This window comes from Polyodon spathula, chromosome 16, assembly GCF_017654505.1.
Source record: "Polyodon spathula isolate WHYD16114869_AA chromosome 16, ASM1765450v1, whole genome shotgun sequence".
In the NCBI taxonomy this organism is placed as follows: domain Eukaryota; kingdom Metazoa; phylum Chordata; class Actinopteri; order Acipenseriformes; family Polyodontidae; genus Polyodon; species Polyodon spathula.
The window spans coordinates 6,791,211-6,994,723 of NC_054549.1; the positions used below are offsets into that span (position 1 = coordinate 6,791,211).

Consider the following 203,513-nt stretch of genomic DNA (forward strand, 5'->3'; position numbering starts at 1 on the left):
CTTTTGCACAGTATAAAGTTACATTTGCACTTTTGCACCATGCAGATTTTTCCTCTGATCATGCATTTGCTGTATTTCCTCATAGTATTGGCATATTTGTTTGCAGACGGAATGTAGAATTGTGCAATTTCTGAGTGTGCGCTTAAATATTTGTTTGTGTAGAAGAAGAGAGAGAGAGACGCTGTCTTGCAGATGTTAGTCAGGGTCTTTACATTTATTTTGCTCTTGAATGAACTTTCCAATGTTTGTAATCTGTTAGCTTTTAAATAACTGAAGTCATAAGGGACGAGCCCTATTTTCTCAATGTGTAATATTATAACTGAACTGAATCATTTTCATGCATAAACATTTACTCCTGCAAGGTTACAGTTTAAGTAGAAACATTATTTTATTTATCACGCATTGCTTCTGAATAATACTTAAATGATCATTCATCAAAAGATTAGAATACAAAACAATACAGTAATTGCTTTTAGACCTTTATCTTTGAAAGGTAGATTTGCAGTCATTTTTCTCTGTGTAGGTGTTGAAACAATTGTTCATTTATATGCACCTCCCTAAAATAGCAGACGTGCTAGGCTTGTAAGGAAAATTAGTGAATTTAATTTCGTTGAGTAATGAAAATGCCATGCACCATTTAATAAAACTCCATGAAAAAAAAAAGTGTTGTTTTATACATTCCAGGAAGCTGGGCCCAGTGGATTTCAGTTAGTTGCTCCTTTTGATGTTTCCTCTAGTTTTGTTTCATACAGTTTGGCTGATACAATTTCAAATGAACTGCAACGGCTCCTTGTAAATATGAAAATGGAACTTGTTTGGTGTTCCCGTAACTCAGCCGCTGCAGTTTGAGGTCACAGATATCTCTTTCCTTTCAAACTGGAAATTATTAAACGTTTTATATGAGATCCTCAAGGTCAAAAACGTTATTTTTGCTCTTTTCAAAGGGTTATAACCTTAAAAGGGAGCTCATCTTCTATCTGAGGGTGATTAACGAGTGACTCGTGCATTTGATGTTTCAGCTGTGACATTTTAAACTTTAAATATTTTATACGCATACCTTACAAGAAAAAATGAAGATATGCACTCATGTGGAATAAACTGTATCGCAGGGAAGAAAGGGGAAGGACGGGGCTAGGTATCGTTTTAATAGAACTGTTAAGAGTGCAATGGTTTTTCTTGGTGATTTTTATTTGAGTTTTTTATACGGGCGCAAGTGGATTTAAAGGCACACTAAATCATTGGGGAAGGAGAGTAGTGGATTATGCATTTAATCAGGTTGTAGGCCTTGGAGTGTGGTCAGTGAGGTAGCCAGTAAGGGCCAGTTTGCAGCACTGTGCGTTTCCATTACACTCGCCCAGTCAAGTACCATTTACCGCACAACAACAACCAAAACAGCAGCGTGCCAGCGCTAGAGAAGTCGAGACTATATATAGGAAAAGAAAAAGAGTTTTAAAAGCATCATGTAAAAAAGGCCTTTGTTTGGATAGCATCGTTGTGAACTGTTTACTTATTCGTTAACTTTTTTTTTTATCTGTTTTTTTTTTTTTTTGTGTCATACTTATTTGGGAGGTAAGATTGTTGAGAGTTCCATTATTTAAATTTCCTATCAAAAGTAGAAAAATTGTAAGGGCCAGAAACCGTCAATAGACGGGAGATGGTCAATAGATGGTCTGTATGGTTATAGGACATGCAGAGAGGGGCTGTGAAGTCACCTGTCCTCAGTAGAGGCAACTGCCTATAGACATGAGTTTACGAGAACTGTCCGCATGGGTCGTTGGGGGCACAGCCGGCAATACCTTAAAGTGTTATTACTTCTCAGTATGGACATTATTAATCATCATGAGAGCTTCTATCCTTGGTATAACATTAAAAATGGAACCAGCTCCACTGGGACTCTCCAACAAGCATTTGTCGGACAGAGCGCTTGTGTTTTTTGTTTTGCACAGCATTAATGATGTGAATTGCTCTTCACCTCATTGTTCAGTGGCAGTGGTGCATTGCAGCCAGCACATATGGGTTGGTAATCTTACCTACCCCAAGTCCAAGGAGTGGTATAAATTGCTTGAGTCCTGAAGCATGGTGTGGACCGCTACCCAAACCACAGAAATTTAGAAGCACTTTAGTGTAAATCAGGAATAAATCTATTGTTAAGAGTTTCTGTCTGTGTTGCAACTTGCTTTACATGTCTCTTTTTTAATGTTATTTACAGTAATGTAACATATTGCTGCTCTCCCTTTACAGGCACTAGCAGCAGCCAGTTGCTGCAGACAGCTTTTGAAGCTGCTTTCAGGCAAGAGATCTGAGAGCGGGTTCAGAGGAGGTTTAATTCCAGTTAGCCTGTGACTTGCAAAGCTCATCCTCGTTGGTTTTAATCTACAGGATATCATTTAGAAAGCGTAATGGGATGGTTTTGGCACTTTAATAACATCTGGCGCAGCAGTGGAAAGTTATCTTTAGCATTTTGCCTTTGATCACTTTGAATTATTTAAATGTTAAACGCTATATTATATTTAAAAAAAAAAAAAAAAGAAAAAAAAAAACTTTAAGCATCTCCCAACTTATTTTTTCTCTCTCATTTGGGGCTTATTTGTTTTGCTCAATTTATTCCTGGCGGGGATTAAAGCTGCCTGTCATTTTGACGGACAGCTCCCAAATTTCTCCAGCAAAGTGGCTGGTTTTTGTGGGCCCTCGACACCACGACTCGTCTTATCTGCAGCCCGTGTTTGGAGGTGCACAAACAGCTAAACCTTGAGCTCATCCGAGATCTGTTTACTGTTTCCGCTGCCCAATAACACTGTTCAGCCTTTGCCATGAAGACAGAAGCAAGTAAATACCTCATCATTCCAAGCACATACAACCACGCGCAGGGCCACGGTGCACGGACATCATAATAAGCATATTCCCCTGTTCCCTCTTAAACGCCTCACCTCAGGTACTGCCACTTTTATGATACACAGCACGCAATTTCTGCATTCATAAAAATGCATATATTTTTAATCTTGATGCCTGGCAGTCAACAGCTCCCGCTGATATAAAAAAGACGCTGTCAACTGAAATGGGGATTCCCAATGAATCTGATATAACCTAAAAGCTAAAGAAACTATAAATTAAAGTGGAACCATTTTAAGATAAAACCAGTAGATTGGCTGATTTTTTTTTTTTTTTTTTTAACTTCTTGAATTATCATGCCGCATCGTACCAAGTTCATTTATATAGCGTCCTTCATATGCAATCATCCGAGGACGCATTACAAAAAATAACTAAACAGAAAGTCAAAAGAGCTCAACCTGCTCGCTAGTCCAAATCAAAGAGATATGTTTCGATCTTAGATATGAAAACTACAGGCGGACTCAGCATTTCAGATTTGTTGGTCTTTGGAAAGTAATACAGCATCCAACTTTATTTGTTTTGTAAGGGAGGGAAAATACTGCACAAAATAAATCAGTCCCTTGGTGTGCAACCATTCCAGCAATCGCTAGGTTCTCATGAGATGTCAGTCACCTGTGTGGCTTCTGTTTCTGCACGTTTTCCTCACTGTGTCAAAGGGAAGGCCATTGGGGTCTGCTCATAATAAAAAGCTATTGACAGGTACTCTGGCTTTCAAACTGATGGGGATGCATGACTTGAAGGACAAAGAGGCTGGCGTAGGAGTCAATCATGTTTGAAATGGGCTAGCATGAAGACATGCAGACCGTATTCTGTACATTGTGCATTAAAATCCAAGGATGAAAAAGGCTGCAAGTATATTGCCCTGTCCATTAGCCACTTTTAATAGTAGAGCTACATTAGGGATTTTATTTTTGCAGTAATAAATATATCATCGATCTGAATGAGTGTTTTTTTTTTTTTTTTTTTTTTTTTTTTTGCAAGGAGGAGGTAAACTGCATTAGTTTGGAAATGGTTTATATTAAAATATATGTATGTGACGTCCAACTGGAATCATGTAGTGGAGCACTAAAAGGGTTATCTAAAAAAACTGAATTTAAAGTAAAGGTGTTCTGTAGTTTCATATCAGTATGCAATCAAACATATTAAATGTCTACACTGAATTCTATTGGTATCAACTGACCAGATCTGGAAATGGAGAACACCATTAGCCCTCCCTTATATTTAATTATTATTTCTTCCATCGGGGTGACAATGTAGCGTTTTGCAAAGATTGACAGCACTAAATGTTCTAACCTTCTCAATCCCCCATCACTTAACACAGTTGGAGCAAATCAATACATCTGAAGTTTAAAATGAGATTCTTTGACACACACAGAGGGGTGGGCTATAGTTGAGAAGTTCACTGGCGACGAACCATGTTGATCTGAAGTCTGTGCAAGAAAGTTTCCGAATTTTATTTAAACATAAGTTTTAGTAAGCGTAAGGTATTGCATTTTTAAACAGGGAAAAGCGGACCGTTTTGAGGCCCATTTAAAAAGAGCGAAGGCTTAGCCAGGCGCTTTGAGATATACTACCCCCTTTGTAAATAAATCCACAGAAAGCGCAAGTGAGAATTTTATCTGAAATTTGGTATTTAGAAGATTTGGAGTGAATGATGATATGTGACAATCAGTCACAGCAATTAGTGTTTCTGTTAAGAGGCCTTTTTGTTTTCTCTCACCCATACAGAATGTCACAAATAAATCCTCGCTTGCATTTGCATATTAATTGGATCTGAGACGTCAAGCATCTTTCATTAAACAAAATGATCTGCATATTTGGAGACATAAAATAGTTTATTCTGATGCGGGGAAAAAAAAGTCATTGAAAATGGAGCGCGTGCAAACTCTGTGTGGGTGTCTAGCAGAACTTCTTTTTTTTAACCATTTCATAAGGGAACTGTTTTTGGCTAATAATGATCTTTATTCATTTTTTTTTTTCAAATTCATTTCTAAATGATGGCATTTGCACCTTCGTTTGTTTGGTTTGGATTACATTTACGATATTTTGTAATAATGTGTAAGACTATAGGTAAGGATAACCAGTGTGCAATGCGTTCAGTGTCCAGTAACACATGTATCAGTTCAGATTGACCAGTATGCAGGGGGTGGTCATGCTTCTGATAATAAGTTGCAGTGATTTTTCTTTGTATGCTCAGGTTAACTGTAAGGGCCAGTTTGCAGCATGTCTTGTTCTCACTATTCATCTCTCTGGTGCGTAACGAGTTGTTAGTGTTGATACCTGAAGTTTTAATATAACCAACGTAGTATTTTGCATTCGGTGCAGAACTGTGCACTAGCAGTGTCACAAAAAACTATTTTGCTGCAGAGAGGAATGGGTTAGTTATGCAAGGGAACTACAATTTCTAATATTCTTTATGGAAAAAAGAAATTTGAGGATTCAATTTGCATTGCAAAAATGACTGGAAAGGTTATGTATTGCCGGGTCTCCTTGTTCTCGGCTAGATATGAGTGTGAATAACTAGATTATGTTGTTGTGGGGGGGGGGGGGGGGGGGGGGGGGGGGTGCAGGATTATGCAAACAGTGGTGCCCTGTGCACAATGTTTTAAACTCAGCTGAACACCCATCTGTTAAGGTTACGTACCAGATACAATTATATCTTCCTAATTTATCCTTATTAGTAGAATGCATGTAAAGGTTCTATCTACAGCCAGGCATTTGCCATGTTCATTAATTTGCATGATTTCCTGTGATTTTACTTTATTTTTTTGCACACTGTACCACGCTTATGTGATGTCTTTTAACATACTCGGCATTTGCTTTACCAATCTGCACAACACTTTATGATGCAAGTTAGAAATTGAAAGTTGAACTAAGCCATTATAAGGCAGGCAGCAAGAGGGTCTTAAACATATTTGAGTCATAGCTGCTAACACACCTTTGTATAAGCTTGGCATCATCAGTACAGGTCCACTACTGTTGTGTCGCAGGTATAGTGGAGACACCTGTATATCCAAATGCAGTTATGCTAAGATTTATGGAAATTCATTGGCATGCATTCTCAAAAGCATCAGTAGTTAGGTCATGGTGACTGACTTATGCAAGAGTTCTGACTTCTCACTGGTTTTGACCAGTACAGGCTGTTATGAAATATTACATAGACATTAGGGCGAACTGTGCTTTGTCTGAGTTTAAATAAATGGGCTCTGCAGTTTTTCTGCTGTGAATGAAGATCGCGGTGCTTTTTCACAGTACTCTCTGACACCTGTAATGCGTTCTCTCTATCCCAGGCAGACGGTGTCTCCAGTGTGTTACAAGCATGTCTTGTTCTCACTATTCATCTCTCTGGCCTCTCTGTTGAAAGCATTTACCCTTTCATTGCTAGTCTAGTATCAGCACTGGTGTTGCCGTGAGAACACTGGAACCTGCTCCAGTCAGTCCTAGAATCAGACATCATCAGGTAGACAGGCTGGCTGCCAGTCACTGCGACCTTGGTAACACGGTGAGTCATGTCCTCACATCCTCAGACATTTGATGACAGCGTCACATTATGGTTATGCAATTTGAAATTTTCCTCTGGTAAACTGGACTGTTAATGTGATCCTCCCTTTCCTCTCCTTCTGCTCCAGTTTGATTGTCCTGATAGCTCTATTGGAATTCGGGATCACATGCTCAGTTCAGGTCACAATTCTCTCGTTACCCCAAATCATACAAAAAACATGAAATCCTCTAATAATAAACTTAGCCTATAACTGCCAAATATTCCTTGTCTTTAAAGCCCTGCCTTTTCGGCTTAGCGCAATGTCTGGGTTTATCTCCTGCTGATATTAAGAAGTGTGCAAAAGCCCTTTAACCCACAGTTCCTATTTGGTGTCATTTCAGTGGTAGCTGTGCAGTGAAGTGTCAGGATTTATTTTATCAGTGTCCAAAGCAGCCAAATGCAACTAAGTTTAGCAGCAGTTGAAAATCTGGCTACTCTCAGACAGCACATTTTGAAATCACTGTGATAATTTAACATTATCAGTGCTGCTGTCACTGTGTGGCCTGGTCTTACATTGTTAAAACAAGGAAACTAATGGTACTGTGTACATTTAGATATTTTTATTTTGTATCCCCCCCCCCCCCCCCCCCCCCCCCCCCCACCCCACCCCACCCCCCCCCCCCCCCCCCCCCCCTAAAATTTTCTAGTTCAAACTGGTCTGCAGCCACTTGTTGCAGAGCGCTGCCCATTGATTTAAGGACGACAGCTGGGAAACTGAGCTTTTCTTTTTTTTCGGCCCCATTTTCTTGCCGGCTGTTCCCGTTTCCCAGTTGCTGTTTGCATTGCTTTCTTGCATATTTCTGCGAGATTTCTGAACGTAGTGTGATTTAAAAGCTGCGGCACAGCTGAAAAAGTCGGCAGAAGAGGGGACAATGCAGCAAATCTCAAACAGAAGGCAACCAGGAATTTTTAAAGCCACAGCACCCTCTCTTTTAAAACTCTCAAACGGACGAGAGTTTGGGGTTAATGCAGCTAAAGTCAGAGCAATGTAGCAGAGGGCAAGTACTGTTTAGTTTTTCTCACCTGCTGCTTCATATATGGGAAGAATGTGAGGTCCAAGCATATTTGCCTGTCAGCTAACAGTATCAGTGCATATATTTTTTTGGCTTGCATATGTCTTTTTATGGAACTGTGAGAGACTGTATGGGGGCTGGTCCAGCGGACTGTTTAATGAGCAAGCAGCAGAGAAAAAAATGGCAACGCAAGGTGGTCAGAAAAGTTAATGTACACTACATCGTTTAAGGGATTCAGAAATACTGAGAAGGACCAAAATGTCAAATGTCACATTCAAAAGAAAAAAAATTAAAATAAATTCCCCCCGTAAATCAAGGTTTGAATATTTAATGCTCAGTGATTGCCCCTGTAAAGCTTTGTAAAGCCTATAGAACATCGTCACATAACCTGGACCATATACCAATGTATAACTACGTGCTGGAGCTCATAGGGCACTGTGCAGCTAAGGAAGCTTCCTTTAGGGTTAAACTGCAAGGGAACCCGTCTGCTGCTTGTGTTTGAAATATTCTTTAGCTTTTGAAAAAAAAAAGCCCCTTCTGGAATAAATACGCATGCTTCAATTATCAAAGGGTTTTTCTGTGTTCATTTCTTCAAGTCAATAAATAAATAGCGAGGCACGGCGTGGGCGCGTGAGTCTGGTGGTCCTTTATCGCTTGTGTGCAAGCGTTCTTTTTTCTTCAGAAAGGGAATCGTTATGCACTTCTATTGCCCTGTTGTGTCCCTGCCTAATCACAGGTTTGGGATTGTGTGGGTTTCAGCGCTGTCATGTTGATTTTTCGCCCTTTTTAATTAGTTTTTTGACCTTCCAGAAAGGAACGTAATGTTCTTAGAAAAAAAAAAAAAAAAAAACGAGTGGAGTTGGGTTGCTGAGTTATGAAGCTGTGTCAAAACGCAAAATAGCAGTAAAAGAAAAGGCCAAATAGCCACGGAAAACTAAAAGTAAAAAAAAAACTTTGGTTAAAGAGAAATGAAATTCAGATTAAGTGCCAGTTTTTTGTTTCATTTTCTGCAGCCTTGTTTGAAGAGATACCTAAGCGCCACTATTTCTGTTAGTTTATTTGCACACTTTGTGCACTGAGCGTGTTTATCAGCTTCCCTCAGAGCTGAACAGCGGAGGGATGCACTCTGTGGCTCTTGAATCAAGCTGTTTTTTCCCCCACATTGTTGTTAACTGCCATGCAAAGGAGGACATTTACAGGACCCTAATCCAACATGTGAGAGAGAGAGAGAGGGAGAGACAGAGAGAGTATTATCACACACACTCGAAATAACCCAGAAAGCAGACGGTCCCATATTTGGTAATGAATCTGTAACAGAAAGCAAGTGAACAAGAAATTTATTGACAAGCCAATGTGACTGTGGGGCTTGCAGAAAGAATCAAATCCTATCCACTACCAGCGCCACCTCCGACAAAACCACACAAGTGCACACAAACACCCCCAACACACACACACACACACACACAACAAATCACAACACACAACACCTTTTATATAGATATTACACGCTGTGTATGTGTGATGTGTTGCCTCAGGACAAACCAATACTGAATTGTGACAGTGAGTTTCAGCTGTGTTGAGACTGACGTAGTGTGACATAGTAATCTCCAAGCCCCACGCCTCCTCTCAGGAAAGGTTTATAATACAGTGCCTGCTTTAACATCTGTCATCGCATTTTATCGAAGAGACATTTGATTTTATTAGGTAAAGATCACGGTGGTTCAGGCCCAGTAAATTTAATATCTCCTCAGAAAAAAGGGTTGCCTCAGAAAGTCTGAAGCTCTACCATACGTGCTTGCAAAGTGTATTAATAGCTTAATCGTAGAGCATTCCAGATGATATTCTCCAGAACACACACTGCTTTTCACTTTAAATAAACCAAGTTCACAGCAGTGGTTGCACAGTTAGCATTACTGATTTTATTCATGTTGGCCACCCATAAAAAATGAGAACTTAAGGGACAGGGGAGCGTGAAGTAAAATTTGATAAGAGAATCGTGTTTTAAACACAGCTGTCCCTTAACTATCCAAACATCCCGATTATGCAAAGTACTACAGCATATTCAATGCAACCTCAGTTATCTGAAAAGTTAGAACATAATAGGACAGTTGTCTTTAACTATTAATGTTTGGGTTTTTTTCCAGAGTGAAATTGTGCAGCAGTTTAGTAAATCTGGGACCTTGTGTGTTGCCAAAAGAATGTCTGCTCTATCTAAAATGAGACCAAGGCTGGTCATCTATTTTGAACAATATTCTTTTATCATTACCAGCTTTTTGACAGCGAACCGATAACTAGTGGCGTGGTTTAGGAAAAGTGACACAGTGCCTTTAAACACTCCTCAGGACAGCGCGATAAGGAATTTAGTGGCTTTATCAGAAATGCCACTGTTTAATTTAAAAGGGTGAGGCACTTATGATCTGGCACCATGCTTTCAGTCTCATGATAAATGTGCAAGAAAGTGGAAAAGATTGGAGCCGGACAGATTACAAGGGTATAAATATAGAACACATTGGAACAGCAAAACGGGGCAGGTGTCCTTTCAACTGAGGGCTTTATATGGTAAAGATGAATTGCATCAGTATGTGTTACTCTTATATTAGGTTAAAGATTGGGATGACGAGCTAGCGTTTGCTACGGCACTGGATTCAATCACAGGTCTTGTTAGGGCACCTGTGTGCTTATCAGGAGGCAACTTAGAGAAACGTCAGGACCCAGCCCTAAGAAATGCGAGAAGAAAACAAAACCTTTACTGTTTTTATCTTGCTTAACTGTAGACTGGAGACCAAAGATCACCCCCCCACACACACACACACACACACACACACACAAACACACACACACACTTTTTTATTTGTAATACATGGTTTAATGAAACAAGAGTGACTAAAATGTGCTGTGTTGCACATTTTTATTACACATACATTTTATTACATATATATATATATTGATATATATATCTATATATATATATATATCTAAATATATATATAGAGAGAAGAGAGAGAGAGAGAGAGAGAGAGAGAGAGAGAGAGAGAGAGAGAGAGAGAGAGAGATAATTATAGACACACACACACTCAATATTTCAACATGTTTGCTTGGCACCCAGCAGGTATCAACCTAATGAGAAAAACAACCAGCTTACAAAATGTGTCTCAATTTATTTATAGTCACCACTGCTAAGCTATGCAACCGGTATTTATGTATCATTCTTTGCTGCTTTTAAGTACAGAGAAGTACAGTCTTCATTTAATTGTTAAACACCTGGGACTCCTTAGTTATTATACTGTAAAGCACCAATAACGTGTAAAAATACATCTTCAAACGTAGCTGTCAGTGAATGCATCCTAAACATGCTTCAGCATAGCTGTTGTGACAGTAGCCATTGTGAGTAATTTGCACATGTCCCCAAATGTTGAGGAATTGGTCTTGTTTTCCCCTTGTTGCAACATGGGCACAAATACAGTAACTGCTTTTAAAGGAACACATTCTCATTTAACATCAAGTGTGACGCAATCAGATAAATTTGTTCAATGACAAAAAATACATAAAAAATAAATGTTCTGTGCCCAGTCAAAACAGCGCTCATGTTTTGAAGTTAAGAGATTCTCTGCACAGCATAAAGTCCAATATTGTCACATCTGTATGTTTTATATTGGGGGTTGCAATTCAGTCAGACAGAGCACGTTCTGGGATGTGATGGCATCAACTTAGACTTGGCAAGAGCTGTAAAGTCGTCTGCCCCACAGAAGTTGATGTGAGTGTGAGGGGTTCCCCTGTTTTTTATTGGAAAGCAGTCTACTAGACGGGGCTGCTCGGGAGGGGATGGGGGAGCGGGTCTCCTGGGAAGCCTGGGAACAGCTGTTTGCATCTGCTGGCTGGGTAGTCACTCTTGGGTACAAGTGCACACATCTGCTTTACATTAAGACTGCACACCTCCTCATCCTGGTTTTCCTGTAAGTGCTGTATGGGTTTTGTTTATTTTTCTTCCCTACCTTCAGAAGTTCAGGTCTTCCAGCAGCAGGTCCCCTGTGGACTCGAGCATCGCACTTCCGGCAACAGTTGGCTTCTCTGTTTTTGGCTGCCATCCACAGCTTGTTTGATGTGGTTTCCAGAAGGCTTGAACCGAGTCCCTTGCTGTTCTTTCTGTCATCAGCCGACCTGCTGTCTCTTTAGCCCCCCCTTGACTCCTTTTAACCTTTTTCTACCTTTTATGGAATTAAACAGCTGCTTGTGTTTTTTTTTTTTTTGTTTCAATTTTGACTTCATTTTCTTTTTTCTTTCTCTTCCGCACACATTTAGATGGCCTACTTGCGTATTGAACCAGCTTGAAAATGCACTACTGTTTCAGTAATCAGTAGTAGTATGAGCAGCCCTTGATCACGTGACTACTCCGTATAAGACACATTGTCTCAGTCTCAGATCATTTGCATACACTTGAGTATTACTGGCCTAACTGAAATTGTCTGTGACCTGCCCAAGGTAGACTACTCTACTTTCTGTAGAGGTGTCTCTGTCAGTTTTCCTATAAATTCCGTTTGCGATCTAATCACGGTTCATAAATGTACACATCGTTACTGCGTTTGTAGTAGAATACCGTACAATCACCAAAATTCACTGTAATAAAATCCCATCGTAACTTACCATTTGGTTTAGTTGCTGCCGGTACTTACTGCATTGGATTTCTCTCACCTGGCTTTACGTGTTTAACCTGAAGCTATTTCCTTCTCAGTTTAAACCTCTTAATCTGTATCTAATACTTTGTGGATGTCTCTTTACCTCAAACCACCGCAGGAACACTTGCCTCCGTCCATATTTTAAAGAAATAAACTGCCTGCTTCAAGCTGATTCTGAGCTACTGCGCTACTGACACTTCAACTTGGGACTGTAGTAATCGGTGATCTTTCAGAGGAAATCGGTGTCAGATTCTTTGCAACTTCATACTTCTTTAGGTCAGATCTCATGCAGGTTCAGAGCTGGCTAATAGCCTGCATTTGTTACTCTTAAAGTGAAAATCTGACTTCACTTCATGGCCCCATACACTGTTCCTGTTTGCAAGAACCAATCCCTGTTTCAGATGTTAATCGCACGCCCCTGTCCTTAGTATCTTGGCGAGCTAGCTGTTGGATTAAAACGTAAGCAGTGAGACTAACTGTGTATTGTTTTATTATTTAGTCTTGACAAAATGCTGTTTGAATGGCTATTGCTAGATGAGTGTTTAGCTCTTGCTACCGCTTTCCAGAAATGAGCCCTGGCATTGGCAGAGGCTGGTTGAGTTGAACCAGCAGGTTTTGCATCTCTGTCGCCTTACTTGCTGCATCCAGCTAAAACTCATCAACAACCTCGATTTCATATATTTATGCAGTGAGCAAAGCCTTTGCCTGACAATTCACCTGGGTTTTGTTAAAGAAAAAATGCAAAGCCCCGGTGAAAATTGGTGCAAATAATTGATTTCCCAATGCTCTCTGTAAATATCAAAGGTAATACTGCATCGCCCCCCTCCTCCCCCAGACACATACAGTATTGTTCAAGTGTGACATCAGGTACTCAGTCTCAAAGCCTCCCGTCGTACAGTAGCTTTAGTTTGGTGCCCCATTCTCAGGAGCTAAAACACTTCACAATAACATGACTACTGTTTATTATTATTATTATTATTATTATTATTATAAGCTCAAGTAACCCTAATTGGAAAATGTAACACAGTGCTGTGTTAAGGAGGGTTTTTGACGCCATCTGAATAAACAATCTCAGCTACCTTTGAGACTTTACTGCATGTAATAGAACAGTAGCCTAGAATAAGACATTATAAAATGAAGGAGTAATCAGCCGAATCAGACAAGTGGGCCTACACACGATTCAATACACATGGAAAAAATAAGGACATAGACAAGTCTACAGCTATAACCTGTAGTAAATAGATCACGCAATTCCCATCTTAGTGGAGGGGTTATATTTAGTCAGTGTAGATTCTGACACAGAGCTGCATGAGGGAATCCATATTGACCCTAATTGGGTAGGTTTTCCTGCATATGTAAGCAGGCTAAAGGTAAACTGATAGGGGTGCAAAATATTCCTCACCTAAAAAAAAAAAAATGAAAGCTGGACACACAGTAGCAAGTGAAGAGATCGGTATTTCAGCTGGAACTTGCTAAGCCTCAGGCTTGTTTTGGAAATAAATATTCGTTAGCTTGTGTATTCTCAGTTGTAAACATGGCATTCAGACCGAAGGATCCTTTTTCAAGCCCATCTTTTGAAAGGGTTGGTTGAAAAGGTGTACCATTTCTTTGGGAGTTTCATCGAGATTTAATACAGTACTTTATTTTTTATTTTTTTTAAGCTTGCAGCGAGCGGGCATGGCTGTCTCTTCTCTCTTGGCTTCCTCTGAGGTCCAGGGCAGTGGTCAGGGGTGGTGTCGCTTTTTATTATTCAGCGACATTCGGCGACAGCAAAAAAAAACAAAAAACAAAAAAAGAAACAAAGCATTTTAAGTCTTTTTCTGAAGGTGCGGCTGGGAATTGTGTCTTTTTCAAAGGCAACCGTTCTGTTCTGTTTGTCTTCCATGGTTACCACTTGAAACATATACTTAGAAATTTGTTTTTTTGTAATACTTCATGTAAAGTCTGAAGTCCTTCAAAGCCTAGCCTCATTAGATTAATACATTTTTACTATGCTATAGTATACCGCAGCAAACATTTTTAAACCAAAAGCAAAACTGTATTGGCTATAATCTACACTATTCACAGAAAGATATACTGAGACAGATTTATCACCAAGGTTTTTTTTTTTTTTTTAAGCTCCAAAGTGCAACATTTTGTGTGTGAAGCGACAGTAACACTGTTACAAAGCCTGAAAAAAGCTGAATGTTTCATTTAAAAGTGTGGTGAAAGTTGTATCTCACTCGTTTTGAAACATTAACAGTTTGTGTATATCCACTTTTCCTTTCACATAAAAAAAAAAGATCATGCAAATTGCGTTACAGTATTCTGACACCTTCTGGGGGATGATTCAAATCTCACTTTGACTCGCTGAAATACTAATGGGAGCTGAATCTGTGTAAAAGCCCAGTTTAAATATCCCTTACCACAGTGCAGATTCTATTAGTATTGCAAGACACCATAGCTGCTGGTACTGCAGCTGAACAGCAGATGCCACCTGCATTAATCCAGTATCAATCGCTTAAATGCTACTGGGATATATCACATGGCTTTACTCCAGCTATATTGCACATGCAAAACCGTAGACGCACACCACCACCCCAAACTATTGCAGCAATCGATCTCCGGTGTTTTCTTTAACAAACATCTTCCTGTCGCTCTAGAACTTTTTAATCCTTTCTTCAGAACGGGCATTGTTCTAGCACTTTTTAAATCTGTGCGTAAGAGCAATGAAGATGGTGTTGGAGGTTGTGGTTAGGCTAACATTGAGCATTCATTCGAGCATGTACAGTATGAGTTCACAGTGAAACAAAGGCCACCCTGCAAATAAGGCCACTTTTTTAGGCCTGATTCCGTTGACTTCAGTGTTACTAGAGCTTCGATATTAAGGCCACCCCCTATTCAGAATGCAATGTGTTGGTCCCTTGACTGGCCTTAATAGAGTGTTTGTTTCTGTATTTATTTATTTGTTTGTCCTTTTTAATTAAAAATAAGCTGCCCTTGCTCAGAAAGTTGGACAGAATTACAGTTTAGCTCCCCTTGAACCAGGCTAATACTTGTCTACTGTGATTAGGATTAGTACGTGTAGCAGGGACTCAGGCAGGGGCCTAGCAGCCCTGATAATCTAATAAATCAAGATAAAAAACTCAGAGATTGGTTTACTGAGGGCCTGGGTTTACAATTGGACATCTGAGACAGGGATTAGCTTAGCATTTGGGCTGTTAAACAGGGAGGAGGGAAAAAAAAAGGCTAGTGAAGGCTTTATTTTGCGGGATAGACGGGCAGTGTAACTCGGAGTGACAAGGTCAGGATAGGCCTTGTACGAAGGGCTTTGTCACAGAGGCCGATTAAAGGGCTCTTCCACAGTTATTACACTATTGCCTCTTGTTGAACATATTGGAAGCTAATCCTGTCGGCGCACAGGGTGCTAGCACTGCCAAGCCCTTCCCTGGGTTTTTATATGAGATCAATTCGCTTTGGAACAGAGCCGAGCATGTGTTTGGTTTATCGGCCCTGTTTAAAGCGTGACAGCATCTCGGTAATGATTGATAATGTCCTGGCGGTTAAACACAGGTGTCTTAAGCCACAAGCCTTCCCTCAACCTCTGTCTCTGGTACTAAGGTATGGGCCCCTGATTATACTCCAGGATCCTGGAGGTGGGTCTGTCAAAAACCTCATTGGGTACTGTGTCCCTCAGAACAACTTGTAATTACATTCAGTAAATAGCTAAAGTAAAGAAATGAATCAACAGCGAGCAGGTAAAAATGAGCGCTTGAGAAGATTAAATGCCACTGAACCATGGAGGAACTTTTTAAATACATTTTAATCGAATACTAATGGCACGACGTGCTGCTGGAATAAAAGAGGCTGTCTGTAATGCTGGTGATTTAACCTTCACTAGAGTCGTGGTCTGTTGTTCCTCAGCATATGGCTTGCATGTTGCGAGGTGCGCTATGATTATTCCAGCCGGTGACTATCTCGATAACAGCAACACGTTCTATAATTGCCAGTAAGAGTTACTATATAACTGCCAGTAAGAGTCACTACCGTATCTGCAGTTTAATACGCAGACTGTGTTCTTTTTTAAAGTATATTTTTAGAACTGGGAAATATTTAGTGCAGGTGTTTTGGGGGGCAAAGTCATTTCTGGAGACAATTTGAATAAAGAAAAGAGTCCTAGTTTAATACCGAGTGTCCCTGTGTTCACCAAAATGGCTTATTTTAAAATCTGAACCAGTACCAATGACTGTATAGTACAGCTGACAAGTACAGTGCTGGGGGTTTAGTTATGTACAGTATGGAACAGCTACTTTTAACAGCAAACTGTTTTGTGGTAGCCTATGTAGTTTCCGCCATAAATTAAAGTAAGCATTTCACTTAATTGAAGTTGCAGTATTGAGCACATTTAATTTTACAACATCAGAAAATCTGAAAAATATATTTAAAAAATCCTGGACCTCCACTGAATGCAGCTGTTTGCAGAGCTGTTAATACATCAATTGATAAATAACCTCATTTAAGTCCCAAAAATGGAGGCTGCTCTCCTCGCTGTCACATAGGCTCAGGGGCATGTGTTAAAACTCTATTACATGATTGCACTGTTTAAAAGGGAAGACAAATAGACACAATGCCTGCTGTTGATTTCCATTCAGATGAGGAGCAGCTCCTGGAGTTTAGATGGTTTGTCTTTTGTGTGTTTGCTATACTGCTGGCATTCAGTTTTAGTTTTATTACTGGTAATTAAAAAAAAAAAAAAAAAAAAAAAAAAGAGATAGATATAATACAACTATGGTAAGTCAAGTATGCACAGGTTTTTTCGCCACAATAAAAAGTACTGGGTGAGACTGGGGATGATCTTAGGGCTGAGTTGAGACAATTATAAAGGTCACACACACTGTGTTTGTGTCTTTTCTGATTGTTGGCACGTTCTAAGAATCAGAACTGTGTTGTCATGAAAAAAGCTTTTGAGCTGTATGTATGTTGCACATGGAGTTGAATACTTTGCAGAGGGCCAGTGAAGTACCTGTGTAGCATTGTGCATGTCCAGTTTATTGAAGTAGGCAATGCTCTTTCAATATCACTGCAGTCTATATGGGCTGGAACATTGAGCCACTCCACTAAGAGTGCCTCATCTTCTTTTTTTTTTTTTGTCTCAACAGGAAATTGTTAACAGTATCATTTTGACAATTAGCGAGGAAACAGGGAGAGAAATAGAAGCCAATTACCTCTTTAAGCTAGCTGAAGGCCATTTTAAACTGTGTGCCCATGACATGATAATGTTTATGGTAAATATTTTAGTCGGAGCGAGCGCTTGGTGTGAGAGGATAGAGGGGGGAAAAAAAAAGCATCTTTCTGAGAGACAATAATTTATTAAGATCTGAGATGCGCCAATTATGTGGAAAGGACCTAAAAGAAAAAAAAAAAAATCTAACTCTCCAGGAAGCGAATACATGATTGCAATCTTGATTAAATCCCTCTGGATCTAATGAGTTGATTTTCTGCTGTTAATATTGCATCTGCTGATGATGGATTCGTTAAGATAATGGAACGAAGCTAAAATATAAATGACTCCCTGTCAAGAAACAGATTTTCGTCATTTTCCTTCTGACATTTCTTCCGCGGGGGTTTGTCGGGGCACATTTTTGTGTTAAGAATCTTTTTTCATGTACTGTTCTAATTTTCCTTACTGTGACACCCTCGCACTTAAATTACACTTTTTTTATTTTTTTTATTGTTATTATTAAATAAAAAGCATAGGGTGGTGTGTATTGTGTTTCATATTGTAGTTGGGCCCCTTTCATAATTACAGTAAAGGGGTAGAGCATGGAAATGTAATTTTCTGTTTCTTAAGACAAACACATTAATTTAAACCTTTTTATAGCGAGATAAAGAAACCCAAGTTGTTGTTAATAATAATAATAATAAAAATAATAATAAAATAATAATAATAAAAATGTTTAAAAATGCACTACACATAGCTTCAGACAGTGGAGGCCAGGAAGGGAGTTTCATTAACTCATTCCTATCTAGTTTAAAAAGAGATTTAATTTGCGTACGAGTCAGTGGTGTTAATAAACCAGCCTAGTAAAAAGGTTCTAATAACGCACATACGCACAAACACCATCAACGTTCATTGTGTCCAAAGCCGCTGACTTCCTCCCAATCACTAGCTATTTTATCATTATCTTAATCGCTATTGTTGTCAAGTTTCATGCCTGGCCTGACCTCTCCTTTGAGGAGATTATTGTGTTGTTTTTTTTCTTCTTTTTTTTTTTTCTCTTCCCTCCCTGTGGTATTACCAGGGCAACTGTCTGGTCGGTCCCTGCCCCAGGCCTTTTCTCCCCTGTGTCACTTTTTTGTCCTTTAACATGGTTTTCCTAAAAAGTTTTTTAATCAATCAAGTGTGAGGCAGAAAATAGGCTTTGTCACGGCTAGGCCTCGGGTCTTGTGATGCCTGCTTAGCGCGGTGACAGGCCCTCAAAAGAGATAAAAAGGAATATTTTTTCTGGAAAACCTTGGTTTCCATGGCGCCGCCACTTGTTGCACATCTCTTCTTAGCTCCTGCGTGGGCCCAAAATTTCAAAGAAGGGGACAACGTACATTTGGCATTGGAGGCAGCTGCCCCTAAGCCACGTGGTGCCTCCTCTCTCAAGGGGAGTACGAGAATAGGTCCACGGAATTGACAGCAAAAAAGGGGCCTGCTAGGTTCTGTCAAAATATGCATAATCATTAGTATTTAATAAATGTTCAATTTTTCATTGTCCCTTTTCCCATTTGAAAAGTTACTTGAAGAGGACACATTTGACTTGACAGAGAGGGAAAGCGATTTGCTTTTAAGAACTGATTGCACCATCGCATCAACCTCCCATAATTAATGAGTGCTTTTTATTGGCTGCGTCCAGGTAAACAAATGATGGTTTCTTTATACTTTAAAAACATGACAGTGTTGTTAGTAAAAAAAAAAAAAAATTCTTGTAAATTCAAAAAGCAGAAACAAAATTTTAAACAAGTCATTTTGAATAATAAAAATAATAATGATCAATACAGTCTAATTGGTTGTATTTTTAACTAGTTCAAATGTTATTGATGAGCACACAGGTATTCAATTATATAGACGTAATGGGTTTATAGTAAATCGTTTAAAACATGAATATTGTGTCATACAAAACATGTTTCGAAGTATATTTACTAGAACACAAATTAAGCTGGGTTGCAAAGTTCTCGATTCAGCAGAAAAGTGGCAGACCAAAGTAGCTACATTTACTGTTGAGAATTTGAATGTTATAGACCTAATTTGAACTGTTTCAGTACCAAAAACATGGTATACGCATGCAGAGGAAAATGCAGGTTTCTGTGTTGAAGGAGCTGTCTCAAGTCACCACCTGGAGGCTGTGTGTATTTTGAATTACGAGGTGCATTGATAGTTATGTTGTTGTTTATGTTGTCTTACTGTATATCAAAGCCTTCGCAAGTTCTGAAGTGAAGGAGGCATTTTGTGCAGGTTAAATCGCTTCTGATTATTATAGTTTACTGTTCTGTTTGAAATATAATGAGGCACATATTATAAAAAATAGTCAAATATGCACAGCAATTGTTTGATACCATAATAGTTTTTAGTAGCATTAATTTTCCTTCCACAAAAAGGCGCATGTATGACTAAACCTGATTATAAGTGTCTTACTGTATAATATCTTGTCATTATTATACAAAACACCACATTTTGGCTACCTTTGATGCAAAAAAATCAGCTCAAGAGTATTCCTTGATACAGAATTGTCATGCCAGGCGAGAGCTTCCTTGTGATGAATACATTAAAATGATTACTGTGCAAACATCGTTTCTAATTACTGACCTGCTTGCCATTGTACTGCGCATCTTTTATATCAGGGTTTTGTTGTTGTTGTTGTTATTTTGTTTATTTGTCTACACCGGTTAATGCAAAATATTCCATTTTATGTCATTTATGTTAATTTCACAAAAACTAAGACCAAACAATTCAGCATTTTCAAAGTCGCTTGATTCTTTTGTAACATCAAGTGAAATTGTCTCCTTTCCAAAAAAATAGGAGTTAATTTTGAAAACAGTATCCATCCAGCCAGAAATATTATGAAAATGACAGCAAAACAGTAGCCTGTTCTGGATACGCTGGTGTCGGTAGTATATTTACAAGTCAGTGTGTATATCCTGCTTGTATTAATAAGGTAGTTGCACTAGTAACAGCTGGCACTGGGTTCCTGAGTCATATTTGATCTATGATAAAGGTGGCAATTGATTTGTACATTGTGTTGTATTAAATAGTAGTAAATACATATTGTGTGTATGTGGTAAGACTGACTTTTTTTTTAACCAAATGTGTTTATCATGAGCACTGTGGTCAGTGTTTATTATTATTATTATTATTATTATTATTATTATTATTATTATTATTATTATTATTATTATTATTATTATTATTAATAGTTCATAATAGTATAGTATAGTAATAGTATTAGTGTATGTGTGTAGAGCCACCTCTTCAGTGTATAGGTGTGTGTAACATAATGGATATTATTTTTTTTATGTATTTATTTTTGTAGCTGACTGGGCTATCATTATCTCGCCCAAACAATAATAGAAAACCAGGTCAGCTTAGGAATGTAGCCGTGATGCCACAAGTTTGCAAAGTGGAAATCTTTGAATCTTGATTTCATAACTCAATTATAAATACAGATTTGCCAAAATCTAAAATATGGTACAAAAGCAACGCATTCCTGATATATAATAACAACTTTATCTGTCTCCTTTGGTTCGTGGCTCAGCAGGTTTCTCACATCCGAAGACAAATCTTTCCACTGACATTTTGTGAATTTCCATTGTGGTTGATGTTAATATGAGTGGGTATATAATAAGTTTTCCCTCCAAGCTTTCTCTTGCAAACACAAGTTGAATATTGGGCTGTCTGAAAGATAAATCCTGTCCTGTGCAATGGCTTTCTCTTAAGCCACGATAATGAAGCGAAAAGTTTGGTTTTAGTGCATGTAAAATGTGATCAGGGGAGTTGATTTAAATAGAGGGCACGTCAGCCTGAAACAAAAACAATTAAAGGAAAATGAAAGAAGGCCCCCAAGGGTTAAAAAATAGAAAATTAGCAAGATGCATGCTCCAGTGTACGGCTCCCCCCATCCAAAGTCAGCGCGCCTGCATTGTTATGTATGATCGGATCTGCGAATTCTTCCTCTAAGCTCCTTGTCACATTTTGACTTAATGAAGTGCAACTTAGAAGGGAATTGGGTTCATCATGCTAGTCGCACGAAGCTCCCTTGTTGTCAGAAAACAGGGGCGGCGTGGGACCCAAGCGCTACAGCGCGAGTCGTTATCATTCCGGTCAGTCTGTTTAACACAAAATTAAACAAAGAACTAATTAGTGCCTCATGAATTAATAAATGCACTGTTGCTGAGTAGAACTTGGGTTGCTGAGGGGAGATATAAAATAAGCAGGACGTTCAGGTTAGAATTATTATTACTTTCAGGGTCTCAAGGTTGCAGAACTTTACAAATAAAGTTGCTCTGTCACTGTCCTGGCGTTGGCATTGGATTTGAGGGAGCTTTAAAATAAAACCTTCATTTCTGATCTGAAGGAGCAGTAAGGAAAAATCCAATACAAAGAAGAATTTCCTCTGAATATTTGTTTAATGTTACCTGTCAAAAATGAGTACCTTGTTTGGGAGTGGGGTAGGAACCAAAATATATTGTTGTTGTACTAAAAAGGGACATGTTAAGCATTTATTTCCCCACCTCAAAACCGCGTAAACAATATTAAACAGTTTGATAGTACAGAAATTCATTGGGTATGAAAAGTATGTAAGGCTCTTTCTTACATGTCTGTTTTAAACTCACCCAAAGCTCTAATGGGAGCATGTGCAAGGTCATATAGGCTAATAAAATCCTCCCTTCAATCAGATTGTAGGATTACAGATTCTAAGTAAATTGGAATTATTCACCTTGCATCATTGCTAAGCTGGGCTAAAATATTGAGAAAACAGGTTAACCCAATACTCGACCGGCTGACTGCTTTGTAAAGAATCCCTTTGATCCCATTCTGCTTCTAAAGGTAACGAAGGTAGCCCCCTTTCTCATACGCCACCCCCTCCCAGGTTTAAAGCGAGGGCCAGGACAGGGCAGGTCACTCGTTGTCACAGTGTCACAGATACGTCTTGTTTGTACCAGGGCTGTGTGATAGCATTGCTTAAGCCTGAGGACTGCTGCATGTCACTGGGTTGTATATTTGCTTTTCATTGTGCTAATTCCTTGTATCACTTTCTTTTTTTTTTATAGGATGAAGTAATTTCCAGTAAAGACTAATTACTCCCACAAAAAGAATACAAGGTAGGAAGATACACAGTGTGCGTCTTTACAGCCTTAACTACTGTCCTATTAAAGAAAATAAAAATGAAAAGCACACTCACACACTCGCACAGTTGTCCTTTTAACAGTATGCCATATTTTTTATCCTTTTACGAGACTTTAAACTTGACAACAGCAAGGATGTAACAACAGCTATGACTGGCTGGTAAAACAGTAATAAACTAGTAAACCTCAGGTCAAAGTGCAGAGAATCTTTCTAGGGTTAAAAGCCTTTTTTTTTTTTTTTTTTTTTTTTTTTTTTTTTTAATATAGAATATAAACAGTTTTTGTGATTTGTATCTGTAATGGGTATCCAGAGAAGATTTTTAAAAGGGTCCCTCCTACTCTACTCTACTATAGTATTGGCACTGTTTTTGTAATTAGGACGTATATACGGTAATGCAGTAATTCTGGTAGTGCTTTTAGTATAGTACATTTTCCTGTGGCTTGTGCCAGATGGAGTAGACAGTGATATTTGAGATCACATCAGATGATCTCCCCAGTAAAAGGAATGCTTTTTACGAACAGCAATAATTAGGCTAGAGTTGTGTAGTATATATATATATATATATATATATAATATATATATATATTGTGGTGTTTACTAAAAAAAGATCATTATTAACATATACATATGCCTGCTAGGTGTTAAAAGCGTAACATGTAATTGCAGCCCTTTGCAATTTAATTGGCATGTAAGTAGTTACTGCTTACAATATTGTAAGTGGCCCCTCTATAGGCACGTATTTGTATGTGCTGATGATCCTTTTTTTTACATTATTAAGTTGTTCCCATGTTGAAATGCAAATCGTATTTGCCTTGCTGAAAACATCATTGCGTCAAAGCTGCCGTCTTGTAGCTGCTAAGATCTGAACGGTCCAGTGTGCTGGCTGCATGTTTGAAGGTGGTTGTTCTCCCAGACTGGCTGTTCACACCTGCTAAGTGTAAAGCGCTGCAGTTTATAAGCTGCAATCGTGGACTAAGTTTACTTTGCTTTGTTTTGTTTTGTTTTTATATTAGCTGCATCGTCTCCCTAGCAAAGTGGAGGCAGACTTGGGAAATTAGATTTGGCAGCAAAAATCATAAGTTGTATATTTGAGATTGTGTCTCTTAAAGAAGACACACATCACATACAAGAATGCTGAAGGTATTAAAACTCCATAATACCTGGGCTTCACATACACACTACTGTACTGGAGGTATTTATTAATAGTGTATATTATAGTTGCAAATGCCAGATGGGTGATTGCATATTGGGATAGTTTTACTAAGTTTTTTTTCAGTTTAATAAGCTAAGAAGAAATGACTGAACTCAAATGTCTCTAGCTGGTTTTATAATGTTAAAACCCAGAAATGCACAGGCTCAGTAAATCTAGTTAATCAAAAAAGCATGCCAGCACAGGCACCTTTTACATTATAACCCAATCCTCAATGTGCATCATTCTGGGTAGCTGGAGTATAGTTGTGTTAATTGGGTTTTGATATATATTATTCAGCTAATCAGAAAACCCAATTGAAGTGCATGGTGCAAGCAAGGCTTAGACATTCCACTAGGATACTGGAGCCTCAGAGACAGAATCTCCCAGAACTGCCTCTGTCTTAAACAGTAGAAAGAAAACTAAATTGATGAATTTGTTTTCATTGGTTCTCGTCTTCCTTAGGGAGTAGCTGACTTTTAATTATACTGAAGAATTTTTGTCTTGCTGTTTTAAAACAACATTATACAATACTTTTGTCAGTTCAGCCTTAAATTTTATGACTGTCGAGTAATGGTATGTTTTGAAAGCAGACATGGTATAATTTTTATTATGTCTGCCTTTACAAATTTGCTTTGAATGAATCTCTTAACGTCAATGAAGGTAACATAAAAAAGCATGATACATGTGGAAAAAGCTCTCAACTTCAGCTTTTGTTTTTTCAAGTTCAAATCATTTGATAAAACATTTCAATTTCACTGACCCCGCTTATAAAAACTGATCAAACTGTGATCATTTTAACCAGTTCTACATTTTCAAAGAAATTAAAATGTACAGGTTAAAACGGAGACCGCAGGCTGACGAATATTATTAAACCATACCACATAAACCTAACGCTAATATTAATACTTTTTAAACGTCTATTATTTGGCTGTTTGGAGTGTTGTTGAGATGTAAAACTATGCATGCGAGAACTCCTTAAATAATTGAAGGTGTAACATGATCTATAAACTGTTAACCATTAATTATCAACAGTATTTTGAGTTTCAACTCTTAATGGAAAAATGCAGCAGTATCCCAAACCCCACCCCGGGGGTGCCGGGACGAATTTTTGGGGGGGGGGGGGGGGGGGGGGGGGGGGGGTGGCTTTGGAGTTCTTTGATGGGGCAAAACAAACCAGGGTAACATAGACACTGTGGTGCTGTGTAAATATTTATGATGTAACATCTCCATGTGAATAGACTTTCTTCAGAATCCATCCATCATTCCCGCCAAAAAATGAAAGCCCTCCTACCCTCGCCCGGGCCCGCAGGCAGCTCGGACGAGAGCAGCGTGTCCCTTTCGCCCAAAGCATTTGTTTTCCTCTTTACTTTCAGCTGCCCAGCTGTGAGGGCATTTTTTTTTTTTCCATTTGTTCCCCCCGGCTTTTATTCATAAAAACTTCAAAGCCCGTTTTGCTCATTGTTTCCCCGACGTGGTCAGTGGCCCTGAAAATGCAAAAACAGACAAATGCGATGTAGGTCAAATTAAAGCAGTTTCGCTTGTGTCTCATGAATGAGGAAAGAGAAATTCTTACTATACGTTTGTAGAGTCGTGGTTACCCAGCAGGCAAATGACATGTTTCTTTTTTTCTTCCCTCTTCATTGGGAACTTGCACCTCTTGCACCTCTGCCTGAGTGTGGCGTTAGACAGGCTAAACCTGTAGTTAAAAATGTATTGCATCTTGTATCTGTGGAATCAAATCTAAAGCACTGTAGTCGGCACTACCAAAAGTTACGAAAGCTTTTTAGTTTTTTTAATTAATATCGAGACTTGAAAATAATGCACTGTGAGAAGCATATTGAATTTTGTTCTCTGGTAGAAACCTGTTATTGTGCTGGTTTTCTTTTCCAGCAGGTTCATTTTGGTGCTTTTTTCTATAAGTTTAACAAGCTATTTTATTTTGTATCAAATCCTGTGTTGCAAAAAAATGATTAGCTGTTGAAAATTAATTAGAAAAGTCAACTTGAAATGCCACCAGGGGGTCCCTTTCGCTAATACGAAAACTTAAGCCTGCTCTCGATTTAGGCTGACAGATTAATTTGTGAATGAGTGACTTTTTTATTTTAACCAGAATGAAACTACAGGTGAATCTGTGGACTCCTGTTATCTTCTATAGCCGGGAGGGGGCTTGTATGTGTTTTCTCATGTAGAAAGGAGGTGTACTCCCCTCGATTTGATGTGGCAGGGTTGTATTAGTTCAGCACACTCCTAACTGAGATCTTTATCAGGTTGTTTGTGGCTCTGCCCCATAACTGCATCATTAAGACAATATTGAGAAGAAGAGGCGTTGCAGATATGAGTCAATAGAAAAATATTACTGGTCAGGTTTTGCAACTTAATTTTCCTCTCGGTTTGTCAGAATTGCATTAAAGCTTACCCTCCTTGTGTGGTTTTGGAAACTTTAATATGGATTATAGTAATAATGGTGTCAGCCTGACCTTGCCTTCATTGTTGCATTGTACAGTTCAGCTGCCGTCATGAGTGATCTGGGCCCCTGACAGAAACAGAAACTTGAAGTTGTATAATTACATATTTGACCTGATCGCAGAAACCATGCTCTTCAGAGTTAGCAAAGTGAGAACTTTTCCGAAAAACTACGAAGCCATGAAGGGATCTGTACAATGCAAGTCTATTTTTCACACGTATCTGTTTATCGTCAAAAGAAAGAAAAAGTTAGCAGATCATGTTTTTGTTTTTGTTTTTATTTTTAGCAGTGTTTAAGTGGTAATCAGCACAATTCAACATTAAAGAAGCCTCTGTTTTTTTTCTGCATTCTGCCAGATTTGCATGGTATCACTAAGGGTGGATGACAGTTTTTTGAGCAGCTTTTTTTCTTCTCCATTCAAGCTTTCAATACCTTTCTTTCCTCTCTTTCCCTTGGTCCTTTTAGCAAGCATAAGGGTTTTACTTTACTCCTTTGTCATCCTAATTGATTGCATTAACCTTTTGAGTATTGAATTTCCAGTGCATCACGCAGAGCACAATGTGGAATATTATCATAATCTCTCAGAGTAATGGACACACTGCAATCAACAATTCTTTAGGAAAAGTACATCTTTGAAAGATGGAACGTCTTATTATTTCCATACAAAGGCTACACCAGGGCATCAGGCATCTGAAAACTTTATATTCATTTCTTTATTAACCTCAGCTTACTGTCTTCAGGATATTCCAATAGACTGATCTTACTTTTAACTCTCATGTTTTGGGGGTTTCAGATAGAACTTTTTGTTTATTAGTTTCTGTTACAATGACCAGAGCTGGGGTTAGGATTATTTCTGTTACAGTGACCAGAGCTAGTAATTAGTGTATGCATACGAATCATTGTAATCAAACCACTTAGCCATTTCAATGGCCGTATCTTGCATGTATACTGTATTATCATCATCATATACAGCATCATCATTTATTTATACTGTTCACCTGTGAACATCCCATATCTACTTTCCGTGCTTTTAACATCATCCAAAAGTGGTCACTACAAACAGAGGGTCTTTCTATACAGGTGATCTTTGTTAATGGTTTTAAATGAGATACTGCATTTAGATTGAAGTACAGCCTCAAAGATATTCTTTCACCTTTCCTCAGTTTACAGGATAAAGCCTGTTTTTGAAAATGGGATCAATATTTTTTCCTCGTTTTCCTTGTCATACGCACATTCCAAGAGTTCTGTTTTTTCTTTTTCTTTTTTAAACCGCTAAAAAGAAATGCCGATTCGATCCGTCAAAACAAAGGTAGGGTTTCCATAGCACCCTACAGTCAAAGAATGAACCTATGGTCCCACTGTCCCATGCACGGAATGGTCAAGCGATCACCTAGTGTGATTTACTCCGTGGCTAGGACAACCAGACTTAATGAGTTAATAATAACTGTGTTCGATATGGCAGTTACATGCTTTTATATTTTTCTATGTCTTTCAGCAATGTCAACAGCAGACCACTTAAGCAAATAGAGGATCACTTCTACAAGAAAGTAGATTGAAGTTTAGGAAGAAATAAGCAGACTTTTGCTGGTTATATAAAACAACTGTCATTAAATAGAAACGCTTCATATATTTGCAGTTCGATGAGAGTTGAATTTCTAAGTCATACAAAGAGGCATTCCCTTATATGGTGTTGTCCCAGACACAGCCACCTGTTTTTTTTTTTTTTTTTTTTAACGGTCTCTTTTGTAGTTCAGGATTTATTTAAACAAAACATTGAAAACTGGAAAAAGAGAAACCAACTTTTCAGACCTAAATAGAACAGTAAACATCAGCACAAGTGCATTAATTGATTGTTGTGCAACAGGCAGAAAGCTGTGTTATCATGTTTCCGTGACAACAAGAAAGAAATTATTGTCAAGTCTCTTAGATGAATTGAAGCAAACACCCTTCATGGCAACTCTATTAGATTTTTCAGCTATGGACAAAAAAAAATCAATTCAAAGGGGTCTTCGTGCAGACAGACACAGTTTTTGATCAATCATTTTTTTAAATCGGGTGACAGAGTGGTAGTTTTGTGGTGCTCTCAGTTGACTTATTTCTAGAGTTTTCAGTTGTCCCATTATATATATATATATATATATATATATATATATATATATATATATATATATATATAAATATATATATGAAAATATATTACCTATACACCAGACATTTCCCGTAGTTAAAATATATTGTTGTTCACCCATTATTATCAGCCAAGTAGCACAGTTGCGATGCCACATCCCCTTTGCTGAAACTGCGAATGAGTTTACAGCTTGGGAGGGACTTGGGTACAGGAAGGAAAATTAGATGCCGGGTGAAGGCATGTGGCAGACCATGCATCTCTGTATAGTCTCTTATTCTTTGCTGTAATCACTGGGCCACACAGCTGAAGTTAGAGGCAAATAGTACTGATTTAAGAAGAAAACTTGCATGTCTATTGGCTTTTGTGGCTTTTCAAACATTTGTCTGGAACTTTTCTAGCATGTGACCACAGACACATAATGTAAATGCATTACTAGATACAGAGCCGGGCATCATTTAACATTTGCTTATGCAGTATTTCAGTTTTGTATTAAGAGGCTGTGTATTGGTGGATATTGCATGGATATTGGATATTGATTGGCTCTGATGGTCACAAAACAAATAGTTTCAATCTCGTCAGATGAGATGAGATGTTATTATACTTGAGTGAATTAATAAAGAAATATTATTAAAACAAATGTAAATGCAAAGTTAGATATGTACCAGAATAAAAGCACAATGTGTGATACAAAATGAAATGAATAAATACATAGAGTCATTTAAGATTGTGGATTGAGCAGTGCTAACACCTGTAACGCATTTTTGAAAAAGTTGCCTTTCCACTAAAAAGCAGGTCGACTGCCCATGCTATCTGAGCCCTCTCTCTCGCTCAGTCCGTCCTTTTCAAAGGATAGAATCCTTATTGATCTAATCTGGTTACCGCTTGCTATTTTCAACAGTTCCATCTAAAAGCCCCCCCCCCCCCCCCCCCCCCCCCCCCCCCCCCCAAATCTGCCTGACCTACATGGCAGTCACATGTCCTCGGCTCCCTGGCTTGTCGTTTTATGGAAAATCTGAGGGAGAGATAAAGCCGCAGGGTTTTAAGTTTTATCCCTGTCTTTCCTTTGAGAAGGTCTGACGCAGAATAAGACAGTGCTGTCCAGTGTTGTTTAACCAGGCTCAGAGTCTGATTGGATTCAGCCTGTGCCACTGCTGTTCCTTTCTATTTCCACAAACAGCAGCACGTACAGATTTACCCGAATCCGCAGATTTCCGACCTGACAGACTGTGTTGCTTAAGAGGACTGGATGGGAGGGAAGGGGGGAGAGAGGGTTGTGAGGGGTGGTATTTGTGATTTGACCGAGTAGTCCCCTTCACACTATTAACAGCTGCCTGTAAATTTTCTGCTGTCCTTGCTGTTCAGTCAATTATGGAGAAAGGGGTTTAGCGATTTTGTTTCTCTTTTTTTTTTTTCAGCTTAGCCTATTGCAAGCTTGTTTGATTTTGTATTATTATTAACAAAAGGTGACCATTTCTGAAGGTTACGTTAGGTTGTTGCAATGAACCAAGTGAGTAGGCTGTGGAAATTTTGGATAGGTGACCCTGCAGTTCCCACCCTAGTAATTTCAAACAGCACCCCCCTCCTCCTCCCCCCCAGTCCATGCTTCATTTCATCACTCCCACATTGGCTTGCCTTGTGGTTTTCTCATAATGAAAGATACACAAAAAAAAAAGCTGTCAAAGGCAGTTTGTAGTAATTAAAAAAAAATATATATTTTTTGGTTATCAGTGACCTCCTAAAGTTTTATATTTTGTCTCTGAGGGAGCAATACATTGTTACCACTAAGGTATTGCTATTAGGAGTATTTATGTTATTAGGGTTAGATTATCAGTTATATTCGTGGTAGTACTAGTACAGCATTAGTCTTATTATTGAAACACACAGTCTTACCTAATTACCAGATAAAGAACCTTGAGCCCAGGTGTTGGCTCTGAAGAGCTTACCTGTCTGGGAAAAGCCAAGGGTTTCTCTTTGACTGCCATTGCTGTTAAAATCTACTCCTCGGTCAGTTTTCTAGTCACTTTCGATCTGTAACATTTGGTTTAAAATAAAGACTAACGCCTCCGGGGGGAAGCAGTACATTAAAGCCTTAAAAACATTGTCTTTATTGTGCCAACTGCGGTCTAAACTTTAAAAGGTGTTTTAAAAGCACCTCTCTTTTGAATAGGGCTTTAGAAATTTCTAGAAGGTTTGTGTGTGTTCTACACGGAGAAGACACAGAAGAAGGGAAGATTAGCCGGAAATCGTCATCTGCATTTCACTGTTAATATTCCTTCCCATCCATAGGAGGATTAGGAGAAAATTCCCAGGTTTTTTTTTTTTTTTTGCAACCAGTTGACAAATATCAGATAATGTCTCTAAAAATTAGCTTCATCCATATCTCCAGCCATATGAAAAGATGATCTGTTTTAATACCCCACCAGCCTGTGTATGGAACAAGCAGATTAAAGAGTCAGTTTAGCAGTATTCACAGAGCTCCCCACTACAGTGCAACACAGGGCAGGCCTGACTAACCACCCCCTCTTTTTTTCCTCTAAGAGTTAAAAGGCAATTGTTCACAATTAAAAGCAATCTAATTTCCCATTCTAGGCTCTGTGTGCGAGGTATTTGTTTTTTTTATTTGTTTATTTGTTTATTTGCTTCACTTTTGTGCGGTTTAAACAAACAGTGTGAGGAGTTAAAGAGCCTTCAGTGAACAATAGCTGCAGGTGCCCTTTGAGGAGCTGCTTTGTTGTGATTGGAGGGTGCTGTGCTGTTGTTTTAGTGGCCCTTTCGCAAGGGGCAGGGGGGTGGGTGGGAACAGTGCCGACTGTGTGACCTGAGCAGTGTCCCGTTGTCATGGGGACAGTGGCTAGGTAGCCGGATTGTTTGATGCAAACCGTACTGTTGAAAAACAAACTCGGGATCAGGAAGTGCAAGCCTGCTGAAAGCACCAATATTTAGACACAGACTGTCTTGTCTGCAAGCACACTTTACACAGAATAACGTAAAGGAATTGTGCATAGCACTCAGCTTTGCTTGTAGCTCACCTTTTGTAGTCTATTTTTTCATATGTATTTCATTTAACAGTGGAAGTGATGCCACGGTAACTACAGTCTTTTTTTTTTTTAATATATATTTAAATATATGAATATGCTTGATATATAACTCACACAGTCCACAGTTGGGTAAAGTACACAAGTTTGTTTTAGTATTCACAAAACTATGTAAGCGTTTTGAAACACAGGAATAAACAGCAAACCTGTTTTTAGAAATAATTGGTTTCAGATCTTCCAAACCTTATTTAAAGATTACTACCAGCATTTTCTGTCACCAGATTTCATCATGAACTAAAAATAGGGGAGTTTGAAGGCAGATTTTCATAAGATGCTGCTTATCCCTTACAGTAAGTTGCATCTCCACTTAATTTTAATATGCATAATGAGAGTCAAGTATACATGATTCGTGGGGCAAGCCTAATTTTCAGGCACAGGGGAGAGGTTTTGTGTTAAATGTTGTATTGAATTTTTTTTTTTTCTTGTTTGCGTTATGGGTAATTCTTCGGTTATAGAAAAAGTCAGTGTTTGTCTGTGTTACAAATGTATATGAAAGAAATTAGGGTGGTAATTAATCAATTATAACCTAGGAACGTTCACCTTAAAAATACTAACCCGGGACTCTGCATACAGAGATAGCTTTAGTGCAAATCAATAGGAAAGAAGAACCTTATTTCAATCTTCCGGTAAGTATCTTTTTTGATAAACAATTTCCTTTCATTGTTTTTGTTTTTGTGAAATATAAGGATGAGCCTTTTTTTCCCCCCTGATTTAGCTTCGGAGAATTTTATAATTTAGTAATTAAAATCTTTGATAGGCTTTAGAAATTGCAGTTGATTGAATTTAATGGGAAGATGAATTTCAATTTTATTTGATTACCGAGACCCCTGGCATCGGTATTTATGGAAAAAACTGTACAAAAATATGCTGTGTGGGCTAAAATGGCATAATAAAATTAACGGTAATCGGATTTCTCCGTCATGAATTTCACTCTAATTTCACTGTAATTTTCCATTAGATAGCTGGTTTACAAATATTTGCTCATCTGTGATGGGAAAAGGCTATCTGTCTAAAATGATTATGGATAGAGCATTCAAAAATGTGCCTTTTTCCTGTTTGCGTTTTAAAAACCAGATTGCAAGGGACCGCAATTAAGGATGCTGCATTATGAATGTCTGCATCTGGGGAGAAAATATATATTATGATAATAAAAAGATTAAAAAGTGTATTATGAGAGGATTTGCATATAGAAAGTACTGTATACACCATTTATTTTTACCTACTGTGTGTGTATGTACAAATATGAAAATATCAAAGTAAAAAAGAAAGTGAAACAAACAAACAAAAAAGGAGCCTGAGTTATATTATTATAATTTTATTTTAAAGTTCCACTGAAGTTGACACAAAGATACAATACTGAAAATTGCATTGTTTTTAACTGCATATACCATCAATTAAACAGATAGTACAGAAAATATACAGTACATAGTTAAATAAATCCATGTCATTTTAATAGTTAAAAATAACAATTAAACCTTATTGGAAAATGACAGATAAATCAGATTTTGCACAAAAAAGAAAACAGATGTATGGGGAGGGTTGTAGAGTTCCCCTTGATCCCTCCCCCCTCTCCCTCCCTTTGTGATCCTGCCCCCCTCCACCTCCCTCCTCTCCCCCCCAACATGCTCTGCACCACTGCCGGAGACAGCAAGCGAGTTCAGATACAATCCAGCTCTAGGCAAAGGTCAGATTTCCAACTCGACAGGTCCCTGGGCTTCCAGCACAAAAGCCACAGAATTCACATCTTTCAACTCGGCCCTCGCCTTTGTCCTGCTGGAACGGGCTGCTTAGAGGAGCGCTCTGTCAGACCTGCCCCTCCCTGGGTGCACGGTGAGGGGCTGCTAAACGTCTGGCATGGCTTCCCTTTGACTGATGCCCCCCTGGAATGTCATGCCACTCCCTCCCTCTTGGACCCCCTTCTTAAAACATAACGTCAAACATCAAGAATGATTATAATAATAATAATAATAAATAATAATAATAATAATAATAATAATAATAATAATAAAGTTAAACTTGATAAAAAAAATGAGGCCTTGGGTGTATTGTGTATTGGCATATATATACAAAACCAACACATTATTATTAATATTTTATTATTTGAAGACACCAGTAGTGTCTGTTTTATGGTCAATAAACCTGTTCTGTAGCTGTTTAAGGTCTTGGCAATTGCATTCTCTTGTGTCATCTTTTATATGAGGACTAGAATTTCCTCTGTGGGCAAATTGCAGGCAAGTTACCCAGTCCATAGGGTACTTAAGTACAGGACAGTGTTTTGCAGAGAAAAATTAACCTGTGAAAGGTGGCCCATATCTAAAACATTCTTACTCCAGCACAATCCTCTACAGTGAAGAGCTTGAGGTGCCTGTTGTACAGTTGAAAGGTCACATAGACAGTACCTGACCGTCTCTTGACATGTTCAAGGATCTGGTTTGTTATTAAATTGCCAACGAAAGATGCCAATCCTGTTTTATACAGGATCTGCACTCATTTCGCATATCTGGAAACCTGGAATGCACAACACTCTGCCGAGTTTAAACTTGAAGAAATCTAATTACATGCATAAAATATTGTACACAAACAATTTTGAGCTTTTAAGGCCCTTTCAAGGCTTCCTGTTTCGGGTCTCCCTGGAGTACAGCGTACCAGATGTCTGCTCCTCGGCTGAGCTACTAAAATACTGCTTTTATTTGCCCAGCTAAAGCATTTCGACTCATAACTCACTTAGCTGATATTGTATATACTGTATTTCTGCCTATTTAAACACAGCTTTGGCAGGGTATATAATGAAGTTAAATGAAGTGATTTTTATACTAATTCATTTTGTCTCATATTTTTGTTCTAGGTCATGTTTTTATTGTTTTAAAAATGAAATGTTGTTGTTTTTGGTTTGAGTTTTTTTTTTTTTATGGCTTTAAAAAAAAAAAAAAAAAAAAAATGAAAAAACTGTCACTCTCCAGCTATGCTCAGATGCTAATTAAACTGCATAATACTGTCAATAGGTGGTAAGGATCACCATGGGTAGCCAGGACAGTGATTTTACATGATGAGTTGTTCCAGTAGGATACATTGCCATTCCTCAATACTTGCCACCTCCCCTTCAGGGAGCCTGCTTGTTTTTCCACTGCAGAGCAACTGATGTCACACGAAACTAACGCGCCGCGTCGCGTGTAGATGATGCGGTATGACGAGACGCTGTGTTTGAGTTGAGAATGGCAGATCCAGAGGTTATGGTTTCCTTTGTTTTCGTTCTTCATATGTTACTGAACACAGCTGAAATGTACTTTTCTCCTTTCTCCTGGACTCGCTGCATGCCACGTTGCTCGTCTTCCTTGAATATACTGAGTGATTGACACAAAGTAATGATGAAAATCATTAACGTCGCCCCTGGGCCTGTTCGGCCTCCGAGCCAGATTCAGATGTGTTGTGAGGCCACAGTTTGGTTCTTACTTGGCTCGACTGATAGCCAGTGGAAACTCCCCCGTACATGCCCTCAGGGCGTGGATTTGCCAGTGGAAAAGGGGTATAATCATCACTTTTGATACTGATTTATTCAGTCATGGAAAAATAAATCTGCCATATCTGCTCTCATGCCCATTTTGTGTGAAACTGACTTGCACAATACTACAGAGTACATATCAGGATGGCATTTGCCTAACAAAGTAACCCAACATTTTTACCCAAAAGCAACAGCTATTTTTAGATTTTTGGTTAATGTTTAATGCTAAATATTAGGATTATTTTTACAGATTGCTGAGAAGAAACAAAAAAGACAAAAAAAAAAAAAAAAACCCTGATGTGTCTGTTTTTCAGTGGGTGTGGTTGGTGTTATAAAATGTATCTATCAAATTCAGACAAAAAAAAAAAAAACAGTACCTTTTTAGGTGTGGATGTTTTCACAGGTCTTATCTCTATAAAAAGTCATATTTCCAGGGATCGAATAGGAAGTTCATATTGTCCATGTTTAAATTCTCAATCCAACTGATAAATCAATGAGAAGCTGTGTTTGTTTTATCTTTTATTTTGTGAGGAAGGAAACATGACATGCGTTTTATGCCGCAAAAGCACGAAACAAATTAAAATCATGCCTCGTATGTTTAAAGGGTGTCTAATTATTGGTGCTGTATTCCTAACCTAAGACTTTGAACTTTCTAAATACAACATTTATAATGCTGGTAACAGAATGTTACCAATAAACATCATCAATGGTATCTAATAAAACATACCGTATGTGTATACAATATTGTTTATAAATAAATAAATAAATAAACAAGTAAAGAAATCAAATCCATGAATACATTATGTACCTGGAGGCTCCCCCCCCCCCAAAAAAAAAAGATTTTGCATTTTGTTCAGGAAGAAACTGCCAGGCAAATAAGTTGTTTGACCTTATAAAGTATTCATTGTCACCAGGTAACGGCTTGCCGTTTATCATTTCACCTGAAATTACAATGGAAACCGATACCTTATCAGCGGGAGAGAGGGAGGGAGAATTGGAGAAAGAGAGGGAGAGGGAGAGGGTGTGTCTAGCCAGGAATGTATTATTTTTTATATATAATTAACTGCTCCAGGATCAGATTACAAATAATTATGGCTTCTGATCAGAATTTTATTTTTTCATTTCCTTTTTTTATATGTAAAAAGACCACAGATTATAATAAAACTAATTTCAAAGGTAGGATATATATATATATATATATATATATATATATATATATATATATATATATATATATATATATATATATATATAGGTCAGCTCATTGCTGTGTTCTTTCCTTCACCCTTCTTGTAAAAAGAATTTTTTTTTTTTTATATACAGAAATACATAAATATATAATGAAAGGACTGAGAACATCATTGTGTCTCTGGGAGATTTGGAACGTTCTAATTTAAAATCTATATAAAAAACTCTGTGTAAATTTAGATTATACTCTCCCAATCAGAAAATTATACATTTTTTCATGTGAAAATATTTGTGTAATTTGTCCTTTTCTATTTAAACAGTGACATTTTTTTTCCTACTAAAACTCTTAATTTTAATGCCTAGTATGTTTATTTTTTTAAAACATTTTTTACGACATATATATATATATATATATATATATATATATATATATATATATATATATATATATATATATATATATATATTAACACACCCTTTTATACAAAAAGTTGTGTGCGTTTGAAATATCTGATGTACTAAGTTTATGTCATGAATGAATAGCACTCACAGTAAGAAACTCCATGCGTGAGGAATTTTGTGACGATCCACACGGATGGCAGGAGGAAAATCCACTGCTGGTGTGTTCTTAATACAGCTGTGGGAGGTTCCACACTCTGAGAGTTAAAAGGCTAGTAGACCACTGAGATAGAAAGGCCAACCCACCATGGGGAAAAAAAAAAAAACTGCTAGGGTTTCTGCTCTGCTGTAATTTCCTATCAGCCCATTCAGTGAACATAACCAACAGCTTGGTGTGTGTGTGAGAGAGAGAGAGAGAGAGAGAGAGAGGGCGAGCAAAAGCTTCACCTGCCCTCCTAAACCACAGGGAGGCGGGGCTAAATTGCAACTGCCAATCACATCCATTCATGGCAACCCAGCATTACTCTCTCTGGCAAACTATTGACAGATTACATGTCAAAGAGTTTTTAGTTCATTATTGAAGGAAGTTTTTTTTTTTTTTTTCTTTTTGTCTTTTCTTTTCCAATTCTTTGAAACCTACAGAGCTGAGTAATATATATTATGAAAGTTACATGTCTGAGTGGATATAACTTTGAATTTTCTGAATATGGTAAGTGAACTTTTATGTGTTTCACTTGTGTATTGTTGTACCAAAAAGATAATAGAACAGTTGCATAAGGGTTACCTAATTTCAATCCGATACTGAACCTACTATACTTGTTTGAAAGTACAACATGCTAAAGTACAGGTGTGCACTGTCTACGTACACAGATTATAGTAACTGTGGATGTCAAGTGCTTTATATTTTCTTTCTGCTGTACAATTATGATTTCAGTTAAAGCGAAAGTATAGTTTTGACAGACTATACAGCAGTTAGAGATTTTTATTCAGCTTTTTTTGGTCTGTTTAAGCTGACAGTATAAACGAAACTCCCAAGCCTTAGTATTGAAACTAAAACAAACTTTTTCTATCTTTTTTTTTTTTTTTTTTCCAAGAATGTTTCAGTTACAATAACAGTGCATAGGGGTGTTTGTTGGTGGTGGCGGTGCAGTGGGCTGTCTGTCGTTAAAGCAAACGACCTAGGGAGCTGTTGCCAAGGGGGACAATGAAAACAAAGTGTTGTTTCTGATGCCTTAACATGTGTAGACATACGTACGTTACAAAGGAACACAGGTCTGGTTTGGGTTAGTTTGATTTTTTTCCTCGGTGATACTGCAGCAGCACAGACAGCTCAATTCCCCTCCCCTGTAACACTGCAAGCAGAAACCGGGGTGGAAGAAATTTGTAGATACAGAGCTCTGTCGTTTACACGGTTCCCCTTTTGATTTGTATTTAGAACCAGAGCAGTCAGTTTAGCACTAGAATCCTACGGCTTTCTTTCTTTTTGAGTGTGTGCTTGCATCTGTTCTAATGGGTGTGCTAGTAAATGGCTGAAATCGTTCAATAGTCACCATGTGGGGGTGGTGGCTGCTGTTGTTTATCTGGAACTTGTTAGCTAGCAAGTTACCAAGGGTGTTGCAAAATGCAGCACGACAAAATGGCTAGGCAATAATGCATCTATTTGTATTTGTATATATCCTGTGCTGGCTGTGAATATAAATACAGGTCAGCAGAGTCTTAGTTAGAAGTTGTGGCCCACTGTCAGTTGTTTTTCTGTTTTAACTCTGGGATATTTTTGAACAGTTATTTTTTTCTCCCCTGACGTCTTAAAGGTACAGTGCCCCCTATTTGTGATGGGGTTGTTATTGCTAACACTGTCCTGTTCACTCAACTTGCCTTATATATTATTTGCTGATGTGGGTCTTTTAGTGTTGCAAGAGAGCATGCAGAGTAATAATAATAATAATAATGTGATAAATAAAATAATTAATACAAACCTTTTTTGTTGTTAGTTTTGACAGAATATTGTCAATGTCACAGGCAGACCAGATATTTCTAATATAACTTGTTTTTAAAAAAAACAAAAAACTGTTTAAAACTGAAACCCTTTTTTTTTTAACTGTATGAAGGTTTTTTTTTTTTTTTCTGTCTTTATGTAACTGCTTGGACGGTGGGTTATTTCTAAAGTCATACTAAACAGGGACTGTGCTCCTGCCAAGATTTGGCAGATATAGACATGGTCACTTATTACAAAAAAAAAAAAAAAAAAGAAAAAGTGTGGATGAAATCAAGAGTAAATGGAGGGGAAAAACAATCCAAAGTCTGTAGCCTTCAATAACCTTTCCCACAATTTAATAATAACTGAATCAATTTGATGTCTTAAGCAATAAAAAAGGCTGTTGCCATCCTAATTCTCAGGCTCCTTAGATGACAGTAAATTTACATTTTTTAATTAAACTAGCTGGAATTTTTATGAGGGGGCTGGGTTATGCTAATGGAAACGTTGTATACTCTAGATTAAAAGAGTTGCAAAATAAATTCAGGAAGAGCCATTTAAAAAAAAAAAAAAAAAAAAAAAAGGATCCCATGTCTTTAACCCCTTTTACGCTGATTTCTCCTGGGGGATTGGTTTATTTCCACCGCTCTGTCATGGACGAGTGATGTTTGGCAGTGCAGTGATTAGCATTGTGGCGTCAGCTGATGCACTTCTGTTCATATATACAATGCACACATAGATTTGTATATTCACTACATGCTAGATGTATATTGTCTTAGGGAGCTATGCTACAGTGCACAGTATAAGAAGGCGATGCGTATAATGCCAAGGGTTTAATTGGATTTGGTTTGACATGGAGCTAAGGTCTCAAGTGGTGCCATAGTAGGGTCGTAAAAGCAAAGCAAATGAAGTTTTCTTGACTTTTCAAATGATCCGTACACTAAAAAAACAAAGAAACAGTTGGTGAGACTTTTGTTGTAGTTGTTGTTGTTGCAAGCAGCTTATCTGGTTTCATTTATTATGAGAAAACCCACTGGGCTCAAATTTCACATTTTAAATTGTAAAAAATAAATAAATAAATAAATGCTAGTAAAGGAGATTTAAATCAGGCTGAAATAAAATAGATGCTAAAAAGAATCAACTATAAAAAGGAATAATGCAAACATGCATGTGTTGCGTGTGTTTGTGCAAGAACATGTGCACTCATTCATTACATTAAACACCTGCTTTATCAGCACACTTGTGGAAGGTGTCTTGGTGAATCATTCATTTCCTGATAGTTTTGCAAGCTTACATTTATAATTCCATTGGTGATAATGAACAATAATACCAATGTGATGGGTTCAGGACTGCACTGGATCTTTAGGAAAAAAAAAGCATCTGAAAGTCAGCAACGAATGGATTAAGTTGTTTCAAAATCATCAGAATCTAAATTGATCCTAAAGCAGTGTCTGTCCAGATAGGTGAGTTTGCCTAGAACAGAGGGACAGGCATGACCCCTCCAGTGAGGTGACTGGAGTCTGTCCTAAAACTGTCCGAATGACATTATCGTCCCTTTTTCCCCCATGAGTATTTGTGCACTCATCCAGTTGCTAGATCATAATTAAAACCTCAAAGCGTCCCATCACCGATACAGAGTAATAGCCTAATTAATACTCAGAACTAACGACATACTCCAGAAATAATTAACAAGTAATACCTGAGGCTCCTGTTTGTTTTATTTTTTAAATATACTGGGTGAATAGGTGGATTTTTTTGTGTTAGCTTAACATTCAGAAACTTAGCTTTTTCAATACTGTGCTGTATGCAAAACTCAGCTTTTCAGAACTAGGAATGGAGGTTAGCAGAACAAAAATAAATACATGAGAGAATGCCCCTGTGGGTTGGTCTACTGACTCTGAAAAGGGATTAGCCTGTGCAGTTTGTCTTCATGCGAGGCAGAGGCAGCATTTTCAGTTACACAAATACAATGATCTACTATAGGACCAGGTCAAAATAAATTTAAAAAAAAGTGAATTTAATAAACCGTGCCTCCTCATAAGTTGGGAGATAATTATAGCAATGGAATTTAGCATCTTTTGTAATTATTTTGATAAGAACAAAATTAAAAGTATGACAAAAAATATACTATGATGCCCTATCGCTTTTTCGTGCTTAAAAAAGGAAACAATCGAAAGGACTATTTGAAATAACAACTCTGCTTTGGAAGAAACTGGTAAAAAAAATAATTCAAGCTATACCAGAAAAGCATTTGGGAACATGATGTATAATGTATTTCTTTTTTGCTTAAAGGCTTGTAAGAGAGGCATGCACAGAATGGATCTGCATGCTTTGGACAGTGTCTGAAAGAAAGATTATCAAAGTGCACAGTGTTACTGTTAAACTGTTTAAATGTGGTAGGAGTCTTTAGGAGTCACCAGCTAACATCACAGAAGGAGAAAAAGCACTCGTTTATCCAGGCTAGCTATCCTGTGCATTGCACCCTTTTTCTTACAGCTCGGTGTGATTGAGAGGTTACTTAACCTGTCTGTCTTCAGAGAAATGAAATGCAAAACCAGGATTTCATGGTTCCAAGTTCTTCGCACTAAGCTGAGAGGCCACGCTGCTTCTTGATAATAGAAGTATAAATAAAGCAGCGAGTTGATATTTTTACTGATACTAAAGTGATAAAACAAACCAGTTATCTCCTTTTGTAAACTTTGACTGTAGCCCTGACACATGCAAAGTGTAGACACTGATGTGATTAGGGTGATTTTTGGGTGGTCCTGTTGATTTTATCAACATGCCCCTACACCCACCCACCCCAATTCAAACTTTCATGGACCATTTGTCAGTAAATTCACTCCGTATAGACACTTTTTTGTATTATTTTATTAGAATAATCTTTTTATTCACAATATTAAATGAAGTTAGATTATTTAGCAGCAGCATTCAGTATTTAGTAGACTGCAAGGTAAGTGAAAATCCTGTGTTTATGTAAAAGCAATGATGTTTTTCTAGGAGCTTCATTTGTTTAAAATATGAAAAAACTCAGCATAATTTTACTGCTTTACATTCGTTCGCTACAACATGCAAACCCTATTGACCTTAGAAGCACTTGTAATATTTTTATTACTGAGCGGCCACTTAAGTTAAAAGTGAAATCTGCACAGCACTTAAAAAAAAGAAAGAAAGAAAGAAAGAAAACCATTAACCGTTCTACAAGTATAAGAGAGATTATTGAAAGTTATTGATAGAAATCCTCTGTTTAATAATTGTTAGGTTTTTTTTTCTCCATATGTTGTCTTTACATGAACAAACACATGCTATACAATTATCATAAAGCTGGTCAGCTTTCAATATTTATTTATTTTTTCCAGCAATTACAAAACGTGTTTCAAATCTAGCTCGAAATTGAAATTCAAACACGTCAGCAGTAGCTCCTTATCTCTGCTTTACTTTTAGTTTTTTTTTTTTTTTTTTAAAACACCCACATGTACTTATTTCTTTGTGTTCTTGGCAGTCACCTTCAGCACTGTTTGCTTTGCTAGGTAAAGATTCGATATGCTGTCCTTTCTCGTAATTGACTGCAAACATGGCCGCCCAGTTTTGAGCTCTTCCTCAGTAGATAATTTTTTATTTTTTTTTAATGTGACATTCTATTCGGTTGGGTCAGAAGCGGCCAGCTCCAGCAATAATTACTGTCGGTACGTGATAAATGTGACTCCCAGCTGTTCGCTTGTATCACCAGCAACAGATTGGGGAATCGCAGTAGGGAGGGGAGGGAGTTTGGTGTTTGACCTGAATTTTTTAAAAACTCCGAAACTTGATAGGATAACATCGTCTTAGGCCTCACACCTGTTAGGAGCTCTGAACAGAACAGTTGGCTGTCTCATGGGCAGAGCTTAGCATTTTTTCTCTCCACGGTGAACACTTTGGTGGGGGCGGGGGCTTATTTTACGTTTGCAGTCATTTCAGAAGCATTTCTTTGCTCGATTCGACAAAGCTCAACATATGGCTTGAGAGGTGACCAAATATTTCACAGTTATCTTTTTTTTTGGTTTGTTTTCTTAAATTACATCCACAAAAGTTCTGTTATGATTGATTCAGTTTTGCTGCTCTTGCAAACAAGTTAATAAAAAGTTTGTTGGGGTCCACTGTCGGCAGAGGCATTACTGAAATGAAACAAACAAATGTCAGCGTTTTTACTTGATGAGCCAGGATCTTTTTATTTTTAATTGAAAAAACGTTATACTGTGCAATATGACTGAGGGGGCAGTCAGTGCTGCTCTAAAAGGTCTGTTTAAGTGGGCATTTGGTGCAGACATTTGTATGTATACACATGTTACAGTAAATCACTGTTTAGAATTTGTGGGGCAAATTATCTGATACATAAAACCAGGTGCATCGAGTTGTTGATTTATTTTATTTACTTTCAGTAAAATGCAGTATCTCATTTAAAAAGCAAAAATATCAACTTTGAAATCATTCGCAAATTATTTAAAAAGTCATGATTAATTAGATTAATAATTTTGTTTTTGTAGAAAGCAAGGTGAAGAGACAGCAGGAAGTCTTATGTCAATAATCTTAAAAGGCAGTGTACAGCTTTAAAGGAAACTCTGCTTCGCCCCAGAAAGGCTGGAAGTGTCATTTCCTTAAATACATCACCTGATATTTCTTCTGAGCAAAATAAGCAGAGTCTTAATTGTTTGGAAAACATTTAGTGCCCCCATTTCACCCCAGTGTCCTCTCTCCCGTCCCTTGATTCATTTCACCGCGTGTCCTCAGCTTGTGGAAAATGGCGTTCATTTTTTTATTACCTGTTTGACTCTCAAGCCTTATTACTCTAGCCCCTTAATGTTCCCTGTAACCGTGGAAACCAGATGAATAAACGTCCGCAAAGAAAATGAGATGATTAAACAGGTCACCCTTGCAAAACAAATTTGCTTGGCCGAGCGCAATTTGTGTACTGAGCTTCTGTCTTAACAGTTTGCCAACAAGGGGATTGTTCACTGGAGATACTGAATACAGAAAAGGTGCAAACAAAAAAAAAATGATGACAAAGACATTGCTCTTTGAGAACTGTTTGTGTGCCAGTGTAGGATACAAGTGCTCTTTCCTCAGCAGTCTTTAAAATTAAAAGACTGACATTAGGCTAACATGTGTGTGTATATATATATATATATATATATATATATATATATATATATATATATATATATATATATATATATATATATTCCTTTGAAATATAACAAGTGCGTAAAATCCGATCACACAATAAATACAACCACTGCTTGGATTTCCTGTCCTTACCTGCCGTCACGTTAAGAAAGTCTATTTACAAACGATTTAGCATGACCCCCACAACATTTATAAGGCCACATAAACCGTATGACCCTACATGGGCAAAGAGGAGACTTTTCAAACTGTGTAGTCAGAGACTAATTTAGCAAGTAGTCACTCTGGCAATCTCCACATGATAGGGACGCGGGCCTTTAAAGCTTGAGAAAGAAAAGGAACTCTTTAATTGCTCAGAAATGTTTCTTATGCTCTTTTATGAAGGTATGTAGTAAGGTATTTTAAATGTTGACAGCCACCCTGCTTGTAATTGTTGTTTTTAAATCTGGTTTCTGCTTTACACTGATTAGTGTTTAATTAATGATACCAGGTTCTCTTATGACACTGTGATGTGGTAAGAACGCCAGTGTTGGTAAACTGGTCCACATGGTCCACGCTTAATCAGCAAACAGCAGCAGGGTTAAAGTTAAGCCATGGCCAGGGAGAAAGGGATGCTGTTATATGCAGAGCAGAACAGGCCAGTCAGTGCTCCCTCATTTTTCTCTGCTCCTCAACTTAACCAAACTCATACACCTGAAAACGACCCTGTTCTTCGCATGCTGTCATTCGCTTGCAGCACGTCCAGTTCAGGGACTATGGCTACTGGCCACAGTGTCCCTTTGCTCTCTTGGAGCTGCTTGTTGGTTCCTATCAGGTCAACTGGCTTAGCATCATAATAAGTGATTCCTAAATATAATGATTTTAATCAAAATGGCAATCCCAAAATGGTTGTTCAAATGGAGAAGGATCTTCCTTGTAAGGCAGCACAATGAAAAAATATAAATAACACTGCATTATAGTTTACAGAGGCATTGTTATTAACATGATGTACAGTATTTATAACACTTAATTCTTTGCTTCTTTTAAACTCTCTCAAGGGTTTAAGTGTACTGTATTTTGCTCTAATATATGCAACAGCCTAAAGCCATACTGGTTGATAGTGGATAGTTAAGCTTAGGGTGGTTGTATCTTATTGATATCTAGTGTGCTCCCTGTTTTATGTGAGTGTGTCTTTATTATTGAGATGACAATTAACCAATTGTATTGTAAGAGTTAGGTTCTACCATCAATACTAATCTAAGTACAATGATTTTAAATAGAAGTGGCTAACCCTAGTAGGTTATTATAAATCAGTTGCCCAGAATTTTTTTTTTTTTTGCTGGTACCGCCACTTCTCCCGCTCACCTGAAGAGAAATGGCAGGAAAGCTCTGGGAAAAATAAAGATATAAAAAAATAAAAAATAATCTATTGATCTTTTGTCCTTTTTCGTGTTGTTCCACCTCTCCCATTTATGGTTTAGTTTTATAGGTCTTTTACGTCCCTTATCAAAAAATATTTGATGCAAATACAGCAGAACTGACCTGAAAAGCTCTTTAAGTAAATATTCACACGCCAAGCCTGGCGCTGACCTTGAGAAGAATGCAAAGTTATAATGCTTCATTGTAGGAAAACAAACCCATAAAATAATACCAGGGAAAGTGAGACAGTTTGGGTAAATATAATCGAGGAGGTTGGTTTGTATGTGCCATGATAACAAAGTACACACACACATACACACAAAAAAAAAAAAAAAAAAATTTCCATGACCTCGTTGTCCCAGGTTTGACTTTTTTTAAAACAGTAATCCTGTCTTTACATTGAATTAAACATTAGCAACATAAACAAAATTATTATAAAATGGTTATTCTGGTTCCTAATTTACAGTATTTCATATCATAAAAAGGCATGTAAGCTAAGGATCCCAGACTTTTTAAAATCCAAAATCCTGGATACCTTGGTATACATGGACAGAAATTAATCTACACAGGCAAAAGGATTTTGTCTAAAAGAGTCTGTCTATTTCCAGTGTCTGTATAGCTTTATTAAACTGTCTAGCGAGTGCATTAGCCTTATAAGGGGATATACAGCACATAAAGGCATACATTATTCTGAAATCACTGCCCCCTTTACAGTATTCTACGCAGAAGAAAGGGGTACGTTTGGCATTTAAATTTACATTAACAATTAGACCCTGAAATTCTCTGTTTTAACAGGGATATCTCAAGTGCTAAGAATACAGTGCAGACTTGTAAAACTTGAATTAAATGCTTTTTTTTTTCTTTAAAGATTTTGTGAAAGCGCTTTAATTCAACCTGAAGAAAGCAGAAAGGGCTTTTCATCGTTATGAATAGCAGTTAAAAATGAACCCTGTTTCAAAAATACTATTCGATTGTGCTGAAGTGAACAGTGTTAGCACGAGTGCACAGTTTTGCAGAAGTCACTGAGTTGACCCACTCTGGAGTGTAACTCAACACCTCCCGGGGAAGCGGGCCTGTATTTTTATGTGTTTCAACATGATATACGGCATATTAGGTGGAGGGTTTGGGTCGCGTAGCTCGCTGACATTATCTCTAATTACATTCAACCACAGTTTTATTTATAATTATCAGAAATGTTGTGATGGTACATTTGGGGTGTTGCCATTCAAAAAAGAAAAATCCAAATATGTGGGCTTTTATTTATTATCTGGCCGAACGTTGTTTATATATATATATATATTATATTATTATATATATATATATATATATATATATACACACACACACACACACACACACACACACACACACACACACACACACACACACACACTAATTATATGGAAAATTAGCAACCGATTACATTTAAAGCAGTGAAACTGGATGTTTATTTTATTTTGTTATCTTGTCTTCATTATTTGTGTTTATAAAAAGCCCTTGTCTAATGATAACGTGTGCAAATTATCCAGCTTGTAGTTCTCTCAGTAGCTTCGGCTTGTGTTAGAGGTTGGGGGTTTGAAACTTGGAGAGTTTCGGGTCCTCTACACAAGCCCTGACCTGTCATCATAACCGACCAACAGCTGAAGCCTAGAAGAAAAATGAACGACTACTACCCCTGTATATAGTTAAATAAACAAGCTGAGCCTGTTTGTTTTACCATGGATCCTGGCATTTTCCTGGAAACCAGTTGCTACAACAGGCAAGCTTTACAACTTCATAAATAATAAATACATCATCTTCGGCACTATTTAAGCTTCTGTCTCGTGTAATACAAGAACTTGTTTTTGTTGTATAAAAGAAGTGTGTGTCTGAGAAAGTGTATCTAGAGGGAGGGGGGCTCTGCCCCACCTGTTACAAGGTGCTTGAGTGGTTATACAACCCTAGAGTGTTTTAATATAGCCAATGAAAACACACAACAAAAAAATCTCAAGGTTAAATGAAAGTATCAAAATTCAGCAAGACTCAAGAAAACAAGGTTAAGAGGCAAACAGGCAGAACAAAAAAAAAGTATTTTCTAAAGTAAATGTTTGAAATAGTCTTTAAAAAGTGTGCAGATATGGTGAGACCGAAAAAAACAAACAAAAAAAACAAAACTAGAAACAAAAAATCATCTGTTTGAATTCCCCCTCTGGAAAACATGAATTGATCTTTTTTAGCAATCAGTTGTTAAGATTTGACATTCAGGGATAATGTCTGGCACTCCATATAAAAAATCCTGAGGTTGGGTAATTTCATCCGCCCAATCTGGACAGGACTCGATGAGTTAATATCCCAGTCAAACTATTAAAAATAGCAAGGGTCGAATTTCAAGGCTTGTAGTTTTCTGCGTTTGTAAAATGTTGCAGTCATTTGCTGAGATATATACAGAGCCAGCAAAATACGTACTGTGCCTAAGGTATGGAATATATTGGTGTGCCGTGTGTTCTGTGCAGGGAGAGAAGATCCTCTGTTCAGGAGATTGCATTTTACTGTACAAAATACTCATTTTGTCTTAGTAATGCCATTAGTGTAACAGCCAAAAAGGATCAGATCAGATAGTGGACAAAACAGCCATGCTGTCTAACCCTGGTGATGAGAGATTGTCATGGTTCATTTGAGTTATTTAGTTCAATGGCCAATATTTGCATGTCTGTTGAACAATTGTAGCTATTGCATTTCAACCCAGATTTAAAAAACACTATTTAAAACGTTTTATCATACATACAACATAGATTTGTACAACATCTCCCAGCATTTGAAGTGAGGGGGTTCTGTCCTATTTACGAGGGGCTGTGTGGTTCATTGGTTAAAGAAAAGGGCTTGTAACCAGGAGGTCCCCGTTCAAATCCTCACTGACTCATTGTGTGACCCTGAGCAAGTCACTTAACCTCTTTGTGCTCCATCTTTCGGGTGAGATGTTATTGCAAGTGACTGTGCAGCTGATGCATAGTTCACACACCTTAGTCTCTGTAAGTTGCCTCGGATAAAGGCGTCTGCTAAATAAACAAATAATACTGTGCTAAATGCACAACGACTATCGGTGAAAGGGCTGGAATTCTTGCAGGTAGTATTAGTGAAGCCATTTTGTATTGATTTTCAAACTATCAGTGTTTGAAATATAAACCTTGAACAAGTTCATCCAGCCAATATTGGCTGGATCTTCCTGGGCTTAGTATGATTATGGCTGACAGAAGTATTGTTATTCAAACTTGGTCTATTTAGTGATATTTTTTAAAATGATCTTTTTTATTTTTGATTAACCAATTTAAATATGATCCTTTTTTTTAGCAACTCAAACATATTAGAGACTCTGTTTAAATTGAAGAGAGGACAGTATTGTTCTATAAGCTATAAGGTGGTGCTACTGGATCATTTCAAACACTTCTGTAATAAGGCTTGGGGTTTAAAATATTGTATTAATTAATATCTGATAATAATTACTGTTATAGTAAAGTTGCCAGCAAATCGACAAAACGTCTGCTGATGTGTCACAAAGGGAATGTGGCATAGTTAATAATGTATAAACTGAAGGAAGCTGTTAATGGACAATATTGTGATTAAAGATGACAACGAACGACATTTCTGTGCCGGACTTTGAATGAAGAGAACGCTGGGAACAAAGCTGTAAAGCAATGGCATTTCGCATTTGGTGCAGTCAGCACAGCCAGCTCTTTTCCCTGTGCCCCACTATTCGCTGTCTGACGTAATTTGCTAAAAATTAGGATGGCATTTCAGTGTCCAGTTGCTCAGCTTAACAGGTGTAGCTCCTGCCTGTTTTTTTTTTCGTTAATAACATTTTAAAAGTGACTCGCTCGCAGGCTAAATGCCTTGGATTTAGAGCGATGGAATCACAACAGTTGCTACTCTTAATAAAAGAAAACAAAATGGACTACAACAGTTGTTGTCTTGTTAGGTGAGAAATGTGCAACCAGCTGGCTTGGGTGTTCTCGGAAGACTTGTTTTCTCTAATTCCAAAAAAAATTAAATAAAATAGACATTTGTGGCAACTGCAGTGAAACAGCCAGCACATTCCTTAGCTGGGTAATTGAATGCTGTGGAGCTAGGGGACAGAATCCAGCTCGGGCCAAGGTGAGGGGTTGATGGCTTTTAAAGTGCTACGCAACAGAAATCCTTAGTTATTTAGTTAAACAGGTATTTTCCATATTATAAAAATCCATCAAATACTGCAAGTCCTTGCATTTAAAAAACAAAATCAATAATTGGCCCTCAGTTTCCTGCAGATTACTGTAATTCTAACTGTGTACAGTATCTGGATTTGTACATCACACCCCATCATATGAACTAAACCTCTTGCCCTTTGAAAAGTCTTTCGGTATCTGTCAGCAGTATATTTCCGTGTGTCGGTCTTCCTGTTGCATGAAAAACATTTCTTGATTTGTTCTCCATTCCCCACTCTCTCACTATCCATCTGTATCTTGTCTATCTGTCAGGATGTCTGTGTCTGTTTCAATTACATTTCGCTTAATACACCTAACCTCGATTAACACGCAATCAAACCCAGATAAATCACATTCCTTAGGATCCTCACCAACCTCCCCTCTCTTGTTATTTTGCATCATGCATTTTCACATTGTTGCTTTATTTTCAGTAATTTTTTGTCACTCTGTGTAAGATCATGCATTAGTGAAGACTGCATTGTTTCTTGGCTATATGACGTTTCTGACAGCTGGAGAGATAACAAGGACGGCATCTTCAGCAAAGGTTTTTTTTGTGTGTGTGTATCTCTGTTGTGTGAGATTAGTTTTGACAATTGTGTATTTAAAGGAATGTCTTGGCGTTGCGATAATGTACTATCACTGGTTTAATCAGTGCCTGTCTTTCTTGCTGTGGTGGATTTCCTCTGGCTGGTAAAGACTTTGACCTGTCTGGGAGTCTGAGACGTTTGTCCCCCCGGGGAGTGTAAACTGGCAAGTGCTTTCCACCATTCCAAGAGAGCGCAGCCCTTCCAGCCCAGTGACCCCTGGAGTGCCAAGGGCAGAAATGATCCAGCCTGCCTGCCTGCCCTGCCGTCTACGCTTGGCATGTGAGTGAGTGCAGGGAGCCTGGAGAAGATAATGGGGGCGGGGGACAATGGGAAAGTGCATAACAACAATACAAATATGTAACAAATACATCAGATAATATATATATATATATATATATATATATATATATATATATATATATATATATATATATATATATATATATATATATAAAATACCAATGCAGAAAAAATAGCATTTGTTTAATTGGATATCTTTAATCAGATCAAGAATGGTTTTAATTATTAACCCATTGTAGGCGGGGGGGGATTTTGAAATAAAAATGTATAAAATAAATTTGATGTTAAGCCAAGAGATCAAAAGCAGAATACAAAAAACCCCCCAAAAAACACATTTTACGTGTGTAACCTTTTATAGAATATTTAATGTGTTTAAAACAACAAAATGCTTTTTTGGGATCTGGAACAGTAATAAGGCACTGACTTGCACTCCAGAGCCTTGTTTTATTAATAGTGGCAAAGGTGCTAACCTGGTCATGTTCATCAGATTAGTGCTGTAATAACTAGGAGGGATAAAGTGCCAGTGCATCCCTTCTGCTATCCTGAGTGGCTGTGTGTCTCCCCGGTCCTCAGAGCAGCACAGGGGCCCACGTTAGGAGTGCCGCTCTCCCTGATACCAAGCTCTTCGCTCTTCTGGACTCTGTTTACATGTGAGGATTCAGTGGATTAGGTTAGCTGCTTTCTCTGTAGAGACCTGGAGGGTTAAGATTAACTGGAAATCTTTACTTTTTTTCGTTTTTTTTTTTATGCCACGAGTTGAATCTGGAGATTGCAAAACACCTGTTTTAAATGACAAAACTAGAAAAAAAACTCAACTTTTAAAAATAGGTTGTTTCTTACTCGCTTTGTACCGGTAAATGGCATCGCGATGCAAATTATGCTTCCTTTTTGAATCCCCCCCCCCAAAAAATGTTGCTAGTTGGCCGTCACTTTGTTACAAATAAAAATGTGAGAATACTTTTGTTACATTTAGAATTGTACAAAGGTGCTGTTTAAAAACAGAAAACTGTAGGTAGACGCTCCTCTATTGTATTTCAATAGTCTGTTTTAGCTACTGTGACAAAACAGATAGCGTGTTCATTTATCAGTGCACTAATTTAAAGTCCTATAATAGAAACATGTATGTGCGACAGGCTTGGAATGGTCAGTTGCCCAGGGCCCAGTATAAATATATTATTTTTCGTATACTCAGAAGCTTGGTTAAATATATTATTTTTCGTATACTCAGAAGCTTGGTTGTGTTGTATGTAACTCTTGTTTTAATGGAGCAGCTAGTCATGATTTAAGCCTTTCCCCAAAAATACATAACAAATGTAATATTGGCAGATGTGACTGACTTCAGCTGATTTAGCTGTGAGTTTTTGGTTAGCTAGCCTGTGGGAAAGATTAATTTTTTTTGGTATTGGGACACACCTACAAATAATACAGATAATACTTAATGGTTATATATGTATAATGAATCAGATGAGGTTATAAATTTGTTATGTTGCAATCCGTGCCGTTTTAGAATTATTTTTGCAACGCAAACAGATTTAGTAATTTAAGATTAATCACGTGTCATTTTTTCAGATCATCGCACAGGGATCGAGTTATTTGGTGTATTGTGTAAATGGATGATTGGATAAAGTTTTTATCAGTTGCCATCACTCTTCTGAGAAACAGTGGTCTGCTACAATAGTTATCACTGTTACTGAAATTCTATGCTCCATCCTGTTTTGTAGACCTATAGATAACCGTATGTGGTAATGTTAACTGAGTAAGATTAAATCATTGTTCTCTATAAGAGTGGACCTAATCCAGTTGTGAGTCATAATTTGTAATTTTTTGTCAGTTTTTATTACACTGCAGCTTCTGTCATTTTTTTTGTTTATCGTAATGAAACATACACAAAACCCTAAACCTTGCAAAAGATATCTACTGCCTTTTACAAAACTAGTATATACACGTTTTGCACCCAATGCTGTGTTCCTTTTTGTTTCAAAATGCTTATTGTGGGTGAACATAGCATAACAATAATGCGTTACATCAATTAAAAAGGCTAGACTGAGAAAAGGTCATAACAGTTTCTTTAAATCACCGCAATAATATTTTATATACATGTAAAATTCAGTTCTTTTTTTCTAAAATCTGAGCTGTTGAACAATGGGGGGGACGACAACTAAACATATAATTATTAAACATTTCTGTGTAACTTCATTGAATAAACCCCGGTGTCTAGTCTAGTTGTAATAAAGGCTCAATCTAACTCCTGATGCGTGAGAAATGCAACCCTGTCTCTTTAAATGAAAAACAGTTTTCAGGACAAAAAAAGTTTTTTTTTTTTTTTTTTTTTTTTTTTTTGGTTTGTGTTTTTTTTCCCCCAGAGAAAAATAGGGAATAACGCTGATTGGTTTTAGCAGCTTCAGCCAGGCGATGGGCGAATATAATAACTGTTTTCACAGACGTTACCGGTGATTATCTGCTCTCTGTATTTTGGGTGAATGTAGTGGATTTAGGGCCTTGCTCTCTATTGTGCTGACATCACTCTTTACACAATTTTACACAAACACAATTAAATCACGGCTAAAATCATTTCAGACTCTCCCAGAGTCTGTCCAAAAGAGCTAAACAGAGAGTGTCTGGGAAAAAATTTCCCCCCCCCCCGTAAAAAACCCCCACCACCCCGTATAACTGACTGAGGTCAGCAAAATGTTACTAGTTCAGTTATTTGTGATAAAATGGTTAGATTTTATTTTTCTACCGACATGCTTCAGTCTGCCATCGCAGTGTTGTGTACAGTATGTGCACTTTGTTTTATTTTTTATAGAGAATTAAGATAAAGAGTTCAGTTATAACTGTACTTTTATTTTGAGCTGGTTCTATTTGTACTTTACACAGCTCAGAATGGACTTAGTTAATAAATTGCATAAATTAAGCAACTGGACAGAAAGCACTGGCCAATTAATGTATGATATATTTGAAAACAGAATGGAAACCTTTTTAATGTAACATTTTGAGCGCTGATTTCTGTGCATTTTGCATTGGGTGAAAAACAATGGCAATCCAATTTTAATTACTGTATGTGGCTGACTCAGTTAACCAGTGATCTTATTAAGCACCTATTGTACTGCTTGCTGGTCCCCTCCTATAAAAGCACAGCTACCTTGACATTGCAGACTTCTCCCTGAGAGGAGTATGCTGGAGCGCTTTTAAAAAGCTCAGTTCTGTTGCACTTGTGAGATGTGACAAGATTACCCAAGCTGAGCTTAGCGTGACTGGTTTTCATTGAAACAGGCTACACAGACTGGTGATAAAAGTTGGACTATAGACTGGTATTACTCTGGCAGGACAAGCCTGTTGATGATGAACAATTGCATAGGCCAGGTCACAGCAACAAATCATAGATAGAAACATTTCGGAGAGGTTAAAATGTAACCCTGCAATGCTCATTCTGTATCACATCGCATACAATGCTTAGCCACTCCTCTGTAGTATTAGTTTTTAAATCCAGCCTCACAAGCCACCATTTTTGATATGCAGTGCATTATCTGTTGCTGGACAGGGAGGGGATAAAAAAAGGGTGTTTTGTACAAAAAGCTGAGTCTAGTTACATAAATACAATTGCTTTTCTCATTTAAAAAATGCTTGGGCATTACAGAGTTAAATAAAGAGATGGAATGTAGCTGCTTTTAAATTTGGGTTGATTAACAGTGTTAAAAGGAGATGTCAAGTTTGTAAGTTTGGTAAGTCAGTGCCATTGGTGGCGTGATTGTGATACTTCAAGCAACACAAACACAGCTGGTTTTGTACCTTGATTATATCTGCACACATAGACTGAGGATGAAATTCAGAAATCCTGTGTGTCTTGGACAGGAATTAGACTCTGGGGTTCTTTCTTTTACCCACAGTTATTTTTGAGCACATGGAAGTGTCGCCAGTCTTGGAAATATATCCGCCTTTACTTAATGCTAAATGATGCACAAGCATCGGGCCGTACGTGTAAAGAAACAAATCCGTTCTGAGTTTATACCAGCTGATTTCAAAGTGTGTAATACCAGCAAGCTGGCCAGGTTGGAGCAGGTTATAGCTACACAGTTAGAGCAATCAAATACTGTTTCATTTTTATGCGTATGAAGGATCAAATGTACTTTTCTCCTTTAAAAAAAAATTAACACCAGAAAAAAAAAACAAAAAAAAAACAAGCAATCTCATCAAGCGAGAGCCATTTGCTTAGCAAGAGCTGACAGTCTTTGTGTATGTAAATGAAGAATTTGGACTAATGGAGTTGAACCATTTCTAATTTTGTGATGGCAAGAGGATTTTGATTGAAAGTAATTAAGCAAGCTAGCTGTAAAATTAATTAAAGCAAAAGGAGGGGAGGGGGGATTTTTATTGGATTGGATAGCGATATAGCGGCTGTCAGACAGGGGGGACGAATGGGGGTGACCTGAATTCGCTGCCCTCCCTCCCCCCACCCGGGACGTTTATGTCACTTTAATCTCCTTAGAGCGGCTGGTGTGCATTTGTTTGAAATAATCAAGGAAATATGGTCAGAAATTGTCAGCTTTCAGATCTAATTTACCTGACAGCCTCGTGTGTGTGCGTGGCAGATTTTTTCCTCTTCTCCTCTGCGTTCTGCAAAATGCTTCTGACAGTTCTGAGAGGAGTCGCTTCCCCGCAGAGCAAAATCAGTGGGGTTAAGAAGGTTTCCTTGCACCCCTCTATCTGCACACCCCACTCACGTTCCCGACACCCTGCACTGCACGAGAATGAAATGCACTTCCCTCACTACAGCCTCAGCAGCTAAATAAGATATAATGAATGTGATGGACACCACTTAGCTACTGTTAACAACAGTGTACCTGTGGAAATACATCTTAGATCTCAAGGGTTTACAAAATGACTACTAGTGAAAGATAACACTTTAAACAACAGCTTCTTAATTTAGATATGAACAGCACAGTCGTGCTCTCTTGTGTTCTTCAGATTCCATATACAGTAGTACTGGGCTTGTGACTTGTGGCCCTAGCTATTAGCAGCTGTACAGTACTACACAGTATGTGACTGTTACGAAACTTAACCCTACTCAAAAAAACCAGGAATTTGATCACATGAATCAGTAAAGAGGATAGTGGTCTGGGAGGAATGCCTGTACTTACTACTAGATGCATGTACTTGAATATTATTAAACACAATCATGTAAAATAGCTGACAGTTATGTTTATTTACCTTATCCCATTGCTCAATATGCCTATTGATCCAACACTGACAATAAGTTATAAGACCCCCTCAATTTAAATGCTAACCTATAGCCCCCGATGAACCTGTTGTCAGAGTTTGACTAGTCTGTAAGGTATCTGCTCATGAAACTGATTCATTTTGTCAGCCCATCCCTCTTGCTAAGAATTCTACACATCCTGAACATGCTGGCTGCATTTTTCTCGGACCCCTAACGAGGTGCTTAATTAAAGTGTATTCAAGCCAGCTCTGTTGTAACTCATGCATATAGTGCCTCATCTCACTCTAGAGGTAGAGCCAGCACACCAGAATGGCTTGAAGGGGTGAGGGGCTGCTGCTAAGACACTTTTTTATATTGAGACTATCATTACAATTAATACACTGTTACTGCTATTACTAGAGTATTATTATTATTATTATTATTATTATTATTATTATTATTATGGTTATTGTTACAGTACAATATTCTTATTTTTCTTAGAGCACCATACATATTATGACAGCAGCTTTCCTTCAAGTCTTCCCATATCTAGTCCTAAGACAGTTCCTCTGTAAACGCATCCCAACACGGTGTTACACGGTTAACAAACCTGCCGGTCAACACACGCTAATACTCTGTTATATTAATAGCAAGCACTTTATACAAGTGCATGTGAGGGAGAGAGAAAAAAAAAACACTTTTCACATGCAGAACAGCTTTTGATAGAAATTAGTTTCGCACAATATGTAAATTTCCACAATTGAAAAAAAGGGGTATTGAAGTGACAGGTTGATATGTGATTAGACAACAATTAGAGGACTGGAAATAAGCGATGGCAGCGGGTCAAGAGCAGTGTAATAGTGCTAAAAGTAGCAGACTATTGAGAAAACGTCTATGGGAAGGTCAGCAACAGGACCCAAAACAAATTAGTACAGAGAGGAGCCGTAACGCTGACTGTCAATAAAGCGACTGGATTAGCTGGGAATCGACAGGGCTGCCGTGGAGGGAAGGTAAAGGCTGCAGCTTGGTGGACTGTGGACTAGATTTCAGATGCATTTAGGATCCTGCTTCCACGGGGGTGAGGTACCCATGAGGTCATGAATCGTGCACAAAACATACTAGACTAAAGCTCCAGCTCAACCAGCCTTTGCATTTCAAGCGATTATAATTAACAATACAAGAGGAGTGTAGAGTAAAATAAAACAGGTACTATACCTTGTTACAGCCCTCCGTGGCACACATTATATTTTCATGTTTAGCAACACAGAATAGCAAACTCTCCACCACCAACGGTAAGAGATGCATTAGTAAAATGAATAATTCCACAAAGGTAGGTTATTGGTTTCCTGGTAATGGTATTAGTATGCTGTTTTACAGTGTTGTGTTGCCAATGGCGATGTGAAACACTGCACAGACTCATTGTACTGGCATTTTTGTCTTTTTTGGGCACCAAGTTTGAATCTGGAAGAGATCAAAAAAAAAAAAAAACAGCTGTCCTGATGGCATTCTGTTGGCCGCCAACCAAAAGCAATGAAGCCTCAACTTCAAAAGTGGAAGGACCTTGAGTTGCAGCTTGTGTTATGTGTCTAGCAATGCCTCCTCCGAATACCCACCTTGTATACAAGTTGCTTATCTAATAAGGGGCACATTGGATCCCGGTTGGATCGGGGTAATTTGTTCTTTTTGCTTTTTTGCTCTAATAAGCATACACATGTATTAAATGGAAAATCCTTTTTCTCGTTTTTTTTTTTTTTTGCAATTTATACTAACGAGATATGGTCTGACCTGATCTTAGCCTGGTAGGGTCATGTGAACTCAGTAAGGTTCAAGGACTCGGCGAGAAAGGGCCATTCACCCATGCACATGATGAAAAAGGGCACAAGTTGTCTGTGGAAGCGGATGGCTCCAGCTATCTGTTACTGCTGTAAGATCCCATACACAGACTCACCCAACTTCTTAACCCCAAAGTGACCTGAATGTCAACAGAAAGGCTCCAGTGCTTGTCACTAAGCTACCTCAGTAAGTGTCATGGTCCTTCAAGGGCGTTGGGCAGCATTGCAAGCAGTCAGGGCACTGCACGCTGTCATTAGATGGTATTCAAGAAGTTTTCTACAGAAGATATTTCAGAAGTGTGTGGTGAGAGGGTTATTCCGAATGAGAAAGAGTAAAGCAAGATCAAGCACTGGCACTGGAAATAACATCCTTCTGCAAGCCCTGACATGCCTTTTCATTTCTTTAACCCAGCTACCAAATAATCATTTTGACTAGCTCTTGATTCAGACGTTTTAAGTTACGAAATCTTTTTGTAATACCGAAAGAAGCTTGACAGAAGTTTCTTCACCAGTGTCTGGAGTGGTTTTAGGCCCCAGGTAATACCTTAGCTGTAAACCTTCAGTGGATCAGTTCAGAAGGCAAACTTTTGTTTACTTGACTGCTTGACTTTGCTTGACCTTAGAAAACCAGAATGCACGGGATTTCTTGTATCAGATATTTGGTGAGTTAGCTGATTTATGCATGCCGGCAACCCAGCACCACCTAGCCCCCTCTGATGGCAGCTTTAAGCACAGGCAGTTGAACACAGGAGTTGGAAACTTTCTGTCAATTTCTTTAAATGAGCAGAACAGCTGAGGTAGACCCTTCCAGGGCTTGTCAATTCGAAACCAGTGCACAAGTATTCTCTTTCTGTGAACCTGTTTGGGGTAGGTATGTAAATGAGCCGATAAACCCCCCTTACGTTATCCAGCTACACTTGCAAAAGTCTGAATTGATTTTTTTTTTTTTTTTTTTTTTCTGCGTGGGCTGACTTCTGGTAAACTCAGACTTCCTATGGAATTGGTTAACAATATACTTAAAATAACACATCATTATTTTAATGTGCTTGGTATATTTTAATGTCCTAAAAGTAATTCAGTAATTCAAGCTGTCAATTCAATACATGTATTTATTCTGTCATTTATCATTTATGTGCTGAATCAGTGTAGATTCTGTATTAATACCTGCTGAGTAGCGACTTTCAAAATGCACTGCGTGGTTTTTAACATCAAGTGTATGGATGGAGGGTTTGTGTAGGAAGGGATGTCCTTCCTCGGTTGCATAAACAGAAAGGGGATTGTGAGATCTGTGGGACCTTTGATTCAGACACGCACAGCGTTCAATGGCAGCTATCACACCAGCCCAGCACACATGTACTTAATACATCTTATTAAATTCAAACCATTTACTTAAACATTCTCAGCAGCCTGGAATCACCTTCAGTCCTTATTCATTTTCACCTGTAAATGGAATCTGGGTTGGCTTTATTATGGCAAATCTTCATTTTTTGCCTCCCTACAACATTGTAGCAGAGGCAATAAAAATCACACATCCTTAATTAGATGACAGCTAGTTTAAAGTCAAGAAAGGTGGCCATTTGTGAAGAAAACAGATTTTTAGGATGGTTGGATAGCTTCAGGTCTGAAGTACAGTGCTAGTAGTACAGTTTAAAATGCCTGGGGATTTTCATCAATAAAAAACAAAACTCTTACTCAATATGAGCAAAAAAAAATATCCCCGTGTAAGTCCAGCACCTGGTATATTTAATCTAAACAACGTGTACTGATACTTAAAATGAACAGGAACACATTAGTTAGACCCCATACACTGCAGATGCTTTATTTAGTTTTTTTTTTTGCTGTTTTTATTTCATTGTTGTACGCTCTTTCATAAACCATGTTTTATTTGCTTTCTCCTCTTTCCTGAAAAAAAGAAAAGCATTCATTGCCTTTACCAGGGTGTGTTCATTTAGACTGGATGATAATCTGTTAGGGCCTACTTGTCAAATTTTAACCAGGGACACCAGTAGGGGGGATGGCTGGTAGATACCCCTCCTGGGGACAGTTAACCATCAGAGCTCCCTCGTCTGGCCCTGCTGCAGCAACCCAAAGTGACATAAAAAGGTAGAGGGGAGGGCCAGACCAAAGCTTGGTTGAATCCTTGTTGATAGTTTTGGAGATATTTCATTTCAGAACAAGCTACTTATTAAGTGCTGTCTTCATCAGTGGTCAACCACATTAGGTTCTGAGAGGAGAGAGGGGGAGAGGGAGAGAGGGATTGAAGACTGGGGTCAACACTTAAACGTTTTAATAATTAACTTCAGTCCAAGCTAATTGCACTTTTTAAGGCCTTTAACTAGAGACCTGATGGTTTATAACCGGCTATTACTGGGGCTGGCTGAGTAAAGACCTGATTGCAGCAATTATTTGTTGTGCAAAAAAACAAAATGGAATGTTGCACTGGATGCTATCCTTTTGGTTCGAAAAAAGAAAGTGTTTATAGGGCTTTTGCTCTAAGGTTAAATCCTGTGAAACTCTGAGACCTATAGGACCTTGAGCAATAGAGCTAAGAGAGGGAGCACCAGAAGTGAGCTGGTTCATCAAGTGATTAGTGATGCCGAAGGGACCAGTGCAGTTAGGGAAAGTCACCATTATTCACATCAAGCATGCCCTCCCCCACACACACACAGAAATGCCAACAGCAAACCCTCTAGAAGTGGCACAGCCACGCCACCCTTAAACAACCCTTGAGTTTTGTTGTGTTTTTAATTACTGTTTAAACTTGATTATAAAGTTGCTAGAGCAGGAGGGGTCCGTTAATGACCATTTCTGTGTAAACACGGCGCTGATAAGGGATCTAGAATAACATAACCCATTATTCTGTGTGAGAATGTTTTGTTTGGGACACAAACTTGTTATTTTTATTGGGCTGATACCAGCAAGGGCGGGGGTGGGGGGAGAATCTGAAACCCTATCAATGCATCAACATTCTATATTCTATACAAGCCTATAATAGCATAGTCTCATCTGAAATACAGCTTCATCATCAGCATGAGAAGTTGTTATTATTACTTGTCATATGTTGAACATGCACTGAACATTGCTTCCCCATCCTTGCCATGTTGCTTGGCAGTATCTTTAAGTGTTGTTGTGAATGTACAGTTTAAAACAGGAAGATTTTTCAAGGGGGTGGGGTGCTCAGCAATAACATGACATGACTTTTAGAGAGCTGGGTTGCCTAGTTTTAATAGTAGCCTGGCAACAAGATTTCCTGACAGACACACCTGCACTCAAATAAAAACAATAAGATTATAGATTAGCTCATTTTAGGGAGTGTTGCTAAAAATGGCCATACAAATCTTTGTTCAGGTAGTGCTTTATTTGATCTCCCCCAAGCAGACTTAAAACAAGATGATGTTGCGCCACCCTTATAAATATTGGAGAGGGGGGCTACTGGGTTACAATTGGTTTGTAGAAGGTGTTTTGAAATACTTGCTGTATGAAGATGCTGAGCTCCGCAGTATGATTTCTATCAATGCCTTGCAAAAATATAAAAAGTAAGAGTGCCACCCTCCACTGCTTAGTGGCAACAGACTAATCAGATGTTAAAGGTGTGTGATAAAGTAAAATGGGGGTTTGGTAATCTTGACCTTAAGATCTAAGTGGGAGGCCTCCACAAACACCCAGCGTTTAAGGGATTTCATAACTGGCACTGTGTTGCAATACAGTAGTCTGATTGAGTGTTGGCCACCTGTAATTGGAAGGTTATTAATTTGCGCGCCAGTTCAGCCCATCAAGATGAGATGCCAACTGAGCCTTCGGAGGTGATGGCCAGAGGGTGGGGAAAGAATTTCTTTCTGTTGCTCTTTAACAACTACTGTTGTTGCAGGATCCTTTTCTGGCAAGGTTCTTAAAAGTTCAACTTAGTTGCATTTCTGTTCTCATGGCAAAACTACAGCTCTATCGTTAACTGAAGGGTTAATTCAGTTTTCCATCTCCAGATACACTAAACAGCACACCTGTGTTCAACTGAGCAGTGGAAATTGTCTTGCAAGGAATAGGTCATTTAAAACATGTCAAGACTACTGTTGACCAAGCCCATGCATTGTAACTGGTGGGACCCATAGCTAGCCCCAGCTTCAGTGGGATGAGACTATCAGGAAGAACGAAGGTCCTTATACATAGATATTGCATTTTAGTCTTGGGGGGGGGGGGGGGGGGGGGGGGGAGTCATCTACTGAACATCAGGGGAGAGCTCAATACAGTCATGCATCTGCTAATGAGCTGTATATGAGCTGGGCATGTGAGGTGGTAACTTTGTTTAAGCAAGGCAAGCAAGTGCAGGTTACCTGTAGCTTGTAGCTGTGCCAGCTGCCAGCAGCGATCCCCATCAAGATCCTCTTGTTTTCGTCCCGTTTCTCTTCACCTTGATGTGGCTCGAAGGGGACACCCGTGGAGGAACTAAAAGTTTTCATGAAACAAAAAAAAAAACCTTTTTGCCAGTGTCTGCTAGCACTTGAACAGTTCCAATATGCTGATGTTTTCTTTTACACACTGTGTTTCCTAAATTGCCTTTGACGGTGTGCATTGGTAATGAAACTTTCTGTCCTTGCAGGAAGGACAACTAGTCCGTTTCACTTAAGTCTGGGTCCATCTTGCCTTTCTGGCTCGTGCAAGACTTTTTTTTTTTTTTTTATTATTATTATTTATTTTTTTTACCCTGCCCTGCCTTATGAACAAATGAAGCCTGTAAAGCATTTTTTTCCATATTTGTGTAAATTGCTTTAAAAGCATTTATCAGGTCATAAAAAAAAAAAAAAATGCAATTGATCTGCCGAGCCGAGCCCATTGGACAGCTGTGTATTTTGTTAATGGCCACTTTGCTCCGGGCGGCTTATTAAAAAATTTATACAGAAATGCTAAAATTGCATAAATTATTTAAATCCAAAGTAAGCAGTTTTTTTTATTTTTTATATTTTGGGGAGGAGATAGCGAATTACCACATTGCACTTCCACACACACACACACACACACACAAAGTATATCTTTGTTGATGACTTCGTCTCTGCAACCATGGAATGTCACCCATATCCTGGTTGATTGTACTTTCGAGTTTTATGATGTTTTTGCATTGATTTGTTTCCCCGGCGCAGCTGCCGACCTCTATTGAGGGACGAACGTAATCAGCGCTGACGCAAATTAGATGGTTATTCGTTTCGAAAATTGACAGAAAAACAATAAAAAAGATGAAATGCTCCCAAATCAATAGATATAATGAAATTCAAATAATCCGAGAGATGAGGTCTCCATGGCAACTGATAATGTGGAAAAGAAAACAATTTAATAAAGGACAGACACGCTTTGAAAACAGATTGGGGGGGTGAGGAGAGAGAAGGTGGGGGGTTGTGATGGTTGGTTGGTTGTTGCTGCTGTGAAGGATCTGTGTGTGTCCCAAGGACGCTGGCATAATTAGAAAAGCTTTCAGGATAGAAAGTGCAGATTCAGGTTTTAATACACAAAATTATTTCAAGGGCAGTGAATTGGAAAACCATTTGTTGGTGACCTTCCTGAGGGGCCCCCTGGTGCAGGGCATGGTGGAGCTGCGTGGCTCAGCAGCCTGAGTTATAGCATATTTGTATTTTTATAGTGGCTCAGGGATGGCTATGGGAGGGTTGCATGTGTGTGCGGCTAAGGGGTCCCGATCGCTGGCAGCTGGAATGGGGGGGGGGACAGGCAGAGGAGGGGGCAGTTAGGGTGAAGGTTAGGTTGCATTTACAGATCAATTATTTGATGAGCATTAGGAAAAGATAAGAAGTTCTAGTGCTTTGAACAAAGAAGGATGTAAAGGGGGAAGCAATGATCCCTTTTTCCTGCTCACATTGAAAGGTATAGCGAATAGGAGCCATGGAGGTTTTGTTTTCCTATTGTAACTGTGCTTGTATATGTGTTTCAAGTTTTTTTGGGGGATTCAGATTTATATAACAGATAGAATGCAAAATTCTACATTTTCTTTTTATCAAAAACCTTTAAAACACAGTTTGTAGAGTTTCACCCTGATAGCAGTAGATTGAGCTCTGAAAAACATGTAGTAGCCAGAAGCCACCCTGCAGGGTTACCCGTTTCATAGCTTGACTTGTAAAACAGTGCGCTAATAATGTGCATTAGTAGTGTCTCCCCTAGGATCTGATACATAACGCTGCCCAAGAGCATCATTATTAAACACAAGAAGCTGTTTAGACCAGCCAGCAGCAACCATTGACCTAAAACAAACTAACATTTATAGGTGCAATCAGCAAAGTCCTAAACATACTGGACAACAACCAATGCATTGAGAACACGTCATTATTCTATAGTAATTAGACTCTTCACAGAATACAATGCATGCATAGGTTTTTACAAAGAGTGTATTATAGAAAATGCATTGAAAAAAAAAATATTATTGAATAGCAAGAAGCAGTCCAGGAGTGTTTTTCAATTCAGTGACTTGATTAATTATTTCATCTCTATTAGCCTTCTTGTCCGCCGAAGAGTTTAGGAGGGATGGGTTTCACAGCACTGTAGTGATGCCGGATACCTGCTTGTGTGACTGCATGGTGCTGTGCTACTGTAGCTGAAGATCAGAGACACAGCTGATTGAAAGGTAAACCATCATAAGAGAGCCAGTGTATGCAGAGCCTGACTAGGTGTTGATAGGACAGTGTCCAGGAGTTAGCATTGTAATACCAGCCTGTGAAACTAAGCCCAGAAAAGTGGTAATGAAACTTGAAATTCCCCATTTAAAAATAACGGAAAGCTTTTAAAAATTGCACTTTTGTGTGAACGGCTGGGCCATTTTTGCGTGCTGTAATTTTTTTTTTTTTCAGCAGCACACCCTTTTGTATTCAATTCATACAGTAACTGCAAAACAGAAATAGCATCAGCACACCAGCAAAAAAATACAATTCATCTGCAGTGTGTCGTTACAGTCACCTGTTAACAGTCAGTAAATCCCAGTACTGAAATATTTTCAATAGCAGTGAATGACAGAGGCACCTTGACTAAGCAGCCACCTGTCTTAAACAGCCACGGTCCCTTTGGTGACTGGTTATTAGTATTCTCACACAACAGCAGCAGGCGTGTGAAGGCATTGTGACACTCCTGTAACGCAGGTTGAGTGTGTCAATTTAAGAACTGGGTTAAGTGGCCCTTTCCCCTGCTTGTTGTTTCCACACCAGCTATTGAAAGCAGGAGGTGAAGGACCCCTACTGGTAAAGCGGGCAAACATGTAGAGCCCAGACATCTGTGCTGAGAAAGAGTATTAAGCAGAGTGCAGGCGAGAACAGCCACACAGAGAAGAGAAAATGCCTTGTTTCATTGAGAGAATTCCACCAGAAATGCAGAGAGAGGTGAGGCAGAGCAATCTGGACTGTCTTGTACAAGGTAAGGGGGCTTCACGAGCTGGGCTCAGCTGGGAATTGAGTTCATTACATGGTTAACTCGTTACTTACTGGCTCTTGTCGTTGGGAAGTAGAAAGGGGTGTGACATCACAGCGTGACGCAGTGTGCTGGGGTATAAACAAGTGCACTTTTAGTAACATACAAAAATGAAAACCTTAACGTATTGCTAAGAGCTTAGAGTTCAGGAACCTGTAAATGTATTTCTGCTTTGGAGCACCTAGAGTGAACACTTCTTTAAGGACTGTATCCAGACTAGGCAAGTGATCAGTGTTAGTACAAGATCTTCCTGTAGCTTCACCCAAAGAAAACACTTTTTTATTAATGGAACAAAGTCTCCTTGACTAAACAGTATGTAATGCTGGCAGTTGGCATTTTGATGATAAATGATGATAAAGATTAAAACAGAAATGAAAGTGATTAAGAACTCAGTACAGTGGTGTTCACGTTGTATTTAGGAAGCTAAGTCATAGCAGGACCACGTTATTTATATTCATATTAAGGATGTAATTCAGAATTTGTTTGGAAACTGAGTACAGGCCGTTTTGGGTTGCAGTAGCTAGCTTTTTGTGTCTGCATGTTTTATTTTAATTTGTTCTGGCAGCTGGCTCTGTATATTTGAGGATTTCCCTCTGTGTTTGTATAAACATGCACTGCCAATAGTGTGTACTTGACTTGAGTTTTTATTACAAGAGAGTTTGTAAACGTTCAATAAGTTCCTGTTAATGAGGCGTCTCTGTTCTCAAAATTGCTAAATCCGAGCTGAGCACAAACACACACACTTCAAACACTCTAGCTTGCACAGCATGGGTCATATTAACTGTTCACAGGTCAAACCACCCCCCCCACCCCCCCCCCACCCCCCCCCCCCCCCTCAATTGACTCAGTTATTTTTGTTTTCAAAAGTCAAGTAGAACAACAAAAAATTGCCGTTTATTCGTATATGAAAGGTGAAGTCAGAATTGAGTTTGGCTTCTGTTGCCTTGGTGATTTGGCATCGTTTCCTGAAGGGATTGTACTGGCTGCTTTAATGCATCAGTCTGTGTTATTTTTTTTATTTATTTTTTTTAAAAACAAACCGTTTTTTTTTTTCACTCTGACCCAGTGCGAGATTGATGACTGACTTGTGGAATACATGTTAACAGTAACGGCTGATTTATAGAGATACTTAGGGTAAGTGAGGCTGCATAGACTTCTAGGGAAAAAAAAAAAAAGATTATAGGCCTTTTAAGCTGATGTAAAAACAGAGCTTTTTTTAAAGCTAATAATTCACATTGCAGCAGGGAAAGGAATACCACTTTGGGCCTGTGGAGTTGTTCCATGTGTTTAGTTTCACAATGCTGATAGTGGCACCTTATTATAATTATCATGTTATGTATCTTTTTGAATTGTAAGGAAGTACAAGCAGAACACACACATTAAGAATCGATATCCTTATTTGTGTAAGGGTGTTTTTTTTTCCCTTCTGTATGTAAGCTGTGTTGTAATAAAGAAACCTTGAATTCTTTAAAAAAAAAAAAAAAAAAAAAAGATTGTAACTAGCTTTTAAGCAAATTACCTTTTTAGTATTCATGGTTGATTGAAGAAGGAAGTTTTGTCAGAACATTTGTTGACTTGCATTCTTTTTTTAAAAGTTTCGTAAAGATGTCACAATCAAGTTTTTAAAGTTACATTTAAAAAAAAAAAGTACTATGCATGTTCTTGGGTAAAAAAAAAAAAAAGTTTAACGTTTATTTTTTCTAGAGAAAATGCCATTTGAAGTGTTTTTGTGAACAACATGGCATGATTCTGTAGTCTATCCAAAACATTAAGAACAAGTAGAAGAGCCCCTGTTTCACAGAGCCCCAGTTCCACAGAGCTTTGAAACAAGGGAAAGTGCATCTTTAACGAGAAAAATGTGCTCAGTTCCTCTTAACAACCTTTTCAGACTGAGTGAAATGTTTGGGAGGTCCACAAAGGACAACTTTATTTCTTACTTGGGATTTAGCAGTGGTTCAGCTCCCCTATAAATCCATACAGCCGTATAGTATCTGACAGTTTTCTCACTCATTGGAAAAATCATAATTCATCTTCTAACTCTAAGGGCTCCTAAAATCCCAAATATGGTAGGAGGCTTTTCTCTGCCTTTTGGGGTAAAATGACTTCAACACAAGCTTAGAATGGAACTTTTACTTCTGATGTTATTATTATTATTATTATTATTATATTATTATTATTATTATTATTATTATTATTATTATTATATTATCTAACACCCTTAGGGGGCTATATTATATATATATATATATATATATATATATATATATATATATATATATATATATATATATATATATATATATACAAAAGTCTCACAACCAATTAAATTAAAATTCTCTGGTAGAATTCGGAAGAAACACAAGATCTACTTTGACACCTGAATAGATATCCTGGTAATATTCCTCAAAAGCAAACACAACACCTTTTAAAATCTCCTCAAAGAAAAGCCCCATGCGTCAACACCCCATCCTAGTAAATCCTGGTTTTCTTCTAATTCAAAGCCGTGAAACGCATTGCAAGCAGGATTCTATTACTCAAGCCAGGGTAGAGTTCAGGCTCTCCGCGTGCCCTCCTGTAATATGCAGGCACATCCTACACACTGTACACTGCCAAGCCTGCTGCCATTGGAAAACAGTGTCTTTCTGGCTGATACATTACATCTGTATCTGGCGTGTTTTTACTTTGAAAGCATGACCTGCAGAATGAAAACGGTTTGCAGGAAGCTTGCAGAGTCTGGAAAGTTCATCACTGAACCAAGCTGTAGTTTAGCAAGGCCCTCCAGGGCTGCTTCAGGCAGTAGCTATGTAAATTACCACAGTCAACAGGGAGGCTTCACCTGTAAATATGTTTGATAAACTTCTCAGAATGAGCTACTATCATCAGCCTATACATCAGCCCTCATTTTCTTTTCTTTTTCTTTGGAAATTTGGTCTTTTCATAGGGTTCAATGTAGTTTATGATGTAGTTGATAAGTGAGGCACAAAATATTAATTTTAAATGTATTGCATGGGTGTGCTATATATGTATACCTAATGCTTTATGAGTTGGACCCACACTGTTCTTCATCTGGAGCTTTGCATTCAGGGTGTGCTGTACTACTTAGCATTAGTTTGAATTATTGAAAAACCTTTACGGAATGCTTCGTGTTTGAAATTCTATTAGGTGACAATCCTGTTACATTTCTAGCTGGTTTTGAAAGCGGAATGTTAAAAAAAAGGTGCTTCGAGATATTAGCATCACTGTCAGCATGTGTCGGTAGTACAAGCTGTATTTTGGATCCTTTCCTTTTTGATCTTTACATCAAGTCTTTTCTCATTTTCAATCTGGATCTCAGTCGTGGGTAGTAAATTAACCCCGTCCGCTTAAAGACGTTTCTGAAAACGTACTGTTACAGAGAGTCAACCACCAGAAAGACAACGATGTTTACTGTCGAAACGTCATTATTTATTAGACTTTAAAGGTGCTGAGTAGTAAGAAAGCAAAAAGTTAGACTGTATCAATTTTTGGAAAGCATTTTTTTTTGGTCTAAATCAGATGACGCCTGTTAATAACATTGTGTGTTATGGAAACAGAGAAATACTGCATTCCTTAAAAAGGATTAGGAAAGCTGCTCCACCACTTCAGCCATGCACAGGATTGTGCACAGTATTTTAGTCATAGCTCTCTTAGTTTTTGGTAACTATTATACGAAAGGATTTACCTGGAAAATGGCTTAACAGTTGCCACAGGATCCGATTAGTTTTTAATTGAACTATCCATGCTGGATTCTCTCAGTTCAGCAGAACTCTGCAGTACCTGCATTGTATGTCAGTGGGGTATCAAACTGGTTTGGTATTTTTCAGTACCGTACCAGTCAGTGGCTACCATGTCAGCTGGCTGTTTGTCAACAGTGGCACAAAGCCCGGGAAGCTGTTGGCACTGTACAGAAGTGAGGCAGATGTAGTAGGTAGGGTAATTACTGGCTATGCAAAGAAAACGGAGGATGATGAAACAGGCTCTTATAGGAATAACACAGAGTTAATGAGCGGGTGACACACAAAATCTAGCAGAGAAAAGGCCACTGTGATGTCAGGATGCCCATGATCTTACATGTTCTAGGAACACTAACACTGTATACTATGTATCTATCCCAGAATACAGTAAATTCCGCCTTTTGCAATGGAAAAATAAAATAACGCTGAATCTAATAGTGTGGACAGCAGCTTTTACTGCTGCAATGTCTCAAAGGAGAAAAGTTTTCAGTGCTTTTATGTTTATTTGAAGAACTATTTAAGCATTGCTGATCTGAATATGCAACGCGCCATATGGTTTGATTTACCCAGGGACTAGGTGTGTCTAGAAGGTAATGTTATGTTGATTTTTTTTTTCTCTCTGTGATTGCCATAATGATAATAGGTGCAGTTTAAATCTTCTTCTTGCCCGCTAGTAAACTACAGGTGCAAACTATAGCTCTGCCATAAAATACTATGTGGGATCCAAACTGGGATTATATTTTTTTATTTCAATTGGTGCCCTGGCACAACTGTGATTAAAAGTGAAAATTCTGACACATTAGTATGCACATGGGAAGCAACCTTCTCCAAAGCATTCATTATTAGATGCATGACAGACCTGAATATTTATAAAATGTTCTTAAATAATTAATAAGAGCAATCTGCTACAGTAATTCATCAGATTTGCACTTCAACAGAGTATCTGTTTTCACTTAAAGAAAAAAAGAATATTAATGTTCAAGAAATTTAAAATGGGAAAGACACAAGCCTCAGTATTTGTCAAGCTGTGATAAGGATGCTGTTTGAGACTCTGTTTCATTTATCGATTTGCTAATTTCATTTTAAAATGTCACCCTGGCTTTAAGTGAAACGGCATTCTTTTCATCAGTGATGGCTATAAAAGCAGGCGCTGTTCAACAACATGTAAGGATGAACTTAATCAACTCTGTTTTAATGTCCGATCGGCTTGCCCATGCTGGTAATGCTGCATTCGTTTAAAATAATCAGCCTGATTTCAGTAGATATGGGAGATGCTTCTCAGCACACAATATTTTCACACTTGCATGGTATTTCTGAGAAAGAGGTAAGGAGTAAACACCTTTCTGGTTAATTGAGAGATGATAGCATTACTGAGAAGAATACGTCTTTTTAAACTTAAAAAAAGCATTTTTATTATTATTGTTATTATCACTAATTATTATTGTTATTATTATTATTATTATTACTAGTATGAACTAAAATTACATTTGAATTGCAGATAAACTGCAGGATGAACTGCAGTAAACCACAGGAGGGTAGTAGCTAGATTTGTTTCTGCACTGATTGGGGATTGTTATAATAGCATTCGAACTGTGCAGGGTGCTTTACCCGCAGTCTCATCATAATACACTATTTCTAGCAGGTTACTGGAGACTCCTGATAAAGACAGTAATCGAAGCATTATCCTGCGACACTAAGAGGTTTTCATTACAGGTCTTTTAGTCCTCTTCCATTTAGGTACTGTACAGTGACCTCGAGCCAACAGTCAGCTATAAAGTCTGGCTGGGAGGATCCCCTGGGTATTTGGGAAGTCCCCTGTGGAAATCCTGTGTGGAGCCCCAGTGATCGTGGGACTCGCAAGACGATGCTCACGGGCTCATTGCAACACTAGACAGGATCGGGAGAAAGCAGCCCTGTACCTCTCTAACATGTCATTGAAATTAAAGCCATTCAAAGATTGTACTCACAACTCTGTGCACATTTGAAAGTGAAAGCAGATATTTCTATAGTGATTCAGGTACTATTTCTGTAAACCACAGCTGTGTAAATTTAAATTAAAAAAATATTTTACAAAAATTTCCCGTTTGAAGCCTCGACTCCGTTCGGGAGCTCCCCTTTTTTAAACCCGACAGGTTAAGTTTATTGTTTAAATTCTTAAGCATTTTCCACATGTTTTAACATTTTAATTATCGGCCTAAACATTTTAACCCTTGTCAAGTTTTTATACAATGATGTGTGTACAGGGTACGGTCTTTTATTCAATTTTTTTTTCAAAGGATTTTCCATATACACGTTCACTACATGTCTCATGCGCATTATTGTAGTATATCATTATATAGGGTTGAGTACCAGTATGCAGTGGCAGGCTGAGGACACTTTTCTTTCTTAGAAAGAAAAAGCCATAGCACTGAAAGCATGTTACTGTACTAACAGTCTGGGATCGATGTTATGAGTAAAACATCCTGTCAGCAGAATGCATGTTTTTAGTTTGTGCATTCCTGTTCCTCTGATTTCAAGGAGAAAGTGTAAGGATAACATCTCAACTGAACAGTTAGGAAAAACACTGAAAGCTTTTTCTTTTAAGTTTGAATTCAAATCAAAATCGACAGTTTCCAGACCAGTGAATTATTATACAGTGGTGCTGACACTATCTTCTCTGTGTTTCATATTATCACCACTTAGCAAATGCGGAAACGTGCTGTTCTTAATGTATATTAAGATTCTTCTTTATATTTATAGTTATTAAGAACTATTGTTTAAACCTCCGAATTTGGAATTGTGCAGAGAAATATGAATGTTTTAAAATTAAGAAAACAGTGTTTCAAAAATAACAAATTGTTCTGTTATTGCTTGCTTAATTTTATTGTTTAAACCTATACAAGCTGAAAAAAAAAGCAGTACGTATGCTGAAACTTTTTGAGTTCCCTTTTTCCTGTAGTAAAACGTTTTTTTTTTTTTTTTTCTGGGAAGAAAGGGGCGTGTCTTGAAACCCAAAGTGAATGCTTTTTAGGTTTCCCTTTAAGGTTAGTTGAGCAGCCAGTTTTCACGTTGACGATCTGCAATATGACGGTGCTTTTATATCAAGGCTGACGTACACAACCACTGGCTAGAAGCCGATAGGCATTGCTGGTTCCTATTAACCAGTGGTGCCAGGGAATATCAAGTGAGCGTTGTGCTTTGAGTGCGAACCACGTAGTGTACCTAGCTGTGCTGAACCAGCCAGGGAAGTCTTCACTTCTAATTGATAACTAATGGACCGGCTTCTGTTGGATTTTACTCTTGAGATTCCATCCTAATGACAGTGGCTTACTCAGCAGCTCACTCAAGAACTGGTAAATGAAAAATCAAAAGATAACGAGTTAGAGTGACAGCCCTTTTTACTTGGCTGTACTGTACTGCACTGTGATGAAGCCCCACTCTGCCACCAGCCTGCCTGGCCACTAACCAGGGCTCCCCACGACCACTCAGCCAGTTCATACAGAGATATTAGCTTGGGAGGGGACTTCAGTCGCTACCAGTAAATCCACTTTTTATTTCTTATTGAACCACTTTTGCTGTTGTCCATTTGTGACACATAACTACATGATGGCACTGTGCCCTGTGCTCATTCCACTTCATGTGTGCTTTAATATCACAACTTTATTATTGTTTGACTGGAATTCATATTTCTGCCCAGCTAGTTAATCCCTTGTGCTGCATCAAAGTGGCGTAAATAAAATAAAAAAAACAACAATAATATGTAAGAGCAGTGGCACAGTATATAAAGATAAACTACAGCTTGCATGTGTTTGCCGAGGGATGCACTTCACAAATCATGCAATAGCTCTTCCTACATGAAGACAGGCAGTTCCGAGACTGAAGATTGAAGTACCAGCTGTTAATCTTTTAAATGTAACGTACATTTTCGGCTAACCAAGGTGCCAGTAACTATTTTGTTGCTGATGAAGCTTAGGTGAAGTTGAATCAAACTCAGAAAACTTAAAAATGAAAAGTAAGCCTGTGAGCTACTTACAGCATGTTACATGTATAGTAACTCTGTGGTATTTTATGTCAGGGAGATGGCTGACTAATTAACTTGCAGATAACAGGCAGTCACAATACTGCTATTAGTATTAGGGCGTTTATCCTATTGTTTCCTTTTAATAAGCATTGTCTTGTGAAAGGAGAATAGGCTTTTCACCCTGTGGCTCGCTGTCACAGTGCAATAGCAGGCTAGTTAACTCATTGCTGCTTCCTGTGTCCCCTGCTTGCTGCGTGTTTGTTGTTGTTTACCGTGAGTTTTGCACACACAGACTGCGAGGCTTGTTGTCCCTTGATAGCTGCACAGAGCATATTGCATTAAAAAGTCAGCCTGGGTTCCCCAAGGTCATTGCAAAGACAGAATGCAGCATGCAAGGTCACATTCTAGACTAAAAGCAATAAGTGCTTTATTGATAAAAAAAAAAGCAAGCAAGCAGACAATGCAGCTGATGTATTAATAATAAAATAGATTTATTTTTTTATGGCCTTTTTAAAATGTTTAATACAAAGTATCGGTTTTTGTTGAGCATTTCAGTTTACTACTTAGTTGTTGTTTTTTTTCTTTGTTAAAATGAAAGCTGTTTCATGAAACCATTCATATTTTTTTTTGCTATTATCTGACTTTAACTTTCAGGGACATTTTTTTTTGTTGCCCACATCTTGTCAACATGTTTCAAACATTACTTGTAAATTAACCCAATTGTATTCAGATTCTGATCCTGTATATCAACACTGTAGAGCAAGATAATTGTTGCTTTTAAAAAGGCATTAAAAGTTAAATGTTCAGACAATGCAGTAGAAGATTACACTGGAGCTGTATGCTCCCTAAAGGGACATTTTTAATAATATCAAGCCATCTGAAAGAATTTCCCACACTTTAACCTTTAATAAACCGAAATAATTTAAAAGACAGAAGTCCCTTCCAGTCTCTTGACTGAGAGAGACATCACGATGAAAATATTATTACATACCCAGGGCTATTGAACCTGCCAACCAATCTGCAGAGAGTGAAGATACTGTATCGCTTGTACAAACCTCTGAGCCATTTGAATTGAAACACAAGGGAATATGTTATAAATGAACAGAAATTGCATTTTTTTAAAAGAAAAAGATGCATTGCAATTGGTATGACAAGACAACAGCTAATGGAGATTGAGAGGCGAGTAATTGCCCTGATCTAGTGTGTCGTCTTTATCCTTCTGAAGTAAATCTGACTGGCAGAACAGTGGGCGTCTGTTTTTTTTTTTTTAAGTTTTTCTTTGCGTCAACACATCACTTGCTTGTTTGGCAGTTGTTGCTGTTTTTCTTTTTTCTTTTTTAAAACAGTAGCTCTCTCTCTCTCTCTCTTTCTTTTTTTTTAAATGTAGTTAGAAATGGCATTGTTTTTAATTATCAGAACCCAGAAATTATTATTATCGCTTCTGACGCGGCAATTAAAACTTCAGGTCAGGCGCGCAACGAGCGGTGATCAGCAGTGAAGCCGAGAAGTTTTAATTAGACGATCAGAACCATTAATGCACACCAAAAAAAAGGTGTGCGCAGGGAAATTAATGCGAATGTCTTAATCAGGGTTACCGACTCCGAAGAGGAGTCAAGTGAACAGAGAGCAAAAAACAAATCATTTCCGCACCACTGGGACAAATCTCAATTAAATATGCATGTAGAAAATGGAAATTTTAGCATCAGCATAGACTGTTTAAAAAATACTGCAAATCTCACGACAGGGTCATGGGACCTGCTTATTGTTATTCTTGTGTATTGAAAATGAAAAAGAGGCCAGGGGTCTGGGTTATGCTGTGTATTTGTCCAGCAGCCTCTTTCCGCTTTGTTAATTCTGGGCTGAAATGCAGCCCAGAAATGCTTTTTTTTCCTTCCTGAAAGCTGTAAATTAGAGAAGGAAGCTGCACTGAGTTTTGACCCAAATGCTACAAGCAGCACACAGAGTTCTTAAATGACACCTGACAGCCAGAGTCAAATTCGAGGGGTGAACAGTGACAGTGAAACTGGAACAAGTAAAGGGGGTCTCTTGACAGGACATTAAGAAGACGACCACACTTTCCCAGATGTGTTTCTTTTTAATTAACTTTTTTAAAAATTCGTATTATAACACTGAAGTCAAAGAAGCCCTGCATTATTTCATTTTAATTTTAGAAGACTTACACTGCAATATAGTGCCCATCTTCTTCATTGGGGCATCCCTGTGCCACCAAAACTCCAGCCCACACATCCAATTTGCTGGGACTTTTGGCTTCAATTAGTTACATTTAATTGTAAACAAAATTAGCTGCCTCATTCAGTTACACTAAATGCTGCTCACCCCCTCCTTAGTTTTTAAACATTCCCACGCCCCTGTAGCACTGCTTAATTAGGGCTGAATAGATATAGTAATGTACTCGACATTCAGCTCAGTGTGTTTAACTGGTAAGAGCCCCCCCTGCTAGCTACTGTGTGCTGATTTATGAACAGGGTTGGGTGTGTTTGGAACGTGGCTCTGTGTGTATAGACTTTGCATGAATTAAGAGAAATGAATAAACCTTGCATTAGATGTTCCAGGGGGAGAATAGTCATTACTGGTACGTTTTTTAACAAGTGCATTTCTTCCTAATGTTGTGCATTAAGGGAAATTTGAAGTCCATACAGATATTAGTCGTAATCATATACAAGTAGTTTCTCCAGTAGTCTTGTGATATTCGCTATGTAACGATATTTATAGTCAATAAACTATACAACAAAGAACCGCAGGACTGTACGTTATTCGTATCATTATAACCTAAGGGCTCCCGCACTAAATAAATTGTGCGTAAATCTGTTCTTTTTCATCCTGTTTTCTTGGTTTTATTCACAGTAGCTTAATTGCAGTTTTTTGTTTTTTTTTCAGCTGAGGTTTCGAAGTCATGTTTTTTTTTTTTTCAGCCCGTCTCTCGAGTGCAAGGCTTGTTTTAGGAAAAAGTCAGAAAAATCTCAGGAGGAAATCCAAAGGGTTGCATTTTCATGTTTATCCCAACTGATTTTTACACTGTGTATAGTGCACGTTAGCAACTGAAGTAAACACTGGGGTGTAACCATAGTAATTGCTATTGTGTGCTCTATAGTCAATACAGTAATGACAACTATATGATTAAACTGCATGCTGATTCTACAGCATGAGCTGTTTTAACCAAAATAGCAGTAATAATAAGAATACCAATAATAATAATAATAATAATAATAATAATAATAATAATATAGGGCCCTGTTCACAAAACTGTAAAGACTATTTTTAAATAGTGCTTTAAAATGTTAGAATACACTAGTAAACTCACTCTAAAACAGGTTGAAAAAGGCTTATTGAACTGCAGACTTAATTAATATAAATGTCTTAAAAAATTGTGACTAGATCCCATAATAATATAGCTTCATAACACAACTTAAATTCAACAACCCCTTTACAATGCATCCTTGCTTTAACACGAATGTGAGTGAATGAGTGAGTATTTAAACTGAGGGTCAAACCATACATAGCAAAATTATTTTGCTTCACAACAACGTGAGTGCAGGCAAGCAAACAGCTTAGCTTAACCAGTTTGCATTTGGTTTAACAGTACTGCACTTCTCTTTCAGCTCAGCTGTAAAATGCCTGTGTTAACATGGGCACAAGAGAAAAACAGGATTCATTTTAGCCTCAATTACTTACAATTATGAACTGCAAACAATCACGAGCCCAGATTTTTTTGTTTTCTTTTCAGACAATGTGCTGATAGTTCCTCCGCGTGCTTGTTTGTGAAAATGGACATAGAGTCGCTAATGGAAAGAAAAAAAAAGCGTCTTGGAGGTCATTTCCTACAAGGAAGGCAAGATTGCCATGCAAAGGGAATCAGTAGTTATAAAGCATGAAATACAGAAAGCTGTAAACACAGAACGACCTTTGCTGCTACGCACAGGTGACCTCAATCTTCCTTCTGAGGTTTTCTGAGAAAATACTTTAAAATTGATGTCTTCCACTTCCTAATAGTTTTTCCAGCTGATTTTTTTTTTCCAAATTGCTGTCCTCTAGACAGTGACCTTTTAACCCTGACACCCGATTGTCTAAAAAAAAAAAAAAAAAAAAAAAAGTACAATTATCTTCTGTTTAGATACGGCCTGCTAACAACCAACACGATTCCAAATCATTGTTTCAAAGGGAAGACATAGATGTAAATACAGTAACTGAGAAAGTGTGTGCTGGGAACTGAATAGTTTGTAATTAGCAGGTAAGACTGAACCAAAATTTTTAGAGCAGATGTTTCTTCATCCCTGCTGCAAAATGGCTAATGGTGTGTGTCTCAAGCAACAAATAACATGGCTAAGCAGAATAAACAAAACGTTCCTTGCGGAACTGAAAGTTCACGCAGGCGTGGCTGTTTGTTATTTCGTCGGCCTTCGTGCATTTTGTCTCGCTCAACCCGGGTACATGGTTTCACACTACGCTGGATTGTGACCCGGGTAGCCAGAACCCGGTTCCGGACCTGGGTAGAAGTGCCAGTGTGAAAGGGGCTTTAGAGAGAGAGAGAGAGAGATTTATTCTTGCAAAGTGTACCATATATAAAGTACACTGTATTCATTTAAGGTCTGGAAACTTTCTGTTGTTGTTATTCAAAAGTGAATTTTTAAAAATAGCCTCGAAACACCAGAACATAAAACAATTCCAGGGGATTTAATGTGATATATTTTGGTCTTGAACTCCCAGGCCTTGATGTGCAATAAGTAATTTACAAGACGATAAAGATCTGAACTTAGAACAGGCTTGATGTTGCCCAGGAAAACACATTCAAGGTTGGCGTGGTATCAGGAGACAATTCAGCTAAAGTGGATCAATTAAAAAAAAAAAAAAAAAGAATAGCAAAGTTATTGGACCCGCCTTTCCAAGAACAGGAATCATCAGATAATGAAACGTGTTGGGGAACTTACTGGTGTCGTGCAGGTTCTAGGGGATGTAACTGGGAACAGCTCTAATACGTGGGGGTGTGGTAGTTCTTGGCTTGTAGAAAATTAAACCTTTGTTACAAAAAAAAAAGGCCGCAATGATTAAAGTAAAGACTAGAAGACTGTAGAAATAATGAAAACAAGAGGGAAGCAACCTCAGTAACTCCTTATGAGAATATGTCACACACAAGATTAAATATACAGACCACCTTAAGTTTAACCAAAAAAAAAAAAACTTTTGAAACTGCTGTCTTTCTCTTCCTTTCTGTAAATATTTAAAGATTCATTACATGTGTTTTTTTCTGCTGTGTGGGGTTGGCTGCAGGCGTAGCGTTTATAAATAATATCGCATTTCTCAACTGATGGAAGACTAATAGCTTTTCTCTACCTTTTTGGATCAGGAGGTAGCGAACACAGAGAGGAGCTGAAAGTGAAAGCTGCCTTAGAGTTTTCTACTAAACTGATATGTAGAAGGCAGGAAGGCTGCAGGTTTCATATACAGCATGTATTTATCAGAGCTGTCTGAGGCAGGGAAAAGGTATAATGTTCAGGAGGTGTTGCCGTCCGAGCCCTTGTAAGAGGTTGGAGAGGTGCTCGATGGAGTTTGACAGGCGGCAGAAGTTTTGTTTGAAGCTGTCGGAGTTGAAGCTAAGCAGCTACGTTATTGGCAGATGTTCAGCTTCTCTTGGTAAAGAGAATATAAAATGTCACTGTGTTTTTATAAGCCTGTCATGTAAAGGATTATATCATGTCAGAATGGCTGCTGGGTACATTGTTGGGGGTCTGATTTATATCTAAAATGTGGTTTTCAGCTTGATTCTCTCTGGAAGGGTTTTAAAATGACTAGGCTGAAACGGCCAGGAAGGTGGCTGATAGGAGCTGCCGGGGATCAAAATAATGGCTGGAAAATCTATTTGCTTTGTTGTTGTTGTTGTTGTTGTTGTTGTTTTTGTATTTGTAATCAGGTGTTCAGGGCTTGTGCAGCTTCCAAGTAAAAATGTCTTGTCGCATCTGGAGTTGTTCTGAAAGCAATCCATTTCACCATTTAAATGGGATTGCTTGTAGCACAGTATGGAGTTGGTAATAAGGGCTAAACTTTCTTGGACTAGTGAAATATTCTAACAGATGATTTAATGAAGCCGTGATAAACTGGAAAGCTTCAGCTACTAGACATTGGTTGGCAACGACGACAAACCGAAAATACATTTTTCAAAAGTGTTTTTTTTTTTTAATAATTATTATATTTTTTTTTTGTTTTTTTTTTTTTTTGGATTACAAACAATTCTAAAATGTATTATCATACTTTTTAATTTTAAATTTTTTTTTTGTTATAAATATTAATTAATAAAAATTTTGTTTATTTTAAAAATTATTTTCTAATTTGTTTTTTTAAAATTATATAAAATTTATACTTTTTTTTTTTTTTTTTTTTTTTCTTTTTTTTTTTGGCTACCTCCTTCAACAGCTGAAAGAACTTTATGCACTGAAAAGACCTCAGGTAAATCCAAGATGGCCGCCAAACGGAAAGGTGGCCTAAAACTGAACGCTATCTGTGCAAAGCTGAGCAGGCAGGTGGTCTACGACGATGTCTCCCAGCCTGGAGAGGGGGACCTGAGCGTACAGGAGAACAGCGAGCGGGATGGCTCGCACCACGAAGACCTCGATAGGTCCGAGGCTGAGTTTCCAGACGGGCTAAACGATATCCAAAGCTTCGAGGAGGACAAGCGGCGGAGGGAGGCCATTGAGAAATGGGTAAATGGGGATTATTCGGACGAGCCCCCCATGGAGCACAGGGAGGTGAGGGTAAGGAAAGCCATCGCTGGCGAGGAGCACCCCCCCGAAGGGGTATACATGGTACAGCCCAAGGGCTGCAGCGATGAGGAGGACAATGCAGAGGACCTGGAGGAGGTTCAGGGGTCACAGGATGGCAGTTACCACGATGACAGGGATTCCGAGGAGGCTGCCCTGAAGGAGGACAGCTACAATTCTTCTAGCGAGACTCCCGCTAGGCAGGTCCCCTTTGCTTCCCCAGGTACGTGGTGCATTGATTTAACACAAGTAGTTTGCAGTGACTGAGACACCAACATGTAGTCTGGAAAACTACAGCCATGTGGGTTAGTAAATACCTCTGCTCCACATTAGCAGCCTATTCAGACCTGATTCAACAGAATTGCGCTGATTGGTTTGCAGTATGCCGGCCCATAATGGGGTTGTTTTGGCTAAAGCTTGCATGACCACTAGAGCGCTAAATTCATACTCAGTGTATTTAATCATGAAATGGTGGGAGCTGCTACTTCCTTGCATTGTAGTGGAGTTTTCCTTCTTGAACAAGTGCACATCTGTGTTTATCTTGTTTCCTGGGAATTGGTCATTCCAAGAGCTTAAACTAAAATCAGGTACACTTGTCCTAAAAACAGTTTGTGATCTCGCATGAAACACTAACAGAAAAAAGCTGCTTTCAAAATCTGTTTAAAAAAAAATAAAATAAAAAAAAACGAGCAAAAAAAAAGCAGTAGATTCATGAATTCATTACAGCTCCCCAAGAAATCAATCTGCTGGATTGAAACTGACAAAAAACCGTTTACTTGCAAATTTTTAGTAATTTTATCTGTATTTCTGTAACTGTTTTGAGTGACAATTGAATTGAAACATTGTGTTAACAGCCCCATAGAGACCACTAACAGCCTGAGTGCATGCAAAGTACACAGGCACTGCATGACAAATTCAATTCTGAATCCAAAGGCAACTGGGAGTGCAGTCTGTTTTAAGAATAGCACACACTGGTCAAACATTATAAAGTAATACTAATTGCGCCAGTCTACAGTTTAAAAGCATTATAATCCAAACTCATAACAAAAATGAAACCGTGATACCATCTTAGAAGCGATTCAGTACACCCCAAATGTAGTGATGCAGGGTTTAATCAATTAATTAATTGATTATAAACTTTTAAAGGCGATAACACCGCACTGCATTCCATTGTGTTCCTGTGTAACACTGCACTGCATTCCATTGTGTTTCTGTGTAACACTGCACTGCATTCCATTGTGTTTCTGTGTAACACTGCACTGCATTCCATTGTGTTTCTGTGTAACACTGCACTGCATTCCATTGTGTTCCTGTGTAACACTGCACTGCATTCCATTGTGTTTCTGTGTAACACTGCACTGCATTCCATTGTGTTTCTGTGTAACACTGCACTGCATTCCATTGTGTTGTTCCTGTGTAACACTGCACTGCATTCCATTGTGTTCCTGTGTAACACTGCACTGCATTCCATTGTGTTTCTGTGTAACACTGCACTGCATTCCATTGTGTTTCTGTGTCCAACGCCAGGAGAATGCCTACAAAGATTGGGCCAGTAAACGGAGTTGGCAGTATTCATGACTGCTTCCTTTTGTCATAAAATTGCCCTCCCATCCATTGAGAAAGTGTCCGAACCCAGATCATTTGTCCTGCCCGGATGTCAATCTTTTTAATAGCGCCACGACATTTCTGCCACACTGCTGGTATTCTCATTAATAGGACACCAGGCTACCAGGTGTGAGATCAGAATGAGTATTGGGGTTTGTACCTGGTTCCATATTTTCAACCTTTGTCAACAACAACACCTCACCACAGCACTAGCACAAAGAAAGTGATCAGAATGTGTGTGTGTGTGTGTGTGTGTGTGTGTGTGTGTGTGTGTGTGTGTGTGTGTCCTTTGTGGTTTTCTCAAATGCAGCAAGATGGTATTGGAGATAGCAGATTGCATCTTCTGCATCTTCTTTACTGTTTTCCCATCAATGTATACATTTTTTGAAAGTTTCTTTTTCACACCAGTTAATACGCAGTAGCTGTGGCCTGTCTTATGGAAGTGGGACCAACGGTTCTCAGAAAATACAGCATTTTACTCCGGGAAATGTGTTCTCTGTGGTTTTTATTAGTCATGTTTTGTTTATTTCATGGTTAAAAACAGAAATTCTGTAAATGTAGTTTTTTTGTTGTGAAGCACACAGCACCTCAGTGTTGGCGTTCGGTTTAAGCGAGCAAGGCTATTTGGTTTCAAAGCTTTACTGGCAGGGGGGAAAACGTGAGAGAGAGAGAGATTAAATAATTAAGAGGACGCACTATTTTCTGTAATTGCAATACTTTTTTCTCTCTTTGTGCTGTTACAGCGGAGTAGGGCACCTATATTGCCACATTTCAGAGCAGCTCAAAATTAAGCCTGATTTTTTTTTTTTTTTTTTTTTTTTTTTTGCTCCTGTCTTTCAAAGGCTGATGCAGTGTGCAGATAATTATGCATATAAACATAGTGGCTTAATTATCTCTCACAACATCAGTGACAATGTAATTAACAAACATTGCAAGATCAATGAGAGAAACTGTGACCTTCAAAACATTTAACTCCTCACATAAAAACGCTGTGAGGATGTCACCCGAACTGCGGAATATTGCTTCAATAATTTAGATATTGCAGTTTAGAAAGCACAGTGGCAATTACAGAATAAAACTAGGAAAACAATGTATTTTGAGAACAGCTAATTGGCGTACATGATTTGACTGTAAACCCAGAGCCACAAAAACAATATTGTTTATATGTAATAGACTCTGTGATCCTTTGCAGCTTCCCACTAACTGAATGAAAGCTCTTCAGATGAGCTAATGATAAATAACCGTGAATGGTGTCACTATATTATGCATTTTAACAAATCAAAGACTTTCATAATGTTGCAGTTTACCTGAGATTATTCTCAAATATTGCTCAATGTGTTTGTTTTTATTGCAACTAATTCTTTGCCAGGTATCAAGGACAATATGTGTACGTGGCTTATGCCCATGTTTGGTCAATAAAAGGGAGATGTAAAGCCCATTTGTTATCACGTTGTTGAAGAAAAATGTGCCCTAATTGCTTCAAGCATAGACAAGGCCTGCGCGTTGCATGGTGGAATTTGTCCACATGAAATGCAATGATTAGTGGCACGTCTTTTTATACTCCTCCAGTGACGCTCGCGAGCCACACAGGCCCTCGCTCCTCAATCCAGGGATCTCTGTGTGTCTGGGGGCACCAAAAACACACACACACACGGTATCATGAAATATGATAAGGTTAAAAACATACATGCAAGCAGCCTGTAAATGTAATACAGGTGGGGAGAAAAAAGGTTTGGTACTTTTTTTTTTTATATAGATTTCAAAGAAAGAAAAAAAAACAGTATTATTATTATTATTATTATTATCACAAAACACAAAACTCACTTGAAATGAGCTGAAATATGGCTTCAGTATAATTGCCTTATTTATAAATGTACCCAGTTCGTCTTAAAAATCGATCCAGGTCAATCTCTTCTGAAACGTTGTTATGAAGGACACTGCCACTTTCACTTTGCTTTGTCAGTTGGTAATGGGGGTGTTCTGTATTTCACTTTAGATGGGGATTCATTTAAGGGACTCACGATTTCCCCTGTACAAAGCAAGTGGCTGGTAATACTGTACTGTAGATGCCAAAGTTCAAACTACAGTGTGTAAAGTGCCTGAATTGCAACATTTAAATACAAAATCTGAGACGCCAGCTCAGATCGTTCGGAGCGGAAATGGCTAGCATTCACTTCCCAGAGTGCCGCTGGAACCACAGGGAAGTCTGTCTGCATCAACAGTAGGGGATGAATTCCTGGGTGAAATCTGAGATCAGCCGACACGCTTTTCATGCAGGGTTTTCAAAATATTTTGTCAGCCATCAAAACTACAACTGTTTCTTGAGTTACCCAGTGAAGTTACTCTTCGTACGTTCTACTCAGACAAGGCCTGCGGGCTCTCTCTCTCTCCTTTCTCTCTCTCTCTCTCTCTCGTCTTTTTTGTTGGGTTCCACCGAGGCAGGTTAATGACAACTCCTCCAGGAAAAGCTTCACTCAAAACCCCCTTAGCCTTCAGTCAGAACTGTTGCAACTTTAATTCACAGAAAAACCTACAAGTGTTGCAACCTGTTGTTCCAACCCACCTGGTTTGGCACGTCTGAGGTGCTGCTAACAATGCAGGGCGATGCGGAACCTAAAACACAAGCTTTCTTCCTCCTATTAAATACCAAGAAGAAATACTTCCACCCTCTTAGAGATATAACACAATTATAATACTGATAAGTATTATAACCTAAACTGATAAGTTTAGGTTGAACCAAAGTACAGGTGAATAATAACAGCAGTGCCACATACTCACCTCATTATACAGTACAGTGCAGTGTATATATAGAACAGACACACTGATGAAAAGAGGGAGTGTTGCCTTGCTGTAAGACAGAACATTTAAAATATAAGGAAGATATTTTCTTTGCTTCCTCAGAAAATATGCATGAGGAGAAGAGAGTTGAGGATATTGGTATGGTCTAGATTAACTTTTCACACCATTTTTTGTGCACATATATATATATATATATATATATATATATATATATATATATTATATATATATATATATATATATATATATATATATTGTTATTTATATACAATACCAGTTTATTTAATTCAATATGTAAATAGTTTATTTAAATAATATAATTCCAAATGTTGTTTAACTTGGAAAGGGAGACATCTATAATGTACTATACTGTAGGTTTAAGTGTGTAAAACATTCAAACTCTGCTACATTTTTCCTTTTTTTTTTCAAAAAAAAAAAAAAAAAAAAAAAAAGTCTCAAATTGTGTTTACTTTAACTCCGTGCTTACATTTGTGGTTAAACAGAGCTGAGTAATAACCTACCTGCAGATACTGAATCAAACCATATATGGAATGGTGGTGAGAAAAATGCCCCATTGCATTATTATGAGTTTGTGGGTTCCTTCCCTGTCCAGCTTTAACTCAATCTAAACCAAGTGTGCTGGGATTACAATTATTGTTGGTACCTACACCAGCCAGGACACTGGGGTTCTGCTAAGGTGTTAAAAGCACATCCATTGTAATTGGAAGTAGACTGTAACTGTTAAAAAGCTTAATAACATTAAGAACCGCTACATTTGTTTGACAAACACCCACAAAGCATTCACCGCCGCCAAACAGCAGGCAATCTAACAAAGTGCTTGTTTTAAAACTATAATTCCTCTCAAATACCTGATACATTTCTTTTCAATTTTTCATGTCCTTTCGATCTGACGGGATCTCATTTCATACTGATGTGCCACCAAGTCAAGTGAGCGTGATGCCATGATGGAAAGCCAGGGATTATTTTACAGGCCTGGAGGAGAAATGAAAAGCACGGGAGAGGCAGATTTAGCAAGAACACAGAAATCTGAGACCAAAGATGACATTTTGAGTATTAATTACCATCGCACCCAGCTAGCATTACACCACTCCGTCTAGAGCGAATGCTCCTGAAAAATAAAAAAATAAAAAGTCAAATAAATGAAGAGAAGTCTCTTGCAAAGGCTTTTTTTTTTTTTAATGAAGGAAATGCAGCCTGCTTTTGTTGATTCCAAAATAAAGGTGTGACTCTGTCTTGAAAACATCGAAATGTAAAGTCTGCACAACAGGTGGGATAAGAGATTTGTTGCAGGACTAGACGTTCCTGTTTTTAGACAGATGATGGAAAAATACAGATTACACACCCTCATGTTGGTTGATATGTGTGGATTGTCTGTACAACATGTGGTATAAAATATAAATATTTGTCCTATCTATCTATCTATCTATCTATCTGTGTGTGTTGTGTGTGTGTATATATATATATATATATATATATATATATATATATATATATATATATATATATATATATAATTATTATTAATTTCTTAGCAGACGCCCTTACCCAGGGCGACCTTACAGTTGTAAACAAAAAATGTGTTTCAAGAATTACAGTGCAATTAAGAGCAAGATACAAAATACAATGACTTCAGTCTTAATAAGAGCAAAATACAGTGCTTGGATCTAAACAGCAGCAAATGCTAAAACTGCCTCTCTCAATGGTGTACCTCTTTCCTCCTGTATTTCTGTTTTATTTGATGGATTTAGGGAATAGTATAGTCATTAATAATTCTTCAGGAATAGCGTAGATTTGAAGGGTGGTGGTATTCAGGTTCCCACCCTGAAGTCTGTTTCTTTTTCTGTTTTAAAACACACACGGTAGCTGTTGCCCTGAACTGGTCCAGAATCGATTTCTGTGTATTGCAATTTAAACTTTACATTGTCCCTTTTCCTTATGTCCTTGATGTAGGGGACAGCCCTGTGTGTTTTTAATGCGTGCTATAATAATAACCTGGATTTTAGTGCACAAGCAAGCGTTTATCTTTGCCTTATAACTGAGATATTTTAATGGTCCACATTAAGGAGCAATGCAGTAGTATATTTAAAGTAAAACTGTGTATATGCTATGTATGTCCTGCAGTATATGAGAAAAGACTGATATTTATAGAGAACAACTAATAACTTTTCATTCTGTTTACATTGGGGAATTAAGGGCAAGCACCTAGCATATTTCAAACTAAACAGGACCTAAATAACAATAATTAATTCTGGAAATCCCTTATAAAGCAAAAACAAAAGGATCCCGTAAGATGAATAAAAATACTCAGCAGCATAGTCAAATAAATAAAAATACTCAGCAGCATAGTAAATACATTATATATATATATATATATATATATATATATATATATATATATATATATATATATATATATATATATATATATATATATATATGACTGATGCTGCTGAGTATTTTTATGTATTTGACTATGCTGCTGAGTATTTTTATTCATCTTTTGGGATCCTTTTGTTTTTGCTTTATAAGGGATTTCCAGAATTAATTATTGTTATTTAGGTCATGTTTAGTTTGAAATATCTCCAAATAGCTTGGAAACTCCCTAAAATGGATTCATAATTGATGCTGCATTGTGACAGGGTTCAATAGTAATAAGATCTCTAACTACGTTTTCTAGTGAGTTAGCAAGAGCAATACAGTTCTGAAAACTTTGCTTTATGTACTGAGAAGCCGTTGACAAGACCAATTAGTGAAATTGATTTGGGTGACGTTGATGAACTCCTTTTTATTTTTCTTCCAGTGTTAATTACTTTAATTTCCAAAAAGTCATAAAACCTAAAGTAGTGAGCAGAAGAACACTGCAGGATTGCGTGCACTGTAAAAAAAAAAAAAAAAAAAACCTTTATTTGTGGCTCAACCCATTCATTGCCTTAGTGTGTAGGCATCCTATCTGATCAGTTTAAAAACAGTTAGTGTAGCAAAACTGCCATTATGTTACAATAAGCTGCGGTTTCTGTGATGTCATTGATCGGCAATGGTAAAGCTAGTTACAAACACCAAATGGTAGATCCTTTTCACTCCGTCTTCCTGTGACTCATTCCACAGGGGAAGCCTCTGCTCTCCGTGACTATGCAGCAAGCACCATGAACGAGTTCCTGGGCATGTTCGGTTACGATGACCAGCAGGTGAGGGATGAACTGGCCAGGAAGATAAGCTTCGAAAAACTGAAAGCTGCTACCTCAGAGTCCTCCCCCCTTTCGAGCGACGAGGTCACCCGGCGTGCTCGCTTCTCCAAGTACGAGGAGTACATCCGCAAGCTGAAGGCCGGAGAGACTCTACCCTGGCCGGTGCACGCCCCCAAACCCGAGGACTTGAACTCCAGACTGGCACAGGAAAAGGGGGCTGTACACCAGCCGGCTGGGCGGCTGCAGAGCCCCGAGGGACAGATTCTCCCGTCGGACCCCAAGGGCGTCACCCTGTCTGTACCTCCTACTAGCTCCTCCCAAATCCAGAACCTGGCTTCCCGGGCTTCAAAGTATGACTTCTTCATCCAGAAGCTGAAAACGGGTGAGAGCTTGCGGCCTCAGAATGGCAACACCTACAAGAGGCCCTCCAAGTATGACCTGGATAACGTCAAGTATCTGCACCTGTTCAAGCCTGGGGAGGGCAGCCAGGACATGGGGGGAGCCATTGCCTTCAAAACTGGAAAAGTGGGAAGGCCTTCCAAGTACGACATCCGCAACATCCAGAAGCTGATGCCGGTGAAGACGGAGCCAGCTCTTGTCCTGCCTCCGCTCTCGGGAACGGCAGGGGCACTGGGAACGGCTGCTACTGCAGCCTCGGCCACCGCTGCTGCTGCTGTAGGGGATCAGTCTCCACACCTCGGCTTCAACACCCCTGAGCACATGAAATCCAGCTTCTCTAAGACTGACTCCATCACCACTGGAACCGTGTCTACAGTCAGGTAAGCGTCTATTAGCTGTAGATGTTGGTTCTCTTTAACTTGACAAGGAACTAAAATACAGAGCCATTTATAACTCCGGATGTAGGCAAACGTTATGTCAGTCAGGTAAACTCTGTGGGGAAAATACCTCTTGGTAACGTTCTAGATTGGCATGTAAAAGCAGAAATACATTGTGTTTAAGCTTATAGCAGTAACTGGCAGGTGTTAAGTTAATAGGTTTTTGCCAGTGAGGTCGACTCATGTTTAGGACACTGTGTATTTAACCTGATCATCATAAACTGAGAAAATGTTTTACAATGCTGTTTTCCTCTACATATGTATATTATAACCCTTACACAGTGGAACCAGATTCCATTAATGTTAATGCAGGATTCCATCTCTGCAATGTTTGCTATATAATACCCACCTGTTTGCAATGTGCACCTTTGTTTGTCATGCATTGTTCCAGTAATACATTATTTCTACTGTATAATATTCACCTGTGTAGAATATGCATTTTGTTGTAATTTCTGTAACTAGCACATTGTATAATGTGGATTAGTGTACAATACAGACTGGGAAACGCTGTGCATCGTATTTGAAAGTATTATCTTAATTGTTATCCTAACCTTATCTCACTAACACTGACTTTAACCCAGATGCACCCTGGTTTGCATTCTGCTAAATGATTAAGTGTCATAGATATAATACATAATAAGTAGCTGAAGCCCATGAGGCTTTAGTTTAATATACTCAGAATTGAAAGAAGCTACTTGTCCTGTATTAAACTTGCACAGTAATAGTAAAACAACATGCATATTTCAATCCAGACCAGTAACCCACTACCCTCTTGTCTGTAGCATGCACCTTGTGGGCAAAAGATGTGTAGCAGCGGAACCCAGTACACCCAGTCAGATCGGACAGGCTATTCATCACAACATGTAGGTGTGAGTTTACAGAAATAAGTAGAATACAGTCACTTGTGGGTCAAAAGGTAACAGGTGTAATAACAGTCTGGGGATAACCTTGCCACGCACGGTCTAACGTCGTCGTGACTGGAGAGGGAGGGGGTGGGGTGGGGTTAGGGAGCTCTCCTGCGGGAGCTGCCATTGTCTATTTCAATCCGAGGTGCCATCTGCTTTGCAGACAATTCATATCTTGCCCTGCTTGTTTGTATAAAAACACATTCTCAGCTTGGCGAGTTGGCAACCACAAATCTTCCCTATTTTGGCATCCTCAATATAATTTGATGTCCCATTTTATACTATGTGTATGGCACATGACAGCCGTCACCAGTGACAGAAACAACTAACCCAAGATCTTATTAAATACATTGTGAAGAAAGGGCTAGGGGGCATTCTCTGAAGAGCATTTGACCTTTCACTCGCTTAGTTTTCCATAAGTGCACCCACCAAGAGAGCATTAGTGATTTATAACTCGTTTTTCTTTTTATGTGTTGGGAGGCCATGCATCATAATGCGCTTACGCTCCCTTGATTCATTTGTACATGAAAACGTTGTTACACTTTAGAAATGTGTATTGATAGCCCCAAAGTTTGAAATTGCATAAATATCATGTCAGCTTGTTTTTATTAACAATGGAGCCGGTTCACATTAATCCTTTTTCTTTTGTGTGGTGCATTAGGAATGGATTGCCAGCAGAGAAAACAGTCATTGAAGATGTCAATCTGTACCAGAAATATATTGCCAGGTATGCAAAGCTAGCTGCTTTTTTTTCCCCAAAGTTTAAAATCACTTCTTTACTTGACGTAGTGAAGTTGCAGCAAAGTACAGTACTAACTGAGGGCAACAAATGATTCCTTAAAGATAATTAATTGCTCTCTTAAGATAATAAATAGTTATTACAAATTTCTGACCAACAAAGCTTTTTAGTATTCCTCATTTACTCTGAAAACTATAGAAGTGTATTACATATGTGTTAAACAGTTTTTCTACCTACAACACTGGAGCCAGAAATCAGTGCCTGCACACTGATAGACATACAGTGTTAACACACACACACATGCACACACAAAACCTCCTTGGACTGATTACATTTAGCAAGAAGATTTAATTAAGGAATTTTTAATGAGGCTTCTCCTGGCACTGCCAAGAAGTGTTTTGATATTTGCGCTGCATAATGCATAAAATGTATCTAAGCATCTCGGCAGTTGATGCGCAGGGTGGCGGGAGATGAGCTGCTATACTGTTTCAGTCCCCGGTTTGAGAAGAGAAGCACTCAAAAGAGGGCAAACGAAGCCTGCATCTGTGGCTTATTCTTCCCAGGATTCTGATCTAATGAGCGAGGTTGGTGGCACCAGTTAACCAACCCCAACCCCCCTGCTCCAACCTTGCCCTTAAAAATAAAAATAGCTACTTCATGTACCTGGGTGTTTTGCTCTTTTAAAGATCACCCTGCAACTATTTAGTTGATCTGTTTTCCACTTAAACGATTTGCTATTTCTAAGCACTTTAATCCAAATGCCTCTATTGTAACATGAGATGCACGGCAATCTGTGTATTGTTGCAAAATTAATATTTAATCTGCGAGTGAATAGCAGCGGACAATTAGGCCTGTGCAGGCTGAGCAGAGTGGGACAAAATAGGAAGAGGTGGGGAATAAAACATAAAACCTGCAACAGCCACCACACCCCCAACACCCACCCCTCAAAACACAACAGCTTTGCTGTTCAATTAGCTTAATGAACTCTGCAAAGTGATCGCTAAAGGCAGCCCTGGGATAATCCAGACTGCTCTGGAAAAACATTGAATGCTTAGATCTAATGCTATTTTCAGTTTAGGGTTTCTGGGGTTTTTTTGTGCTTTAGCAGATGGTGCTTTTGGCAGAAATAGTACAACTGTTTATTTCTGTGTGTTTTTAGCTGTAATTGAAAGTTTTTAATAGACATCATTGACAAGGTTATAAAGAGCCTCTAAACACACAGAATGTGTCGCTTTAACTATGGGATTGCAGGGACAAATTATCAATAAATAAGCAGATTTTTTAATTTTTTTTTTTCACAAAAAGTTAATCGTTAATGATATTTATCTGATCCCTTGTGATTAGCAAACTGTTAACTAGGAAAGCTCAAATACGTTGTGGTGAGACTTTAAAGAAAGTGTTTGTAATAATGTTAGAGTAGTGTTTAAAATGAATTATTGAATGAATGAGTACTGCATATAAATCCAATAGGAAATTATAGCAGTGTGTATACCTAATATGGCTCATCCCATGGTAAAGGGGTACACATGTTTTAACTCAGAACTCAGTACATGGCAGAGTAAAATGTAATTATTTAAATTGCATGCAATGACAATGTTTGACAGTGTGGCACTGGATATTGGATTACTTTTCATTTGAGTTGAACTTGCAGTGGTATGTCAAAGCAGCCTCCATGGTAGAGGCAGTGGCTCTTGCTACATCATCAGTCACCTGTTGTGTTTTTTTAACGCTACAAGCCAGCCTCGTATTCTCAACCTGTGCGGTGGAGCTGCCGCAGATAAGCGGACTGGAACATTTCCGCCTCCTTGCCAGCTATTGAAACACTTGCCATTCCAGTTTCCTGGGGGGAGGTAATATCTAAGTGATAGCACTTAGCTTAAAAAGCAGTCATTTAGCCTTCTAACACAGTGACAATTCAATAAACGCTTCCTCTAAACTGCGCTGCACTTTAAAAATCACTGCAACTGCTGGGCGGCCGCTACCCATTGACCATTTTCACTGGGGGGGGGGCATAAACTATTATATTTTACTGGAATTCTTAAATCTCCTGCTTTATAAAGAGCAGTGATTGTTGTATAGCCTGGGCAGTATGAAGGGGGAGTGAATGAGCCATTGTCTTCAAACTGACATCTGAAGTTGATAAATAGGCTTGAAAAAGGCGATTTAATAAATGAAACAATGGCTTCAGATATGACAGAACATTGTTAAAGAGGCTGAACTTCGGATATGTGTCTTGCAATGAAACCAGTACTTGCAGCCACCTGCTCTTACTAGTCAGTGAACCTCAGAACTAAATATGCAGGCACATGTCTTACCCAGCTGCAAATGTTCGGTCCCTTACCGATGGCAGTGGACACTGTACTGTATAGGATTGTTTCATTTCACATGCTTCAGATACAGATGGATCTTACTGCAAAGTTTTGAATACTGTGCATATACTGTATGAGAACTACTGTATATGGTTTCCAAGCTAGTTTACACTGTATCTTATCTGTGTATCTATGTCATTTTAGCACAATTAATAGTGAGTTTTCTATGACAACCACTGTTTTGTTGTGGTGTTTCGTTTTACTCTGGTGCTGTCGTCATTGCAGCCACTCAAGACTGTGGTAACCTTATGTGACTCCCTGGTAACAGGTGTTAGCTATAACAAAGCTGTAAAGTACATGTTTTAGGGATGATTGTTTGTGGATTGCTTGCAGGTTTTCTGGCAGCCAGCATTGCGGACACCTGCACTGTGCTTACCAGTATAGAGAGCACTACCACTGTCTGGACCCTGAGTGCAACTACCAGGTAGGCAAGGATGTGTACACTAGATATTGCACAGACACATGCTGGACCTCTGCTGAGGAAACAGCACACCCCACAGCAATGCTTCACTGTTTTACAGTCAATGTTGTTTTTTTTTTCTCCTTAGCAGATTTTCCAGTAGCTTTTAACTTTTCACGTCAACTCATGCAATGTATTTTGTTCTGGTAAGCGTGTATAGGGATAAGAAGAAGCAAGCCTCAAAAATATACCTGCTAGCACAATATTCTGTCAAGTTCCTAGTCCATTTTGGTTTGGTTTGGGTGAAGCCACACTATAATTGGACTTCCTGTGTAACAGGTATAAGGACCCCTCCTGACCCCACAGTACTTTTGTGCAGGAAGTGAATTTATAATATACAGTGGTGACTGGATAAATTGGCTTTACCCAAGTCAAATGGAAATAAAGTTTGACAAACAAGCAGAACAATACAGGGACTTGTGAGAATGCTGATGTGCTTGATTAAGGGGTTTGCGTTTACTTTACAGGTTCACATAGACACTGCTTCTGAAATGGATTCCAGCGTGGTTAGTCTTTCCATTTCAGTGAGCTATGACTTGCCATTTATTTTTAAAAGAAACAACAAACTTTGCTTTTCGTTATCACAGTTCTTTAGTCTGATCTATAGAAGAGGGGGAAAAAGACAACAGGGTAAGGTTTAAAGAAAAGAGCAATCGAAGGGTACAAATGTATAGCTCCTTAACCTGATAGTTTTGTTTTTAACCAAGCAGCCTATCATAAGATTGTGATTGTGGTGCTATTGAAATAAATAGGCTGAGTGCGTTGCAGTCCATTTCAGTTAGTACTGATCGATGAGAAACCAGCATGAGAAGAGGAGGAAACACACAATGAGAATGCAATTTCATGAACAAAAATAAGAAACGATTTTTTGTGAAAATGACTCACACAGTTAAACAGACCAGTGGCCATGTACTTTATGAGCATGAAAGCAGTTTGTCTAATTGTATTATATTGTATTGATGTATTTGTTTTGGGTGCCACAAGATGTGGTTTAGTTGGCAGGCATTGAGCATCAATTGTTTCCCGGAGACAATTTTTTTTTTTTAAGAAAATAACGTTGAAGTTTTTGGGCCGCAGAGTTTCGTAACTAGAAACTGGCAGTTTTGTTTGCCGTGCAAAGTGTTCTTATTTCAAGGCAACAAACAGGTACAGTCAAATCTAGATACCGTCTTTATTTATTTATTTATTTAATCCCCCCCCCCTTCAAGTCCCAGATCGTCTGCTTTCATAAAATGAGTATATACTGACGAAATGGATACAATTACTCAAATCCCTTTTTGACATTCTAATCTGAACAAGCCTGCTTCTATCTTGACAATTACGGAACAGCTTTCCCTATCGGTTGGAATTATTGTATAAGAGGTCAAGGCGCGTCAAGCGATGTGCATAAAGTGCTAAAAATATCTGTTACAGTTCAGTTACAACTGACAAGGGGTAACCTAAGGTGACGTACATGCATAGTATAGGGACACACCTTAGCTACTGGAACATACAGTCTCGCTAATAAGAAAAGGAACATGTATAGGCATTGTTTGAGCCGGTCACGGATTCTGGAACACGTTCAACATTCCAACTTCTGTTTTAAAGAACAGTAAAAATGGAATAGAGATCGTAGAAACATGACATGGTGTTGGGACGGGTTCATGAAAACACTGCATTAAAATATTAGATTAGCTCAAGCAATGACTCGCTTTATATCGCCAAGTCATAATTATTGTTACATCTCGGCTTTCCTTGACTGGCCGAGGAAGGTGCAGGCTAAGAAGCAGCCCAGAAGCAGGGCTGGGGTGGAAGTAATTGCCCTGCATCTGCTTTAAATATGGCTGTATTTTGCAGGCATCTGCTTGTGCTCTGGGGTTGTAGTCTGAACGTTTATAATCCACAATCACAATATTAATCCTTTCCTATCCATGTCCTAGTCATGTGCAAAACAAATCTAATAAATAAGCAGAAGGCGATTTAAACCCAGGCAGTATTCAGGTTGTAGTATGTGTGATAAACACAACATCCTTGCTGTATGCAAAGAAGTGTGTCTTGGGAATGAGGCCAGTGCTCACTATACCCGCTCGTCACATGATTGGTTTGTTTTGTATAGTCTGTAGATTAACGTCTGCGTGGTCAGACATTACAGTCCATTGCTACTTAACCTCTGTCGCAAACCCATTTAATTCTGTCTTTATTGGATGTCATGAATCGCTCCAAAATCCTTTTGCTTTAGCATGTTTTGCAGCAGTCCTGGGACATACTTGTCAAACTGGCAGTTCACCCTGTGCAGTCTTACATCTTGCAGCTTACCTTCTGTATATAACTGAAAATCCAGATTGACTTTTTCATGATGCATGGTTTACATCTGCTTTGCCTTACCGTGTATACAACATCAAGTGCTTGTACAGTACTTCATATTTCAGAAACGGGGAAGGACGGGGTCATTTTTAATGTGTCCGCCAACAGCCATTCCACAGCCAATATAGTGGAAAAATAAGGTTTCACGATAGTACTAAAATGTAATAGGAGCTTCTAAAACAGTGGTCAAGTTGACAAAGCTAAAGTACATTGAAACAGTAATCAATTCAGAACTTTTTCTTTTGTAATCAGTGAGTTTGATCACAATGACAATAGATACTGTAACGTTTAAGGAATGTAATCAGTTGAGATTGGACAGACACATTGATTTGCACGCAGAGGCTCTTGTTTCAGTTCCTGTAACACCAGTGCATGCTTATATGATATCATGTGATGTCATGCATATGCAACAGTGTTACTGGAATTAAGCAACGTTCACAATGGTTAGGGTTTCAGTTGCTGGGAGGCTGTTTGCTCTGGGTTGGAGATTAGAACTGAGAGCCTGGAAAACTGCATAGGAAAAGTGCCCTGTTGGGGGAAAACAAAGGAGTAAAATCTGAAAATCTGTAAAGAATCATATTGTACATACGTAACATATGTATGTACATGCTAAGTGTTATTTTTCTTTTGGGTTAAAGGGTATTTTTTCTTTGCACTTTAAATAAACGCTTACTGCCTGGAATTGGATTTTCTAAACACAAAACAAACACTGGAAACATGACACGGCATCCCAATCTAAATTGAGGGATTATTCTTAAAAAATAAAAAATAAAACAAATAAAACCTGTCTCGTAAGCCCGTGCTGGGGAAACGCCTCGCAGTGTTCAGTGTGATCCTCCTTCCAGCAACACACACACATGTACCCCCCTCCCCCGTCTTTTCACGAGAATGAATTTCAGAAAAAAAAAAGGCTAAAGTGAACTGGAACCGCTCTCCTGGCTTCGCACAGCGCCTCGCACTGCCAGTTGGCTTCTGCATTACGCAGCTGTTGCCAGAGTGATAAAAAGACCTGTTGCTGGTTCTCAAAACCTGTTGCTGTGTCTGTTCTGTCCCTCGCAGAGATTCACCAGTAAGCAGGACGTCATCCGGCATTACAACATGCACAAGAAGCGGGACAACTCCCTGCAGCACGGGTTCATGCGCTTCAGCCCGCTGGACGACTGCAGCGTGTACTACCACAGCTGTCACCTGAACGGCAAGAGCACGCACTACCACTGCATGCAGGTAACCCTTACACACTGACGCAAACCCCCTCCCCTTCACAGAGCTGCAGAAGGAGGGTGGGGAGGGAAGGGGGTGAATCAAGCCGACAGCCAATCAAGAACAAGAGAGAAAGCAAAACGCCACCAGCACCACCAACACACGCACACAAGGACAGCTGTGGCACCTCTCCGTTCCCAAAGGACTTTGAGATGTTGTACGGTTAAGGCAGCAACTGTTGCCAAGTAGTAGCCACCTCTCTTACCTGAAAGTGTTTGGATATTCATGACCTCTTATAACTCCAACCAATAAGGAAAGCTGTTGTGTAATTGTCAAGATTTTGGAGAATTGGCCCACAGTTATAACCGATGAAAGCCTTCACGCCCTTTTGTCGTTGTGTGTGTGTTTTTACATGCCTAGCATTATACAGTAGTACATCCAAAAAGCATGTTGTGCAATGCCTGCCTTGCTGCACGTTATACTACTATGAGATGTCCTGTGTTTTGCAGAGACTGCCAGTGTTTTAAAATCAGTATTATTTTACTGGAATGCATTTTCTTTTATATCATGCATTCTAGACAGAGAGCGTAGACCATCAGCCAATACTCCAACCACTCTCCCAAGCAGATCCCTTTCTATTTGTTCAAGCACAAGATATGAATCGTCAATCCAGTTTAACGAGCCCTGAGGGTGTACATGTGGTTCATGACCCTATAGGCCAGGGGAAGTGGGTTGGAGGAGTTAAAATATAATACCTGCCTTTTTAAATCAATAACTCTCCCCTTTGATTTTTAAAAGCTACACTGCTGTCATGACTACAAATACACAGAGGGCTTCCAGAGCAGTTTAGAAGCACAGGGTTTAACTGCACCTATAAAAGGAGTTTCAGTTTCTTTCACTTTTTCCATTAAGGCTAAATTACCATTTAAGAGCAGTTTTCATTTGTTTGAGAAAAAAAAAAAAAAAGGTGTCATAATATAAATAAATTTTAAAAATGTAAGGATGAAACGCTAACCAGCACCGTGTTCCCTTAAGCCTTTTTCTCCATAATTGGCATGGATGAGATTCAGTTAGTTGTTTATATAAACTTAACATTTTTCATGTTTTAGCACCAAGGACTGAGTTGCAAATTATTCCCTACCAGTTTTTGTTTAATTCTTTACGTCTGCTTATTTTCAAGGTGTCACTCCTGAGAGTTAATGTTGGAAAAAAGGGGGAGAGGGTGTAGATTTAAGATCTATTCTTTTTAAACCCCCTCCTAATGGCGTAATTGTTATTAGATGCCTCAGCGCTTGTTTTAACAGCTCTGAGAACGAGCAGATGTTGGCACAAGTTCTTGTGATTCAGTGTGAAAAAACCAGTGTGGCATTTTTTTCATTGTTTGACTCAATATGGTGAAGTTGCCCGCTTTGCTCGGGAGAAAAGTGCCAGGGATGATATACATTTGCTCTCTTCAATTCAAACATTTGCTCTTTCTATTAACCCAGAGGGCCTCTAAGTGCTGAGGAACAGAATATTTTAAAAGGCACCAAGTGACAGCTTCCTCATTTGGTTAATGACATAGAAATTACAGCATAGTAAAGGAATATGGTCAACCAGCGAAGATTACTAAGTGGTTTGCCTATGGGTGCCTTTTAAATTGGCAGTACACAGGTTCAAATCATGACCAGGGGTTGCAGGTTAGAGATACACAGGGCTAACCACACCAAGTTGCTGGACCTTTAACCTTTTCTATATAGGCGATACCTCGGCAAACAAGAATTTTGTCTGTATGTTTGTTTAAAAATGTATAGAAGCAGGAATGTAGCAGTATCTTCTATCAGAACGCTCCATGCCTTGTAAACATGACACATTTTATGGTGTATAGAAGCTAGACCGCACAGCAGATTTCAACGCTTTTCTTTTCTATGAACAAAAAAAAAAAAAAAAAACGGGGGTGTTCTGCACTGTAACGTCTTTTCAGCATCAAACGTGTGCCGAGTGCAAGCCCACAGTGATGACCTCCTCTAGTGCAGTGACCTGAGGGGAGATTGCAGGGGCTGGTTTAGCTGCAGGTGATACAGCGGTCAGTGTTTACCATGCTTGCTCATGGACTGTGATCTGAGCCCACGAGGTCTCCTCATCTTGAGTTACCCTGTAAGAGTGCAAGCCCCACCCCCACTAGCCATTTCAAGATGCAGTTCATCAGATCTTCCTTTAACAAAAAACAGTCATCCATTGCCCAGGCATACAGTGCTTTCTTCATTAAAAGCCTGTGTTTCAAATAAAGCCCGAGTCATTTATGCCGTAATATATTCTTTACTTTACGCATCAATTAAAATGACTGGACTGGTAATTGATAAGAGTTAGCATTTAAGGTATTACTGTGATCCTTATGTATAAAAAGGGTTAAACCCGAACGCACAACTTTTTTATGAAGCCCTTGCAGTGTTGTATTTGCGTATTTTTTTTGTTTTTGTCGTCCGACAGGTGGGCTGCAATAAAGTGTACACCAGTACTTCAGACGTGATGACTCACGAAAACTTCCACAAAAAGAACGCCCAGCTTATCAACGATGGCTTCCAGAGGTTCCGGGCCACTGAGGACTGTGGGACAGTGGAGTGTCAGTTCTACGGGCAGAAAACCACACACTTTCACTGCAGGTGAGCCAGCCAAGAGTTCAAAAAACATCTATAGTCTGTAAGTCTGTAAGAGAGCTTCAGTAGGTTGTTTAACAAAAGTCAAGTGACTATTCTAATAGAAATTAAACAGAGCTGTTAAAAAATACACTAATAGCCAAGAAACCAGCAACGAAAAAGGAAGGGAACTTTTTTGTTTGTTTGAGTCAAACAAGGCGACTGTAAAGGTTGAAATTTATAACCGTTGTCTTCTAAATCGTGTACTGAAGGACTTAATTTCCATCCTGTGACTTTTGCCCTTTATCTTGCATAAAAGCATTTTTGCATGTCCTGTAATAAAAAAAATATATTAAAAAGCAGTTTAGAGAAGGTGAATGTCAGTTGATGAAGGCTTTAATTATTCAGATATATGCATGGGTTTTCTCCTCTTTTGCAGACGTCCGGGCTGTACCTTCACTTTCAAAAACAAATGCGACATCGAGAAGCACAAGAGCTACCACATCAAGGACGACGCGTACGCCAAGGACGGCTTCAAGAAGTTCTACAAGTATGAGGAGTGCAAGTATGAGGGCTGCGTCTACAGCAAGGCCACCAACCACTTCCACTGCATCAGGGCAGGCTGCGGCTTCACCTTCACCTCCACTAGCCAGATGACCTCCCACAAGCGCAAGCACGAGAGGCGCCACATCCGCTCCTCAGGCGTGCTGGGCCTGTCCTCCTCCTTCCTGCTGCCCAAGGAAGAGCCTGACGAGTCCAGCAACGATGACCTCATGGACTTCTCTGCCATCAGCAGCAAGAACTCCAGCCTGAGTGCCTCGCCCACCACTCAACAGTCGTCCTCCATGCCCCACATGCTTCCGACACCCACCACCGCCATCTCCTCCAGCCAGACGGTCAAGCCCACCACCAGCCTCCCACTGGCTGGCAAGATGTCCAGCCTCCTCGCCCAGGCCCTCCCCAGCAGCATGCCCGTGGCGCTGGCTCTCTCCGGCTCCAACCCCTTCTTCCCCATCATCCCCAGGCTTCCGCTGCAGCTCCCTGTCTCCGCTGCCAGCTTGATCTCAGCAGCCTCTTCCAATGCTGCTTCGGCGCCCACGGAGTCCCTCCCCCAGAGTGGATCAGCCTCCGAGGATCCAGCTGCTGCTGTCACCTCCTCGTCACATGCAGTGTCCTCCATCATGGAGAAGATCTCGGCCAGCAAGGGCTTGATATCCCCCATGATGGCAAGACTGGCAGCTGCTGCCCTCAAGCCTTCTGGGAACCCAGAAACAGGTAGGAAATATGTAAGCTTGCTCGCTATGGCTTTACCAAGTGAGCTAAAAGAACTGCCCACAGTCATAATTGCACCATACAACACAGTACCATACCGTATTACAACAGCTCATTTCTTACTACAGGGTTCTGAATTCTGAATTGAATGTGGTAGCATGCATGGAAAACTGGTGACTGTACAAAACTGTAAAAATAAATAAATGAATGGAAAAACACTCAAGGCTTAGCTACAGGACCCCCTCTTTGCAGCAAGTCAACTCTACCTTGAGTCAGTGTCATAAAATCCTATTAGTAATTTCTATTATAACATACACCTAGCTATGATGTGCAAATAGCTTGTCTCTCAAGGGCACCTACAGTGCAGGTGGATTGTACTGAATGCTTATAAATCAGCTGGATTTGGGACTTCGCTGGAATGGACACATGAACACACACACACACACACTTGAATATATATATATATACATACAGAACATTATATATATATATATACTGTATATCCATGCACTACAATATGAGGAGGTGTTGACTGGGACCAGCTAAATGTTATAACAGGTGCCTTTGGATCAGAAGGTTGTGGATTGATGCATGTTGATAAGGGTGAAAGAAAAGAATGCCTGAGTCGACCAGAGGCTAGATCCCATTGCAGCTGTTCGGGAGAAGGTGGGTGTTGCCAGTCACATTAAAGCCAAGAGATTACAACCACAGTGCCTAGATACTAGAGATGTGCAGCGTCCTGTACAGAACAGTACAAATTCTATTGCATGCATGTGGTGCATCTGAGAGTGTGTGTGTTTCTGTCAGTCGCTCACTGTCGTTGAGACTGCAGTGCAGCGAGAACATCTTGTCATATCGCTGAGACTGTATTCCCTCGAGGTTTTTACACTTCTGCAGGCATGAAATGACTGCCGATTTTCCACAGTTGTTTTTAATTTGAATTGTATTATTGTTCTTCGCTGGGTGTTTGCTTCACAAACATGCAATGACAGCTTGCACAATCCTTAAATGGTGTGTGTGTGTGTGCCCCAGTGACATCACAGAGAGGTTAGAATGAGGTTTCAGTACCACGCTGGCATGCCCATTACACAGAGGGGGTGTCATCAGGAGGGTATGCTGGTGGGTTATTGGCACCTCCCATAAAATGCTCAGGTGATGCCGCAGCCCGTGTGTGTCTCTCAGGTGCTAAACCTGCATCTTTCCATGACTTCATTGTGTGTCAGTTTCATCAAAATGAAGAGGAAGTGGTTAGGAGAGTTGATGATGATACATGTTTGTGTGATCAAGGTGTGAATATTGACCCTAAGGGACCTTTAGACATTATTTATTTGAAGTTCCTTATTACACTTGTTTTTGAGGTTTGTGTCAATTCTAACAGTTTATGTCCAGCTTGACTGCAGTTGCAGTATCTTTAGAATTAGCTTGGTTTATGATGTTTTGTGATCTAGCGCAATCTTTCGATCACAGCTGTAAACACTGTCAAACATATTACAGTATATTTCAATTAATTTCATATTGTAAAGCGATCTCATAAAGGGATCGAGCAAAAACAACCTGGGACTTTTAATGATAGCGAGTTCCTGGTTCAGTCAAGGTGCTTGTCGTTTGAGTGGTGTGTTTTACACTGATTCACCCAAATTTTCTAAGCTGTGTTTTCTTTTTTTTTTAAATCCAGACATCCTGAAGGATTTACTAATTAGACATGCTGTTATAATTGTAATCACATAGTAGAGCATTATTCCTGGATATATTCCAGAAAGAACATTGCTTTGAGATCGTAACTTCAATTGTTCTGGATGCTGTATCTTGCTAATACAGCCCAGACCCTGATATGTGTTTTAATGGTTTTCTGTTGCCTTCAATATATTAAAACAAACCCGCCATGGACAGATTTCAGGCTCTTCTATTAAGTGGGGGTCTTCTAGTAGCTTAAAAAAATCATTAGAGCTCCAACTCTGTTTATTTAGGATTATACTAACATCCGTTCAGTAAATTTACAATGCCCATCCTTTTTAAAAGATCCCATCTCAAATGGTCCATTTCATTCTCAGTGTTGTCCTGAAGCGTGTTTTACAGCTAGGAACGAGACACTCCAGCTATTTGTCCCAGGGCTATGGGGCTGATGAGTGACTGAGCTTCTATGTGACACCAAGACACTGTGGATCCCACTTAGGTCTGACAGCTAAGCCACACAGCATGTCATGCATACCCTGTCTTTACACAACCCTATCTATATCTATATCTCTCGATAGAGAGATATAGATAGATAGATAGATAGATAGATAGATAAATAAAAAATAATCAGTGGTGCTAAACAAATTGAAATTACTTTTCCATTATATACCGTAGTTTAATGTCAGTGTCTCTGCAATAAACACATGAGCACTGTGGGCAAACTTTTTAATAAATAACCTCTGGTAAGTGCATAGGTTTTTCTCCCTCCCTCCCAAGCTCGAGTGGTACCTAACGTGTATTAGAATACAGCCTCTCAAGGCAGCTGTTGACTTGCTGCTTGTTGTAGTTCCTCAGCAGCCTTTTCAAGAGCTTCTGAAGCCAATCACTGCTGATGCACTAAGTATACGATTCAAAAGATCATCACAGGGACTGCTTTCTTATTCTTTTCTGTTTTTTTTTTTTAATAAAATACCACTTACCATCTACAAAAAAGAACAGCTCTCTCTATATAGCCTCAGGGCAAATTAATATTTCAGTCACTTCAGGATTGTGGAAAGAGCCAGAATGCGCACATACCTGCCAGCGTTCCCCCTGCCCCATCTTTTTTTTGTTTTAATTCCTGTCGCAAACCACACATCCACAAAATACCTATCCAGGAAATATGACTGGGAGGTCATGCTTTTTGAACTAATCTGATTGGCTGTCAAGTTCAATCTCAGTATCACAGCAGATGTTCCTTTTGGGCATGCTCAGTTTTGGCCCCGGACGTTGCTGGGGTAACCGAGATAGAAAAAGATGGAAGGGAGGGCGACGACCAGTCTAAATCTGCCACTTTTCCTTAGCATTAGCCCCGAGTTTAATAAATAGTCAAGAGGCAGGCCTGCAAATAAGTTGTGACAAGCACTGCTGAAAAAGGAATCTTTTACCCTCATTCCTCCCTTCCCTCAGTCACCACTTAAAAGCCTGGTAGTCATGAAGGCTTGACATTATTTTGCAATAATTATCACTCTCAGTATTCTTTTTGCTGGGACAGAAGTCAGGTCGGATCTCGTCACAGAAAATAATGCTGACCAACAATAACTCGCTGTTTCTCTTCAGGGATTGGCCAGCAAGCTCTGCCAGGGCGGTTTAATCTGGTTCAAGTGAAGCAAGAGCCCTTGGATGGCCCCACTGTGGCTTCTCAGGATTCCATGCAGGAACAGAGTTTGGATCTCAGCAAGAAGGACCACAGGTACAGCACAGCCCAAATCAGTAACTATGGCACCCTAAACCACAAATATAGTCAGTGTCTTCAGGCTAGCGGGGTTTATGAGCCATGTGTTGGATGCCTGTGCATTTAACCACGCTAGTGTAATCCTTAACAAAATAGGGCAAGCCCTACATGCAATCACTTTAAGTGTATATTCCTAGCATACATCATTTAGTAAAAGCATGTGTTGCTTCCTGTCACACTTCTACATGATGGTCAAGCTGGAACAGATCCTATGGACTACATTTCAGTTTCATTTCACTGCTGATTTGACTTTGAACCTTACCTTGGGTTCTTTCTTTATTTTAATAAGCAGCATGTTTTTTTTTATTGTGTTTCCATGAAGTCTGTGATGAATGTTAATATTTACTGTTCTCATGCAAATCTAGACTAAACATTGTTCATTTTCCTTGTTCCAGTAATGAATCAAACGGACACCCTGCACTGGCAAATACATCTCTTTTATCCTCGCTTATGAATAAGGTAAGATCCATCCATCAAACAGCTTTCATCCCAAGACAAATTAGCAGGACTCAGAGGGGGCTGTTTGTTTTTTAATGTTTCACCGCTAATAAGATGAGTCTGTACCATTTACATTTTCAAGCCATTTTTCATACAGCATCATTCCAGCCCACCACTCACAAATTAATATAATGAACTGGTAGAAGGATACATTGCCAGATATAGGGATGTGTTTATTTTTTGATGAGTTTTTTCTGAACCCTGCATTTGATTTTTGTTTATGGACTTTGCAAATTATTTACATTAGTGGGGGAAAAAAAGAATGAAAGAAATACAGCTTCATTTTTTAGTGTTAAAAAATTAACAGCAATCTTGGCCCTGAAGCCGAGAATATTTTAATATTGCATTTTCTGGAAATGAAAATGTATGCACGTTTAATCATATAACTTTCCAGATTGAAATAAACACTGTGTGTGTGTGTGTGTGTGTGTGTGTGTGTGTGTGTGATGATTTAAAGAGGCATCATTTTCCATTGCCGTGACCACTTTTACAATTGGGTGGCTTACCGTTGCCTTGTTTTGACAAATTTATGAGCGCAAAAAACACTTCTAGGTATTAAAGTATCCTGCCTGGAAATGGCCATAGAAGAAACATAGAAATTCCAACACTGGCCAGTGGAGATTAGCAGATGTACAGCTTATCATGCTGGATCAAAAGATTAGGGTTGAAAAACATAAACAAAGCATGCAAGCTATAGTGTAAAAATCATGTTGCTATAAGCATGTGCTGGGTAACCAGTAAATGTGTGTTGCATTTCCCAGCTGTTGCTGGAATTGCCTACAGGGCAATATCGCAGCCCAGTAGTCACTTTTGGAAGAATCCTGGGACTGACACCAGCCAGACTGGCTGAGTTCAGCCCCTTCCCTAGAGCAATTGTGGTCTTCCTTGAATCTGGCTGTTCATTGATCTGGACCACCAAAGGTTATACAGTATAGTACAGCACTGTGCATGTCTACACCTTTACCACACTCACACACATTCTTTGTTAAGTTCTCTCTAACAGCAGTGATGACCCTGCCTAGTTTTATCTGTTGCAGATGTCGCAGGCGAATGCAGGATTCTTTAACGCAATGAACGTTAAGGCGGAGGCGGAGAGCAGCCAGATGGGAGATGGCTCGGAAATGGCCCAGTACCTAAGCAGAGTGATGAAGACCCCGGTCCAGGACAAGCCAGTCGAGTTCTGGAGGACCTACCTGAGGAGGTACAGCCTGTCTGTTCCCCAGCAGACACTGATCAAGGCATAACCTTTTCAAAACACAATAGTAGAGTATAATGCAAAGGGTGATGGTGCAGTTCATAGGAGCCGTATGTGTTTCTTCCCTGCTAGGTTTGACACTGAGGATTACTGTGAGACACGGTGTGACTTTCTACATAAAGTTCATTTCCACTGTTTGGTGGAGGACTGTGGGGCCCTGTTCAGCACCCTGGATGGAGCGGTCAAGCACGCCAAGTGAGTTCAGAAATGAGTTAGCTGTATGTGGCTCCTTGACCTGGACACTGAATGGCCAATACCTTGATCCTCTAGTCACGCTGTAGCCGCTAAGCTTGACTTGTTTTTTTATTGTTCAGTGGAAACTATCTGATCCTCCAATTCAAAAGCATCTATATGCTCCGATAGTATTACAGTGTAATTTGTCGTCCCTGATCTGACAGCAGCTTGTTGCTTCTCTGTCCAGCTTCCATTTCAGAGCCACGTTGAAAGTGAAGTCAGAGCACTCTCAGAACCCTTCCTCAGAGGCAGGGCTCCCCCAGCCGCCCGCCCCTGTCTCCATATCCTCCACTCCCAGCCTAGATCTGCCCACCATGAGCCCCGTGGGCAGCTTCACCTCTGCCCCTTCACTCCTCGCCTGGAAGCAGCTCCCAGCCTCTGTACCCAGCCTGGCTGCCTCCTCGCCCCTGGCAACCACCTCCCTAGAGAACTCCAAGCCACAGGTCAAGCCAGGATTCCTCCAGTTCCAGGACAAGTGAGTGAGACAGCAACCACGTCGCAGTGCAGGGCTTGCCTGTTATTAGGACCAATACCAATGCTGTTAGAAATTACTTGCATTTATACCTTTTTTTTATTTGTTTACTTACACAAATAACTGTTAAGAAGTAATCCAGAATCAAAAAGTTACATGTTTCAAGTAAGTACTGTTTTTTCTCCTCAGTGATCCTTGCCTTGCGACAGACTGCAAATACTCCAACAAGTTCCACTTCCACTGTCTCTTTGGGAACTGCAAGTACGTGTGCAAGACGTCCGGCAAGGCCGAGTCCCACTGCCTGGACCACATCAACCCCAGCAACAACCTGGTGAATGTGCGAGACCAGTTCGCATACTACTCCCTGCAGTGTCTCTGTCCCAACCAGGTAGGGAAACGCCGTCGCTCCACACAGGGGAACTTACTAATATCAGCAGACACAGCGTGCACAGCAGTAAAGTGCTGAAGAAGGCTGCGTTCTTGCTGTGCACGGGTCTTTAGCTGTCTCTAGGCTGCTAGCTGCGGAACCCAGTTTCGTTTGTTTCTTATCTTATTCTGCACATGACACCGTGGCCCTTCTGTTTTATAAATGGGCTATATTAATTAATTGTAATAATCTATCTGGAAAAACCCTCTTGAAATGAAAGTATCTTGTTCTCAAGAGTATCCTAGGGAGGACTACCAGGCAGTTAGAAACAGGTTACAGCACAGTCCTAGCAGCAAAAAGCAAAATGCATTTAAAAAAAAAAAAAAAAGATCCGAGGCCAGGCTGGAAGTTCACTCTTCAGAATTTGTCTAGAAGGCCCAGGAGTTGGTGAAGGCTAGAATCTTGTTGTCAGGGGAATTCCGCGAACATTGTGCTCTGTAATAGAGCTGGGCTTAAAAAAAATACTACTGCCGCATCAGGAGACACTGTTGGGGTTTAATGCTTAAAAACATAAAAACAGGGTTCAATCCAAAGATGTTTGGAGGAAGCTGTGGTGCCCCTTCTGTTCATGCTCAAGCCCATAGAGGCTGAGTTAACCTCAAGTGCATGCACCTCTTTTGAAACAGAGTCCGTGGCTTGTTTACGATGTATGCTTTTATTTCTCCCCCTCAGCACTGTGAGTTCCGAATGCGAGGGCACTACCACTGTTTGCGGCCCTCCTGCTGTTTCGTCACCAACATCACCACCAAGCTGCCCTGGCATGTAAAGAAGCACGAGAAGGCAGAGCGCAGAGCGGCCAATGGCTTCAAGTACTTCACCAAGCGCGAGGAGTGTGGCAGACCAGGTGAGCAGGCACAGCGGATCGATGCAGAATTAAACCACTTCCTTTAAAAACAGCTACTGTAGGTTTTTAATAAAAACACCTGCACGGTTCTATAAAGCAACATACTCTTAATTTATATTTTAAAAAAATAATAATAATCCATTAGAAATGTATAGAAAGCTGAGCTATAATTTGGACAGGTAGAAACTAGTTTTACAACTGTTGCATCATTCATGCCAGTAAGGACTTCAGAGACCTAGACTCTGCAGAATGGTTTTGTTATGTAAAGTCCCACCAGTGCGTGTTTTTTTTTTTGTTTTGTTTTGTTTTGTTTATATCGCAGCATACAAAATAGTGTACTGTTGAAAAAAATAAAAAAACAAGATCAACAATACGCCCACAAAGAATCATAATATTTAATTTTGATGCTGTATGGGGGAAAATACAGAATTTACACTTAAAATTAACATGATCTACATTTGTTGTATTTATTTTGGTGTAGCTCCAAAGCTTGTATGTTATATTAAAATAATCTTCAAAAGAATGTAGTTACAACTCTTAATCCCATACAGTTAGAGATTTTATCTATCTATCTATATACACACACTGTATAAGCTGCAATGTGTACAGTAATAGTTCAAACCTGTCAGACCTTCACAATTAAAAGGAATTGGTTAATTATTGTGCTGCTTTAGCTTGGCATGTATGTGTCGAGACATGTCTGTGTGCGGAATCATTAAAAAAAACCCTTTGCTGGGGGTATAAAAATAAACACATTGCTATGCAACTGCTGCTGTCTGTACCTTTCCTTGTACTGTTCAGGATCTGTGGGGAACATTCTTTAAAAAAAAAAAAAAAAAAAAAAAAAAAAAGTTATCAATAGATACAAAACCTGGTATTTAATCAAATAATGTACGGCTTACCACCAAGTAGAACATGGTATCCACGACAACCACTGTAAACAGGCCCTGGATGTTACCTGGATCTCAGTTTACAATCACTCCTACTATTCAGCAGCTACTGTTATTTACTCAGGTTAGCATGGTTAATTTGATACCCTGCTTAAACAAAGCAGCCTGATGACGCATCATATTGTACCCTGGATGGGTTCCATGGCAACAGTCGGGCCGCCACCTGCCCTTCATGGTCCCATTTCATTTCTTTTACTGTGCTTGATTTGTAATAAAATTAGAACTAGCTTGCCACAATATTTAATTAAACTTACGAAAACCAGTGCCTTAATATGAATTCATGTAGCAATCAGAACAGGCCTGTGTGTTATAAAAAGCAACAGGAAAAGGAATGAAAAGATAACATAAAAATTAATATAAGGTAATGTTGCATTTATTTAAGTAGAGCCTTATTGCTCATCTGAAGCTGTACATTTATTGATATTAAATTGTTTAAAAACAGAAAGTACGATAAAATGGTTTCCAAATAAATTCAATTTCAGCTTTAAAAACCTCAGTTACATTTCTTTTCTGCATTCCCTGATGACGATAAACAGAACTGCTGCATTATAACCAAACATTTCCAGGTTGTGATTACATCTCATTGTTCCACCTAAGAATACGGCTGGTTTATTGAAGATGTCCTATGTTAAAAAAAAAAAAAAAAAAACAAGGTAAAGGATAGTAGAAATTGTGGTTTGCTATATGAGAATGGGTTAGAAGGTAGCTTTAAAATACAAACCAGTTTCAATAACAATGGGACAATTTGTAGCATCCTGCACCAAAAGCATCTCTGATATTTTCTGTATTATTTCCATACATACCCATACAAGTCTGATGCATCAACCTCACAGCACTCAGCAGCATTTCAGACGTCCGCACTCATGAACAAAAATTCAGAGAAAGTACTTTTAACCTCCCATCGTCAATGCATAAAAAAATAGAGATGAGGAAATTCTGAGACATTTGAGTTTTCAGACATCTGAAATGCTACTGTATACGAATGAATTAAATTCATACAAAATGATTGGTACCTACACAGTGACTCCAGTAGTGCCACAGTCAGAGAGGCCTGTCGCGCTGGTAAATGAAACCACAGCCAATCTCAGTGCTGATAAACCTCTTTGCTTTATTATAAGCTGTTGAGACAGGGAACCCCCAAACTCACTTAAACATGTTAATCTGATTGAGCCCAGACTTCTAGTGCTGCACACATCTGTGTACCAGTCTCCTGCAAGCTGGCGGACTGCCTCAGCAAGATTGAAACCTTTCCTACCCGCATGCATGGCACGCCTGCAGCACAGCGAGGGGAGAGTGAGGAAACGCTTTCTGGTGCGGTGTCGAGTGTCTGTAACCAAACCTTGCGGTGTGTGTAATCAAGAAGAAAAAAAACCTTAACTAAACAAAAACAGCAATCCTAGGCAACAGCTTCTTAGTACCAGTAAATGAGTTCCCGTTTCAGTTAAAACCGCTCTGAAAACACAATTTATTAAACTGTTTGCTCAGAATTCAGGGGTCTGGAATCCTGTGATGGAATTTGAAATATTGTAAAACGCCATAAATATTTGCAAGCCTTTTATTTTGCGTTTTTCGCATATGAAATAAAATGGGTGTGATTCACCAAATATTTGTCACAAATATTTATGGCTTTACAGTATTTATATTTGTATCCAAATTTTGAAACTAACATTTGAGCCTATTTTTTTCCCCAGTCATAGTTTCATGTTTTTTACAACTGTACCATAGTGAAGTCTGTAAAAGGGTCAAGCTGTGTAGGGATCACATATTAGAATGACTTTGCACTTACAGAATGAGTAATTGCGTCTGACTGTACAATTCTCATTTTCAGTTTTAATGAATATTCCTTCCCGTGCTTGGGGTGAGGCATTTAGCACAAATTGTTTCAGTTACACCTTCCTTCTTTGGTTTAGTACATGACACATTTGTATTTATGAGACAGGTATGATGTACAGCCATGCCTAAAACTAACACAATATTTACGTTCAATTAGGAGGCATCTATCAGCTGTAATGAGAATGATCTGAATTGATACCTTCGGATTAACGCATCCACACATTGTGAAATCTGGGAATGCTAATGCGAACGCTTCTCTCGCTCTCACAGGCTGTAAATACAACCAGGTGAACAGCCATTTCCACTGTATCAGAGACGGGTGCTTGTTCTCCTTCCTGCTCAAACACCAGATGACCTCTCACTCCCGGAAGCACATGAGAAGAATGCTGGGCAAGAACTTCGACAGAGTCCCATCCCAGGTAGGGGCTGGCTAAGGGCGTCATCTGCCAGCATAAAATGGTACAAGAAATGCCCACAATCCTGTATGAAATCAAATGTCTGTAAATCCTTTGATATTACACTGGAATTCATTATGTATGGCCATTATTTTAATGTTAAAAGTATTTAGCAGTACAATTAGAGAAGAATATAGGCTATTTAGATGTTAAACATATGAATAGTTGACTGTTTAAAAAAAAAAAAAAAAAAAAAGCCTTGTTTTGAAGGTCTATCCTCCCTCCATTTCCATACAGTTCAGCTCTTGCAATATATACAAGTCCTATAGAAAATGTACAGTGTACCCAACACCATCTCTCTCCCCCTATCTCTGCAGATGGCGTCACATTCTCAAAGGCAGGAGGAAATGCACCACATGGCAAACATGTCGTCCGGGTCAGTGGGCCAATCTGGCCTGGCCCCGAGTTTCATGGACGAAACAGACGACTACATGGACTACATGGGGGGCGGGAGCCCGCTGGGGATCTCGTCCGAGTCCTCAAACCCAGACCGCAGCTGCAGCAGCACTCCGGTGGGCAACGAGAGCTCCTCAGCAGGTAAGGGGGAAAGGGAAGGATTAGCCTCCGAACACACCCAGCATACAGAAGGATCACTTCTACCTCCGGCACGGCGAGAAGGCTGCGCTCATTTCACAGGGATGTTTTCAATCTTTAAGTCTTTCAGTGTCACAACAAGTGTCATAACAAATGTTGTTCAGCTGCCTCCCTCCTTGGATTTGCAGAGAAAGTGTAGAAAGATCCTTGAAGAAACCAAGTGGTACGTTAATTTCATCCCTGTGGTTAGTGATCAAATAGAAATTCACACCTGATAAGAGGGTTGGGATTCATGGATATGTGGATCCCAAATCAAAGCCTCTGGAATATCAGGTGGACTAACTGTTAGACATCCGTGCATGTTCCCCAAAACAAGCAGTAACGTTTTCAAAAGCTGCAGAACATTTCAAAAGCAAGCAGACATTCGACTGGATAGTGATCAGCATCAGGCCGCAGGCTAGTGCAGTGCAAATTCGTTGTGGTGAAACCACCAGAAGTAAGTAGGGGAAAGGTGTCAGGGTCTTGGAACCATGCTGCACACTAGCAGTGGGCGAGCTGAACAGTTTTCCATCTGTTAAGTTCATCTCTGCCTCTAAGATGCTTGCCTCCATTTGATTTGTGTCTTCTCTGTTTTATTTTTCAAATTATACATTTAAGATGCTTTTTTTTATGTTATTTTCATCTTTGGTTGCTTTGGCTGTTTGGGTTTTTCATTTGGTTTCTTTTTTGTGTTTCTTTTTTTTTTTCTTCTCCCTTTTCCCTGCTTGTTGTCCTGTCAACGATCTGTAAACGGACTAGGCTGCCTGGTCACCTATCCTGCTGCTGTGTATGCCACGCCCCCTTCCACTGACGCTACAGCCACCCACAGTGCACTGCAACCTCCGCCGCCTTCTCAGTCACTGCTCCAAACTCCACCTCCATCTTTCCCACAAGCCCTGCTCAGGCCTCCTCTTCCTTCCCTTCCATTCCTCCTCTCTCCATCCTGTGTCTCATACTCTCTGCTCAGCGCCACTCTGGGAGCCGCACGGAGCGTTGTCATGCCAACCAGTACGCCAGGTTTCAGTCCAATCATTGCCTCTCCGTCTCCAGTTAAAAGTGATGTCCCAGTAGTACAAGATGCTGCAGGTACTTATCTAACAACATGCTTAACCGTGATTGTGGTGTAGGAGCTTAGCCCATTCTCAGCTCACCCCTCCAATCTGTTTCTTACGAGGTTCAGTTGGGACTGTACACTTTAGTGCGGCATTAGGCTGTGGGTATTTGCAGAGACAATTACAGAAATTCTCCATTAAAATGGCTAGTCGCATATCCTACACGTCCCTAGTAGAACTAACTTCTTAAAGTCTTTTGGCTCAATCAGGCTGAGTAAATGCAAGTTGAAAAAAATATTTTAACTGTGCTGTCTGGGAAAGACCTATTAAGCAGTTGCTCCTGTTATTTTATTTACTGTATTACATACATACCCTGTGTTTTCCACCAGAAGTGTAGCTCTGCTGCTGTCCTCCCGATAATCTAATGATTTTAGTTTTCATCAGTCTGCCAATAACAGGATGAAAGCGCACCTCATAAACAGCACAAAGCACAGCGTTACAACATCCATTAACAGTAATTCATTGTGATCGCATTTAAAGTTTAAATCTGGTCCAGCGATTTATACACTAGGCTCAAAGGTCACATCATTAGCCGATTCTGACAGGTTAAGGAGGTTTTGTGTGGTAATTGGTTTAAAAAAAAATATATATGTGTCTATATCTATATATATATATATATATATATATATATATATATATATATATATATATATATATATATATATATATATTTGTTTTAAATCTGCTATGCATCGGCTGTAACCATTAAACTACCCATCACTATATAAAAATTATAAGTGCTGCTATAAAGTTTGGCAAATCCAAACAGATCTAATGAGGATGGTAGGTGTGCATTTACTTAGTCTCAATACAAATAAATACAGGACAGCAGCACAGGGCTCACAAAGGAAATCAATACCTGTTTCCTTTCCTCCTCCCCCCCCCCCTCAGGCAACACCATTTCCATGCCTACAGCATCTGGGGCAAAAAAGCGCTTCTGGATCATCGAGGACATGTCGCCGTTTGGCAAGAGGCGCAAGACGGCCTCGTCGCGGAAGATGCTGGACGAGGGCATGATGCTGGAGGGCTTCCGTCGTTACGACCTGTATGAAGACTGCAAGGACCCGGGCTGCCAGTTCTCCCTGAAGGTGACCCACTACCACTGCACTCGGGAGAACTGCGGCTACAAGTTCTGCGGGCGCACGCACATGTACAAGCACGCACAGCATCATGACCGCGTCGACAACCTGGTCCTGGACGACTTCAAGAGGTTCAAGTCCTCCCTCAGCTGCAACTTCCCTGACTGCCAGTTCTCCGGCAACAGCACCCACTTTCACTGCCTGCGCTGCGGTTTCCGCTGCACCGACAGCACCAAGGTGACGGCTCACCGCAAGCACCACGGGAAGCAGGACGTGATCAGCGCCGCCGGCTTCTGCCAGTTCAGCTCCAGCGCAGACTGCGAGGTGGCCGAGTGCAAGTACAAGCTCAAGTGCTCACACTTCCACTGCACCTACCTCGGGTGCAAGCACACTGTGGTGGGCATGTCCCAGATGGACTCCCACAAGCGCAAGCATGAGAAGCAAGAGCGGGGCGAGCTGCCCTCCATCTCCCCGAGCCGAGATGGTCCTGTGGCAGGAGGAGCAGTTATCCCCCCGGACTCTCCCAAAGAGGAAGGCTCCCTCGGTATCACTCCCTACTTCCCCCCTGCCGCCATCTCCTCTGACTATGACCCGCAGGTGTCCTCGATCAGCCTGGACAGCTCCCTCAACCTGGGCATCGACACCAGCAGCTCCCTGTTCTTCCTGAAGAATGCCGCAGGCATTGGCCTCAATGACTCCCTAGACCTCAGCAAGAAGTCCCACCACGGTGCTCTTGAGGTGGCCACTTCCACCCCCAACACCATCAACATGCAGGCACCTCAAGATGAGAACACAGCGACTTCAGGGGACGTGGAGGACGAGCTGTCCCCCGAAGAGGAGGATGATGATGATGATGAAGAGGAAGAGGAGGATGACGATTTGAACACAGACTCTTATGAAGACTCCATGCCCGAGCCCGAGAGCTTGGCTGGTGGAAAAGACAATGGAGAGAGTTTCGATGCTTCCACAAACTACACAGATGCTTCCGGTCTGGCTGATAACAACATAGCAGCTGATCCCTAAACATTTAGATAAAATAAAAACAAGAAGTCGATATGTAAATCCGTATGAAATGAACAAAAAAAACAGTAAGTGGCTTCAGTTAACATGTAAAAGGACAAAACACAAACTATTTACGACGGCCCAAATTCATTATTATAATTATGTTTACAAGACAACCAACGTTATTGATTTTTAATATGCAGAAGAAGAAAAACAAAATGGAACCCGTCTTCACACAAGGGCTGGGCGGAGTGTTACGCATTTGCTACACATCAGTCGTCCTTTGCGTGTGTGCATGTCTGTTTTTTATTTATTGTTTTGTTTGTAATTTTTTTTTCCCCCCAGTGTGTGAAAAAAACAATAGGAGGTTGGGGTGTGTGTGTGTGTGTGTGTGTGGAGGTTAACATACTGTACTGTTCCAAGGCATTTATAGCAGACTTTTAGGAGACTGCTGAACCCTTATTATCACTGAAAGGGAAATCAATATACAATTAATATATATATATATATATATATATATATATATATATATATATATTATATATATATATATATATATATATAAAATGATGCGTTAGGATAATTTATTTAATGAACATGAATGCATTATTACAGGAGAGCAGGCATGTCTGATTAAACCATGGGCTGCATCCTTCCATTGACCCCTGCCTACTTTATATTCTGTTTTCCCTGTATGCTAATGTGACCCCAGTCTGATAAGGTACACTCACAGACAGTAGCATTTCTGAGACTAGTCTACCCTTAAGAATACTGTTCTTCCTATTAGCTAGTGCAATGGTTGAATGCACAACAGTTAATTCCCTTTAAAAGAAAGGCAATAGTAAGGCTGCTGTGCTGAACCCGTGGTCTAGTAAAAGCCTAGAGGGTTCCACAGATACTGTTGGGATGAGGGGCCAGCAAGCTCCCTCACTGTAGGATAATCCAATCCACAAACTACATGTGGCTGGTGCCTCTCGTCACATGAGGACAGAAAATACATTTTGTACAACCAATCAATAATATTCGCAAGGGCATCACCTATTGACTTTTGCAGCAGTACCAAATTGCATTACAAAACAGCAAGAGAAAGCATAGCTCAAGTTGAAATGTCTGCAAAGAGATGCTGGATGGTCTTAAAGGTATAGTCTGTGGAAGGAGTAAAACAGAACAAGACGTGACTGACTTGCCGGCCTTCACGCCTCCTATTATGTTAAGAATTTTGCCAGATCCATGCTACTGACCTGAAACGTAACGTGTGTGTGTGTAGATAATCAGCAATCCAAGCAAATACATGTTGAACAGAAATACCGATTACAATTGTAACATCTTGCTAAGTGGGAAGCTCTAGAATCAAAATAATAATAGGGTTGTGCTGGCTGTGCTTTACCCAATACAAGAACTCACAAGACATAAAGACGGGTGATGTTCTATTGGAGTGCAATTCAAATGGAATCCCATGCTGCAGTTGTGATAACAGCATTGTCCTTTTTTGCAAATTGTTAGTGTGGATTTGTGTGAAGGTCTGCACGTTGTATCTGTAAAGAAACGGCACATTGAACTCTTCAGTTCTGAATCACTGAAAAGAAGTCTGGGGAGGAAAAAAAAAGGGGTAATATGTACAGAAAAATAAAACATTGTATTTTTATTTTTGTTTTGCAAAAACCACAATGGTTGAACTCAAAATGTAATGGTTTTATTTAATATTTATGTTACATTGCATTGAGAATAAGGGTTTTTTTTGCACTTTTTTAAGGGTCCTTTTAATGTTTTTAAACACAATATTATGAAAAATACAGCAATTTGTTTTTAATAGGGAAAAATGGGTTCAACTTTTAATTCACTTTACTACAAACCACCGATCTGGGTCGACAGGCAAGTGTTCTGCTTTATTTAATATAAGGACATGTTTTACTGTGTTAATGGATGGATATAACAGAAGGGAAACACTAATAAAAGGATTGTAATTTAAGCAAATGAAATTGTTCTGAAAATACGAACACTTCTATCAAAAGAAAATCCTGCTTTTGTGGCCGAGGCCGTCTTTTGGTTTATAATGTATGACTGTATATTTTAAACTGTAGAAGGACTGTGCGTATTTCATTGTATAAAGCTGATGAGCACTAGTGTCAATATAAAATTAATATAATTTTTTTTTTTTTTTGGACGGCTCTGAAAATAATTGCTAGGGATTTTAATGTGTGACGAGTCAAAAAAAATTTAAAAATGGTTGTACAGTATTTTTCCTGTAAAGGCTATATACAGAACAAAATGCTTTTTGCCGCAGAGATGTTTTGTGAAACCTAAAGCCCATCGGGGGCTATCGAGCCAACACACACACACTGATATATAATATATATTAGATCTATATTATATAATATAATATATATATATATATATATATATATATATATATATATAATATATATATTATATATCTCGTAATTAATCCCCGGAAAAGTCTGTTAAAAACCCGGCAGATGTGTAAAATCGTGACTGATTTCGTCGACACACTAAGTCAAAAATTTTGCTTGAATTTTGTAAAAAAAAAAAAAAAAAAAAAAAAAAAAAAAAAAACAAACATCAATAAAACTATGACAAAATGTTTATGATTTTTGTGTGCTTTTTATTTTATTATTTTGTTTGTTTATTTGGCCTGCCTATCACGACACTTATTTTTTTATTAGTATTTAAAACATTTGCTCTCAATTCTATGAAATGACATAACAGAACTTTATTTGGCAGATTCCAAATGTATTTAAAAAAAAAAAAAATTAAATGTAAAAAGAAAAATGATATTGAGCTGGGAGGCATATTATGCACTTGGATAGATTGACGTGTGTAAATTAGATAAATATGTATATAATAATAATAATAAAGCAAGGTGTGTTTCGGTCTTGGGATGTCATGGTATGCAGGTTTGCAGAAGCACTGTATATTGCACCCGTGCGGTGTTAAAACCATGGCTGTTTAAGTCTAATATGACTGTCATACAGGTGGGAATGTGATCCCAGCATTAAACAGCTTTTTTAAAAAGAGCTGTGATCCCAGCTGCAAGAATTCGGATTTTCCAAGCAGCTTGGATGCAGAGTATCCTGCATCCGTGACGTCCCTAACCCAGTGCAACAGCAGGGGTGAGAAACAGGCAATGCCCTATTTCAGGTAATAGGAAACTAGTTAGCAGCTTGCACTGCATCCCCACTGGTAGGGCGGAAAGATGAGGAACCCCCTCTACCAGCAGCAATTGTTTCCAATTCAAAATTACCCAGCAACTTTTATCAGAACGCTTTATTTTCATTTTTGTTTATTACTCAGTCTTCACAACAAGCCGTACTTAAAACTAACTTTGTTTTTTTTCTCCCGACCCACAAGGCAGATTATCCAAATAGAACATTTGCTACATCCAGATTTGGAATAACAATATTTGTTATGATTTCAGTATAGACACTCCCTTGTAGTGATTGGAAATCGGCGCTACAGAAATCAACAGACTTTACCAGTAATGCACCCCAAGGCAGCTCCAATGGAAGCCTAACCCATCTGAACATGTGGTTGTTTTGCTGGGTAACGGAAGGACTAACATCCAGCAAGTCATTCTAATTGGTTTGTGTGCAGCAGCAGCAGCAGCAGCGTTCAGACTGCCCAGTGCTCTCTCCCCTACCCCACAGCTGTCCGTTTCTTCTCTCTTTTTCCTTGTGATGTTTCTTTAAATAAAAACGGGTAAACGCATCACCATCTGTCTGCCAGCTGGCATCCTGTATATAATCTAGAATGAAAAAATAAACATGAAAATTATATTAAAACAAAAAAACAGACGGAAACGACCTCCAAATCCTGCGTAGTCTGCTGCTGAAATGACAGATCGTTTTAATGTTTTAATTAACCGACAACAAAAAAAAAGGAAAAACTGGATTAAAACGTCTGTCCTCTGTAGAGTGAAATAAAAAGGGAGAGAATTACAATGTAGCAAAAAGCAAAATCTACCCTTTGTAATATATATTGCACACTAGGACTATAAGCCATCTCTAGCTCATATTGAATTTTAATGTGTATTTTTTTCTGTGGGGGTGGGGGAAGCCTTGATTCACAAACACTCTGTACATGGAGACAACTAGACTTTTTTTATATGGTTTCGAAAAAATTAAAATAAATAAAAGGTTGCTCCAATACTTGAATCTAAACCCTCAGCACCTATGTTATTAATAACTGAATATTTTTCCACTTGAATTTAGTGCTGTTAGAAATTTAATATATGTGTTTTATTTATTTGATTTTTTTTTTTTTTTTTCTGCATGACTGATGCAAGGGTTGAGATTTTCACTCAATAAAAAAAAACTGGAAAAAACTTAGGTGGTCAGTTGCTTGCTTTTTTAAAAAATAATTCTGTAAATGTTTACATACATTTTATTTCTACAAAAAAAAAAAAAAAAAACGAATTAAGGACTACGTGCTTTCCCAGGTTTATATGACAGTTGTATTATTACTGCAAGTAGAAGTAGTTTTAATGTTAGTGGTAATTGTCGCTGTTTAGTTTCTCTTGGATATAAGAGACGGGGAGGGTGTATATACATACACACACTAGAGACATTGGCACATTTGTTAATCTCCGGAATGTAGAGGAAATCCTGCTGAATCCACAACTCACCTTGGTACGGTAGTATTAAATGCCACTGGCAATGCAAGGTGGTCCAATCGTTTCTTCAAGAGCACAGGCATTGTGGTACAGTAGCCTCTCTGGAGGACAGGTGGAAAGGTGGAGGCACACAATGATGGGCAAGGTTGCTGGAAATCACATGGTTCAGACAACGTGGTCTAGTTCAAATTAATATTTTTTTCAAACATTTTAACTAACTTATGAAAGCGTAAGGCAGCAAGGAGGTAGATTTAATCACAGTACCCAGCTACGATGCACTCTAGCTGCAATTAGAATATTATAGTAGCGATTATAAAGATCAAGCAGCTAATAAAATAATTTACCTTGAAAAGCACTGCTTTTGACCCAGACAGGAAACACAGGGAAAAAGGGCATACCATTTGACAAAGCATCAGAAGTATATACTGAGCGCAAATATCATTCAAACAGCATCTGGTCCATTTGGGTTATGCTCTAGGAGGTAATGAAGCTTTGGGGAGATTCTTCAGTTGTCCAAGTAAACCTGAAATACAGGAAATACATTCTTTTTTTAAGTTTGTCATTTTTAAACAGTCGATTCTTGGAATTCAAGACTTTCCTCTTGTATGCATTTCGTTCACTCTCGGGAGAACTTTTTGAGTGCATAAGGGAATTTTAAAGCGTGGTATTTTCTATCAGGTCTTGCTTTTAACTTACATTATCACCAATTCTCCTCAAAATGTGCTTTTCTTTTAAAAGCAGATAACAATTTCTAAGATAACCCAATTTGAACTGGACGTCACCCTGGCTATCTTCACCAATCATTGCAAACATACTTAACCTTAGCAGCAGAAGTGTTTCCTAAAGACATTTCAGAAAATGGAGAAAAAAGAAAAAGAGCTTTTACAGAATGTGCTAAAACTTCATTTACCTCAATAATGTGTTGCTTTGAGAAGTCCCAAATCGAATAGTTCAGAAGCTGCCGAATTATTAACACTGGCCTCTAAGGTTTCAATTTACCAAGTTAATTTAAGGCTGAGTCTATCATGTCTGCTTAGGTATATTAAAATGGAAAAGAAGTCTCAGTAGAAAAGATCTTAGTAGCATGATTTAAACTACTGATTAAATAATGAAGTACATGCAATCATTATTTGTAAGCTGAAAATTGAATTTCTATTCTGAAAAATAACTGTATATCAATGTAACATTTTTGGGAATCAAGAACTAATTGTATAAAAATAAATAAATAAAAACTTGGACCAGAATTAATCCTTTAATGGTTTATTTTCCCTTTAAAATTTAAAAAGAAATAAATAAAACCTGTTTTAACAACTTAAAACAACAATTTAAACAAACTAATCCTAAAACCTAAGCCCTTGCGAAGAGAGGTTTCTTGCTGGCATTTGTGTCAGTTTGTTACATAAATGTTTACCCAGGAATACCAAACATTTCAAACTATTTGTTTTAATTTGCTAAATGCGTGTTTCGTGCTACAAATGAGTCATTCCTGCGTTAAAAAGGGACTTTGAACGCGAGCAAACATGTAGCAAGTTGCAACATGAAACAAGTGCATAAAATTGTTCATCTCTACTGGCCTGGTGCCAGAGAGCCATTCATTTTCAAGTAGTTTGCTTAAGAACCAAACCGCCAGTCTCCAGGGTTCAGTGAAATCATTTTCAACACTTTATAGAGCAACAATATAGCATGGAGGGCCTTCTCAAATGTGGGGGGCAGCTAAACCCACTGTAACAAGTCAAACACACATCATCTAGCACTGCTTCTTGGCAAGTGAGGAAGTTCTTAAATGTCAAAGCAGTGCATTTTGGTTCATTTGACAGAAGGCAGAGGGGAATTCAGTAGTTTTCTTCTGAGAAACCCCCGTAAGATGCATTGATAATGAGCAGAAAGGGGAAGACACGCTTCTGCATTGAGGCCATGTAAATGGACTCAACGTGGGTACAAATACACACGGGCTGCCATGGCACTTGTAGCTGGTAGCCAGCACTGTTGCAGCGGGCCGGAAACACAGCCCTCTCAAAGCCGCCGCTGCTCTTCGGTTTTTACAAACGATTACCCTTTCCGCAAACCCCTTCCAGATGGGAGAATCAATGGAGTTATTGCTTGTGAAAACAAAGGGGGCACACTGTCCCTCAGATATCTGAATCTGATGTAAAACCTGGTCATTAGCATCCAATTGGCGTTTTTGTTTTAAATAAATAAAAATAGTAGGTACATGAATAAGTAAAAACAGAAATACATTATTATTGAAAGCGTGACCTGACAGGTTGCATAAAACAATGCCATTCTGTAGGTAGGATATAATGTAATACATGTGCTTATACAGTACATACATGTACACATACCTGACCATGATACCATACAGTTCCTGCCCCTGTCTCTTGAATGTTTGGGGGTAGCAGTGGGGTTGTTGGTTCACTCCTGCAGTCAATTCAATCCTCTGCAGGTTTCCAAGCAATTTGAGAACTAGAATTGTAATCTCCAAGTTAGGTTGTGGTTAATAAAGAAATGCATGAATACCCATGTCCTGCTGCCATAGTAATCCTACCATTAAATCTGTCCCAACTGGAATGACTTTTGATCTAATATTTCTGCATAGAGGTCATTTTCTGAACGAATAACCTGTCCCTATAATGACCATATGCAGAGTCTTGTTGACAAAGTAAAAAAAACAGAGAAACTTTGTCGAAACCGAAATAAATAAAATGTTAAAAATAATAATTTAAAACACAAAAATGTGTTTATTCTTTGCAATACATATTCACCGCAAATAAAGAAATCTCCCCAAGTAACAAAGTACTACTCCAACTGTGTGCAATTCAGTAAAGATAACATGACAGAGAGAGGCGAGGCACATTATTAAAGACCCAGTGTTTCTCCCCTCCGTTCTGTAAGAAAAAGGAGAATTAAGACAGGTGGTAGTGGGCAGGCTGCTACCCACCCGCATTATACTGTAGATAGTAATCACAGTCGCCCTCATTTGAAAGCATGTAATTTAAGAAGGAATACACCAGCAATGTGACATTTGCATCATGTTTGTTGTATCGCCCCTCTAGCTGGAAAGCCTCTGCAGCAGCTATTAATAGAGGTGTGTACCAGTGTCTGTGGTTTTCTGTTACAAAAGGAATTTCTGAAGTCAACTTCTGGATCCTAGTAGGGACAGCATGCCTTTAAGAGAGGTGGAAGAATAATTGGGTTGTATTTCCAAAACAGACAACAGTGGCTTGTCAAGGTCATTTTGAGTATAGCCCATGAAAAGAAAAAAATAACATCCATAAACTAGGCTTAGCAGAGGTATTCCTTAAATCCATATACTTCAAAAACATGCTTAATGGGATGAGGCTTTCATTACCACACAATATGCCCTGACCGGTTTACTCCTAGACCAAAAATGCTAGCTGTTAGTTGGGAAATCTCTCTCCAGAACCTGGGTTCACCATTACAGATGAGTGCAATGGTTCTAGTTAGCTTTTGAAAGTGCGGGTCTGCGAGTCTCTGCTTACACCTTCTCCTATTGTCTGCTTTAATACTATAAATTATGAATGTACGTATTTAAAAGGCAAACCAGACTGAATCCACAGAAAAACAATGCAGAAGACAGCATCAATAAAGCGTCTGTTACTTTTACAGCTGAACCTCAGAAGCACATTAATAAAAGGCTAATTTGCAAATGTGAAAGAGCTCCACACCTGTTGCCCAGGTAGTGCCTCCAGTGGTTTGCACTCAGCAGGCTGACAATGAAGCAGAGCAAACCTCCATCCTTCTCACGCTAACCAGCCCACTCCAACAATGAAGCAGTACCAAGAGATGTAATTTTTTTTTTTATTCCTGCATTTTCACAGTAAAACACCTTTTACATCTTTCTGGCACAGTGGGAGTAAAACGAGGGATTGAATCCTGCTTTGGGACAACCTGGGTTTAGTTCATAAGCTGTCATCCCTCCAGCATGGGTTCCGTGCCGCTGCAGGTGCAGGCAAGATGCAAAAACCTCGCTCCCATCTGTTCGATGGATATTAAAAGAGATGCCATGGCACGTCTCACAGATTGGCATCCTAGCTAGGATTACATATGGAAGCTGAACAGCAGCAGTTAAGATTTAACAAAACAGATGATGCCTCTGCAAAACCATGCAACTTGGACAGATCTCAGATTGTAAGATTAATTCAACACCCAGTCTAGTGCAAAACCAGTTAGCTTGTGCCCCCAACGCCAGTACGTGTCACACGGCTCTGACAAGCAGCACATTTGTTGAATTTAAATTTTGAAAAGCTGCCAGGAGAACTTTAAGAGACTCCACGATTTGAAAGGAGGGAATATGATGCTGGCTGATTGTTGAGGCAGAACTCCAGCACTTGTATTAAACACATGCATGAGCAGCCAGTTTGCAGTCTTGCGTGATCTTTTGTTGTGCAGAGACTACTGTCGTTTTGTACTGACTCTCACCCTTTTCAATTGAAATTGTACAGTGCACCACCACATTATGCAACTACAGTTGCCAGAACCTGCAAGTGGTATGAAACCAAACACTTTACTTAACTAACATCTGTAGTGCGGCTCGTTCTGGGGGTTCTATCAGTTTGCATAAGGAAAGCTTTGACGATTATAATTTAAGTGATCGAATGTATTAACTAAACCTGCTTTTGTAAATATCTATCTATCTATCTATCATCACACTGCACTCAGTTTATAAGAATCACATCCGTCCCAGATGATTTGATTCTTATAAGTGGTTGATTCTTAAAAGCAGCCCAATATGATTACAATTAGCAAAAGCGTGCCTCTGCACATCAGCAGTTTAAATACAGTATACAAATGTCAGTGGTGCTCAATCACTGAGGACAATACATCAAAACGAGTCCTCACGTGCAAGCAGCTTGTTATATGATCACGGTCATCTCTAGAGGGTGCCTAGCTTAACTGTCATGTGGGATCACATGTAATGACCTTTGAATTACAATGACACTACAGTACAGTATTTTACTGCCAAGACCACCACTGCATTTAAGCATCTGTGGATTGCTTTTTTCAGTTGCGATGCAAATCTCTACATGCATATCACACAATAATAATGCTGTGCTCAATTCAATGAATGTGTATTCACTTTATTAAAAGTGATTTTCACTAATTTGCACACACACAAGCCCCTTTCACACTAGTACTACCCGGATCGGGTACACGATTTCACACTGCTTTTGATAAAGCAAGGTTGACCTAGGTGACAGACACAAGTAAACAATACAAACAATATATATGCTCCTTGTCACAACACATGCTAATCCTAACATTGTGAGATTCATTGATGAATTCCTACAAGCTGCTTGCAGTATCAGAGCTCAATGGCCAGTTGGATTGCTGCATAAACAGAGGACACACAGCAGGTCAACACTGCCACGGTTCGTTTAGTTAAAACTGGCTGGGCACTGTACAAGTAGGTGGTGCACATTGCCAGTGTTCTGGGCTTTTAAACTGGAAAGAATTCTCCTTGTCAAAATACTGTAGAGGTGAGAGGCCACTCAGCAGGCTAGTGATTTTGAATTATATTGTTTTTTTTTTTTTTAATGATACTACAAGGAGAGCTGCCATATAGGATATGCAGATCTCAGCCAAGCTTCCACAAAGGTTTCCTGCTTGACATTCCTCGCACAGACAACTTTTACTCTTCAAGTGCCAAATGGCCGCCGCACAGCTCGTTAAAATCCACTCCCCCTGGAGTCCACATCAGTAGGCTCAATGTTTTCCCAGCCTGGTGTCACTGGGAAGTGGTTTTAAGGTTTCTTTGGAGTGGCTTCAAGTTGTTCATTTAAGAGGGCAAGCGTTAGAAAAAGCTGCTGGTACTGTGCTACTGGGTCCAGAGAGCTCTAGTAAGCTGGATTCTGAGGAGATGGGACTCCTAGTGGATGTTTCAAACGCCAGCGAAGGTCCCCAATGTTTGAGGCAGCATGGAAATCGTTGCAAGACGGTCTTTAACCCTTTCAGTCCTGGTGGGATAAAGGTCTTTTTCTCAAATATTCTGAATAAAAAGGACTTCTTTTTTTTTTTTTAAACTATACAACTTAAATATTTCACATTTCAGTAGGACAAAAATAATTCAGGACTGAAAGGGTTAAAAAAGGGACAAGACAACTTGCTTTCAAATCGCCTGGACATTCTTCTGTACACAGTTTAGACTATCTTCCCCTATGACTGGACTCCATTTAACCTGCCATCACACTCTAGCATCCATCCACTGTGCAACAGGTATTAGAAGCCCACTCGAAACACAAAACTCATTTTGCCACACATAGAACTTTCAAGCTGTATCAGACAGTAATTCTGTACCTGCTAAAACAGGGAGTGAATCTACAGTGCCGTGGCAGAAAAAAAAGTCTTCACCCTATTCAAAAGGGGAAGTATGGAAAAGCAAAAAACTAAATAGATGCATTAAATAAATAAACTTGCAAGAAAATGATGCTAATGAAATGTTTTTTTTTTCAGTCCAATTTCACATAATTCTTTCATACTGGTAGCACAAAAAAAATATGTCGTGTTAGCATTCAGAGGAAACAGTGAAAGGAATGGAAGGTAATAAAAATAGACACATAAAAAGGCCACTTTGATGTTTTTTCTGCTGTTTTCGGCGCGTGGTTTTATTTCCTTTTGCTGCCGAAAGGTTACTTCACGTCTGCTATTTGGACTGTAGCTAATACCTGTGAAAGCAAGGGAGGTGGGAGGGGGGTGTAAAACTGATCTACCACAGATAAAATGGGCTGGGTATTTGCAGAACACGTCCACCATCTCAGCTCAGGTATCAAGTATTTCGAAAGCTGTTTCCGTGCAAGTGGAAAAGGACGTCAAGCACGGCCTAATCTCAATAAACAAAATACGGGTGTTCCTGCGGACAATGCATTGTTTTTGTATGATTACAGCAATAAAAACACAAATCTAGTCGTGCAAATTTAATGGCAAATCTTTTGGCTTTTTGCACAGCAGAACAAACTGATAAAAAAAAAAAAAAAAAAAAAAAAAAAATAAAAATGCCATCCTTGGCTTTCTGTGACCACAGGAATAGGCATCTTTTCAGGTCCTCATGTATATAAAAATGACACCATAAGCGTAATACTTCTTGGCCTTTGATATCGAAAATGTATTGGTTGTGAGGGGGTTACATTGCACCTTGGGACCCTCCACCCCATTCACATTTTAGAATCGACTTTACTATATAGTAGCTGATGCTATCAACGCGGCCGACAGTCGGCTGGCTCGTGTTTTTCATTGGAATGATATGCATTGTATTTTCCATCGTCCTTTATGGATGGTCCCTTAATCTATAGAGCCATCCTGCCTCCTATCCCTCAGGGTGTTCATTTCTTAACAATAATAAGGGGCTCTGGAAAAAATCAATACATTCTTCTATCGAGGTGTCTCCACTTACCAGAGTGATGAGGTTACAACTTTAAAAACAATCTGAACACTATCGTTTGTAAACCCAAACCATACCTTAATGCTGGGTCCTCCATTAATACACCGACAGACCATCCAGGCTCTACCCACGATCCTCCAGTCCCGTTCAGAGGGGTTTGCTTTACACAGGGCCTGGCTATGCTCATCTTCTTTACAGCAGCAGCAACTACAGCCTTAAGAGCATTAGAAAGTCAAGAATTTGAATCAGGACTCCTTAGAACAAAAAAGAAAAATGTCAATCCTATTAAAGTGGGCTTTATGATGGTGATTGTTCATCCCAGAGGTCCTTGAATGATGTAAAAGTGCATTAATAACCCCCCCCCCCCCCCCCCACCCAACAGTATAAATCTCAGGTAGGCATTAGCTCATGGGAAACGTTAATAGATTACCAAGGCAGTTATCGAACCATCAGGAAGTTTGAATGTTGTACACCATATCCCCAAGATAGAGAATTTAAACAGATTATTTGTAAACTTGACAATGCATTTAAACATTTGTGTAACACTACTGCACTGGGATAGAAATGTAGGAGAACACACATAGTCGTTTCTCACTACAACACCTCTCTCTCTCTCTCTCTCTCTCTACGAGAGATCGTATAATTCAGATACTTCACTCCTTACCGTAATGCTCAACACCTTTTTCTCAAGTTCAGTATGTTGATTCCAGGATTTATTTTCATTTTGAAGAAAAAAAACAAACAAAAAAAAAAACCACAACCCATCAGGTTTGACTGTAAACTCCCCCTGCCCTGTTCCCCTCCTGATCCCACGGGGAATGCAATGAATTTGGGATTTTATATGTATGCTAGAATTCCGACTGACTGTGCTGGTAATTTGTTTGTTTTCTGTGGGGGAAACTTAACTCTTAGCAGGTCTGATGCTTTTTTTTTTATGTATCATTGTGGAATGTATCAATAATTACTTTATACAGATTCAATGTAGTTATATATGGATGTGATTATTGAAAATCACACTTTGCATTGTGAAATGTCCCTGTATGCACATGATAAAACACTATGAATATGACCCACCCCAAATAGTACAACTATACCCATTTACAAATCCAGTTTAAACTGAACACTATTTCTCAGAATGGTACCTGAAGCCATATGTTGTTTTTTTTTCTTGTGTTTACCTTAACAAAAAACAGTCTGCACACCATATGTTTAATATATTGTGTTAAACCAGATTTATTACAATTATATACATTTTTTTTTTTTTTATCAGAAGTTTATACAGAGTCACAATACCAGCGGACAGTATTTGTTCTCAGTAATGAACCGTACAGTAAGACGCAGAAATTGTACTTTTAATATAACCAACATGCAGTGTTTTTAACTGGTAAATTCAGCGTAAATATGAATGGCATGGACAGAGGATACAGGTTGAAACCTCTCGCTCCCTCTGTAGATACAACCGTTGTTTTCCGAAAGTCAGACAATAAAACCGGCCTTCTCCTGACAAAAGCGCTAGAAGCACTGAGACAAGGTTTCCCCTACTCCTTATTGAAGTAAACTCAAGCAGGTCTTCTCTTGACATACTGATCAGCCACTTCCATTATTCAACATCCTGGCATCAAGTTTTTTTTTTTTTTAATATCTTAAAAGTAAAAACAACATTCAACATTGGTATTCAAATGGAGATCAATGGTGATGTAACAACAGATGTGATTGGCTCACACACCCGGGTCACCGTGGAAACCATGGAAATACAGCAGCAATATCTGGCGTTTTTAGGGGGTTAGAATCAGTCTTTAAAATACTGTAATATATTTTATACAACACACATCTGTATATAATGAATATAATGTATACCACGCATTTTCTGTAACATCCATGTAATAAATTATTTTTTATAAAATGCATGTGTGAAAGGTATGTTATTGAATACGATAAATGTTTTTTTTACTGTAATTTGTATGAACCACACATCAGTATATAATACACAACAGAATAATAAATGCTGTGAAAAGGCGTGTGTGTTATATACGGAACATTACAACAAGTGCCTCTGTATATGAATCAGGGGGTAATCTATAGGCTTTGGTTTGTAGTTCACTCCTCACGATCTAACAGGTATCTAACAACAGAAGTCTGGTAAAGTAGTTCCTAAAGTTTGAAGTTCATCTTCTAAAAACAAACATCTTGCCTTAGGAACCAGTGCATTGTAAAAACATCCTTGTTAACAGTGACTGTCATAAGTGTGTTTTATTGGGTCAGGAGAGGAAGGGGAGCTGAACACACTGAACCACTGGCTGAGCGAGTTCGTTCACTTCTGGGATATATTCAGGCGAGTCGTCTTTTTCACAGTATTACTGATCAACCTTCCCGCATTAAAGGAAAGTGTCATGTTTCTAAATTGCTCAGTGGGCTGACTGAGCATCAAGGCAGGATGTGCTTTCCAGATCATTTCGCAGGCGAGCTTTTACAAACAAACGCGATTTGCCTTCCAGGGCTGAAGCCCTGGTACTGAAATTGAAAGCAAACTATTTAGTGAAACTCCAGTTTACCAGAAAGCACTTTTTTTTTTTTTTTTTGGGGGGGGGGGGGGGGGGGGTGTCTTTAAAAAGTACATAATAGAGGAATGGATACTTGTCAGACAAAACCTCCTGCGGTCAAACTGAATAAATGAGTAATTTCATTAGTTCAAGTATTCATACAATATTCAGTTGATTAGGTTTCTTTTTTTCACCCCCTCCAGTCCCTGCTTTATAAGCAAGCAATACTTATTTTGTTCCAGATCGCCCCCTGTTGCTTGGACATGGGTAGCCACAAGGTTTCAGCTTCAGACCCATGAATAACGTTGTAATTCTTGTAATTCTCACACACAGTATTTCTGCTGCATACAAACTAGCAAATCAGGTTGAGGGGGGAAGGATCAGATGGAAACTAGCACTGAGCCAAAGCTGTCTGCGCACTAGCTAAACCTGCACTCCCTTTGTTTATTCTTTCCCCACATAATTAATTCAGAAAGGCGACATCCCTAACAGATACCCAGACTTGAAAACACGAAGGTGCAACGGGTGAATGGGTCTTTGGTGTGCAGAATTGCAGATAGTAGCCCATTAGAAGAAAATCAAACAGCCTTCAGAACTCAGTGCCACTCTAACACGCTTATTACACTGAAAACAGCAGCGAAAACCAAGCTATTACACGTACTGTCTAATGAGTTTTTCCCACTGCAAAATTAGAGCTTCCCTAGATTCTCGGTGCAGAGTACAAGATCAGTCCCCGATTGCTATCACAGTGGGGTCGACAGAACTCTGATTGGTTTGAGCACATAATCCTACGAGTTTAGAAAGTCCACACACTACTTACTGTGCCAGCCATGCACTATTGTTGCACCAACACTGCGAATCAATGGAACATACACCACACAGAAGAACAGGGCGCCACAGTTCTACATTCTGTTGACTTGCTTTTTTTGGACACTGAAGACTTTGTCGTATTAGATTATACAGAAAATTAATAGAATCATGTGTATATCAGTGGAGGAAAGGAATAAAAACGAAGGAAGGGAAACAAAATCAATCTAAAAAGGTGCGCGTATAAGCTAGTCAACCTCGTTCTCATTGCTGGCTCCTTCCGGGCGCCGAAGTTTGTCCACCTGTTCATTTATCTGTCCGTCTCCCCCCCGGCGGTCTTCCGTCTGTACAGAGAGACAATCCTCATCGATGTGGCTCACATCGTCGTCGTCATCATCCTCCTCCTCTTCCTCTTGCTTCTTCTCCTCCTCCCCTTGCACCTCCATCCTCACCTGGTCTTTGAGATCCATACCCGTGTCCACACCCACCTCGCTGTCAACACCCAGCACGCTCCCCTTCAACCTCTCAGGGCTGTTGTTCTCCTTGACGGGGGAAGAGGAAGTGGACTCGTTGCTGACAGGAGAGATGTCGCTGCTGCTGTTATGGTTGAGTGAAGGCGAGCTATTCAGTGTGGCTGGCTTGATGGGAATCTGCCAGGAGGGGATCTTAGGAGCTGAAGGGGATGAAGGAAACTGTCTTCTGAGGAAAAGAAAAAACACAATGTAAAAGATAAATAGGATGTTGTGTAGCAGTTTGAGACATTCTAGAGGCTTTTGTATATCTCATAACTCGTATTAAAGTCTCAAATTTACTTACTGAAATTAATCCCTGTCCATTAAAAAGCATTATTCCAGGATATTTTATTATGGAGGGATAAGAAAAAAAATATTCTTCATTACAGTTCTTCAGGGAGAGATACCCTGAAAGGAGTGACACAAATCACAACAAAAAAGCAGGAAAGAAAATGTTGAATGGATCTCATTTTAAAAGCATTCCAAGTATGTTTTGTTCTTTAAAAAGGAAACTTCTGGAAAGCTCTGCATTCCAAGCAGCAGCTTGTTCTATTAATTCTGGCACCTTCACATGCATTTCAAAGCCTATTGGCTAGCCTGCTACTCCAGATACTTGAGAACGGCACACTGGCTTAAAAAGCTACAAAAGTTCCCAAAGTTATCCTGTGAGGCTTTAGAAATTGGCTGTGGTTCGGCTTTAGGAAGAAATAGCTGTGGGGATTTCAATCTCCTCTGCATCTCTTTGCACAAACAAGATGACGCACACATTATTCATTGTCACCTTAAACATTATCAAGAAATTTAAAATTTGCTGACTGTTGGCTCTTACAGTACAAAACTGCACACTTCCATTATTTGTTTTTTTAAAAGCACTTAGCCAAGCTCCAAAGCAACAATAACTTTTTCCTAATTGACAATACCCCCCCTCTTGGGTGGAAGGGGAAAGTTCTTTACACCGTTTACTTCTTTTGCAACAGCAAGGCACTATCTCTGTGGACGAGGGTCTGGAAGTTATACTTTAACGTTAAAAAGAAAAACATTGAAATGCTGTCATTACATTTTTTTCCCCCAATGTAAATCACTAGCAAGATCCTTTCTCCACTTTGATAACCACCAAGTCAAAAATGTTGTGAGTTCTTTGCATGGACCTTCCAAAAATGACAGGCTCTCAAGATGTTTTCCTTAAGTTATATATTTGAGCTGCCCTCTAGTGACCTGGAGGACTGCCAGATTTGCACTGCTGAGCCAGGTGTTTGCACTTACAACACAGGCCACAGGAAAACCACTCCAGTCCACCACACTTTAAAAAACTGCATATTCATTTCCAACATCCGAAATTTTGCAAGTGCATCCTTTTCAGACATCCTGAGAAAACTACAACTGGATAAATCAATGGTAATTAGTTTAATCAGAAGCAGAATAAATTAGGTCACAATCGACTTGATGCTTTATTGCTATGCACGTTGTATATTTCCACTACATCTTTAATGCAGGGTATAGATTTAAGAAAGCAAATCTCTTGACTTTTTATGCTGCCTGGGCACTTAATGGTTTACAAAGGCTGACCAATCTGAAGAGACAAATGAACAGGAATGCATGTGTTTAAAACATTTAAGGGAACAGGCAAAAGATGTCGCGTTCAATAACCACACGCACACACTAGCCTCTGGATTAGTTTTAAGCAAAAGTGGCAAAAAAAAATTATATAATTTTTTTTTTATTTTAGATAAACATGTCAAACAAGCAAATATCTAAAGAGTAGCATATAAAGCTTTAATCTTAATGATTCAGAAATGCAAATGACCATTTAAAACTTAAAGTTGCATTATGAATACAGAATCCAATGAATATTTATGATAATTCAACTGCATAAATTAAAACATTCACAGTTCGAGAGAATCTGCTGGCTTCCACAGGTTTCCCCACAGAGGTATAAACACACATGCTATAGCTTTATCTACCCAATGTAGAGTGCTTCATGTTGGTACTGGCAGAGAACCACTGGAACACAATGACTTGATATAAAAAAATGACCCATGTTAATTAAAGTGTGTTAGCATGAGCAACAATAAAAAGATGAATGCATTAGCTGAAGCCTCACACACAGTCCTCCACCAACTGAGATTGTGTTTAGAAAATGCTATTGCTGTGATATAAAATGTACTGCACAGACTAAAGTATTTCTTTCTAAAATGCTGCAGGGGGTTCTGCAATCTTTTAAATACAACGACATCAAGGACTTGATTGAATGCAGAAGTTACCACGTTGTTCGCACCTGCTTAGGAGCAGTCCTTTCAAAGAGACAATCTCAGCTTTCAGCTCATTTATACTCTGGGACTCCAGCATTCGATTTGCCGCGGAAGATGTCTGCTGAGAAAAAAAAAACAAAAAACAAAAAAAGAAGAACAAAGAACGGGTGGTATCAGATCATCCAGGTTTTGTTAATAATCTTTACTGCCTGGCTGTGTACAATTCCATGCAGGACAGGGTTCACTTGCATCCCGGGCCTTGGAGCTGCATACTGGGGAAGCCTCAGACAATAGCTGCCCACACCGAATCATTCCCTGGTCATTCAGTTTTAATAAAGCCATTCATTCTGAACCCCTCCAACAGTATTTGTTTAATAAAAACACTAATGTAATGACACAGTAAACAGTAATGCATTTTATAAATACTGCACAGCACAAAAAAAAAGAAAGAACATTTTGAAAGGTCTTGTTTGGGTACAAGACCTTTCAAAATGTTAACGGCCATGAAATCAGACAGTTTTTACATCATTTTCCATATTGCCAACCGATGATTTGAAAAAAAGTATTTGATAAGAAGCATTGAGGATACAATGCCAGCATTCATCAGTGATCCACATGTCACTGGATTGTATTGAACCACGGAGTTATCACATGCTCTTTGGCAAGAGATGAATTGCTTGGGGTTGGAACTTGTCGACTGAAACAGCCTCTGTGTATTTGAATAGCAATCTGCTCCTCTCTTTCCTTTAAAATAAAATAAAAAAAAAAAACGTGCCTGCAAGAATGGGTCCAGTAGCCTACAACGATTTAGCTACAAATTAGTTCCCTAAAATGTAGATGTTGTGAACATTTCTTTTTAGTCTAAAGCCCCGACGTGTGCTCAAAGGCTAACTTAAGCACAGCAAGCAAAAAAAAGTTCAAGAGCCATTCGTCAAAACTTAAGCCATGTTTCAATAAGGAGCTACATATTTGTTTCCCCGGTCCAGCAGGATCGGATTGGATCACTTGGGATGCAAATTTATTTTATATATGCACCTTTAGATCAGCGATCATCCACAAACAAGTGGTGTGAAGGACTGGATAGAATCCCTTTGAAATTGATCAACACCAAAAAAAAACAAAAAACCTTCCTAATTCAAGCTTAGAAATGTGTGTCCCATTAAGAGATGGAATGCTCTGGAGACTTGTAAACCTGTACTGAAACAGAAGAGGTGCGTGGAGCTTTGAAGTGTCAAAAAGCCAGCGTCCTTGGTCTGCATTTCTTAATCCTCTGCCTCAAGGTCTCCGATGAGAATGAAAGGCATGGAATACGGGAGGTGGAAGGTTTTGCAGAGCTTAATACATACCATTAATAAAAAGGCTTGGCACTCCAGTTAGTTAGTTAAGAACCCTATAGTATGGCATGCGATCATTTGGCCTCCTTTGTAGCCACTTAACATGTAATTAAATCTTTAAGGAAATTAATTGAAGCAGATCAGACTCAATTACAAACTTGGGTATAACTGCTCTATTAGTATGCTCAGCCCGCCTGACAAAGCTCGCTGGTTCATCCATAACTGCTCTATTAGTATGCTCAGCCCGCCTGACAAAGCTCGGCTAATTCAGATAGAAGGCAACCACAGCTTAGGTCCCAACTACATTAAGCCATAGACAACCATGTTTAATATAAACTTCACCTCATTATAGCTGCCTTAATCCCCTGCTCCCCAAAGGCATCAATATAATAAAGCAGGAATGCACCTCACTAATTTTACCTTTAATAATAATAACAATGAATTGCTTTGAAAGCAAAGTCTGGGGCTTGTGTAGTAAAACAAATAAAATTACAAACTTACTGCTGGGAAAAGCCCTTCATTTAGACTGATTTTCCTTTAAAAAGCAGACTTAACTACCAATACGCCAGAAGGGTTTTGGCGTGAACTATAAACTGCTAAAAGGTCTGTGTTATGAACTGCAAAGCTGCTAATGTGGCTGTTAAAAAGCAGGGGGGGGGGGTTAAAACTTTTTCTTTTCAGTTTTAAAAGCCTCATTAGAGACTGTGGAACAAGTGCATTGGATAACGGCAAAGCATCTGACTGCTGCAGGACTGCGGTTCTTCAGGGATCAGTGCAATCCCGCTGCCAGCAAGTCAGGCAACACAGAGCGCACCCAGAAAGAGCTTAAAACCGAGATCATACACCCACGTTTCTTGCAACAGCTGCTTTCTTTATAAAAACAAAAACTTTGCAAACACCTTCTGAAACTACTATGCAACTGCATTTCAAAATTACTCATCAAAAAGGCGCAATGTTTATTTATAAGAGTAGCATTTTCCATTTTACTCCTTCCAATTTTGCCTGCCTGTCTGCAATCCATGTGACTGTGTTGTCACGCAAGACCACAAAGCCCAAGATACTTGGCTGACCTTTCCATTAAAACAGGCAACTGGTAACAAAGTAAAATAACAAACTGTGTTTCTGCAATGGGCAACTTTAGCATCCTACATAGATTAGCTTGGTTGCAGTCAGCCTGTTGCTGTCAACCACATCCACCTAAATACAGTAAACTTTGACAGTATAGGCTTAACCTTGCAGCAAAGACTACCTCCTGCAAAACTGGTTTGGCTGTACACAGTTTGCAAGCATTTTTTTTTTTTTTTAATGCATGAACTTACATGATTGCTTACTAAGCAGAAAACTGTAATATACAACCATTAGACTTATTAGTAAGGGCCATTGATTTATCCAGTTCCCAAGGGCTAGCACCCACAAGTTAAGACAGGGCACTCCACCGCCCTGTCACCAAACCCACCTCCAATGGAGGAATTGTCTTCAGCTGGCCAGTGCTTGGAATACTTTCATTCCAGTTGAGCACATGGGAGTGCAAATGTAGGAAAATGATCAAGGACGAAAAGAAGTTTTAATCCCACACAAAAACAGTCTCCGCTCTGCAAATGAACTGCAGACGCACGGCAAACAAAAAAATACTGCAGTGTGAAATGCTCAGCTGCTATAAATAAAAGCGAAACACTAAATAATGGCCATGTGAATGTTTTTTTAATAAAACGAGAAGAAATAAAAAAGGATAGGGATTAGACATTAAGAATGGAGCCTTTCTAAGAAAACTTTCTTTAGAAACGTATAATTCACATCTCGCACTGAACACCAAATACATAACATAGATCCCTAAAAAAAACAGATCCCTACTTTTATTTCTGAAGTTAAAACTTAACTGCCTGGGATCCTCATTCACTGATCCAATAAAGACACAACAGTTTGCTCAGAGTCATGCGATCAGGAGTGTGCAGGTTTAAACCCTGGATGCGCAGAGTTGCCGATCTTGGCTGGGGGCCTTTAGGGAGTTTTGCATTGGCTATATAGGCAGGAAAAAATGTGTCCGGGATTGGTTTGGCTCACAGCGCCACAGCGACACTGGTCAGGCACCAGGAACTGAGAACACCCACTGTTCTTCAGTCCTCCTGTGAGTTACACCAGTGAAGCGACATTCAAACTGGGCATTATAAAATGATAGAGAAAACAGGGGAAAGTAAAAATTAACAAAATAACACAATACAATACATCTGTCTACACTCAATGTTGTGTCCCTAGATGGAGAAAAAGCCTCCAAAGAATAACTCCAAAAACTAGGAAGCCCACGTGACATCCAAGCAGTTGAGAGGCACAATATTTCAGAAGCTGAAGAAACGTCAGTTCCAATATGTTTTGGGTTAAATAAGCATTTACGTGTTAAAAAGTTGAATTGCCAAAAGCGGAACGTTTTACAATGCAGGGAGAAACTCAAAAGCCAGCTTGAAAAACCACCAAACTGAAAATGAGAAGCAGCTTGAACAGCCTAGCATGTGTTCTCAATCACATGCTAAGGACCTAAAAACATTTTTCCAATTTCCCATATGGCTTGACACCACATGGACCCACATCCCCAAAGAAAAATTAAGATCAACACTATGGTCGTAAAGTGGAGTTTATGATTTGTTTAAATGGGTGTTTTGATATTAAATATACTTTCACACACTGCATGCTTCCAACAAGACACCACAAAGTTAATGTGCGTGTGTGTGTGTATTTATATCTAGCTTTTTTTTTTTTTTTGTTCCACCCTTGGATTGTGCATCCCAGTCAGATATATTAAATAGGAGTCAAGTTAGTGTACAATGCTTCAGAATATAGGAAATGATTCAGAGTGATGGGTTTAGACTCACCATCTGGGTTGAATTTGAATTTATCAAGAGCTGCCTTAGCACAGAATACAAACCTATCTTCTGCCTTCCGGTCATTTTTTAATACATCTCATTGCACTTGCATGTCGCTTTTTTTTTTTTTTAAACCCCAACACAGTATCACTTCACACATGGCTGTATCTTTCTTTAACAGATGAGTACACGTTTTCCTCTATCCCTATACGCTTTATTCAAAACACCCATTGGCTTAACAAGCCTCGGACACTAAACTCTGGCTGAACCTGGTTTCAAAGCTTTTTTTTTTTTGGCCATTTAGCTAAAAATGTATAACGGCAATATTGAGGAAACGGCTGAGCGAATGATTTCCGTTGTTATTTTCCACCCTCCATTCCAATTACCGACACCTGCCTCAAAATCCACTCGCCAATGTAAGTTCTTGATGGCTGCCAGCTTTCAGTGAAGGTGCTCCCAATTAGGGGGCTGATTCACTGTGTATCAGATAATCCCCCCACGTTCTTTACTTGATATATTGTGTCACAATAGAGGTGTGTATCGTATTGTGATATACAGCTACATGCATTAGCTTTCCATCTTATTTTTTTTTTTGTCTTAACAAAATAATTTGATCTGATTCCTCCTCATACAACATAGACCATCAGGACCATAACATTTATTGAATATGCTTGAGACATCATTAATTAAAAAAAAAAAAAAAAAATTTAAAAGCTGTCTAATTAATTATGTTAAGGTTATATTATTTCTGCAGGTTTCACTCGACTTTATGAAGAAAAAAGTTGTTAATTCTACAGGGTGATGCAAAACATTTGGCCTTAGCTGTAGGTGTACTCAAAAAGAAGTTTTGTTGCTGCACAGGGTTTAAAAAAACAAAAACAATTAGTTATCAAGTTCCCCCAGAAATTGTGCCTGAGCAAACTCCAGCAGGCTTAGATTTCCCACTGAAGGCGCTTATGAGAGGATCCCCCGAGATGCAGGGTGTCCCCAGAAAACTCAGACTCCACCAGCAGGGCTAAAACCTTTGTTTGCACAAACATACAGCACATGAACCTAATCACTTAAAACATTTTGATGAGCCGACAGCATTCATTTAGATGTCATTGAAAAATGTAAATTATTGTTTTAAAACTTCAACTTTTTTTGTTAAATATATATATTTGTAATTCTTTAAAAGGTCAAACACCCACAAGGGAAAATAAACTCAAGACAAAAACATGTGAAGATTCTCTGCTTGTGCTGGAGTAATTTATAGCCCTAAAGCTGAGGGAACAGTGGCCTGAAACCTGGTTCCAGGAGACCAAGTTTGAAGCAACGTTGCTGTATCAAACCCCTGTATCAAGTCTCCCCTGGTGTGCTATGCAGTGCCTGAAACCCAGTCTCCTGAAACCTATTTCCAAGCCACAAAGAGGCTCAGTGTTCCCTCATCTTTAGAATGGAGCATGTGCTTTGCTGAACTGTGAACTTTCAGAACTGCAGGTTACCTCTGAAGTAGCCAGCTCCTGCGACAGCTCCTGTATTCTCTGCTGCTGCTGAACGAGAAGCTCCTGAACCGAGGCCAGAGTTGTCTGCAGCTGCGTCACTGCGGTAAGACGAAGAGAAAGCCATGACGAAAGAACAAAAAGGACAAGTTGAAACATTTACAATTTTTTGGATTTCAAAAAGGTTTTGCATATTTATTTGATTAAAAAAAAAATCTACACCTTTATCATTATTGCTACAATACCAACACTTAGGATGTCATACTGTAGATGATTATTTGGCTCACAGACTGCACTGGTTACATATGGGTTTGGGAATATGAAGCATGTGTACCTTGAAGGAATATACAATAGCCCTATTTAACTTACATGTGTGTCAAAATACTAAATATACATCACTACTTGCATACAAGTTTTGTTCTCAACTAGTTTTCACAGTTTATGAAAGATTAAAAAAAAAAAAAAAAAAAGCAACATATACACGGTCTAAAACAGAAAAAAATCATGAAATACAGCGTGTTGATTTTCTAGTATCCACATTAAAAGAACCATCTCACTGTATAAAGACACACTGCAGCCAGAGAGAACAGTACTGGGGAGGCATCAGTCAATTCTCTTTACATGACAAGAATGGTGATTGAGGGTTCTCTCTAGATTAAGGCGCCAGTCCCAAGCCTTTTCGCTGGTGCCCTGCTTTTCTGCTTTCTTGTCACCTCTCCTACAATCATGGGATGTATATTTACAATCTAGAACTGTCACTAATCTAAAAACCAAAATCTCACCTGACCTGAAGGACATCAGTGAAACAAACATTTAAAGTTCAAAAATATAGAAATGACTAAAAAAAAAAAAAAAAAAAAATCCATGTTCGGACAGACAGCCCTTCTTCAATCCTGGACAGAATATAGAAGTTGAACGCATTCTGTGTAACGGCCCTGTATTTGGGAAGGGGGTTCCGTTAGGCCCAGTTTAGCCGTTTAGTAAACCTACAGAAAGAACTACTGCTGTTAACAAGAAACATCCAGCTATGCATCTGCTAGAGTGTCTGTGGTCTAACCATAAGCTTTACTAGGTGTCAATCCTTTTAGCTAAAAAGTCCTCCTCCCAACTAACACAGCATGCAACTTCACATATTAGTGTTTCTTCACCGGCTCCTAAACAACTCAGTAAGTTTCATTGTGCACTTTCCCCAGGTCTGAGGATAAAAACAATTTCGGTACAATATAAATGGAATTTCTCTTTACACTAGACAAATAGATTCCGTTCTAAGCTTGTGTCTGCCCTTATATTAAATAAATGTCTACACACTTCCATTAGCTGCCTAATCATCAGCCCTAATGCATCTGAAATCCTCCAAACAACCAACATGCGAGATCCTTTTATACACGGTGCAAAACAGCCGAAATTCCCCTTTCTAAATCCTAATAAACATTGCTCTGCTTCCAAATACTTGTTGATTTGAATTATAATAAGATTCACTGAAGATATAGTTGATAAGGGAAAAATTAAAAACAAGTAACAAAATTAACAGCGCTGCTTAACCATGCAATAAATGCAATGTATAATTTCAAACAACTATATAGACTGTAGTTAGCGCTTCTCTGGATCAAATAGGTTTCTTATTCCCCAATCAATGCATTAGGGTTTCATGCTGCTTGTATTACATCAAAATCAATAAAACATTTGTATAAAATCAAGGTGTTAAGCAATGTCGAATTTGTTTAAAAATCACGGGTGTAGCATCATCCAACTTTAAAAATGCCGGCTGGCTGGTTTGCCGGCTAAAAGCTTTGTGTACCAAACACTATCCTTGAAATGCACTACTGGAATGAAAGGGCTTTTCAAACTAAAATAAAAGAAGTATTAAATCAGTTTCATTATCAAATACTTCCGAATGCATCTCAGATGGGTTCCATTGGGAACAGCTGGTGAAGGTCTATAATTTAGACAGCGTGCTTACAGGACAATAACTTTGCTGTGCATGTCTGCCAGAGAGGGCTGGTGGCTCAAGAGTCAGCGCTCCTACCAAACAGCCAGAAGGTCCCACAGTGATGCTCAGTTATAAAGCAAAATGTGAATTCTTTGTTGCTATTTGCCATATCCTTTCTATAGCTTTGGCCTTGGAAACGAGATGTTAAATGTTAGTGGTTAAACAATACAGAATTGAATTGACTTGTTTTGTGCTCGATAGGGTTATGACGGGGGTACAGATGATTTCAATTTAGAAATCAGAATATATGATGTCCGGTATTGCATCCTCTTATCAGCTCCAGGACGTAAACATGTGCGTCAAATGAAACAGCACTTGCAGTATCAAGCCGTGCCCGCGTTGAGTCAAGGTTTGCCGTCTATTCTAGCTTTTTTTTTGTTGTTGTTTTTTTTCAATCTGATCTCTTTGTATACATGCCTGTCAGGAGGGGATGACAAAGTGAATGTCCAAACAGTCGGTTTTTAATTAATAATAATCACTGTACTGTGTTATTTTATAAAAACTTTGTTTGGGACTGATAAACCTGTCGTTTTACCCCCATACTGCTGCTGGTATAACGGCTTGTTTTCAGTCCCAAACAGAAAGGTTTCACAAAATAACAACAGCAGAGTAACCCACAAGTGCATGGGGAAGTGCCCCGGTTGTAGTACAGTGATGCTCTGTTGTGTTGTGCTGTGCTCTGCAGTGCTAGTCATGATGGGGGGTCTGTGCTGGCTCCATGGCTGCAGCTCCTCACTCGCTAGTCCTCTGCTACACAAATAAAGAAACACACAGCGCCCCGGCTGCGTCCCCTTTGTACTGAGATCTGCAGCTCATACTACTCCTCTGTCACAGTGCCCTAAGGCAGTGATAGTAATGTGATACGTGTGTTTGAAGTCGGCAAACAGAGATCGAAATCATCAGGCAACTATTATCCAATTGCGTTCCATGCAAAAATCCCTGTCTGTGAAGACACTGAGAAGAGTTGGAGATACCGCAGGAACCAATCAGCTATCTAAAGTATATACATAGTATTTTATTTTACAATTTTTTTTGTATTCTTTTTATTATTGTGTGCATAGTTGTGTACATACTTATATACATACATATATTTCTGTTATGTATATAAATCGTTTATTTTACTGTGTATTTTGCTAACTATATATATTTTTGTATGAACAAAAATATAATGAAAAAATAACTTGTTTGTTTTGCTTCATTTAATATGACTATCTAGTATACAGGATCCTAAAGGGTTAATAATAATAATAATAATAATAATAATAATAATAATAATAATGCTATAAATGTGTTGACTTTTTCCAAATATTATTTTATAATATTTCAATATTTCAATTACAATAATTTCAAAATCTGGTACCTGGAGTGCACATTCCTTTTTGCATCTGGAGTTGAAGAGATTAAAATGTCTTTACTTTTACATTGGATTTTTGCATAGCAAGCAGTACCACCTGATGGTTGAATGTGGTAATTGCTGTTTCTTTTTATGGGATGGATCATAATGTTTCATACAGGATAACAGTTCTAGCCTTTATGTTCAAACCTGTGTGGGTGATGCGATAACCTGGAAAGCAGTCAGAACTTACAGCACATGTCCAATAACACTGAGGTGTAAATTAACACTTACTTTCCAGTCAGATTCCCACACCTGCCCTCACCCACAAGAACAAAAGGTTTTTAGCACAACACTATGGGGACCAGTGATAATGTTGAAACTGCAAACAACATTTTGTTAGCAGAAACAGGACAATACTGCACCATTGTAGCTGAGCGGTGTCAGGGGGTGGGGAAGAGAGACACAAAGCCTATGTGTGTCATAAACTCACATTTTCATACACGGGAAACGGGTTGCTATTTGGTTTTACATGCGATTGTGGTTTTAGCAGAGACAAAAAGAAAAAAAAAAGCCTTATCTTAAAATCTGACAGATTACAATAAACAAAAATAGAAATTTGTTTAAAAACAAAAACAAAAAAAAACACTACCACCGTCAAAAAAACAACATTTTACAAGGAAGTTCTGTGGCATACCAGAGTCAATGGCAGTAAACATTTGTGCTCATTTGTTAATCAGATCGACATGAGCACACCTATATTGTATCTTTCTCATGATTAGAAAAAAAATTAAATACCACCCCACCCCCTGAATTTTTGTATTAGACTTTACTAAACTTAAAGCAAAGTGTAGCTTCAGGGGTAAACTCTGAGGCTGGATTTCATCTTTTTATTATCTCTCTGAGAAGTACACGAACCAATGCAATCACCTAATCCACTTATTGATTTGTAACAGAAATGTAAGAGCATCCATTTGAGAAATCACAGGGTAACAGGATGGTCCTTACACAACATCCCTCTTCATATAAAAAGTTGTTTTAACGGGTTACAAGGATGCTTAATTGTTGCTGGAAAAAAGCTGCTGTTTATACTTGACAGGCAGGCAGAAATGTCTTACCTGTCCGGACTTAGAAATGTACCCGTCACGGCTCAGTTAATCACCGGCTAGAGACGCATACTTCATGGCAGAAATTAAAATGAACTTCTAGCCATAAAAAAAAAAAAATTTGTCATTTCTCTCCCCTCATCCCTCATTAATATTCTGAGGTTAAGAGCTTTTCAGTAAAACGCAATTAATTGAGGCCGAGCCAGACAGTAAACAAGCAATTTCATATTAAACCGAAACGACGGGAGCGTCATTTGTAAAATGCAAGCAGATTTCCACGACAGATAAATGAATGAAGGAAAATATGTTGAGGTGGAAAAGTGAAGAAGATATTAATCTTCACCTGTCTGTGTCAGGGTGCCACTCATCTCCGAAATGTTGCTCTCGATCCTCTGCAGATGCTTCTTATCCTCTTTGCTGCCCATAATGAGGGGAAGGATGTATTTCTGCAATTAAAAAACACCAGACACTATTAGGGTTCCACCCCAGAAAGGCATGTTTCACAGAAGACAATCTCGCGTGAACGAGCTTAAAGCTCCAACAATAACAGCATTACCCCATTTCTGCTTACTGTTTTCATTTCCATTCCCCATTATCACTCTTTTTCCTGTACTTAATCCTTTATGTTAGTAGCTGTTTTTCCTTTTAAACAAAATATATTTTCAGCGTTTAATTTGTCAAGGGTAGGTACTATTCTGGTAAGTGACAATCGATCAAATTCAATTACACCCCAGTCATTCGTATTACTTCTTACTGCATCCATTATTGCAATAATACCTGAGGATTCAGACTCTAATGCACAATAACATATGCTTATTATAAAATGAATAACTCCCTCTCTTTAGCTGAACCAGCTACCTTTATAAGACACTACTATAATATCCCAATAAATATGTGTTGCTACTTCTGTGTAATAGGATCAACCAGCTAGGAGAGTCTATTCCTGCAAACTGTCAGGATGTGCAACTGTGATTGATTCGCAGCTACTGACACTTTGATTGTTACCTGCCAACTAAAAAAAAACACCCATTGAGGAAAAATATAAATAAAAATAAAAAATACATGAAGCAACCTAACATTTTTCCTCTAAGTTTGTTGATAATTAAGACTTATCAAGTACTTCCAAGGTCATGGTTAAATTTTTTTTAAGAAGTTTATAAATTTCCACTGGCTTATGTTTAAAAGATTCCTCCCAAGCCCTTTCCTTTGTCTTGGGCACCTTGTTAGTATTTAAGTAGCATTACATTCTCATACTAAACATACCAGATAATTACAGGACGTACAGTGTGCGTTTCAGTAACCAAACTGAAAACAGCAGATTTTTAATTAAATGGGCAGACAATTTAACTAAAGAACGACTTCATTAAACTGCCTGTTTCTCAGCCAGCTCTGCTTTGTTTTTGACTGAAGGGCCTTCCGTTCAGATTCAAGTCTGCCCCTCTTGTTTAGCTCCACCCAGGCCTAAGAGGACAGTCTAGCCACATTGTGAGCAAGCAGGCAAGGCTGGACTGGAACCACATGTGTCTACGAGACCTCAACTCAAACTTATTAAAGTAAGCGTGTTCACTAATGTGAGCGCTAACCACCGGTCAGGGAGTTAGTGAAAGGGTCGGTACAGGGTGATCACATGACACCATCCCTTAGGATTTCTTACTATGAGGCCACAGTGTTGGACATGGGGTCGCCAGTGGGGGTGAAAAAAAGCATTGCATTATAGATGCCGTGGAAAAATCCAGCCCAGAGGCCCTCGCATGTAGATTTGTGGCTGCAACTTTGTCACTACAAACAACTGCATTGAAGTTGATGGCAGTCACATGGAAACTGCTTAAAGAAACAGCCTGCATGTAATGATATCAGCTGTTTTCTCAGGATGCATGTTACACACTGTACTGTACAGATGCATAGGCAGCAGGCAAATACTTCTCTATAAAAAGAGGGAAATTAGGTTTAGAATTACAGTACTGTTAAAGGTCTTAGAAAATAACTCCTTGACCAGCTAAAGTAATACCACTGAACACATGTACATTCTATATAAACAGCTCTATGAAAACATCACTGGAAAGCTTTAAGAGATTTAAATCTTGTATTGCTTTTTTGTTTGTTTGTAAGTTTTTCTTCTTAGAAGGAAGATTGTGTGAATACTAGTTATTAACATGATCTTTTCCCCCCTCAACAGGAAGTAAAAAACAAAACAAACAAGCAAAAAAAAACCCACAGCTTGAGTTTAGAGTTACATCTGGCATATTTGCTCCTGCTTTTCAATAGGTTTCAGCTTCACCCCCGTGTCTTTAATGCTGCTAATGAGGAGTATATACCGAGACCAGGTTTTTGCAGTAATTATGCAGCGCGAGGGCTGTTGACGCCAGTAGAAGTAATAAACACTTTAAAGTTGAAAAGATGAAATGAGTGTCAACACAATGTAATTAATAGGCTCGCCACTGTGAACCTTGTTTACAAGCATTTCTATAGTATAAATAAAGTGTGTATAGCTTGGGCATATGGAAAGACAAGTACAAGCGCTTGTATTGTGACAGTATAAGCGACCCTGCAGAGGGAATTCTGTGTTAACACTGATGACACAGCACCAAAGCAACAGAGTTCTCTCCAGGAAACAACCTTTATATAGGCCTCTGAACAGTTCTGTACCGTTAATATAAAAACGTTAATGTTTTAGGTACATTCTGCTAACTGGTAACATGATTTGAAATGTTTTTTTATTTAATGTGAATACGTGGGGTATCGCCTTGTGTAAGAGACATTGCCTTGTGCTGTTTGTGCGAGAGGACCAAGAAGCGAAACCGAGGCTGGAACACTGGAATTCGGTGTGGTGTTCTATGCATGGGGTGGCATCTGTACACAGGATATGATGTAGTGGAATTCTGGCAAATACTTCACTGCGATTGGTTGGTTTCTGATACGCGATATATTGGTGTGTTAAGCATAATAAAAACAACTATCAATATGTGCGGCATCAGATACTGCTGCTACTTATGACACAGATCCAGAACCTTTGCCTTAGTGCAAATAAGCAACTTGTATGATATTACGAAAATGATGCAGCCCAGTAGTCATCTGTTGCCATCCCGTAATCTAGGACAGCGAATACTGCTTTACCTGTAAGAGAAAGAGAATGGCTCCACATGTTACTTGCCAGTCCAGTGGTAGAAAGAGATTCTAACACAGGTTCTGCAGGCATGAAAACAGGGTTTTGAACACGGGGCTACGGCAAAGAGAGTCATGCTTATAACTGGAGACCCGGAAATCAAAAAAATAAATAAAAAGCTTGCAAATGAGCTCCCCAAAAGAAAACCTGAGGCTAGTTCACAAAGCAAATTAAACTATTAATTATTGGACTTCTGGGTTCTTGCTCTCTCATTCTAATGCTCAGTGCTGCATAATGAAACCACATGTAAAATACATATAAAACCTAACAGTAAAAAATACCGCTCACTGACAACATCTTAGAAACCAGGTCCTCTTCCCAAAATACTGTAGTAATTAAAGCAGCTTGTCCAGCAAGAATCGTGATGACATACCCGGTAAAGCTGCTGGAAGCCAAAGGCCACTCCAGCCATTATAATCACCAGAGCGCCATAATCTCGCCATCTGGAGCCAGGAGGACCTACAAAACAGAATAGAAGGATTGTAATTTTTTTTTTTAAAAAGTCAGTCAAGTGTTTCACTTCAATTGGTGGCATAGAGATGTGATTAACTGTGCGCTTAACTAAATCATTCTAAAAAGATGCAATTGTTATAGGTTAGGATGGAAATGTAAGTGTTTATGTATTTATTCACGCTAATGCACATCATTATTCTATTCATAATCTTGTTACAGGCTGTTCTTGTTTAAATACCATGCCAAAGTATCAGTTAAAAGATCAAATAACAGCAAGAGGAAATCCACAGAAATGACCTAAAATTAGTTATTCAAATACTACATGATGCACAAAACCAAAATGTGTAGCACATAAGACTTTACCTTTAAATGATGTACCCTTATAAAAAGCATGTTCTGTTGACAGTCCATTTAGTCATACAGGGACACAACATCACCATGAGACAAATAAGCATTCCCATGTTGCTACTTGCAGCGTTAGGAGGTTATACTAAGTGGAGCTGTGCATCTGGCATTTTCCTATTAAAAATGTTCATTTTATAAAACAGTATGGAGTATAAACCAAACATAACTTTTCCAAAACAGGAAAGAAATCTGACAAATTTGTCATTGTTGGCAAGATCCTGTAATATTATAAAAAAATTTAAAAAAAGGGACTACTTCCCTGGCGGCAGAGAAAATCAGATAAAAACGGTTACATATTTACATGAAAGAACAGATGCATTACAGCACACATGTTTTGCATACAGGTAGCGTGCATGAGGTGAGAACTGTCCGGCTTGTTACTGGTAATACATTACAGTCTAGAAGCACACGTTTAAGTCAGTCAAACCGAGGCTCTTTTGCTCGGTTGTTTGGGCTACACTGTTAGGTATCGGACATTAAATGGGGCTTGATCTTGTTCAGATTGTTTTGATGAAATCAACAGCCCATGTGTGCCGTCTAAGTCACCTGCCAATGTTCTTAACACATGGCATTTCTGATACTTTGATTGACAGACAAAAGGACACAAGGTCAAAGATGAACCATGATGAACGACTACCCTTCGCTTCTGCTTTATCCAATCCCTAACCGAAATCAGCAGCAGAAATCTTTGTAAAGTTTAATGCAATATAACAAAGAATATGCACCTGTTTTTAACCTGTCTGTACTTTGAACCCAACTATGTGCACGTAGAAGTTACATTTCCCATGGTCAGTTACCTGGTAAGCATTTTATTTTTGGCAGTCAAATCTAAGCGCAGAGCAGCTAGTTTTGCTAAAAGCAGATGTTCAGAAAACAGTCTCTGAGCTTCTCAAAGCTTATAAGGATACTTTAACAGAATTCATAACAGATTCTGAGTGACTACGATGGGAACAGCTGAATATCTTATGCACTTACTCCAAGTTCAAGTAATTCATTTGGAATTCAGCTCTGTTAATTGTGAGTTATTTAATGAAAAAATGCAGGCCTTTTACATGCGATCAACATCATTTGTTACAAAGAAACAAGGAATGAATACAGGTAATTAAATCCACATGAAATCAACAGAACTGAATTCAAAATGAAATACTTCAGAACTCAGGATGAAGTGAATATGATATTCAGGTGTTATTCAGATGGAATTAAGGAGGAATCTGCCATTATTTTAAAAGGTGTTACCCTTCTAAATAACATTCGTGTTCTAGCCAGTCGTTTGAAGAAATAAGCACCATGCTGATAATTAAATTATACATTTTTAAAATCCAGAAAATCAAGAAAATGAACGGGATCGGAGGCAGTGTCCAGGCAAATAAGCTCATCCATAAATTAAATCTAGTTCTGTGAACGTATCTCATTACAACAGCCACTGTCCGCCAGTACTCCCCCCCCCAAAGTGTGTCAGGAGATATTAGTTTTCCAACTCAAGAGAGTGTTTCAATTTGGCCCCTGGGTGTAGCAACTGCGATCACACCAGACTCGCTCTGTGCCTCCACACAGGCACATGTGGTGGCTGCACTTCAAAACATTTTTTTTTTTTCTTTCTAATTAAGATTTGTATCCCTCATAATCCAACAGTCTGGTTTTCAAGGATTTGGCTAATAGCTTGTTTGAACTAGCCGGGTTGACTGATGCTTCTAGCAAATAATCTCGTGTCAAATAAATGATATTTTATGTAATAAAATTATAGCTACACAACTAATTCAAATATCATTTATCAGATTTATTGTCAAAGTCTTGTTTCTTCAGTTTAATCAAAACCATTTTCTTTATTTTTTTGCAGTTAAAGGTTCATTGGAAATGGTCGGCAACGATACAAAAGGTAAAAAAAAAAATAATAAATACAGAAACAGCATTTAAAAAGGCATGTTTCCATCTCAGGGATGTAAAATGCCCTTTTGAGCAAGGCAGAAATTGAATTTAACAATTCTCATGAAACAAGGCTAGACTGCGTGTAGAAATGTAAGTGACTATTCCCCACGACATGATCACAATTCAGGCCAAATGGTTGTCAAACTTTTTATCAATTGTTAACAAGACTCAGTTTAACTAACCTGAAGATACAGCAAAAAGTATATATACACACACGCAACATGAAGTGTGTACATCAGCCCAAGCCCAGGATAAGAAAATACATTTGCAGTTCTCTTGGATTTGATTCTCAAAAAATTGAGTCAGTTAAACTGAAGAGCTGGTGGTCTTTGTTCACATTTTCCAATCTTCTTTTAAATTTATTGGGTTTAAAGAGTGTTCTAGCCGTCCTTCCACTAGAGATCAAAGTATCCATTACTCAAGACAGAGATGAATGCAGGCCGCTATATGATCTACTTGTAACAAGGACATCAGAATTGGTAGCCACTTGAAGATTGACCCCGACATAAAGGGAAAACATTCCAACCTCATTATAAAAGACTCTTATAGCTCTGGGATATAAAACCACTATGCACCCAGGATGGAACCTATCTACATGGCATCCCATCAAAATCACTTTCATTACAAAACATGAAATACTTGAGAGTCAAGGACAGTGTCGCAATAAATGAGTGGAATGTATCTAAAATCATTGTCACACAGGTTAAACACTATGCAGACTCCATTCTGCGTCAGTAAATCAGGTAACAGATAGGGGTTCAAACCCTGTTTGGGGGTTCTGAATGAACTCTTTCAGCGCTACGTAACCCTACGATAACCAATTAAAATAGTCTGAGTATTTTATGGATACAAGCAATTTTATAGCTGATATACCTAAGTCCAGGATCAGTTAATTTTGTTTTTCTTTTTTCTTCTTCTAGACAACCAGGGGGCTTTTGACTATAAATATGAGATATACCAGTTTGGACATAAGGGAATGCTTCTTGAAAAGGAAGTGGAAATTATTATTTTGGAATATTAAAAAAAAAATAATAATTTGGATGGACTCTCCATATTATTTTTTCACACAGATGTGCCATCCATAACTATAAAACAAGGAATACTGGCAAATGCAGGAATACTAAGAGAAGCCTTGTAATCTGAATGGTTTTGATTAGAAGCGGCACTCACTGTACTGCACAGGGGCCAGGTGAGGTGGGTGGAGCAGGTGTTGCTGGCCTGAAGGACTCCGGGAATGGGGCTCCTCTGCGGTAACGCCCGCATGCTGGACAGCCAGCTCAACCTCTTCATCAGTCAAACCTGTTAGGGGAACAATTGACATGGGTTGAATTACGCATCAAGATGCTGCAAATCATTTAAAACATTGCAAGATTCCCATTAAACCGGAAATTTTCGGTTAAACGTTGTGAAAAACTACACCATTTAAAATTGTTACTGTTTAAAACATCTAACCTTCACAGCATTTGTTTTATTAGGTGGCCTTTATCTATATAAACAGATAGTGGTGAAGTCAAGCCCGAACCCTTTCTATAGGCAGCAGTGGTGTAGTTGAGCCAGAACTTCTAGAATAGCCAAGCTAGGTGTCACGACTCGTTCCCTCAACTGTCTGATTCAGTCAGTAGTCCTCTTGATGTAATGAAAAGAGCATTAGGAGCTTCTATTATGAACGACTTCTTTAAGAAGGCGACAGCAACAGTGCATCGACTACGACTGCGGACAGAAGCGAAGCTGTAGAAAGACACTTTGGTGCAGAGAATCGATAAATGCATTACCTACTGTATATGCTACTAGAAGTTCAGAATACACATAAAAATGTGCATTTGTAGAATAATTCTTAAGAATATTGATATTTTAGTGGTGTTCCGGTACCTTAAGAATTTAGGGCTACACTGCTATATAGAGACTAGCCACGGACTGGCCTTCTGAATGCCAAACCCAAACACATGCACTGACAACATGCGCGTCTATGAAACTATTCTTCCACTTCAGAGACTGAATGAACAGCTACTGATCATAAAAATAACAACCTCATATGATTAGCACAATTCACCATCATGCTGATAAACTGCAGAGCAAAATAAATGCAGCCAATTGTTAGTGCAAGTAAATTATTTGAAAAATATGCAAAATAGTTCAATAAAGTTTGCCCAGTGACAATTTCCCACCCACAAGCATATCTGAGGTGAGTGAATCACAGGGTAAGCGACACTGTCGCAGTAACCTATGAAAAACACATTTCAGAAATATAATTACTTTCTGTATCCAATAAATCTTCTGCATCAAGACAGAGCCTCTGTGCAGGACAGAGACAGACAAATAGATAGAAGGCAGGCACCTGCCCCCTATATCCAGTCTGGCTTTTAGGACCAAGCCACTTCCAATAATCAGTAAACCCCTCTTATCGTTAAATTAATCAATCAATGACTGGCTCCACAAACATAAGCATGTTATTTGTGTTAGTCAGACTGGACGGTCTGTTGGAAGAGTCTTGTTTCCACAGAGCGATTGGTACACAATGTACTGTATGTAATATATAGGGTGTACTGAAGCAGTCCTAAAGGTGCAGTCTATATTGATGTTGGTACTGTCTCTACTTCACAGTAATCCATATGCAAACTGAAATCTTAAGATTTTAAATTGTGGAATTTAACACGCTGTAGCAAGTCTTACTCCCCCCCCCCCCCTTTCATTTTTAAATGAGTAAAACCTAAAAGTAAATGAGGCAGAACATTTTTATTGATAAAGTCTTAAACCACACAAGACCTCCAAATTCTGATGTTTTTAGAAATTTGTGATGTGGCTTATTTGTTCCAATGAGAAGCATATTTAAAATGCAAGAAAAAGTGCTGTAAAAAACAATAAAAAACAAAACAGAAACATGAAAAACACGTCTGGTGAGAATATTTCCCACCTCGCAGTAAAATGCATTTACTGAACAAAATCAGATTTGTCTAACAATCATGAGAAAAAACAAAAAAATGCAATAAAAACGTCAAGCTCTTTATTGATTACCCGACTAAATAAGGAACTATTACGCACAAAATCAGTGATCCCTAAAAGGTAACGCTGAATGTCACCTGGGCTCCAAGACAAGTATGTGCAATGCATACCTAAAGTTCCAGAGCTTTATATGCCCCAATTATCACCAAGTGCTACAGTACATGTCACAGAAAAAGTTTCTATTGCTGGGTCAAGCCTGGGCTTTTCAGAGGTCAGTTAAATATGCCTCATTGGATTTATTCCTTTCTTTCCAAATCCCTTCTCTGTAGGTATTGTAAAAATTAGCCCATTAAAACATTTACAGAATTAGAAACCTTTTTCATGTAATGTGAACAGTCCTTTTACATTTACACTTTGGATATGAAGTTGCATTCAAAGCTCCACCCAAAAATAACCACCAAATACTGACTCTGCACAAAAAGTGCTTTCTTTATTTCAAATGAGCTTAAAATACATAATCTACATTAAGTGGGACCATCTTTTACCACGTGTGCATTGGTCGGTCCTTAAACAGACAGCCCAGTCCATGCATGAATGTTGATTAGTACTGCCTAAAGCCTGTCATTGTAATTCTGATCTGCTAATGAAACCAGTCATTGGCTTGCAGACCGAAATCTAAAACCTGATAATGTACTGTAACAGAGCTCTCTCAACAATGAAGGGAATGTGTTTTTTTTTTTTTTTTTATGTATGGTGAATTACAGCACCGTGAATAGAAGGATTAGCATACAAGCCACTGTAAGCCTCCAATGACATCAACAATATTTTCTGCTTATCAAGAGAGATGAAGACATTAAAAAAAAAAAAAAAAAAAAAAACAAAATGAGGTTTATTGATTTTCGTTTCGCATTCATTTCTAGAGTAAAGGCATCCTGAAACTAGCACAAATCACCTTACAACAGGTTATAGGTCAGGCAAGTATCTCCAGACAATAGCTCAAAATCTCAAGACATCTCATAACGTGCTGAAGCCTTTTATATTAAAGTTAAAAGGATCTCACTGTGTATGCTGGGTTTGAAATCACTTAACCAGAGCCACAGTGGTGCTCCACGTATACAGGAAACGTAGCAGTCTGGATCTGTGGGTGCAATAAAAGACGACAATGAAAGCCACTTTGTTTCGAACCCAAAGAGAGTGAAACAGCAAGTACATGCTGTAGAATTGCACTGTTGTTCCAAAATAATGTTTTAAATAGTGTTTCTATCGACGAGAAAGGAAGCCTAATCCACATGTATTACTGCTTCCCAAACCTGTGACATGACCCCCAAAGACCCCTATTTCAGATCGACCTACACCCAAAACGAATTATTCTAAAACATACTGTAAATTACATCTAATGACGACATCGTAAAGAAAGAACAGTAATGGAAAGCTATTCTGTATTATTGTGTGCACCTGATACACGCTGGCCCTGTTTATGAGTTAGTGTATTAGCAGATGCTGAACTGAAGCATTTGCTTTGACCTTGCGCTCCTCATCGGGGCATGAAATTACTGTGGTGGCACCTCGATATTACAGCCATAAATACTGTAAACTGCATATCTGAGCTGCGTTTTCTATTGTCTTTGACCATAAACCTGATCGGTATTTATTTAAAGGAAAACCCATTGCAAGTCAAATAATTTATGGCTCTATTTTCGTGCCTTTTTATTCACAAGCAATTTTTTTTTTCTGTTTAAAGGCGCAAAGCTTCACAAAAATAAAAAAAAAGGTACAGTATTTCTTCAACTTTGCCACTTAAGTTTTATGGGTTAAGAGGAATAAGAAAAAAAATAATAATAATCGCAACGCATTTCGGACAGCCAATTATAAAACTGCTTACTAAAATATTTTGGTGCTAAAAGGTGAAGTTGTTTTATTCTTCTGCACAGCCTGAAATATTAAGTCGTCCTTGACTTAAGATTACTTACATTTTGAATCCTCAATAAAATAAAAAAGTCAAGGATTGTAAATAGATGGAGGTCAATGGTTATTGAATGCTGGAATGTGACTTTAACCCTTTTCTTACACAGCCCTGTTTGAATGCCTGGCAAACACTACAGCTCTGCAAAGTACAGCTCTGGAAGCTTATCTATTCGTGCATTTAATAGATAAGCACTTAATTCCCTTACTGCAGAGGTGAAGAGAAGATCCTCACCTAAATTTAGCAAAAACCTTTAACGTTTTTACTATACGTCTCCACAGATGGTGGTCATCTCAAATCTCACTGATGTAGAGTATAGCCAGGTTAATAATGGATTTAGTCTATGACTTTGGGTAATTAGAAAGCTATGTATCTACCAGGAGAAACGTGCCTATACTTTGATCCAGTCTTTCAGGACAATACTTTCAACTTCATAAAGGCAAGGAACGATATACTGCAATGCACTTTCCTGGTCATCCTAGGCGAGACCACACAGGATGCAGGTTTGAAGGCAGAGTATCCATGTCCCACCATGCTGTTGAGGTGCTGGTCGTGTTTCTTTAGAGTGTTAACATTTTCCGGGCTGTAAGGAAGTCATTATGGTTTCATTGTAACGGTACAGGAAGTTGCAGAATACAGCATTATTGTTTAGGGTATTTTTTACTTGCAATTATTTTTATTCCTGTTGGAAACATTGCTTTGGCAATTCAAATTAGGGCCCTACCTGTGTACTTTTTTAAATAATGAAGTGAAGACTACAGCAAGAGATAATGAAGGTCATTCTTATTGAGTTTTTATATGCAACTGAGAAAAACGAAATCATTTCATTTCAGCACTGTAACGCAACCGTTAAGAACCGGCCATGGAATGGAAGAGAACGGATACCATGCACGTTGTGTGCAAGTAAACCGTGCATCTAAAAAGAAAATTGCAACATGCAATCAAAGCACTCCCAATTTTCCCCTTCATCTGCGATCCAGTATAAATGTGCAGCTGAAGAATCCAATTTAAAATTCAGTTCAGCGAGTAGATGGCATTGTTTCATTTTATGTGAGCTTTGACATTTCTGGCTGTTAATATGGAATGAAATCATGAAATATTTACATAAATATTACATTAAACTGTATTAAGAATTAAGACAGACGTATACTTACTTGTGGGGAGATGCTGGTGGAGCAAGGGTGACACTAAGAGGATGCACAATGGCAGATATAGAAATGACAGAGGGCGTCTGGGGCCCTTTCAATTTTCCACCACTTGGGTTTATTATAAGCAGGCACTTACTTCTCCAGGAAAAGACCACCAAATACAGATAGCAGGTAAATAAGCAAAACAACAAACACAGGCACAAAACAGCAGCATGGGTTTATGGGAGTCATTCACTGAGTTATGTGTACGAGGAGGCTTCTCTTGTAAAACCTGGCTCTGTTTGACTCTTTTACTCCTACACAATAGATAACTGTGCACAGAATCCACAGGGGACAAGTCACGACTGGACTTGAGAGAAAAAGACCGCTGCTAGTTTAGCCTCTGCAGCATCTAAAAAGCATTTCAGTGAACCCTTGTGAAGATGCAAAGAAAAAAAAAAATAACGATGACTAAAATGAAACTTGTATAATGCACACCCCTTGTATACTGATCCCTGTATACTATGCAGAGCGTGCATAATGCAGACCTGTATATAACACTAGAATTCTCACCATTTCTAAAAGGGTGTGTGTTAAATTCTAAAAATTAACTTACTTTTCCAGGCTTTTTTATTGATTTATTTATTTTTTCAGTTGCAGATTTTGATGCAACCCCCCCCTCCCCTTCCCGGCATATGGAAAAACAGCAGTGCAATGGTTCAATGTTATCTAGACCCTGGGACACAAGAAAGCATATATAGTGTTAATTATTCTTACCAAACAGAGCCTTTCGACGGAAGAAAGGCTGACACTAGACCGTATGATCATTACACTTGTGATCTTATGACTTTGACACATAATTCTCTCACTTTTCAACCTTGATAACACTTCACGTCATACGCTATGAAAAACAGATTTTTTTGTATTTTTAAAATCCAAAGTTTAAGGATCCCCAGCACTCCATTCATACACAGTGTTTTTAATTATGGGTAGAGTTCATACTGTGCTCTCTGTTTTAGGAAAATAAACCATTCCTTCCATTATGTTGCATTTATATACAAATAACCATAAATGTGCAAGTGGAGGTGGAGGGGTGGTGGCATTTTCTCAGATTTAGATTTAAGGAAAAATATAATAAATTAAACCAAAATGTGAGTTAACTTGTTCTTTTCCAAACTGGATTTGATTAAGAGTAATTATCATTGTTATAAATCATTACCAAGCCATGTTGTAATATTTCATGTTATATTACTATAATATTTCATTACTGTAACCTGGACCTAACCCTAACCCTAATTAATGAGCATTAGGGGGGAAACAGAGAAAATTGAAAGGTTAATATCACAATAATGACTTGATAATTCCTGCTACAGCAGTCTGTGCCCGCATTAATATAATGCATGCCAATCAAATACAATTGAGACGAGTTTCAGTGTGACAGATTAAAAAAATGACATACAGTATATTGCAGAGAAACAAAGGCATTGAAAAAAGGAACATTTTAGGTCAAGTTTAATAAACTAGAATGGCTTTGGTTATAGTCAGCAGTTTCCACCTAAATATATAATTTTTTGCTATGAGATCCAGGGATGTGATGGTTATATTTTCAAGGTGAAATTTGGGCGGAATGCCCTTTTTGCTGACACAAGGGTATTTTCTCAAACATGCTAATTTATAGGGAGATGATTTTAACTAAATTATACTTGTCAAGGCTTTGTGATGTCATTCTGTCTCAAGCAGTGCCCAGCTGAAACCAAGGGGCAGCAAATTCAAACTTCAATGCCGAAGCACTACAAGGTTTAATCTAACACGTCTTAACACATTTAGATGAGACACAGAAATATAGGAGGTAAGTCTCTCAGTGTCAAGGAGAGAACTGCAAGGAGCACGTAGGTCATTACACTGTCCTCCTTCCAAATCTTCAACCTTGGAGGCTTGTATAAAGTGCAGCTTTATACAGTATATTCAAAAAGTGTTAGAACAAGGAGAGGAATCTGGCCCTGTTTGAGCTTTAAAGCTAATTTCCTTGTCATAGCTGCAGGCCACGCTTAGTGGCAAGTTATATCAATACCCTCATAGTTACAACAAGGCTTTGTAATTAAAAGGCTGGTGACCTGGAAAATGTGACCTCATTCCGAGAACTCTGTCCACATGAAAAAATAAAAACCATTAAATTACTGTAGTTATAATATTACTCTTTCATCCCTACATACATATAGACTTATTGATAAATGTAGCCATTTGGGAGGCTTTATCGTAATGCTGACATTTTTACGCACATGGCTATATAGTGTAAAGGCTTGCTTCCGTTCATATCACATATTTAATGTAACAGTGGCATTTACAACTACCAATGAATGTATATAAAAAAAAAAACTGAAATGACATGACTGGGAGACACTGGCGTTTTTAAATATAAAACACCTATATGAACTGAAGTGAGAATGATGTAAACACATTGTTCAATCCTAAAACTGTCACAATTACTGTAGACTTACATGCCTCCAATTGGCATTCGTATTAAGTGGAAATCTTTCTGTTAAAACAGCAGAATGCCTTGTTATTTTAAGGATTAAAAAGATTGTTATACACATTAAGAATCGCCTGCATACAATTTCACAAGAAGGCATACAATGTAAATGATTAAATGCATATTAAAAATAGTTTTAAAAATAAATGTTTCGCTATTTATAAATCAGCTCCTTTCCTATAAAAAAAAAATATATATATATATACATTATATAGGGAAGGGTCTTTATAACAACCTACTGTCAATGTGGCTTAATAGTGCATTACCCAAATTAACCTAGCATTTGTTCTGCCTAACCATTTTCACAGCCATGTGTTTTCACCTGTTGGTATTGATGAGCCACAAACATCCCTAAACGCATGTGTCCTTCACTGTTGTGTGGTGGATGCGTTCTGATGCATTCATCTAAAAAAAATGGCACAAGTCTCTCAGTCAACTGTTCTATTTATTTAAAACCTCACATTAAAAAAGAAGGGGGGGTACGTGGATTTATACAGGTTAGAATGCACTGCTGTAGGAACGTGATCTGTGTGTGTTTCTGAAACCAGCAACGGAAGCACAGCGTGCTCTATTTAAAAACAGTTGTTTTTATTCTGTTTTCGTCCCTATCTATTCCAGAAAGGGGTCCTGAATAATGAAGAAACTCAAACTGTGAATAATGGGGAACACAGATCTTGGAAATTTCAAAAAGACATCAGAGTTGCGATACCCAGCCGATGCAGAGAACAGCAGCCGGCAACAATGGATTTTGTATCCGGTTACCTCTGGTAATCATACAGCTTTTAGGCTCACTTTTCACTGCCTCATTGCTTCAATGATAGAGATGAAATCCCAAAGCTTTTACGATTAATTAGTCCCCGTAGTCCACAATTTTTCAGTAAAGAATAGAAAAAATATATATATTTCACATAACTGCTACTTTGTTGAGGAAGAATGTTGGTTCAAAGTCACAAACAAAGCACAACTTCCAAAAAAATAACCATTATGCTGTCTTAAACTGCATTTACAAATTCACTCATTTAACTTTCAACAAGTAAAGAAATAAAATGCCTCAAAATCTACTAAGACAACAGAATAAGCATATGATACAGTGTTATTGGTTAGGAATATGGAATTATGTAAGCAAAGATCGACAGTTCTTTACATGGTTTCTATTAGTCACAGAAACCAAAACTGTTGCTGTAACAATTATAAAGGAGATGTCTTCAGGACGCTGGCATATCTGATGAATGCACAAAGCTGGCCTGATGTTTAACTAGTGATGCAGAGAACCATGAAGGAGTGGAAATAACATCTTGGGTTTCCATTGTCTTACCGCTCACACACACACACACACAATTACTTGAACACAACACACAAAGTCAAACATGCTGTACCTTTTTTTTTCCCCAGGTGTTTCAAATCATGCAACTATATCGGTTGCCCTCACAACAGTGACTAATTTACCCATCCGGAATGAAAGATTAGGTGATGCATAATAATAATACAAAATCAAAAATAGCTTTTAAATGCTAGGAGCAACTAAAATGGACAATTCCATTGAAAGTGGTCCACGAAGCGTCAATATGAATTTTCCTGCTCGTTTGTCTGTTAAGCAGTAAAGCACATATCCGAGTGAGCATGACCCCACCTGACCCTAAGACCCAGAATGACCCTGCCCTGACCTGCAGCATTTACAGCAGCTGACCGAATGCAGCCAGATGGACACCTGACACTAAATCAGACCTCTGTCAATATCAGAACATGTATTCGAAAGGGGAAATGCACTGCTTGTGTTGTAACATGTGTTATTAGTTAAAAACAAACAATGTAATAAAATTTACTTCTCCTTCAACTACTTTTGCTTTTACAATAACGGTAAAAAAAAAAAAAAAAAATGTATTTATCACCTTCCCTGAAGTGCATATCATTTAACCATAAGGTACAATTAAGACTTCTGTTTTTCTTCATTTCATTTTTCGGTGCTTATTTGTAGCTTTTTGTATGAAATTATTGTTTTCGGTTACATTCCAAAATGCTTGGCCGGTTTCTGTCAAAATCTGTATTGTAGTAACTGGACAGATCCTCTGTATCTCAACTGTAATACAGCTTTAAATCCTGCGAACAAGCCTCCATTCCTAATTGTAATTAATTTTAAATGTGCTGCCACTCAGCAGTTGGGGCGGGTTTAAAGCATTCAGAATGAATCAATGCTAGATGTGTCAGGAAGGAAGGGCATTGCCAAACTGCACTGGTAAAGTTCTTTTTTGTAATAGTAGTATTTTATTTTTTTGACTGGGAAAATGGGGGTCAACGTGAATGGAGTAACCATTTCCACTGTTTTCCCAGTGTTCACTGGCTACACACGACTTCAACTGTTTTGTAGCAGGGGTGTTGTTTTTATGGCTTTTTTATTGTTTATCATTTTTCAGTGTGTAAATTTTGCTGGTTTTTACTAAAAAGTGAAATTAGCCAGCAAACTCATGTTTTACAGCATATGTATACAAACTTCCTTAAGAGTCCAGTTCTACCTAGGGATGAGATAATCCCTCGCTTCAATCTTACAACATCCTTAACTTGAAAGAGATTGGAAAAGCAGAGAAATTCCTGCTCACCCACTGCAGTTGTTGTCATATCAAAGCAACTCTGACGACAGGTCTACTTCTCATAAGGAATTCCAAAGAGGGCCCCACATACCTTTCTTGCGGAGGAAGGCTTTTCTTGTGTCCAGGGGACTCTGACGGACCTTGGGGTTTTGCAGAAACTTCACTGCTGTGGCAATCTGTTACAAAAAAAAAAAAAAATCTTAAGAAAAAGACAAAAACATTCTCTTTTAAAAGCTCTAGGGGTTTTGTTGTTGTTGTTGTTTTGTTTCTACAACACTGCCAGTGTTCTTTCTCATTAGCAAAACTAACTGAACATAAGAGAGGTTCTGAAGTGTAGGGGTCCACTGGGAGAGTGTTTCCTTTGAACAGCCAGACCATTCAGCAAAACCTCATTACTGAGATCAAACAACCAGCTTTATAGGAATGATTATGCTTTGTTAAAATGAACATTGAACACCATCATTTAGCGGGAAATGCTTCAATTAAAACATTTATCAAAACAACTAAAATCAAGAATGTGTCTAAAATTTAAAATCAAAACAGATCAATAATGAAATACTTACATTTTGAAGAATGTGTTTGAATTTGAGGCACGTGTTTGAGGACAGTAGGTGTGTAATCTATACACAGTTTAAAACGAAACGTTTCTCATAACAATAACATTCACATTACAATTCATTGTGAATTCATATTTATATAAAAACGATACCTGTAAAAAGTCAACACAATAGTTTAATATAACAAGCTAAAAAATTTGAGAATGAAAAACTAAGAATAAAAGGTTATTTTCTTTTAAAAAAATACATAAAGAATACGGTTTACAGTTGCAACAAATAAGCAGTTAAATGAAAATAACTATCAAATGGAACTAAAAGAATAAATTCAAGGGTTTTGATCAGAGTTTAGCCGATAAGATGTCCTTGTGTTTAAACGTGTAGAGTGGCTCCATATGCAATCGCGGCCTCCTCTACTGCATCTAATATCTAAACACGTTGCTTAAAACTTCAGTAATTTCTTGGGTTAAAGATATGCTCTGATCAAATCATAAATGTAACGAGTTTAAAACTTAATGCACTAGAAAATAAAACAGCACTAAAACACCTGTAGTTGTAAATGCATTATGCTTGGATTTTTTTTCATGCTGTGTTACAAGATAAATCTTAATTTCAACTTAATGTAGTTTTCAAAAGAATTAAAAATATATGTATCTTTAATGTCATTGAAGACATTAATTTTAAGTGTGTAGTACGACGTAAGGCTTTTAAAAAGGCAATGAACATGAAATAATATCTATTTGACACCCATAAAGTGGAAAAAAAAAACAGAGTGAAAGGTGCCGTTGCAATGATTAGTTATCACACCTGTGGTCCCTTTGATTCAATTGTAAAAGTAATCTCTCTAATAGGTTAAAAGGTTTTGATCACTGTTCTTTTCTTAAAGTGGCTAAAGATATAAAGTGATTGAGCGCCCTTGTCTTCAGTAATTCGTTTTAGAAAATGCATTGCATATACTAAAGAACAGCTTGCAAGCAGGAATCCTATTTTCACATCAGCTGAAGTGCAAAACTACTGTGTGGAAAAGTTTGGCATACTAATTCTGTTTATTGAATGCTATAACAAAGGTGAAGATTTGTCTTTTTTTTTGGCATGGTTTGTTTATCTAAAAATTATGATATCTGATAAAAAAATCACGGGAGGCTGAAAAAACTAAGAATCAAAAACACTGACAATGGATAATGCCAAAATAAATCTAAAAGTGCATGCTGGACATGACAAATCTATACATTTGTTAAGTTAAAAGAATTAAAGCATACCATGTAAGTTAAAAGAACTACAGCATGACATGTCCGTTAACATGGGGGTGTTAGAATTCATGGATATTTATTAGAAGCAGCCCAGGGCATAATGAAAACCACTTGCCCAAAACTTTCGTCTACCCGTTTTGACAAGTAGATCAAAGCATGCATGGAATCATGTGTTAGGATCTACGCCAGAACTGTAATCACATGGTCAATTTAATTTTTCTATTTTCTAAATTGGGGCACGTCACACTTTTTCATCAAGGAGTACTGCACGTCATTTCCCGTAAATATTATGTTTAGTGCAGAATAAATATTGAATTGCTGCTTGATTTATGAAACTGTGTCTGTGTAAAAATAGTGATGGCATTTGGTGCATTTACTGCAAAAAAAAAGACACTTAACTTACTGCTTTCTTTAAACACGCCTTGCAGATTTCACAATACAAACACCTATGACTAAAAGAGATTTCATTGCACGCAATAAGCACAGTAAAATCCCATCTATAGGGAAATTCTACGGTAAGCAAAACCGTGACATTTTCCGTAATGTGTGTTTTGTTTTTGTTCCCCCTTACTTGGTTGTCTTTACAGGGAGTGGTTTATACAGTGTGACAAACACACAAACAGAATATAGTGGAATCTGTGTGTAATGAAGATGCTGTGAAGTGTGGCCCAATACTGCGCTGGTGAAACTATCCAACCACGAAACGAACAGCAGCCAGTAATGTTTAAATCTGTGGTGCACAACTCAGGTCATGGAGGGCCGGTGTCCCTCCTGGTTTTTGTTCCAGTCATACCCTAAATGAGTTAATTGGACCAATTAAGCTTCTAATAAGGTCCAATAAAGTACTTTAGGGTCAAGTTGGAATAAAAACCTGCAGAGACACCGGCTCTCCAGGACCGAGTTGTGAATCCCTGGTTTAAATAATCAAAATAACCAAGATAATATCATGACCCCTCTCTAGTTTTTCTCACATTGCAAGACTGTTTTATTTTGATGCATGACAATAGAGCATTAAAATACCATTTTGAACATTGAACAACTGAACATTTTATAAATGTACCTCAATCAAAAATGTGTAGCTTGCATGAAGGCAGGAAACAAAGCAAACTTTTAAATACTACAGAAACTTAAGAACACCACTTCTATAATATTACAGTGGGTTAGGAGGGGGACAGGGCATGATGCATCTTTCCCTGCAAGAACAAACAACTTTAATTTGTGTATATTTTTCTTGTTACGAAACAGTTACAGTATCTGTGCAAGTGCAACACAACAACAGCCGCAGAAAGGCATGCGTCAGGTGCGTCAATAAAAAACCATCAACAAAAGCAACTGTAAAATCGGTTTGAAAATGACTAATTTTAGACGATCTTCTCGCAAAGATTCTTAGTTTTTCCTTTGCTTTTACGGGAAACAACTCTTCCTAGAACTGCGCTCTTTCAGTACTTAATAAAAAGAAATCAATAAAACATGCTACGAAAATGACTACTAGGCTACAGAACATGCATGTTTGTGGAAATGCTTCACGTAAGTAACTTGTTTCAAAGCAGCAATTGCACATCTCAATGACATGTAATCTACGGAAAACGTTATTTCACTGCAAATGACGTAGCTCTTCTGGACAAATTCTATCCAGACACCCCAATCAATTACAACCTAATTTCACAGACTTTAGTCTTGTCTAGTTATTGACTTATAGATCACCACTGTTGTAGTAGAACGATACTACATACGGCATGCTTTTAAAAAAGAAGGTCAGCTTCATATTGGATCTTGCATTACAGTGCATTTGATTTGGCAGCTTTAATATCTATTTTAAATTAAAAGGGAGCTTTAAGCTTTGGATGCAGCAAGGAATAATACCAGTAAAATATTTTTTTTTCATTTTATAATATGTTTTAAGTCTGAAGCTACTAATGCACAAAAGTGCTCTGTGTACTAACCAGCCATCTTTAGAAATCAGATTAGCACTAAAGGGTCAGATGTACCTGCAAAAGTGCTTAAAATTCAATAAGAAAGTGATGCAAAAAAAACCATGTGGTTTTAAGGGCAGACTGAACTTTATTAAGTGTTTTTTTAAGTTTAAAAACTGACACATGCACTTTTCTTGACTTTTTCACCTTAAATTTTACAGCTAAAAAATGGTGGTGGTGGTGGTGGGGGGATCATTAAACATATTGAACAAATTCGACTTGCCACAAGGCAGACACACAACTCCCACCTTCATACAGTAAGTTCTGCTGACATTTTATTCACTTAAATTGATGAAACACAGTTCAAACTGGTCCATTAAACTGCGGCTCTGCATGGATATCAAGAGAGATGTATGCTTCTAGTGACTAATACACAAACCACTCAGACACTCAGAAATGCGGTTCTCAAAATGACTGATGAAACTTTTTTAAAAAGGCCAATTTTTTTGTTTTTCCCGTCAAATAACGAAAGCTAACAGAATTGTTAGTATTTCCGTTGAATTTGGTACTTACCAGAAACTGCTTTTTTTCAATACTTTTCATTCAAAACTCATGTGAAAATAAATGATACATAAAAGGCTACCTGGGGTGTAACTTACACAAGCACTGGTACTAATGGTGCAGAGCTGTATATGCCAGCTTGATAGCGTAACGTAGTGTAAGAGAGATACAATGTCTTTGATTAAGTGATAGGTGTCTAAAATAAGTTTGAATGTAGTATACAGATCAATACATTATATTAGAATATTTTAGGTGTCAAAATTTGCAGTTTTAAGATGATCCCTGACAGAGGAAACTGAGTTTTAGAATGTTGGCCCATTTGATGATCCCCCTTTGTTGGGTGATTGCTGCCCACTGACAGTGTAGACATGTCACTGGTCTCATCAGTGATTGAAATGGAAACGCCTGCCAGTGTGTGGGAGGCAGGTGCCCATGCACTGGCCAGGCCCCAGTACTAACCATGCCTTGCTTCTCAAAATGACAATCAATGAGAATGTATAGGAGGGCAAGGAGAGCACACTTTAGACTCAAGAGCCAGCACAGACAGAGGTTGAGGAGATCCGAGTGGGCCATCTCTCCCACCATCTGCAACTACCAGTTGTGTGCTTAATACTGGAATAGCAATAACTATAAACATCAAAAGAAGAATGGTAAAATAAAAGAGGGAGGGAGAGGGAGGAGAGTTCATTAAATAAATAACTGTGACAGTATAAATGACATATTACATAAAAACATTGCAAACCTGTAAAAGTTCATAATGAAGCATTACCTAAAAAATTATTAAACTGCACCAAACACAGACCCTGTGCTATTGCTGCTCGTTCTTTTACAGGCTTTGAATTACTAGGTTGTCACTTGCCGAAAAAACCAAGGTTAAGCAGCCAGCTTGTATTATAGGCCGTGGCATATTAAAATAAGGTAGTAAATTAAAAGCAAGCGCAGTCTTTATACTTCTTTACTGCTCAGATTTTTCAAAGCCAAAACAGTTTCCAAAAACAGCAATGCTATTCAGGTAAAGAACAAAAAAAGACTTTAAATAGGTTTGGATTTATTTTTGCAAGCCTTTGACAAAAATGACAGGGCAGCAAGACAACAGTACAACCCAGAGCAAAGGGTTTACAGGCAGGAATGATAAGATGCTCTTAGTCAAATGCAACACTAAAGAAAGCTAAGGAGGGAAATCATTAGTCTAGGATTCAGCTACAGTGCGAATCAATTCATTTAAAACTGCCCTGTACATTTATGGAAAAGCATCAGTGATATAATAAAAGGGTTATAGACATGAAAAAAATTGTGTTAAACCAGTTTCAAATTCCTGCCAAACAATGGTTCAGGAAAAAAATGAAGCTCTATTTTAATTAGCAGGGCTTCATGAGTGATCGGATAACCAGAGCAGTTGCCGGGATGCTGTCAACATGATGGGCTGCTGATATCAGAGCCCTGAAGATGGAATGGGGGTTTGATGTAATTATGTATTTCCTTTTTCTCTCTTAACAAGCTGATGCACTGAATTGCCTTTGTAATCTTTTAAGAGTACATATTTAAACAGTTTTGTAATTACAACACTTGTTTTGTAGCCATTTTGTTTATATGTTAATATTATATATATATATATATATATATATATATATATATATATATATATATATATATATATATATATAGATATAGATATAGTATCTATCTTACAGATGCAAGGTCTACTATTCATGTTTGCCCTGTGTATGTTGTTCCCTGTTTGTGAATTTCTACTGTTTTTGGTCAAACTCTTTCTCCAAGAAAGCCTTGCGACTGGATTTGCTATTCAGTCATAAGTATATAAAGAGATACACTGGCTCAACGATCTTACAGTATAGATAGATGCAAAAACCAAATAATCTTTCAGAATTAAAAACAAACATATGCGACATACAAAAAAAATAGCTTACTACAATTTACCCCTTTATGTTATTTATTTTTAGGTCTGAGCATTGCGATTCCGAGATGGAAGTTTTGAATGCATCAAAATTCTAAAAGGTCAAAAAGTAAATTCTCAGTGAGCAAAGTCAATGGAAAACTCCATTGACTTATTTCACGAAGGTTTAAAAATAACCAGCATTGTGTTATAGTCCCCCCCACCGTCCCCCATAGGCACAGCTGACATAAATAACAGAAAATAGTTACGCAATTGGAAAAAATAAATAAAATTGACATGTTTCTGATCTTTAATCATATAGTTCAATGCCATTTCAAGAGATGCAGGTTACCCATGATCACAAATAAAAATGGATTGTTAACAAATTCTGACTATTCTGGTATTGACTATGGGGTTTCCTTCATGGTACACCACAGTGCTTGAAGATAATGCTTTTAAGCAAACACACAGTGTCATTGTTTCATTTTGAGTTACTGCACAGCTCCCCACAATTGCCTGATGTATGACTATTACACCCCCCCATACCACCCCATCCCACCCCACCCCACCCCCCTTGAATCATCTCATGACTTGGACAGAGCAATTTTGTTCAATGGAAAAAGTCATATTTCTGACTGTAGACATATTTATGAAAATAAATGAATAAATCATTCTTTTTAAAAAAAGGTGATTTCCAATTAACTAAAAAGAAGTGTAAAACTTAATCATTTCATTTTCATTATCATTATATATATATACACACACACATACACACACATATATATATTATTATTATTATTATTTGGTCCTATTTTATTTTGTGCCTCTTCTCCATGCACAATGAGACCTGTTCAGATTCTGTGTCAATGCAGAGCTGAGGTAATGGAGAGCTGGTGCACTGTCAAGCAGTAGCAGTCTCGTGATCAATGTGATGAAATAGAGCTGTATACAGCTAGAGCTCTTGATTATTTCGAGTAGTTCTACCATTTTCTAGGGCTGTCAGTACAGTGAAAAGAATCTCACTGGCCGTTTGCTCGGATGTAACTTTACCCAGTTCTTTCACAGGAACATCATGTTTTTGGGGAAATCCCTTTTTTAAAATTAGCCAGAAAGCACTTGATAAGTTAGGCTCTTAAGCACTAGAAGGAGGGGTCAGTAAGGATTAAATGGTAGTCAACACTTGAAAACAACAAGGCATACAAGACGATAATGAAACAAACTACTCACTTAACAGAAATGCAAGCTTTCCTGGTAGCAAATCAGTAAACGGACACCTCCTCGGGTCCTAGATTGGTCAAAATGTTTTGAGAAAATAATGTAATTCAAAAACACTTTTGCAAAAGCGAAAGCAATCAATTTTAATTAGTTGATTTTTTTTCAATCACATTAAATTTAATGTAAAACCATCGATCCTTTCTTTTCTTTAATGCAACGCAGCTTTCCTGAAATTTGAGGCTATTATGGAGTGGGTAGCAATGGCATGTACAGTATTTCCAGCATTCCGAAAACCCAAGAGGGCTTACAGGACCCCCCCCCCCCCCAAAATCAGTCATTATTCTTTATTTTAAAAGGGTTTGTGCAAACTCTATGGTGTTCTAGAAGTAGTCCCACTGTGGTACGATTACGCACAAAGAGACTGAAGGAGGCATCACTGCTATCCACAACATATACTATTATCCTTCATAAACAATCTCTTCATTTATTTCTTGCAGAACATTCACAAGTTTATAATACACGGTGTGTTATAATTATGCATCTATTTTCTGTAGCCCAGTACAGTAGCTACACTGAAACAAAACAATGGGCTTTTTCTGTTAGGTAGCGTGCAAACAGGTACATAATTAAACAGGTACATTTTTACAAGGGAACTCATTTATTAAACCGTCTCTTGCAGAAGAATATCTTATAGAGATCTAGAACTGTCATTCAACAAAAAATAACGCACATGATCTTAGCATTGTACTGATCTGGTATGAGGAATACCAGGGAGTACAGTATATTACACACTGACATTTTACCATGCTGTTCTATCACTGTCATTCTCGAAAAGAACGGTCGCTAATCAGCCTTCGTGAAGCAACAGGCTCAAATCCTTCAGACGGCTAAGAGGCAGGGGCATGACTCCATCACCCAATAACCCTACCTCCAACGATGGGAAATAACTCCATTCACTTGTATATCAGTCTGCAAGGAAGGGGCTTGGAAAGCATGCCTAGGCATAGAAGGTTAACAGCACCATCTTCTGGCTGAAGGAGGCAATTGCATGAACAACATTAAAACAACAGGGTGCTGGGTTCATTTTTCCAGTGAGGGCCATCAGGTTTAATAACGTACTAATGCGAGACAATAGGCGTTGCTTTTAAAGTGGTATGCATCTGAACGTTTGAGCAACATGATAGCAACAAAAAAAAAAAAAACAGCAGTCAACTTTAATCGCAACATACTGTACCTTCTTTGAGCAATATTGTCAAAGTGCAGATTTGAGCTTGGCAGAGGTCAGACACACACAAATGTGCACAAATATTTCATAGAAAAAAAACCTACGGCAAGCCTATTCAAATATATCAATCCATTTAAAAAGGAGGTTTGTTTTAAGGTTTCCTGCACCCCTGAAATCTATAATGGTGCAATTCGTCTACAAAATTACCCCACTTTGTCTAGCCCCCCCCCACCCCCCCCAGACCAAAACAAATCTTCTCTTTCAATTCGCAACCTACCCCTCCTCCCCTATCCCAGATCATTAGCTGAACTTTTTTTTTTTTTTTTTTTTTTTAAAAACTACAGAAGATTGGATTAATCAAAAACGGGCTGCGATTGTACAAGACACAGGAGCAAGAGACAAGTTTTGTTCTTTTACTAAATTTTTTGCAAGTGTTTGGTTTGGGTGTAAACTCAATAGTGTGCAGTAATGTACAACAAAAATAATAGTTTTCAAAGGAATCCTGCCAAAGTTTTCTGGTTTTACAGCATACCTGCCCAAAGCATGTTTATCCAGGTGCCACCCTGTACTTTCCCTACCTTACATATTAAAACAAAAATATTTTGTTGTTGTGTAAATGTCTATAATTACAGTCTTGACCAAATGTTTTTGCTAAATGTCTCTCCAACTTAACTCTTCTTCCAGTAAGATCTATCCTGTTTTGGTCCAGCAAGTTAGATGTGAAGGGGTTACTAGTCTTGTAATATTTATCCCCCCCCCCACTTTTAAAATCACTTGTTCTGCATGATTCTCTTCGGTTTAGATTAGATCATTATTTGCCAAGCTTATCTGGAAAGACCCCTCACTGGCTTATTGGTGGGGAAGCATATCAGCGTTGCACAAGCTTCAATACACAATGCTTCACCTGTGGGCTTCACTGCGCAGTGCAATCTTAATATGCATCCCCACCTCACTTCCCCACAATCAGCTTTGAGGAGTCTATCAGGAAATGGCTTAAAACTGAATTTTAAATGTTTGAGTTTTCACCCTAATTTCTTAATGTAATCACTAAGCGCTATTTACAATAGGCAACCTTGCAATTATAATTCAGTGTCTATAAAGAATGATGGACGCAAAATTGTGGAAGCCATAACCCACTCTTTACAGTAAAAAAAAAAAAAAAGTTGAATCTAAAGAAACGACAAAAACAAGCATCAAAACAAAGATGCGGTTATCAACGAGGCCCATCACACTATTTCCCGTAACTAGCTGGTTCAAAGAAACCACAGCTTTTGCCCAAAACTTTTTTTTTTTTTTTTTATTTTGTTTTTTTTTTTTTTTAAATCTAGACAATTTTTCTATGTGCACAGCAATAGGCAGGACCTGTAAATAAGTCACCTCCCACACACCTGAGAAGAATGTATACATGAAGATGCCATTCTCTCTTTCTGTCTCTGCAAACCACAAAAAGCATCGCAGGGCTATGACAAAAGCCATAGTACTGTAGTGGAGGGGTGGGGGGGGCGGTGCTGAGTCGGCGGCTCTCACGGTGACAGACCCACCTGTTCTGACATTTCCATGTGACCTTGTCTCAAAACGGATGACAAAGCGACTTTCCACATTCCCAGTACAGAGGTAGCTGCCGGGCCATTACTTCACGCCCCGTCAGACCTCTCTGTTTGAACAACAAAAAGAGACATCCTTTTTTTTTTTTTTTTTTTTTTTTTTTTAAATAAACATATGTAAGAGCAGAGAGATTTTGGCATCGTATTTGGACTTCTGAAATCCCCACCTACCGTCTGTGGAAGGATCAGTGTCCTGGAGGCAACTCCAACTGGGATATGCAAATCATTATTATATATAGAGTGAGTGTGTACTGCATGCAGGTTAACATCCAACACATTCTGCCATGAGACTGTTGAAAGCAATTCACATAAAATATCCTCCAATACACAGAACAAATACAGTACATTTATTTATGTATTTATTTTTTGGGGTGGTTGGCTCTTTAAGAAACTAATGAAGGTGCAAAAAGATCTTTTAATTTAATTTTGATTTTTTTTTTTTTTTTTTTTTTTTTTTTTTTTTTTTTTTTTAAATAAAAACAGTAGATACATTTTGTCTAGTCCCCTGCATCTTCAAAACCACACACACAACCACCCGAAAGCTTGCAGATACATTTTGCCTAAAAAGTCCTCTATAACTTCAAGCACGCACCATAATGACCGACACTACTGAAAGAACAGGGTCTGTATATGTTTTTGCAAATACTCTTGAGTAAAGAACTAAAGTAGTATGTTCGGTTTCTGAAAAGGCATGATGATCACCATCACACTGATTGACAATTTCATCAGTAAACATGTATTCATGAAGCCCATGTACATGATCATCATTGTGCTATAAAATGTGACAGGTTATACATCTAACCAAGGGCTTTATAACTTGGACAGTACTTTACATCCTAGGATTACTTTTAAAAAGACTATATGCAGACATCAAACCCGATGTCTGCATCAAGCCGGGTGTCTTCTGGCTGAACACTAAAAGCAGTGTTTGAAGCTGTAATCTCAATGCTGCTGCATGTCTTAACAGGTCTTCATCCCTGAAGAAAAACAACAAAGGCATTTGCAGAGGAAAATTGAGATTTTTTTTTTCTGGTTTTACTAAGGTAGCCAATCAGTACCTTTCTGTTTAAGTGAAGCAGATTTCGAATGAATATACATTGGCTTGCCGTGTTTGATAGCGTCAGTGAAAGGGAGCAGTGGTGGCACTGTAAGAAATGCACCGCAGAGCAGTTAGCACACCTTGGCAGGACTAGACTGGCATCAAGCTAATCGCAAGTGTGGTTTTTGCACAGATTTACAGGAAACACATGAGACAGGCAGGTGGAGAGGGGACCACACACACACACACACACACACACACAGTTTGTTGCTACAGTGTTTGAAGTTAAGAACCGTCCTGGAAAAAAAAACGGCTGATGAATTTTGCTTGCTTGGCAGCTGCGCGAGCAGGGAGAGGCTATTCTTGGAATGGATTCAGGGGAACAAAACAAGAGATTAACATTAAAAAAATATTTCCTAAACCAGGTACTGCACAGAGGGGATGGTTTTGTTTGTTTGCAAATCCGTAGATTCATCTGGTAAAGGTTTCTCTCGCACCTGCCCAACAGTAAATAAAGACTATTTAAACTTTGCAAAACGCCTAAAGCCAATATTTATTAAAACAGCACAAAAATTATTTGTTGGTCTGGTTTGACTAACTGAGAGCACCCTCCGAGATGGTCTCAATTCTGTTTGACTAAAATTTATAATTCAAATAGGCATTCAAGCTAAAAATCGAACTGCACGCCATTCCAAATACACGGTCCACATGACTAGGCCCAACGGCTGAAATGCTACATTTTGCCCAATACACGATATAGACCGAGCCACATTGCTGTCTTCTCTGTTTCAACAATAGCAGTGACAGAGTGGGACTTTTGCCGTGCATATTTAGTACACAGGAGACAGCAAGAGTAAGTATTGAGAACGAAATAGAATAGTAATGGCTGGCACAGGAATATAATGCCATTATCTCATCATCCAGTTGTCACAAATTCTTGAATCTTTGACTGGACTGTATACAGCATGTTGCGCTGTTTGGAACTGCTTGTTTAATTATAGGTTATTTGTGTGGGATGCTTGGTGGTCAGGAAATGACACATCCTAATAGTCAAGCAGCCCCTGATTCGAGGCCCTGTAATGACAACTACAGCTGTTTATCCAAACTGAGAATCTAGAAAAAAATAAAAATAAAAAGCCTGTCTGGTACACTCACACAGGTAGTTATTTTAATCCCTGTCTGGCTAATAGGCTTCTACTAACCACGAAAAAGATTTTTCAGAATGTCCTTTCTTTATACAGGCCGTTCGGCAGTCTACAGCACCCCCTGGGGGAATATCTAGTTTTAACAGGTGAACAGTGTGCTGCACAATCCAATGCAAGAAAGAAAAGCAACCAGTTCAAATATTATAAACATGATCATTAAAAAGCCCCAGATAGATGCCATGTGGGGGTCCTGCCTTAGCTCTAAAACAGTAAGGTATTCTTCCTGTTACGTTCCATTAAACCAGCGTTATGCTCTTGATAGAACGGTTAGTCATTCAATTATTAATAGCGTTAATGTATTTACATTTTTAGTGTACATGCCCATTTTCATGTAATAATTTATGAATAAGACTTCAGATATTCTATGCACTTTCCTGTTTATTATTGATTGGGGGGAAAAGTACACATTTTAATGTGTTTTTTTTCTGCATTAGTGACTGAAATAAAGTGCATTTATATTTTGAAGCATAACTTTATAATTTACACCCCTGACATATATTAAGGCTGACAAATGTGCATTTGGTTGGCTCCAGCTTTTCCATAATGCAAGACTCATTCAGACTATGAATTCCATTATTCTGATAGCAAGTGTAAGTGTACTGTGTTGTGTGGTTGAGCCATTTGCTTTGGAGGGACGAACATGTGTCTTTCTAAGAGCAATTCACAAATTGCAGGGGTGTTATATTTTCACAAATAATACGCACTTTTGTATAATGTCGTTACGTTCACTCCTGTAACAGGACACTTCTAAAAGCAATTTTTATCAATGGTGTGTTGGAATTGATTAAAATGGTGCGGGAATTGGAAACTGATTTTAAAACAGGAATTGAGCCCAACCCTGTCCACGATATAAGCACACGATATAAGCACGTTCTGTACAAAGATGCTATACACCAAATCTTACGGTACTTAGCACATGATAATTCCACTGAGGAGTGTTTACTAACCACCAATTCTGGATACTGACACTTTATCTGCCGTAAAATAACTTTCGTCACCCCTTGTTAACATTCTTCAGCTGATAACCATTTTAAAGTCAGCATGCAATGCTGAATAATTATAGACAGAAGAGTTTCTGTAGTGTAGTTACAAATGCACCATGGGAATCCAAGGATTTAAACAAATAACATTCACTGCAGGGGAGCCGGCAGATGAATTAACATCTAATATCTTGCTGGGAAGTGAGATTAAGTACATTCCCTGTGTGTCAATTAAGGGTAATTTTTCAGATTTTCTTTGGCAAAACAGCAGTGCAATGGAAATAAAGGCCTTTGAAATGAAAGTGTCAGCTTGCTGTTTGCTTTAACAGGAAATTATATCCGCGTAGGCTTGAGCTGTTTTTGTTTTTGTTTGGTCATTCTCTTCCCAAACACCCCCCCCCCCCCCCCCCCCCCCCCACCCAAAAAGAATTTGCCGTTTTATTACAAAATACAGGGCTCCCATTGCACAGTAAACTCTTGCTAATTTACCTATAATTTAAATCATGTAACAATGAAATGCATGCTAATTGCCGCTGCATGTTAACATACAATTTTTATTTTATGGAAAGACGAAGTAGACAGTAGTATAGACACAGATCAACACAATTTCAACACTCGAATTACCACGCAGTTATTTAACATTGACGCTCTTCGTCAATCACAAGCGATCATTTCCATTATAAAGCTAATTGCACCTTACACTAATCAGCACACCCTATGCTCTTTTGAAAGTGACACTGGCAGATGAAAGCAGTCAATGGTTTTGACTAATAAGCTTGCCTTTGCTGTTCCTCTAACTTTGTCCAACTCCAAGTTCACCTGGAGGAGAGCAGAGACCAGCTTAGCCACAACCACATTTCTCGCTTTCTGCCAATTCTGCACTCGACACTTAAATGGGGAAACGTTTTAAATCTAGGGGCACTAATTACACAGTAAATAGCACGGTACGGCATAGTAATTCACTGTAATTAAAATCCAGTTACATTTTTCAGCATCTTTAAGCAAAATGCATAATGACATCCTTCACCAAAAATGCAACAGCATTAAAATGTAGAAGTTACCATTACTGTTAACGTACATGCGTATAAAACTACCACGAAGGTACAAATTACACATAGCCTAATATTTACCACTAGAAAAGATTACCTTTAAACTAAATGCCTAAAATTTCACCACAAACGGGCTGCACGATACACTGCGAAAAACACACCGTATCGATTACCTCATCTTCTTAAAACCATGAAAAACAAAAGCATAAACAGCACAAAAAACCACACCAATAATGCTGAAGCTTTAACCCAAACCTGTCTGCACAGCAAGTGTCGGGCGCAGTGCTGTGTGTATCTGGCTGTTCTTTATGCGGTTTGAAAAGGACTTCCATCTGGCATCTAATGAGCAGGGGGGGTGGGGGTGGGGGGGGCAGGGTTACAATCTGTAAAAGTATCCAAAACACAGCCTACCTGCCCACACAGGTGGGCACTGTGCCAGCGGGGATGCCGTGGTGTTAGAACGGGAAGGTATAACGCCAGTCTTCTACCCTGCATGCTCTCTGGAGCAAAGCGAGGGCAGGTTACTGTCAGGCAAGCCCGCTGGCTCTCCACACAGCTTCCTGCTTTTCTATTCCAGGGGCAGCCTTATGAATCACAGAGCTGGAATACAGCACTCACTCATCAGCACTGTATCCAGAATCACTGGAGACAGTGTGCATGTGTGTGGCATCACTGAACACCTGGAGGAATCGGAATCATCCCGATTTTCTCCAGCCGCAAAGAATTTCTCCAGGTGTTTCAGAACAAATCTCTCAAAACTAAAAAAAAAAAAAAAAAAAAAAAAAAGAAACCTGCTTCATGAAATTTAATCTCTGCTCTAGTGCACACCCTCTGAATGTTGTCTGTCAATGCCAGAGACAATACAGTAAAACCAACAGGAACAGCAACTAGTCTCTGGTTTGACCGACAAATTGCAGAAATCAAATAACTGGACACACTGTGAACTGAACAGACAGCACAAACACATGTAGTCTACTAGATATTTTTTAATTACTAAAAAGGTATTGTTTTTATTTAACTTTCACCAACACTACTTTCTTTTTTTTTTTTTATATATGTTTTACTTTAAGGAGGAAGATAAAAACTGTTCAAAAAACCACGTTTGGTTTTATGTAGAAGGTATCTGGGCTTAGTGAGGAACAGGTTTCCGGTCAGCCCTAGGGAATGCTCACGTGATCACATGTGCTCCTGAACGGACAGTACAGCATGAATTTAAACAGTGTGCAACAGTTTAAAAAAAAAAAGTATGGTCTGTCAGTGCTATTTATGTAGGACCTTAATTATTTTCATTATTAACTCCTGAATTATGTTCGGTGGAAAACCCTAAAAATAGCACGAGGAAGATCCAAATCATCAATAGCATCTTATATAGCAGAAAGGAAAAAACTCATCGAATACAGTTGCCAAACCAGAAACAAACAACTCAGCTGCATGTATTTATGGGCATAGAAGTAGTATCAAGTTTTTTTATTCTAAAAGTTTTAGAATTTGAATTGGTGTGCATTATTCATTGAAAGCAATTCAGTTCACTGACAACTCTAAAAAAAGTTTGATACTAGAAAATGGAAAACTTCTTCAAAAGAATAAAACTTCTCCCCCACCCCACAGCAGATGCAATTAAATGTACGAAAATGTAAACCCAATGCAATCCCCTTTGATTGCATGCCCAGTTAGCTTTCTGGTGAATCACAATGTGGCAGGGATAGGGTGATGGTGAGTCACTGTGTCAAATATATCTCAAGTTGATCGCTTTTAACTCTTGTGACAAATCTAATTGGACCGTACTGCAGGGATTCAAACATTTTGCCAAAGTGTTGCGTGTTCCAAGACAAGCTAGGTTATGGAAATCTGTTGTCACCAAAAACAAAAAAGATGCCGGGTTGTCTCTCTTTCACCCTCCTCCTCCGTCCTTTCTTTCTCCATTTCTCTAACTTTAAACATACTCTGGCAGGCATTTACTTATAACTTGTAATAGGGGTGGGATACAGAATAGAGCAAAGCTAAAACAATGCAGTTGTCATGCTAAACCACTTTTCTTTGTCTGTGTTAACCCACTCAAACGCAACAAAACCCTTGAAGCGGTGAAAGATGTGTTAAAGTTAAAAGAACATCGATGTGTGTGGCTAACTAAAGGGGGGGGTTGTGTGTTAGATGCAGTGTTACAGGAAGGGGTTTATGATTCACTCAAATCCTCGTACAGCGAGTCAAAAAAAAGTTGAAGGAAGAAGCCGTAAACTTCAGAGCAAGCATCTACAAAACCAGAATAGCATGGCATGACAGCATCTCGCACGACACAGCCCTTCCAAAACAGACAATGCAACGATTCTACAAAATACATTTTTATACCTACAAAAAAGGGCATTTTGATGTTACTAACCCAGTAGGTGAAAGGGGTAAAAAAAATAAAATCAAACAAACAACATAAGCAGTTCTAATGTTATTTAACAATCTGAATATGCGGTGATGTTTTATTTCAAGATGAAGTAATTGCTGATAAAGGCAATCAGACCTGTTTAGCATTCATGCATGCTTTTAGCTCTTGCAATTGTAGAGATAGTTAGCTGGCTAATACCACCTAGTGGTCATGACTTGCTTGCTATCAAGTGGCTGGAACAGGTGAAAGTGGTCCCACCAAGATATCTTATTGCGTATGGACTACTTAGTTATTTACTTGTATTAGTGCTTGCACTATTGAGATGCAACTGTGCTGGCCCTGACAGGCACAAATACACTAAACTAATATTAACACAATAGTAAAAAAAAAAAAAAAAAAAAAAAAAAAAAGATGGAACAAAATAAGGCAGCATGTATTATACCGTATAAGCGACTTCAAAGAAGCATAACATATTCCTACAAACAACAGCAACTTTGAATGGAACTGAGTATCTGTAATTTCATTAGCTAAAACATTATTGAAATTGCTAAAATAAAAGATAACTTCATCGTGGAAATATGTTTTAACCCCTTAACTACTGGGGTGACGTAAACAATATCTAAGTAATGCATTCTGATTCTTAAATATGAAGAACTTTGTTCTTTTTAAATAACAAAAAAGACTAAAAGAATGGAAATTTGATTTGCAAAGTATCACTATGGTGTTGTGCCCTTATTTTCATCGATTGTGATCAATGCTGGGATATTTAGGAAACTGATCCCGGAGGCAGCACCCAGCAATGGAAAGAATTGTATTACAAAATAACCGCTACAGGTTTTGGACTTTAAAATAAAGATTTGAAACATGTATACCTTGACTTAAATCCCAAATGAGATTACTTATAGAGCAGTGTTGAGTGAATGGGTAAAGAAGAACAGACATTAGTCTCTGCTTGCCTATTAGGCATCCAATTCAGAAGCAGCGCAATTTAACAATATATTTTATAACAGGTGATGTCACGTTTCCTTCCAGACAGTGCTGGCACATATACAAATAACTACAGACACAGTGCTTCCAGTTCATAAGGAGGCCCTTCATACTACAGGGTCAGTTATACAGTGGCATTGTCTTGACCTCCATTTACAACATAATGTCAGTCCAGTGGTACTTCTATACTGATTATAAGGCTGAAGACAAACAGGGTGTTGACAGAGACACAGTGCATTCAGACTTGTGGAATGCTTTACTGCAGAGGTATCGAAAACGATCGTGTCAATCAATACATTCAGTGTTTTACAATAACTTTTTACTCTACAGAACCTAAGCACTGCACACCATGATTACATTTTCAAAGAAATGCTAATAAATCAAAAGTTGTATTTAAATAGGAAGCTTGTAGGGCGACTCTGTGGAATAAGACCTCAAATTAAAAAAAAAAAGTGGGTGTTTTTGGACGGCCCCTTTTCACGCTCGTGATGAATGCATTCATTTCACGGTTGTTCTGCTCTGCAGCATGATGTAACGCTCACGTATTCTCCTGCATTGTGCTGCGGTCTGTTCTCTCCATATAAAATTAACACAATACTAACAGATGTCATGTGCGACTGAGGGGGCGGGGGTGGAAAACAATAGAATGAAATGTCTGCAGATGCCACTGGCTGTAATGTTAATGCTGCCATATCGCCAGCTACCCTGACATCCGAGGAGTTTCGAATGGCGATAATCAGGAGAAGCGCCGGAAATTTAGAGAGGGCTGAGCCAAAACAGATCACTTCAAAAGCTTCTTCGCTAAATTTTTCATCACAGTCGCTTAATATCCTGGGGGGGAAGCAGGCTTTTGAAGTCGCCGAAAGGCCAGGATGCTCTGCTGACAACCCCCCCCCTTCCCCCACCACCTCCTTCTTAATACCAATGATCTTTTCAGCTCAATGAAGAAATAAAATAAATAAATCAAAAGAAAAATCAAACACAGCCAGTCCTCCTGATGCCACGGGGACATTACTGGGGAATCAATCAAGTTTATACTGCTCTCTTTTCTTAGAAACACAGCAAGTAATGCCTGCTATTAACACCAGGTGCAGGAGGCTTTGCAGGCCTCTTATTAATGTCACTTTATTGATCAATAAACTAAAAACCCAGCTGTGAATGGAAACATGGACTGCGGAAATCAGGAGGATTTCACAGCACTGTTAGAAGAGAGATAGACAGAAGGGTAGAATAAAAGAAAAAGGCAAAGCTGGCGTGCCACCAAGGGAAGTCTTTCAGTCAACTTTCTTAAAACCGCTGATCAAAACCTGCTTCTGCTCCGGCATTACACTCCAAATCACAGCCCTTCGTGGCAGATGAGAGCCAGCGAGTGAGTTCCAGTGATTTGAGCAAGGGGAGTCAAAACCAGTTAAACTTGACTGCTACCCCGCTCCCGACACATGGCAGTGTGATCCCTGCGCGAGGTTCAGCGCTGCGCCACAACTCTGCCAGGAGCCTCATTTGCAAGATGCATTTTAAATCCTTTCAGACAATAATTTAAATAATTCACGTCATCCCAATAATGCTTTGTGACACGAATTATACTGTGCAGTAATAATCCACTTAACTGGGAAAGCACAGCAGTGCAAAAAATAAAATAAAATAAATTAAATGAAATGCTGCCACTGAGTTTTGAAGAAAAGAAAACTGGTAATAAATAAGCGTGGTGTCAAAGAATAAAAGCCATATATTAGGCATAAACTTTTCACAGAACAGCCCACATGTTTCCTTGTTTAACAGTGATAACTGGGTGGACCAGCGGTATTTAAAGCACCATCAATGGTTCTTCTGCATCGACATCAATATTATGTTAACAGCACAGCTAGTCTTAATTTAGTTTCTTAAGAGCCCTGTGTGCCGAGACACCACCCCTCCTCACCTGGGACGTTTCCAGGATGCACACTGAACAACAAAAGAGCAAACACAGTGATGACGAGCATGGTACCTTGGATTTGTGGGCCACAGGGACAGAAATCCAAAGCGAGAACGCACTGGCAGGGCTGTTTCTGACTTCCGCCAGCATCCTCATCGCTACCACAACCCTGTGCCACCCACCAGGAACCATGATAATCATGGCTCCTATTGCACGAGTCGGGACACAGTGTCACTCAAAAACTAATGCACTTTTCACCTGCATTAGCATTTCATCGTTTACCCTGCATGCCGTGCGCTGGCAAACACGTGACCGCATTAATACAGCACACAGCATTGTTGGCAATACAAGACTTCTGTTATATTTCTTTTATTCATATTTTGGTAAAATGCCACCTCCAAATGCGATTATTGTAAAAAAAAAAAAAAAAAAAAAAAAAAAAAAAAAAAGAAAGCTTGCTCATCACACATGTTAAACAAAGGGAAGTAAGCTCACAACTTTATTAAGAGACTTGGAGCCACATTTCCTATTGTCCGGATTGAATATGTTATCCCTTTATCTATTTGTTCCATCAGAAGTTCTCAATTATAAATACAGTACTTTAAATGTATCATTCCCCACGACCAGCAGGTTTGTTTATTTGCTGTGTAACAGTGATTTAGACTCATTTGGAATTCTCCCCTCCATTTCAAACTTATGTTATTTTATTCAACATCATATTTACAGAACATTTAAGTTAACTTGAGTGTGCTGCAGTACCTAATTCCACCATGTAATTACATGCCGAACACCTAATAATTACACTACTAATACCTAACTAAGATTTGTTTTTTTAAATATATAATGCTCTTTTCCACAAATTAGTAAAAAAAAAATATAATGAAAAGAAATAAACTAAAAAAAAAAAAAAGGCATATTTCACATGTTTCCAATAAACCAATAAAGAAAGGTTTCTTTTAAAACAGTGCTGTTTTAAAGCAGACCTAGTGGACGTACCCAGTGTCCAGAAGACCCTGGACATCCTCCTACCTAAATTTGGACCCAGATTTATAAACTCAGTAGCATGGCTTATAATGAAGAGAAGAAATGACCATGCAGATGTACGAGTCCACTAGCAATGCAAAGCTGGACACGCCTGGCTGGAAAGCAACTGTATTGTACAATATACAAGAGAGTTGAGTCTATAAAACAGTAAGACTCCAGAGTAATAGAATCTAGCAGAGTTTGCACATCAGAAGATCGGCACCAAGCTTCAAACACTAGCGTTCTTTTAATGTTACATAAAAGATGGAAGAATGTAATTCACACACACTGGTAGGTGTCTGGTTGAGCCAGTCTTTATTAATCCTCAATGGGTATTGAAATGGTTTATATACCTGCACTTCCGCAAACTAGAAACTATCAAAATAATTACTCTCATTCCTTCGTAGGGAATCGCAGCACAGCTTCAGCACGCGCTTTTAAACAAAACCAACTAATAACGTGAGTGCTTTTAACAAATATGTTCTATAGGCTGTGAACTTTGACAAAGTAAAATGTGAACGGTTCCTTATCTTGTGTATCGGCTGATTTAATCCAAGATGACAGAAAGTGCTTTTGAATGTGACTTAGGGAGAAGAAAACACAGCAGATCCATAAATACTGTATGCAACCTACCTGCCCTATTATACAGAGAGTACGTTGTATTGCCTTACCAGCGTGTGTCTCAGTGGAGCAACTTCCTTCATCTGAGGGGAGCCAGGCTGCAGGAGAGAAAAGAAATTGAGTTAGACTGCCATCTTCTGGACAAACTCAATAGTGCTGCAATTAACCTCACTATCCCAACAGAGGGAAAATGACAATAGTTTTGTATCTTATCAGTCATAAACAAGCCACATATGGCTATAGCGGAGGCTTGTTCACTGGTCTGTCATGATGAGTTGGGTCGGACCTAAGTGCAGTGGTTAGCCGTGTTGGAACTTTGTCATGCATTTTTTTTAGCCTTGAAGTTCAGGGTTCTATGGATGCAAAACATGGAATGACACAAACCGCTACACCAGGGATGGAAATAAGACTCCTATTGCATAGCAGTTTCAGGCATTCCAGGTTTTACTAAGAGTCTGATTAGCCTCAGTGTATAGGTAACAAGCACTGGTGTGTCTTATTAAAGTCATAGTAAAACCAGGAAAGGCTCAAACTGCTATTCAATAGGAGTTTCATTTCCATCCCTATATACAATTCAAAGCTGCGATGTTGCACTCTATTGTTAAATATGCAAACAGGCTGCACAATTTTACTGCCTTGCATGCACCATAGTACAATATGAACGTGTGTCACAGCCACTGTACAGCAATGATCCTCAATTGTTTAAAACAGGATTCATTCATTTCAGTTTACTATTCCTTGATGTATCCTTCTAGCCACACAATACCACCAAGAAAGCCTCCCTCCCTTTTTGGGGGAAAAAAAAAAAAAAACCACAGAATATGAAATCTGAATTGGCACGGAAGTGGCAGCCACAGATCCATTTCACTGCACGCCTTTGAAAGCTGCTGGATTGAACAGACAATAACGTTAATGGCACCCCAAAGCTTGCTAACCCAGCCGCACCAATGCAGTGTACCTCAAACTTTCCCTACAATTGAATACTGTAGTTCAGTCCCTATGTCCATCCTTGGTCTCTGCTTTTCCAATCTGTGTCAATTCTCATTTGTATATTCTGGCCACCTTTTACACTAGCAAGCTATTGCTTTCTGTACATAAGTCATTTACTCCGAGACTGTCTGCTTAGCGTTGATTTAGTGAAATCAAGCATGAAGGTGCACAGGAAGTGATGGGGAAATATGGTAATGACCAAAGAAATGGGGTATGGAAAGATGAATAAACCGGTAGTGCCCATTTGCACTTGGCGAACGCTGTTAACTCCATTACAGCTTATCAAGCACCCACAGGTTGCACAGCGGACAACCTGTTTTGCGATCACGCATCACAGCAATTTGTAACGCGATTATAAGTGTAATAAAAATACAGCTGCGGTGATATGTCTTGTGCTTCCAAATGCAATCAGAAAAACAGCCCCTAGGGCCTCGTAAAGCAAAACCGCATGGTAACTGTTGCCATAGTGTGTCCTGCAGCCATCCAGATAAGATTCGAGGGCCATACAGTCCCGGGCTGGCAAATCTCATTTCAGACAGCCCATTGCCAGTACAGAGTAAAATTCATTAATGAGGACAAGGCTTTTGTCGGTCTCAGGCAGTAACACATACATCAATGGGTAATCTACTTATAATGGTTCGACAGATAAATCAGGCTATTTAATTATTTTTAAAACAGGACTGAAAAAAAAGATTAGGAAAGGTGTGTCTTTAAATTTAAATAAGTTGTTGTAAATTTAAATATTCAAAAAGAACTGAAGAGACATGTGCGATGTTATGAATAATCATCAAGATTTTAACACAAATTGGCTTACAAGATTTAAGAAAAGTCATGAAAGGTTTCTCCTGCTTTCTCGTTGTAAACCAGAGCGTGCAAATCAAGGCATCGCTGGAAGAAACGGTTCTGAAAGACCATTCCTTGGAGTTGGAAAAATAGAGCAATGGAAGCAGCTCTCAAGCCCCAATGCTAATTCCATCTGGTGTTGCAATAACTAATCTGTGATTTTCAACAGCAGTAAATTAGAAACAGAAACACAAAATGGAAACATGTACTAAAGAAATGGCTCTGTGGTTATACAGAGATTCCATGCTCCTGTGGTGAATGATTCATAACGGGATCAATCACTCAGGCTACAGGTCTCAAACTGCCCAGCCTGATGTAATTGTCAGAAAGTACCATGCAACTGACTACTGGTCTGTCTTTGAACCCTGTCCCAAAATACTGGTCGTCATGGAAACTTGAAACAGCCGAAGGGAGAGTTTATCACAGCAGTAGACGTGGGTCACAACAGACAGCATGTGACTTGTGAATCTTGTAGGGGTATGACTACCACTGGGAATAGTCAGCCCAATACTCAGTCAGAAAAGCCCATAGGTGACTAGCAGATGAGGCAGCTCTCTTCATAAGCAAGGGAATTAAGCAAACCAGGAGAAGATGACTCAGTGAAAACTAGGGGTGCTGATCGCTTATCATTTAACACAAGCGTGTATAATATACCAGCCACCCCCACTGACAACTAATCAGTCTTTTCTTCGTCACAGAAACAGTATAAAAGGTTCTTCTATTCTGTGTCAGTCATTTGTGGTTGGTACAAGTACCTTGCCATGCAATCCCTGGCCTGACGTCAATTTTAAATCGATTCTGAAATGGGTCGTTACATATGGTATGCCCTGCAAGAGACCCCAGAAAATGTTGCCATGTCACTACAGTCTGAACAATGAGTAGACCTATCAAACTTCACATAGCAAGCACGATATTTATTTTGCTTGATAACTACTACACCTATGTGCACGTGTACAATACAGAAGATATACAGATTATATATAGATAGATATAGATAAAAAAAAAAAAAAAAAAAAAAAAAAAAACTTGTAGAGTCATTGGTGACTTTATACAAGTCAACAGGGAAGGGAATATCCAAGCCTCCCACTATTAGCAAAAATGTCAAACGTGACCTAGTGTGAACAGTTTTTATAATTATTTGTAAGATCTTGCACGCTAGATCTTGGCGCTGTGGCCACGCCAAAGCGTTTCCACAATACACACATCTAGATAAAGCATTAATTTACACAGGCCTTGCACAAAAAGCAGAGACTCCCGGAGCCCGGTTTAAGAGACGCTGTTCAGAATAGCGCTTCTGCGCAAGTTCTTCAATTGAGTGATTATAAATAAATAAATAAATAAAAATAAATAAATAAACACATATTGACTTGTGTTTGGCCTGCACCTGTTAACACGAACCAGCAAAGTCGGGCGTTTCTGCAGCAGAAACAGTCCATGCATACCGCTCCCATCCCTCTACGGTTTCTATTACTGTCTAAACAACATGCAAAGCAAATTAAACGCGCAACAAGAAAGCCGTACGAACGAACGCGTTAAACCTGCGGTTACCTGCGGCCGCTGCTCGGCTGGTTCCGAGGACGCCATCTTCCCAGGCAGTGCTAATACACCACCAACGCGATTCCACTCCATACCCCAGGCAGGAGTTGTTGAGAGAAGAGTGAGGGATTCAGTTACAGCACAGCGATTATATAAAGTTACAGCACCGCGGCGTGGGGAAGGAAAGTGCACATTTTACCGTATGAAGTTTCTTTTTTTTTTTTTTTTTTTTGGGGGGGGGGCGACTTTATGGTTGTAGATTGTATTTATTGCTGGGGGGGGATTAAATACCATCTAGGTGTGTCTTTTCAGAAACTATTTAAATATGTGTTCAAATTACCAATGCTTGGGGCAAAATAAGTATATAATGTATTATAATTTAAGTTATACCAAACCAAATGAAAAAAAAGGTATTACAAATGAAAAGTTCATCTACACACGTGATACAGAAAGCAGTGGGAATGGCAATAAAGCTAATAAGGTGCAGGGCAATTGATTTCAATAAATAATAAATAGGAATCGTGGATTACACTTTGAAGAACAAACATAGTGATGGGAATCGTAGTCTTGGCTCAGTCCACCCAGCTGAGACAAGACTACAACTCCCACAATCCTATTCTCCCGTTTCGTTGTTACTGTAGCGCTTGCTGTAAAAACAAGAATAATGTCAGAGTAAAACTGTTACAGTGTGTTACAGAACAGACGTGTTTTACTTTGTTTAATATTCCACAGACGATATATTCAAATAATACAGCAACTTTGTTGCAGTAATAATGACAGAAGAAAAACCTTGTAAAGTCTGCAACTTTTCACGTCAAAAATCGTATGGAATTGCAGTCCGGTCTCTGGAAGACCTAAAAACTAAAGGTAAGCACACCTGAGACAAAGCCGTAAAGCTACAATGTATTGTATTTATTATGCAAAATGGCCGTGACGGACCGTTTAGGCGAGTTGTATAACCTTCTCACAATAGTTATTTTACAATGAACTCAGTGTTAATAATGTAACTATAAAAACGTATTCGTACAGTCACTCGAGAATGGCTTAATTGTGTAAAATTACTTTCTTTTTCTTGCTCCACAAATCGAAAGGGGAGGGCAAGAACAGCTAAGGTGTGGCCTAAGACAGCGTACCTGCAAACCTTAAATTCTTTCTTTGAAGTTTACATAAGCAAGGAAACAGATCCCTGTGCAATGTTGCGCTTTCTGAGTGTATAAGTAATAAGTTAGCTTCCAGCCTGTTTTTGTAAACCCCGGCCTTATACCCGCTGCTGCACAAAACATATTTTAATATAACCACCCATTTCACTTTCTCTAAACTTAAAATCAATAAAACAATAATTTCTCCTTCTTTAGCCCTGATGTTAAATGACAGTTTCTTTGGGGGCGCTTCTTGTTGGCAGTAGAATTTGTTCTGCTGATAGGGAAACCCCAAAAAGACTGCAGCCGGTTGATTTTCTACCAGTATACCACTTGGTAAACAAAACTGAAGATATATTTTAAAGTATAACTGACCAGCAAAAGTAATCCTTGCCTTGCTAACTCACTTTTAACGGTAACAAAGCATTTTGTTTCAGAATTCCATTGCTAAATTCATGCTAACCAAAGCACATCATTTTGTAATTGAAGGAATATCTTTTTGTATTTTGCATCCAGGACGTGAGACGTTAGGCATGGACTCCAAGGTGCTGGTCTCTGTGGTGTTAGAGGACGATGGCACCATTGTGGAAGATGAGGCATACTTCATGTGCTTACCACCTAACACCAAGTTCATGATTCTGCATAGCAAAGAGAGATGGGGTCCTGCAACCAGAGGTAAGATTGAGCAAGGTGTTGTTCAGCCACATGGCCATATATTAATATATATATAAATCTTTGGTTTTAAAAGACTTCAACAGGACATAGTTTTTTTTTTTTTTTTATTAATGATAAATTGGACATAGGCTTTTTTACAAGAGCAGATCTCATATTTCTTCTACGCTCTCAATAATAAATATTAATGTCCTTACAAACAATGTGTTGTGAGAGTCATGCAGAAGGGTTCTTGTCCCTTGTAAAAACGTAGTGGAAGTGTAACAGGATCTGATCGAAGCCAACAGGACTTTCCTCTTCTTGCTGGCAGTTGATGGCGGGACTGCCTGGTTAGGTGAGAGTATTGACAGCGATGAGATGGACAGCGCTTTCACTGGCACCGAATCGTGGAGGGGTCTGGCACAGCAGCTGAAACGAGATCTCTCCAGCATCATACTGATGTCCGAAGAGGAACTCCAGGTAAAAGGACAAAACCAGTGAAAAGTATCCCTGTCTGTACCTGAGCTAGCATTGCCGTTCATTGCACTTTTGTACAGTTTGGTGCTATAGCTTGATAAGCTAAGTTTGTGCGTATGTCTGAGTGACTTGGTTTTGGCACAAGTGAGGCTGGTATTATGTATTTGTGTACGTATGTTAGGAAAACATTGTTTGCCTTTAAGACCAATAACATTGTTTAAACTGCAGAATTGCATTTCGTCATTTCTTTTAACAGCCTGTGGCAGGGTGAATGTCTTGCCGGTGCACAGGTATGTGTGTGGGTGGGGAATATTGGGTTGGCAGACAGAGGGTTAAATTCTTCCCTGTCGGAACACACATGGGAATGTGGCTGGGGCCGTAATTGAATGATTCATGATTAATTAGGCTCCTGCCACAGGTGTATAAAAGGGCAATCACGGGTATTAATGTTAGAGTTGAAGGTTGTATTGATGTACCAGTGTTTAGGGGAGTTTATAGTGCAGTGTTTCATTGTAAACAGTGCCTCGGCCTCAAACCACGTGTATGTAAAGTGTTTGTATGGTTTTGCTTATCATTAGTTATTATTAAAAGTGTGTACAAACTCTTTTTAAACTGCAGCTTTCTGGTCTCTGAGTCTCATTCCTAACGCTATCCTGTCGCACAACCCTTATAAAAGTATTTTTGCAGTCTTACTATGCTTGTCCCGTGCTTTACCGTTTCACTATGCTTTATTGCACATTGCTATGCTCGGGTAAACTTTTCTAAGGCAGTTGAAACAATGCTGTTTAATCTGCTGAACATGTGAGCAGGGCTGTGTCCTGTAAGGAGTGTGGAGTCGGTAATGACTTCAGTTTTGCAGTGTCTTGTGGATGTATCCTGTGAGGAGCTGGCCAGGGAGCTGGGACACAAAGAGACTAAAGTGCAGAGCCTGCAGGACGCCCTCCAGAGGGTTCTGGACCAGAGGGAAGAGGAGCGGCAGTCCAGGGAGATCCTGCAGCTCTACCTTCAGGCTGCAGAGAAGGAAACAAGCCCAGCGAGTACAGGCTGCAGCCAGGAGGGTGAGGAATTATCCAGCGTGCCTTTTCAGACTGCTCTAGTTGTATACAAAATCAACAGCAAAGCAATCCACTCACCGAGTGGGTTTACTAGGTCAGCCACTAACCCTTTCATGTGTCATTTTATAAAACAGTATTAAGTTATCCACTAGGTGGTGCTTTCGCTCAGATACTGAGATGTAAAAAGCTGTTGACAGGGTTTTTTCGTTTGCTTAAAGAAATGTTTTTACATCGCTTTGTGGCATGTCTAAAGATATAGAGGAATGCACCCGAGTCCACATCTTGTTCCTTTAGCTGCTTGTACTCTAGTGAGAGCCACACCTTCGTTATTTAAATCAGGCAGGATCTTTTCAACCCTATTTGTTTATGCTCATGTTCAGTAGATGATGTCACTGATGGAATGGAGGTGGACTCCACCAAGGAGACTGCTGGACAGAGTTCCAAGTTCTGCCAAAGAACACTCATGGTTCTGAAGGGTAAAACGAGCCCTGAAACCAGGCTGTCTAACCAAGACCTGCAGGTACAGAAAGACACACACACACACACACACAGAGTCACGGGTTATGTACAGATTTAGAAAAATAAGTCCTTGCATTTCTCTGGATGCCTCAGTACTGTAATGTTAAGAATGCTTTCCACATGACCAGTATGAAATGAAAATATCTGCCTAAGTATATACATACACTACCTTTCAACAATGCTTAATATTATATTACAGTGAATTACAGTTTTGTAAAAAGTATTGTTGTTTGTGCAGTTTCCTCCCTTTACATACCAGGAGATGGTGCTGTGCTTCTCTGATTGATAAGACTAACACCATATTTAATAGAAAATCAGCTTGAGAAGACAAAGTTTTTAATATGATTAGTCCAATACACTGTCGCTCAGTAAGACATTGAAAAGGCATATAATATACTGTTTAGGAATCTGCTGGAAAAAGGAGCAGGTCAGCATTATCTCCTCACAAAACAGCAGTGCCAGTAACACGTACTGTAAATGTATTTAAGACTTTCTATCTTGAACGTGAGTAAGTGTAAAGCCGCAGTGAAGTTTTAGTGACCAGACCAAAAACTTGCAGCGGGCTCGCTGATTTGCCGTTCCCGAAAGAGAAATCCCAAAGAGAAAGCTCCATTTTGTGTAAAGTATCGGTTCTGGTAAAACCTGACCGGGTTCCTTGTCATTTGCAGTTGGTGTTGAACGAAGGCTTGCAGAACCTGTCTGCGGCGCTGAGCTGGGACACAGAGAAAGCGAAGGATCTGCTGCAGGCTTGCGAGGAGGAGCTGGAGAAACGCTTAAACAAAGTGCAGGCTTTGCAGTCCCTCAGGAACTGCACCCAGGAGACTGAGGAAGAGGGAAACACACAGTCCAAACGCAGAAAAAAGGCTCCCTTTCAACCTTAATCCCTTTAGTGCAGGAGCCCTTAACAGAGCGCAAACTCACAGCAAGAGCGCTCCACTCAAGCTGCCTCGATGTAAAATGTTTAAAAGCGATAATCTGTGGTACGTGGCATCATTATCCTCCCTCCCACATGTTTTGCTTATCATGAAAAATAGAACCCAGCATTTTCTTTTAATATTCCAGGCAATTATGTTTCTTCTGGTAGTGCTTTTTAATTAACTTTTTTTCACTGGGACAACGTTTGCACAGATAAGTGGCAATAAGGCACAACAGGAGGTGTGATTAATATGAGATGTTCACACCCTCTCAATAGCAAAAGGGGAATACATTTACATGCTGCGTTGTGTTTTGCCAAATGTACATTGGTGCATTAACTGATTTGGGTAGATTGTTTTGTTGTATGTTCCCTGCAAGTATAAACAGTGCAGTTTCTTTTTTAATCTTGAATTACAGTATTTGTTTTGTAAGGTTAAATAAATGTCTTAAATACTAAATAGTGGGGTTCCAAAAAATATAGCGTTATACATCCCTATGTGTTGCTACAACTGTTTAAATAATGTACCTGTTGTTTTTCTTTTCATTGTTAACATGCTGACAACTTTTCAAAATGTCTGCTCTAGTGCACTGGGGGTTGAGATCTGTCCACTAAATCACTGCAGCAAGAGCAATTAAAAAAAAGACCTGGGGACATGTAACATTATATTTTTCAGAACCCAGCTGCTATTCTACCCTCCTTCTCCTCCTTCTCGTCCCTCTTGGACTCTCTTTGCTCCCTGCTTCAGAGCCATAAGCCCACCACGTGTTTTCTGGACCCCCTTGCCACTCACCTCCTCCAGGCTGCTGCCCCTGCTCTACTTCCTTTCATTTCCTCTCTTCTCAACACCTCTCTGCTCTTTGGATGTTTCTCCTCTGCCTTCAAACAGGCCTGCATCACATCCCGCCCTTGAGCCCTCATCCCTCAAGAACTACAGTCCTGTCTCCCTTCTTCCATTCCTCTCTAAAACCCTTGAGCGAGCGGTACATCGCCAGCTTCCTGCTTTCCTATTAACACATTCTCTGCTCACCCCCCTCCAATCTGGTTTTAGCCCGGCACACTCCACTGAAACTGCTGTTCTCTCCATCACTAGCTCTCTACTCTCTGCCCATGCCGCCTCCCTCTCTGTCCTAATTCTCCTCGATGTCTCTGCAGCCTTTGACACAGTCACCCACTCTATTCTCCTGTCCTCCCTTGCTGATCTGGGACTCTTGAACTGCTCTTGCCTGATTCTTCTCCTACCTGTCCGATCGTGTGTACCAGGTGTGGCTCACCCTTTCTGTCTTGCTCTCTTTTCGAGAGGTGTCCCCCAAGGCTGTCTGCACCCGCTCCCTGAGTCCCTTCATCTCCTCCTTTGGCTTCTTGTGTCATTTTTATGCTGATGATGCTCAGATCTTCCTCTCCTTTCCCCACCTCTGACTCCAACATTTCCTCCCGTATCTCTACCTGCCTCTCGCCCATCTCCTCCTGGACTCACATCATCTCAACCTCTCCAAATCAGACCTCCTTCCCCCTCTTCCTCTCCCACCGCTGATCTCTATCTCTTTTCCTCTTGAATCCACCACTCTCTGTCCCTCGTCATCCACCAAGAACCTTGGGGTCACCCATTCAAGTTTTTTGTAAATACTCTTATTTGAAATCATTCTCATCCATTTATCTTACTTACTACATGCTCTTACTGGACTATACTCGTCTAAGTAAATATTTTTACTCTAAGTTAACTGCTCAGTCAAACTCACTCTTAAATGTAATTATTTACTGTATTCTTTACTTTGCTCTATGATCTTATTTGCTACTGATTTTTATTGTACTTTTTAACTGCTCTTATCTGTAATGTGATATTCTGTAATGTGATACTTTGTAACAACTGTAAGTTGCCCTTGATAAGGGCGTCTGCTAGGAAATAAATAACAATGATCTAATTGTAAATGAAACACTCCATAAGAATCTGTGCATGTGATTCTGCCTGTCTGTATATTAGAGTTGTGTAAGATATTTAGCAGCCTTTATCTTTTGTTATTCATATTTTGGCATTAAGCTTTAAAATGTATTTACTGGAGCTACTGTACCACGGATAGTGTGAAGTTCCAAATATGTGAATTTCCACACCTCATAATGCAGTAGTGTGGGGTGCTTGATTGGCTCACCTGGTAAATGCACAGCCAGTGGTGTGCAGGGTGATGTCCTGGCTGTGCTGAGTCGGCGTTCCTCGGTGGTGATTCTGAAGGGAGCATCGCATTGGCTCTCCTGTGGGTTAGGGAGGCAAATCTGGCAGGGAAGTCATTTTGAGATATCTTAAAATGATTTAGCGATCTCGCTAAATGAACAGGATGTTATTTCGAGATCTCTCGAAATGACAGTTTGGCATACCATGCTAGCAAAACATATTATTTAAAGACACCTGTAAATCAATTTGAGTATGTCTGTACAGTATGTCTGAATTGTTATCTTGATTATGCAGACATCTCATTCATTTTAAAGATATCTGCAAATTATGTCTTAAAATGCAATTTTGAGAGCTCTCTAATTGATCACTTGGCTTGCCATAGTCTCCCATGTTTCTTGTTTGTAGTTTAAATGAATCTTCATTCAGGACTCTTATCTCTGCGTGTCTTCTTACACTGAAGGTCCTTGGTAATGGACATCATGGTGTGCACAGTTCCTGTCTGAATGAAATTCTTACAGCCAAGAAAGCTGCTTATCGACAGGTAGAAGTTTTTCTGTGCAATGTGACAATAAAGACAGCTCAATACAGGGACAGCTGTTAAAGACTGAACTCATGCACTGGTTAACTCAAGATAATGGACATGGAGGCATGTGTTTAACTCTTTCTGTTCTTGTGGTTGCTTTCCTGATCGAGGCGTTTAGCAAACTACAGTATGCTCTTTATAGAAATATGCATGCACTATGTATATAGGTAATGCTCTCCATGTCAACATTGCGAGCCGACAACTCTTACAAAATAAGCATATCAATCAATGCCAATACCAGTAATCCTGTAATAGTAAACTCTATTAAACTGAAGAATAAGTGCACTGTACCCCGACCATGGCTTCCAATGCTCCACTAAAGGCTTGAAAAGAGGCATTATTTAAAAAGAGTGACATTTCGATTATACCACCTGTAATCATAGAGCCTACACGAATATAACAAAGTGCTCTGTACCCTGAAGTATTGTTCAAAATCAAATTGCAGAGAATGCCTAGATCGCAATGCAGTAAGCTCAAGAATACCTACTACTATATATTTCAAGGCTTAGTTGTCCTGCTTAAGGAAAAGGAATTGTTCATGGTGTTTGACTAAATAAGTACGACTCAAATAAGATTCTTAAGGGGGAGCTGTCCCTCATTCTCTTCTGTCAGCTATAATGTTAGCATTGAGATAATGCATTGAGATAGACGCACTGTAATCCAGTAAAATGCCTGTCTTTGTCTGAGCGGATGGTTAGCAGAACTGAATGGTGTGATTAAAATAGGTAAGTGGAAAGCAGGTTTGCCGTATACAGTGCGTGAAGCATGATGAACATTATGGAACAATTAAGGTACTAATTCTAGTGGATATGCAAAATACACCCAGAATCAAGACGTCTCAAATGTATTTTATTTTTTCCAGCGCTGGCTAAGTAAGCTGTTTTTATCAAGTCTGCATTCAGCAAATGTTCCAATCTGTCAACTGTCTGTTTCAATGATTCAGGTGTTTCTGTGTTTATTCTGCACTGATGCATTCTTCAACCTCAGTGCAACAGTGATAGATTAAACACATAAGAAGCTAGGGAAGTAGACAGCAAGCAATATTTGAGTTCATTATCAGACCCTGAGTTCAGAGCTACAACACAGCAATGGAGGTGTTACACAGAGTTTCAAAGCTGAGTGTTAAAAGGTATTAACCATGAAAAGATCTGGGCTGTGCAATGGCCTGATCTAGATGGGCTAATATCATTGGCTACTACAATGCACTTATTTGTAATGTTTCTCTGATTGGTTGGTGCTATTTAATTAATGCAAACATGGCAGTAATTGAGTTTTTGGGAATGGGAATGCCCCGTAGTTTTATTGGAAATAAAAAGCGATACAGTATGGGTGGATAGAGCCTTTTTATTAGCCAACAAAACGAATGAGCTTGACCCCTTCGTCAAGGGTCAGGAGACCCCTATTTTTTGAAGGGTCAAAACAGACACTTTCTATTTACCATTCTGCAACATATAACACACTTTTTTAGATTCATTAAAGCATTATGTGATACAAGCAGTGTGCCACAGGTTGGGTATAAAAAAAGCTGGTATAGAGTTTATTTGTTGGACCGGAGAAAAGAGGACTGCACACCGTGTCACCCCCAAAACTGGTAATTATGCATGAAGTGCCTTTTCTGTATTGCATGCTGATTTTGATGTGTAATAAAGCATTGGTATTACATCGCCTAATTGTTGTATTGAGCAAATCAGTCTGGGTTATTTCACACCAGTGAGGCATGAGCCAGTAACAGCATGGCTGTGAATGAGGCTTTGAGGAATAAGTCTGAAGCTTATCTCAGCTGTTGAAAGACAGGTCTGGGCACAACATGCAGGAAAGGATATATACCAAATATGCATGAAAAAGCCATTTTCTGTCTTGCTAAAAATGTTTATCATTAAATGAATCAGAGTCCTCTTTAGCAGTAGTACAGGACCCTATTCACCAACCTTTAATGTACACCTTACTCAGAGATTAAATCCTGTTTCGTTGAATTGCATTTCTCTTTTACAGCTCCATAACAATCGACTTAAAAAGAAACGCGAAGTAAAGCATGATTAATGTATTTGTTTAGCATTTCACTTACTGCATTCATTGATCAATGTTCCCCTCCAGATTAAAAACTGATCTGGACATATAGCTCCTATTATCTGACACTAGTGCTATATACAAGATGATTCAAATTTAACGGTTCTTTGAAATAATATCCTCTATCCATGGAAGGTAATTGGTCACTTTGGTGTATAACCCATACTGCCCAGCCTTTGCACACTCCAATCCCCAGGAGACTATGCCTCCGAGGAACCAGTTGCTTCCTTCCTGGTCATAAAAAACAAAAGGGCCACCACTGTCCCCAGAGCAGGCATCTTTTTTGCCTGTCTTGAATCCGGCACATATCATGTTGTCGGTGATAATCAGAGGCTGCCCATTGTCTGACACTTTACCTTCATAGGCGGCTTTGCATGTTTCAAAGTCAACCACTGGCAAGTCCACATACTTTAGTGAAAGAGAACCCCGTCCTAAACCTGAAGCTCGCGTCACACCCCATCCAGACACTATGCCATACTCTTCAGGTTTGACAACAAACCTGTCTTCTTTACCAGGCAGGCAGACCGGCATGATTTTTTCACTGATGGGCACTCTGTGTTCCAGCTTGATCAACGCGATATCGTTGTCGAAGTTGATATTGTCATCCTTGTAGTCTTTGTGAATGAAGATTTTCTCGGACGCGGCCAGTACAGCGTTACTGTCCCCCCTGTGAATGACCCCCATTTTCACCCTCACATTGGCGGTGTCTCCGTGGTTGTGTAGCACGTGCGCAGCAGTCAGGACCCAGTTGTCGTAAAGGAGTGTGGCTCCTCCTTTAAAATCTCCCCCCACCTCCAGCAGGACTTGCCATGGGAGCTGTTTCTCCAGCGCCTGTTGTCCCCCAATAATTCGTCCCAGGGTTCTAACTGTTGGAGTCCCACAAGCTGGGGGGAAAAGAAACCTAAAGTTTGAACTACTGGAAGGTGTTGCAAATAAAATAGAAAGAAGGCATGCAACTGCATTATAGACAGATATTCAAGTAAGTTCAGAAATGGGGAAGAAAAGTAGATGGCATTAAAATTCTGATCGTCACCCCTGGATATTTTCCCTAGATTTGGTTGATTTATTAACAAATCTATTTAAGGAGGTAGTTATCCAAAAACCTTGTCATTTTAATACCTCAAGAAGTTTACAGTGGCAAACCACTATTAAAGGAGGAAGAAGCTTGCTTCCCTACAACTACAACTGCTTGTGGGAAATGCCAAGATACATTTAACAAGGTCTGTTTGTTGAGAGATCACAAAAGACTATGGATGTGCTAATAGACTCATGAAACGGAAAGGCCTTGGTGTAGGAATGGATTACTCACATGGTTCACACTCCGGCAAGGCGTTGCTTCCCTTTGAGTCCCTCCAGTAGCCATCGTGGGCACACGTGTACTTTCCTGCAAGTGTATAACTCATATTATCAACAGCAAGACAAAGGGGAACATGTAAGGAAACGTTTCTTTTTAAATCTTGGTTTCTTCATGTGGCTGTGTTGAGTTAAGTTGTTTTTAAACATGTACACCGCTGTCCTTACCATCTCCATTCCCTTTCATGACATAGAAAGGGCCGTTACATCTATAACGTGCAACAGACTGGTAGGTCGAGGTGGTGAAGTCAACTGTGCCATTGAAGATGCTATCCGGACGCGTGCAGTCAACCACTGAAACAAAACCGAGAGCTTTATATGAGTATTCTCATGTCCAGAGTACACAGTCCAGAGCATCTCTCCAACCTGCTGAACCGCTATGTCCCTACATGTAAGTTGAGGTCCTCTGACTCTGGCTTGCTTGTCATACCTAAGGCTTCTAGTTTTTGGTTTTTATTTTCCATCTCTCTCCCTCCCTTTAAACCTTAATTAATGTTAATGTCAGATAACTCAATCAGTTAACTCAACAGTTAACCTAATCAAGATATGAGGGTAAAAAGAAACAGCTTCCTTTGGTAGTTAGTGTTTGATTAAGAACGTGAAGCCTTTAAAGGGACATAACTACAAACATTATGAAAAGTAGAATATCTAGTCATACCCAATCAGAACCACACGCAGGGAGCGGTCTTTTAGGTTCCTGGCCCCGACTCTCTGGAACTCTCTTCCGGCTTTAGTGCGTGCAGCTCCCACAATCGCTCACTTTAAATCAAGTCTCAAGACCCACTTGTTCTCTCTTGCTTTCAATACTCTTTAGCCTGATATCTGTTAAAAGCTGCTGTCTAAATTGCTATTTCAGGTTTTTCACTCCATCTTTCAAGGCTGGACAAGAAGCAAGTGACGGACAGTCAAACGTAAAAAGATTTGGACTAATGGTGTCACTCACAGCTGCATGTGGCCATCGGTTTGTCCCAGGTTCCATCTTTCTTGCAAACTGCTTTGTAGGATGACAGTCCTAATTTCCCCTGGAGTAAACATAAACTTCATGCTCATACCATTGATAAGACTGATAGCAAGACACTGGGTTCAGAGATAATGGGAATGAATAAAATAGAATGGAAAGAGGGCTGTGGTCGATGTTTAGATTGTTAAAATAGGTGATAGCTTTCCCTTTACTTTTTTTGATGTCTGTGATGCTTTCACTAGTGTACTTTTATTAATTTGTATTGGAAACTGGCGCTTGGTACTGTAAAAGTTAAAGGTTTACCTGCAGTAACTCGTATCCGATCTCACAAGTGAGCCTAAAGTGATCTTTGAAGATGAATCTCGTGTTGGACGGGGAGATTTTACCATGGGGAGGCGCTACAGGATCAGGACAAGGCATCGCTGTGGGGAATGGTAGGGAAGATTAGCTTGCTGAAAAAACCAAACGAATTGCAATCATTTTCCTACATGTCATAATTTAATACGCAAAGTGACATTTAGCGAAATTATGAGTGATATTAACTCACCAAAATACACATTCCTGTTCCACTACCATGCATTATGTTTGGGTATGTTCAGATCCAATGACAGATTGTTTAGAGAAGTACCTGTGGTCGTGTACTTGATTTTCCATCCAGTATTGGTCCCTGAGGAGTCTGTTTTAAAAGTAACATCCACCTCATAGCTTCCCGTCTCCATTTTCGACGGCAGCGATGTTCCACACAACGGCTCATACTCTTTTTTCTGTGTTTTAATCTTCAAAGGGGAATAACCACATTTACAGCATGGACCATGGTTTTGTTTTATATTGGGGATCCCTAAAACCCCATAGTACTTATCACAGTTGTGTCACTTACAGTCAGTATCGAATGGATCTACATATTTGTTCTTCTAATTGCACCTTTTATAATAATGAAACAAACTGATTTCAAAGCTGCCTGTTCTAAAATAATATGTTTCTAAATTACAGTCCATGCATCACTCCCAGCAGTTGTAGAACATGACTGGTCTTACACCACTAGAGTCACCTTGCGCCATCCGACGATTTCAAGCCACATTCAGCCCCTGCTCTGTTAATGGATGCTAATGCAAACATAGCAACAGGAAAAGGGTCAAATAAAGGTTGAGTCACATAATGCCACTATGCCCTGTAAATACAACATAACATACAAGTAGATGCATGAAAGGGTGTTGTGTGTGTTCTATACCAGAGAATGCTTTTAAACTATCACCCTTTGAAGTGTCAGTAGATTTAAATGTCATTGTAATAGTTTTATTGCTATTGGATGTTAAAGGCAATTCAAATGACATCTGAGGCTATTTATGCTTTAACCACAAATCTACTAACCTTCAAAACGTCGTAAGGACATTTTACGTCTGGATGCGTTTCTACATCAAAGGAATGCACGAACTCCAGTACGATGCTGAAGCCCTCCTCCACCTTGATGTGGTAGTCACAGCTGGAGAGCTTGGGGTAGGGTGAAGGGAACTCTGGACTCATCAGCTCTCCTGATCGTTCGGTGAATACCTGTCCACTGCAGTTGACTAGAGGAAAATAAATAGATAAATAAATCCAAGCATATTAAATCATGTGACACTGCTTGGAGCGCTGAAAGCAACAGAAAATGTTCTGCGGTAGAGTCAGTGATGAAGTATGGTGTATGTTGGGCATGCCTCATATTACCTGGACAGCAATGCCCAGTAATACATTTAGGTCTGTTTGTTTTCCATTATAGGACAGATCTGACATTGAAAGAAACTTCCTTTCCAGAGTGAGAAGGTCAAATCAACCGCAGAGCTGATAGAGAAGTCAGGGTGCTGTCATCTTCTGCAGGATTAGCATTGCATTGTTGTTCAGTCATAGTAAAAGTGTTCAGGTCTGTCAACAGGCACAGCACCAGACAAGTCATTCATCATTTACTGTGCAGCACTCAGCAGGCAGAACAAACCCCTCAGTAATAACAACTGATGGAGTTTAATGCCAGTTGTCCCACAGCGGTGTATTGGGTACTTTGACTGGCGCTAGGTCATCAGCTCAGACTTATTGAATTGTTTGTGTTTGACTTTGGAATAGAATGGAACACAATGTGATTGTGAATTGGGCCTGCAGTACAAACCAAATAATTTAAAAGTCATACATTTCAGACAGTGAAACCATTTTTTATTGATGCAGTATACTTATATTTTGAAAGTAAACAATGTTAATGTAACTTTGGAATTACATATGAAGTAATACATTTTTCATATTGAGTTCCTGTAGACGTCCTATGAAAGGACACCAATTCATGTACATTCCACTAGGATATTAGACCATCTATCAACAACAATTATTAGAATTAAAAAGGTATTATTTTAATTAATAATATTTATTTTCCCCAAAGGTTAAATATGCTTTATGACTGTTATCCTGCCCTGATGTCTTCTAAATTGTAATTTAATAACTCGTTTTTCATTTATTATTATTATTATTATTATTATTATTATTATTATTATTATTAAACTTATATATCCATAGACGTATATATGGTTTATGTATCAGATCATTTTCTTGTTAATATTTACAACAATTAAAAATATAAAGTCGGTTTTGTTAACAGTGATGAATTATCTATGGAAGTATCCAGGTGCTATTACTGCTATGTGCGAAAGCAAGGTATCAATTATCTTTGCCTTGACATCTTATTCCCCCCGGGAGCCCAAAGTAATTTAGTTGAACTCATGACGCGTGTCAGAGATTAGCTGTCTGAGATACTTGGATTTGGGTTCCTCCCATGAGCCTCAGCCAGGCTAGCACCAGGGCAGACGTATTATTCAACATCATCTTTTACACCCGCTTGGAATGCTAGCATGATTCATAGCTTGCAGCATTTTCTAATTATGTTCTCTTTAGATATTTAGTTCTTTCACGCTGTGGCTTGACAAACCTGGCTAAATGAACCATACGAGGATGTGCTTTGGGGACAGGAAATTCAACTGAATTCTCCTGGAGTTTTTGATTGGTGCAATTAAACCGCCTGTCCGTCTAGGTTCTTTAGTCTTTATATGCAGAGCGCCATGCTTGAATGGAGTAAACCACACCAAAAACAAGTTCATAAACTAAAAAGATTGAATGAATTATATAGTTGTTTCTGTCTGGTTTACAGTATGGACCACCTACTGCACAAAGCCAGATTTACTAATAATACGATCTCCTAATTGAATACTTGTGATAGCACGTGGTAATGCAAAAAAGCAGTCTGATGTAGTACAGCCCCTTACCTGTGCATATCCTCTGGTTGGAATGGAGAGAGTACCCCATTCTGCAGGTGCAGTAATAGCCCCCCATGTAATTGTGGCAATTATGGTCACAGATAGGCTCTCCATCCTCTGTAATTGCACATTCATCAATATCTGGGAAAACAGGAATAATGATTAAACATTTCATGAACCACTTTTATAAACCTTTTTTTGGTGGGCCATGTAGTCATTGCGATCTCAACAGATTTGTCATGTGCGAGTGAGCAGACTTGCAGTGGGCTTGCTGCGGTGCCTGTAGCTGCAATATACAGAATCCCTTGTGTAACCCACAGCACACAGACAAAGCCCTTGATGGGGTAGAGGGAGGTAATGCTTCTGGGTGCTTGTTAGAAGCGTAGAGGGCTGGCAGGCTGGCCTTTTGCTTAGAAGCGACGTCTCAGCAGCAGCAGGTGTAAAAGCATCATCATCACCATCATCATCGTTATTATTATTATTATTATTGCACTGGCAGCTCGTGTAATTCTTTCGGATAGCTTTGTCACTCACTGATCTGGGAGTGACAGACAGTACGCCCTTCTCTCAGGCACTGTAAATCAGGGCTGACAATGACAGGTTAATTGTCTGAACCCTTCACTGCTAATTACGGTAAGCTGGGAGGACAGCTTTTAAGAACTGCGGATCAACCCACGCTTGCACGTTCCTGTGGACAGCTCTAAAATTCAATCTGCCACTTGTTGTTTTGTAACTGGACATTGCCTCGAAATAATTGGTTTATTTTTTGTCGGGTTGCATCAGTCAAGAATGAGTTAAACTCTACTTGCAGTGATAAGCCAAAATAATTCCTAGAAATCAAGTGACATTAGAAAAGATATCGGACTATAAACATCTTTGTTGTTATCGTTTGAAGCCAAAAATAAAGTCAAACGTGGCTTCTTGTCATATTTTACATTCAGTTAAACAATTCAAGGATAATAATGAATGTTTTCAGTGCTAGAAAGATTCATATAACAGGCTCTAAGAACACATTGAATATGTTGAAGGCGCTATACCAGTGGTTCTCAAGTCTAGGTTTTGGGTTTCACCCAGTGGTAAAGGGTCTTAGAAACTGGGTTCCATCCGTGTCATTCATAACAGGAAACTAGAGGAATGTTAAAGGGTCCAAGGGCACTCTGGAAAAAATACAAGGAGCCAGTAACTGAGGCCACGTATAGTAATGATACTAATATTGCATTATTTTACACCCATATTCTTTGTTATGCAGCGCAACCATTTTGGCATTTATTACTATTATGCTTTTCTTTTGTTTTTTCTACAGACAATTCACTCTTCTCCTAATATATAGAGTGTATGTGACCACTGTACACTATATACTAATTTAGAGAACAATGTTAAGCCCTTTCTAACAAACGCTTTTGCTAGCACAGGCTGAAGGATCTTGCCTTTGTTTAACTCCATGCATATACGAATCACCCATGGAAAGGAGCCTGTCTATATGATTAGGCAGAGGAGGTGAAACTGCAAAGCGTAGGAAGTGAGGAGCTTAAATCTGTCATCAATGCAAGCAGGATGGTTGGGAATGGAAGAACGCAGAGAAATCAATTTCCTGTTGTAATCTGTCTGACTCGACTGATTATAGCCATCCAGTTACTAGCCCACAAGCATTTTCACACTTCCTTTATTTCAATTAACTTAACAGTAGTGTTTTGTTAAGTCTTGAGTCTCCACTATCCTATCCCCACGTTTTATTATAAATGTTTGTCAAAGAGAAATGGGAAACTGATAATAATGATTGAGCCAGAATAAAAAAGGAGTTGATTAGAGGCTGGTGGATAAACACTTTTGAAATTGTATTACGGTTTTCTGTTCTGCAGCACCACTGTGCGCTTTACAAACCACATCAACAAGGTTGAAGTTCCTACCTTCAGCTGCAAAGAAAGCTGCAAAGCCGGTAAACCTCTTCTCATTGGAATAGTCAGATCTGAAAACGACTGTCATGGTGTTGTCTGTTGAGTAGATTGTAGTAACCCCGGGTGCATCCTCAGTGTCTACACCATTCTCTCCACAAAACCGTGCCGTCTCGTTCCCTCCTGTAATAATCTGAAAAGTTTGTTTTATGTATTTGAAATATTCAGATACAAGCATGCGGACACATTAATGAAAGCACCTTAGACTTCTTAAAGTTAAAAATATAAAAATATTAATACATGTTTTATACACTAACAGCATGATTTTCAAAAGGGGCAAAATAGAGACTGGGTCGCAAAATGATTTTTAAGGCCTGATTTGTGTAACTAAGTCACTTTATTTAGATTTTTAAAAGTTCTAAACTCTTTGAAAGCCGTATAGTCAGTGACTCAAATAGGTAGGCAGTCCGCTGGGACCATGAATATGACATTCAAGTTCACCCCACACATGCTGAACTGGATTAAAATCCTTTTCTTAAGCATTTTATTCACAAAGCATCTACACTAATCCCCCAGGCTGGTTGCATAAAACATTTTAAGCATTAAGTTTAAGTATAACACTTCAGGATAAATTTTCCCTTAACTAGGATTGACACATAAGGAGAAAATTAAGGGGATATTTAACTTAAGGTGTTGTATGCAATTGGCCACACATCCTGTGCTCTTGGAACTGTAGCACAAGTAAATATTTCCTCATAGAAGGGTCTTGTCTACAGCACAGAGGGATGCGGGGAACTCAAATGCTTGCTGTCCATGAAAAGAGTGTTTTTTAGTTGTTTCAAAGCTAAGAAAAGTCAAACTAAACAAGGTTTTCTTCAATGATACAGTGGTGTTACAATTACACGCATTGAGGGCTTCTCTAAACCTACATACGGAACCCCACTGAAATAGATAACATTGACAGGTTTCCTAACGAAGTGAGGTTTATCAAAATTACCTGAAGGTAGTCATATTCGCACAGGTAAGAAAGTTCTAGATTGAAGTGTGTGAAGTAAAGCTTAATCCTGTTCCCCACCGGGACTGTAATGTTCCAGATTTGCTTGATATTGTTGGGGTAGGGGTTTGGAAATCCAGGCGTGGAAAAACTTCCATGGGAGGCTTTTAGGTCAATACTGAAAGCTAAATGCAGCACGCTGACTGCAATTACCATCAACCTGTGAAAAAAGAAACATGATTGCAGCACTTGAAATACTGGATAACATTGCAGCATACTTTACAGCTAAAAGCATATGTGTCCAAAAAACGAACAAAATAAACATCTCAGATAATGAATCTAAAGTTGCAGTATAGCATTACATTTTACACTATATAGTTCCTCTTCTGTTTACCGCATTCTTCCATAGACTATTTAGCTTTACTTGCAATCTATATTGATTACAGGTGCTGTTTTTCAGATACCATTTTACAATGTTGACATGGGATTATAAATAATTCTTAAATGTGTAATAAAAAATGGGTTTCTACTAAAAAATTTTTTAGTAATGTATGTGTTACTGTATATGACATAATATGCTGTCTTATTGAATAAAGTATACTGGATCATTTCATTATTAATGTCACACTTACAAAAGCTTTATATAGCAATACAGAAATGGACAAAAGATTTGCAACACCTAGAATTTTAGGATTGAGGCATCACTTAAAAAAATTAAAAAGAAAACTAAATTATGAACATCATTTATATATTTTATTTAACATCATGCAGTCAAATAAAATAGAAAAAAATCACAAAAGTCTACTGGAAGGCATAATATTAGTACAGTATTTTATGTTAGATTTTCAAAATGTCACTTTTTAAAATTTTTGTCAATTTTTTGTGGAAAATGGAAAACTACAAAGCCATACGTAATTCAATATGTTAACATTGTTCAACAGGTTTCATTCGACTTTATGAAGCAGAATGAGTTAATTGTATAGGGTGGTGCAAAACTTTTACATAGCTGTACATGATTATCAGCATTTTACAGGAATTAAAACAACGTATTGTGCTCTTACCTCATCATGATCTTCTTTCGCAGCACTTATAAACTAATGTAATTCAGTAAATACAAACTGAAGAGACAGTTAATCATTGACCACTGTGTGCATGAGGTTACTGAACCCTACCTTTGACGATGCTGCTCAGATCAAAACAAGTATTTTCTTATTTTGTTGTTGTTGTTTTAATTGAAAATAACACAGGGAGTGGGGAGCGGTTTAAACTCCCCATCCTTTGCAACACTTTTTGAGAAGGTGGTGATTTGTGAAGGTACCATTTAAAACCGTGTCAGAAATCTGGATGGTTCACTTGTGAAATGACTGTTTGATTAAACCAATGGCTATCAGTCTGTGCAAACAAAGTTGGCCTGTTTAGTCATTTTCCTATAAACAGCAATTATTTTTAACTGAAGAGGATCTACAAAGTGATAATGCAACCGGTTATTTAAATTAGTCACAACAAAAATTGATATTTCACTATTGCTGTGATATGATTCTTTTTTATTCCAGGGTGAAATTTTGCACAGGATTAATTTACTGAATGAAGTCAGCAGAAATGTAGCCATAGTATACAAAAAATGTTTAACTGGGCTTTAAACTTTATTTGTATTTACAAAATGCATAGCTTTACACGTTATACAATATTGATAGCTTTACACTTTTTTACAATATTGATACTTTTATCATAGTTAAAGTATAAGGCTACATG

The 203,513-nt window shown here is 38.8% G+C and overlaps 4 protein-coding genes across 8 annotated transcripts; 2 read left to right on the forward strand and 2 right to left on the reverse strand.

The window, feature by feature from the left end:
* The first annotated feature begins 77,878 nt into the window (after positions 1 to 77,878).
* On the forward strand, positions 77,879 to 115,758 carry casz1 (castor zinc finger 1). Its single transcript, XM_041274055.1, has 20 exons — positions 77,879 to 77,969; positions 78,747 to 79,313; positions 86,621 to 87,479; positions 88,319 to 88,399; positions 89,103 to 89,168; positions 91,883 to 91,973; positions 95,412 to 95,576; positions 98,022 to 98,194; positions 98,607 to 99,442; positions 102,713 to 102,845; positions 103,283 to 103,346; positions 104,408 to 104,586; positions 104,713 to 104,835; positions 105,062 to 105,349; positions 105,536 to 105,734; positions 106,446 to 106,617; positions 109,671 to 109,819; positions 110,173 to 110,392; positions 111,188 to 111,514; positions 112,432 to 115,758. Exons 1-20 carry the CDS (start codon positions 77,879 to 77,881, stop codon positions 113,640 to 113,642), a joined length of 5,994 nt encoding a protein of 1,997 aa, XP_041129989.1. The 3' UTR covers positions 113,643 to 115,758.
* A 12,475-nt stretch (positions 115,759 to 128,233) lies between these two features.
* On the reverse strand, positions 128,234 to 183,825 carry pex14 (peroxisomal biogenesis factor 14). Of its 4 annotated transcripts, none has more exons than XM_041273515.1 (9): positions 183,734 to 183,825; positions 180,403 to 180,450; positions 159,038 to 159,122; positions 148,972 to 149,100; positions 145,391 to 145,476; positions 142,198 to 142,300; positions 137,429 to 137,526; positions 131,782 to 131,873; positions 128,234 to 129,693 (listed from the first exon to the last, which is right to left on the reverse strand). In XM_041273515.1, the coding sequence occupies exons 1-9, from the start codon at positions 183,812 to 183,814 to the stop codon at positions 129,243 to 129,245; spliced, it is 1,173 nt and encodes a 390-aa protein (XP_041129449.1). In that variant the 5' UTR covers positions 183,815 to 183,825; the 3' UTR covers positions 128,234 to 129,242. The 4 variants fall into 4 exon arrangements, with proteins under 4 accessions (XP_041129449.1, XP_041129450.1, XP_041129448.1 ...); XM_041273516.1 differs by having other exon boundaries at positions 128,234 to 129,690; positions 131,782 to 131,876; XM_041273514.1 differs by having other exon boundaries at positions 131,782 to 131,876.
* Positions 183,826 to 184,322: 497 nt separating this feature from the next.
* Positions 184,323 to 189,582, forward strand: LOC121329012 (DNA fragmentation factor subunit alpha-like). Of its 2 annotated transcripts, none has more exons than XM_041274188.1 (6): positions 184,323 to 184,588; positions 185,377 to 185,535; positions 185,843 to 185,991; positions 186,848 to 187,046; positions 187,424 to 187,563; positions 188,231 to 189,582. In XM_041274188.1, exons 1-6 carry the CDS (start codon positions 184,495 to 184,497, stop codon positions 188,441 to 188,443), a joined length of 954 nt encoding a protein of 317 aa, XP_041130122.1. In that variant the 5' UTR covers positions 184,323 to 184,494; the 3' UTR covers positions 188,444 to 189,582. The 2 variants fall into 2 exon arrangements, with proteins under 2 accessions (XP_041130122.1, XP_041130123.1); XM_041274189.1 differs by having other exon boundaries at positions 187,427 to 187,563.
* A 2,973-nt stretch (positions 189,583 to 192,555) lies between these two features.
* On the reverse strand, positions 192,556 to 203,057 carry masp2 (MBL associated serine protease 2). The gene is made up of 11 exons (XM_041274186.1): positions 202,823 to 203,057; positions 201,765 to 201,981; positions 200,783 to 200,960; positions 198,885 to 199,016; positions 196,975 to 197,171; positions 196,235 to 196,382; positions 195,910 to 196,028; positions 195,589 to 195,667; positions 194,814 to 194,939; positions 194,602 to 194,676; positions 192,556 to 194,176 (listed from the first exon to the last, which is right to left on the reverse strand). The coding sequence occupies exons 1-11, from the start codon at positions 202,828 to 202,830 to the stop codon at positions 193,389 to 193,391; spliced, it is 2,067 nt and encodes a 688-aa protein (XP_041130120.1). The 5' UTR covers positions 202,831 to 203,057; the 3' UTR covers positions 192,556 to 193,388.
* Positions 203,058 to 203,513: the final 456 nt, after the last annotated feature.

Coding starts and splice junctions, on each gene's coding strand:
- casz1 (XM_041274055.1), top strand. CDS start 77,879: ATGGAGTTTGACAGGCGGCAGAAGTTTTGTTTGAAGCTGTCGGAGTTG. Junction 87,480..88,318: donor GGAACCGTGTCTACAGTCAG/GTAAGCGTCTAT, acceptor TCTTGTCTGTAG/CATGCACCTTGTGGGCAAAA. Junction 88,400..89,102: donor CAGGCTATTCATCACAACAT/GTAGGTGTGAGT, acceptor GTGGTGCATTAG/GAATGGATTGCCAGCAGAGA.
- pex14 (XM_041273514.1), bottom strand. CDS start 183,814: ATGGAGTGGAATCGCGTTGGTGGTGTATTAGCACTGCCTGGGAAGATG. Junction 159,123..180,402: donor CTCCACTGAGACACACGCTG/GTAAGGCAATAC, acceptor TTTTTGTAACAG/ATTGCCACAGCAGTGAAGTT. Junction 142,301..145,390: donor GCTTCCAGCAGCTTTACCGG/GTATGTCATCAC, acceptor TTTTAATTGCAG/AAATACATCCTTCCCCTCAT.
- masp2 (XM_041274186.1), bottom strand. Junction 199,017..200,782: donor AGCTTTCTTTGCAGCTGAAG/GTAGGAACTTCA, acceptor CTGTTTTCCCAG/ATATTGATGAATGTGCAATT. Junction 194,940..195,588: donor ACCGATGGCCACATGCAGCT/GTGAGTGACACC, acceptor GTTTTGTTTCAG/TGGTTGACTGCACGCGTCCG.
- LOC121329012 (XM_041274188.1), top strand. CDS start 184,495: ATGACAGAAGAAAAACCTTGTAAAGTCTGCAACTTTTCACGTCAAAAA. Junction 185,992..186,847: donor TGTCCGAAGAGGAACTCCAG/GTAAAAGGACAA, acceptor TCAGTTTTGCAG/TGTCTTGTGGATGTATCCTG. Junction 187,564..188,230: donor TGTCTAACCAAGACCTGCAG/GTACAGAAAGAC, acceptor TGTCATTTGCAG/TTGGTGTTGAACGAAGGCTT.